Below are 282422 nucleotides of genomic sequence, written 5' to 3'. Positions count from 1 at the left end.
ACCCTTTCTACTCCCATATTCCCTCTCCTCTCTTCACTCTCCCAATTACATCTGTTCTTCCCTAGCCCCCACCCCCTTATTGTGAATTGGCATCCACATATCAGAGAATTGAATCAGGAGGACATACCCAATTTAAACAGATCAATTTCAAGTGATGAAATAGAATATACCATCAAAATCCTATCAACCAAGAAAATCCCAGGACCAGATGGATTCTCAGCAAGTTCTACAAGACCATCAAAGAAATTAATACCAATACTCCTCAAGTTTTTCCATGAAATAGAAAAAGAGTAAACCCCTCCAAACTCAGTTTATGAGGCTAGTATCACCCTATACCAAAACCAGACAAAGACACAAGAAAGAAAGAAAACTTCTGTCCAATATCCCTGATGGACATAGATGCAAAAATTCTCAATAAAATTCAGGCAAATTGCATACAAAAACATTAAAAAAATAGTGCATCACAATCAAGTAGGTTTCACCCCAGAGATTCAAGGTTGGTTCAACATACAGAAATCAATAAGTGTAATTTATCACATCAACAGACTTAAAGACAAGAATTATATGGTCATTTCAATAGATGCAGAAAAAGCATTTGACAAAATACAGCACCCTCTTCATGTTCAAAACACTAGAAAGCCTAGGGATAGTAGGAGCATACTTCAACAATGTAAAAGCTATGTATGTTAAACTCAAGACCTGCATCATTCTAAAGGGAGAAAAATTGAAAATATTTCCTCTAAAAACCAGAACAAGGGAGTGGGATTGTGGCTCAGTAGTAGAACACTGGCCCTTGCACATGTGAGGCACTGGGTTCAATCCTCAACACCACATAAAAATAAGTAAATAAAATAAAGGTATTTTGTCCAACTAAAAGTTTTTAAAAATATTTAAAAATAAAAACTGGAAAAAGACAAGAATGCCTCTTTTCACCACTTTTATTCAACGTAGTCCTGGAAACTAGCCAGAGCAATTAGATGAAAGGAATTAAGGGGATATGAATAGGAAAAGAAAAACTCACTATCCCTATTTGTCAATGATATGATTCTATATTTAGAAGACACAAAAAATTCCACCAGAAAATTTGTAGAATTCATAGATGAATTCAACAAAGTAAGAGGATATAAAATTAACACCCATAAATCAATTGTGTTCCTATACATCAGAGAGATGTATAGGAGAAATTAGGAAAACTACCCAATTCACAAATAGCCTCACAAAAATAAAATAAAATACTTGGGAATCAATCTAATGAAAGAGATGAAAGACCTCTACAATGAAACTATAAAACACTAAAGAAAGAAATTGAAGGAGAACTTAGAAGAAGAAAAGATCTCCCATTCTTGGATAGTCAGAATTAATATAGTCAAAATGACCATACTACCAAAAGTGTTACACAGGTTTAATGCAATTCCTATTAAAATCCCAATGAAATTCTTCATAGAAAAATCAATCATGAAATTCATTTGGAAAAATAAGGGACCCAGAATAGGCAAAGCCATTCTTAGCAAGAAGAGTGAAGCAGCAGGCATCACAATACCAGATCTTAAACTATACTACAAAGTCATAGTAACAAAAACAGCATGGTATTGGCACTATAACAGACATGTAGGCCAATGGTACAGAATAGAAGACACAGAAACAAACCCACATGAGCACAGTTATTTCATACTAGACACAGTCACCAAAAACACCTGTGGAGAAAAAATAGTCTCTTCAACAAATGGTGCTGGGAAAACTTGAAATCCATATGTAGCAAAATGAAATTAAATCCCTATGTCTCACCCTGTATGAAGCTCAACTCATTCTTCCGTGGAAGGGCATCTAGGTTGGTTCCATGTCTTAACTATCATAATTGAGTTGCTATGAACACTGAGCCCCATGCACTCTTGGAAAGAACCATTGTCCAGGGGTTTTCCTGTATTCAACCACACTTTGCTCAAAGCATATTTTCCACAGATAATATTCAAAGTTTGAAACAATTTTCTAAATGGAGAACAACAGAGCAATTGAGAACCTCATTTACAATACCTTGAAAGATTGACAAAGCATTACCTAATCTCAAAAGACTACAATCCTATGGTCAAAATGTTCAAGATTAAAAGAATTTTTTCTTTCCTTCTACTTAATGTGTCTCAGCTTTATGCATCAATAAAGTTCTTTGGGACATTTGAAATCATTCTTTTGCAGTGGTGAGGGCCCATAGTCTTAGCTTCTTGAGAGGCTAAAGCAGAAGAATTGCTTGAGCCCAGGAGTTCAGGGCCAGCCTGAGCAACACAGTGAGACCTCCATCTCCAAATAAATGAATGAAGTATAACATTAAATTACTTAAGCCAAGAGGGCTACAGGTAAATTGTTTTTCAAGGAATGTAACACATGGAGGTCACCACTAGGCCCATTTTATAGAATTGTTCCCATTTTCTCTACTTCCCATAATTCACATCTGCCTGTCTCCAGCAATAGGGTGGTGGTGAATGTGGCAAAAAAGCAATGTTCACAGGTCCTCTACATGGTTCTGGCACATAGGAAGCACTAAATGTAATATTTACCATTATTGTTGATTTATTTTAGTATTACTTTTATTTATTTTATCATTACTTTGGGTCATTAACACATTTTTTAGGCTTTTTGACAGGTGTGCTTTTAAAATCCATAAATTCTACTGAAATATTTATACTAGAAAAATACAAGAATCTCAGGGAAATCATCTCAAGCCCCTGCTCCCACAACCACAGCTCATGATTTCAGAGGTTTCAGTTTATGTCACTTGCCTCCATCACTTTTGTCCGGTGGGGAGGTAGAATATCATGGAAGAGGGGTGTGAGAGAGAACAAAGCTGATTACCTTGTGGCAGCCAGGAAGCAAAGAAAGAGGAAGCGGGAGGAGCAGGGTCACTATATACCCCTCAGGGGAGGGCCCCAATGACTGACTTTCTCCACATAGGCTCAACAGTGGTATCAGCTGGAGACCAAGCCTTCAAAAAATGGGCTTTTGGGGGACATTTAATATCCAATTCATAACTATAATTTTACTCACTGATTATAGAGGACCAAATGCTATGAGATTATTATTATAGGGTAGTGGGTTTCTTAGTCTTCTGCCATAGTCTTTGTCTGAAGCTACTGCTTCTCTCTACGGGCCAGGTAGTGCTAGTCCAACCCTCCAATACAATGTTTTAGATTCATTTCTTCCCTGTTGACTTCACATAAAGGCTCCCCAAGCCATGAGAAAACCAACCCAGAGTTCAGCCTGGCTAATGAAATATTCAGAAAAGACACTGCATCAGGCTGTCTCCACCCAGTGATCACATTTGTTCTCTCTCAAACACTAGTGCATGCTCTCCCCTACAACCCACAGAAAAATAACAACAACCAGAAATAACTGGGGGGAGCACAGACCAGAAGAGGTAGTTCTAGTAACAACAAAAGCCAGCAAACTACGTCCACAGCTCTTTCTTCACTCTGGCCTTGGTCACGTAGTCATGATGGTGTTACAAAGTGCTAACAGTCTCTCCTGACTTCTGAAATCTCCGTTCATCTGTTAGAGACAATGCAAAGTGGGATACACCCACTTTTGTAGAAAACAGAGGTTTGTTTAAAATTTCATGACTTGTGAAGCAGCCATATAATAAAGACCTAAATTTCAAGATTTCTGTCATTTCCTTTCAGTGGAGAGTTATCAGAGATAAACAGAAAATTGGTTTAAAAATTTCTATTTAAATGAGTGAAGCTATTTGGTACCAAAGTAGTGAATTCTAACTTTTTTTCCATTGTAGGTTTAGGGAAGGCATTTTAGTGACTTAGACTGGTGGTCTCTTCTTTCCTGACTTTTTGTCTGGCTAATGAAATATTCAGAGAAGACACTCACAGGTAATTCTGGAACATACTGGTTCCCACTCAGGCCATCTCCTGCTATACCCAGACTTGTGACTCATCTGGGGGAAGGAAAAAGTCAAACATGATCTATGATCTCGATCTTAAGGTGTTTTGTTTTTTTTTTTTTTTTTAGTTGTAGATGGACATAATACCTTTATTTTATTTATTTATTTTTATGTGGTGCTGAGGATCAAACACAGTGCCTCATACGTGCCAGGCAAGTGCTCTACCATTGAGCCACACCCCAGTCCTTCAATCCTAAGTCTTAAATATAGATATTATGGGGCACCTCATATATTCCTTTAAATTTTCTCATCCTCAGAATTACCTAACGTTAGCCAGGTATGGTGGTGCATGCCTGTAATCCCTGCAATTCAGGAGGCTGAGGCAGGAGAATCACAATTTCAAAACCAGCCTCAGAAACTTACTTGAGGCAGTAAGCAACTTAGCAAGACCCTGTCTCAAAACAAAATATGAAAATAGGGGCTGGGGCTGTAGCTCAGTGGCAGAGCACTTGACTAGCATGTGTAAGGCACTGGGTTTGATCCTCAGCACCACATATAAATAAACAAATAAGGTGAAGGTATGCTGTCCATCTACAACTACAGAAAAAAAAAGAGTTGGGGATGTGGCTCTTAAGCACTCCTGGGTTAAATTCCTGCCCCCCTCCACACACATATAAAAAAAGTTGACATGTAAGATCCTTCTGGATCTCACCTCAGACTCTCATCTCATCTTGTATCTCTAGTGCCGTTCCATAGTCAGAGAATTGGGCTGTTTTTGCCATAATACTATTATTGCTACCTCATCCTATGCAACTCGCTACATTTCACCCACTAAAGGGACTAAAAATATGAAAGAGAGACATATGAATAAAAAAGGACAGAGGATGGCTCCATCTAAAATGAATACACACTCCATGAGGACACATTTGTCAGTTATATTCACTTTTTGATCTCAGTGACTACAACAGTGACTGCAACACAGTAGGTGTTCTATAGCTGTTTATTATATAGAAAAGGATCTGGTCAAGAATACCACAGCTTTGGCTTACAGATCCCAACTAAACAAAAATTTGTTAAGAAAACTAAGCCAGGAGTGGTGGCACACACCTGTAATTCCAGTGACTCAGGAGGCTGAGGCAAGAGGATGGCAAGTTCAATGCCAGCCTCAACAAATTAGCAAGGCCCTCAGCAACTTAAAAAAATAGGTCAGGGGATGTGGCTCAGGAGCACAGTGCCCCTGATTTCAATATCCAGTATAAAACAAAACAAAACAAAAAAACCTATTTGGCTCTGGGCACCATTATAGAAATCCCAATTCAACAGTAATCAGAGGAAGAACTCATAGTTTGCTTGTCTATATTGTTGGCTTCCCATGTTCATTTCAGAGTGTAGTTTTTAAAAATTAATTAGTTTATTTGTTCTAATTAGTTATACATGAGAATAGAATGCATTTGGATTCTTAGTACACAAATGGAGCACAATTTTTCATTTCTTTGGTTGTGCACAAAGTATTGTCACACCATGTGTTATCATACATGTACCTGGATAATGATGTCCATCTCAGTCTACCATCTTTCCTACTCCTATGACCCTTCTCTTCCCTTCACTCCCTTTTGCCTTATCCAAAATTCATCCCTTCCTCCCATGATGCCCCCATTATGGATCAGCATTTCGTTATCAGAGAAAACATTTGGCCTTTGGTTTTTTGGGATTGACTTACTTCACTTATCATGATAATTCTACAGCTCCATTCATTTACCTGTAAATGCCATGATTTTATTCTCTTTTATTGCTGAATAATATTTGTTGTGTATATATACCACATTTTTTATCCATTTATCTACTGAGGACATCTAGGTTGGATCCACAGTTTATTGTGAATTGTGCCACTATAAACATTGATGTGGCTGTGTCCCTGTAGTATGCTGTTTTTAAGTCCTTTGGGTATAGACTGAGGAGCAGGATAGCTGAGTCAAATGGTGGTTCCATTCCAAGTTTTCTAAGGAATTTCCATACTGCCTTTCAGATTGGTTGCACCAATTTGTGGTCCCGCCAGCAATGAATGAGTGTATCTTTCCCCCCACATCCTTGCCAACACTTATTATTGCTTGTATTCTTGATAACTGCCATTCTGACTGGAGTGAGATGAAGTCTTAGAGTAGTTTTGATTTGCATTTCTCTAATTACTAGAAAAGTTGAACATTCTTTATATATGTGTTGGTCAATTGTATATCTTCTTCTGAGAAGTGTCTGTTCAGTTCCTTAACCCATTTATTGATTGGGTTATTTGTTTTGTTGGTGTTAGGTTTTTTGGGTTCTTTACCTATCTGGAACATTAGTGCTCTCTCTGATGTGCATGTAGTAAAAGTTTGCTTCTATTCTATAGGCTCTCTGTTCACCTCATTGTTTCTGTTTCTGAGAAGAAGCTTTTCAGTTTGAATCCATCCATTTATTGATTCTTGATTTATTTCTTGTGCTTTAGGAGTCCTGTCAACACAGTGTAGTTTTTAAGAATGGGTTTTATGAATAAGTTTATCCAATGATCGAGGGATGGAATGCAAGACAAATGAGTTCTAAGTGGGAGTGGAAAAATATGGGGAAAGTCTTAATTCATTACATAAGAGAAAGAAAGTTTAATAATACATTTGGAGAGGTAGCACAGTGGAGAGAGTAATGAGTTTGGAGCCAGACAGCCTGAGTTCAAATCCCAGAACTGCCACTCCTGAGCTATGAGACCTTGGAGAAGTTACTTAATTGTTCTACCCTCAGTTTTCTCTTCTGTCCTCATCTCCAAGTGGTGGGTAATAGTGAGGCTTGTTATTTATAAATAACTCAATATAGCACCTATCTCCTAAAAAGTTCTCAATTTATGAAAGCCATTGTATTTCTTCCCCAGATCTATTTAGGTGAAGTTTTGCTTAGATTGGTCTCTCATTCAGGTCTGTGGTACATAACATACTAAACTTATCCAAACTTGCTGTCTTTCTATTTTGACCAATAGTGCAGGAATGGGGAAGTCTCCTGGAGAAAGTCCCCTAGGATATCTGTCTGGTGCTCACCCTAAGGGCAGACTTTGTAGAAGTTAAATTTACCTTTTGATAATACACTCATGTTAATCTATTTTTGGATTGTTTTAAGAATCTGAATGCAGTTTAGGGTTTATAGTTAATTTAGGGTTTGGGTATCTCTTTGTCTACAGTTTTATTAATATGAGTAATTCAATTAAATATTTGATGAACTCATCTCAAATGCAAGGCAGTTCATGTATAAAGTTCTGTAAAAATGACTAAGAAACAATTCTAAGTCTTGGGTTTGACAAGGAAGTCTATTTAACAGATTGCTAAATTCATCCAATGACATTCTTACATAAAATAGGTGAGGAATGAATCATTTATAAAAGATGATCACATTTTTGTGAATTTCTTCCAAAAGTCTCTTATCAACTGCTTCTAGTGTCATAACATAATCCTAAACATCCGTCTCTGAAGTTTACTTCACTACATGTATCCCTGGTAAACTGAGAAATTGATGATATGATCAAAGTTAATTCTGAGTGTCAACAAAAGAAAGGAAGGTTTATTTTATTAAAAAAAATAAAATGATAGTTCCATAAGATGAAATGTGCTCCTTTTCCCAACTTACAAGGATATAGAGCCATAAAAGGAAGAAAATTTCATGCTAGCTTTCTAATAAATATCCAGTGAGAGTTTGTTTTAAATTTGATTTCAAAAGGATTTTGCACATCTGAATTATCAATATTCATTTAGAAGTTTCATGTAAGCATTAATCAATTACCCAAAACTGAAAGTAGGAATACATAAAACTAGGAGAAAATACCTTTAAATGAAACTTTTTATTATAAACTTTTCTTATGTGCATCCTGTAGTGGTCATCAACATTGCATAATGCTGAGTTTCAAATGTGAGCCTTCAGTGCTGGGCAGCTAGCCAGTGGTTCAGAAATCTTGGCATTTTGAATGTAAGTTCTGGTTTGGTATTAACTATCAGTCCTACTACAAATCTTTCAATCTTGTATTTTCTGTGTATTAAGTGTTCACAGAACTGAACTCATGTTCATCTGGTTCACAGAAGTGAGTCCATGCACACTTTACAGATTAAACTAAGGTGCATGAAAGTCCTTTATAAAATGCTGAAGAGATTACAAATAGAATAAGCCACTACACCTTTTATGACACAGCAAGTGTGTAAAGCTAAATCATGCTAAATAGAGCACTTCATGTAAAGTTGAGCAAATTACATTCAGAATAAAATTCTTCTTGGGGGCTGGGGAAATAGCTCAGTTGGTAGAGTGCTTGCCTTGCAAGCACAAGGCCCTGGGTTCAATCCCCAGCACACACACAAAAAAAAGAATATGATTCTTCCTCTCATAATAGCATCGAAAAAGCTCTCCTGACACATAATATGTGATCAACATTATGTTACATGTTCAAATTCCTTTAGGAATCACAGCATTCATTCAAATTACATTACTACTAGTCTCTCCCTATGAAGACAGTGTAAAAGCTTTAATCCCTTTGGAAAATTCCCTTTAGATTTGTAATTTTCAACTTTTTTTTAAAAATTTAGGGACAGCATCTCACCGAGTTGCTTGCTGGGGAACTTGTGATCCTCCTGTCTCAGCCTCCTGAGCTGCTGGAATTATAGGCATGTGCCGCAGTCTGGCTGGGCACAAAATCAAGAGCCACTCAAGCAGGAACAAACTTTATTTTTGAAACTGCCACCAATGCCCCGTACGCTCCCGGGAAGAAGCCAACCGACACACGCAGCGTTCTCCCGGACCCCAACAGGAAGTCCCTCCTCCGGAATTCCCTCCTACCGCACTTCCCCAACCAATGGGAACTCTCCAGGAGTCCCGTAGCAGGCCGAGGTGGACAGCAGGAGTCTAATATCCATAAAAATGCAGATCTTAACATAATCATATCATCTCAATGGCTTGCTGGCATCATCTTTCAACCAAAAATGCCATGCATCATACTGCTTGGCTATGGCTCTTAGCAGGCATGTACCAGGCTGATTTTCAACTTTTAACACACACATGAATCACCAGGAATTTGTTTTAAATATGGGTTCTGACTCAGTACCTCTGCAGTTGGACCTGTGTGTCAGCTGATCCAGAACTCCATTTGGAGTATCAAAGAATTAGTTAACTAATATGTTGACTTTTCAGGCAACATGATACCTTTGTTAAATGTAAAGACCCTGCTTCTTAAGAAAAGAGTCCTCAAGAACTGACAATGTAGGTAGCTGGGGTGTGGCTCAGTGGTAAAGCACTTGCCTCCTGAAAGAAGGAACAAGGCTCATAGTTGGAGAAAATGCCCCTTTATTGAGGAACACCTCTGCATATTTATAGAGCCAGGGGTGGTTTGACAGTTGTGACAGTTTAACAGTTTAATGGTTTGACAGTTGGCATGGGGTGCTTTCTGATTGGTTTGTAAGGTTCATGTGGGTCAGCAGGGCTAGTCTGATTGGTGGGTAAGGATCATGTGAGTCAGCAGGGCTAGTCTGATTGGTGAGTAAGGATCATGTGAGCCAGCAGGGCTAGTCTGATTGGTGGGTAAGGATCATGTGAGCCAGCAGGGCTCACCATTGGACGGCTCTTCTCAGGGATGGGGAAGTTAGTCTTTGGAGCCGGGGCTACTCCCAACACCTCCCATGTGTGAGACACTGGGTTCAATACTCAACACCACATAAAAGTAAATAAACAAAAGAAAGATACTATGTCCATGTACAACTAAAAATATTTTTTAAAAAAAGAACTGACAATACAATGGGGAGTTTCAGACAGCTGGTGTTGGGAAGTGGAAGGAAAGATGAATGTGAGCAAATGAATTTCCCAAAATCTTTTAGTTAAAAAGCTGGTCAGAAGCAGCCCTGGGCACTGGGGTTGCTAAGTGGTAGAGGGATTCCTAGTATGCTTGAGGCCCTGGGTTTGAACAGCAGTACTGAAAAAAAAAAAAAGAAAAAAAAAAAGAAAAGAAGGAAGGAAGGAAGAAAAGCAGCCCTGAAAGGGGTCCCACATGCAGTGCTTTGCAAAACTGTCCAAAGACAAATTTTTGCCCATAGAAAGCCTATTGAAATCAACAGGATGGAGTATACGGCAGGTGTTTTCAATCCTAGTTGTGTATCAGCCTCCCCAGACCAATTTTTGGTGGGTTAGGTCCCAGATATTATCAGTTCTTTTGAATGATTCTAATGAACAGCCAGGATGAGAATCCTGGTCGTGTAAATGTGGATTTTCTAGAACAATTTTTACACCAGGAGTTCGTATTGTCTGTGATGGAAAGTTGCTAAATTATAACTGAGTATAGTTTATTTTCTAAAATTTTGTTTCATCCCCTGCCATATCAACTTGTATACATATATTTGAAGGTCTTCTGACATTATTATTATTATTATTATTATTATTATTATTATTATTATTATTATTATTATTATTTTGAGATGGAATCACAAAACAGGACAGCCCAGGATGGTCCTGAAAGCAGGGAAGGGAAGGAAGGGTGGGCGAGAGGATGAGGATACAGCTGTTTGGGCAGCACAAGGGGCACCAGGGGAGCGTGGTATGGGGCCCAAACAAAGGGCCTCCAGGTCCCACCCAATGCCAAGCATCACCACAGGACGCCACTTGACATCACACAATGGGAGAAACGCAGTCAGGGGCCCAAGTGAGGAGCCAGGATGGGGACTAGAGTGCAAAGGGTCAGGGTTCAGGGCTGGGTTGGGGTAGGAGCAGCATGCAAGGTGAGAGGGAAAAGGAGGGAAGGGATGGGATTGCACAAGGTAAGGTCTATGCAAGGCCACGGACATTGCCAGGTGTCAGGGTTTGGGCAGTGAAGGGGGCCCAGGCAAGGGACAGGCCTCTGTTTCCCATAGGAAGTCTTCAGGGTGCAGAGGACAGCCAATTCTGCTTCTCTGCCTCAGGTGAGTAGATCCTCAGAGGGGGACCAGGACCAAAAGAGGGCCAGAGGAGGACACTGTGTGGGGATACACTGCATCAGGAAGCGAGAGTGGGGGCTGGGGTGGCTGGGTGGGTGGAGAGACAGGATACATTGAAGGAGCCCAGATTAGAGAGAAGCAGGGGGAGCTGAGGGTCTGGGAAGTGACAGGACACCACAGCACAAGGGAAATAGAAGGAAGGCACAGGAGGGGGCATGAGCAAGGGGCCTGAAGTCAAGAAACAAAGACAGGGTTCTCTAGAAGGGCAGTCGGGGGCTCAAGAATGGAGCCAGGCCCAGGAATGGTGAGCCATGTGCCAGGGCCAGAGCAGGGCTGGAGAGAGGAGAGATGGGAGACAGGGGAGCGGGATGTGCATGTGTAGGAGGGCTCAAGGTCCAGGTCAACTGATGGGTGTCAGGATTGGGGAGAAGGGCTGAGGAAGGCCAGGGCCCAGGCAAAAGGCAGGGCTATGTTTTCCACTAGAGTCAAGAGGGCCAAGAGACCAGGTCCACGCCTCTGGCCTGGGTGAGCATCCTAGGAAAGGGATCTTGAAAGAGGGCCTGGCAGGGGAGGGACTAAAGGAGGCCCAAATGAGGGCACAGCTGGAAGGGCTGGAGGATGAGTGCTGGTGGGGTGGGGGCCAGGACCCCAACAAGGAGCCCAGGCTAGGGATGTAGGGGAGGGCCCACGACAAGGGAGAGCAGGAAAGGGCAGGGCCAGGCAGGCAGCCAGCACTAATGGACTGCAGTGCATGGAAACCAAGGGAAGCAGAGAAGTGGTCCAAGCAAGGGGCCCACAGTCAATGCCCTGAGATGTGCTAGGCAACAAGAGCCACCAGAGGCTCAAGCTAGAAGCCAGGCCAGAGAATGGAGAGAGAAGGGTGGGGCTGGGGTAGAGGGCTCAGGACAGTGGACAGGGGTGGGAAAGGAAGGCGGAGGATTCAGGAAGAAGGAGGCAGGCTCCAGACCTAGCACCTCTGCCAGGTGTCAAGGGGAGTGGGGAAGCAGCCCAAGTGAGGGGCCTGCAGTCCAAGCCCAGGGAAGCATGGAAGAAGAAGCGCCCCCAGAGGCTCTATCTCTGAGTCAGGCCAGGGAATGGATAGGCAAGGGCCAGCGCTGGGGCAGGGGGCTCAAGACAGTGGACAGGGATGGGGAGGGAAGGCAGGGGATCCAGCAGCAGGCAGGCAGGCTCAAATACCAGCACCACTGCCAGGTTTCAGGATTCCAGGTGCAGGACCAAGGTCCCATGGAGAGCAAGGGGCCCAGGTGAGGGGCAGGGCTCTGTTTCTCATAAGGCTCTCTGACCCAGATGAGAATCAAGGGACCAGGACAAGGTCAAGGGGGCCTGGCAAGGGGACAGGGCCAGGGGGAGGTCAATGGGAGGGCATGGTGGGAAGGTCGTGGTGGGTGTGAAGAGGGGCAAGAGCCAGGACCCCATCAAGGAGCCCAGGCAAGGGACCCTGACCGAGAGAGGATTAGGTACCTAATGAGAAGGAGGCCCCAGCTCAAAGGGAAAGCACTAGGGGAAGGAGAGGAAGAAGAGATGCTAGAAGGAGTAGATAGAGGGTGGCAGAAAGGGCACTAAGGAAAGCACTCTAGGGAGCCAAAGCAAGGGGCCTCCAGGTCACGACCCGAAGACACACCATGCAAAGCCATGCAACAAGAAGAATGCCATCAGGGGCTCTAGGGGGCAGCCAGGCCTGGGAACTGGAGGGCGAAGGGTCAGGCTTAGGGAGGACTGGGTTGGGGTAGGGGCAGCATGCAAGGCTAGAGGGCAGGGGAGAAAAGGGAGAGGTTCACCCAGGGCAAGATCAGCTTTAGGCCCATGGACACTCTCAGATTGAATTGGCACCCCTTTCTCCACTGAAAAGTCTTAACTGGGCCTCTCCAGAAATCTTCACCCAGACTGATTTTAGGACTGTCAGCAAAAGAGTCTCCTCAAAAGAGTTCAATGTAGATAACTTCCTATTTCCGTGTTGCCCTGTTTTACATGGCCACTGGCCGAGAAGATACCAGCACTCCAGGTACTGAACACCCCCTTACTAGTTTTCTATGAATATAACCAGTATAGTACTTTGAAGAAATGTGCAAACAAGGTCTCTGACCTTGAGCTGGGCTTCACAGAGATGTCTACATTTTTAAGATAAGTTACCAACTGGACTCCATGGTAACAACTGGCAGGGGGAAGAAAGAAAGGGGAGAAGAAGCTCTCCCCTTCTCAGGTGTTGTCCTTGAAGGGTTAACTTTCCCAAAACAGTGAAAGAAAATGCTGTTTTTATGTGAACTTCTGCAGGCTGTGAACTTCTGAGCCCCTTCCCTTACATGTGGGTATAAAACTCTGAAACTCCCTGAACTCAGGGTTCAGGGGATTAATTGATTACAGCAAAATCTGTGCCCTCTGAACCTGGCTGCAGCCAAATAAAACTGTTTCCTGCTGTCTTCAGTGCCTTGCCTTGTTTGTCCCTACAACAAGATGTCAAGGTTGGGAGGTGAAAGGGGTCCAGGGGAAAGGCAGGGCTGTGTTTCCTATAGACAGCCTTCAGGGCACAGGGGCCAGCCAAATGCACTCCTCTGCCTCAAGTAAGTAGATCCTAAGAGAGAGACCAGGACCAAAGGAGAGCCAAAGGTGGGCACTGTGAGAGGAGAATTTTGGTCAGGGATTGTGGATGAGGGTTTGGTATGGAGCCAGGATTCCTTGAGGAGCCCAGGCTAGGGAGAAGAAGGGATGGTGGAGGGTCCAGGCAGTGCCAGGATACCACAGGGCAAGGGGAACAGAGGGGAGGGACAGAAGGGGACTTCCTGAAATTAAGGGACAGGGAAAGGGTCCTCAAGAAGGGGAGCAAGGGGCTCAAGCAAGGAGCCAGGCACATGAATGGAGAGCCAAGTGCCAGGACCTGGTCCTGGGTCCCATGAAAATAAACAGGGCTGGGGAAAGGAGCTAGGGAATAAGGGGAGCAGGTGGTGCAAGAAGAAGAGGGGTCAAGGCTCATGTTCATTGCTGGGTATCAGGGTTGAGGAGCAGGGCCCGGGATGAGGAAGGCCAAAGGGCCCAGGCAAGGGGAAGAGCTACATTTTCCCAAGGGAGCCTGCAGGGCCAAATACCCAGGTCCAGTCCCCTGGCCCTGGTGAGCATTCTGAGACAGGGATCTGCCAGGCCTGATTTCCTGATTCCCTTCTGGGACCACTTGAGGGCCAGAGGAGGGCACAGCGTGAAGGGCCAGAGGAAGGGTATGGTGGGGTGCCAGTGAAGACCCCAGGAAGGAGCCAAGGCTAGGGACCTAGAGAAGGGCCCAGACTAGGGTAGAGCAGTGAAGGGCCAAACCAGGCAGGCAGAGGGCACTAGGGTTCTTAGGGGCAGGGAAGCCATGGAGAGCTGTTAAGCAGCCCAAGCTGGGGACCACAGTCCAAGCCCAGGGAGCATGTAGCAAGAAGGGCCCCCAGAGGCTCAAGCTAGGAGCCAGGCAAGAAAATGGAGAGCCAAGGGCCAGAGCTGGGGCAGGGGGCTCAGGACAGTGGAGAGGGCTAGGAGGGAAGGCAGGGGATCCAGCAGGGGGCAGGCAGGCTCCAGGACCAGGGCCACTGCCAGGTGTCAGGGTTCTGGGTGAAGGACCAAGAACCTATGGAGAGCAAGAGGCCCAGGTGAGGGGCAGGGCTGTTTCCCATAAAGCACCCTGGCTCAGATGAGAATCAAGGGACAGGGACCAGGCCAAAGGGGCCTGGAAAGAGAAGGGGGCCAGGAGGAGGGTGACAGAAAGGCACGGCAAGGGGGTCGCGGTGGATGCAAGGAGGGGCAAGAGCCAGGACCCAAGTCAGGAGCCCAGGCAAGGGACCCACCTGAACAACTGAGGATGAGGGAACCAAAGAGAAGGAGACCCGCGAGCGCCAGAAGAAAGAGCAAGGGGAAGGGGAGGAAGGGCTGCACAAGGACCAGGAGAAAGAAGGAAGCACAAGGGGCACCTAGGGGAGCCTGCTGGCAGACCAAGCAAGGGGCCCCCAGGTCAGACCCAACAAGAAGAGATTCTACGCTATGCCAAGAGACATGAGGAACACGGTCAGGGCTCAGGCGAGTGCCCAGGCCCTGGGACTGGAGTGCAATGGGTCAGGGTTTGGGAGAGCTGGTTTGGAGTAGGAGCAGCATGCAAGGTGAGAGGGCAGGGGAGGAAAGGGAGGGGATCGCTCAGGCCTGGGTTGGAGAAGGTCCCATGTTAACTGCCAGGCCTCAAGGTTCAAGCAGTGAAGTGGGCACAGGAGAGAGGCAGGGCTGTGTTTCCTATAGAAAACTTTCAGGGCACAAAGTCCAGCCAGTTCTGCTCCTCTGCCCCAGGTGAGTAGATCCTCAGAGAGGGACCTGGACCAAAGGAGTGGCAAAAGAGGACATTGAGAGAGGATACCTGACATGCAGACATTGAGGGGGTGGTCGGTGGGCAGCCAAGACCCATTCGAGGAGTCCAGGCTAGAGAGAATCAGGGGGAGGGGAGGGTCCAGGCAGTGCCAGGATACCACAGCACCAGTGGGACAGAGGGAAGGCAAAGGAGGGGGCCTGAAAAAAGGGTCCTGAAACCAAGAGACAGGGACAGGGTCCTCGAGAAGGGTGGCCAGGGGCTCAAGCAAGGAGCCAGGCCCAGTAATGGAGAGCCAAGTGCTAGCACCTGGGCCTGGGTGAATGAAAAGGGACATGGATGAAAGTGGGAAAAGGAGAGAAAGGGGAGCTGGTGGCACAGGTGTAGGAAGGCTCAAGACCCAGGTCCACTGCAGGGTGTCAGGGTTCGGGAGCAGGGCCCAGGCTGAGGGAGGCCAAAGGGCCCAGGCAAGGGGCAGGACTACTTTTTCTTAAAGGGAACCAGCAGGGCCAAGAGGGCAGGTCAAGTCCTCTGACCCGGGTGAGCATCCTGGGAAGGGGATCAGGAAAGCGGGCCTGGCAGAGACAGAAAGGACAGGAGGGCCGAAAGAGGGCACAGCCTAAAGGGCCGCAGGATGGGGGTGGGAGGGGTGGGGGCCAAGACCCCAGCAAGGAGCCCAGGCAGGGGACTTAGAGGAGGGCCCAGGCCAGGGGAGAGCAGGGAAGGGTGGGGCCGGAAAGGTGGGGCTGCAATAGGGTACTGCAGTACAGGGAAGTCAAGGGAAGCAGGAAAGCGGCCTCAGTGAGGGGCCCTCACACAGAGCCCAGAAAAGCACAGAGCAAGAAGGGCCACTAAAGGCTCAAGCAAGGAGCCAAGCCAGGGAACAGAGAGCCAAGGGCCAGGGCTTGGGCAGCGGGCTTAGGATCTTGGACAACACTTGGGAGGGAAGGCAGGGCATCCAGCAGATGGCCTTCAGCCTCCAGGCCCAGGGCCACCTCCAGGTTTCAGGGTTCCTGGTACAAGAAGAAGCACCCAGGGAGAGCAAGGGGCCCAGACGAGGGAAAGGACTCTGTTTCCCATAAGGTTCCCTGGCTCAGATGAGAATCCAGCGCCAGGGACCTGGCAAAGGAAGCCTGGCAAGGGAAGGGGGCCAGGAGGAGAGTGATGGGAGGGCATGGCGGGGGTCAGGGTGGGTGCATGGAGAGGTGAGAGTCAGGACCCAAGCCAGGCACCCAGGCAAGGGACCCACCCAACCGAGGTGATGAGGGACCCAAGGAGCAGGAGACCTGTGAGCGCCAGGGGAAAGTGCGAGGGGAAGGGGAGGAAGGGGCTGCAAGAGGATCAGGAAACAGAGGGAAGCGCAAGGGGCACCTAGGGAAGCCCACTGCAGGCCCAAGCAAGGAGCCCCCTGCTGGGAGCCATTAGCCAAGTAGGTATGACAATTTCCTTGCCAGTGTACCCCCATGTTGCTTAGTGGAAGGTGACCTTGCTCAAGGACCAGGGCGGATCCGTGTTTAGGGTGTTCCCAGTTTAGGATAATCCGAGTTTAGGGCATTCCCGGTTTAGAATAAGGCATATCCTGCTGCCTGAGTTCCCCTTGAGTTCTCACGGGATTCAGAATATATTTGGAAGACAGAAGCCCAGTGGTGTGGATTTGGGCAGAGAATGTGGATTTCCCCAGAACGTGTTTGTAGACGGCCGGTGTGAGATCGGGAATAAAGAATTGCTGTTTGAATCTACAAAGCTGTGAGTGGCTCGTGATTTGTGCCCAGCCAGACTGCGGCAGCCCCCAGGTCAGACCCAACATGAAGAGACTCCATGCTCTGCTAAGGGACATGAGGAACTCAATCAGGGGCTCAGGTGAGTGCCCAGGCCTGGGGACTGGAGCGCAAAAGGTCAGGGTTAGGGAAGGCTGGGTTGGAGTAGGTGCAGCATGCAAGTCTAGAGAGCAGGGTATGGAAGGGAGGGGATCGCTCAGGGCTGGGTTGGAGCAAGTCCCATGTTAAGTGCCAGGCCTCAAAGTTCAGGCTACAAAAGGGACTCAGGTGCGTGGCATGGCTGTGTTTCCCATAGGGAGCATTCAGGTCACAGAGGCCAGCCAATTCCGCTCCTATGCCCCAGGTGAGTAGATCCTCAGAGAGGTACCTGGACCAAAGGAGGGGCAAAAGTGGGTACTGAGAGTGGATACCTGGCATGCGGAGTTGGTGGGCTACCAGGACCCATTCAAGAAGCCTAGGATAGGGAGAAACATGGGGAGAGGAGGGTCTGGGCAGTGCCAGAATACCACAGCATGAGGGGAATAGTGGGGAGGCACAGGAGGAGGCCGGCAAAAAGGGCCTGAAATCAAGGGATTGGGACACGGACATTGAGAAGGGCGGCCAGAGACTCAAGCAAGGAGCCAGGCCCAGTAATGGAGAGCCAAGTGCTAGCACCTGGGCCTGGGTGAATGAAAAGGGACCTGCATGGGAGGGGAGGAAGGGGAGACAGGGGAGCAGGTGGCACAGGGAGAGGAGGTTTCAAGACCAGCTCCACTGAAGGGTGTCAGGGTTCAGGAGTAGGGCCTGGGCTGAGGGAGCCAAAAGGGCCCAGGCAAGGGGTAGGGCTACATTTTCCCAAAGGGAGCCCACAGGGCCAAGAGTCCAGGTCAAATCTCCTGGCCCTGGTGAGCATCCTGGGAAGGAGATCAGGAAAGCGGGCCTGGCAGAGACAGAAAGGACAGGAGGGCCAAAGGAGGGCACAGCCTGAAGGGTCGCAGGATGGGTGTGGGTGGGGTGGGGTTCAGGACCCCAGCAAGAAGCCCAAGCAAGGGACCTAGAGGAGAGCCCAGGCCAGGGGAAAGCAGGGAAGGGTGGGGCTGGGAAGGCGGAGCTGCACTAGGGTACCCCAGTACAGGGAAGCCAAGGGGAGCAGGGAAGCGACCTCAGGGAGGCGCCCTCAGACAAATCCCAGAAAAGCACAGAGCAAGAAGGGCCACCAGATTCTCAAGCAAAGAACGAGGCCAGGGAATGGAGAGACAAGGGCCAAGACTTGCGCGGGGCGGGGGTGGGGGGGTCAGGACAGTGGACAAGACTTGGGAGGGAAGGTAGGGGATCCAGCAGAGGGCAGTCAGGCTCCAGGTCCAGGGCCACCTCCAGGTTTCAGGGTTCCTGGTGCAGAACGAAGCACCCAGGGAGAGCAAGGGGCCCAGGTGAGGGGCAGGGCTCTGTTTCCCATAAGGCGCCCTGGCTCAGATGAGAATCCAGTGCCAGGGACCTGGCAAAGGAGGCCTGACAAGGGAAGGGGGCTAAGAGGAGGGCAACAGGAGGACATGGCTGGGGGTTGGGTTGGGTGCACGGAAGGGTGAGAGCCAGGACCTAAGCAAGAAACCCAGACAAGGGACCCACCCGACCAATGGTGATGAGGGACCCAAGGAGTAGGAGACCCGCGAGCGCCTGGGGAAAGCACAAGGGGAAGTGGGGAAGGGGCTGCGCGAGGACAAGAAGACAGAGGGAAGCCCTCTGGTGGGCCCAAGCAAGGGAGCCCCAGGTCAGACCTAAAGTGAAGAGACTCCATAGTATGCCAAGAAACATGAGGAATGCAGTCAGGGGCTCAGGCGAGCGTCCAGGCCCGGGGAATAGAGCACAAAGGGACCAAAGGGACAGGGTTTGGGAGGGCTGGGTTGGGGTAGGGGCAGCATGCAAGGCGAGAGGGCAAGGTGGGAAGGGAGGGGATAATTCAGGGCTGGATTGGAGCAAGTGCCATGTTAAGTGCCAGACCTCAAGTTTCAGGCTGCAAAGGGGACTCAGATGAGTGCAGTGCAGTGTTTCTCATAGGGAGCATTCAGGGCACAGAGGCCAGCCAATTCCGCTCCTCTGCCCTAGGTGAGTAGATCCTCAGAGAGGGACCTGGACCAAATGAGGGGCAAAGGAGGGTACTGTGAGGGGATACCTGGCTTGTAGAGGTGGGAGTGGGGATCAGTGGGCATCCAAGACCCATTCAAGAAGCCTAGGCTAGGGAGAAGCAGGGAAAGCGGAGGATCCAGGCAGTGCCAGGATACCACAGCATGAGGGGAACAGAGGGGAGATACAGGAGGGGGCTGGAAAAATGGGCCTGAAACCAAGGGAAAGAGACAGGGTCCTCAAGAAGGGAGGCCAGGGGCTCAAGAAAGAGCCGGGTCCAATAATGGAGAGCCAAGTGCTAGCACCTGGGCCTGGGTGAATGAAAAGGGACGCTAATGGGGAGGGGCAGGAGGGGAGAAAGGGGAGCAGGTGGCACAGGGGGAGGAGGGCTCAAGGCCCAGGTCTACTGCAGGGTGTCAAGGTTCAGGAGCAGGGCCCAGGCTGAGGGAGGCCAAAGGACCCAGGCAAGTGGCAGGGCTACATTTTCCCAAAGGGAGCGTGCAGGGCCAAGAGGGCAGGTCAAGTCCTCTGACCCGGGTGAGCATCCTGGGAAGGGGATCAGGAAAGTGGGCCTTGCAGAGACAGAAACAACAGGAGGGTCAAAGGAGGGCACAGCCTGAAGGGCTGCAGGATGGGTGTGGGAGGGGTGGGGGGCCAGGACCCCAGCAAGGAGCCCAGGCAAGTGTCTTAGAGGAGGGCCCAGGCCAAGGGAGAGCAGGGAAGGGCGAGGCTGGGAAGACGGGGCTGCACTAGGGTACTGCAGTACAGGGAAGCCAAGGGGAGCAGGGAAGCGGCCCCAGGGAGGGGCCCTCACACAAAGCCCAGAAAAACACAGAGCAAGAAGGGCCACCAAAGGCTCAAGCAAGGAGTCAGGCCAGGAAATGGAGAGCCAAGGGCCAGGGCTTGGGCAGGGGGCTCAGTATAGTGGACAAGACTTGGGAGGGAAGGCAGGGGATCCAGCAGGGGGCAGTCAGGCTCCAGGCCCAGGGCCACTCCAGGTTTCAGGGTTCCTGGTGGAGGACCAAGCACCCAGGGAGATAAAAGGGCCCAGACGAGGGGGAGGGCTCTGTTTCCCATAATGCGCCCTGGCTCAAATGAGAATCCAGGGCCAGGGACCAGGCAAAAGAGGCCTGGAAAGGGAAGAGGGCTAGGAGGAAGGCGAAGGCAGGGCATGGCAGGAGGGTCGAGGTGGGTGTGCAGAGAGGCGAGAGCCAGGTCTCCAGTCAAGGGACCCACCCGACCAATGTGATGAGGGACCCAAGGAGCAGGAGACCCGCGAGCACCAGGGGAAGTGGAGGAAGGGGCTGTGGGAGACCCAGGAGATAAAGGGAAGCGCAAGGGGCACCTAGGGGAGCCCACTGGCGTGCCCAAGCAAGGGGCCCCTAGGTCAGACCCAACACGAAGAGACTCCATGCTATGCCAAGGGACATGAGGAATGCGGTCAAGGGGTCAGGTGAGTGCCCAGGCCCAGGGACTGGAGCACAAAGAGTCAGGGTTAGGGAGAGCTGCGTTGGGGTAGGTGCAGCATGCAAGGTGAGAGGGCAGGGGAGGGAAGGGAATGGAAAACTCAGGGCTGGGTAGGAGCAAGTCCCATGTTAAGTGCCAGGCCTCAAAGATCAGGCTGCAAAGGGAGTCAGGCGAGTGGCATGGCTGTGTTTCCCATAAGGAGCATTTAGGGCACAGAAGCCAGCCAATTCTGCTCCTCTGCCCCAGGTGAATAGATCCTGAGAGAGGGATCTGGACCGAAGGAGGGCAAAAGAGGGTACTGAGAGGGGATACCTGCTGTGCTGAGATTGGTTGCTATACCAGGACCCATTTGAGGAGCCTAGGCTAGGGAGAAGCAGGGGTAGTGGAGGGGCCGGGCAGTGCCAGGATACCTCAGCATGAGGGTAACAGAGGGGAGGCACAGGAAGGGATCAGCAAAAGGGGCCTAAAACAAAGGAACAGGGACATGGTCCTCGAGAAGGATGGCCAGGGACTCAAGCAAGGAGCTGGGCCCAGAAATGGAGAGCCAAGTGCTAGCACCTGGGCCTGGGTGAATGAAAAGGGACATGGATGGGGAGGGGCGGATGGGGAGAAAGGGGAGCGGGTGGCACAGGGGGAGGAGGGCTCAAGGTCCAGGTCCACTACAGTGTGTCAGGGTTCGGGAGCCAGGCTGAGGGAGGCCAAAGGACCCAGGCAAAGGGGCAGGGCTACGTTTTCCCAAATGGAGCCAGCAGGGCCAAGAGGCGAGGTCAAGTCCCCTGCTAGGGTGAGCATCCTGGGAAGGGGTTCAAGAAAGCGCGCCTTCCAGAGCCAGAAACCACCAGAGGGCTGAAGGAGGGCACAGCCTGAAAGGCCACAGGATGGGTGTGGATCGGGTGGGGGTCAGGACCCCAGAAAGGAGCCCAGGCAAGGGACCTAGAGCAGGGCCCAGGCCATGGGAGAGCAGGGAAGGGTATTGTGGGAAGGCTGGGTTGCACTAGGGTACTGCTGTACAGGAAAGCCAAGAAGAGCAGAGAAGTGGCCCCAGCGAGGGGCCCTCAGACAAAGCCCAGAAAATCATGGAGCAAGTAGGGCCACCAGAGGCTCAAGCAAGGAGCCAGGTGAGGGAATAGATAGCCAAGTGGCAGCACTTGGGCAGGGGGCTCAGGACAGTGGTAAGACTTGGGAGGGAAGGCAGGGCATCCAGCAGAGGGTAGTCAGGCTCCAGGCCCAGGGCCACCTCCAGGTTTCAAGGTTCCTGGTGTAAGATGAAGCACCCAGGGAGAGCAAGGGGCCCAGATGAGGGGCAGGACTCTGTTTCCCATAAGGCTCCCTGGCTCAGATGAGAATCCAGTGCCAGAGTGTGGGAAGCCATTCTCACACGTGATTGGGCACCTCCCGGATTGGGTGTGAGGCACTCTGGTGTGAGCCAGAGAGGTGAGAGACGTCTCAGACCTGGTCATAGAAAAAGGTAATTGAGTCTGTGTGTTTTATTTTGATCTCACTAGTTAACTTTTATGCCACGAACCTCTTTAATGAAACCAGTGTGCTGGTCGCCTGGTGGACCAGAGACCTGGCAAAGGAGGCCTGGGAAGGGAAGGGGGCCAGGAGGAGGGCAAGGGGAGGTCATGGCTGAGGGTCACGGTGGGTGCACGGAGGGGTGAGAGCCAGAACCCAAGCCAGGAGCCCAGGCAAGGGACCAACCAACCCACAAGTATAAGGGACCCAAAAGGCAGGAGATGTGCGAGCACCCCGGAAAAGCTAGAGGGGAAGGGGAGGAAGGGGCTTGGCAAGGATCAGGAGAAGGAGGGAGGCACAAGGGGCACCAAGGGGAGCACGCTAGGGGGCCCAAGCAAGAAGCTCCCAGGTCAGACCCAACACCAAGATACGCCACATTACAAGGGACACATGGACCATGGTCAGGTCCTCAGGAGGGCGGCCAGGCCCAGGGACTGGAGAGCAAAGTGTCAGGGTTAGGGAGGGCTGGGTTGGGTTAGGGTCAGCATGCAAGGCGAGAGGGCAGGGGAGGGAAGGGAGGGGATTGCCCAGGGCTAGGTCTTCACAAGTACCCTGTCTACAGCCAGGCATCAATTTTGGGCAGTGAAGGGGACCCAGCTGAGGGGCAGGGCTGTGTTTCCCATAGGGAACATTCAGCGTGCAGAGGCCAGCCAATTCCACTTCTCTTCTCCATGTGAGTAGATACTCAGAGAGGGACCTGGACCAAAGGAGGGGCAAAAGAGGGCACTGTGAGGGGATACCTGGTGTGCAGAGGTCAGGGGGCTGGTCAGTGGGTTGCTAGAACCCATTCCAGGAGCACAGGCTAGAGAGAAGTAGGGAGATCAGAGAGTGCGGGCAGTGCCAGTATACCACAGCACAAGGGAAACAGAGGGGAGGCCCAGGAGAAAGTGGAGAAAAGGGGCCTGAAACCAAGGGACAGGAACAGGGTCCTCAAGAAGTGTGCCCAGAGGCTCATGAAAGGAGCCAGGCCCAGGAGTGGAGAGCCAAGTGGGAGCACCTGGGCTTGGGTGCATTAAAACAGACAGGAATGGGGAGGGATGGAGGGGAGGGATGGAGGGGAGAAAGGGGAGCAGGTGGCGCAGGGGGAGGAAGACTCAAGGCCCAGGTCTACTGCCTGGTGTCAGGGTTTGGGAGCAGTGCCCTCACTGAAGGAGGCCAAAGGGCCCAGGCCTGGAACAGTGCTAGGTTTTCCCAAAGGGAGCCTTCAGGGCCAAGAGGACAAGTCCAGTCACCTGGCTCCCCGGTGAGCATCCTGGGAAGGGGATTGTGAAAAGGGACTTGGCAGGGACAGGGATGACAGGAAGGCAGAAGGATGGCACAGCCTGAAGGGCTGAGGATGGATATGAGTGTTTTGGGGGCCAGCACCCCAGAAAGTGCCCAAGTTAAGTACCTAGAGGAGGCCCCATGCCAGGGCAGATCAGGGAAGGGCAGGGCTGGTAAGGCAGTGCTGTACTAGGGTACTGCAGTACAGGGAAGCCAAGGGGAGCTGAAAAGTGGCCCCAGCAAGTGGCCCACACACCATGTTTAGGGAGGCCCTGAGCAAGAAGGGTCACCTGAGGCTCAATCGAGGAGCCAGGCCAGTAAATTAAGAGTCAAGGGCAAGAGTTAGGGCAGGGGGTTCAGGAAAGTGGACAAAGCTGGGTGGATCCAATAGGGAAAAGGCTGGCACAAGAACCCAGGGTTCAGGGTGCATGAAAACGGACAGGGCTGGGGAGGGGAGGGAGGGGAGACACAGGAGCATTTGGTGCAGCTGGAGGAAGGTTCAAGGCCCAGGTCCACTGCCTGGTGTCAGGGTTCAGGAGCAGGGCCCAGACTGAGGGAGGCCAAAGGGGCAGGGCTAGGTTTTCCCAAAGGGATCCTGCAGGGCCAAAGGCAAGGTCTACTCCCCTGACCTGGGTGAGCATCCTGGGAAGAGGATTGCGAAAGGGGGCCTGGCAAAGACTGGGATGACAGGAGGGCTTGAAGGGCTGGAAGGCCGGGAGACTAGGACCCTCGCAAAAGCCCAGGTTTGGTACCCAGAGGAGGCCCCAGGCCAGGGGAGTGCAGGAAAGGGCAGTGCAGGAAGGCTGGGTTGCAAGAGGGTACTGCAGTGCAGGAAAGCAGCCCCAACAAGGGCCCCGCAGCCAAAGCCCAGAAACTCATGGAGCAAGAAGGGCCACCAGAGGCTCAACCTAGAAGCCATGCCAGGGAATGGAGACCAAGGTCCAAGCTCAGGAAAGTGGACAAGGCTGGGGAGAGAAGGCAGGCAATCGGACAGGGAAAAGACAGGCTCAAGTCCCAGTGCCACTACCAGGTGTTGGGGTTCTGGGTGCAGGACCAAGAGCCCAGGGAGAGCAAGGGGCCCAGGCAAGGGGCAGGGCTCTGTTTCCCAAAAGGCGCTCTGGCCCAGACGAAAATCCAGAACCAGGGACCCAGTAAATGGGGCCTGGAAATAGAAGGAAAACAAAAGGATGGTGATCAGAGGGCTCGGCTTGGTGTCACGGTGTGTTCTGAGAGGGATGAAAGCCAGGACCCCAGCAAAGAGCCCAGGCAAGGATTCCCCCAACATACCTAGGATGAGGGAACCAAGGAACAGGATACCCGTGAGCACCAAGGGAGATCGTGAGCAGAAGGTGAGTAAGGAGCTGCGTGAGGTTGAGGAGAAATAGAAAGGCACATGGGGCATCAAGGTGAGCATGCTAGGGAGCCCAAGTAAGGGGCCCCCAGGTCACACCGGGCATGAAGCGAAGCCACGCAATGCCGTGCAACATGAGAAGCGCTGTCAGGGGCTTAGTTGAACAGCCAGGCCCAGGGTCTGGAGAGTAAATGGTAAGGATTAGGAGGCCTGGGTTGGGTTAGGGGCAGCATGCGTCGCAAGAGGGCAGGGAGGGAAGGGAGGGGATCACACAAGCCATGGTTGGCGCAAGGCCCACGTTTAATGCCAGGTGTCAGGGTTCAGGCAGCGAAGCGGGCCCAGGTGAGGGGCAGTGCAGTGTTTCCCATAGGAAGACTTCAGGTCACAGAGGCTAGCCAATTCCACTCCTCTACTCCAGATGAATAGATCCTCAGAGAGGGACCTGGACAAAAGGAGGGCCAAAGGGGGCATTGTGAGGGGAAACCTGGGTCTGGAAGCAGGAGAGGGGGCAGCAGAGTGCATGAGGAGCCAGTACCCATTAGAGGAAACCTGGCTAGAAAGAAGCAGAAGGTTGGGAGTGTCCGGGCAGTGCCAGGATACCACAGCACAAGGGGAAGAGAGGGGAGGCACAGGAGGAAGTGCAAGCAAGGGGTCTGATTTCAAGGGACAGGGACAGGGACAAGGTCCTGTAGTAGGGCAGCCTGGGTCTCAAGCAAGGATCCAGGCCCAGGAATGTAGAGCCACATGCCAGGGCCCCAGCAGGGCTGGGGAGGGAAGAGAGAAGAGAAAGGGGAGCAAGTGGCACAGGGGTAGGAAGGCTCAAGGCCCAAGTCCACTGAAGGGTGTCAGGTTTGGAGAGCAGGGCCCAGGCTGAGGGAGGCCAAAGGGCCCAGGCAAGGGGGAGGGCTACATTTTCCCATAGGGATCCAGGAGAGCCAAGGGAGCCAGGTTCAGTCCCCTGACCTGGTGTGCATCCTGGGAAAGGGATCAGGAAAGGGGGCCTGGCAGGGACAGGGACGAAAGGAGGGCCACCCTTCATAGGGTGAAGGGTCAGAGGATGGGTGCTGGTGGGTGGGGGCCAGGACCCCAGCAAGGAGCCCAAGCTAGGGACCTAGAGGAGGGTCCAAGCCAGGGGAAACCAGGGGAGAGTGGGGCCAGACAAGCAGGCAGCACTAGTAGACTGCAGTGCAGAGACACAAACGGGAGCAGGGAAGCAGCCCAAGTAAGGGGCCCATAGTAAATGCCCATGTTCGAGCAGGGCAAAAAGGGCCACCAAGCCAGGTCAGGGAATGGAGAGCCAAGGGCTGGGACTGGGGCAGGGGGCTCAGGACAGTGGACAGGGCTCAGGAGGGAAGGCAGTGGATCCGGCAGGGGCAGGCTCGAGGCCTAGGGCCACTGCCAGGTGTCTGGGTTCCGGGTGCAGAACAAAGCACCCAGGGAAAGCAAGGTGCCCAGGCGAGGGGCAGGGTTCTGTTTCCCATAAGGCACCCTGGCCCAGATGAGAATGTTGGGCCAGGGACCTGGCAAAGGGGGCCTGACAAGGGACGGGGGCGAGGAAGAGGAGACGGGAGGGCTTGGGGCAGGGTTGCAGTGGGTGAGGAGAGGGCCGAGAGCCAGGACCCAAACAAGAAGCCAAGGCTAGGGACCCACCCAACCTAGGATGATGAGGGACCCAAGGAGCAGGGGCACCTCGCCAGGGGAAAGCCGGGAATGGGAGGAATGGGTGACAGAAGGATGAGGAGACAGCAGGCGGCGCAAGGGGCACTGAGGGGAGCGTAGTAGGGGCCCCTAGCAAGGAGCCCCTGGGTCTGACCCAACACGAAGCCAAGCCATGCAACACCACGCAACACTACGCGACAGCACAAGACACAACAAATGTGGTCAGGGACCCAGGAGAGAAGACAGGACCGGGGACCGGAGCACAAAATGTCAGGATTCGGGAGGGCTGGGTTGGGTATGGGCAACATGCAAGGCGAGAGGGTGGGGGAGGGAAGGGAGGGGATCACGCAGGCCAAAGTGGGCACAAGGCCCACAACCAGGGCCAGGTGTCTGGGTTCCAGCAACAAAGGATGCTCAGGCAAGGAACAGGGCTGTGTTTCCCATAGGGAGCCTTCAGGATGTAGAGACAGCCAGTTCCACTCCTCTGCCCCAGGTGAGTAGATCCTCAGAGATGGACCAGGACCAAAGGAGGGCCAAAGGAGGGCACTGTGTGGGGAAACCCTAGGTCCGGAAGTAAGTGTGGGAGTGGCTGGGTGGGTGAGGAGCCAGAACCTATTGGAAGAGTCATGGCAGGGAGAATAAGGGGTAGCAGAGGGTCTAGGCTGGGCCAGGATACCACAGCACAAGGGGAACAGAGGGGATTCACAGGAGAGGGTGCGAGCAAGGGGTCTGAAATCAAAGGACAGGGACAGGAACAGGGTCCTCGAGAAGGGCAGCTGGGGGCTCAAGCAAGAAGCCAGGCCCAGGAAAAGAGAGCCACGTTCCAGAGCCCCAACAGGGCTTGAGAGAATAGGGAGGGGAGAGAGGGAGGAAGGTGGAGTAGGGGGAGGAAGCCTCAAGGCCCAGGTCCAAGGCTAGGTGTCAGGGTTGGGTGTGGGAAGACATTCTCGCATGTGATTGGGCTCCTCCCTGATTCAGTGTGAGGCGTTCTAGCCAAACTGTGTCGGAGCTAATCCCCACCCTCTCCAGGTGCGAGAGCCTGTCCATGTGGGGGTGTGACTGACCATTGACCCTGAGACCAATCACTGACCCTGACCTTGGAATGCTGCCCCCCTTGACCTTCATTGGATGGAATTTTCCCCTGAATTTCTTGTTCCCCACTCCCTGGCGTGCCCTGCCTCTCTCTCTCCTGCTAGTCCTGGGTAAACCTTGCTGCCCCACCGGAGGGGTTTGAAGCGAGAGCCAGAGGGAGGGCTGTCTCGGACCTGGTCAAAGAAAAAGGTAATTGAGTCTTGTGTGTTTATTTTGATCTCACTAGTTAACTTCTATGCTACGAACCTCTTGTATGAAACCAGCGTGTTGGTCGCGCGGTTGAGTTGGGGAGCAGGGACCAGGCTGAGGGAGTCAAAAGGGCCCAGGCAAGGCTACGTTTTTCTCCAGGGAGCCAGGAGGGCCAAGAGACCAGGTCCACCCTCCCCCTCTGGCTCTGTGAGGATCCTGGGAAAGGGATCAGGAAAGGAGGCCTGGCTGGGACAGGGACCTCAAGAGGGCCAAAGGATGGCACAGCGGGAAGACCTAGAGTATGGGTGCTGGTGGGGTGGGAGCCAGGACCCCATCCAGGAGCCCAGACTAGGGACTTAGAGAAGCGCCCAGGCCAGGGGAGAGCAGGGAAGGGCAAGGTTGGGATGGCGGGTGGCAACAGTGGACTGCAGTGCAGGGAAACCAAGGGACGCAGGAAAGCAGCCCAAGCAAGGGACCCGCAGTCAATACCCAGGGACGTGCTGGTCAACAAGGGCCACCAGAGGCCCAACGAGGAGCCATGCTAGGGACTTGAGAGCCAAGGGCCAGGGCTTGGGCAGGGGGCTCAGGACAGTAGACAAGGTTCAGGAGGGAAGGCAGGCGATCCCGCTTGGGGGAGGCAAGCTCGAGTGCCAGCGCCACTGCCAGGTGTCAGGGTTCCTGTGCAAGACCATGGGCCCAGGTGAGGGCCTGGGCTCTGTTTCCCTCAAGGTGCCCTGGCTCAGATGAGAATCAAGGGCAGGGACCATGCCAAGGGGGCTCTACAAGGGACAAGGGCCAGAAGGACGGCCATGGGAGGGCATGTTACAGGGTCACCGTGGGTGCGGAGAAGGGCAATAGCCAGGACCCAAGCAAGGATCCCAGGCAAGGGATGGACCTGACCAACAGAGGATTATGGACCGAATCAGGAGGAGGCCTGTGCTCCAGGGGAAAGCCAGAGGGGAAGGAGAGGAAGGGGTGGTGTTAGGATAGGAGAGAGAGGTGGCGCAAAGCGCAAGGAGGGGAGAGTGCTAGGGGGCCCAAGCAAGGGGCCTCCAGGTCAGACCAACACCAAGAGACACCACGGGAAGCCACACAACAGAAGGAACTTGGTCAGGGTCTCAGGTGAACGGCCAGGCCCAGAGACAGGAGCATGAATGGTAAGGGTTAGGGAGGGCTGGGTTGGGGTAGGGGCAGCATGCAAGGCTAGAGGGTAGGGGATGGAAGGGAGGGTATCACACAGGGCAAGGTTGGCCCTAGGCCCAAGTCCACTGCCAGTGTCAAGGTTCCAGCGGTGAAGAGGGCCCAGGCGTGGGGCAGGGCTGTTTTTCCCATAGGGAGCCTTCAGGGCGCAGAAGCCAGCAATTCCACTCCTCTGCCCCAGGTAGAAGATCCTCAGAGAGAGACAGGACGAAAGGAGGGCTGAAGGAGGGCACTGTGAATGGATCTTTAGCTTCCGGAATTGGGCTGTGATCATGGGGAAGAGGACCCATTTGAGGAGCCAGGCTAGGGAGAAGCAGGGGGAGGAGATGGGCTGTGAAGTGCCAGGATACTACAGTACAAGGGGGACTGAGGGGAGGCACAGCAGGGGCTCGAAAATGGAGCCCGAAATCAAGGGACAAGGACAGGGTCCTCAAGAAGGATGGCCGGGGGCTCCAGCAAGGAACCAGGGCCAGGAATGCAGAGCCAAGTGCCTTGGCCCTGGCCAGGGTTGCATGAAAAGGGACAGAGCTGGTAAGGGGAGGAAGGAGAGAAAGGTGATCGGGTGGCACAGGAATTGGAGGGCTCAAGGCCCAGGTCCACTGCTGTGTGTCAAAGTTGGGGTGGAAGGCCCAGGCTGAGGGAGGTCAAAGGGCCAAGGCAAGCAACAGGGCTACATTTTCCCAAAGGGATCCCGCAGGGACAAAAAACCAGGTCTAGTTCCCTGGCCCTGGTGATACTCCTGGGAAAAGAATCAGGAAAAGGGGCCTGGCAGGGACAGGGATGACAGGAGGGCCAAAGAAAGGCATAGAATGAAGGGCCGCAGGACGGTTGTTGGTGGGATGGGGCCAGGACCCCAGCAACAAGCCCAGGTTAGACACCTATTGCAGGGCCCAGGCCAGGGGAGTGCAGGGAAGGGTGGGGGCAGGTAGGAGGGCAGCACTAGGGTTCTGCAGTGCAGGGAAGCCAAGGGGAGCAGGGAAGCGCCCCAAGCAAGGGGCCTCAGTCCAAGCCCAGGGACGCACAGAGCAAGAAGGGCCACCAGGACCCAAGCAAGGATTCTAGGCAAGGGATCAACCTGAGCAGGAGGCCCCCTCTCCAGGGGAAAGCACTAGGGGAAGGAGAGGATGGGGCAGTGCTAGGATGAGGAGACAGAGGGTGGTGAAAAGGGCAAGGAGGGGAATGCACTAGGGGGCCCAAGCAAGGGGCCCCCAGGTCAGACCCAACAACAAGAGACCCCACGGGAAGCCACGCGACACAAGGAACGTGATCAGGGGCTGAGGTGAGCGACCAGGCTCGGGGATTGGAGTGTGACACATCAGGATTAGAAGGGCTGGTTTGGGGTAGGGGCAGCAGGCAAGTCTAGAGGGCAGGGGATGGAAGGGAGGTGATTGGGCAGGGCAAGGTCAGCACTAGGCCTTCAGGGGGCAAAGGCCAGCCAATTCCACTCCTCTGCCCCAAGTGAGTAGATCCTCAGAAAGGGACCTGGACCAAAGGAGTGCCAAAGAAGGGCACTGTTAGGGGGGTATCTTTTGTCCAGAATTGGCGGGGGTCAGTGGGGAGCCAGGAGCCATTCTTGGAGCCCAGGCTAGGGAGAAGCAGGGGCCAGGGAGGGGAGAGTCCGGGCAGTGACAAGATACCTCAGTACTATTTTCAGGACTAATGAGACAAGGCACAGAACATAGCAGGAAACAATTCTATTTGGCTGCAGCCGGGCTCAGAGGGCACTGCTTTTGCTGTAATCAATCAATCCCCTGAACCCCGATTTCAGGCAGTCAGAATTTTATACCCAGCATGTAATGGGAAGTTACATGCTTAGAAGTTCCAAGTCTGCAGAAGTTCACATATAATCAGCTTTTTCTTTCACTGTTTTGGGCAAGTTAACTCTTCAAGGACAACACCTGAGAAGGGGAGAGCTTCTTCTCCCCTTTTTTCTTCTCCCTGTCAGTTGTTACCATGGAGCCCAGTTGGTAACATATCTTAAAAATGTAGACATCTCTGTGAAGCCCAGCTCAATGCCAGAGGTCTTGTTTGTGCATTTCTAGAAACTACTATACTGGATAAGTTTGTGAAAAACTAGTAAGGGGGTGCCCAACACCTGGAGTGCTGGTATCTTCTTGGCCAGTGGCCAAGTAAAACAGGGCAACAGGAAAATAGGAAGTTTATCTACATTGAACTCTTTTGCAGAGACTCTTTTGCTTACAGTCCTAAAATCAGCCATGGTGAAGATTTCTGGAGAAGCCCAGATAAGACTTTTCTGTGGAGAAAGTGTGTGCCACTTCAATTACCCCTGTAATGATGCTCCTCAGAATTTAATCCTTTAAATGTAAGAGCACCAATACCACTATATTGGCTTAAAGACTTACATAATGTCAAAACCTTAGTTGTTGTCATCCTTTCAACAGCAGCTTCTATAGTGGATCTGTTAGTTTTAATGCACAGTGGAGCCAAATATGGGAGCAATAAACAGGTTAACAGCAAAATACCCACTATACTAGTTAAACTTTTAAATCTACCAAGAGTTGACAACCATCTTTCCAAAGCATGTTTGAGACCTAAAGTTTAATGCCCTTCTGGTATGGGAACTAGCACATGTGCTAGTTCTCTTGTGTTGTTGGCTATATTCTTAACTGTTTGTCTATTGTCATCCATTTGAATGCAACAATCTGAGCTGTTGAACTCTCCACATATTTCTCTTTCCTCAGCCAGTAGGTAATCTAATGCCAAGCGGTTTTGGTAGTTAGCCTCTCACATCTGATCTGTTGTGTGGCTAGGAGGTCAAAGGCTGTGGCAGTCTGATTAATAATAATTTCTAGTATAGCTTGTAAGTGAACGATTATGTTTAAGATGTAAATAGGAGTTCTATAACTCCAAATGCCATTTTGTGCCCAGGTAGCAGGACCATAAGTGGCAATAATCCTCTGGGGTGGCCAGTTATCTTCACCCAAGATTGATGACCTCCTAAATCAAGTTTTTTCCCAATGGACCTTTTTTGTCTTTCCAAATAGTCATTCATCCATTGCATTCCTCTGGCAGGACAAGTCCTAAATATATGTTTTAACACCTGGTTATAGTGGATTGTCTTGACATATGGTTCACATGATTTCCTTGGTTGAAATAGGAGTAGGACAGAACCCCTTAAGGTGATCAATGGAAACCAAACTAAATAATAGACTAACGTTTTGGTTAGCATAGGTTAACAGCATAAATTAACAAAGCCAAACTAATAACACCAAACAAATCCTAGAAAATTTATATAAGCAAGATAAAAAAAGAATAAATAATTTTTTTTACTCAGTGTCCAGTCAGTAGGAGTTACTGTTATCAAACCAGTAGCAAAAACCAGAGAATTATGTATATATCTAGAAGCAAGGGGTGGCAATGCATTATAGTATAACAACTATCTTAGAGGTTGAAAGAGTTCATTAGTCCTGGTGGAAAGTTTATCTTTCACTGTGCATTGTTCAGCCAGTCCCTCCCATGTGGCTGAAGCAGGACCATAGTCTCCTCAAGCTTTGGCCATGCATACACCACTCAGCTTCCGGAGTGACTGGAACAGGGTTGTTGTCCTTCTGACCATCAAGCTTCTCCAGTGCTCCTTTTTTTTTCTAGATAGTCAGCTTCAAGGGAGTAGCAGCATCTGGAGTGCATGCCCAGGCTGCAGCTGCAGGCTTGAGTCTGGTGTAGTCAATCCAGGGACCTATTTCTACAAATTTGACTGCAGTTGGGGTGGATAAAATAACAGGGAAAGGGCCCTTCCAAAGAAGTTTAGGTGTTTGAATATTTTATTCTTTGACCCAGACTCAAATCTCCAGGCTGAAAGGAGTGTGCACCTGTGGTCAAACTTAGTGGCAATCTTTCTCTAACCCATTTGTTGAGAACCTGTAGTTTTCCCTAAGGCCTGAACTGTCATCTCAGGGTGAATTCTCCCATCTCTCTTAAGTCTCCCAATGGTCCCCTAAATAGAGAGGGGTCTCAAGTACATTATCTTATAAGGAGATAATCCAGTCCTCCTAGTGGAAGTGGATCTAATCCTCAACAGTGTAATAGGGAGACGTTCATCACAATGTGAGTCTCCTGACACAGCTTACCCAATTGAGACTTAAAGTTCTGTACATCCTTTTAACTTCACCAGAACTCTGCAGCCTATGGGCAGTATGGAACTTCCATCTGATGTTTAAACTATTGGTCAGTAATTATATCACCTCTTCCCAAAAGCTGGTCCATTGTCTGAGCCAATAGTTATTGGGATACCAAATCTGGGAATCATTGCCCAGAGAAGCATCCTGGTTATCTCCCTAGCCTTTTTAGGGTGGGTGGGAAAGTCTTCCACCCAGTCAGAGTAAGAACACACAAAAACCAAAAGTTACTTATAGCCCCGTGAGTGTGGTAGTTCAGTGAAGTCTACTTCCAAGGCTTCAAAAGGTGCTCCTCCTATAGTTTGGATTCCTGGTGGGAGCTCTGGCCTCTGGTAAGAATTGTTGTGAGCACAAACCTCACATTGTTTTCAGATCATCCAGGTGATGTTTGTGAGCCAGGGGACATAGAAATATTGACTCAGAACTCTCTTAAGTGCTGCATGTCCAACGTGTTCTCCTGTGGAACTGTTAGATAAAGGCTGGGGCTAGAATCTCTGGGATGCCTATGCCAGCCATCAGAAAATCTCCATCATCCTCCTGGGAGAAAATTTTCTTTTTCAGTCATAAACCATTGACTTTCATGTTGGGAGTATGTTGGCTCCCATTCTATTAAACAGTCAGCCAGGCAGAAGGGCAGCTTTTAAACCAGGGACTGGGGATTTTCTTCTCATTTCTTGGATCAACTAACCTGGCTTCTCTGTCAGCTCTCCAGTTGCCCTCAGAAACCACAGTGTTTCCCTTTCGATGAGCTTGGCAATATATAATCACAACCTTTCTGAGAGCCCACAGTGCATCCAAAAGTTTCACAATTTCTTGCCATACATCATGCCTTTTTTTCTCCTGAATTAATTAGCCCCTTTTCCTTAAATAAGGCCCTATTAACATGAAGGGTAGCGAACACATATTTTGAGTCTAGTAAATATCTACACAGTCTCCTGCTGTTAACTGAGGTGCTTGAGTCAAAGCCTAAGTTTTGCTTTGTGTGCTGAAGTTCTCTGAGGCAGAGGTTCTGCCTCTACAGTGGAGTCCAGAGTGACCACTGCATATCCAGCAAAACATACCCCATCTTTTATAAAACTGCTTCCATTTGTGAAGTACTCCACATCAGGGTCCCTGAGGGCTGGTCTGACAGGTGTGGTCTGCTGGAGAACATTTCATCTATGACCTCAATACAGTTGTGATCAGGTTGTCCAGGTCCAATGGGCAGCAAGGTTGCTGGGTTTAGAGTCTAGATGACTTCAACATGATACATGGGTTTTCACATAACATGCCCTGGTGTTGACCATTAGTCAATCAATATTGTCCTTTGTCCTTTAACAATGTCAAAACTGAATAAGAAACCCTGAAAATTATTTTTTGTTCCATAGCCCATTTATCAGCTTCCAATACCAGAAGATCTGTGGCTGCAAGGACCCATAAACAAGGTGGCCAGCCTTGGGCCATAGAGCCCAGCTATTTGGACAGATGTATATGTAAAGTCTCCTATAGCCACTCCAGACTGTTCATGGATGTACAGAAAGTAAAGCTTTGTGAGGTCAGGGTGCCTTAGTCCAGATGCACTGGGAGTGCTTGTTTAATGTCCTCAACAGCCTTTTGTTTAGTTGGCCCCCATATTGAGGATCCCATTCTTCCCCCTTTGTGGCTTCATAGAGGGGTTTGCCATAACTGCAAGTTGGGGATCCATATATGGCTCAAGCTGGAAGCCCTCAAGAATTCTCTAGTCTGCTGGCAGGTTGAAGGGAATGGAATTGAGCAGATTTCCTGTGTCTTTTGCAGCCAAGTGGCTACTGTCTATTCTGTTGCTGAGTCAGATGGTAACCAAAATATTTGATCTTTTTCTTGATAGATATAGGCTTTTAAGTCAGAGTCTACTGCTGTCCCAAGGATGGTGTACTCAAGCCCCTGGGAGAAACTGCCATTTAGGGAAGGGGAGCGTACAAAGATCCTGCGCTTTATGATGCAGTAGTTTTTCTATTATCTCCCAGTGCAGGATCTTGGCTGCTGGGATTCTCCAACTCTCAAATCTAATGTAAATCTTAGCAGAGATTGATGACCTGGGACATCATTTGCATAAAAAGCACCTATGTCAATCTCTCCGTGGGCTGTCTGCCAATGTTGCAGGGCAGGTCCGGTGGAGGTCCTGGTGTGGCAGCAACATTGTGCTCACCTAGGTGTTACTCTTTGTCTGCATGGCTTTCTCCTCTTGTCAAGTGGGAGCCTGCTCTAATTGTATAAGCTGCCCTGCTTGTGTTTTTGTTTGCTATGCCTGAGTGCATGGGGATCTGTGGCTCTTCCTGTTGGTGGCTCACAGCATGTGGCTTGGAGCCAGTGTGGAATGTCCTTTTGGAGTGTGCACCCTATGGCCCACTTCGGGTATTAACATGAATATATTTCTGGCTCATTTTGGGGCTTTCATCAGCTGAACCTTCCTGAGGGGCTGGGTCCCGTGCATCAGATGCAGTTGTGTGTGTCTATGGGACCCCTGCCATATTCATCAACCATCAACTTCCAAGCAAGTGGGAAGAAACTGAAAGGAGGGGCTGGGGCCAAAGGCTGGGGGAAAACATTCATCCCTTCTCTGTTCAAGGCTTAGCATTTGAGCATGGCAGTGGGTGCTTGCCTGCCGGGGCCACTGGAGCCTTCCCCTTTTGTCTGGCCTGCTTTTTTTCCTTATAAACATTTGGACCATTGGCTTTGTTCTAGTGAGACCTCCCTTTGAGTGACCTCTGGTTTTGTGGTGAGGGCAGCTGTAAGGAGATCCATCCTCCTCTTTATCTTATTGGTCTGCCTATCTTTGAGCCTCTGGGTCTTGACTGATGAAAACTGTGGTGGCCATCTTCATCAGCTCTCTGGCACACTTGTCAGTAAAGCCCTCTAGGTTGGTAATTTCTGGCAAATGTCACTCTAAGCATGTTCCACAAAGGCTGCATTGGTCACCTGTTGCTTGAGACTCTGAATCTCTTCACTGACAAACTTGCATTGTGTCAGCTATACTTGTATGATGCCCCTCCTCTCCCGGGCACCTCTGGACAGGAGAGGGGCAGCAGTAGCAGTGGCCTAGACACTCAGCTCTGAGTCAGTTGGATACATCTCTTTTGATCATTACTGCCAGTTTCATGAGGCAGAAGGGCCTTAGGCAGATGTGGGGCCCAGAGAAATGTTCAGGGCTATCAAAGGTGCAAGAGGGGAGATGCTGGAGCAGCGAGAGGTTTTGCTGGGTTTGTCCGCAGATGCGCTCTGGCTTAGGCTAGGGCCAAGGGCTGGCTCTAATTCCTTCTAACTCTTGAGCACTGTTTCTTTCTTTTCTCTTAGACTTCCTATGAGGGCTTCTTGATATCTCTTTATTTGTAGCCCTTCTTCTTTATTGGGGCCCCCATCCTATGTCTGTATAATGGGCTGCATAAGATGAGTCATGGTCCAGGGTTTCTCCATGTAGGAGGAAGTAAGATTTTTCCAGCTTATGAGCGCAATGGTGGTGAAAGGCTGGCACACAAAACTGCCTAGTCTCCCTTAGGTGTTTCCCTCTGTTCATTATGGGAAGGTCCCTGAGTCCCTTGCAGGGGTATCTGGAATGTTCTCATCTGGGTTGTGGCTGTGGTCTTGGGACAAATCTCCCACCTTAATCTTGGGAGGTGAAAGAGTCTTTGTCCTAGGAAGACATTGGCTCTGAGGACATGACAGACAAAGGAATAGCCAGTATTGGGGGCCATCATTTGTTGCCTCTGAGGATGAGGGGCTGAGGGGACAGTTTGCTGTCCCAGAGGCCTTGTAAAAGTTGGGTAGAATGGCACATAAGGTGGTTGGTCCTCTCCTGGCTCATGGTGCAAACTGTTTCCCTTCCTGTTTTTCCCTCCATCAGGTTTTCTGTTTAGCTGCTTTCCACTGGGTCTTAGATACCTCTATGCTCCTAGCTAACATCAGCTTGGACTGTCCATCTAGACAGGCTCTCAACAAAGGGAGCTGTTTCTGTACTATCTCTTGACAGCAATTAATATAAGAGAAATGGTTCAGGGACTCCAACAATAATCAAAAGGACTTCAGCAATGACTCTCTCATCTAAAGATCCCTCTGGTGACCAGCCCACATCTTGGGTGGCCCATTCTAATTCAGAGAGTATGCCACCTTTGTGGAGTGAGTTTCACCCCACAGTTATCAGAAAAAGCTTCCTAAAGGTTTCTAACAAACATTTCAGATGGCTTAGTTTTCTTTGTGTGCCTCGCATGTTCCACCCTGCATTGGTGTCCCACATTTAGGACAAGAGTCGCTTTGTGTGCCTTCCATGTTCCACTCTGCATTGGTGTCTCACATTTAAGATAAGACTGGCTTTGTCAGTCTCCAGCTGTTCCCCTCACAGGGACTTAGGGCCCTCTTAACGGATCAGGTAGGCATCAACCCCTGACCTGGAGCTTTAACCTAGACATTGGTTGGGGAAATTCCACCATAGACTGTATGAGTTGCCATGGAACCGTGGATCAGGACTCCATACTTGCTACGGCCCTACGGTAGGAACTCTTCCCTTTGTCCATCTCAGTCGCATACTTTCACACACTTTTCCACAGACATGGTCAGAAAAAAATTTCTATATGGCACAAATTCCAACAATTCCAAACCAAACAAAAAGGGCATCACAGTTTCCCTCTGCTTGCTGACCCAGAACACACACTACTTGAGCAACTCCCTGGGTCTGCTTCAGCTCCAACCACTTTGGAGATTACTCGGGACCCAAGAGAGGTTGATCAAGTCTCTCTTCCACCTACTTGGGCCTCTAAGGTGGGCTTCAAAAACAAATGGACCCAGGCCCTACCTAATCAGTTGGGCAGTGCTCCAAAATCCTAATTCTGGTTTCTGCTGTCTGTGGGTCCCTTTGTGCTCCGGGTGGCAGCCCCAGGGTGCTGGGTGAGTTGATCCTCCTTCAGGTGAAGAGTGGCCTGGGTGCGCCAAGGGGAATGCTGTCCCCCACCACCCCCGAGAAGCCAGTCCCCAGAGACAAGAGAGGCAGAATAGCCTTCCTACTCCTCTGTCCCATCTGGGTTGCCACAAATGTTGTAAGGACAATCGAGGCAAGGCACCGAACATACCAGGAAACAGTTTTATTTGGCTGCAGCCAGGCTCAGAGGGCACAGATTTTGCTGTAATCAATTAATCTTATGAAACCCGAGTTCAGGTAGTTTTAGAATTTTATACCCAGCATATAAGGGAGGGGCCCAGAAGTTCACAGTCTGCAGAAGTTCACATAAAAACAGCTTTTTCTTTCACTGTTTTGGGCAAGTTAACTCTTCAAGGACAACATCTGAGAAGGGAGAGCTTCTTTTCCCCATTTTTTCTCTCCCTGCCAGTTGTTACCATGGAGCCCAGTTGATAATATATCTTTAAAATGTAGACATCTCTGTGAAGTCCATCTCAAGGCCAGTGGCCTTTTTTTCACATTTCTACAAACTACTGTACTGGATATGTTTGTGAAAATCTAGTAAGATTTGGAGTGCTGGTATCTTCTTGGCCAGTGGCCAAGTAAAACAGGGCAACAGGAAAATAGGAAGTTTATCTACATTGAACTCTTTTTCAGAGACTCTTTTGCTGACAGTCCTAAAAATAGCCAGGGTAAAGAATTCTGGAGAAGCTCAGTTAAGACATTTCTGTGGAGAAAGGGTGTGACACTTCAATACAAGGAAAGAACAGAGGGGAGGTACAGGAGGGGGCTGGAGAAAGGGGCTTGAAATCAAGGGAAAGGAACAGGGTCCTGGAGAAGGGCAGCCTCAAGCAAGGAGCCAGATCCAGGAATGGAGAGCAGGTGAGTTGGATCGGGCAAGGGTCACATGAAAACAGACAAGGCTAGGGAGGGGAGGGAGGGTTTAAAGGGGACTGGGTGGCACAGGGAGAGGAGGGCTCAAGGCCCAGGTTCCCCTGATGGGTGTCAGGGTTGGGGAGCAGGGCCCCAGCTGAGGGAGGCCAAAGTGTCCAGAAAAAGAGGAAGGGCTACATTTTCCCAAAGACAGCCCACAGGGCCAAAAGCCAGGTCCAGTCCCCTGGCCCTGGTGAGCATCCTAGTAAAGGGATCAAGAAAAGGGGCACCTCAGGGACAGTGACAACAGGAGGTCTCAAGGAGGGCACAGCAGGAAGTGCCAGGGATGCCTGTTGGTGGGGTGTAGGCCAGGACCCCAGCAAGGATACCAGGCTAGGGACCTAGAGGATGTGGAGACAGGGCAGTGCAAAGGGCATCCAGTAGAGTTCACTAAGGGGCCCAAGCAAGGGACCCCTGGTCATACCCAATACAAAGTGACACCTCGTGATGCCACACAACCCGAGGAACACAGTCTGGGACTCGAGCAAGCAGCTAGGCTCAGAAACTGGAACACGAAACGTCAAGATTAGGGAGGACTGGATTGGGGTAGGTGCGGCATGCAAGGCTAGATGGTAGGGGAGGGAAGGGAGATGATCCCACAGGGCAAGGTCAGCGGAAGGCCCAAGTCCACTGCCAGGTGTCAAGGTTTGGAAGGCAAAGAGGGCCCAGGTGAGGGGCAGGGCTGGGTTTCCCATAGGAAGCCTTCAGGGCCCAGAGGCCAGCCAATTCCACTTCACTGCCCCAGGTGAGAAGAACCTCACAGAGAGACCAGGACCAAAGGAGGGCCAAAGGAGGGCACTGTGAGGGGATATTGAGGGCGGTGTCAGTGGGGAGCCAGGACCCCTTCGAGGAACCCAGGCTAGAGAGAAACAGGGGGAGAGGAGGGTCCAGGCAATGCCAGGATACCACAGTACAAGGGGAACAGAGGGGAGGCCCAGGAGGGGGCCGGAAAAATAGGCCTGAAATCATGGGACAGGGACAGGATCCTTGAGAAGGGCAGACAGGGGTTCAAGCAAGGAACAAGGCCAAGGAATGAAGAGCCAATTGGCAGGACCTAGGCCAGTGTCTCATGAAAACAGACAGGGCTGGGGAGGGGAGGGAGAATAGAAATGGGAGCGGGTGGCACAGGGAGAGGAGGGCTCAAAGACCAGGTCCACTGCTGGGTGTCAGAGTTGGGGAGCAGGACCCGGGCTGAGGGAGGCCAAAGGTCCCAGGCAAAGGACAGGGCTACACTGTCTCAAAGGGAGCCTGAAGGGACAAAAGGCCAGGTCCAGTCCCTTGGCTGTGGTGAGCCTCCTGGGAAATGGATCAGGAAATTGACAGGTTCAACAGGAGGGCTGAAGGAGGCACAGCTTGAAGGGCTGAGGACTTGTGTTGGTGGAGTAGGGGCCAGGACCCCAGAAAGGAGCCCAGGCTAGGGAAATAGAGGAGGGCCCAGGCCATGGGATAGCAGGGAAGTGGGGGGCCAAGGCAGTAGGGCAGCACTAGGGTTCTGCAATGAAAGGAAGCCAAGGGGAGCAAGGAAGCAGCGCAAGTGAGGGGCCGCATTCAAACTCAGTGAAGCATGGAGAAGGAAGGAACATGAGAATCTCAAGCAAGGAGCCAAGGTACAGGGCTGGGACAGGGGGCTGAAGACAGTGGATAGGGCTGGGAGGAGAGGGGATGGATGCAGCAGGGGAGAGGCAGGCTCCAGTGCCAGCACCACTGCCAGGTGTCAGGGTTCAAGTGCGGGACATAGGGCCCAGGAAGAGCAAGGGGACCAGGCAAGGGCCTGGGCTCTCTTTCCCATAGGTGCCCTGGCCCAGATGAGATTCAAGGGCCAGGGACTGGGCCAAGGTGTCCTGGCAAGGGACAAGGGCCAGGAGGATGGTGATGGGAGGGCATGACTCTGGGTTGCATTGGGTGTGGAGAAGGGCAAGAGCCAGGACCCAAGGCAGGGGCCCAGGCAAAGGATGGACCTGACCAACAGTAGATTAGGGACCCAAGCAGGAGGAGGCCTGTGTTTCAGGGAATAGCGAGAGGGGAAGGAAAGTTTGGTGTGGCGCTAGGATAGGAGACAGAGGCAGCGCAAAGGGCAAGGAGGGGAGTGTGCTAGGGGGCCCAATAAAGGGGCCCCCAGGTCAGACCAACACCAAGAGACACCAAGCGAAGCCACACAACAGAAGAAACGCAGTCAGGGTCTCAGGTGAGTGGCCAGACCCAGGGACAGGAACATGGATGGTCAGGGTATGGAGGGCTGGGTTGGGGTAGGGGCAGCATGCAAGGCTAGAGGGTAGGGGATAGAAGGGAGGGTATCACACAGGGCAAAGTCGGCTCTAGGCCCAAGTCCACTGCCAGGTGTCAGGGTTCCAGCGGCCAAGGGGGCCCAGGAGTGGGGCAGGGATGTGATTCCCATAGGGAGCCTCTGGGGCGCAGAAGCCAGCCAATTCCAGTCCTCTGCCCCAGGTAGTAGATCCTCAGAGAGACAGAACCAAAGGGGGGCTGAAGGAGGGCACTGTGAATGGATGTTTTGCATCTGGAATTAGGGGGCAGTCGGGGGGAGTCAGGACCCATTAGAGAGCCCAGGCTAAGGAGAAGCAGGGGAAGGGGAGGGTCCGTAAAGTGTCAGGATACTACAGTACAAGGGGAAATGAGGGGAGGCACAGTGGGGACACAAAAATGGAGGCTGAAATCAAGGGACAGGGTCAGAGTCCTGGAGGACGGTCGGATGCTCCAGCAAAGAACCAGACCCAGGAATGGAAAGCCAAGGGACTTGGCCCTGGCCAGGGTTGCATGAAAGTGGAAGGGCTGGGAAGGGGAGGGAGGGGAGAAAGAAGGCCCAGGCTTAGGGAGGTCAAAGGGCCAAGACAAGCGGCAGGGCTACATTTCCCAAAGGGAGGCTGCAGGAACAAAAAAGTTCCCTGGCCCTGGTGAGAATCCTGGAAAAATTATCAGAAAAAGTGGCTTGCAGTGACAGGGACAACAGGAGGGCCGAAGAAAGGTACAGTGTGAAGGGCTGGAGGACCAGTGTTGGTGGGGAAGCAGCCAGGACCCCAGAAAGGAACCCAGGCTAGGGACCTAGAGCAGGGCCCAGGCCAGGGGAGAACAGGGAAAGGCGGGGCCAGGTAGGAGGGCAGCACTAGGGTTCTGCAGTGCAGGGAAGCCAAGGGGAGCAGGGAAGTGCCCCAAGCAAGGGGCCCGCAGTCCAAGCCCAGGGACACACAGAGCATGAAGGGCCACCAGACGGTCAAGCGAGCAGCCAGGCCAGGGAATGGAGAGCTAAGGGCCGAGGCTGGGGCAGGGGGCTCAGTTCAGTAGACAGGGCTGGGGAGGGATCCAGTAGAGAGGAGCCAGGCTCGAGTATCAGTGCCACTGCCAGGTGTCATGGTTCTGGGTACAGCCCCAAGGGCCCAGGGAGAGCAAGGGGCCCACATGAGGGGCAGGGCTCAGTTTCCCACAAGATGCCCTGGCCCAGATGAGAATCAAGGAACAGGGACCAGGGCAAGGGCGCCTGGCAAGGGACAAGTTCCAGGAGGATGGCGACAGGAAGGCATAGCACAGGGTCGCAGTGGGTTTGGAGACGGGCAAGAGCCAGGACCCAAGCAAGGATTTCAGGCAAGGGACCAACCCACCCAAAAGAGGATTAGGAACCCAAGGAGCAGGAGGCCCGCTCTCCAGGGGAAAGCACTAAGGGAAGAATAGAAAGAGGCAGTACTAGGATGAGGAGATAGAGGGCAGCACAAAGGGTAAGGAGGGGAGCTCAATAGGGGGCCCAAGCAAGGGGCCCCCAGGTCAGAACTGACAACAAGAAACCCCACGGGAAGCCACGTGACACAAGGAACTTGATCAGGGGCTCAGGTGAGCAGCCAGGCCTGGGAATTGGAGCTTGAAACATCAGGGTTAGAAGGACTGGGTTGGGGTAGGGTCAGCAGGCAAGGCTAGAGGACAGGGGATGGAAGGGAGGTGATTGGGCAGGGCAAGATCAGCACTAGGCCTTCAGTGGGCAGAGGCCAGCCAATTCCACTCCTCTGCCCCAGATGTGTAGATCTTCAGAGAGGAACCTGGACCAAAGGAGGGCACTGTGAGGGGATACCTTGTGCCGGAGTTGGGGGGGTCGGTGGGGATCCAGGACCCCTTCTTGGAGCCCAGGCTAGGGAGAAGCAGTGGGAAGGGTGAGTCTGAGTAATCATGGGAAACCACAGTACTGTTGTAGGGTCAAATGAGTCAAGGCACCAAACATATCAGGAAACAGTTTTATTTGGTGCAGCCAGGCTCAGAGGGCACAGCTTCTGTTGTAATCAATCCCCTGAACCCCGAGTTCAAGCAGTTTCAGAATTTTATACCCAACATGTAAGGGGAGGGGCTCAGAAGTTCACATTCTGCAGAAGTTCACATAAAAACAGCTTTTTCTTTCACTGTTTTGGGCAAGTTAACTCTTCAAGGACAACACCTGAGAAGGGGAGAGCTTCCTTTCCTCATTTTTCCACTCCCTGCCAGTTATTACCATGGAGTCCAGTTGGTAACTTATCTTAAAAATGTAGACATCTCTGTGAAGCCCAGCTCAATGCCAGAGGTCTTGTTTGCACATTTCTACAAACTACTATACTGGATATGTTTATGAAAAATTGGTAAGGGGGTGCCCAGTACCTGGAGTGCTGATATCTTCTCAGCCAGTGGCCAAGTAAAACAGGGCAACAGGAAAATAGAAAGTTTATCTACATTGAACTCTTTTTCAGAGACTCTTTTGCTGACAGTCCTAAAAACAACCAGGGTGAAGAATTCTGGAGAAGCTCAGTTAAGACTTTTCTTTGGAGAAAGGGTGTGACACTTCAATACAAGGAAAGAACAGACGGGAGGTACAGGAGGGGGCTGGATAAAGGAGCTTGAAATCAAGGGAAAGGAACAGGGTCCTGGAGAAAAATGGCCTCAAGCAAGAAGCCAGACCCAGGAATGGAGAGCCAAGTGTGTTGGCCTGGGCAGGGATCCCATGGAAACAGACAGAGCTAGGGAGGGGAGGGAGGAGAGAAAGGGGAGCGAGTGGTACAGCGAAGGAGGGCTTAAGGCCCAGGCCCACTGATGGGTGTCAGGGTTGGGGAGCAGGGCCCAGGCTGAGGGAGGCCAGAGTCCAGAAAAAGGGGAAGGGTTACATTTTCCCAAAGACAGCCCACAGGGCCAGAGACCAGGTCCAGTCCCCTGGCCCTGGTGAGCATTCTGGTAAAAGGATCAAGAAAAGGGGCACCTCAGGGACAGTGACAACAGGAGGTCCCAAGGAGGGCACAGCAGCAAGTGCCAGAGGACGCCTATTGGTGGGGTGTAGGTCAGGACCCCAGCAAGGATACCAGGCTAGGGACCTAGAGGATGTGGAGACAGAGGGCAGCGCAAAGGTCACCCAGTGGAGTTCACTAAGGGGCCCAAGCAAGGGACCCCAGGACATACCAACGCATAGGGACACCTCGCGATGCCACATAACACTAGAAATGCGGGCCAGTGGGCCGGGTCTCAGGCAAGCAGCTAGGCCCAGAAACTGGAGGGCGAAACTTCAGGGTTAGCGAGGGCTGGGTTAGGATAGGGGCAGCATGCAAAGCTAGATAGTAGGAAAAGGATGGGAGATAATCCAGCAGGGCAAGGTCAGCGGAAGGCCCAAGTCCACTGCCACATGTCAAGGTTTGGAAAGCAAAGGGGACCCAGGCGATTGGCAGGGCTGGGTTTCCCATAGGGAGCCTTCAGTGCCCAGAGGCCAGCTAATTCCACTTCTCTGCCCCAGGTGAGTAGAACCTCACAGAGAGACCAGGAGGGCCAAAGGAGGGCACTGTGAGGGGATATCTTCCTCCAGAATTGGGAGTGGGGTCAATGGGGATCCAGGACCCCTTCAAGGAGCCCAGGCTAGAGAGAAACAGGGGGAGGGGAGGGTCCAGGCAGGGCCAAGATACTATAGTATAAGGGGAACAGAGAGGAGACACAGGAGGGGGCCGGAAAAATGGGCTTGAAATCACAGGACAGGGACAGAATCCTTGAGAAGGGCAGCCAGGGGTTCAAGCAAGGAACAAGGCCAAGGAATGAAGAGCCAATTGGCATGACCTAGGCCAGTATCTCATGAAAACAGACAGGGCTGGGAAGGGGAGGGAGAATAGAAATGAGAGCGGGTGGTGCAAGGAGAGGAAGGCTCAAAGACCAGGTCTACTGCTGGGTGTCAGGGTTGGGGAGCTGGGCCCAGGCTGAGGGAGGCCAAAGGGCCCAGGCAAGGGGCAGGGCTACATTTTCCCAAAGGGAGCTCGAAGGGTCAAGCCCCCAGCCCTGATGTGCATCTAGTAAAGGGATCAGGAAAACAGGCACTGCAGCGACAGGGACAACTGAAGGTCCAAAGGAGGGCACAGCGGAATAGGCCAGGAGATGGGTGTTGTTGAGTTGGGGGCCAGGACCCCAGCAAGGAGACCAGGCTAGGGAACTAGAAGTGGTCCCATGCCAGGGCAGAACAGGGAAGGGCAGGACTGGGCAGGCAGGCAGCACTAGGGTTCTGCACCTAAGGAAACCAAGGGAAGAAGAAAATTGGCCCAAGCTAGGATTGCAAAGTCAAATCCCAGGGACGCTGGGAGCAAGAAGGGGCACCAGAGGCTCCAGGGAGGAGCTAGGCCAGGGAATGGAGAGCTGAGGGCCAAGGCTGGGGCAGGGGACTCAGGACAGTATACAGGGCCAGGGAGGGAAGGTAGGGGATCCGAGAGGCAAAAGGCTGGCTTAAGGCCCAGGGCCACTGCCAGGTGTCCAAGTTCCTTGTTTAGGGCCAAGGGCCAAAAGAGAGCAAGGGTCCCAGGGGAGGGGCAGGGCTCTGTTCCCATAAGGTGCCCTTATCCAGATGAGAATCCAGGCCATTGAACGGACAAAGGGGGCCTGGCAAGGGATGGGGCCCAGGAAGAGGGCAACGGGAGGGCACGATGTGGGATCGTGATGGGTGTGGAGAGGGGCGAGAGCCAGGACCGAAGCAAGAAGCCCAGGCAAGGGCCCACCCGACTGACCAAAAATGAGGGACCCAATGTGCATGAGGCTTCCAGGTGCACCCAGGTAAAACACAAGGGATGGGGAGAAAGGGGTGACATGAGAAGGAGGAGTCAGGTGGAAGCACAGGGCAAACCAAGCGGACCACACTAGAGGGCCCAAAATGGAATGACACCAGGTGAAGCCACAGGACGCCAAGTGACTCAGGAATGCAGTCAGGGGCTCAGGCAAAGGTTCAGGGTCAGGGAGGTCTGGGTTGGGGTTGTAGAAGCATGGAAGGCCAGAGGGCAGGGGAGGGAAGGGAGGGAATAGCGCAGGGCATGGCTGGCTCAAAGCACACTTCCACTGCCAAGTGTCAGGGTTCTGGCGTCGAGGGGGATTGGGTAAGGGGCAGGGCTGTATTTCCATAAGAAGATTTCAGGAAGTAGAGGCCATCCAATTCCACTCCTCTTCTCTGGGTGAGTAAATCCTCAAATAGGGACCAGAACCAAAGGTGGGCCAAAGGATGGGACTATGAGAAAATATCTTTTATCCGGACGTGGGGGGAGGGGTGTCAGTGGAGAGCAAGGACCCAATCAAGGAGCTCAGTCTAGGCAAAAGCTGTGGAGGGGAAGGTCCAGGCTGGGTCAGGATACCACAGCACAAGGAAAACAGAGGGGAGGCATATCAGGGCCCCAAGTAAGGGCCCTGAAATCAAGGTACATGAGCAGGGTCCTTGAGAAGGACAGCCAGGGGCTCAAGCAAGGAGACAGGCCCAGGAACGAAGAGCCAAGTGCAAGGGCCGGGGCCAGGGGTGCATGAAAACATACAGGGCTGGTGAAGGGAGGGAGGCACGGGAGGGAGCTGGTGGTGCAAAGGAGGGAGGCTCAAAGACCAGGCCCATTGCAGGGGTCAGTGTCTGGGAGCAGGGCCCAGGCTGAGGGAGGACAAATGGCCTATGCAAGGGGAAGGGATACATTTTACAAAATGGAGCCTGCAGGGCCAAGAAGCCAGGTCCAGTCTCCTGGCCTGGATGAGTATCCTGGGAAAGAGATCAGGAAAAGGGGCCTGGCAGGGACAAGGACGACAGGAGGGCCAAGAAGGGCACAGCCTGAAGGGCCAGAGGACAGGTGTGGGTGTAATGTGGGTCAGAATATAAGCAAGGAGCCCAGGTTAGGGACCTAGAGGAGGGCCCAGGCCAGGGGAGAGCAGGGAAGGACAGGGCCTGTAAGGTGGGACTGCACTAGGGTACTGCAGTACAGGGGAGTCAAGGGGAGCAGGGAAGCAGCCCTAGAGATGGGCCCCACACTAAGCCCAGGGAAAACTGAGCAAGAAGAGCCACCAGAGGCTCAAGCAAGGAGCCAGGCCAGGGAATGGAGAGCCAAGGGCCAGGGCTGGGGTAGGGGTCTCAGGTAAGTGGACAAAGGTAGGGAGGGAAGGCAGGGGATCCAGCAGTGAGGAGGCAGGCTCCAATCCCAGGGCCACTGCCAGGTTTCAGGGTTCTGGGGGCAGGACCAAGGACCCAGGGAGCGCAAAGGGCCCAGGCCAGGGGCAGAGCTCTGTTTCCTAAAATGTGCACTAGCACAGATGAGAATCCAGGGCCAGAGACTGGGCAAAGGTGGCTGGCAAGGGAAGGGGACCAGGAGGAGGGCGACAGGAGGACTCAACCCAAGATCGCAGTGGGTGTGGAGAGGGGCGAGAGCCAGGAATCAGGCAAGGAGTCCAGGCAAGGGACCGGCCCAACCCACAATGATGAGAGACCCAAGAATCAGGGGACTGCATGAGGGGAAAGAGCGCAAGGGGAGGAAGGGCTTTGGGAGGACCAGGAGACAGGGAAACACAAGGGGCACCTAGAGGACCAGGCTGGCGGGCCCAAGCAAGGGGCCCCCAGGTCAGAATCAACAAGAAGAGAATCCATGCCATGCCAAATGACATGAGGAATACAATAAGGGGCTTAGGCGGGAGCCCAGGCCTTGAGACTGGAGTGCAAATGTCAGGGTTAAAGAAGGCTGGGTTGGGGTAGGGGCAGCATACAAGACAAGAGGGCAGTGGAGGGAAGGGAGGGGATCCCTGAGGACTGGGTTGGAGCAAGTCGCATGTTAACTGCCAGGCATCAAGTTTCAGGCGGCAAAGGGGTCAAAGTGGCAGGGCTGTGTTTCCCATAGGGAGCATTCAGGGCGCAGAGGCCAGCCAATTCCACTCCTCTGCCCCAGGTGAGTAGATCCTCAGAGATGGACCTAGACCAAAGCAGGGGCAAAAGTGGGCATTGTGAGGGGATACCTTTGGTGCCTAGGTTTAGGTGGGGTTGGTGGGTAGCCAGGACCCATTTGAAGAGCCCAGGTTAGGGAGAAGAATGGGGAGCAGAGGGTCCTGGCATTGCCAGGATACCACACCATAAGGAGAACAGAGGGGACTCACAGGAGGGGGCCAATAAAAGGGGCCTTAGCCAGGGTAGAGGGGACTCACCCCTCAAGGCAAGAGACCCCTCCCACCTGGGGAGGGCTTCTATATAGCTGCAGCCAGGGTAGCAGAGATCACCTCTCCAGCGGGAGACCCCTTTCACCTCATTTTTGGGGGAGCTCCTATCCAGCCGCAGCCAGTTAGAGGAGACTTGCCCCTCAAGGCAAGAGACCTTTTCCACCTGGGTGTTGGGCAGAGCTCCTATATCTCTGCAGCCAGGGTGCAGGGGACTCACCCCTCCAGTTGGGAGACACCTCCCACCTGGGTGACAGGGGGAGCTCCCATACTGCCACAAGCAGAGTCCAGTCACTCTACCCTCCAGCAGAAGATTCCTCCCACCTGGGTTTCAGGAGAAATCCTATACAGCAGAAGCCAGGGTAGAGGGGACTCACCCCTCCAGGCGGGTGCCCCCTTCCACCTGGGTGTGGCAGGGAGCTTGTATACCAACTTAGCCAAAGTAGAGGGGACTCACTCCTCCAGACAGAGACCCCTCCCAACTGGGTGTCTGGTGGAGATTATATACCACCGCAGCCAGGGTAGAGGGGACTTGGCCCTCCAAGCGTGAGGCCCCTTCCACCTGGGTGTCTGGGGGAGCTCCTATACCAGCACAGGCAGGGGAGAGGGGACTCTACCCTCCAGGCAGGAGACCCCTCTCTCCTGGGTGTGGGGGGTGAAGCTCCTATACTGCTGCAGCCAGGGTAGTGGGAATTCGCCCCTCCAGGCAGGGAACCCCTCCCACCTAGGTTCGGAGGGCGCTTGTATACCACCTTAAACATGGTAGTGGGGACTTGCCCATCCAGACGGGCGACTCCTCCCACCTGGGTGTCTGGGGAAGCTCATATACCATCGCAGCCAGGGTAGAGGGTACTTGCCCCTTCAGGCGGGAGACCCCTCCCACAAGGTTGTCAGGGGAGCTCATGTACAGCAGCAGCCAGGGTAGAGGGGACTCGCCCCTGCAGGCAGGAGACTCCTCCCACCTACGTTTTGGAGGGAGGTTGTACACAGCCCCAACCAGGGAAGAGGGGACTTGCGCATCCAGGTGGGAGACCCCTCACACCTGGGTGTGTGTTGGGGAGCTTGTATACCCGAGCAGCCAGGCTAGAGGGGACTCAAACCTCCAGGCGGGAGACCCTTCTCACCTGGGTGTCAGGGGAGCTAGTATACTGCCCCAACCAGTGTAAAGGGGACTTACACCCCCAGGTGGGAGACCCCTCACAACTGAGTGTTGTGGGGAACAGTATACTGCCACAGCCAGGCTAGAGGATACTCGCCCGTCCAGGCCAGAGACCCCTCCCACCTTGGTGTCCTGGGAGGGCTCGTATACTTCTGCAGTCATGCTAGCAGGGACTCCCCTTCCAGGGGAGAGACTCAGCCCACCTGAGTGTCGGAGGGATTAGTATACCGCCCCAACCAGGGTAGAGGGGACTCTCCCCTCCAAGCGGGAGACCCCTCCCACCTGGGTGTGGCATGGCAGCTCCTAAACCACTGCATCCAGGCTAGATGGGATTCGCCTCTCCAGGCCGAATACCCCTAACACTTGGGTGTTCTGGAGGTTCCTATCCCACCGGAGCCAGGGTAGCAGGGACTCACACCTCCTGTCGGGAGACCTCTCCTACCTGGGTGTCATGGGGGGCTCAATTACTGCTGCAGCCAGGGTAGAGGGGACTTGCACTTCCAGGCGGAAGACCCCAACCACCTGGGTGTCTTGGGTGGGCTCATATACTTCTGCAGCCAGGGTAGTAGGGACTCACCCCTCCAGTCGGGAGACCCCTCCTACCTGGGTGTCAGGGGGGTCAATAACTGCTGCAGCCAGGGTAGAGGGGACTCGCCCCTACAGGTGGGAGACCCCGCCCGCATGGGTGTCCGGAGTGCTTGTATACCACCTTAGCCAAGGTAGAGGGGACTTGCTCGTCTAGGTGGGAGACCCCTCCCACCTGGTTGTAGGGGAGAGCTCATATACCACCGCAGATAGGGTAGAGGGTACTTGCTCCTCCAGGCGAGACATCCCTCCCATCAGGGTATCAGGGGCAGCTTTTATACCACAGCAGAAAGGGTAGAGAGGACTCGACCCTCCTCCATGTGGGAGAACCCTCCTACCTGGGCATAGGAGAGAGCTTGTATACTGCCTCAGCCAGGGTAGAGGGGACTCTCCCCTCCAGGCAAAAGACTCCCCCCCACCTGGTGTCAGGGGAGCTCCTATACTGCAGCAGCCAGGGTAGAGAAGACTAGATGCTGAGGCGGGAAACCCCCTCCCACCTGGGTGTCTAAGGGAGCTAGTACACTGCCCCAGCCAGGGTAGAAGGGACTCCCTCCTCCAGGCGGGAGACCCCACTAACCTGGGTGTCCAGGAAAGCTCCTATACTGCCGCAGCCAGGAGAGAGGAGACTCGCCCCTCCAGGCGATAGACCCGCTCCCACCTGGGTTTCCGCGGGGTGGCAGCGGTGAGTTTGTATACTGCTGCAGCCAGGTGTAGTGGGGACTCTTCCCTCCAGGCAGGAGACGCCTCCCACTAGGGTGTTGGGGGGAGCTCTTATACCACCGCAGCCAGGGGAGAGGGTACTTGCTCCTCTAGGTGGGAGACCCCTCCCAGCAGGGTGTCAGGGGAACTTGTATAACGCCACAGCCAGGTTAGAGGGGACTCGCCTCTCCAGGCAGGAGACCCCACTAACCTGAGTGTCAGGGAAAGCTAGTATACCTTGCAGCCAGGGTAGAGGGTATCACTTCTCCAGTCCAGAGACCCCTCCCTCCTAGGTTTCAGGGGAGCTCCTATACCTCTGCAGCCAGGGTAGAGGGGATTCACACCTCCAGGCGGAAGACCACTACCACCTGGGTTAGCTCCAATACCGCCACAACCAGGGTAGAGGAGACTAGCTCCTCCAGGCAAGAGACCCCCTCCCATCTTGGTGTGGGCAAGTTTGTATTCAGCCTTAGCCAGGTTAGAGGGTGTCGGGGTGGGGAGCTCATATAGCCCTGCAGCCAGTGTTTTGGGGACACGCCCCTCTATGCAGAAGACCCTTCCCACCTAGGTGTCCATTACTGCTGCAGCCAAGGCAGCAGGGACTCGCCTCTGTGTGTCTGGGAGAGCTCCTTTACAGCCACAGCCAGGCTAGAGGGGCCTGGCCCCTCCAGGCTGGAGACCCCTCCCACCTAGGTGTCGGGTGGGGGCCTCATATACTGTCTTAGCCAGAGTCGAGGGGACTAGCCCTTCCAGGCCAGAGACGCCTCCCACCAGGGTGTCTGAGGAAGCCCCTTTACCACCACAGCCAGGGTAGAGGAAACTCGCCCCTCCAGTCAGGCGACCCCTCCCACCTAGGTGTCAGGTGGATGGGCTTGTATACTGCCCTAGCCAGGGTAGAGGGTACTCTCCTGTTCAGGCGGGAGACCAATTTCACCTGGGTGTCGGGGGGAGCTTGTATACTGCCCTAGCCAGGGTATAGGGGACTCACCCCTCCATAGGGAAGACCCCTCCAACCTGGGTGTCAGGAGGAGCTCATATACTGCCCCAGTCAGGGTAGAACGGACTCGCCTGTACAGGTGGGAGACCCCTCCACCTAGGTGACTGCAGGAGATACTATACCTCTGCAGTCAGGTATAGTGGACACGCCCCTCCAGTCGGGAGACCCCTCCCACCTGGGTGTCAGAAAAAGCTTGGTTACCACTGTAGCCAGTGTAGAGGGGACTCACCACTCAAGGTGGGAGACCCCTCCCATCTGGGTGTCTAGGGGAGCTAGTACACCGAGGTAGCCAGGGTACAGGGGACTCACTCCTCCTGTAGGGAGACCTCTCTGGGTGTCAAGGAAAGCTTGATTACCACTGGAGCCAGTATAAAGGAGATTCGCCCATCAAGATGCTAGACCCCCTCCCACCTGGGTGTCAGGGAAAGCTGGTATACCACTGCAGCCAGGGTAGAGGGGACTCGCCCCTCCATGAGGGAGACCCCTTACATCTGGGTGTCTGGGGGAGCTAGTACACCAACGTAGCCAATGTTGAAGGGACTTGCCCCTACAGGCCTGAGACCCCTCCCACCAGGGTATTAGGGGGAGCTCATATACCACCGCAGCCAGGGTAGAGGGTACTTGTTACTCCAGAAGGGAGAACTCTCCCAGCAAGGTGTAGGGGAGCTTATATACCACCACAGCCAGGTTAGAAGGGACTACCCTCTCCAGGCGGGAGACCCCCTCCTACCTGGGTGTCTGGTGGAACTCATATACTGCCACAGCCACTGCAGAGGGGACTCGCCCCTCCAGGCAGGAGACCACTCCTACCTGGGTGTCAGAGGAGGTCAAATACCACTGAAACCAGGGTACAACAGACTCGCCCCTCAAGGCAGGAGACCCCTCTCACCTGGGTGTCAGGGGGAGCTCCTATATCGCAGCAGTCAGGGTAGAGGGGACTCGCCCCTTCAGATAAGGGACCCCTCCCACCTGCATATGGGGTTGAGCTCTTATATGGCTACAGTCAGGGTTGAGGTAACTCGCACCTTCAGGGTGTCCAGGGGAGCTTAGCAGGGGGGGGGGCACGCCCCTTTAGAGGAGAGAACCTTCCCATCTGGCTATGGGGGGTGAGCTAGCATACTGCTGCAGCCAGATAGAGGAGTCTCGCCCCACTAGGCGGGAGACCCCTCACACCTGGGTGTCAGGGGGAGCTCATATACCGCCTCAGGCATGGTAGAGGGAACTCACTCCTTTAGGTGTGGGACCTCTCCCATCATGGTGTCTGGGGAATTTGTATACCTCTGCAGCCAGAGTAGAGGGCACTCACCACTCCAGGTGGGAGACCCCTCCCACCTGCGTGTCCTGGAGGAGCTCTTATACTGCCACAGCCAGGATACAGGAGACTCCTGCAGGCGGGAAACCCCACCCACCTGAGTATCCTGGGACTTCTTATATGGCACCAGCCAAAGTAGAGGGGACTCGCCCCTCCAGGCGGGAGACCCGTTCCACCTGAGGGTGGGAGTGAGCTTGTATATCGCCAAAGCCAGGACAGAGGCGACTCAACACTCCATGGGAGAGAACCCTCCCACCTGTGTGTCGGGGGAGCTTGTATACCACAGCAGCCAGGGTGGAGGGGACTCGACCCTCCAGGCGGGAGACCCCTCCCACCTGCGTTTTGGGGGTAGAGCTCCCATACCTCTGCAGCCAGGGTAGTGGGGACTAGCCCCTCCAGGCGGGAGACCCATCACATCTGGGTATCTGGGGGAGCTCTTATAGTTCCGCAGTCATGGTAGAGGGGCCTCGCCCCTCCAGGCAAGAGACCTCTCCCACCTGAATGTTTTAGGTTATACCTCAGATTCCAGGGTAGCAGGGACTCTCCCCTCTAATCAGGAGACCCCTCCCACCTAGGTGAAAAGGGAGCTTTTATACTACTGCAGCCAGGGAGAGGGGAGTCACCCCTCCAGGCGGGAGACACCTCCCACCTGGGTGTCAGGGGTAGCTCCCATGCCCACTCTGCCAGGGTAGAGGGGACTCAACCCTCCAGGCAGGAGACCTCTCCCGCCAGGGTAGCAGGGGAGCTTGTATACCACAGCAGTCAGGTTAGAGGTGACTCGCCCCTCCAACCTGGGTGTCAGGGCAAGCTAGTATACCACTGCAGCCAGGGTAGAGTGGAGTCGCCCCTTCAGGCGAAGACCCCTCCCACATGCGTGTCTGATGGAGCTCCTACACTGCTATAGCCAAGGTAGAGAGGACTCGCCCCTCCAGGCAGAAAACCCCTCCCACCTTGTTAGAGTCTGTAAACAAGTCAGGATGGCGTAGGGCATTTTGCCAGAGAAATGTTAGAGTCTCTAAACAAGTCTGGATGGTGCCTGGAAAAATGCCAGAGGGAGTGGTTTGTGAAGTAACGCCAGTGAGCCATTAAATGTGGAGATTCCTTATTGGTTGACTGCTGTATCTAGTTTATGTTAATTAAGATAAGCTGTGTGGAATGTATATATACCCCTCCTGTCCTACAATAAATGGCTCCCACTCCTGCTGTATCAATGTACACAAGTTATTCGTCATCCCCCCGGTTATTTTGCCCAGCCAGCCGGGCTGCGGCAGATGGTGGCCCATTATGGGGAGCCCCGGGACACTCGGGGGTAAGTGATGAAAAAAAGCTGCCCATCCATAAATAGGACGGGAGCAAATCTGCTGTCCCTAGATAGGGCAAGAGGAAAAATGGCCATTTCGAGAAAATGGAGAGGATTGATGCAGTATGTTTGTGTCTTGTTTTGTCTTGGTGTATTGTATTGTCTTTGTGACGAAAATATGGAAGGAGTGAGAAGTAAATTGATAAGGGAAAGAGGCACCCCAGTGGAACCAAGAATAGTTAAGGCATGTGTTGATAAAAGCCCAGGAACTCTAGTCAGAAAGAAAAAGAAAGTTCAGAAGAAGGGTTATCAGGAAAAAAGTTGCAGCAAAAGGCTATTACTGAATACTTTTCCTTACTGGAGGGTGCCTGAATTGGCACAACGGCTGCCACCTGCCCAAGTCGGTCATGGCGCAGCAAGGATTTTCCAAGTGGTGGTTGCCGGCTCTTCCCTGCCCCCCTGCCCGGGGAGAGCAGGACGCCACTGCGAGAGCCCAAATCTAGACCTGACCCGGAGGCATAGTCTCGCAGGCTCTTGCTCCCTGTGCCTGGTGGCAGTTTGAGTCTGGGACTCTCCCCAGGGACATCTGGGGCTGCCCGGGCCACTGCAGGTGGAAGATGGCCCACGTCCCTGAAGTTTGATCATTTCCAAGGCCAGTAACTACAATGGTTCTCCCACACCTGGAAGCTAATGAGTAATGAGCACTATTAATGCTTATTTCAAATGTAAAAAACCTTGAGATAATGTACTAAATTGTTCAGAAGGTTGTTTTCTTAGCGCCTGCTGGAATACTACAGGATTTTCTTTAGCCATCCAGAGTTCCTACCTTCGTCCCAGTGCCGGTGAAGACGAAGGTGGAAGAATTTCCAGTGTTGCTGAAAACCGGACAAGACTTTGAATCAAGCTAGCTGCCTGCAGGACTTACCTGGACTGTGATTTTAGCTAGCTGCCTGCAGAACTTACCTGGACTGTGATTTACCTAGACTGTGAGTTAATCTATTGAGACACTGCTTTACCTGGACTGAGACAACAAACTGTAATCTATAACAAATTGTAACTCGGTATCTTTGCTAACGGTGTCATTGCTGGTATAATTTTTCCAAGAGCTTCTTGCATGGAACCATCAATTGGCTTGGTATTGTGGTATTTTGTATCCTCCCCTTCTGCTTGTAGCAGACTATTTATGGTGTTTGTGTAAAAACCACTATGGTCATTATTTAAATTAAACAAAAGGGGGAAATGTTAGAGTCTACCATGCGGCCAGCGCAATGGTTTCATTAATGAGGTTCTTGGCATAAAAGTTAGCTAGCGAGATCGAAATAAACACACAGACTCAGTTACCTTTTTCTATGACCAGGTCAGAGATGGCTCCCCTCTCTGGTTCCCTCCTCTAACCGCCCAGCAGGGCAGCAAGGATTACTCAGGGCTAACAGGAGAGAGAGAGAGCGAGCACGCCAGGGAGTAGCCTTTTATTGGGGAGAAAGAAATTCAGGGGAGAATTCCATCCAATGAAGGTTGAAGGGGGGCCGCACTCCAAGGTCAGGGTCAGTGATTGGGCCTCCAGGGTCAGTGGTCAGTTACACCCCCACACGGACAGGTTCTGTCAACAGGAGAGGGCCGGGAAAGCTCCGACACAGCCAGAGCGCCTCAGACCCTAACCAGGAGTCACCCAGTCACGTGTGAGAATGGCTTCCGACATTAGAGTCTGTAAACAAGTCAGGATGGCGCCTGGAAAAATGCCAGAGGGAGTGGTTTGTGAAATAACGCCAGTGAGCCATTAAGTGTGGAGATTCCTTATTGGTTGACTGCTGTATCTAGTTTATGTTAATTAGATAAGCTGTGTGGAATGTATAAATACCGCTCCTGTCCTACAATAAACTGCTCCTACTCCTGCTGTATCAATCTACACAAGTTGTTCGTCACCCCCCAGTTATTTTGCTGCAGCCGGACTATGGCACCACCTGGGTGTCAGAGGGAGGCTTATACTCCAGCAGCCAAGGCTTATACTCCAGCTCCTCCAAGTTTTAGACCCCTCCCTCCTGGGAATTGAGGCGAACTCCTATATTGCTGCAGCCAGGGTAGAGGAGACTCCCACTCTAGACAGGAGACCCCTCCCTACCTGGATGTCTGGGGCAGCTTGTATCCCCGGCTGCCAGGGTAGAGCGGACTTGTGTCTCAAGGCGGAAGACCCCTTCCATCTGGGTGTCAGGGGGAGCTCATAAACCGCCCAAGCCAGGGTAGAGGGCGCTCGCTCCTCCAGGCCAGAGACCCCTCCCACCTTGGTGTTGGGGTGAGCTTGTATTCCGCCTTAAGCATGGTAGAGGGGACTGGACCCTCCAAGCAGGAGACCTCTTCCATCTGTGTGTTGGGGGGGGGGGCAGGTATACAGCTGCAGCTGGCTAGCAGGGACTCGCCCCTCCAGGCAAGAGACCCCTTCCACCTGGGTGCAGGGAGCCTCATATAAAGCTGCAGCAAGGGTAACAAGGACTCACCCCTCAAGGCAGGAGACCTTTTTCACCTGGGGGTCTGGGGAACTCATATACCTCTGCAACCAGGGTACAGTGGACTCGTCCCTCCAGGCGGGAGAACCCTCCCAACCGGGTATCGGGGGAGCTAGTATACTGCCCCAATCAGAGTAAAGGGGAATCGTGCCTCCAGGCAGAAGGCCTCTCCTACCTGGTGTTGGGAGGCGGGGGCTTTTATACTGCCTCAGCCAGGGTAGCAGGGACTCACCCTTCTATGCGGGAGACCCCACCCACCTGGGTATCCATGGGAGCTCATATACAGCCACAGCCAGATTAGAGGGGTCCGACCCTCCAGTCGGGAGAACCCTCCCACCTGGATGTCTGGGGGAGCTCTTATATCTCCAAAGCCAGGGTAGAGGGCACTCAGGTAGAGGGGCCTCACCCCTCACCCCTCACTCCAAGCGGGAGAACTCTCCCACCTAGGTATTGGGTCGGGAGGCTCTTACACTGCAGGAGCCACAGTAGAAATGACTCCGCCCTCCATGTGGGAGACCCCTCCCACCTGGGTGTCTGGGGCCAGCTTGTACACCACAGAATCTAGGGTAGAGGGGACTCACCCCTCTAAGAGGGAACCCTTCCCAATGGGGTTCGGGGGTAGCTCATATACCACTGCAGCCAGGTTAGAGTGGACTCACCCCTCCAGGCAAGAAACCCCTCCCTCCTGTTTGTCTGGGGGAGATTGTATACCACCTAAGCCAGGGTGGATGGTACTTGCTCCTCCAGGCGGGAGACCCCTAAAATTTGGCTATGGGGGGAGCTCGTATACAGCTGCAGCCAGGATAGAGGGGGCTCACCCCACTAAGTGGAAGACCCCTCACACCTGATTGTCAGAGGAGCTCATATACCGCCACAGCCAGGAGAGAGGAGACTCGCCCCTCCAGGCAGGAGACCCCTCCCCGCTTGGTGTCAGGGGGAGCTCATATACCACTGCAGCCAGTGTACAGGGAACTCTTCCCTCTAGGCGGGCCCCTCCAACCTTGGTGTCAGGGAAAGCTAGTATACCACTGCACCAAGGGTAGAGGGGACTCGCCCCTTCAGGCGGGAGACCCCCCTCTCATCTGGGTATGGGGAGGGGGAGTACATATAACACAGCAGCCAGGGGGTAAAGGGGACTCGCCCCCCTCAATTCGGGATACCTCTCCCACCTGGGTGGGAGGGGAGATCCTATACCGATACAGCCTGGGTAGAAGAGATTCACCCCTCCAGGCGAGGGATCCCTCACACCTGGGTCTCAGGGGGAGCTCCTTTACCGCCGCAGACATTGTAGAGGAACTCGCCCCTCCAGGGGGGAGACCCCTTCCAGCTGGGTGTCAGGGAAAGCTAGTATACCACTGCACCCAGGGTAGAGAGGACTAGCCCCCTTAGGCGGGAGACCCCTCTCTTCTGGGTATGGAGTGGGGAGCTCATATAACTAAGCAGCCAGGGTAAAGGAGGGACTAGTCCCTCAATGCAGGATATCCCTTCGACCTGGTGCCAGGGTGGAGCTCCAATACACTTCGGCCAAGGTAGAGCGGACTCGCCCCTCCAAGCAGAAGACCCCTCCCACCTGGGTGTTGGGGGGAGCTCATATACAGCCACAGAAAGGGTAGAGGAAAAATAGCCCTTAAAGGTGGAGACCCCTTCCACCTGGGTGTCCTGGAGGGTCTCTTATACAGCTGCAGGCAGAGTAGCAGGGACTCAAAATCCCAGGCTGAAGACCACTTTCACCTGGGTGTCAGGGAGAGTGCCCATCCTGCAGCAGCCATGGTAGAGGGGAATTGCCCATCCAGGCAAGTGTCCCCTCCCACCTGATTGTCACAGGGAACACATATACTGCCCCAGCCAGGGAAAAGGGGACTCACCCCTTCAGGTGGGAGACCCCTCCCATCTGGGTATGGGGGGCGATTCTTATACTACCACAGCAGCCAGGGTAGAGGGGACTCGCCCATGCATGCGAAAGACCCCTCCCACCTGGGTGTCTGCCTTAGACAGGGTGGAGGGTACTGGCTCCTCCAGGTGGAAGACCCCTCCCATCTGGCTATGGGGAGGGAAGCTCATATACCTCTGCAGCCAGAATAGAGGGGACTAGCCACACTAGGCAGGAGACCCCTCAATCCTGGTTGTCAGGGGAGCTCATATACCGCTGCAGGCAGGGTAGAGGGAACTCGCCCCTCCAGGCGGGAGACCCCTCCCACCTGGATGTCTGGAGGGAGCTCTTACACCGCTGAAGCCAGGGTAAAGTGGACTCGCCCCTCCAGGCGGGAGACCCCTCCCACCTGGGTGTTGCAGGGAGCTTGTATACCACCTTAGCTTAGGGTGGAGCAGACACGCCCCTCCAGTAGGGAGATCCCTCCCATCAGGGTGTCAGGGAAAGCTCCGGTACTGCAGCAGCCAGGGTATAGGGGATTCACCCCTCCAGGCGGGATACCCCTCACACCTGGGGTCCTGGGGGGGTTCCTATACCTCTCCATGCACGGTAGCAGGGACTCGTCCCCCAAGGCAAAAGACCACTTTCACCAGGGTGTAGGGGGAACTCCCATCCTGCTGCAGCCATGGTAGAGGGGACTGGCCCCTCCAGGCAAGAGACCCGTCCCACCTGATTGTCGGGGGTAGCTCACGTACCTCCGCAGCCAGGGTAGAAGGGACTCGCCCCTCCAGGCGGGAGACCCCTCCCATCTAGGTGTCAGTTGGAGGGGCTCCTATACTTCCGCAGCCAGGTAGAGGGGACTCGTCCCTCCAGGCCAGAGACTCTCCCACCTAGGTGTAGGGGGGAGCTCCTATACCGTGACAGCCAGGGTATAGGGGACTCCTCCTCCAGGCGCAAGATACATTCCACCTGGGTGTCAGGGAAAGCTAGTATACAACTGCAGCCAGGGAAAGGGGGACTCGCTCCTTCATGTGGGAAACCCCTCCCACCTGAGTGTTACAGGGAGCTCTTATACCGCTGCAGCCAGGATAGTGGGGACTCGCCCCACCAGGCAGGAGACCCCTCCCACATGGGTGTCACGGGGAGCTTGTATATCACCTTAGCCAGGAAAGAGGGGACTCGCCCCTCCAGAAGGGAGACCCGTCCCACCTGAGTGTTCAGGGGGAGCTCCTATACCGCTGCAGCAAGGGTAGTGGGGACTCACCCCTCCAGGAGGGAGACTCCTCCCACCTGGGTGTCCTGGGGAGCTCACATATCACCACCACAGCCAGGGTACTAGGTTCTTGCCCCTTCAGGTGGGAGACCCCTCCCACCAGGGTGTCAGGAGGAGCTCCTATACTGCAGCAGTCAGGGTGGAGGAAACTCGCCTCTCCATGTGGGAGACTCCTCCCACCTGGATGTCTAGGGGGGTTCTTATAATGCTGCAGCCAGGGTAGAGCGGACTTGCGCCTCCAGGCGGAAGACCCCTCCCACCAGGGTGTCCTTCGGGGGTCCTATCCCGCTTAAGCCAGGGTAGAGTGGACTCGCTCCTTTAGGCCTGAGAACCCTCCCACCTGGGTGTCAGGGGGGAACTCCTATACCACCGCAGCCAGGGGTGCGAGGACTCGACCCTCCAGGCAGAGGACCCCTCCCACTTGGATGTCAGGGGGACCTCCTATACCGCAGCATCCAAGGTAGAGGGTACTTGCCCTTTCAAGCGGGAGACCCCACCCACCTGGGTATTGTGGGGGGGGGGGGGCTCCTATACCATGCAGCCAGGGTAGCAGGGACTTGCCCCTCCAGTCCAAAGACCCCACCCATCTGGGTGGCAGGGGGAGCTCATTTACCCAGCAGCCAGAGTAGAGGGGCCTCGTCCTTACAGGCCGCAGACCCCTCCCACCTGAGTGTCAAGGGGAGCTAGCATATTGCCACAGCCAGTGTAGAGGGGACTAGCCCCTGCAGGCGAGAGACCCCTCCCACCTGGGTGTCCTGGGAACTCTTATATGGCACCAGCCAAAGTAGAGGAGACTTGCTTCTCCAGATGGGAGACCCCTCCTACCTGGGTGTCTCGGGGAGCTTGTATACTTTTGCAGTCAGGGTAGAGGAAAATCGTCCCTCCAGGTGGGAGACCCCTCCCACCTGGGTGTTCAGGGGGAGCTTGTATACCGCTTCAGCTAGAGCAGAGGGGACTCGTCCCTCCAGTCAGGAGACCTTTTCACCTGGTTTTCTGGGGGAGCTTGTATACCCACAGCCAGGGCAGTGGGGACTCACCCCTCCAGGCAGGAGACCCCTCCCACATAGGTGTAGCAGGGAGCTTCTATACCACCTTAGCCAGGGTACAGGGGACTCGCCCCTCCAGGAAGGGCACTCCTCCCACCTAAGTGTCCTGGGGAGATCATAAGCCACTGAAGCCAGGGTAGAAGGTACTTGCCCTTCAGGCGGGAGACCCCTCCCACCATGGTGTCAGGGAGAGCTCCTATACTGAAGCAGCCAGGGTCGAGCAGACTCGTGCCTCCAAGTGGAAGACCCCTCCATCTGGTTGCCTGGGAGAGCTATTATCCCGCTGCAGTTAGGGTAGGGGTGACTCACCCCTTTTGGTCGGAGAACCCTCCCACCTGGGTGTCAGGGGGCACTCCTATACCACCACAGCCAGTTTAGCAGGGACTTGCCCCTCCAGTCGGGAGACCCCTCCAACCTGGATGTCAGGGGGAGCTTGATTACCATTGCAGCAAGGGTAAAAAGGACTTGCCCCTACAGAAGGGAGACCCCTCCCACCTGGGAGTCCTTATATGGCACCAGCCAAAGTAGAGGAGGGAGACCTCTCCCACCTGGGGGTTGGGGGAAGCTAGTATACCGACCCAGCCAGTGTAGAGGGGACTAGCCCTCCAGGCGGGAGACCCCTCCCACCTGGGTGTCTGGGGAGCTTGTATACCTCCGCAGCCAGGGTAGAGGGGATTTGCTGCTCCATTCGGGAGACCTTTCTCACCTGTGTGTCAGGGGGAGCTCATATACCGCCACAAACAAGGTAGAGGGGACTTGCCCCTCCAGGCGGGAGATACCTCTCACCTGGGTGTCAGGGGGAGCACTTAAACCGCTGCTGGCAGGGTAGAGGGGACTCGCCCCTTTAGGCAGAAGGCCCCTCCCACCTGGGTGTCGCGGGGACCTCTGATAAAGGAGCAGCCAGGGTAGAAGGGACTGGCCCCTCAAGGCAAGAGACCCCTCCCACCTGGGCGTCAGAGGGAGCTTTTATACTGCTGCATCCAGGGTAGAGGGGATTTGTTCCTTCATACATGAGACCCCTTCCACCTGGGTGACCAAGGGAGCTCCTATTCAGCCACAGGCAGGGTAGTGGGGACTCACCACTCCAGGCAGGAGACCCCTCCCACCTGGGTGTCAGGGGGAGCTCTTATAGCACCGCAGCCAGGCTAGAGGAGACTCACCCCTGCAGGTGGAAAACCCCTCCTATCCGGGTGTCCCAGGGAGATTGTATACCACCTTAGCCAGGGTGGAGGGGACTCGCCTCTCTAGGCGGGAGAGTCCTCCCACCTGGGTGTAGGGGGGGTGGGGTGGGAGCTCATATACCTCTGCAGCCAGGGTAATGTGGACTCGCCCCTCCAGGCAGGAGACCCCTCCTACCTGGGTGTCAGGGAAAGCTAGTATACCACCACAGCCAGGGGAGGGGGCACTCGCCCTCCAGTCGGGAGACTCCTCTAACCTGGGTATGGGGGGAGCTTCTATACCGCCACAGCCAGGGTAGAAGGGTCTCGCCCCTCAAAGCTGAAGACCCTCTCATCGGGCTATTGGGGGGCAGTTCACATACCGCTGAGCCAGTATAAAGGGGACTTGCCCCATTAGGTGGGAGACCCCACACACCTGGTTGTCAGGAGAGCTTATATACTGCCGCAAGCCAGGTAGAGGGGACTCGCCCCTCCAGGCAGGAGACCCCTCTCACCTGGGTGTCCATTACTGCTGCAGCCAGGGTAGCAGGGACTCGCCTCTGTGTCTGGGGGAACTCCTTTACTGCCATAGCCAGGGTAGAGTGGACTCGCCACTCCAGGCAGGAGACCCCTCCCACCTGGGTGTCGGTGGGGGGATCTCATATACCGCTGAAGCCAGGGTAGTGAGGACTCTGCAGGCAGGAGACCCCTCCCACCTGCGTGCCACAGGGAGCTTGTATACAACCTTAGCCAGGGTAGAGGGGACTCGCCCCTCTTGGCGGGAGACCCTTTCCACCTTGGTTTCAGGGAAAGCACATATACCACCGCAGCCCGAGTAGAGGAGTAGAGTGTACTTGCCCCTCCAGAGGGGAGACCCCTCCCACCAGGTTGTCAGGGAGAGCTCCTATACCTTAGCAGCCTGGGTTGAGGGGACTCCCCTCACCAGGTAGGAAACCCCTCCTACCTGGATGTCAGGGAAAGCGAGTACACCACCTCAACCAGGGTAGAGGGGACTCGCCCCTTCAGACGGGAGACCCCTCCCATCTGGGTATGGGGGGGAATTCATATTCCGCTGCAGCCAGGATAGAAGGGACTCGCCCATCCAAGCTGGAGACCCTTGTGGCACCAGGGTGTCAGGGGGAGCTCATACACCCCCTCAGCCAAGGTAGAGGGGACTCGCCCCTCTAGGCGAGATACCCCTCACACCTTGGTGTTGGGGGGAGCTCATATACCACTGCAGCCAGGGTAGAGGGGAATCCCTCTTCCAGGCGAAAGACACCTCCCACCTTTGTGTTTGGGCGAGCTTGTATTCCACCTTAGCCAGTGTAGAGAGGACTCGCCCCTCCAGGCGGAAGACCCCTCCCACCTGGAATTCTTGGGGAGCTTGTATCCCTTGCAGGCAGGGAGAGGGGAATCGCCACTCCAGTTGGGAGACCCCTCCCACCTGCGTGTCTCGGGGAGCTCCTATACCTCCGCAGCCAGGGTAGAGGGGACTCGCCCCTCAAGTCGGGAGACCCCTCCCACCTAGGTGTCCAGGGAGCTCGAATACCACCGCATCCAGGGTAGAGGGACTTGTCCCTCCAGGCAGAAGACCCCTCCCACCTGGGTGTCAGGAGGAACTCCTATACCACCTTAGCCAGGGTAGAGGGGACTGGACCCTCAAGGCTGAGACCCCTCCCATCTCCCATCTGGCTGTCAGGGGGAGCTCATATACCACCTCAGCTAGGGTACAGGGTACTTGTCCCTCCAGGCGGGAGACCCCTCCCACAAGGGTGTCAGGGGGAGCTCATAAATCCCCGCAGCCTGGTTAGAGGAATTCGCCCAACCCCTTTCACCTGGGTGTCTGGGGGAGCTAGTATACCGCCCCAACCAGGGTAGAGGAGACACGCGCTTCCAGGCGGGAGACCCCTCCCACTTTGGGGTTGAGGCCAGCGTGTATTCTGCCTTACCCAGTGTAGAGGGGACTTGCTCTTCCAGGCGTGAGACCCCTCCAACCTGGGTGCCTGGTTGGGGAGCATACAGCTGCAGCCAAGGTAGCAGGGACTTGCTCTCCAGGCGTGAAACCCTTTAACCTGGGTGTCAGGGGGAGTTAGTATCCTGGTGCAGCCGGGGTAGAAGGGACTCGCCCCTCCAGGCAGGATACCCTTCTAACCTGGATGTCCAGGAAAGCTCCTATACCGCTGCAGCCAGGAGAGAGGGGACTTGCCCCTCCAGGAGGTAGAATCTCCCACCTGGGTGTGGGGGATGGGGGATTTCCTAAACTGCAGCAGCCAGGGTATAGGGGACTGGCCCCTCCAGCGGAAAATCCATCTCACCTGGGTGTCAGTGGGGAGCTCCTTTACCACTGCAGGAGCTCCCCTGGATACCCTGGTAGAAGGGGTCTGCTGCCTGGAGGGGTGAGTCCCTCTTCCCTGGCTGTGGCATTATATGAGCTCTCCCTGACACCCAGGTGAAAGGGGTCTCCCGCTTGGAGGGGTGAGTCCCCTCTACCTTGGCTTTTGAGGTATGGGAGGTCCCTGGACACCCAGGTGGAAAAGGTCTCCCACCTGGAGAGGTGAGTCAACTCTACCCTGGCTGAGGCAGCATAAGAGCTCCCCCAGAAACCCAGGAAGGGTCTCCCGCCTGGAGGAGCGAGTCACCTCTACCCTGGCTGTGGCTGTTTTGAGCTCCCCTGACACCCAGGTGTGAGGGGTCTCCACCTATAGGGGCGAGTCTCTCTACCCTGGCTGCAAAGGTATATGAGCTGCCCCAGACACCCAGGTGGGAGGGGTCTCCTCTCTGGAAGGGCGAGTCCATTCTCTCCTGTCTGCCTTGGTATATGGGGAGAAAGGGGAGTAAGGGGAGGGGGTGGTGCATGGAAAGGAGCGCTCAAGGCCCAGGTTCACTGCTGGGTGTCAGGATTGAGGAGCAGTGCCCAGGCAAGGGGCATGGCTACCTTCACCCAAAGGAAGCCCACAGGGTCAAACATCCTAGTTCCAGCCCCTGGCCCTGATTAGCATCCTGGGAAAGGGATATGGAAAAGGGGCCCAGCAGGGACAAGGACAACAGGAGGGCCGAAGGAGGGCATAGCGTGAAGGCTGGAGGAAAGGTGCTGGTGGGGTGCGGGCCAGGACCCCAGAAAGGAGCTCTAGCTAGGGACCTAGAGGAGGGTCCAGGCTAGGTGAGAGCAGGGAAGGGCGGGGCAGGCAGGTGGGGGGCGGTACTAGGGTTCTGAGGTGCAGGGAAGCCAAGGGGAGCTGGGAAGTGGCCCCAGTCCAAGCCCAGAGAAGCATGGAGCAAGAAGGGGCCCCAGAGGCTCAAGCAGGGAGCCAGACCAAGGAATGGAGAGCCAAGGGCCAGCGCTGGGGCAGGGGCTCAGGACAGTGGATAGGGCTGGGAAGGGAAGGCAGGGGACCCAGCAGGGGTGAGGCAGGCTCAAGGCCCAGCACCACTGCCAGGGTCCAGGTTCCACGTGCAGCCCCAAGGGCCCAGGGAGAACAAGTAGCCCAGGCAAGGGTCAGGGTTCGGTTTCCTATAAGGCACTCTGGCCCAGATGAGAATCAAGGGCCAGGAACCAGGCCAAGGGGGCCTGGCAAGGGACAGGGGCCAGGAGGAGTGCGATGGGAGGGCACAGTGGGGGGTTTCAGTGGGTGCAAAAAGGGGCAAGAGCCAGGACCCAATCAAGGAGCCCAGGTAAGGAACCGACCCAACCAAAAGGAATTAGGGACCCAATGAGCAGGAGGCCGTGCTCCAGGAAAAAGCTCTAGGGGAAGGAGAGAAAGGGGTGGTGCTAGGATGAGGAGAGAGAAAGCTGCGCAAGGGCACAGAAGGGCCCCCAGGTCAGAAGAGACACCACAGAAAGCAATGCAACCTGAGTAACGCAGTAAGGAGCTCAGGCTGGCAGCCAGGCCAGGGGACTGTAGGGCGAAGGGTCAGGGTGAGGGAGGGTTGGGCTGGCTTAGGGGCAGCTTGCAAGGCTAGACGGCAGGAGAGAGAAAGCAGGGGATTGCCCTGGGCAAGGTCATTGCTAGGCCCATGTCCACTTCCAGTTGTCAAGTTTGGGCGGAAAAGGGTGCCCAGGCGAGGGCAGGGCTGTGTTTCCCATATGGAGCCTTCAGGGCCCAGAGGCCAGCCAATTTCACTCCTCTGCCCCAGGTGAGTAGATCCTCAGAGAGAGACCAGCACCAAAGGAGGGCACTGTGAGGGATATCTTTGGTCCAGGATTGGGGGGTGTCTGTGGGGATCCAGCACCCATTGCAGGAGCCAAGGCTAGAGAGAAGTTGGGGAAGGTGAGGGTCCAGGCAATGCCAAAATACCAATTACAAGGGGAACAGAGGGGAGGCACAGGAGGGGGAGCAAGGGGCCTGAAATTAAGGTGCAGGGAAGCCAAAGGGAGTAGGGAAGCAGCCCCAGCGAGGGGCCTGCAGTCCAAGCCCAGGGAAACATGGAGCAAGCAAGGCCCCCAGAGGATCAAGAGAGGAGCATGGCCAGGGAATGAAGAGCCAAGGGCCAGCGCTGGGGCAGAGGGCTCAGGACAGTAGACAGGGCTGGGGAGGGAAGGCAGGATCGAGGCCCAGCGCCACTGCCAGTGTCAGGGTTCCGGATGAAGGACCAAGGGCCCAGGGAGAGCAAGGGCCCCAGGCGAGGATCAGGGCTCTGTTTCCCATAAGGTGCCCTGTCCCAGATGAGAAACAAATGCCAGGGACCAGGCCAAGGGGGCCTGGCAAGGGACGAGGGCCAGGAGGAGTGCGTTGGGAGGGCACAGCTGGGGGTCTCGGTGGGTGCTGAGAGGGGCATGAGCCAGGACCCAATCAAGGAGCCCAGGCAAGGAACCCACCCGACCAAAAGATATTAGGGACCCAATGAGCAGGAGACCCGAGCTCCAGGAAAAAGCTCTAGGGGAAGGAGGGGAAGGCACTAGGATGCGTAGACAAAGGGCAGTGCAAAGGGCACCGAGAGGAGGGAGCCAGGAGGCCAAAGCAAGGAGCCCACAGTTCAGACCTGACATGAAGAGACACCACGCAATGCCATGCAACACAAGGAACACGGTCAAGGCTCAGGCTGGCAGCCAGGCCCGGGAACTGCAAGGAGAACGGTCAGGGATAGGGAGGGCTGGGATGGGTTAGGGGCAGCATGCAAGGAGAGAGGGCAGGGGAAGGAAGGCAGGGGATCGCCCAGGGCAAGGTCGGCGCTAGACCCATGTCCACTGCCAGGTGTCAAGGTTGGGCAGCAAAGGAAGCCCAGGTGAAGGGCAGGGAGGTTTCAAGGCACAGAAGCCAGCTAATTTGCACTCCGCTCCTCCAGGTGAGTAGAATCAGAGAGAGAGACCGGAACCAAAGGTGGGCAAAAGGAGGGCACTGTGAGGGGATAATTTTGGTCTGGGATTGAGGGGGTGTCGGTGGGGAGCCAGGACCCATTGGAGGAGCCCAGGCTAGAGAGAATCATGGGGAGGGGAGGGTGCAGGCAGTGCCAGGATACCACAGTACAAGGGGAACCAAGGAGAGGCACAGGAGGGGGCCCTAGCAAGGGGCCTGAAATCAAGGGACAGAGACAGGGTCCTTGAGAAGGCCAGCCTGGGGCTCCAATAAGGAGCCAGGCCCAAGAACAGAGAACCAAGTGCCAGGACCCAGTCGTGGGTCCCATGAAAACAGACAGGAGGGGAGGGCTCTAGGCTGAGGTTCACTGATGGGTATCAGGATTGAGGAGAAGGGACCAGGCTTAGGGAGGCCAAAGGACCCAGGAAAGGGATCAGGGCTAACTTTTCAAAAAAGGGGGCCTGCAGAGCCAAACTCCCTGGGCCAGTCCCCTGGCCCTGGTGAGCATCCTGGGAAAGGGATCTGGAAAAGGGGTCCAGCATGGACAGAGAAGACTGGAGGGCCGAAGGAGGGCATGGCATGAAGGCTCGGAGGAAGGGTGTTAGTGGGCCAGGACCCCAGAAAGAAGGCCAGGCTAAGGACCTAGAGGAGGGCCCAGGCCAGTGGAGAGCAGGGAAGGATGGGGCCTGGCAGGCAGGCAGCACTAGGGTTCTGAGGTGCAGTGAAGCCAAGGAGAGCAGGGAAGCCGCCCAAGCAAGGTGTCCGCAGTCCAAGCCCATGGAAGCAAAGAGCAAGAAGGGCCACCAGAGGCGCAGAGCCAGGCCAGGGAATCGAGAGCCAGCGTTGGGGCAGGGGGCTCAGGACAGTGGACAGGGCTGGGGAGGGAAGGCAGAGGATCCAGTAGGGGGAAGACAGGCCCAGCACCACTGCCAGGTGTCAGGGTTCTGGGTGCAGGACCAAGGGCCCAGAGAGAGCAAGAGGACCAGGCAAGAGGCAGGGCTGTTTCTCACAGGGAGCCTTCAGGGTGCAGAGACCAGCCAATTCCACTCTTCTGCCCCAGTTATGTAGATATTCAGTGAGAGACCTGGACCAAAGGAGGGCCAAAAGAGGGCACTGTGAGGGATACCTTTGGTCCAGAATTGGAGATAGGGGTCAGTGGGGAACCAGGACCCATTCGAGGAGCCCATGCTAGGGAGAAGCAGGGGGAGGGGATGGTCCAGGCAGTGCAGGATACCACAGTACAAGAAAAACAGGAAGCAGAGGAGGGGACCCAAGTTAGGGGCCTGAAATCAAGGGACAGGTACAGGGTCATCGAGAAGGGCAGCCGGGGGCTCCAGCAGGAAGCCAGGCCCAAGAATGGAGAGCCAAATGCCAGAACCGGGTCCTTGGTCCCCTGAAAACAGACAGGGCTGGGGAAGGGAGAGAGGGGAGTAAGGGAAGCGGGTTGCGCGGGAGAGGAGGCCTCAGGGCCCAGGTTCACTGATGGGTATCAGGACTGAGGAGCTGGGACCCAACTGACAGAGGCCAAAAGGTCCTGGCAAGGGGCAGGGCTACCTTTTACCAAAGGGAGCCCGCAGGGTCAATCGCCCAGGTCCAATTTTCTGGTCCTAGGTGAGCATCCTGGGAAAGGGATCTGGAAAGGGGCCTGGTAGGGACAACAGGAGGGCCAAAGAAGGGCACAGCCTGAAGGGCCAGAGGAAGGTTGTTGGTCAGGTGGGGGCCAGGACCTCAGCAAGGAGCCCAGGTTAGGGACATAGAGCAGGGCCCATGCCAGGGGAGAGCAGGGAAGGGTGGGGCCGGGAAGGCAGGGCTGCACTAGGGTATTGCAGGACAGGGATGCCAAGGGGAACAGGGAAGCAGCCCCAGCAAAGGGCCCGCTGTCAAAGCCTAAGGACTCACGGACCAAGAAGGGCCACCCAAGGCTCCAGCCAGGAGCCAGGCCAGGGAATGGAGAGCTAAGGGCCAGGGCTAGGGCAGGGAGCTCAGGAAATTGGACAAGGCTGGGGATGGAAAGCAGGGGATACGGCAGGGGCCCAGGGCCACTGTCAAGTGTCAGGGTTCTGGGTACAGGACCAAGGGCCCAGGGGAGAGCAAGGGGCCCAGGCTAGGGGCAGGAATCTGTTTCTCATAATGCAGCCTGGCACTGATGAGAATCCAGAACCAGGGAACAGGCAAAGGGGGCCTGGTGAAAAAAGGGGGCCAAGAGGAGGGCGAGAGTGGGTGCAGAGAGGGGCGAGAGCCAGGACCCAAGCCTAGAGCCCAGGCAAAGGACCCACCCGACCAAGGATGAGGGACTCAAGGAGTAGGAGACTCCCAAGAGCCAAGGGAAAGTGCAAGGGGAAGGGGAGAAAGAGGCTGTACGAGGTCCAGGAGACAGAGGGAGACACAAGGGACATGGAGGGGAGCGCGCAAGGGGTCCCATGCAAGGGGCCCCTAGGTCAAATCCAACACGAATTGATTCCACGCTCTGCCACTTGACAGGAGGAACACGGTCAGGGGCTCAGGCAAGTGATCAGGCCCAGGGACTGGAGCGCGAAGGGTCTGGGTTAGGGAGGGCTGGGTTGGGGTAGGGGCAGCATACAAGGCAAGAGGGCAGGGGAGGGAGAGGAGGAGATTGCTCAGGGCTAGATCAGCGCAAGTCCCACGTCCACTGCCAGGCGTCAAGATTCAGGAGGCAAAGTGGAACCAGATAAGGGGCAGGGCTGTGTTTCCCTTAGGGAGAATTCAGGGCGCAGAGGCCAGCCAATTCCACTCCTCTGACCCAGGTGAGTAGATCCTCAGGGACCTAAACCAAAGGAGGGTCAAAAGAGGGCACTGTGAAGGGATAACTGGCGTGCAGAGGTGGGGGGGTGGGGTCAGTGGGGAACCAGGACCCATTCAAGGAGACCAGGCTTGGGAGAAGCAGGGGCAGTGGAGGATCCAGTCAGTGCCAGGATACCACAGCTCAAGGGGAACAGAGGGGAGGCACAGGAGGGGGCCAGAAAAAGAGGCCTGAGATCAAGAGACAGGGACAGGGTCCTCAAGAAGGGCAGCCGGGGGCTCAAGCAAGGAGCCAGGCCAAGGAATGGAGAGCCCAGCGCGAGGGCTGGGTGCCATGCCTATAAAATAACAGGTCTCAGGAGGAGAGGGAGGGAAAAATGGGGAGCAGGTGGCACAGGGAGTGGAAGGCACAAGGCCTAGGTCCACTGCCAGGTATCAGGGTTCAGGAGCAGGACTCAGGCTGAGGGCAGCCAAAGGGCCCAGGCAAAGGGGCAGGGCTATGTTTTTCCAAAGGGAGTACACAGGGCCAAGAGGCCAGGTTTAGTCTTCTGGTCCCAGGTGAGCATCCTGGGAAGGGGAACCAGAAAGGGACCTGGTAGGGATGACAGGAGGGCCAAAGAAGGGCACAGCCTGAAGGGCCTAAGGATGGGTGTGGGTGGGGTGGGGGCCAGAACCTCAGAAAGGAGCCCAGGTTAGGGATCTAGAGGAGGGCCCATGCCAAGGGAAAGCAGGGAAGAGTGGGACCGGGAAAGTGGGGCTGCACTAGTGTATTGCAGGACAGGGAAACCAAGGGGAACATGGAAGCGGCCCCAGCAAAGGGCCCACTGTCAAAGCCTAGGGTCTCACAGAGCAAGAAGGGCCACTCGAGTCTCAAGCAAGGAGCCAGGCCAGGGAATGGAGATACAAGGGCCAGGGATAGGGCAGGGGGCTCAGGAAAGTGGACAAGGCTGGGAAGAGAAGGCAGGGAATCTGGCAGGGGAAAGCCTCCTCCAGGCCCAGAGCCACTGCCAGGTATCAGGGTTCCGGGAACAGGACCAAGGGACCAGGCAGAACAAGGGGCCCAGGCTAAGGGCAGGGATCTGTTTCCAATAAGGTGGCCTGGCATGGAGGAAAATCCAGAACCAGGGACCATGCAAATGCAGCCTGGAGCGAGGGCAACAGGAGGGCGTGGCTGGTTGTCCGTGGTGTTTGTGAAGAGGGGTGAGAGCCAGGACCCAAGCCAGGAGCCCAGACAAGCAACCGACACGACCGGCCAAGGATGAGGGACCCAAGGAGCAGGAGACCTCAGAGCACCAGGAGAAAGCTCAAGGGAAAGGGGAGAAAGGGGCTGCGCGAGGATCAGGAGACAGATGGAGGTGCAAGGGGCACCGAGGGGAGCATGCTAGGGGAACCAAGCAAGGGTCCCCCATGTCAGACCCAACACGCAGCGATGCCACGCTTTGCCATGCGACACGAGTATAGCAGTCAGGTGCTCAGATGAGCTGCCAGGCTCTGGGACTGCAGTGCAAAGGCTCAGGGTTGGAGAGGGCTAGGTTGGGGTAAGAAAGGGGTCAGGAGGAGGCCAACAGGATGGCATGGCATGGGGTCACGGTGGGCACAGAGAGGGGCAAGATCCAGGATCTAAGCAAGGAGACCAGGCTGGACCTACCTAACCTGGGACAATGAGGGACCCAAGGAACAGGGAGACCACGCGAGGGGAAATCAGGGAAGGGGAAGAAGGGATGGTGCAAGGACCAAGAGACAGCAGAAGTGCAGCGCAAGGGGCATGGAGGGGAGCCCGGTAGGGGACCCAAGCAAGGGGCCTCAGGTTCGACCCAACACTGAGCGATGCCATGGGATGCCACACAACACTATGAATGCCATCACAGGCCCAGGCGAGGAGCCAGGCCCGGGGACTGGAGCAAAAAGGGTCATGGTACGGGAGGGCCGGGTAGGGGTAGGGGCAGGGGCAGCATGCAAGACGAGACGGCAGAAGAGGGAAGGAAGGGGATCAAGCAGGCCAAGGTCGGCCCAAGGCCCAGGTCCAGTGCCAGGTGTCAGGGTTCGGGCAGTGAAGGGGGCTCTGGAGAAGGGCAAGGCTGCGTTTCCCATAAGGTGTCTTCAGGGCGCAGAGGCCAGCCAATTCCACTCCTCTGCCCCAGGTGACTAGATCCTCAGAGAGAGACCTAGACCAAAGGAGGGTCAAAGGGAGGCACTGTGTGGGGATACGCTGTGTCCGGAAGTGGGGGCGGGGGTGGCTGGGTGGGTGGGGAGCCAGGACCCATTGGAGCAGCCCAGGCTAGGGAGAAGCAAAGGGAGCAGAGTGTCGGGCAGTGCCAGGATACCACAGCACAAGGGAAACAGAGGGGAGGCACAGGAGGGGACTCGACCAAGGGGCCTGAAATCAAGAAACAGAGACCGGGACAGGGTCCTCAAGAAGGGCAGCTGGGTGCTCTAGGAAGTAGCCAGACCCAGGAATAGAAAGCTACATGCCAGGGCCCTGGTAGGCCTGGAGAGAAGAGGGAGGGGAGTGAGGGAAGTGGGTGGCACAGGGTGAGGAAGGCTCAAGGCCCAGAAACACTGTAGGGTGTCAGGTTTGGGGAGCTGGGCCCCGGCTGAGGGAGAACAAAGGGCCCAGGCAAGGGGCAGGGCTACGTTTTCCCCTAGGGAGCCCGCAGGGCCAAGAGGCCAGGTTCACTCCCCTGGCTCTCGTGAGCATCCTGGGAAAGGGATCAGGAAAGGGGGCCTGGCAGGGATAGTGACGAAAGGAGGGCCAAAGGAGGGCACAGCATGAGGGGCCAGAAGCCGGCTACTGGTTGGGTGGGGAAAAGGAACCCAGCAAGGAGCCCAGGCTAGGGACCTAGAGGAGGGCCCACACCAGGGGAGAGCAGGGGCGGGCAGGGCCAGGTAGGAAGTCAGCAGTAGTGGGCTGCAGTGCACAGAAACTAAGGGGAGCAGGGATGCGGCCCAAGCAAGGGGCCCGCAGCCAATGCCGAGGGAAGTGCTGGTCAACAAGGGCCACCAGAGGCTCAAGGAAGGATCCAGGCCAAGAAATGGAGAGCCAAGAGGTGGGGCTGGGGCAGGGGGCTCAGGACAGTGGACAGGGCTGAAGAGGGAAGACAGGGGATCCAGCAGGGAGCAGGAAGGCTCGAGGCCCAGGGCCACTGCCAGGTGTCAGGGATCTGAGTGCAGGACCAAAGGCCCAGGGAGAGCAGGGGCCCAGGCAAGTGTCAGGGCTCTCTATTTCCCATGAGGCGCTCTGGCCCAGATGAGAATCCTGGACCAGGGACCTGGCAAAGGTGGCTAAGCAAGTAACGGGGACAAGGGGGAGGGGACGGGAGGGCTCGGCTCAGGGTCGCTGTGGGTGCAGAGAGGGGCGAAAGCCAGGACCCAAGCAAGGAGTCCAGGCAAGGCACAGGAGGGTGCACGAGCAAGGGGCCTGAAATCAAGGACAGGGACAGAAACAGTGTTCCTGAGAAGGACGGCCAGGGACTCAATCAAGGAGCCAGGCCCAGGAATGGAGAGCCAAGTGCCTGGGCCCCAGCAGGGCTAGGAAGGAGAGGGAGGGGAGAGAGGGGATGGGGTGGTGCAGGGGGAGGTAGGCTCAAGGCCCAGGTCTACTACAGGGTGTCAGGTTTGGGAAGCAGGGCCTGGACTGAGGGAGGCCAAAGGGCCCAGGCAAGGGGCAGGGCTACATTTCCCAAAGGGAGCCAGGACGGCCAAGAAGCCAGGTCCACTCCCTTAGCATGAGTGAGCATCCTGGCAAAGGTATCAGGAAAGGGGGTCTGTCAGGGAGAGGGAAGAAAGGAGGGTCAAAGGAAGGCACAGCGGGAAGTGCTGGAGGATGGGTACTGCTGGAGAGGGCCAGGACCCCAGCAAGCAGCCCAGGCTACGGACCTAGAGAAGTGCCCAGGCCAGGGGAGAGCAGAGAAGGGCAGGATCGGGCAGGCGGGCAGCACTAGTGAACTGCATACAGAGAAACCAAGGGAAGTAGGGAAGCGACCCAAGCAAGGGACCCATAATTAACACACAGGGACACTCTGTGCACCAAGAGCCACCAGAGGCTCAAGCAAGGAGCCAGGCCAGGGATTCGAGAGCCAAGGGATGGGGCTGGGGCATGGGGCTCAGGCCAGCGAACAAGGATGGGGAGGGAAGGAAGGGGATCTGGCAGGGGGAAGGCAGGCTTGAGGCCCAGGGCCAATACCAGGTATCAAGGTTCTGGGTGCAGGACCAAAGGGCCAGGGAGAGCAAGGGGCCCAGGCAAGGGGCAGGGCTATTTCCCATTAGGCCCTCTGGCCCAGATAAGTATCCTGAGCCAGGGACCTGGCAAAGGAGGCCTGGCAAGGATTGGGGGCCGAGTGGAGGGGATAAGAGGGCTTGGAGCAGGGTCAGGGTCAGAAAGGAGCGACAACAGGGACTCAAGCAAGGAACCCAGCCAAGGGACTGACCTGACCTAGGAAGATGAGTTACCCAAGGAGCAGGGAGACCGTGCAAAGGGAAAGTGGGGAAGGGGAGGAAGGGGTGGTGCCAGGATTAGGAGACAGCGGGCGGGGGGCACAAGGGGCACTGAGGGGACCGTGGTATGTGGCCCAACAAGGAGTCCCCAGGTCCGGCCCGACATGGAGCAATGCAACGCTATGCCAGGCGACGCCACAGGAGACCTCGCAATGCGACGAATGCAGTCAGGGGCCCAGGCAAGGAGCCAGGCCTGGGGACTAGAGCTCAAAGAGTCAGGGTTAGTGAGGGCTGGGTTGGGGTAGGGGCAGCATGCAAGGCTAGCGGGCAGGGGATGGAAGGTAGGGGATTGTGCAGGTGCAGGGAAAGGTCAGCCCTAGGCCCAAGTCCACTGACAGCCGTCAAATTCCGGCAGTGAAGCGGGCCCAGGCATGGGGCAGAGTTGTGTTTCCCATAGGGAGCCTTCAGTTCGCAGAAGCCAGCTAATTCCACTCCTCTGCCCCAGGTGAGTAGATCCTCAGAGAGAGACCAGACCAAAGGAGGGCCAAACGAGGGGATCCCTTGCTTCCAGAATTGGAGGGTGGTTAGGGGGAGCCAGGACCCATTTGAGGAGCTCAGGCTAGGGAGAAGCAGGGGGAGGGGAGGGTCCAGGCAGTGCCAGGATACCATAGTACAAGGGAACTGAGAGGAGGCACAGGAGGGGGCTCAAAAATGGCGCCTGAAATCAAGGGACAGGGACAGGGTTCTCCAGAAATGTGGGCCTGGCAGGGACAGGGATGACAGGAGAGCCGAAGAAAGGCAGAGCGTGAAGGGCCCGAGGAACGGTGTTGGTGGGGTGGGGGCCAGGACCCCAGCAAGGAGCCCAGGCTAGGGACCTAGAGGAGGGCCCCAGCCAGGGGAGAGCTGGGAAGGGTGGGGCCAGGCAGCAGGGTGGCACTAGCGTTCTGCAGTGCAGAGAAGCCAAGGGGAGCAGGAAGCGGCCCAAGCGAGGTGCCCACAGTCCAAGCCCAGGGACGCACAGAGCAAGAAGGGCACCAGAGGCTCAAGCGAGAAGCCAGGCCAGGGAATGGACAGCCAAGGGCCAGGGCTGTTCCAGGGGGTTTAGGACAGTGGACAGTGCTGAGGAGGGAAGGCAGGGGATCCAGCTGGGGGGAGGCAGGCTCGAGTGCCAGCACCACTGCCAGGTGTCAGGGTTCCGGGTGCAGGACCAAAAACCTAGAGAGAGCAAGGGGCCCAGGTGAGAGACAGGGCTCTGTTTCCCATAAGGCGCTCTGGCTCAGATGAGAAGCAGGGAGAGGGACAGGGCCAAGGTGACCTGGAAAGGGACAAGTGCCAGGAGGTTGGCGAAGGAAGGGCATGGCACGTGTTTGCAGTGTGTGTGGAGAAGGGCAAGAGCCAGGACCCAAGCAAGGAGCCCAGGCCAGGGACCCACCTGACCAAAAGAGTATTAGGAATCCAAGGAGCAGGAATCCCACCCTCCAGGGGAAGGAGAGGAAGGGGCGGTGCTAGGATGAGAAGACAGAGGGCGGTATAAAGGGCAAGCAGGGGATCACGTTAGGGGGCCCAAGCAAGGGGCCCCCAGGTCAGACCCAACACAAAGAGACACCACTTGAAGACATGCAACACCAGGAACGTGGTCAGGGGCTAAGGTGAGCGGCCAGGCCCAGGGTCTGGAGTGCGAAAGGTCAGGGTTAGGAGTGCTAGCTGGTGTGTGGGCAGCATGCAAGGTTAGAGGGCAGGGGATAGAAGGGTGGGGATCAGGCAGAGCAAGGTTAGCGCTAGGCCCATGTCCACTGCCAGGTGTCAAGGTTCAGGTGGTAAAGGGGGCCCAGGCGAGGGGCAAAGCTGTGTTTCCCATAGGGAGCCCTCAGGGTGCAAAGGCCTGCCAATTCTACTCCTCTGCCCCAGGTGAGTAGATCCTCAGAGAGGGACCTGGACTAAAGGAGGGCCAAAGGAGGGAACTGTGAGGCGATACTTTGTGTCTGGAATTGGGGAGTGGGTCTGTGGGGAGCCAGGACCCATTCGAGGAACCCAGGCTAGGGAGAAGCATGGGGAGGGAGTGTCGGGGTAGTAACAGGATACCACAGTACTGTTGTAGGGTCAAATGAGGCAAGGCACCAAACATATCAGGAAACAGTTTTATTTGGTGCAGCCAGGCTCAGAGGGCACAGCTTCTGTTGTAATCAATCCCCTGAACCCCGAGTTCAGGCAGTTTCAGAATTTTATACCCAACATGTAAGGGGAGGGGCTCAGAAGTTCACAGTCTGCAGAAGTTCACATAAAAGCAGCTTTTATTTCACTGTTTTGGGCAAGTTAACTCTTCAAGGACAACACCTGAAAAGGGGAGAGCTTCCTTTTCTCATTTTTCCACTCCCTGCCAGTTACCATGGAGTCCAGTTGGTAACTTATCTTAAAAATGTAGACATCTCTGTGAAGCCCAGCTCAAGGACAGGGGCCTTGTTTGCACATTTCTACAAACTACTATACTGGATATATTTGTGAAAAACTAATAAGTGGGTGTCCAGAACCTGGAGTGCTGATATCTTCTCCGCCAGTGGCCAAGTAAAACAGGGCGGCACGAAAATAGGAAGTTTATCTACATTGAACTCTTTTGCAGAGACGCTTTTGCTGAAAGTCCTAAAATCAGCCATGGTGAAGATTTTTGGAGAAGTCCAGATAAGACTTTTCTGTGGTGAAAGTGGGTTGCCTCTTCAGTACAAAGGGAACAGAGGGGAGGCACAAGAGGGGGCCTGATAAAAGGGCTCAAAATCAAGGGAAAGAAACAGGGTCCTGTAGAAGAGTGGTCTCAAGCAAGGAGCCAGACCCAGGAATGGAGAGCCAAGTGCCAAGGCCTGGGCCGGGGTCCCATGAAAACAGACAGGGCTGGGGAGGGCAGGGAGGGGAGAAAGGGGAGCGGGTGGCACAAGGAGAGGAGGGCTCAAGGCCCTGGTACACTGCTGGGTGTCAGGGTTGGGGAGCAGGTCCTGGGATGAGGGAGGCCAAAGAGCCCAGGCAAGGTGCAAGGCTTATTTTCCCAGAGGGAGCCCACGGGGACAAAAGGCCAGGTCCAGTATCCTGGCCCTCATGAGCATCCTGAGAAAGGGATCATGAAAAGGGGGGCAGCAGGGACAAGTATGACAGGAGGTTTAAGGAAAGGGCCAGAGGACAGTGTTGGTGGGGTGGGGGCCAGGACCCCAGCAATGAGCCCAGGCTAGTGACCTAGAGGAGGGCCCAAGCCAGGGGAGAGCAGGGAAGGCCGAGACTGGGCAGGCGGGCAGCAGTAATGTTCTGTGGTGCAGGGAAGCCAAGGGGAGCAGGGAAGCAGTCCAAGCGAAGGCCCAAAGTCCAAGTCCAGGGATGCACGGAGGAAAAAGGACCACCAGAGGCTCAAGAAAGGAGCCAGGCCAGGGAATGGAGAGCCAAGGGCTAGGGCTAAGGGATGGGGGAGGGGGGGGGAGCTCAGGACAGAGGACAAGACTTGAAAGGGAAGGCAAGGGAGGCAGGCTCAAGGCCCAAGGCCACTGCTAGGTGTCAGGGTTCCGGGTGCAGGACCATAGGCCCAGGGAGAGCAAGGGACTAAGACAATGGGCAGGGCTCTGTTTCACATAAGGAGACCTGACCCCCAGATGAGAATCCATGGCCAGGGAACAGGCAAAAGGTGCCTGGCAAGGCACGGGGGCCAGGAGGATGGCGACGAGAGGGCACAGCGGGGGTTTCAGTGAGTGCAGAGAGGGGCGAGAGCCAGAACCCAAGCCAGAAGCCCAGGAAAGGACCAACCCGACCAACCAAAGATGAGGGACCCAAGGAGCAGGAGACTCACGAGAGCCAGGGGACAGTGCTAGGGCAAGGGGAGGAAGGCCTGCACTAGGACCAAAAGACAGAGGGAGGCACAAGGTGCACCCAGGGGAGGGCGCTAGGGGGCCCAAGCAGGGGCCCCCCGGTCAGATCCCACACAAAGAGATGCCATGCTAAGCCACGCGACACGAGTAATGCTGTCAGGGACTCAGGCAAGCAGCCAGGCCCGGGGATTGGAGCGCAAAGCATCAGGGTTAGGGAGGGCTGGGTTGGGGTAGGGCCAGCATTCAAGGTGAGAGGGCAAGGGAGGGAAGGGAGGGGATTGCTCAGGGCTAGTTCCAAGCAAGTCCAACGTTCACTGCCAGGCATCAATGTTTGAGTGGCGAAGGGTGCCCAGGTGAGGGGCAGGGCTATGTTTCCCATAGGGAGCCTTCAGGGCGAAGAGGCCAGCCAATTCCACTCCTCTGCCCCAGGTGAGTAGATCCTCAAAGAGAGACCGGGACCAAAGGAGGACTAAAAGAGGGCACTGCGTGGGGAAATTCTGCATCAGGAAATGGGGGCGGGGGTGGCTGGTGGTTGGGGAGCCAGGAACAATTGGAGGAGCCCAGGCTAGGGAGAAGCAGAAGTAGCAGAGGGTCCGGGCAGTGCCAGGGTACCAAAGCAAAGGGAAGAGGGGAAAGGCATTGGAGGGGGCAAGAACAAGGGGCCTGAAATCAGGGACAGGGTCCTCGAGAAGAGTGGACAGGGACTCAAGCAAGAAGCCAGGCCCAGAAATGGAGAACCATGTGCCAGGGCCTGGGCAGGCCTGGAAGAAGAGAAAGGGGCAAGAGGGGAGCAGGTGGCACAGAAGGAGAAAGAATCAAGGCCCAGGTCCACTGCACGGTGTCAGGATTGGGGAGCAGGGACCGGGCTGAGGGAGGCCAAAGGGCCAATGTATGGGGCAGGGCCACATGTTCCCATTGGAAGCCCACAGGGCCAAACCCCCAGTTCCAGTCCCCTGGCCCTGGTGAGCATCCTGGGAAAGGGATCTGGAAAAAGGGACCAGCAAGGACAGGGACAACAGGAGGGCTGAAGGAGGACACAGTGTGAAGGGACAGAAGAAGGGAGTTGGTGGGGTGGGGGCCAGGATCCCAGAAAGAAGCATAGGATAGGGACCTAAAGGAGGACCCAAGCCAGGGGAGACAATGGAAAAGTGGGGTCGTGCAAGTGGGCAACACTAGGGTTCTGAGGTGCAGAGAAGCCAAAAGGAGCAGAGAAGTGGCCCAAGAGAGGGGCTGGCAGTCCAAGCCCAGGGATGCACAGAGGAAGATGGCCACCTGAGGCTCAAGCAAGGAGTCAGGCCAGGAAATGGAGAGCCAAGGGCCAGCGCTAGGGCAGGGGGCTTAGGATACTGGACAGGGCTAAGGAGGGAAGGCAGGAGGGGATCCAGCAGGGGGACGGCAGGATCGAGGCCCAGTGCCACTGCTAGGTGTCAGGTTTCTGAGTGCAGGACCAAGGGCTCAGGGAGAGCAAAGGGGCCCAGGTGAAGGACAGGGCTCTGGTTCCCATAAGGCACCCTGGTCCAGATGAGAATCAAGGGCCAGGGACAAGGCTAAAAGGGCCTGGCAAGGAACAGGGGCAAGGAGGATGGCGACGGGAGGCCATGGCACAGGGCCGTAGTGGGTGCAGAGAGAGGCAAGATCCAGGACCCAAGCAAGAAGCCAGCCAAGGGATGGCCTTGACCAAAAGAGGATTAGGGACCCAATGAGCAGGAGGCCTGGGCTCCAGGGTAAAGCTCTAGGGGAAGGTGAGGAAGGGGAGGCACTAGGATGAGGAGACAGAGGATGGCACAAAAGGCACAGAGAAAATTGCGATAGGGGGTCAAAGCAAGAGGCCTCCAGGTCAGACCCAACACGAAGAGACACCACGTGAATCAAAGCGACACAAAGAACGCAGTCAGGGGCTCAGGCGGTAGCCAGGTCCAGGGACTGGAGTGCCAAGGGTCAGAGCCCAAGGAAGGGACCTACAGTCCAAGCTCAGGGGCGCACAGAGAAGGAAGGGCCACCAGAAGCTCAAGTGAGGAGCCAGGCCATGGAATGTAGAGCCAACGCTCAGTGCTGGGGCAGGGAGCTCAGGACAGTGGACAGGGATGAGCAGGGAAGGCAGGGGATCCAGCAGGGGGGGTGGCAGGATCAAGGCCCAGCACCAATGCCAGGTTTCAGGGTTCCTGATGCAAGAACAAGGGCTCAGGGAGAGAAAGGGGCCCAGGCGAAGGGCAGGGCTCTGTTTCCCATAAGGCGCCCTGGCCTAGATGAGAATCAAGAGCCAGGGACCAGGATAAGGGGACCTGGCAAGCATAGGAGGCCAAGAGGACGGCTACTGGAGGGCATGGCGCAGGGTCGCAGTAGGTGCAGAGAGAGGCAAGAGCCAAGTCCCAAGCAAGGAGCCAGGCAAGGAATGGACCAGACCAAAATAGGATTAGGGACCCAATGGCAGAGGTTTGCAGTCCAGGGGAAAGCGCTAGGGGAGGAGAGGAAGGGGCAGTGGTAGGATGAGGAGACAGAGGGCGGTGCAAAAGGCAACGAGCAAAGTGTGCTAGGGGTTCAAAGCAAGGGGCCCCCACATCACACGAGAGACACCACTTGAAGCCTCATGGCACAAAAAACGCAGACAGGGGCTCAGGTGGTAGCCAGGCCCAGGGACTGGAGCTCGAAGGGTCAGGGTTAAGGAGGGTTGGATTGGGGTAGGGGTAGTATGCAAGGCCAGAGAACAGGGGACGGAAGGGAGGGGATGGCCCTAGGGCAAGGTCGGCACTAGACCCATGTCCACTGCCAGATGTAAAGGTTTGGGCCCAAAGGGGACCTAGGCGAGGGCTAAGGCTGTGTTTTTCATAGGGAGTCTTCAGGGCACAGAGGCAAGCCAATTCCAGTCCTCTGCCCCAGGTGAGTATTTCCTCAGAGAGGGACCTCGACCAAATAAGGGCACTGTGAGGGGATATCTTTGGTCTGGGAGTGGGGGGTTGGGTCCCTGTGGAGTCAGGACCCATTTGAGGAGCCCAGGCAAGAAAGAAGCAGGGGGAGCAGAGGGTCCGGGCAGTGCCAGGATACCACAGCACAAGGGGAACAGAGGGGAGGCATAGGAGGGGGCCGGAAAAAGGGGCCTGAAATCAAGAGACAGAGACAGGGTTCTCCAGAAATGTGGCCAGGGGCCCACTCAAGAATCTAGGCCCAGGAATGGAGAGCCAAGTGCTAGTGTTTGGGCCATGATACATGAAAACAGACAGGGCTGATGGGGGGTGGGGTGGGGGGAGGTGAGAATGGGTGGTGCAAAAGGAAGGCTTGAGAACCAGGTCCACTGCCGTGTGTCAGGGTTCAGGAGCAGGGTCAGGGCTGAGGGAGGCCAAGGTCAGGGCTACGTTTTCTTCAAGAGAGCCCGCAGGGCCAAGAGGCCAGGTCCAGTCTCGTGGGCCCGGGTGAGAATCCTGAGAAGGGGATCAGGAAAAGGGCCCTGGCAGGGAAAGGGACAATAGGAGGGCCTAAGAAGGGAACAGCCTAAAGTGCAGGAGAAAACAGGTGTGGGTGGGGTGGGGGTCAGGACCCCAGCAAGGAGCCCAGGTTAGGGACCTAGAGGAGAGCCCATGCCAGGGGAGAGCAGGGAAGGGCGGGACCCGGAAGACGGGGCTGCATTAGGGTACTGCAGTACAGGGAAACCAAGGGGAGCAGGAAAGAGACCTCAGTGAGGGGCCCGCTGTCAAAGCCCAGGGACTCACATGGTGTCCTTGAGTAGAGGCTCAAGCGAGAAGCCAGGCCAGGGAATGGAGAACCAAGGACCAGGGCTGGGGCAGGGAGTCAGGAAAGTGCACAAGGCTGGAGAGGGAAGACAGAGGATGCTGCAGGGTGGAGCTAGGCTCTAGGCCAAGGGCCATTGCCAGGTGTCAGGCTTCCGGGTGCAGGACCAAGGGCCCAGGGAAAACAAAGGGCCCTGGTGAAAGGTAGGGCTGTTTCCCATAAGGCATTCTGGCCCTGATCAGAATCCAGAACCAGGGACCGGGCAAATGGGGCCTGGAAAGGGAAGGGGGCCAGGAGGAGGGCACTGGGGGCATGACTGGGGGTCACAGTGGGCGCAGAGAGGGGCAAGAGCCAGGACCCAAGACAGGAGCCCATGCAAGAGACCGACCCGACCGACCAAGGATGAGGGAACTAAGGAGCAGTGGACCCACGAGTTCAAGGGGAAAGCACAAGGGCAAGGGAAGAAAGGGGCTGTGTGAAGACCAGGAGATAGAGGGATGAGCAAAGGGCACCGAGGAGAGCAAGCTAGGGGGCCCAAGCAAGGGGCCCCCATGTCAGACAGGAAGCAATGCCAAGCTATTCCTTGTGACCTAGGGAACACGGTCAGGGGCTCAGGAAAATGGCCAGGCCCGGGGACTGGAGAGCAAAGGGTCAGGGATAGAGAGGGCTGGGTTGGGGTAGGGGCAGCATGCAAGGCAAGAGAGCAAGGGAGGGAAGGGAGGGGATCGATCAGGGCCAGGTTGGCGCAAGTCCCACCTCCACTGCCAGTTGTCAAGGTTCCTCCGGCTAAGGGGACCCAGGCTAGGGGCAGGGCTGCATTTCCTATAGGGAGCATTCAGGGCGCAGAGGCCAGCCAATTCCGCTCCTCTGCCCCCAGGTGAGTAGATCCTCAGAGAAGGACCTGATCAAAAGAGGGCCAAAAGAGGGCACTATGAGGGGATACTTGGTGTGCAGAGGTGGGGTGGGGGTCAGTGGGGAGCCAGAACCTGTGGAGGAGCCCAGGCTAGGGAGAAGCAGGGGGAGCAGAGGGTCCGGGCAGTGCCAGGATACCACAGCACAAGGGGAACAGAGGGGAGGCACAGGAAAGGGCCCTGAAATCAAGAGACAGAGACAGGGTCCTCCAGAAGTGCAGCCAGGGGCCCAAGCAAGGAGCCAAGCCCAGGAATGGAGAGCCAAGTGTGAGGGCTTTGGCTATGGTGCATGAAAACAGACAAGGTTTGGGAGGGGAGAGAGGGGAGAATGGGGAGCGGGTGGTGCAAAAGGAGGAAGGCTCAAGAACCAGGTCCACTGCTGGGTGTCAGGGTTTGGGAGTAGAGCTTGGGCTGAGGGAGGCCAAAGGGTCCAGGAAGGGAAAGGGCTACATTTTCCCCAAGGGAGCCCGCAGGGCCAAGATGCCAGGTCCAGTCCCCTGGCCCAGGTGAGAATCCTGGGAAGAAGATTGGGGAAAAGGCCCTGGCAGAGACAGGTACGATAGGAGGGCCTAAGAAGGGCACAGCCTGAAGGGCAGGAAAAAACAGGTGTGGGTGGGGTGGGGCCAGAACCTCAGCAGGAAGCCCAGGTTAGGGACCTAGAGGAGGGTCCATTCCAGGGGAAAGCAGGGAGGGGCAAGGCCAGGAAGACGGGGTTGCACTAGGGTACTGCAGTACAGGGAATCCAAGGGGAGCAGGGAAGAGGCCTCAGTGAGGGTCCTGCTGTCTAAACCCAGGGACTCACATGGAGCAAGTAGGGCCACAAGGAGCTCAGGTGAGGAACCAGGCTAGGGAATGGAGAGCCAAGGTCCAGGGCTGGGGCAGAGGGCTCAGAAAAAGTGGACAAAGCTGGGGAAGGAAGGCAGGGGATGCGGCAGGGGGAAGCTAGGCCCCAGGCTCAGGGCCACTACCAGGTGTCAGGGTTCTGGGTGCAGGACCAAGGGCCCAGGGAGAGTAAGGGGCCCAGGCAAGGGGCAGGCTCTGTTTCCCCTAAGGAGCCCTAGCTCAGATGAGAATCCAGAACCAGGGACCAAGCAAATGGGGCCTGGAAAGAGAAGGGGCCAGGAGGAGGGTGACGGGAGGGCACAGCTGGGGGTCACAGAGAGGGTCAAGAGCCAGGACAAGAGCCAGGACTAGAGCCAGGACCAAAGCCAGGAGCCCAGGCAAGGGACAGACCAAACCAACTAAGGATGAGGGACCCAAGGAGCAAGAGACCCGCAAGCGCCAAGGGAAAGCTCAAGGAGAAGGAGGGGAAGGGGCTGGGGTCATAGCTCAGAGGTAGAGCACTCGCCTCATATGTGCGGGCCCTGGGTTCAATCCTAAGCACCACATAAATGTAAATAAGTGAAATAAAGGCAATGGGCACCTCAGGAACTCACTTGGGTACTCACTCATACATACCTGGGCCACTGCAGGCCACCCTTAACCAATGGGGCATTGATGTCGTTGGATAAGCGTTTGCATGTTCTGCCGTACTGTCATATGGCTTAGACGGTCCTTCAGGATAAGATGCTCAGATGCCCGTTGCAGTGTCCAGCTCCATGATGCAATTTTGTATAGCTTTCCATCCTGCCCTGTTTCAGTTTTTCCATCCCTGGGTTGTGCTGCCTAGTATCACACTCTAAAATCAACCTGCATACAGGTCTTTGTCTCATGCTCTGCCTTCAGGAAATCCAGACGAAGACAATCTTTGCAACTATGATACAAGTACTCTTATTATCCCAGTTTCACAGGGAAGGAACTTGAGACTGAGAAAAGTTCAAAAACTTGCCATGGGAAATAGCTAAACAGTGGGAAATAGCTAAACCACTGAAATGTAGGAAATGCTCTAGGAGTGACAGAATGAATTTTCCAGGGACCTGGCATTGAATCGGGCTCTGTGGTTTATTTGCAGAGTGACTTTGAGTTGTTCACCCAGTAACTCTCAGATGGATTGTGTGTAAAATGGGGACAAAGGCTCCTCACACCCTGCATGGTCAGGGAACAGATTAGAGAAAGAAAAGAAAGAAATCAATAAGTCTTCATATGCACAACAGGCACTATGCTAGATGCATTAATTTTTAAACCTTCATAAACATAAACAGAGTTGGTTGTTGTTAGAGCTCAGTGTGGCAGCTAAGAGAAATTAGCTACTGAAAATGAATTGACTTGTTGGAGGTCACACAGCAGTGAGAAACAGATCTACAATGTAGACCCCCTAGCAGTCCCATGGGGGTCTATGATCTTGGCTCCCCCTACCCAATCCCAGACTCCCCAAGGACTTGCTTTATAAAAGGCAGCCAACCAGTGAAGGTAAACTACTTTCCTTAAGTCTGGTAGGAAGACAGCTGTCATTTCCTTGTTCCTTTTCCGGCTGGCTGGCCCTGGCTTTTCTTTCTTCTGTGACCCCAGTTCCAGGTCATGGAGGGCAGATTGAGTCATAGCCTCCCTTTCCCTGGCTGCAAACTGCTCAGGGGAAGAGCCACTGACCTCTCTTTACTGAAGCTTTCCAGAGGAGAGGACTGGGGAGACCTCAGTCCCTGCCTGGCTGGGGAAGGGGTGCCTCTGATTCCTGTCTTTAAGACACAGAGGGAGACTGTTTTGGCAGGATCCAGAGCTCCGCCTCTAATGTCCTTCTTTGCCTGTGAGCTTGGGGCCCCACTCCCTGACCCTCTGCTTCCCAGCTGCTTGAGGAGTTTCCCAGCCATGGGCCCACGTGGACAGCTTTCCTCACTTCCTCCCTTTGGTCTCCTCCCAGGGCTGAGCCCAGGGCCCAGCCCTGCCCCCTACCCAGACTCAATCCACAGGCCAGGCCTGAGCTCAGCAGCAGTGAAGGGAGGCTGGGACCCAGTAAGGGGAGGCCTCAACATTTGGGGCCAACCTGGGAGTGATGGGGGGGGATAGAGGTGATGAGTGCATTCCAGGAAAGAAATTCATGAGTGGAGAGTGGAGTAGTTTGGGTGGCCTTGATTTCTGAGACTGGGTATAGCACTATTATTATTTGTTACTTATTGACTACTTACCATGTGCCAACCATTATTTAAATATTCATATTCTCTCTCTCTCTCTCTCTCTCTCTCTCTCTCTCACACACACACACACACACACACACACACACACTCTGTGGGATGAAACAGCAGGACCTCAAACAGGCTAGACAAGTACTCTACCACAGAGCTACATATCCAGCCCTTTTTACTTCTCATTATTTTTATTTTGAGAAAGGATCTGCCTAAGTTGCTCAGGCTGGTCTCAAAATTGCGATCATCCTGCCTCAGCCTCCCTAGTAGATGGAACTACAGGCTTGCATCACCTCTCCTGGCCCTCCTTAGTTCTCTATCTACATAATCTCCCTTTATCCTCTAAAGCCGATATTGTGACCTGCAGCTTACAAACAGGGAAACTGAGACCCTGAGAGAAATTAGGGATCTATGGAAAGCCACATGGAGTACAGGGACTTTGAACCCAGGTCTCAAGCTGCTTTTCCCATAAACTCCTGAGATGCGGCAAAGCTAAACTGAGAAACCCTGAAGGTTTCCACTGGCAAGGAGACAGGCAGCCCCAGCCCCAGGAGCAGTGACTTTGTGTTTATGTTCAGGGTCTCCTTCTGGATCACATACAGGAGACATTCCCCACCCCCACACCCGCCCCACTGGGGGCTGAGTCTGCTCTCTGGGTCAGGACCCAGTTGGGGCCCCTGGGCGAGGTGCCCATCGGGGAAGCAGGCGCCACAGGGCAGAATGATGGAAGCCAGGGGCCCTCCCTGAACAAAGACTGGGTGGGAGGCGGTCTGTCTCCCCACCCCGCCTCCCCCAGCGCCTGCTGAGCCGCGACTATAGACAGCAAGGCAAGCCGAGCTGGGCGGGAGGAGCGAGCATGGCCAGGGCAGGGGCCGCGCTGCTGCCCCTGGTCCTGCAGCTTGGGAGCCTGGCGCTGACTGCAGGCAGCGTCGCCACGGGAGGTGAGTTGGGAGCCAAGGACCTGGGGACCACAGCGTGCCCCCGCCTCTTGCTCCGTCCAGCCTCCAGGACTTTCTGGGGCCCGGGCTTCTCGTCCCTGCTCAGCCGGGCTGCGCGCCCCTCGGGCCAGCCTGGGTCCTTTCTGTCCTCCCCGTCTGTGGGGCGATCGGGGCTGGGGAGACGGCGACTAAGGCAGAAGTCCAGGAATGGGAAAGGGCCTCCGGCTATCTGGGCAGAGGGGTTCCTGCAGGCAGCGGTGGGGTGGGAGAGAGGCAGCCCTGAATCTGCGAGTCTGAAGTTAATTATTTGTCATGAGGAAGCCGGGTGGGGGGATGGGGGAAGGAGTTCGGCCATGGGAGTTGACTCTGAGTCTGGCCCTCCGCCAGGGGACAGGCAGAAATGGAGGGCTTTCTGCAGGGACTGAACAGGGAGAGGCTTAGAGGGGAGCAACCAGGTTTGTGTCACTCTTGGGAGCCCTTTCAGCAGGTGTCTCCAGGTGAGGGACTGGCCCTGTCTTCACCTGGGGTTGCCAGAGGAGCCCTTGTGTCTTCCTGACCCCCTTATTGTGCCTGCTTAAACAGGACTAGAGGAGTGGCCTGGGATGCAGAGTCAAAGCCGTAGGGTGAAGCCGGGTGGAAGGTTTCAGATGCTAAGACCACATGGTGGGCAGCCTAGTGTGAATGGGAAGGAAGTTGGGTCTAGGGGTCATGCCAAGACAAAGTGCCATTCCCAGTGACAAGATGACCTGCGCAAGAGATGGAAATGAGAACATGAGAGTGCTGGTGAAATAAATCTGGGGGCTTAGAATCTCTGATAGGGGTAGGTAGCAGGGCAGGCTGGAAAGATGGGTGGAGCTGGTGAGAGGTCACATTTGAGCTTTTGGCTGGGAGACTTCAGCTTGTAATTCAGAAGGTCACCTGAGAGAGAGGAGCAGCTAGCTGGAAGCTAGGGAGACTTTTTAGCCTGTCAGTAGAGACAGAGGGAAGAGGAGAGGAGGGGCATGCTTTAGGGGGATTTGGGCGGGGTACAAAAGAGGGATGCTGAGCTCCATATTTCTGGCTTAGGTATCTGGATTGGCGGGATGGCATTAACCAAGCCAAGAGGCAAGTTTAATCTGGAACTAGAATCCCCTTCTGGCTTGGTAGTGGCTGTAGGGGGACATTGTTTCCTTGCCTCATAGGCCCAGTGAGAAATCCTTTCAGCCACCAGAAACTAGCCTCACTAGTGAGCTGCTGCTGTGAAAGTTCACTCCCCTCCCTCAGGCTCTTCCTCTCTCACCTCCTCCTGGGACCCTCCACTGCCCACCCCCTTCCCCTCTAGATGTCTATGGGAAGCAACCCCTGGAGTCAGCATGTTGCCCCCTGCCTCCTCCTTACTTTCCTGACTCAAGAGAGAGATTAAGGTGAGATTGTGCCAGCAGCCTTCCCCACCCCAGGCCTGAATTTAGAGACACACCCCACTGCTCTGGCATAGCATCATCTAAACCCAGGGAGGTTTGTCTTCACTGGGCCTGGAGTATTAGAGGCTAGTTGAGACCCTGCTGGCACTTCCCCAAAATTCTTCAGGAAATGCAGCCAGGCCCTGCTTTCTGGCCTTGCTTCCTGTGGGATTACCAGACCCTCTGCCACAGGCCTGTGAAACAGTAGTCAGGCAGGGGTGGGGGGACAACTGCCCCTCCCTAAGCACCTTTCCTGCAGTGGTGCCTTTTTTTTTGACAGATGTAGACAGACAGGGGAGGGGGGGACTGCTCTCATGAAAAGACTCCTACTAGATCATGGCTACTTACAGAAGCCCCCTTGCAGGAGTCTAGCACCCCCAATCCTGCACTTGAGTCTGCATTGGCCCTGGACCTTTCCAGCATGACATGTCAGGTCCCTGGATCTTCTTTGACCCAAGAAATTATAGATGATCCTGACATTCCCACCCCATGACAAAGTCATCAGAGATACAGGGCAGGCTGCAGGGAGGCCCAGGTCTGGATCGCTCTGTGTCCCTAGTAGATCAGTATCCCTGGGTGTCACACCTAATTAGGAGGCAGAGTTGGTCTGGACCACTTTTGTTCCTCCACCTTCTCCCATGTCCCCACCCCAGTTTTCACTACCACACCCCCATAGTCTCTGTCCCCTTCCTTAGATGATGGACAGAGTGTAGTTCAGGAGGTGACCCTCCTCCCCTGCATGGCTCAGAGGACAGAACTCAGAAAACCTTGCCAGCCCTCGCCTGTAGGCCCACAGTTCATTCTTGTGTCCTTCAGGTGAGGTTGTCCCCAGGGAACCCTTTGGGCTTGCTGACATCCATGACTACAGGCAGCAGGCACACACCCATTCCCTGGCCCTTGCTGGACAGCCCTTGGAGGAGCGGTTGGGACAGCTAGAGGCTGAGGTGCTGGAGCTCAGAGAGCAGGTATGATGGGCAGGGCCCTGTGAATTGGGTAGTATGGCTTTTACATAGTCAGGGGAGGAGAGTGGGCTTGGATGTGGGTGGCCTGGGGTCCCGAAAATAGAGTTTAAGTTTAAATGCCCATGGAGTGGTTCTTATCCGCATAGTTCTTAACATCTGTTTTTTCATGAAGAACCTGCAGGTTCTTTGTTTTGTTCATCCAGATTTTCAGTCTCTCATGTGTTTGGCAAATATGAAAGAATCCCTCCTACATATAATGCATCACCAGGGAAGCTTCTGGATGGGTAAAGAAGTCTTAAACTATTGGGTGGAGGACAGGTCCCAATTTTGTCCAAGGAAGGACTTGGGAGCTCTGTGTTTCCTGAGAACTATTTGAGCTAAATGCTGATTGAGGGGGACCTCTGCTCTGGAATTGTCAATTTTCCTTCTCATCCTGCCTCGGTTTCTGTACCTACAAATCCATGAGAAATGGGGGAAACTGAGCCAATGCCTGCTACACCTTCCCTTCTCTTCTCCCAGAACAGGGACTTGCAGGAAAGGGTGAAGCGGCTAGAATCCTGTGAATGCCACCTGGCCTCTTCTCCGTGCTGGGGGCTGGGACGCATCTGGCCTGAAGGGGCTCGTTGGGAGCCTGATGCCTGTACGGCCTGCATCTGCCAGGAGGGGGCAGCACGCTGTGGTCCCCAGCCCAACCTGCCCCATTGTCATGGTTAGTGCCACCCCATCCACCTACTGGTGCTGCCTCAGGACCTGGAGATGGTGTTGAGTACCTAAGTGGTGGCACTGTCCCCTCCTCAGGCTGCAAGCACAATGGTCAGACCTACAGCAATGGGGAGACCTTCTCCCCAGACACCTGCACCATCTGCCACTGCCAGGTGAGTTCCTGTGACATAGCTAGTTGTCCCAAACCTGACACTCTCACTTTTCTGTCTCACTTCAGCTACCTGTTGACAAAGTGGTAGCTGAATGTTGGGTGATGGGTTCTGCCTGCCCCTCCCCCAGACTTTGCTGAGTGGTTCTGCTTTCTGGAATTCAATCCTCACACACTATTTTTTTTTTTTTTTTTTTTTTTGGTACCAGGGATGAACCCAGTGATGCTTAACCACTGAGCCACATCCTCAGCCCTTTTTTGTATTTTATTTAGAGACAGGGTCTCACTGAGCTGATTAGGGCCTCACTAAATTGCTCATTCTGGCTTTGAACTTGAGATCCTCCTGCCTCAGCCTCCCAAGCTACTAGAATTACAGGCATGTGTCACTGCACCCTGCCAATCCTCATGCACTTGATGGGGCCCCCAAATCCTTTGATTTGGGCTTGTCCAACAGTGGCATGGGGGATAGCGGATAGTGGTGGGCTGAGGCTGTCTTCCTTCCTCACTCTATCTTCTGTGTGACCCTCTTCATCCCCACCCTTCCACTTGCCTGGTCTTCTATCTCAGACCTTCCCTGCCTGCCTGTTCTTTCTCTCCCAGCTCCAGAAGCCATCATCTTTCGGCCTTTTCTTCCTCACTCCTCCACTGTGAAAGCACTTAGCAGGCACATTAGTACACACCTTTTAATCCCAGCCACTCAGGAGGCCAAGATGGGAGGATTGCATTCAGAGGCAGCCTGAGCAACTTAATGAGACCCTGTCTCAAAATAAAAAATAAAGGGCTAGGGATGTAGCTCAAAGGTAAAGTGCCCCTAGGTTCAATTCCCAGGACTGTAAAGAGAGGAGGGGAGGGGGAGAAAGGTCCGGGGTCGGGGGGGTGTGAAGGTTCTTTATTCCCTTCCTAGGATATTCACTCCTGGAAAGTTGCAGGCACTTGTAAGAGAGGGATCTCAGGGGTCAAGGATGATGGTGGTGGGCTGAGGCATGTCTTTTCTGCCTTTGAGCTGAGTAAAACCCGTATTGTCCAAGCCAACTCATCCTCTTGCTCCCTGACAAGGCTAGCATGGGGAGAGGTTGGGGTTCTGGAGGCCCCGCAGCCACTCTAGTCTGCTTCCCACAGGAAGGAACTATAACCTGTACCCAGAGGCCATGCCCAAGAGGACCTTGCCCTGAGCCAGGAGCATGCTGTGCACACTGTGAACCAGGTCAGCCTGCTGCCAGGCTCAGTTGTCCCTCCTGCACATGTTCTAGGGACCCCAGAGCTGTAGTCTGCCATCTGGGCGTGAGTAAGCTGGCTCCCTCTCTCAGTGCTAGAGAAGTAAATGATCAGTGCTCAAGTCATCAGACACTGACCCTGGTCCGGGACAGAGCCAGAAACCATAAGGGAGACAGGCACTGGACCTTTTTCCAGTCCTTAGGGAGCTTCTAATCTAGTTGAGAAGATAAATGTATATTTAATTTTACACAAGATCTAAGATCCAATGAATAGATGAGAGGTAGTGTAGAAGGTAGAATATGGTTTGCCAGAGGAAGGGACACAGACCAGCCAGTCAGGGTGGCTTTATAGACAAGGGGTTGCCTGAGCTGATCTTCAAGAGAAAGTGGGATTTCAAGTGGGATTTTCATAAGGAGGAGTAATTGGGGGCCCTTTGCGCACAAAAACTGAGTGGGGAGAGGTCTAAGGCACACATCAGTCAGTGAAGGTTCATGGGAACAGGCTGCTAAAAGCTTTACAGTCTGGACATTTGTGAGTGTGGGAGGGGGTAATGGGGAGCCATTGAAGCCCAAAAAGTCAGAGTATGGCATGTACAAAGAGGTGTTTGGGGAATATTCATTTGGTATGGGCTGGATGAAGAGAGATGGGGCGAGGGCAGATCTGTTAGGGCTGGTGTGTAGGCATGGAGTCAGGTATGGCAGAAGGCTGTGGAGAGGGTTATGTTTATAAAGGATGGGCAGGAACTGATGACTGGTTGGATTCTAGGGATTAACAGAGGTTGAACTTGGGAAACTAGGAGAGCAGTGGTCTAGTGACATGAGGAGAGATGGAAGGAAGAGGAGGCAGTAGCTCTACAGGGGTTGACACTGGTTCCTAGTAGAGAGTGGGGACAGGTTGTCAGACTCAGTAAATAAAAAATATAGGATGTCTTGTTAAATCTGATCCACTTTGTGTGTGTGTGTTCACTGCTCAATTTGAATATAAACTAACACCTAATTTTTTAGTATAAGTATATCCCATGCAATATTTAAGACATTCTTATACTAAAAATTTGTGTTATTTATCTGAAACTAAATGTTACTGAGTGTCCTCTATTTTATCTAGCAACCCTACCTGGAGACAAGTCTCAGCTGGTATTGAGAAAGGAAGGGCAGGGCTCAGACCAGTAAGGGCTGGAAATGCAGCCTGAGAATTTTGTCCAGAGCCAAGGACTAAAGCCTTGAGAGCTGATGGATCTCAAAGAAAAGGGACATTGATGTAGCTCAGTAGTATAGCACTTGCCTGGCACGCACAAGGCCCTGGGTTCCATCCCCAGCACCTTAAGAATAAAATTGTACAACTCAAAGAAAAGGATACACACACACAGCTTTTAGGGCATGTGATGCCTCAGGGCCACTGTTAACCTACATGATGCTTTTGATGAAAGAAAAAAAAAAAAAGGCACTGCTTTCAAGACACACTTCCCATCTGCTGTGAAATAGAAGAAATATACTGATTATGTTAGAGGCATACCCTTGACTCCTATCTCCTAGGTGCAATGAATATCAAATTGTCTGAAGTCTGGGCCTTGAATGGTGCTCCCTTGGTATGGTGCTCAGTCTTCTGGGTCTCTTACTTGTGGGCCTGGGGTTGGTTTTGCAGGCTGCCCTGAGGGCCGCAGGGCTGGGGAAACATGGCAACCAGAGCCCTGTGTTATCTGCACCTGCCAGGTAAGAGAATCAGCACCTGGCCCTAGCCACCACCCACATCACTGCTGCTTAGCACAAGCCAGGCCTGGCCATGTCATGCCAATCTGGGACCAGATAGGGCTGCTGCCTCTACCCAGGCAATGGGTCCTGAAGCCTGCTAGACCTGCAAGGTCAGCAGAGTAACCCATCTTGGGCAGTGGAGAGGGAGGAGGGAGGGAGGGCTCAGTGTCTGCCCACAGGCAGGGACCGTGCAGTGCCAGGGGCCTTCATGTTCTGAGCTCAACTGCCTGGAGAGCTACACTCCACCTGGGGAGTGCTGCCCTGTCTGCCGGCCAGGTGACTTCCTGCCCTGCCTGCTCCACCCCCTCAGCCCCAGTAGTCCAGAACCTACCTGGGGTCATGCCTTCCCTTGGGGAATGTCTACCCTCCCTGCTCTCTAGTGACCCATCTATCATCCTGGCAACCCTCCTCAGGCTGTGAGTATGAGGGACAGCTGTATGAGGAGGGGGCCAGCTTCCTGCCCAGCTCCAATCCCTGTCTCCAGTGCTCTTGCCAGGTGAGTCCCCTGCCACCTCTGCAAGGTCTGCTCTTTTTTGGACAACCCTGCCCCACCTTGGACCATGTCAAACACTCTGTCAGTCCCTCACATGCCTTTTGAGAGCTTGTGCCAGCAAAGTTCTCCCTCCAGCCCTGCCCAACACCTGCCTACCACACCTGCTCTGGGAGCCAGGTCTGGTGGAGTTACAGCCATTGCTGTGTTTCAGAGGAGCCTGGTTCGTTGTGTGCCCCTGAAGTGCCCACCCAGCCCCTGCCCTGAGCCAGTCTTGAGGCCTGGACACTGCTGCCCAGCCTGCCAAGGTGAGAGCCCCTGACCCTTTCCTCACGGAGTCCCCAGTGGGGCTGTCACACCATTTCTTGTATGGTTTGACCAGTGAGGGAGCATCGCCAGTCTAAGCCTGCTCTGGAGCAACAATGCCTGAGCTCAAATCCTGCTATTGTCACACAGTGGTTGTGGGACTCTAAGTCCCTCTGTGCCTCAGTTTCCCCATTTGTAAGATTACGTAATGATATTCTATACCTCATAGTGTTGCTTAATAAGTGATCATGATTTTCTACTTTGGGAACCCCAACACAGAAGATAAGGGGTCAGTCCCCTGGGATGACCACTAGAAGGTAAACCTGAGTTACATGGCAATATTGTAAAATAATATCATAAAAGCAGGAATAGAAACTGGAGCTAGGTACGCAGGAAACTCAGGGGAAGAACTAATCCAGCTGGGCACAGGAGGGAAAGCATCCCAGAGGCCATCAAGGCTGAGGCAACACTTAAGGATAAAGAGCAGTTAGCTGGGTGATGGGCTGAAGAAGGCAGAGGACATTCCAGGAAGAGGGGACAGTGTGAATGAAAATTTGGCCCTGACACTCAGGGTTGGGGGGATGTTAGCAGGACTGTGCATGTAGGCACAAATGACCAAGGTTAAAGAGGGGTGAGCTGAGTAGGTAGGTGTGGCTGTGTTGCTCAAGGGAGGCAGGGGAAGGGTAGACTAGGGAGGGGGCCTCACCCTGCCTGGGGTCTAGGCTGAGGCATGACCTGGTCTGGCAAAGGCATGTGAGCAGAGGAGGGAGAGAAGGCTGATGCCAGGTACTAGGCCAGCTCCCACCAGGCCTCTCTGTCCCCAGCCCCAGGCTGCACAGAAGGTGGCTCTCGCAGGGACCATGGCCAAGAATGGACTGCACCTGGGGACCCCTGCCAGATCTGCCAGTGTCTGGTGAGTCCCAAGACTACACCTGAGCTGTCCCTCACTCCACCCTCCTCTCACAACTTCAGTCCACAGAACAGATCCTCTGGGCAGTGGGAGGGGACAGTGATGGAGAAGACTGAATCCTGGGTGCTGTGAGCCCAGGGCCTAACATGCACACCTGTGTGCCCAGCTGTAAGCACAGGTGTCTGGCAGGGTTTGTGATCTGTCCTAACTCAAGGAGCTCAGGGGTAGAAGGAGAGGAGAGAGGTGACAGGATATGACAGGCAGAAACTCCCTGAGGGAGAAGCACAGTTTGACTTTGGCACCCAGTTCCATAGCCACTGCTGCATGTGTCCCCTGAGCCCTTGAAATGTGGCTGGTCAGAATTGAGATGAGGTAAGTGTGCCAGGCACATCAATTCCAAAGATGTATTAGGATAAAACAAAATGTAAAATAGCTTGTGAACATGTTTTGTGTTGAAATAATATTTTGAATATATTGGATAAATTGAGTATATTATTAAAATTTATTTTCTCTATTTCTTTTTTTATTTTTTTAAAAGTTGGCTCTGAGAGAATTTAACATGACCTACATGGCTTGCATTACATTGCTCTTGGGCAGCACAGATCTAGAACAACTTCATGGAAGGGATGGTATTTGCCTAGACATTACAGGATGAGTAGGATTTGAGGAGGGGAAAGTGGAATAGGGAATTAAGGGGAGTCTGTGGCAGGAAGCTAGGGACCCGTAGGCACTAATGTCAGGCAGGTACACAGAGGAGGGTTGTCTCATGGGGGCTGGAGCCAGGGCCAGAGTTTCCTATGGCCTGCTAAAGAGTAGGACTCCATTGTGAAGGCCACTGGGGTGCCCAACCCCACTGGAAACATGTCCTCCCCCTCCCTGTTCACATGGGCCCTTGCCATCTGCAAGAAGAGTCACTAACTGCCCATACCCTGGTGGGGTTGAAAGTAATGAGCCCAGGGATGGAGAGTGAATTGAAGGGATAGTGTCTGTTGCAAATAGACCCCAAGAATGTAGCAGCAGCTTCCAGCCATGGATACCACACCAACCCTTCTCTCATTTCATCCCACCATAAGTATGACTATTTTTTCCAGGTAGGTATAACAAGTCACAGAGTGCTTAAGTAATATGCTAGGTTATACTATATTAGTTTCCTGGGGCTGCCGTAACAAAGAACCCCAACTGAGTGGCCCAAGCAATAGAAATTTATTCTCCCACAGTTCTGGAGGCCAGAAATCCAAGATCAAGGTGTAAGCAGGGTTGGTCCTTTCAGTGGGCTATGAAGGAGGATCTGCTGCATGCCCGTCTCCTAGCTTCTGGTGGTAGCTGGCAGTCCTTGGCTTCTACAGCACCTGAATCTCCGCCATCATCTTCTCATGGCATTCTCCCTGTGTGTGTGTCTGGGTCTAAACTACCTGCCTCCTCCCTTTTTTTAAACATTTGGAGATTTCTTTTTTTTTTTTTTTACTTTTTATTTTAGTTATTGATGGACCTTTATTATTTATTTACTTATTTACATGTGGTGCTGAGAATCGAACCCAGTGCCTCACACATGCTAAGCAAGCACTCTAGCACTCTCCCTTTTTATAAGGACACCACTCATAGTAGATGAGGGTCCCACCTACCATTATGCTCTCATCTTTGTTGTTTTTTTCTTTTGGGGGCTGGGGGAACTGGGGATTGAATTCCAGGGCATTCTACCACTGAATTTGCAATCCTCTTGCCTCAGCCTCCTTCCTGGGATTACAGATGTGTGCATCTATACTGGCTAACCTCTTCTTAACTAATTATATCTATAACCCTATTTCCAAATAAGATCCCATTCTGAGGTACTTGCATTTTGGGGACAGTTCAACCCATAACAACCTCCAATGGGCAAATGGCTGGAACTCCAGTGCTGTTTCTGCCTTGTAGCTGAGCCCTGACAGCTCTCCCCTGCTCATCCTGTCCTCTACCAGGAGGGCCACATCCAGTGCCGCCAGCGAGAATGTACCAGCCTGTGCCCATACCCTGCCCGGCCCCTCCCAGGCACCTGCTGCCCAGTGTGTGATGGTGAGTTGGTGGGTGGAACAGGGTGCTGAGCTCAGAGGGGCTCAGAAAGCTGATGGCTGGCCCAGCTCGGGTCTCCCATGAAGGCCAGGAGTGAGGCTGGGAGGGGACCCTGAGCAGTCTGGGCACCTCTTCTCTGCAGGCTGTTTCCTAAATGGGCGGGAGCACCGCAGCGGGGAGCCAGTGGGCTCCAGGGACCCCTGCTTGCAGTGCCGCTGTGCTGTGAGTGTGGCTTCCTAGCAGGGAGGGCCTGGCTTCCTGGTCTGCCTGCTGCCTGCTGACCAGACCCTGTTGGCAGAATGGGAGTGTCCAGTGTGAGCCTCTGCCCTGCCCGCCCGTGCCCTGCAGACACCCAGGCAGGATCCCTGGACAGTGCTGTCCAGTCTGTGACAGTGAGTAGGGCCTGGGGTGACCATGGGAGGGGAAGGCACTGGCTGCTGAGAAGTTCCTAGGTGGGTGGACTTCACTTCCCTTGTACCCGCTCAGGAGAGTCCCCACCTCACCTTCTCATGGCAAAAGTGATGCTGTGGTATGAAGGGGTGCTGGCAGAGTCTCCAGGAAGACATGGCTGTGTGTTCTTTGTCAGAGCGGGGAATGGATGCCTTGGGGTAGCATGAGGTTTCTCCCTCAACTGCCAGCCCCGTCCTCTTACCTCCTGTCCTCCTGTCCAGGCTGTGAGTACCAGGGACACCAGTATCAGAGCCAGGAGACTTTCAGTCTCCAAGAGAGTGGCCGCTGCGTCCGCTGCTCTTGCCAGGTGGGCAATCCTATCTCCTGCCCAGGTCTGTCTCACTCCTTGAGGGCCTCTTACCTGGCCTTCCTTCTAGGCTGGTGAGGTCTCTTGTGAGGAGCAGGAGTGCCCAGTCGCTCCCTGTGGCCCGCCTACCTCTGGTCCCCCGCTCTGCCCAGGTGTGTGTCGGGGCTGCAGGGGAGGGGGTTGGCAACTGCCAAAGGTGCTGCTTCCAGGGGAGTGGAGAGGGACCTGGCTTCTTTGCAGTAAAGGGGGAGGGTCCACTAATCATTCCAGAGTATGCAGAGCCTGGGGGGGCGGTGATGAGCCAGGGTCTCTGTGGGTTGGTGAGGACAGGATAGGTGGGAGGTCTTCCAGTTGCCATGGTGACAGCCCCCCTTGCTGTAGCCTGTGTGCTTGATGGAGAAGAGTTTGCTGAGGGGGTCCAGTGGGAGCCCGATGGTCAGCCCTGCACTTCCTGCTCCTGCCAGGATGGGGTGCCTGTGTGCAGGGCTGTGCTCTGCCCCCCAGCCCCTTGCCTGCACCCCACCCAGCCTCCTGGTGAGTAATCTTGCCCAGATCTTGGCTTTCTTCCCCTGCTTTGCCCAACCCACCCTGACCAACCCGCCCTGCCCAGGTGCCTGCTGCCCCAGCTGTGAGAGCTGCACCTACCATGGCCAAGTGTATGCCAATGGGCTGAACTTCACGGATGCCGACAGCCCTTGCCACACCTGCCGCTGTGAGGTACCTGCTGAGGCTTGTGCTGCCCTGCTGAGCCCCTCCTGGGGCCTGCCCCCATGGCCCTCTCCCCTGCCCCCAGGATGGGACTGTGAGGTGCTCTTTGGTCGACTGTCCTCCCATGACCTGTGCCAGGCCTCAGAGTGGACCCGGCCAGTGCTGCCCCAAGTGTCCAGGTATGTGCTTATTGCTCATGGTCCCATAAGCCTGATGGATGTCTTTGAAAGCAATGGCTTTCTAAACTATTTTTGGTTCCACACAGCCAAGAATTCTCTGGAACTTATAGGGTGTGGGTGGGTGGAGAGTAGGGATTTATTAACCCTTTGTACACTTCCTCTTCCAATGCCCACCTCTCAGATACTCACATATGCAGTTGAATAACAGGGTCCTGCAACAAGTGTTTGCATCTGCCATATAGGAAACTGGGTTCTGGGGTGCAGTGGGACATTATCTCTACATGCATGGAGAATTCTGTGCTAGGGTGCGTGTCACAAACCAGGCACATGTGTGTAAGCTCTTCACCTCTTCACCCTCAGAGACAAAACTGCGTGCAGGTACAAGCTCAAATGCACACACACACACACACACACACACACACTAGCATACACTTGGAGCAATATACATGCATGCACAGGTGCACACGGCCCTCTTCCTTCTCGCCCTCCTTGGGGGCAGCTCCCAAGCTGGCACTTTCCCAGTGGCTCTGGACTCCATGGGCAGAGGGGCTTTCTTCTGTACCTAGTGCTATCAGCCTTTGCCCTGTTCCTGTCCCCACTGTATACTGCCCAGACTGCATCCTGGAGAAACAGGTGTTTGTGGATGGTGAGAGCTTCTCCCACCCTGGAGACCCCTGCCAGGAGTGCCAGTGTCAGGAAGGCCATGCCCTCTGTCATCTTCGGGCCTGCCCCAGGGCCCCCTGTGCCCACCCGCTGCCTGGTACCTGCTGCCAGAACAACTGCAGTGGTGAGGTCAATGGGATCCGGAGGGGGTGCTTCTGGTACAGCTCTGCCCCACCCCACAGGCATTTAGGCCTGGGAGCAGCAGAGCCTCCTCCAGACCTATAGCTGCCCCTTCCCTAGGCTGTGCCTATGGCGGGAAAGAGTACCCCAACGGAGCAGATTTCCCTCACCCATCTGACACCTGCCGTTTGTGTCACTGCCTGGTGAGTGAGCCCAATAGAGTGGAGGTGGGACTTGGGGAAGTCAGGAGGGGTCCACGAGATGGGGTGGAAAGGGGTGGGGGTCTCCCTGGCCTCCTCCCACTCACCGGGCTGGCATCTATCCATCCGCAGGGAGGCAACGTGCAGTGCCTGGCCCGCCGCTGCCCGCCGCTGCCGTGTCCAGACCCGGTCCTGCCACAGGGAGACTGCTGCCCGCAGTGCCCCGGTAGGAACCGCACTCTTGGCCGCTGCTCCCTAGGGGCCCTTGGCGCCCCCTCCCTGGACGCTCTTCTTGCAATTTTTCGCCCCGCAGCCTCTCCGGCTGGATGCATGTGGCCGGGGTTCACTGTCCCCGCCCGCCACCAGGAACACTTCTCCCTGCCCGGCGACCCCTGCCGCCGCTGCCTCTGCCTCGATGGCTCGGTGTCCTGCCAGCGTCTGCCCTGTCTGCCGGCGCTCTGCGCCCATCCACGCCAGGGATCCTGCTGCCCCTCTTGCGATGGTACCGCCTGGGCGTCTCCTCCGGACTGGGCAGCGGCCTCATCTCCTGGCCACTGCCTGCACCGGCCACTCCTGCGCCCTTTGCTCGGTGCCCTCTGCTCAGCCCTGGATGCTCTGCCACCCGGATCTCCCTCCACCACCCGGCCTCCCACACTGGGGTTCTCAGTAGGAATGTAGGAGGAGTGGGGGTGTAGCTCAGCGGCAGAGCGCTTGCCTATAATGCAGGAGGCCCAGTGTTCCATCCCCATCACACACACACACACACACACACACACAAGGACTATTGTCCTTCATCAGGGCCTAGGAGCTAGCTTCCCACCGCCCCCCAGCCCAGCCCTCGCCCTTCTCCCTAGGCTGCCTGTACCAGGGGAAGGAGTTCGCCAGCGGGGAGCGCTTCCCATCGCCCAGCGTTGCTTGCCACATGTGCCTCTGTTGGGAGGGCAGCGTCAGTTGCGAGCCCAGGGTTTGTGCCCCCGCACAGTGCCCCTTCCCCGCCAGGGACGACTGCTGCCCTGTCTGTGATGGTGAGAGGCAGGGGATAGGGACTGAGGGGAGCCAGGGGAGGACTGGAGAGCTGGGCCAGCATTCTTGGGAAGACCTAGAATACTTTTTACAGAAAGGAAAAGGCTCTGAGCCAGGTGCCGTGGTGCAGGGCTGTAGCCCAGCTACTCTAGGCAGGAGGATCGCTTGAACCCTTGAGTTGAGACCATCCTAGGCAATAGAGTGAGACCTTGCATAGGGAGATGGGGGAGAAGAGGGAGCCTCAGAGAGTGAACGTCCTAGACTAAAGTCTGCATTTGCTCTTGTCTTTGATAGCGTGTGTCTCTGTGTGATCTTGGGCAAGTTAAATAATTGCCCTGGGCCTAATTTCTTTTCTTTCCCTTTTTTGGAGGGCGGGGGGGGGGGGTGAGATTGAACTCAGGGGCACTCAACCACTGAGCCACATCCCCAGACCTTTTTTATATTTTATTTAGAGACAGGGTCTCACTGAGTTGCATAGTACCTCACCATTGCTGAGGCTTTGAACTTGAGATCCTCCTGCCTCAGCCTCTCAAGTTGCTGGGATTATAGGCCTGAGCCACCATGCCCAGCCTCTTTTCTTTCTTTTTAAAAAATATTTTTAGTTGTAGATGGACACAATACCTTTACTTTATTTATTTATTTTTATGTACTGCTCAGGATTGAAACCAGTGCCTCACAAGTGCTGTACCACTGAGCCACAATTCCAGCACTACCACCACCCTCCAAGCCTAATTTTTAACTCCTGTAAAAAAGAGTTGAACCAGACCCAGTTCCCAAGTCTTTGTACTAGCTTAGAAGTTTTTGCTATACACCTCCTACCAACTGTAGTTTATTTAATACTTTTCTTCAAATGAACTCACTTATTAATTTAAATTTATTTAGAAAGGAGTTATATCATACAGCACATGAATACAATTAAAATATAATATTGTTAGATTCTAGTTAGATATTTTTTCCTGTCAAGACTAGAGCCTGAGATTCATGGTCACTCTCCTTTTTTTTTTTTTTTTTTTTTTTTTTGGAACCAGGGATTAAACACAGTGGTGCTTAACTACTGAGCCACATCACCAGCCCTTTTATTTTGAGACAGGGTCTTGCTAAGTTACTTAGGGTCTCACTAAGTTGCTGAGGCTAGCTTTGAACTTGTGATACTCCTGCTTCAGGTTCCAGTGCTGCTGGAATTGTAAGCATGAGCCACCATGCCTAGCTCACCCTCTCCTTTTAAAAAGGGCTGTGAGTCAGCATCAGAGAGGAGCCCAGCACAGGCTGACCACACCCTGGGGCCCCATTACCCTCCTTAAGTAACAAGAGGGCTTGAAACAGCATTGGAAAGGGGATACCCTGGGCCTCCACCACCTAACCCACTTGGGCTACTCCCAGCTCTCTGCCAGTGGCCTACTGAGTGTTTATCTCAGGAACACATCCTCCTGGGCTTTCTCCTATAGATGGACAGGGGACTTTCTTACAGGCTGTCTAGTCCAAACCCACCTGTCCCCTTGTGGTTCCTTTGCCTCCTGGCCTGGACTGGTCCCCTGCCTTCCTCCTAGGTACCAGGTCTTTGAGGACTTGGCCCCTGCTAGACTCAAGATCAAAACCAAGAAACTGGCTTTCCTCTCATTCCTTTCTGCCCATACTCACCCCTCTCTCTCTCCTCTCTGGAAGGCTGTGAGTACCTGGGGGAGTCCTACCTGAGTCTCCAGGAATTCCCAGATCCCCGAGAGCCCTGCAACCTGTGCACCTGCCTGGGAGGATTTGTGACCTGCAGCCACCAGCCCTGTGAGCCTCTGGGTTGCAGCCACCCACTCACCCCACCTGGGCGTTGCTGCCCAACATGTCAGGGTAGGTCCGCACCTGCCCTTCCATACCTCCTGCTAGGGCTCCCCAGGGCCCTGGTTGCCAGAAGTCCGGAGCTTTGCCACCCAGCTGAGCCCCATCATCCTTCCCCTGATACACACACACACACACACACACACACACACACACACTCACTGGACTCCTCTCACACCATATCCACACTCACACCAGATTGTCACACCAAATACCTGGTCCTTTAGCTTCCATACTGAAAGACTCTCCAACTGTCTTGCTCTCTTCCTAAAATGCCACGAGGCCCTACTCAAATCATTTGATGGTTCCCATTGCTTGCCCTGGAATCACCAATCAGGAGGGTGGCTTCCTTAGCCTACCCTGCCTGGCCTGGCCCACCGGTCCCACATCTAGTGTGCCTGTGCCACGTCTTCCTCCTGTGTGGACAGGAAGTTCTCAGCAGTCTTTCAGCTCACCTCTCCCCTCTGCTTCTTCAGTCTTTGGGTCTGGAATGTGCAAGAGCTTGCAAATCTTGCCATCAGCAGCCTAGCTGATGGCTGTCCTCCACATGCCTTACTTTCCTCCTCTCCTAGCCACACTGATCTCTCCCTAAGCTTTGAGGGAGGCCCCCAGGTGTGGCTCTGTGTGTGTTTGTGTGTGTGTGTGTGTGTGCGCGCGCGCGCGCGCGCATGTGACAGCAGAGGACTCCATTGATGGCGGCCTTCCCTGCATTCCCCACTCTGCCAGGATGCTTCTACCATGGGGTCACTGCTGCCCTTGGAGAAACCCTTCCTGATCCACTTGATCCCACCTGCTCCCTCTGCACCTGCCAGGTGAGGCAGTGCCTCTGGGGACTTGGTAACCTTTATCTCTTATCCTTTTTGGAAGGGGTTATCTCCACCCAGGCCACAAGTAGTTCCCTCTGCCTGCAGTGTCTTGGGGACACAGTTGGGCTTAGGTTTCCTGGGCCAGGGAGGGGGTTGGGGCCTGGGAGGTTTAGTAGGAGCACCTGCCAAAGGGCAGCACAGCCTAGTCTGAAGGTGCACTGGAGTGACTTGGGGGTCAGATGTGGCAGCATGGCCTCTCTCTCCCAGGAAGGTTCCATGCATTGCAAGAAGAAGCCATGTTCCCCGGTTCTCTGCACGCACCCCTCTCCAGGACCCTGCTTCTGCCCTGTTTGCCATAGTGAGTCCCCTTCCATGTGTTGGGGCCCCCTCTTCCTTCCCTCCATGTCTGCAGGCCTGGGGTTGGGCAGGGCAGGGTGGCACAGGCCCCCACCCAGGAAGTGTGTCCCCCATAGGCTGCCTCTCTCAAGGCCAGGAGTACCAGGATGGGGAGGAGTTTGAGGGGCCTTCAGGCAGCTGTGAGCAGTGTCGCTGTCAGGTACAGCAGGGATTTGGGAAGGTGCTGGACGAGGCTGGGCCACCGCACCTCCAGGTCTTGGTGGCAAACTTCTGATTCTGCATCTCCTGCAGGCTGGCCAGGTCAGCTGTGTGCGGCTGCAGTGCCCACCCCTGCCCTGCCTGTTACAGGTCACAGAGCCAGGGAGCTGCTGCCCTCGCTGCAGAGGTATGTCTGGCCCTCGAGGATGCCCCACGTTTCAGCCCCTCACCCTGTATCCCTCCATCTGCCCCCCCACTCTGCCCTCAGCTCTTCTGCTGCCTTCCCACCTCCCTGTCCACCTTCTGTCCCTCTCTTGCCTCTGCCCTTGACTGTCATCCTAGTCCACCTCAGCTCTTCCTCCCTCTCCCTGCCCAGACCACCCTTCCAGGTGCTCATTAGATTCCCTTGAAGCTGCCCCTCTTCCTAACCACATCCCATTCATAATAATAATCATGATAATTGACATTTATTGAGCATGTACCATGTGCCAGGCTCTGAGCAAGCACTTTACTACTATTATCTCATTTAATCAGAATCTTCCCAGATAAGTGCTGTCATTACATCTATTTTATAGACAAGAAAACAGAGGTACAGGGCTGGGGATATAGCTCAGTTGGTAGAGTGCTTGCCTCACATGCGCAAGGCCCTGGGTTCAATCTCCAGAAAGAAAATAGGAGTATACAGAACTAACACACTTGCCTATGGTCACTGGGGTGAGTAGGTAGCAGAGTCGAGCTACACATCCTAGCTAGGAACATGAGCCTTTCTTAGCTTGCCTGCTGCCCCTCACCCAGACACTGCTCAGCATGGTGTAGTTCACACAAAGCCAGCATAGCAGCCCCACTTGCCCCCAGAGGACAGGACGGCAGGACAGGTGCAATCCCATTTAATATAGGGGAGACCGAGGCCTGGAGTTACCTGAGGCACATGGTCATTGACAGAGGTGTTCATTCATTCCAAATGCATATATTACCCACCTGCTGTATGCCAGTGCTGCCCATGCTAGACAGTGCCTGCTGCTTGCAGCTTGTTCTAGCAAGCAGACACAGAACAGGACTAGAACCCAGATGCTCTGACCCCTCCACACAGATGGGAATTCTGCCCCTGTGCATCTCCCTGCTACATCCCTGTAGACCTCTTCCTAGTGCCCACATGTCCTGGGGACCACAGGGGTGGTGGACGGGGGCAGATGATCAGATCTCAGAATCAAAGCTTATTCCTGTCCACCTGGGACTGCAGGCTGCCTCGCTCACGGGGAGGAGCACCCTGAAGGCAGTAGCTGGGTGCCCCCCGACAGCCCCTGCTCCTCTTGCATGTGTCATGAGGGTATCGTCACTTGTGCCAGTGTCCAGTGTGTCAGCTCCTGCGCCCAGCCCCACCAGGGGCCCACTGACTGCTGCCCTCATTGCTCTGGTACTGGGAGCCTGGGACAGGGAGGGATCATGGTGGTCATACCTCCCTGTGTGCTGGACTGGGCAGCAGAGGGGGTGGCTCCAGGAGAAGTGGTTCCCTACTTACATTCACCCCAGTTCCTGGTGAGGGGGACCTGGAGGGAGGATAACCCCATCCTGGCATGATGCCAGCCTGAAAACTCCCTGCTCTCTCTTACCCCACCCCCAAGACTGTGTGCATGACGGTCGGAAGTATGAGCCTGGGGAGAGCTTCCAGCCAGGGGCTGACCCCTGCGAATTGTGCATCTGTGAGGTAGGACGGGTGGAGCTGAGGGCTGGGGGCATCCTGGGGAGGCCCAGTCAAGCCGGACATTGCATGGAGCAGGCACCATGGAGTCCAAGACAGGAGTGTGACCCTGAGGCCAGGAGCTGAGGCAGGGTTTGGGCCAGTGGGACCAGAAGTTTGGGTCGAGATACAGGGCGCAGGGCCTGAGTGTGGAGTGAGCAGTGCGTAAGCGCTCCTGGTCAGACTGTGGGGTGGCGGGGTAGGCGGCGCGGCAGGGCCAACTGGTATGCAAATGCATCGAGAGGTAATGGTGAGCCATGGAAGGTGAATGATGTCATAGATCAGGAGAGAGGCAGTAGAGATGGGGAGGATGGCATGAAAGGACAGAAGGTCAAAAGTCACATGACGGTTCAGGCCCAAGTGACTGAAAAGGGGAAGGGACATCACCTCTGGGAATTAGGACACAGGGTCGGGGGCTAGTCTAGGGAGACACTCTCTTCAGACTTGGGCCACCCACAGCCTGAAGAATAGCACAGCAAGCAGATGGGGTACTCGGAGACCAGGGAAGGGGGTGGCTCTTGACTTTCATGGCCTGGGACCCACTTCTGGCTCATTCATTCTTGTCGTAGTCACAGCCTGAGGGGCCTCCCAGCCTTCACTGTCGCCGGAGGCAGTGTCCCAGCCTGCTGGGCTGCCCACCTAGCCAGCTTCTGCCTCCTGATGCCCAGCACTGCTGCCCCACCTGTGCCCGTGAGTCCCGGGAGACGGAAGTAGATGAGGGAAGTGCAGCCACCCCAGGTTGATGCTGGAACAGCTAGCCAGCTCTCCTACCCTGCCCCTTCCCACCCTTTCCTGGCTCCAGGGGACTGTTCCGTAAGCCTTGCACTGGCGCGTGTGGTCTGCACAGCCCCAAGGGGAGAGAGGGAAGCTGGCGGTGGCCCCTTGCAGCTCTCAAGTGGAGTGCAATTAGTATGGCTTCTTGCCCAGCAGGTGGCGCTGCAGGGTGGCAATTGGGCTAGTTGCTAACTCCTCTGGGGTTGTGAGGTGAGGACCAGCAGGGACACTGAATGGTCAGTCTCAGGGGTGGAGGGAGCTATTCTGTTTTCTGTTCTGTCTGTCCCTCCCTCTTTGTCTTTCTTTTTGGAATAATGACTTATAAAGATTGGGAGGAAGAATAAAGAAATGTTATTCATTCAAATACAAAAAGATAGTCAAATTGGTCTGGTGCACATACCTATAATCCCAGCAACTCAGGAGGCTGAGACAAGAGGATCACGAGTTTGAGGCCAACCTCAGAAATTTAGTGAGACCCTCAGCAATTTAGTTAGATCCTGTCTCAAAATAAAAAGTAAAAAGGGCTGGGAATGTAGTTTGGCAGAGAGCACTCCTGGATTCAATCCCCAGTACCACCCCCAAAAGAAAGACAGTCAAATTATTTCTTGGATTTATTTCCTGGATTTAATCCTTGAAGTTTACCTGACACAGCCATTACATATTTGTTATGAAAGCAATATTTTTTCAGCATCTGGTAGTATACCAGCTTTGAAATGATAACCTAGCTTTGCAAGGCAGGCTAATGTGATCCCACATATATAAGATGCGCTTTATAGGATGAGGACCACATTCTCCTCCCTTTTTTGTAATTTCTTATTGTGGCAAAATACATATAATGTATAATTTACTATCTTAACTATATTTAAGGGTTAAGTTCAGTGATGTTAAAAATATTCATAATTATGCACCTATCACCACCATTCATCAGGGAGAACTATTCTTAAAATACCTGCTAGAGTGAGAAGTGGATAATACTTCCGGAGATTAGAAGAAGGATCATTTGTTAAGCACCTAATGCATGCCACACCCTGCACATAGGGCTTCTAATGAACACTATTCCATTTAATTTTCACAATTACCTTTTTACTGAGGCCTTGAGAGGTTGATTAATTTGCCTGAAAATGGCACAGGAATTGAGTGCTGCAGACAAGATTAGAACCTGGGAAGTCTGGCTCTTTATGGTTGTTATTCTGTTTGAGCCAAATTATATCAAAGGAAGTAACAGAGAGCAGATCCAGAAGTCTGGCTGTTCCTAGTGACCTCAGGCTGAAGGAGTCATACTATCAGTTTTCAGGGTTCCCATCTTGATACCTGGCAAATTCCTTTAGAAAGACCAAACTTTTCTTTGCTGAGCTAAAGGGAAGCACATTTATCCTCCCTGGAGTCAAAATGCTAGTAAGTACACCTTGGGCCCAAGAACTCTGGAGACAGCTAGGGTGGCAGTCCCTGCCCCCGGCCCTTTCATCCCCCACACCGGGTCTTGTCTTCACAGAGGCACTGAGTAACTGCACAGAGGGCCTGCTGGGCTCTGAGCTGGCCCCACTAGACCCCTGCTACACCTGCCAGTGCCAGGTGAGTCCTCCTGCCCTAGGGGCTCTGAATCCCATCCTCCTCTGTGGTCTGTGGGCTCACCTGAACTTTGCTCATTTGTCCTGAATGTCACATCTCACCCACATCCTACTCGGGAACTATGTCCTGCCAACCCTGCTGTGCTCTACCCACTGTGTTCATATGACAATGAACAGGACCTGACATGGCTCTGCACTCACCGGGCCTGTCCTCAGCTCAGCTGTCCCCTGTTGGAGCATCATATTCCCCCAGGGAGCTGCTGCCCTGTGTGCCAGGGTAAGTGACCAACCTTGGCCTCACCCTCAGAAAGGATCCCAGGAGAGACATGGGAGGTGGTGACATTCAGGAGATGGCTTGAGGTCTGCACTCAGGTTTCATTCTGTTGTAGAAATGGAGAGGCTATATGTTGGGGTGGAGAAGAGACCCATGAGGCAGAGGGAGGTGGGGGATGAAGTCTGGATTCTCAAGTCCTGGCCTGAGGCTTTTCCAAGATCTCAGGAACCTCAGGCCACTAACAGGACACTGCACTGTGGATCTAGCAGCTGGTCCAGAAAAGAGTTCCAGGCTCTGGCCGTTTGGGCCTCTGACCCTAATGACATCCGGCTTTCTGCATATTGATTGAGGAAATCAGCACCACCAAGGTGCTGGTGGAATCGGGTGGGCACTTCGATACCCAGATGCTCAGAGTGAGCTCCAGGGAGGGAGGGCACAGCTGGATGGCTCCCATTCATTTCTCCTTAGAATGTGTGGTAGAGGCCAGTGGCCGGAGAGTGGCCGATGGAGAGAGCTGGCGGGACCCCAGCAACGCCTGCATTGCTTGCACCTGCCAAGTAACCTGGGAGAAGATGTGGTGGGGGAGGGGTGGACCATATAGATAGACCCAGAGAAGAGCGCAGGGCATCCATCAGCAAATATGGGGTCTTTGAGGGGCTGAGGCATCTCTGTGCTGGAGTAAGGAGTTGAGGGCTGGATTTTATTCCCTGCTTGGATCACAGTATGGGTGTTCTTGTGGGGTAGGGGTAGGCAGCCAGAAGAGGCTGCTGCCTAGGAGGCCCCCAGAAATGTGAGGCCAGGGACTCCAGGTCTTGCAGAAAATGCCTATAGCAATGATGTTGTCTGCAGCGGGGTCATGTGGAATGCCACCTTGAGGAGTGCCAGGCCCTTTCCTGTCCCCATGGCTGGCTGAAAGTGCCCAAGCCTGGCAGCTGCTGTGAACAATGCCAAGGTGAGGGGCCAGAACGATGGGGAGGGGGAAGAGAGACCTGGCGCATGTATAGGGGAGGTGCCAACCCATCGTGTCTCTTGTCCCTTCAGCTCCCACCCAGTCATGTGTCCACCAGGGCCGTCAGGTGGCTGTCGGGGAGCACTGGGCCGTGGATACCTGCACCAGCTGCTCTTGCGTGGCTGGCACTGTGCGCTGCCAGAGCCAGCGCTGTCCACCGCTTTCTTGTGGCCAGGTGAGTGCTGCGGTTGAGGCAGTGGAGGCAAGGTTGCACCTTGCACTGCCATCCCAGGGCGACAGGGGTGGAGACTGGGAGGCTGAGTTTCCGCTGGGTCTGGGAGCCGACGGGTAGGAGGAAAGGTGCTGTTCCTAAAGTAGCCACCAGGTGGTGCCCTGAGTCCGCTCGCAGTGAGCCCGGGAGCAGGCGTGAGAGAGGCTGGGCGATGGGGTGGCCTCCCAGAGCGTGGGCTGGAGCTCCCCGGGTCTGACGGTGTCTGGGGCTGAGGCCAGGACGAGGCCCCTGCCCTGAGTCCTGGCAATTGCTGCCCTCGCTGCCTACCCCGGCCCGCTTCCTGCATGGCCTTCGGAGACCCCCACTACCGCACCTTCGACGGCCGCCTGCTGCACTTCCAGGGCAGCTGCAGCTATGTGCTGGCCAAAGACTGCCATGGCGGGGACTTCAGGTGCGCACCTCCTCTCCCTTCCCTTTACCCCTACACACGACCTAGCTGAACCTTGTCACACTGACCTTTTTTCCCCATAGTGTGCATGTGACCAACAATGACCGGGGCCGGAGAGGTGTGGCCTGGACCCAAGAGGTGGCAGTGCTGTTGGGAGATGTGGTTGTGCAGCTGCTGCACGGCAAGACAGTCATGGTGAGCAGAAGACCCGGGGAAAGCTGTTCCTGTGCGGTGCACCTCTCTATTCTACTTTGGCCTTTTCTACAGGTGGATGGCAGCCCAGTGGCCCTGCCCTTCCTGCAGGAGCCTCTGCTGTATGTGGAGCTGTGGGGACGCTCTGTGATCCTGCATACCCAGCCTGGGCTCAAGGTGTGGCAAAAGGGAGAAAGCTGGTTGGGGCTGTGCTTCCAAACCCAGGGCTGGGGAGTCTTGGGCCTGTTAAAGTTTCTGTATCTGTAGAGGGAGTGGGAGTGCCCTTACATCCTGGACCTAATGAGGCAGTGGAGGTGGGAGAGTTCTGCTGGATTCCCAGGAAAGAAAGGACACAGAGACCTCTGGGGGCAGCCAGAGGAGTTCAGCGCCTAGTTTTAATCTTGGCTCAGCCACTACTACACTGGGGCTCTTGAGCTACTACCAGCCTTCTCTGGACCTCAGTTTTCTCAAGTGTGAGAATGGGGTTCCTAGGAGTTGGGAGGATGTCAACCAAGGTCTCCTAGGAGGTATCTGAGGTTCCTCCTGATTCCTATGTGGAAGAGAAACTCGTTCCCTGCCCCTGGCCAGAAGCACAGCTTATAAATTCTTAAAATCAAGCTGTGTGCACTTCTGATCCAGACTCAATTGTGCTCTGTCTTGTGTAAGGCCCGAGTGCCCAGGAGACTGCAACTCTCTGGAATTGGGCTGCATTCCACCTTGGGCCCAGTTTAGGGATACAGATGGAAGCCATGGCAACACTTCCTGTCGTGTTTGCCCTGGGCTGCACCACGTGTGCCAACTTGGGCCAGGCCAAGGTGACATCCTCTCCATGGGGAGTCTGCACTTGTTTGTCTTCCTCTGCTATTGCACAAGGTGTGCCAGCTCAGTGCATGGGACCATGATGAACCTGGGCTTTGGGGGGTCCTTCTCCTTCCCCAATTCTCAGTCCCAGGCCTCCCTGCACAGGTACTGTGGGATGGGCAGTCCCAGGTGGAGGTGAGCGTGCCAGGCTCCTACCGGGGCCAGACTTGTGGACTTTGTGGGAACTTCAATGGCTTTGCCCAGGATGATCTGCAGGGCCCTGACGGGCTGCTCCTGCCTACAGAAGCTGCATTTGGGAACAGCTGGCAGGTGAGTGGCACAGGAGCCAGAACCTGTGAAAGGCTGACCTTGAAAAAGTTGCTCACTTACCGTGGGCCCTGGTTTTTCATCTGTAATATGAGGTCAAGGAGAAGGTAAACAGTGCTTCCTTTGCTTTTATTGGAGATTTTTGAGGTTAAAACAAATGACTGTCTGGGAAGAGCTTCAAAGGCCCCACATGCAAAGATCAAGGCTGTCACCTCAAGGTTGTTCTCCCCACCTAGGTTCCAGAGGGGCCAAGGCCTGGCCGGCCTTGTTCTGCAGGCCAGGAAGTGGATCCATGCCGGGCAGCAGGTTACCGTGCCAGGCGTGAGGCCAATGCCCGGTGTGGGCTGCTGAGGTCCTCCCCATTCCATCACTGCCATGCTGTGGTGCCACCGGAGCCCTTCTTTGCTGCCTGTGTGTATGACCTATGTGCTTGTGGCCCTGGCTCCTCAGCTGACACCTGCCTCTGTGATGTCTTGGAAGCCTATGCCAGCCACTGTCGCCAGGCAGGGGTGACACCTGCCTGGCGGGGCCCTACACTCTGTGGTGAGGGGGTGATGCCCAGCATTGGGGGAGGGGACAATGCAAAGAAGGGTAGTCCAAAGCTCAGCCCAGATGGGGTCGATACTTAGAGGCCAGCAAGGAGGGGGCATACAACTGAAGCAGTGTTGGGGACCCCTGTGACCCCACTTTCCACTCTGCCTGCAGTGATGGGCTGCCCCCTGGACCGTGGATTTGTGTTTGATGAGTGTGGCCCACCCTGTCCCCGCACCTGCTTCAACCAGCATGTTCCCCTTGGAGACCTGGAAGCCCACTGTGTGAGGCCCTGTGTTCCTGGCTGCCAATGCCCTGCAGGCCTGGTGGAGCATGAGGCCCACTGTATCCCTCCTGAGGCCTGCCCTCCAGTCCTGCTCACCGGGGACCAGCCACCCAGCACTCTGCCCAGCCCCAGTTGGGAGCAGCTTCTTGCTTCGCCCTGAGACAGGAAGATAACAGACCAGGACTCATCAGGCCTAAGGTCTCCCCTTGGTGAGCAGCAGCCACCCTGGCCAGAGCTGTGGAGACAACGCCCTGGTCGAACATGGGGAGCCTGGACCCGTGTCCTGCAAAGCCCCTGTTGGTATTGAAAAAACAATAAATTCTGAGCCTTCCCAAGACTTCCTTGTTGTGTTTCCTCCTGGTGCTGGGGAGGTGGTTGGGCTGCTCAGAACATGGGGCTCAGTGGTCAGTGTCCTTCAAGTCAGAGGGTTTTGCACAGTCCTCACACTAGTATCCCTGGGCTGCTTCAACTGGCCATTGCTTGGTGCTGTCTGGGGAACCTAAAAGTGTGCAGGAGGACCCAAGTGCCCTGGTTCTTGCCCTGTGCTTAGTCTATGGCAGTACCAAATGCTCAGGTACCTTCTGGGTCACTTTAAGACTCCATGCCTGGGGAGAAGAGATGATAGGCTGTGATGAAATACAGATACATGTGCATGCATGCACACAAACACTCTTTAGAAACATGTGTAAAGTGTGCATGCACACTTGGGAAGACTCATCATAAGGGGAGAACATCATAGGGGCTTTTGAAATGAACAAGGTCACCAGGCATGTTAGTGCACCTCTGTGGGGGACCAACCTCGCATGTGACTGAGTTAACTCCCCTGCTGGGCAATATGGTGTCAGGCACCCATGCTGCTAGACTGCCCTGCTCTTCTAGGGTTGGAGTGACTGTGTCTTCATGCCTGGACGTGCTTCCTACAGCTCCATGGGTGAAGCTATGCTCACCTGTTCCTTTGTAATACAACCCCTTGCCCTGTTTAGGATAGAATATTCCATGGGAGTGCTTTGTGTGTGTCCCCTTCTCTTATTGTGCCCTTGGGTGTGGCCTACCCAGATGTCAGTCAACCTGCTGACAGTGGACATCATGAAGATAGACTCAGCCCCCTGAAACCTGACCTCTTGCCTCATTTGAATAGCTTCTCCTCAATAAAAGGGGTCAGCGCATGCTCTCTCTCTCTCTCTCTTCCTGCAGACCCGTAAGGTCAGAGGAGCTGTCACAGCAACCCCAAAGAAAAAGGTATTTGTGTCTCTTGTGTGGTTATTTTGCACAGCACAGTTAGCCCAGTTTACCTGGAGTGACCCCTGAGCCTTTTAGTCATGAACAGAATCCCAGCACACCTCCCTAATTCCAGCTATTGGTGAGGCTGAGGCAGGAGAATTGCAAGTTCAAGGCTGACCTGGGCAACTTAGCAAGACCCTGCCCCAAAATAAAAAATGAAAAGGGCTAGGGATGTAGCCCAGCAGCAGAGCATCCCTAGGGTCAATCCCCAGTTATCAGGAAACAAACAACTGACAAAGTCAGAATTTGAGCTCTCTTTGCCATGTACTGCTGGGGACCTTGGAGTTTTAGGGTCCCTGGATGTAAGATCAAGGGAACTCCATTGTCATTTTAGGTCTCTAATGTTCTAGTGGGGAGTGAGGGCTCAGTGATCTAGAAAAGGACACAGCCCAGTCCCTTATTGTTTACTTACTTAAAAGAGCACTGAGTTGAAATTGGGGGTCACCTTCTCTGCCAGCTCAGCCTTCTCCAGGGGAAGCTGTTCTGAGACCCAGAGAGGAGAGTTTGCTCTATTCACTCCTGGAGCAGTGACAAGGATTCAGTCAGGTGAAGTTACTTATGATGGCAAGGATGTAAAGGATTCCAGACTGTATTAGTCACCTTTCTATTACTATAATGAATACATGAGCAATTAAAAAGAGAAAAGGTTGCCAGACACGATGTTTCATACCTGCAATTCCAGCTACTTAGGAGGCTGAGTCAGGAGGATCACAAGTTCAAGGCCAGAATCAGCAACTTAGTGAAGTCCTTTCTCAAAATAAAACATAAAAAGGGCTGGGGATGTAGCTTGATGGTAGAACCCCGGGTTCAATGCCCACTACTGGAAAAAAATTTATTTTGGCACATTGTTCTGGGGGTTCACATCTGAAATCGGTGACCCCATGTTTTGAGCTTCTGGTAAGAGCACTGGATCTAAATGGTGGGGAATGTGTGTCAGAGCCAACTGCACACTGGGCCTGGTCCCTCCCAACGTGAGCTAGGAAACAGGAGGAAGCAGAATTCCCCCAACCCCATCAAAGGTACATCTAAGGCCCTCCCAGGAGGTCCTAAAAGTCCACAGCACCTCCCACTAGTGATCCTGGCGACTGAGCCTGCCACAGTCTGGCTGGGCACAAAATCACGAGCCACTCAAACAGAAACAAACTTTATTTTGAAACTCCCCGCCAATCTCCTGACGCTCCTGGGGGAAAAAAAAAATGCCCACCCACCCACGTGGCGTTCTCCCGGACCCCAACGGGAAGTCCCTCCTCCGGAATTCCCTCCTACCGCACTTCCCCAACCAATGGGAACTCTCCAGTAGTCCCTTAACAAGCCGAGGTAGACAGCAGGAGTCTAATATCCATTAGAATGCAGGTCTTAACATAATCATATCATCTCAATGGCTTGCTGGCTTCACCTATCAACCAAAAATGCTATGCATCATACTACTTGGCTATGGCTCTTAGCGTGAGCCTTGTACACAAAGGCCTTTGGGGAACATTCAACATCCCAGCTTTAGCCCACATGGCCTCCTGCATTCAGTCCCTCTCATTATAACTTATACAAATGTTTCCTCATCTGTAACATGAGGACAGCAATGTGTATGTGTGTGTGTGTGTGTGTGTGTGTGTGTGTGTGTGTGTGTGCATGTTGGGAGGAGTTCATGGGGTGGCTTGTGGACAGCACTTAGCAGGTGATGATGGGCCATTTTTGTACCTCTTACTGTCACACCTCTTGGTGATGGATGCCTTGCCTCCTGGGAGCCATGTGCTCCCAGAGTGAGTGTCACTGTGGTTGTCTGTCTTCACAGGTAGGGGAAACATTACCACGTGTTAAAGCAAGTTACTCTCTAGAGCCAGATTCCCTTTCACCCCAGTACTGGGGATCACTGTACCCAGGGGCACTCTTCTCCTGAACCACATATCCCAGCTTTTTCTTGTTTTTATTTTGAGACAAGATCTCACTCAGTTGTTGATGATGGCCTCCATCTTACTATCCTCCTGTTTCAGCCTCCCAAGTAGCTGGGATTATAAGCATGTGCCACTGTGCAGCCCTGGATTCAGAGCTTCTTATCTGTAAATTGGGACAATAGCACCTATTCATGGAGCTGCTGAGGAGGTATCCACATGTGCTGCCACCGCTGCCCATCCTAAACACATTTGTACACATATCACAGTTTGAAAGTTCACGTGGATGTTAACTTGTATATATGTGAGCCTGATAGTCACTGGGGGTTGCAAATGAGCACATGCACACACCTCTTCCTGTCAGGGTCACTCTCTGCACTGCACTCTGCTACCTCCAGGTGGTCTTGGAGTCAGGCCAGAGTCTTGGTAAGGCTCCTATGCCACAGGCCCTGCTCAGGTGTCAGTCGGCCCTGAATTATTGAGATCAGAGTCTTTGTTTCTCCTTGCTCCTGGTCCTCAGTGCCCAATCCTCCATCTCTCTCCAGGCTCTGATGGCAGAGGCAGAGGAAGGAGGGGGCATCTGCCCTAACCCCTTTCCCATGGCGCAGGCAGCTATACCTGGGAGCCCAGGGCTCCCTTGTAGTCCCAAGCAGGCCTTGGCCTTGTACTACCTCATCTTCAGGCACCCTGCAGGCCTAGGCCAGCTCCGGACTGCACTTCGGCAGGTGAGGAGGCCAGATATTGCCAAGGGGTGCAGGCAGGAGCCTGATTCTACCTCCCCTCCCATCCCCACCAGGTGCAAGAGGGCCAGGGCTGTCCCCCAGGGATGGAGCTAACCACAGTACTGCTGGAGATGGAGCGGAGCCGGTGGGCCCAGGAGCAGGTAGGGGCTGACCATGCGGGTGGGGGAGGGCTGGCTGGGTGCCCCTCACACTCTGGCTCTCCACCTTCCTGCAGTTCCTCTGGGAATTGGATCTGCTGACTGGAGCAGGGCTGGGCCTCTTCAGGGCCCCTTGGACCCAGTTTGGTGGTTGGAGGGACCAGGCCCAGCGTGCATGGAGCAAGCACAGCCAGGTGAGTAGCAGGATTGGCAGGGACTTTGAGCAGCTGGTGAGTGGAGAGAGATACTGTGTGACATTGGGGTGGTTGTGGTGTGACCCCCTCAAGGTCACCAAGATGCTTGAGCTTTAGAGACTAACAGCCCTGGATTCAGAGCTCTGCTCTGATGCTGCCTGTGGACTTTGAGCCTCCATTGGCTATAAAATGTGGACAATGGCAGATCTTTCTCTTAGGACCAGTGAACTCATCCAAACAAGGGGTTTGAACCTCTTGCTACTTATGGGGACTAGTGTTATTCCATAGCTAACTACTGGCTTGTCAAATCAACTGTGCAGTGACACTGAGAAGCCTGTCCATGTGACTGTGTGAGGGAGAAATGAGCCTGGAAGGGTCCCTGAGAGCAGAGGCACTGGTATCTAGGGTGGTACTAAGACAAAGACACTGAGCAGCCCCTGCTGAGTGGGGGGGCTCTCTCCAGGGCTAGAGCTGTGCTGACCCACCAGGAGGGGGATGTTGTGGTGAGGACCCCAGAACAAAGCTAAGAACTGGGGATGTACTTCCCAGTCCCAGCTCAGCCACCAGCTGCCAGAGTAGCTTTGGGCCCGTTGGTAGCCTCTCTGCAGTGGATGGGAAGGGAGAGGGGACACATAAGGCCACTTATGTGTCCACTTCATGAACACCAAGAGACAAGGATTACGGGGGGCAGGGAGCATCTTAGAGGCTGACTACCACACTAAAGGATGATTCCCTGTGTCCTGAGCTCCCCCAAATTTTCCAGAGTTCCAGGCTGTGGCCTTCATCCCAAACTAGGGATTCCCTGAGCCAGAACCATCAGTTCCCAGAGGGGTAAGTCTTTCTCCCAGGGACTCAGGCACTCCCTTGTTGACATACAAAGTGACCAAGTACCTGGCCTTTTCCCCCTGTCTCCTCCCACAGTCCTGCTCCACAGCCCCTGGAATGGTAACCTCAGAATTCCAGTTCCAAAATCCAGTGGGTTTAGGGATTAGAGGAGGCCACCCTGGACTCAGAGTTTGGGTGTTGGGGTGTTGGGGTGTTGGGGACTAGGAAGACTGAAGCAAGCTCCCTCCTTTCTCCAGCACCTATGGGGCTGCTGGAGGTGCCTCTGAGCTAGCCCCTAAATCCTGCAGGATGCAGACAGCAGACCCATCATCTGCCATGGATCTGGGTGAAGCTGGGAGAGATGCAGACCCAAGATGGGAGGGCCCTGGCATACCTACAGAGGCCACACCTGGTATGTTGACAGGACGTGATGGGCAGCCAAGATAGCAGGGAGCCCCTGAAGTTGGAGAAACCAGATTAGATTGGGAGCAGAGAAGTTCTCATCCCAAGTTCAAAGACTTCCATCATTTTTCACTTATTCTGCATCTTGCACCTTTCATTGGGTGCCCAGGGATGGCAAGTCAATTTTATGTGCCAATTCCCTGACTGGCACCAGTTGTCTCAGATGCTGTGCCCGTTAGGATTTTTAAGCTAAACTGGGGCTCTGTTAAGTGGGCAGGAAATGACCATCACTGACTGCCCAGGGAGAAGGAAGAGGAATAGCAATTCTAGGCCACCTGTTTGCCACTCTTATACCAGGCACTGGGGACATATGGAGAACAATAGATACCTTGAGTCTTTGAGATCAAAGCCCAGTGATAGAGCATGATTCTAAACAGGCAATTAGAATTCAATGGGATGGACACTGTGGGCATGAGCCTGTTAATTTAAAGGAAACAGACTTAAATTATTTGTTAAACAATAATAGGAAAGTCATAAATTTTTAGTTGTCCCATCACACACATGAAAGAAGAGGACTGCCAATGATTCTCTCCTGATTGAGAGATAAATTTTTACAAGTATTTTATCTCTTGGGAAGACAGAGATGTCAATTACACTATTACCTGGGAAATAAACTCTAGGAATACAACAGGTGAGCATCTCAGAGACAGGTGTAGGAGGCTGCTTTCACAGTTCTGCAGCAATCATTTCTGAAGTCTCTCCTGAGACTCCTTTGTTCACAAAACCTTTTGAAATTCAGATCTAGTTCCACAGAAACCACACCCCTTTGGTTACTATTATGAATATTCACAGGTCTCTTCATTGCTTACCAGAGAAAAATGCAATATTCTTGTGAAAGGTTTTTAATACTTATGAAAGCAGGTTCCTTCAATTAGTTTTATGGATGCAGAACATCTCTCCTTCCTCCACAGCTGCAGGAGCAGTGACAGCACATCCCTTTTTTAGATTTCTTTGTTCATTATGAAGACTTGCAGTTTTTTAGGCCAGGCTCTGGCTTAAAATTTTACTTAAGTTTCATTTGATTTTGTTGCCAGAAAGAAAAAAAAGGGGGGGGGGGCTAAGGGGGATTTTTTTTTTTTTTTTAAAGAGAGAGTGAGAGAGAGAGAGAGAATTTTTTTAATATTTATTTTTTAGTTTTCGGCGGACACAACATCTTTGTTTGTATGTGGTACTGAGGATCGAACCCGGGGCTGCACGCATGCCAGGCAAGCGCGCTACCGCTTGAGCCACCTCCCCAGCCCCTAAGGGGGATTTTAACAACAGGAAAAAGCATGGCACACACAGTGGGTTTCTTCTGTGAACCTGAACACACACACCAGGACAAAATGGGGGTATCCTTATGCAGAGGGAGCCCCAGCAAACAGGCCTTTCTCACTCCCAGGCATTGCATAGTGGCCAGACTTGGCTGGGAGGATGAGGGAGATGGAGTTGGCTGTTGGCAGGCACACCTGACAAGCAGATGCATGGCAGGTGATGGGAATAAATGTGGAATAATAAACTGTGACAGCCATGAAGTTCAAGCAGCACTCTCAGGGTTCCATGGTCCTTCATGCACTGGGAGCCCCTTAGGCTTCCAGGTTACAGTTCAGGGGGGAATGTGTGTGAGAAACTGGGACATGAGCAGGGAGTGCTCTCTCAACATTGATCCTTTTCTCTTAGGTCACTTAAAAGAGCTGAACCCTACTACCACTAGTCCTGGGGACTCTGGACCAGGACCCTCTCAGGTTGGGACAGCAGGAATGGAGCTTGCCAGGGAGGAGGCTGTGGGATGAAGTGGGGCTGCCTCCTGCAGCCAAATGGAAAAAGGGATCATTGCTGAAGTACCTCTTACACCACATAAAAGAGGTTTAGTAAATTCAGCAATCAGGCAAGGACTAGTCACTGGGGTCTCCAGGCTCTTCTAGGGGAAGGGCCCTGGCTTGGGATTCCCTCTCAAGCCTGGGCCCAAAGTGCTTTTCATTCCCAGGATCTGGCCCAGAGGGAAGACAGGAGCCAAGAGGAGCCAGCACCAGCGATGCAGAGGCCCCACCTACAGAGCTGGCCAGGGAGAAAGCTGACACAGAAAGCTTCAAAGCCCTCTGTCCTGGCCTTGCAGTGCCTGCCAGCACCCCAAAATACCCCACAGGGGCTGGGCTCTGGCCTAGGTCAGGAGAGAGAAACTCAGAAACTGCTGAGTTTGGACCCTCTTCAGAGTCAGAGACAGGAGGACCCTATGGGCCAGATGGAAAAGACCCCTCAGGGTCAGCAAGGGAACACCTCCCAGTGGGGGAACAGAGAAGTATCTCAGAGTCAGAGAGAGAAGACATTCCAGGGTCAGAGTGGGGAGGCACCCCAGGATGAGAACAAAGAGTTTCCTCAAAGAGGAAATAGCCCTAAGTGCCAGAGAAAGGAGATTGGGCAGGGTCAGGAAATGAAAACCCTTCAATCTTGGGAAGCCCCTCTCTCACAAGCATGGGAGGTGACTCAAGGAGAAGCGCCTGTAGGGGCTTGGGAAAGGGAGAGTCCAGGCCGCTGGGGAAAAACCACCCAGCGAATGCAGGCCAAGCCAGAAGGCCGGAGTCAGAAGGCCGCCGAGGCTGTGATAAAGCTGGGGGCCGCCCGGGATGGGGCGTGGGCTCCTCTCCTGGCCCCCAGGTCCCTGGCCCAACCACAACTCACAGGCCCAGGAGGTGGGATGCTGGCGGCACTAAGCACCGAGGGCTGTGGGCAGCAGGCTACCCAGGGAGGAGGCCACTGTCCCGCGGGGCAGGAGGTGGGTGAGGTGAAGCTCCCGGGCCCGCTCCGGGAGCTTAGGGGAGTTCCTGGGGGACCCAAAGCTTCGAAGGCTGCGTGGCCTGCGCCCCTGGACGGGGAGAAGGCGCCAGCGGGCGTGAGCGCGGCGCAGCAGGAGATGGCTCTGCAGCGGCTGCTGGAGCTGCATGGCGCGGCCAGGCGGCGACGGCGGCAGGAACGCGAGCAGCAGCGGCTCCGGGTGTGTACCCGCGTGGGGCCGACCTAGTCTCCTGTGGCGGGCAGGCGGACAGGGCTCCGAGCTGACTGCCGCCTCCCCAGGTCTTGGAACGACTCCGCATCGCCAGCCACCGCCACTGCCGAGTTCACCCTCTGGGGCTCCCTTCCAGCCCGGCTCAGCTCCCGCCACAGGCAAGAAGAGCCCAGGGTGAAGGCGGCGGGTCCCTCCGACCTGGCCCCGGGAGGGGCGGAGCGCCGGAGGGGCGGGTGTGTGATGCAGTTGCTACCCTGGCCAGTAACACCGGCTCAGCCATCTGCCTACCTAGGAGGACGTGGCCGGGCGGTTGAGCGCCCTGCAGAAGCAGCTAGAACAAGTGCACCTGGAAAGGACCCGGTCGCTGCGAGCGCTCAGGACCAGGTGAGGGGCGGGGGGGGCAGGGAGCTTTGGGGGGAGTGATAGAGTCCCTTTTCCCTGGCATCTGGATGACAGACCACTGTCTCCCCAGGAATACCCGGAATTTCCAGGAGCTACTGTGGCCCCCTGGCGCTGAGAAGCCTGTACCTGGAGAATAGCGCCCACACTTCCCGACGGGCTCTGGGCATTGCTGGGTCTCTGAAGGGATAATTAAGGAGATAGGAGTTAAGGAAAAGGTAAAGACGTCTACCGCCAGGTCAGAAAGGCCTAGAACGCAGCTTCAGGGCCAGGGAGAGCAGACCAGAAACACAAAGCAGCTTCGCCCTACCAGGAGGCCTGTTATTTTTTCGTGCCTCCCACGGGCTAAAGGTCAGAGGGCCAGATCCCGGGGATCCAGCATTGAAAAGGCCCCATTCTTCCGGAAGAACGACTCTATATGGCACATCTTGCAGGAGGCCAGTTCTTGCTTTGCTGGGGTACCTTGGGAAAAGATGTCAGAGGCCAGGAATGAGTTCCTGGGGAAGGAACTCAGCACAGAAGCTATCTGTCTGCATAGCACTAGGACTCTGCCTGCCTGTGTTGGATCTACTTTTTGTGAATAAATAAAAAGCTTCTGAGGAGTAGCACTTCAGAAAAATACAGGCTGGATCCTGGACATTGCACCAGTGGCAACATGACCTGACAGCTGTCAGCCATCATCATCCCCTGCTTCAGGATCCCTTGCCAGCCCTGCTTGTCCCAGGATAGACTGCAGAGAAGGGGCCTTCTACCTCTGCTCCCCTTACTTCTCTCTTAGGGCCGAAGGGGAAATGTGGGAACTTTTTGGGCAAACTTTCAATTGTGCTGACCCCCCCCACCACCCACCTTTCCTGCACAGGCTCTCAAGCAGCTGGAAAAAGATCTAGGACTAAGTGATCTCCCTTGAGATTAGTGGCTCTTAACACCACCCAGCAAACCAGCAGCACTTTTGGAAAACCAAAACTGAGCCGGGGTTAGGGAGCAGACAGCCTTTCTGCCACACCATTTCCACTTATGCCTGACTCCACCCTCAAGTCAGATTTCAGCAACTCCAGCTCTCCAGGTGACCTCACCCCATCTCTGGGCTTTAAGTTACACTTATATTCCAGTAAGCCCTGAATTTACTTCTCCAACTCTGACCTCAATCCTCATGTCCAGACTTTCTCCATCCTGAATGGTACCGCAAGTAACCCATACTTGTGGTACCATTCACAGCGCAACATCTTCTCCCTTAGATATTTCTCCTTCCAGATATTCCTCCATCCTGATGTCCAGTCTCATTGGCACTTCGAGCCTACCATGGCCAAGCCCGTTGTGTCTTCAAGACCCTCCAGCCCTACCCTTTTCCAATCTGGGTGTTGCCATTGGTTTCTCTCTTCCTTTCCCTCCCAGTCAACCCATTCATGTCTCCCTCCCAAACATTCCAAATTGGCTTCAGCTCTACTGCTAATAATCCCTCTATCTGAAGCCACCATCATGTCTTGCCTAGATAACTCAAAACAGATGCCTAATACACCTGCCAGATCCTATAAATTCCCCTGAAAAGCTATTACCTACAAAAAAAATTATTTTAAAAAGCACTGATCTTCTTAAAACCCTCCTCCATTTAGAATAAAATCCAAACCCCTTTCTTGCCACTTGCTCAGCATTGAGGGCTTCAGAAAGGCCTTTCTGGATAATTCAATCTAAAGAAACACATGTCCCCCACCACACCCAAGAACTTGTCCTCCCTGGACATTTCCTTGTTGTTTGTAGTCTGACCTTCCATTACAATGTCTGCTCCCTGGCCCATGGCAAGTGCTCTGTTTGTAATTAATTTCCATAAGGTTGGGGCTCACCCAGCTGCCAGCCATATGTGAAGTTGGTGGTGACGGGGAAGAGGTAGCGCTTCTCTGGCACGTCCAGTTTTCGAGTGTTGAGGTAGTGATAGCGCCCCTGGGAGTCATGGGAGATGCCTTCATACAGCAGAGCCCGAGTTGCAGGCAGTACTGGGTACATTTCTGTCTGAAAAGGAGCCTCAGAGACAGGGCTAGGGGGCTTGGCAGGGACTGCTTTGGGGACAGGTGGTGGTGAGACTTGGGCCTTGGGTGTCAGGGTGGGCAGTTTGAGGGGCAGGCGGGCTGCAGCCTTAGCCTTCTGCTTGGCCCTCACCAATAATCCATACTTGCGGTACCATTCACAGCGCAACATCTTCTCCCTTAGATATTCCTCCTTCCAGAAGTTTTGCCACACTGTGTCCAAGTTGAGCTGCCGTGCCATGGCGCAAGGGAACAAGCAGTATCAAGGTGCCTGCAGCTAAGGGGTGAACACAGCAAGCAGAGTTCTTCTGACAGCAGATGGCTCCCTGGGACAGTCACTTGGCAACCAACCTCACCTCACACAGGGTAGGGTTCTACTTGCCCTGCCCTCAGTGGACCTCACATGACTCCCTTCCAGCAACCTGGAAGGTTAAAAACCTTCACCCCAAAACTCCTGTAGGATCAAAACCCAGTCTAGAATTACAGGCTTCCAGGTTTCCTGTGCTTTCTGCTTCTGTCCCTTGGATCAGGCTCCCTCCTCACCCCATGCAGACTGAGGCAGGGGGAACCAGGGACTAGGCTCAGCCATGCCCAGACCCCCTTCCCTGGTCCTCTTTGATCCAGAAAGTTAGTCCTCGTTACAGCCTCCATCCTGGTCCAACTCCTCTGCCTGGCTCTTTGGCAGAACTTTTTCCATCCTTGCCAATCTAATCTCCCCCAGAAGCCTCACCCTACATGTGTTCTTTCCAGCACCCAACCCCATATGAAGAGAAGCGAGAATATTGTTTTAATTTAACATCAATAACGACACCATGTATCAGCACAGGAAAGAAGTAATGGAGAGAGAAGATGGTTGGGCTTCCTGTTCCCTAACCAGCCTGGATTTTAATGGCAGAGCCTACAAACACCTCACCCAGCCTCTCAGTGGAGTGGGAAGGAGTGGGAATTGAAAACCAGAGGCTTGAAACAAAGGATGGCAAGCCTGGGAGAGGCCTGGCAACAAGCAAGGGGCTACAGGGCTGGGGGGAGTCCCCTAGCGCAAGTCTTCTGCAGTGAACATGCCCTTGGCCCTGCGCAGGATCGAGTCCTTGGCAGCATCATAGGGGTGCTCCTTGGATGGGATCTCCAGGACAGCTGGAATGGAGCGCTGGTGGGCATCAAGGGCGTGCCGCACCATCTCTGCGATGTACTGGTTGATGAGGATGATGCCAATGTCGTCCCGGTTTAGAAACTGCCTGTGGAGAGAGATGAGATGGGATTCCAGGGCAGCCCAGGGGGCTGCTGTCTCCCCTACCCAACAGCCCACTCAGGGTTGTGGGGAAATGAAAGTGACCTGGAGGCACAGAGGACAAGAGGGAAAGACTGCTACCCTAAACCCATTCTCAATCCTATCCTTCCTTGAATGAGACAATTTCATTTAAGAGCTCAGGACCATGTTGGTCAGGGTTGGTTTTCTACCTCCCTTGCTCAGAGAGAGAACTGGTAATGAAAATTAGGGTGATGCCAGTATATTCCATATGCCGCCTTTGTATAGGAAAGGGAGAGGATTAGAATATATGTATCTGCATAGAGATTCCAGAAAGATAAAGAAGAAACTAAGTGATTATCTATAGGGGTGGAGGAGGGAGACAACGAGATACAAGGACTGTGGTGTGATACTCCTTAATTTAGACATTTTAAATATTATTTTTTTTAAATAGGGCTGATGAGGGCTGGGGATGTAGCTCAGTTGGTAAAGTGCTTGCCTCACATGCACAAGGTCCTGGGTTCAAACCCCAGCACCACAAATAAAATAGGGCTGATGAGACCACTGAAGGCCTAAAGTTCCCCACTGATGAGGGTGGGGGATGAGTCAGAGGGAACACTGGCATGAGCCAAGGACACAGATAGGAAACTCAGCAATGAAGGAATCACACTTTCCAAAAATAAAACTTGCCACTGCAGCCCTCCTTTATTGTGATCATCCTTCTATTCATTCCCTTTTTATTCATTAAAAAACTACTGAGCACCTACACTAGGCTAGGCACTGGGGTAGGTTAGACTCCATCTCTGAGATCTCTTATGCCAGAAACATGGGAAATTCTTTTAGGGGGTGTGGTACCAGGGATTGAATGTAGGAGTGCTTAACCACTAACCCACATCCCCAGCCCTTTCAATTTTCACTAAATTGCTGAGGGCCTTGCTAAGTTGCTAAGGCTGACCTAAACTTGAGATCCTCCTGCCTCAGCCTCCCCAGTTGCTGGGATTACAGGTGTAAGCCCTCATACCCAGCTGTAAAACTCTTGAAGTGAAATTTGTCCTCCAATGACAACTTGGGTCACTTTACCAAACTGCTTAGAGATCAGCAGACAGCAGCCACCCAGGTCAGGGGCTATTACACACCAGCCAGCAGGAACCAGTCTCAGCCAGCAGTTCTGGGTTGGGCTGTTTAGGGGAAACAGGTGAGTGGTTTCTTCCTGATTCTGGCACAGAAGCCCTGGAGAAGGGTTGACCAAAAGACTAGGAGGCCAGCTTTCTCAATCCTAACCACCAAGACACCTCCTGGATTAAAGGGCATGCCTGCATCCACACTTTGAAGTTGTCATCCTTGATCCAGGGCACAAGTGAGGACTGAAGTATATGGCTAGCAGAATCCAGTTGTTCAGCCCACTGTGCTTAGAACAAAGGGAAATTCTAAGGTAGACTGAGAATTGCACAGAGTGTGTACTGGTTTAAGAGAAGCAGAAAGGGCACTGGGTTCCTATTCCAGCTCTGCGGTTCCCTTGGGCATGTGCTTAACTTCTCTAAGCTGCAATTTTCTCACTTACCAGTGGGAATAACCCCTTCCTTACAGGACGATTATGAGCCTCAAAGGGAGATGACTGTACGAGAAAGCGCAAGCCCACTCCCTAGGCTCACAGCGAGCGTACGGTTGGAGCATTGCAAGGCCCTAGGTGAAAGTCTGAGACCCCGGAAGAGGCGCTGAGGCTAGCGGTCGCCACCGGCTGGGCGTCCAGACGTCCAGCTATGGCAGGCGCAGGTCATAAACTGTTCCTCCTCTTTTCCTGACACATGGTCATGTGAGGGGGAACTCGGTGACCTGAAAGCCCCGCTCATACAGAGTCCCCAAAGAGGACTTGGGGCGCAGAGGCTTCTGCTCCAGGAGGAGTGGCCCACATTCCCAATGGGGTCTGACACCCTCGGTCCCCGGCCGCCTCCGCCCTCTCCCAGACCCCGCACCAGCAGCAGACGGGCCCGCTCGGCCTCGCAGAGTACCGTACCGGAAAGTATCTTCAATCTCATTGATGGTTGTATCCTTCTCCACCACCAGGAAATTAGGATGGCGGTTCTTGTTAAGCTCCCCTATGCCGCCCAGTAGGAAGCCAGTCACCGTGTCCTCGTCACCAATCACCGCGATTAATTTCCCTCTCCCCGCCATCCCCACAGGTAGGTAAAGCTCTCCTGGAGCGCCAGAAGTCACGGCAGCCCCGCCCCCGCAGCGCGACGTCGAGCCGGCATCGGCCCCTCCCTTTAGACATGCGCAGTTCACCCACACCGCCTCCCGGACATGCGCGTTAGCAGCAACAAGCCTCACCCTGAGTACGCCGCCTGCGCTCTACAGAGAGAGCCGTACCAGGGGACTACGATTCCCAGAAGGCTGCACGGCACTCGATTCTCCGGTTCCTTCGTTCCTTCCTTTGCTGGTTCAAACCTAACCCTGTTAGACCCCGAGACCCCAGGGAAGAAAAAGCACTGCTTGGTGTCAAGGGCAAGGTCCGCTCTGGACCGTGTATGCATGTACGTAACAACGACATGGTTAACAATTACTCAATACATACTTGTTCAGTTAGTAAAGAAATAAACAAGTGGATGATGATACTGTCCGGTAAGATAGAGAATCAAGAAACAGACAATTACAAAACGTTGTGTTAATTCCTAAAATGTGAGAAGTACATATAAAGCACAGATCCGTGGTAACTAGCCCCCAGGGAGAGAGAGCCCTCAAAGGACACTTCCCTAAAAAGCTGAGACCTGAAGGACCAGTAGGGTGAAGGGGGATAGAGGACAAGAGGGTGTTCTAGGCACAAGTACAGCATATGCAAAGGTTTGGTGGCTCTAGAGCAAGAAGGGCATTCAAGAAAAGTTAAAAAATCTAGAAATTTTCTGAAGATAGTTTCCTGAAGCCACTGAAGAATTTTATGGAAAAGGAGGATATCACGAGACTTATATGTTAGAGCTGTGACTGGAACTGTGCTGTTGTAGAGGCAAGACTACATCAGGAGAAATCAAACTGGGAGAAGGGTGAGGGAAAGACTAGGAGGCCAGCATTCTCAATTCTAGCCACCAGGATACTTCCTGGATTAAAGGGCATGCCTGTACCCACACTTTGAAGATGTCATCCTTGACCCAGGGAAGGAAGTGAGAACTTGAAGTGGAATCCAGATGTTCTGCCCACTGTGCTCAAGACAAAGGGCAATTCTTTGGCTGGAACTCTGGTACTGCAAATGGAGAATGTGGAGAAGTAGGTGGAGTAGAAAGGCATTTAAAGCCACAATGGACAGAGTTGGGTTTTGGATCGAATGTTTGGGGAGCAAGATAGAGAGACCCAGGTGACTTCCAGGGTTCTTGCCTGTGCAACTAGGTAGAAGCAATATTACTGAGGGAATGAACCTTTGTGAGATTAACAGGGTGGAAACAGAGGGCTACCGGTTTTTGGTTTTTTTTTTTTTTAAGGTGGTCTACCACTGATTTACATCTCCAGACATTTGTTTATTATTTATCTATTTATTTATTGAGACAGGATCTTACTAAGTTGCCCAGGCTGGCCTTGAACTTGAGTTTCTCCTGCCTTAGCTTCCAGAATAGCTAGAATTACAGGTGTGCGCTATCTCTGGGATTACAGGTGTGCAGCACTGCACCTGATTAGGCCACATTTTTTTCTCTTTCAACAAACTCCCCTGGTGTTGGGCATGTGGTTTTGTGAGTTTAGGGTACTTGATGTGAATGCACATGAATTCAACTTTCTGCTCTGTTACTTTGAGGTTTGATTTTGGACTCCACTGAAATTCATGGCCTTGGTTTATCCAAATAATAGTAGATCTGCCGCAGTCTGGCTGGGCACAATTCAGGAGCCACTTGTCAAAAGAAACAAACTTTATTTTTAGAACACACACACTGTACCATACAGCTCTTCAGGAAAAACCCTCAGAGCCCAACTGCCACCACCGGCTTCCCACAAGCCTCTCAACCTCCCCCCACTCCTCCTGCTCTTGAGGCTGATTGGCTGGGTCCCATGGGCAGAGCCAAAAAAAGTCCCTCAATGAGCAGCTCTGTGGTCTGAAAGGGCGGGGAAACAGCCCAATGAGCATCACCGCAGAGGAGCCAATCAGTTGGCAGCTAGAAGTTTGCTGGGGCCGCTGTGAGCCAATATCAGCTGGCAGCTGGAAGTTTGCTGGCAGCTGGAAGTTTGCTGGGGCCCCTTCGGCTGTGGCTCTCAACAGTAGATCCATTTAGCAGAGCTGTTTGAGGATTAAGTGAGAAGAGGACCACAAATGCTCAGCATCCAGTGCCCCACTGTGGTTCTGTAAGAGCAGCTAGGCTGGGGAATCTATAAATGCATCAACCCCCAGGAGGAGGGCAGCAAACTAACTGGGAAGACCCTCAATTTGGGGTTGTGGGGAAATGGGGAGCAGAGAATGAGGAGGATGTGAAAAAGGTTGTTTGTAAAGCAATTGGACCAGTGCCTTGGCTCTGAACTGGCCCTCAACAAGTGGTTGGATATTTATAAGAACAGATCTGACTTCAATGGACTTGTCAGGTAAAGGAACAGCTCTGCATTCATCACTATTCACTCTTAATTCAACCATCAGTTATCACACATGTCACAATTAGGAGCTGAAGACTAAAGATTGATAAAACATGATTTCTGTCCTCAGGAGCTCCCTGCAGGACTAAGGGGAAGGTGGGAAATCTCAGGGGAGAGCAGGAACATGCAGTGAAGAGAAGCTCTGGAAGAACCTTTTGGGGGGGCTTATTCAGAATGAGGATAGGGAAGGAACCTCCCCCTAGGAATAGTAAGGAAAAGAAGAAACAGAGAAGTAGAGGCAGACAGGCCACTAAGGGGTAGGGAGGAGGTGGCAGGAGCTAGGGCCACATGGTTGGGTCTTTTCTGGTATTCCCACCACCAGATTCCTGCAGACAGATCTACTGCAGGGGGATCCATTGAATAAAGTGTGTCTCTACCCTCTTCTTCCACTGAGTTGCTCATTTATGTATTCATTCACACCTGAATTAGGCTTCTAGGGCCAGGGGTCTCGGGCTGGTAGGGAGACCTGGTCATGGACAGGGTAGTAAATGTAGCCAGAGATGTGACCCTGGCAGTGTGGAGGCCTGGGGCACTGATCTAGGAACAAGGAGAGGCCCAGGAAAGCTTCCTGTTGGCTAGGAAAATGAGGGTGTAAAGGCAAGGGTGTTTCTGGACAGAGAGACCAGACTGTAGCTGAGGTTCCCAGGAAATAGAGACCATGAAGGGGGTTGGTGGTGGAGGGTGCAATGGGGGAATGAGCACTGTGCTGTACTCACATGGCAGGGAGGCTGTCAACTGAATGGACATGGGGGAGGACCTTAGGGGCCTTTGTAGAAGAGGAACCTTTAGCAGCACCTCTCTAGCTGCAGCATGGAGGGTGGCTGGAGGGAACTGGCCAGGGCCCAGAGACTGATTCAGAGGCTGATGCAGGAGTCAAGGAGGAGGCCTGAACCAGTTAGGGCTGGAGGTGTAGATGCCACAGACCTAGTATGGACCCAGGACCTGGAGTGAGGGTTCAGGGTTCCCAAGCACCCAGCCTGTTTGACTCAGCGGGCAATGGTCCTAATTTGAATAATACTCACCCAGTTAGGCCTTCTAGTAGCCCTAGGGCAGTCTTTCAGAACCCTGTCCGCTTCCCTCTACCATCCACCAACCTTCCAGCTAGCTGACAATTGAGCCCCACCTCCTTATCCTTCAAGCTTCCTGCCAACGTCCCAGACCTTCCACCTGCCTCCCTGGGGCCTGATTTAGTGTCAGTGAACTAAGAAACCAGCCTTAAAGAGCACACGCACAAGGAACAGCCATGCCTCTGCGACAGCCGCGCTTTATTTGGAGTTTTCCACCTAAGTGGCTCCCAGCTGAGCCACATGATATGTGCAAAAAGTACCCCCAGAAAGCTGGGCCTCGCAATGGGTAAAAAAGGCCCTCATGGGGCAGAGCTGTGCAACTGTAAAAAAACAAAAAAAAAAAAAAGAGAGAAATCAGTTTCCCAGGAAGCCTGGCTTGGGCGAAGTATGTATTGCTTGAAGCCAGTCCAACGTAGCACTTGTTCAGGGACTGTTTTCTTCTCTGATTGTGCTTTCTTTTCCAAGTCCTTAACACTCTGGGGTTGTGGCCACCAGAGTGGCTAGACGCAGTCCTCAGGGACCAGGGCACCTGGCTGGCAGTGTGGTTTGAAGGTGACTTCTCACACATGGACATCCCTAACAGTGTTCCCCCGCTGGTCTTGGCCCCACCAAGAAACTCAGGGCTTCCCAGGTTGCCATCAAGCCACATTCAAGGGAGGGACACTGCCCTAACTCAGACAAGGCCCTCCACCCCGCAAGGACACAGTGGGGTGGGAGGCTGTGCCATTCACATCACACCCAAGATAGGTGTTTGCAGTGTCTGACTCTGTGCGTGTGCATCTGGGTGTGGCACGTGTGTGTGTGTGTGTGTATGTGTGTGTGTAATTGGCCAGAGGTGAGGGCCGAGGCTGGGAGAGGCACTTCTGGGATTCAGGGCACATTGACTTTGAAGGGGCTTCCAGGGACACTTTCATCACCCCACTTGACAATGAGGATGTAGTCCCCTTTCTCCTTGACAGTGTAGGTGACGTTGTACACTCGGTTCCCCATGTGCTTCACATACACCTCCTCGCAGGGGGTCTTGGGTCCATGCACACCCACCATCATCATATTGGTGCCTGGAGAAGGAGGCAGAGAGGGAGGACTTGCATCAGCATCCCCCAAGCCACACCCCACTTTCCCAGGGCTCCTTGATCCCACCCCACAATTCCAGGCAAGCCCATCCTGAGGGATAGCCTCATCTCCCCCTGGAGCCTGCCTGCTTTGCTGCAGTCCACTGTGAAGGAATTCTTCTGGCCCACAAAGGCCTGAGACAGCCCTGGGCCCCGCGTCACCACTTTGCTGGCATCTGAGGAGAACTTGGGGATGGAACTATAGCTGGAGCCACGGCTTGAAGATGACTTGGTCACAGTCTCCACCAGAACTGTGGATGTTTCATGAAGGCTGTGGCCTCCAGACAGCCGGGGACCTGAGGAACAGAGTGGGTGGTCATGAGCCTGGTCAGAGGGTTTCCCTAGATTGTAGGCCCTCAGCCAGCACTGACAGCCTTCTGGTCCTGTATCATGTGCTCCCACCTCCTGTCCTAACTATGGCATTTGAAGAGCACAGCCCCATTCCAAGTTAAGTTTCCATGCTACCAGTGCCAATTCCTGCTTCCCTCTAGGTCTTGGACTCAGATAGCTCCATCTCTCATCCTCCTAGCCTTGGTCTGAAAACTTAAGTTAACCCACAGAGTAACTTTTATTTTAAAAAGGAATGTATGTCCAGTTGGATGTGGTGGTATACATCTGTAATCCCAGCAACTTGGGAGGCTAAGGCAAGAAGATTGCAAGTTCAAAGCCAGCCTCAGCAACTTAGCGAGGCCTTAAGCAACTTAGTAAGACTCTCAAAATAAAAATAAAAAGGGCTGGGGATACTGCTCAGTGGTTAAACGCCCCAGTACGGGGGGGGGGGGGGGGGGAATAAATGTCCAACAAGTCCTTTAAAGAGCTTCAGAAAGGGAAGCTGGTTAAACTTATTGGCAGCAAAAAAAAAAAAAAAAAAAAAAAATGAGGGAAACCAAGAGGAAGAAAGCTAAGTTAAAGCTTGAGGGTGTATTGCAAACAAAAGATTAATCAAGAGGTGGGTCAGAATAGAGAGGAAGAATTGGATTTTTAAAGGTGATTATGCACAACTTCACAGAATGGAATGCTATATAATCTGGGCCTACCTCCATTCCTGGTAAATTGACCATGATGTCTGTGGACAGACTGTGACAGATGTGAATGGGTACTGCAGCTGTCTAGGCTAGGCTGACCTGCATGGACCTCTCTGATCCAGGACACTCACCTGTCACCTTGGCTTTGAAGGGGCTGCCCACGATGTGCTGGGGACCACCATACTTGATGGCAATGAGGTAGTTACCAGGGGCCATGGGAGTGTAAGTGACCACGTGGCCCTCAGGACATTCCCGACAGTCCAACTGCACCTTGGAGGGGCCATCAATGGTGACAGACAAGGCCCCTGAGCCCGCATTCAGGGTATTCACAATGAACTCCGATGACACACCTAGAGACCAGAGGGAGCAAGACCTTAGACAGGAAAGGATACAGTCAAAAGTTGGACTAGGCCCCAAGCCCCCAGGCCTTCAGGCCCCCAGGGCAGCACAGTGAGGATTTGGGGGCTCAATGAGCATTGCCCCTATCTCCAGGGTAAGATAGTAATGATGCAAATCTACCCCTTCCCTGTAAGCTCCAGGCACTCACCAGTAGTGCCTCCCTCAAGCCCAGGACCATAGGCTGACACCAAGCCTGGGTCCCCAGCCTGGCTCTGCTCCCCAACGCGGATCTTGAAGGGGCTTCCAGGGATGTGGGCACCATTGAACTTGACATCGATGGAGTGGACACCATTCTCATGGGGGATGAAGCGGATGGTATGCTTATCTGTGGAGCAGAAATTTAATGGATGAATTTCCCTCCTTCACCACCCCTTCCCAGGAGGGTCTGGCCTAGCAGAGGGTCACAGAGGCAGGGCCAACTCACCACTATCCAGCTCAGAGACATAGCACTCTTCCACAGCACCTGAGGGTGTGTGCACCCTAGCATCAATCACACCCCGAGCACCATTCAGCTGCACTGCAAAGGATGCCGGCTGGTTCACCTTGAGTCCAGTTTCCTGCAAAGGCCACAGGGGACACTCAGAGTCCTGGGAGAATGGGGCTAGATTGGTCCTCTTTTCAGTCTGTCCTCTCCTGCCAGGCCAGCTGGCAGGGAGGGATGGAGGAGGCAGGGGCTGGTCTGTAACTCTCTGCATCCACACCTGCCATGAGATGGGCACCACCCTAGCCATGCTGGGTTCAGCAGTGGATAAGGGATGATATGTCCCTGTCCTGGATGAGGAAGCAGAGATCCAATACTATAAAGTGGGCCTGGTGGCAGAGAATGAGTGTTTGACAGTGCTGTGAGGGCTGCAGGCGCCCCAGAGGTCAAATGTAGAAGGCTGAATGTGGCTGGGCTGGCCTGGGGGCACTTCTGGGAACAGGTGAGCCAAAAAGGAGGACTAAAGGGAGCACTAGAGAACTCTGGGGGAGGGGATTCTGGGCTGGGGATGGAGCTTGGTTCTAGGGTCAAGAGAGATATATAAGGGCTCCTGTGGGCTGACAGGACTTCCCTGAGGGGCAGCTGGAGGGGTATGGTGGCTTGGCCTTCTCCTGGCCCCTTATTTAGCAAGCTGCCTGCGTGTCCCTGTACACTTGATAAGGGTCTGCTTGGCACATATTCCCACATGACAGAAGTGAAGGAAGTCAGGTTCTTTCTACATATCACAGCAGGACAAAGCAAACAGGTTCTCAGAAGCCAGGAGAGGCTGTAGCTCAGGCCCTGAGGCCAGGTGCATTTGCCTAGGAATCCTTAGCCTCTCTGCAACCAGCTTGTTCTTATTTTGTATTGAATATATATATACAGTACTGGGTATTAAACCCAGGGCCCACATGGCAAGCACTCTATCACTGAGCTACATCCCCAACTCTACTTTATATTCTTATTCTCATGAAATCATTAGTTTATAACATTCAAAAAGAAATGGGACAAGAAATTTCAGGTGACAATACAAACAGGGAAACCAAACTTGTAAAAGGAAGAAATAAGGCATGGAGTGACACAGCAGGAGCACATCAACAGGGACCCAGACAAGTCCTTCAAGGGTCCCACCCTGTGCTGTACAGTGGAGAGAGGGGACTTCTGCTGACCAGCTCTCCCAAGATTACTAAGTCCCTGACCATGCATATTTCTGCCCTCTCTCAGGTGGTAGAGAGACCCAACCCCTGGAACATACCTGGAGGCTGGTAACTGTTAGACGGCGGGCATCATCTGAGAGGGAGGCCACAGGCACCACAAAGGGGCTGTCTGGGATGTGCTCATCATTGAACTTGATGGAGACTTCATAGTCACCTGGGGAGGGAGGCTAGTCAGCACAGGTCCCAGAATTGGGGAGAGCAGGGACATAGCCACCCACTCCAGCATCATTCTGGGACAGACTCATTAGGTCCCAGCCCAGCTCTGCAGACACATTCCCTAGGGGTGGGATGGAAGAAGACCAGGCAGGGAAAGAGCAGGGGTAAGTAAGGGGCTTTCTGCAGTCCCCAGCATTTTCTCCTGGTCAGTGAGCAGAAACCCAGTCTGGAAAGTCAGGTTGGCTCAGCCCCACCCCAGCATGGACCACTACCTGGCTCTTGGACAACATAGGAGACACCGCAGGAGCCATCTTTGCGGTCCTCAAATGCAATCTCTGCCTTGCTGGGACCCTCCACGGCGATAGACAAGCCCCCTGCGCCTGCTTCTCGGGTCCAGATGCTGAACTCAGCTGCATTCAGGGAAGAGCAAGGGTGGCACTTAAGCACCACTGCCCTTCACACAGGCTTGGCCGTTCTACCCCAAACACCCACCTGGACCTGCCCCTCACCTGGCACACCAGCCACACCTCGCTCCAGCCCTGTGCCTCCAGCACGCACTTTGTGAGCACCACCTTCACCCAGTGGCCCTACAGTGAACTGAAAGGGGCTGCCAGGCACATGTTGGCCACGGTACTTGACAGCTACTGTATGAGGCCCCATCTCCTGGGGCACAAAGCGCACGCTGTATGCACTGTCCTCCCCTTCAACGATCTCTGCAGCTTCAGTTTTGCCTGACGGGCTGGTCACCTGCGCAGTCATGTCCTGAGAGCTGGCCTCACCTGCAGGGTGGTGGGGGGACATCAGTGCAGCAAGGTGCTGACCCTGACCTCCCTTCTCAGTAGAGTCCCTCCTCTGCTCAGACCAGCCCTGGCCGTCTGGGACAAGTCTGCCAGGGTCAGGGCCTGGCTGATCTCACCCTCCCCTCCTGTCTCAGGTGACAGAAGGCCCAGCCTCCCTAGGTGGACCGGACCCAGCCCAGCACTCTCTGCTCACCCTCCTGCTGCCGGGTGATGCTGCCGAAGGAGCCCAGGCGTTCCCGGCCCAGGAAGTCCCCGAAGACAGCAGGGAACGGGTCCCCACCGACTTGAGTGGACTCCTCCACCCGCACCTCACGCTTGGTCTCCCCGCCCCGTGTCTTGCTGATCTCTGTCCGCTCTGTGCGGGTGTACGTGTGGCTGCTGCGTGTGAAGGTGCGAGTCAGGCGCTCCTGGGCAGACACCATCTGGAACCAGTTCCCTGTGAGACATCAGGGAGCCAGAGTGAGTACACAAGGTGAAGAGTTGGCAAGCAGAAAGGGGACCCTGAGTGCAGCTCTGGCCCAGCCAACTCTTTCCCCACCACCCTGCCCCCTGAGCTCTTCCCAGCTCTACCTGGGATCTTGAGGTTGAGGTCACAGGTGCTGCCAATGGTGGCGATGGAAGGTGCCTGTCTACGTCGGGTGATGCTTTCCTTCATGCGGCCCTCACCAGTCACCTTCACAGTGAAGGGGCTTCCTGTGGGATGAAGGGTGGGTCAGATGCACAGACCACCCAGCTCTCAGCCTCCTCATCTGCCCCTGCCTAGCCCTGACTACAGCCTTACCTGGAACGTGCTTGTCAGCAAACTTGATGTTGATAATGTAGGTACCAGGCTCAGTGGGGCAGTAGGTGACTTTGCATGTGCCATCCTCCATGTCCTCACAGTTGATGTCCACCTTGCTAGGGCCTTCGATGCTTAGCCCCAGACCCCCATAACCTGGGGGAAGAATGAGGGTATTTCCCTCAGCACTACACCACCCACACCACACTGCTCTCCCTGCCCCAAGCTGTAGGCTCTGCCCAGAATGAATGCCCAGCTCCTATAGTAACCTCCAAGGAGAAAGTGGTACCATGGAAGGAGAAGGGGTGAGCCGGGCACTGTCTGCAAGGGTTCAGGGATAGGCAGTCTAGAAAATTCCCTAAGGCAGTCCTCTTGGATTCCAGGGATTGAGGGACAAACTTGGGATGGTTGTTTTCTCTTCAAAGTGAGAAAACTGATAGAGGATATTTACTTTCCTCCAAATGGGTCTCAGACTCTAAATCCCAACAGGGACTATGCAAGGAAGTTCAGGGAGAAGGGTATGACCAAGGGCATGCTGGATAGAAAAGAAGGACAAGTACCCTCTGGAGGGTTCAGCTGGAATGGGGTCACTGTGGCAAGAAGTACCTGCGTTACGAGTGTCTACGATGAACTCTGCCACCTGGAAAGTGTGTCCTTCTGAAAGGCCCTTGCCCCAGACCCGAACCTTGCTGGCATCCCCGATTTCAGATGGCCCCACCAAGATCTTGAAGGGGCTGTTGGTGACATGCTTGCCACTCTTGCGCACGCTCACCACGTGTTCCCCAACCTCCTTGGGGGTGAAGGAGATTCCTATGGAGAGAGGGTGTCAGGTAGAGCGTCCCTGTGAGACCTCCTCCCCCTAAGGTGCCTGTCAAGGCCCCAAACTCACCAATGTGCCGATTGGGCAGGCGCTTCAGCAGGCAGGGCTCCTCATTACCGGACGGGGCGCGGATGCTGGCAGTCAGCAGGCTCAAGTCACTCTCTGTGATCTTCAGCGACACATCCGTGGAGGTGCCAACATTCAACTGTGAAGTCCTCATAGAGTCATCGCCTGTGGGGCAGTTGGGGCATAGTGCTATCATGACTCCAGGCAGGCCTTGCCCCTGCAGAACCCCCCAGGACAGACCCTGCTGGGCTCAACAGAGACCCAGGGCCAGTCACAGAGGCCCAGGCCCGGAGACTAGGGTCTGCATTCACATTTGCTGCCAACACCACAAAGGGCCCTGCACCCCAATTCCCCATGGTTGCCTCAGTCCCACAGGGGCTAATCTCTAAGTGAACCCTTGTGTATTCAATCCTGAGTCAGGCAGTGCATTGGAAACAAGACCACACAGACCCCTTCCTTGCTGTGTGTCTCTCATCTTAGCTTCTTTGGGACAAGTTTCCTCATCTATCAAAAGGAATGACAATACCCAGCTTCTTAAGAGAAACTTGAAAAACAAAATGAAATGTCTTTCAAAGCACTGGGAGGCTGGATGTTTCTTGACTGCTGCACAGAATAGTATTCCTACATTTATCCGAAAATGCCCTCCTCCACCTCAGCGCGGGCATGGGCCCAAATCCCTGAGTGACTTGAACAGGCCAGCTTGCACATACGCTGTGTGCTGTGTGTTGTAAGCTCTGTCCCACCAATATCCACCCCACCTGTGATCTTGGCTGTGAAGGGGCTGCCTGGGATGTGCTTGTCATCAAAGCGCACAATGATGCTGTAGTCCCCAGGAGCCGTGGGCAGATAGGACACTGTACAGGTGCCATCCTTATTGTCCTTGCAGGTGATCTCTGCCTTTGATGGGCCCTCCACAGCCAGCGACAGACCCCCTGTAGGTGGAGGGGGTACTGAGATCAGAGATTCTGTCTTGCCCCTGCACCTGACCTTCCTCCATCCATGTCCCCTGCCTGTGCTCTCCTCACCTTCTCCAGCATCCTTAGTGACAATGGTGAAGGTAGCTGGCTTGTTGACCATGCCATGACTCAGGCCTGGCCCATAGGCACTGACATGGCGGCTGTTGATGGCATCCACATAGAACTGCAGGGGGCTTCCTAGAGGGAGACAGAGACAGAGGCTGGGTCAGCACAGAGACAGAGGCAGCCTGTGTCCCTCTTTGCCCCAACACCTTCCAGCAGCCTACATGCCAAGCCCTGTACCTCTGCCATAGGAACCTGGCTTATGGAATCCTACCCCCCACCAGGGATGTAAGGCTCCTTAGAGCCTCACGTGCATCTGCACATGGTAGGTTCTCAATACATATTTATTCAAAGAAGTAAGGCAAGACTGACGTGGATGCCAGTTTCTCTTGTCAAATACAGCATGGCCCGACCCCAACTCACCAGGGATGTGGTTGCCGTCATACTTGATTCCCATCTGGTGCAGTCCTTTCTCGGTGGGTGCATATCTCACTGTGATGGTACCATCCTTGTTGTCTGTGATGTTGGGTCTCGCAGTCTTCCCAGAGGGCATCCGCACCTCCCCTGCAGGCCAGACACGGTTACATGGGGGACCCTGGTTTTTCCCACTACAAGCCCCTGTTGTCCCAGGTCTTGCTCCTGTATGGCTCTGGTTTTACTCCAGAGGCAAGGCACCCAGTCACAGACTGGAGTGGCAGATGAACCCTGAGCCAGGAGATAGATGCCTTGAGCCTAAGTTCTAGCTTTGCGCAACTTGCTGTATGACCTTGAATAGTTCAATTCCCCTCTCTGGGCCCCAGTTTTCATCTTTAGAACAAGAGGGTAGGCCTGGGGTAAGGTCTCTACCCTCTGGGTCCTCGAGCCTTAGGGCCCCAGAAAGGTACCTGTGAGTTCCCCTTTCTGCACAGTGAAGGGGATGACCAGGTTGAAGGGCCTCAACATGGACTCCAATGGCTCCACAGGTACCACTGGCTCCTCTGTGGCCTGGGCAGGTGAGAGGAAATAGTCAGTGGTTGGGAAAGGCCTGGGAGTGTGACCTGCCACATGACTACCACTAGACAGAGCAAGGAAAGAACAAGATGTTAATGGTAAAACCTGAGAGGGAGGAAAACGTGCCAGCTGTAGGAGGAGAAGTGCCCTGCCCTGGTGGGGCTGCACCTGCCAGCCTCATGCCTGCCTGCCTTCCTAGAGGCCCCAAACCACGCCCCAGCCCTGGCTGCAGAAGAATAGAAGGAAGAAATGAAGAAAGGGAGAAGAGTAGGGTGAGGCCCGCCATGGGAGGCGGCAGTACCCAGTGTGTGGGGCAGGTGCCAGGCCGGGGAGGGACGTAGGGCTGGCGCAGCTGTGGCACTTCAGAGGGCTCCTCCACGTGGGGCAGGGGGTCACAAGCCTGGGGAGGCAAGGCATGGGGCACAGGATGTGGTGAGCCTACAGGACCAGAGCTGACTCAGAATTGCCCATGGACATGCAGCCTAGTGGGGACACCCTGAGTACTCTACCCTTGTTATCTTACAGAACCCCTCTGGGGACAGTGGCCTGAGGGTTAGAGAAGAACACAGAGTTTCTGCAGAGAGGGCTAATGCCACTGGAGCCTGAGGCAGCACTGTCACCTCTCACTTAGGGAGACTGTGGGAACAGCAAAGGCTTGATTCTGGAGCCCACTGGCCCCAGGATTCAATAGATGTGGGGACAGGTTATGGGATTCCTTGAGGACACCTTCTGTGATCCCTTACTGCTGCTAAGAGGGTATGGGCCCCACCCTCTCCCAATCGCCGTCCAGCCCTGCCATGGCTGTGGAGCTTACCAGCACGTGGAAGGGGCTGTTGGGGATGTGCTCGCCTCCAAAGCGGATGGTGATGACATACTTGCCCGGCTCGGGCGCTGTATAGTAGATGTCAAATGTACCATCATGATTCTCAACCACATCCACATCAAGCTCTGCTCCATCTGGCGTGGACACTGTGCAGGTCACCTTCCCCTTGCCTGCTGCCTTAGCATCCACTGTGATTACAGTCTCCTCTCCGATCTGGATTCGGGGACCCAGGCAGGCACCTGCCACATGGAAAAGCCAGGTCAGGTCAGGAGCTGTGGGGGCTGTGCCCAGTCCTCTCCCTTCCCAGATCTCCCAGGCCCCCAGCAGAAGAGGAAGGCACTCACCCAGGCCATGGCCTCCAATGGACACTGGAAAGAGAGCCAAGTGTTAGGCCCTGTGGCACTCAGTAGGGAATTGGGGGTGGGAAGGGCTGGGGGACAGGATCTTTGGCCACAGGGACTGGGCTGCAGATCTGGATGTGCTTTGAGGAGGTTGGATGGAGAAGGGCAGGAATGTGAAGTGGGTGCCCACCTGTGACAAGGCACTTGCTGGCATCCCCAGTGGGCAGGGCATGGATGCGGAAGGGCGAGTAGGGAATCTCATCGCCGCCATACTTGATGGTGATGGTGTATCGACCACTCATGTCTGGCAGGTAGGACACGGTGTACGTGCCGTCCCCGTTGTCTCGGATATTGGCCTTCTTGGGCTTACCCTCAGGGTCCTGGAGAAGAAGCAGAGGTAAATGCCTGCCTGTGCCTACAACCTTCCCAGGACAGAGAGGCTACACCTGGACTCACCAAGATCTGCACAGTGAGCAGCCCCTCCCCAGCATCCCGAGCATCAATGGTGAACTCCACGGGCAGGCTGGCAGGGATGCCAGAGGCATTGAGGCCAGGGCCGCTGGCCCGCACCTTGCTGGCATCATGGGCTGGAAGCACTTTGATCTTGAAAGGGCTTGAGGAGAAGAAAGGATAGACAGTTGACTGGGGTCCCTTCTCATCTTATGCATTGAGTTCTTCCAACAAAAGGACAGGAGTGATTACTCTGGTGCTAATTACAATGCCAAAGTCCCTAGGGCTGTGCTACCTTAAGGGCAGTGAACTCTGGGGAAGAGCAAGGCGGGGCCACCAGAGTGAGTGAGGCTGTGACAAATGAAAGAGGTTCTCCCCAAAGTGTGGCATTGGGCCTGCAGGTGTGGCCCCTGAAGCAGCACTTGTGGCTCAGTATGGAGAGCCCAGGGCCATCCCTTACCTGCGTGGCACCTCCTGGTCAGCATACTTGACTGCTACTGTGTAAGGCCCATCAGTGGCAGGGGTATAGTGGACAGTGTGGGTGCCATCTCCATTGTCACGCACTTCTACAGGTTCAGCCACTCCTAGGCAAGGGATGCAGGGTCAGAAGAGTCTCCTGGGACCCCACCCTCCTTCCCTCCCATCTTGTTCCAGACATATTTTACCTGTGGGGCCCAGCACAGCCACCTGCAGGGGGGCTCGGCCAGCCTGACTGCAGTCCACTGTGAAGGTCTGGGGTACCCGGGCCCTGACACCGGCCCCCAATCCTGGCCCGGAGCACTTCACCTTCCCAGGATCGACCACGTCCTTCACAGGCACCCGGAATGGACTCCCTAGGAGAAAGACATTAGTCTTTACCTACCTGCCTGGGAGAGTCTCCCTGATGCCTGGAACTAAGGAGAGGCAGCTTCCCCTGCCTAAGATGTCCGCAGGGAGGCCAGACAAACAGGTGAAAATGCTTAGAACTTGATAAAACAACAACAACAACCAAAAAATAAAATAAAATAAAATAAACAAACTGGGCTATAGACTAAGGTTGGGCAAGAACGCAAGAGGGTGAAAGGTAAAAGTGGCCAGTGAGCCAGTGACAGGGCCCTAGACTGAGTGACTAAGCCCAGTGAGTGGACCTGCATGATCAAGGTCTGGCGCTCCAGGCAAGGGCCTCTGGGAATTAACTGGAGGGGCTGCCACATTCACAGCACCCACTGCCCTGCCTCTTGGCCAGACTCAGAGTACCCAGGCCACCTTCCAGCCATCTGAGCTCCTGCTCCAACATGCTTCATGTTTTGGGGTGCTCCCTCTGCAAATCTGCACATCCAACTTCCCTTCAGTTTCCCCCTCATGAAACATACATCCTGCCATCCTCCCTTGCCTTCCCTGAGCCTGTGCCCACCCTCTTTGCACACCTGGGATGGGCCGCCCCCCAAAGGTGATGTTGACGTCATAATCTCCAGGGGTGAAGGGAATGTACTCCACGGTGCAGCTACCATCTTTGTTGTCTTTGCAGGACATCTTAGCTTCTGAGGGTCCCTCGATGGCCAGGCCTAGGCCCCCAGTGCCGGCTCCCCTGCAAGATGATACCCTCATCAACTCTGCTAGGACCAGTGAGAAGGGCTAGAGAGGGCTGAGGGACAGGGGCAGATAAGGAAGAAGGAGCTACAGGGGCTGACTAGGGATACTGGGGAGGTTTGCTCCTAGGTCACTCCAGAGAGGATGGGGTATGGTAAGGCACAGATAGAGGACAATTGAGATACACAAGTGGCTCAGATCAAGGGGGCTACAGCCTCAGGTCAAGGTTAGACAAAGTGAAGGATACCTGGTTTCCACTGTGAAGCGATTGGCCTTGTTGACCAAGCCACCCTCCAGGCCTGGCCCAAAGGCTCTGACACGGGTGGGGTCACAGCCCTCAGTCACACCCACTCGGAAGGGGCTCTTGGGTACAGCTACATCATCATAGAGCACCTCCACCAGATGCACACCTAGAAGTCGGCCAGAGTCAGTCAGGGTCACAGCCCCCACCATCCCTGCCCTGGGCACATCATAATCAGTTCCCAGTCCCTTACCCTCTTCAAAGGCCGTGTACTGCACTCGGTAGGTGCCATCCCCGTTGTCAGTCACATAGGTATCGGTCTTAGCGCCCGAAGGGTTGAGTACACGAGCTGTCACGTGGTTGCCACCTGTGGCTGTTAAGGATCTTGCATCCACAGTGAACTCAGTAGTCACTTCTCGCAGGACACCTGGATCCCACAGAGGCACACTTAGTATGGTGCCAGCCTTCATGCAGCCCCTTCTGACCCTCCTCTCCTCCATGCTGTTCCTCTAAGTACAGCCTACTCACCCTCAGCACCCCCTGTGAGCTCCATGCTGCCCCCATGCCACTCCCTTCACCATTTGGTGACAATCTCCACCCACATCAGCTGCTTCACCTGCCCTGAAGGGCAAGTCTGAATCTTACATGCCTCTGCCTGGCCCATGCCCAGCCTGGGGTCTGGCCCCCTGCAGGCAGCCCATGTGTACCACCATCTCCTGACCACCATCATCTACCCCAAACCTTTCCCTCTGTACCCTCTTGGGCAGGGCTCTTAGCTTTCTTGGATTAGGGATCCCTTGAACTGGTGAGTGCAAGGATCTCCCCAGAAAAATGCTCAGAGGCAGATATCATTTTTTGTGACAAGAGCAGAGGCCAGTCTCCATGCCCTTATGGTCCCCTTCACTCCTTCTCTGGAGTATCTGAGCACCTATGGAATTGAGGCTGCCCCAGTCCTCCATTTTACCTCAGTCCTCAGCTCAGCTTCCCTCCCTCCCACTGACGACCTCACTCCTGAATCCTTGACCTGCAACTTGATCACGGCTGTCTTTTCCTCTTACTCACCATGTGGCTCCACACCAGGCCCAGAGACTTTGACACCACTGGTGTCAACAGCTGGCTGCACATGGACACGGGTGGGAAATTTGGGGATGGGGTGGCCTCCGTATTTGATGGTGATAGTGTAGGTGCCAGGGAAGGCAGGGCTGTAGGTTATATGGTAGGTGCCATCGGCGTTGTTGTGGATCAGCACCTCGGCCTTGACGCCCGCATCTGACAGAATCTCAATGGTCAGTTCTGCCTCACCCGCCTCCGAGCAGTCCACAGTGAAGGTGGCTGCCTCTCCAGCCTTGCCACGTTCCAGGCCCGGCCCACTGGCCCGCACCTTGCTTGGGTCGAACACAGGCTGGATGGTGGCCTTGAAGGGCGAGCCAGGGATGTGGGCTTCAGCAAACAGGATGTTGATGGTGTATTCACCTGGCTCTGTGGGCAGGTAGCTGACAGCACACGAACCATCACCGTTATCCTGGCACTCGATCTTGGCTTCGCAGGGGCCTTCCACCGTCAGCCCCAGGCCTCCTGTGCCAGCCCCCTTGGTGTCAATAGAGAATGGTGCAGGGGTGCCTACCAGCCCGCCCTTGAGACCAGGGCCATAAGCACAGACCTGGAAAAGGAGAGGCATGTGAGTTCCCTACCTCTGGCCTATCCCAGGCTGCATCACCTCCATGGCCGCCCACCTAATTGAGCACCTTCTACTGTAATAGCTACCACAGAGTGACTACTTAGAACAATTCCAGGTGCAGACAAGGAGGTAGAGAGATGAAATCATTTGTCCTATTTGTTGGACCTAGAATTTAAGCCCAGGTCCGATTCCAAGGCCAGGCTTTTAATAACTGCCTCTGTGGAAGGTCCTGACGTAGGGGATAGTCCTGGCCCTGGATCCTTGGCTGTGCCCACTCCAGGTACATAAGACCTTCTGTCCTCTATCCTCTATCTGTATGAATCATCTATATTCCACCAACTCCTGCCTCCCACCAGCTCCTATCTCCTCACCTTGGAGGGGTCAGGGGGCAGGACACCTTCCACAGCAAAGGGGCTTCCAGGCACTGGGTGTCCATCATAGGTGATGTCCACTTTGTAGGGCCCCTCCTCAGGGGGCATGTAGCGCACAGCCTGGGCATCAGCTCCACCCCCAGGTTCCAGCTTGCAGGGGATAGGTCGTCGGGAGGGTGAAGTCATCCGCACATCCAGCTGGCCCTGACCACCAGCCCCTCGTGTGTTCACAGAGAATGCCTGTTCCTGCCCCACAGCCACCTCTACATGGAGGGCAAAGGACATAGTGAAGAAGAGACTCCAGCCAATTCCACCCCAAAAACCCCTCACTCCCACGGAAGTTCTTGCCCCACTTACTGCTGTTGAGGCCTTGAACTTTGACTTTGCTGAGGTCCAGTGGGGGTGCCACATTCACCACAAAGGGGCTTTTAGGGACAGGGTCCCCACCATAGGTCACTGTGACTGCCATATTGCCCTATTGGGTACAAGAGAAGGTCAGAACCAGGTGGCTTAGACCTGGCAACATCCAATGGGCCTTTGTGGACCCTGAGGCTCAGAGAGCAAGAGAGAGGACTCGGAGGCAGGAAAAGGAAAAGGATCCAGACCCAGGTCTATGAGATTGGAGGAGGGACACCCAATCCCTAGTCAGCAGGACAGGCGAGGGCATGCAGGAGTGGGACACACCTGCTGGACAGCAGTGTACTTGACAGTGTAGGAGTAGTCGTGGTTGTCTATGATTTCAAAGTCCCGCACAGCCTCGCCCTTGGCTGCCCCAGCAAATTGCACATCCAGTTTGGCCTTGCCAGCTCCCTTGGTCAGCACCGTGAAGTGAGTGGGCTTTCCAACTTCCACACCTGGGAGACCATCCAGAGGTGACAGTGAGGGCCTGGCAACCACTACCCCCAAACCCAACCTCAAACCAGCCCCATTCCCTGCCTGACACTCACCTGTGCGGTTTAGCCCTGGGCCCTCAGCCTTAACCTTGCTAGCATCATGGGATGGGTCTACTTTGATGTGGAAGGGGCTGGCAGGGATCTCCTGGATGTGAAAAAGGCTTTGTCAGGACTTTACCCTGTGGAACACACCCCCGTGCCAGGCTAGATGCTGTCAGTATGCCCCAGGGACCCAGTGGGGACAAGGGTGGCCTCTGAAAAAGTCCCCTGGTGTTCTGTGAGGCATGCTGCCTGCAAACAGGAGGGTTCTGGCAGCATCTGTGTAACTGTGCCTCCTCATCCCTGAGACCAGGTTTCCAGTTGTCCCCATAGACCTCCACCATGCAGGCTTTATGACTATTGATAACTGCAGGCTGGGGTACCTGGTTGGCAAACAGCACCATGATGGTGTAGTGGCCGGCCCCTGGGGGTGTGTACTTGACTGTGAAGGTATCGTTGTCATTCTTGATGATATCAAAGTCAATGTCAGCCTCTGCAGGGCCCACCACGCCAGGGGCACACTTGATACCAATGCTCACGTCACCTGAGGAGAGGCAGGCAGGCAGAGGCTGTGAGTGAAGCTCAACAGCCTCCCACACCAACAGTCACAGGAGCTGTGCCCAGGGGTGCCCCTCCCGCCTGAACCCCACCCCTGGGCTGCTCACACCTTGCCCTGCCTCGCTGCAGTCCACAGTGAAGTAGGTGGGCTCGTTGGCCTTGAGGCCTGTCTTCTCCACACCGGGGCCATATACCTTCACCCGCTCAGGGTGGCTCCCTTCTCCCACATTCACCTGTGGGCAGGGGTCAAGGCTCAGCTCAGTGCACCTCCCTCAAGGCCCAACCCTCTCCCTGCACCACCCATCACAGCCTCTTTGTGGGAGCCATGAGGCAGGAAGGATGGCAGAGGCCCAGGAATAGCCAAGGTCTGCTATGTGGGCCTGGCCTCTTTCCAGGACCCCTGACAACAGGCAGGGGGCAAACTTAAAGGACTCACCCTGAAGGGGCTCTTGGGTATGTTGACGCCTCCCCAGGAGATGATGATGGTGTGTTTGATTGGCTTGGTAGGCACGTAGGAGCAGCGGAAGGTGCCGTCGCCATTGGGGATCACCTTGATGTCGATGGGGCAGCCATCTGCATCCTGTGGGCAGCACCCAAGCAAGGTTTGTAGTGGCATAGCCACCTCAGACAGTGCACTCCTCGCTGGCCTCAGCACCCCTTCTTTCCCACCTACTAACACTCACACACCCTAGCACTGTGGAACCCAGTGCCACGTACTCTGTTGGCCAGGGTCCACCCTAGGAGCCAGGAAACCAGCTTAAGGCTATCTGTAAGGCCTGCTCCCCTAGCCTAGGTTGCCTGATCTCTAAAATGTGTTGTTTGGGGAGAGGCTGTACTAAATTGATGTTCCTAGAATAGAATAAAGAGCCTTGTAAAGAAGAATTGATCTCTTGGAGCCTCAAGACCATGTTCATTAACCTCTAGGGGTCAACAGACACCAGTCTGAGAAACTGACTTGAAACCAACTTCCTAGTTGGTGAAATCATCTTTCAATTGCAGATTATTAGTATGAATATGAGTATTTTTGTAAAATACGTTTTTAATATTAGCATCAGTAAGAAAACAGTTTTAAATTTCCCATAGTACTTACGGGCCCATGACTACTGTGACTTTATAACCTCCTTTTGAGAGGCCCCTGCCTTGGGTAATGACAGCAGTAGAGACTAAGCAGTGCCCTACCTGGGCATAGAGCTTCAGGTCTCCTTTGCCAGCTGCACGAGCATCAATGGTGAACTCGGCAGGCCTGTCCACGATGCAGCCAGTGGGCTCCAGGCCAGGCCCAAAGGCCTTCACCTATGTGGGGCAAGAGGCGGGGGCTGAGTTGAGGACTGGAAGAGGTCCAGTGCACCCCATTCCTCTCCTAATCAGTGTGCAGGAGCTGGGACACACCTTGTCCGGGAAGCAGTCTGGTGGGGCTGGCTGAATGTGGGCAATGAAGGGCGAGTCACGGATGTCCTCGTCATCGCAGATGACATGCACAGCATACTCCCCTGGCTCTGTGGGCCAGTACCGCACGTCGCAGGAGCCATCTCCCTTATCATCACACTCTATCTTGGCCTGTGAGGGCCCTTCAATGGAGAAACCTGGAGCAAGGTGGGGAGGGTCAGAAAGCCCAAGGCATCTTGGACTCTTAGGCAGGTACTACACCCCTCTCCCAACTTCCACCCCAGAAACCGTTATGTCTCATCTCCTTGTGTATCCTGATATTCCTCAGATTCCTACTCTCTGTCCCCAAACAATCCCCGGCATCCCTCCCCATTCACACCTCTCCCCAGCATCCCTACCTTCTGCCACCCAGTCACTTACCCAGTGTCCCCACTTCTGTGCCAATGGCCTCCACCACAAAGTCAGCAGACTTGCCCACCTGGCCAGTCTCCAAACCGGGACCCCAGGCCCGCACCTTCTGTGCTCCTGCCTCTGGGCTCACCTGGACCTCAAAGGGACTAGGACAAACAGGGAGCTGGGGTCAATGCCAGGAAGTACACCTGCCAAAGGCACCCCTCCTCTCTTCCCTCAAATCCCCATGCAGCTCACCTCCCTTACTCTCCCCCACGATGGTCCAGACAGAAAAGTATGGGGCAGGGGCAGCATGGTACTTACCTGCGGGGGATGGCATAGCCACCCCAAGTGATGGTCACCACATACTTCCCAGGCACCACAGGGTAGTACTCGCACTCAAACACTCCATCCCCAGCCTCCCGCACCTTCACTGGCTCCTCTGTGCCCTCTGAAGAAGATGGGGATAGGGGTGCAATCAACGATCTGTGAGGCCCAGCTTCTCAATCCTCTCAAAGAGCCCTTGGGCCCCAAGCCAAATTGAGGGCAGTGCTACTAGTGGGCAGAGGTAAAACTCAGAGCAGGGACCACATGTCGGCCCTCTGCATAAGAGCCCCGTATAACACATAGGGCAGAGAGAATTAATCCCAAATTGTAGACCGGGAGGAGCTGATGTACCTGAGATTCCATGGTGCCTCTTTGGAGTCTCTCCTGGGTGTGTGTGGTGCTGGTTATCATTGCCCTTAGATTGTCAGAACTATAGGCCATATTTCCTCCCTACACCCCTACCCCCAGTTCCTCAGCCCTGGGCCTTGGTACTCACTTGGCCCCTTGACTGTGACCTTGAGTTCACCGCTGCCAGCACCCTTGGTGAACACCTTGAAGTCAGCCACCTCTTTCACACGCACACCTTTGGGCTGTAGGCCTCGTCCAGAGGCCCGGCAGGCATTGGGGTTGCAAGCTAGGGAGAGGAAGAAAAGGAAGGTCAGGGCCCTGGACAGATTCTTTGCTCCTTGTCACCATCCCCTCACTGAGCACAGTCCTCCTGAGCCCCTCAGAGACACAGGCCATGGCTTCAGGCAACCCTGCCCTGGGTTCTCTTATATTTCCATCACAATTGGAGTTGCTGGGAGCCAGGCTGGGCAGGAGGCTGGCTGTGGGCCCCAGGTCAAGAGGTTACAAGAAACCCTTTATGTGTGGTCTTTAGAGCTGGTGTCACTTTGGAGGAAGGCATGGTACAGCCTAGGCTGAAAGTAGGCTAAGAAAGACAGGGAAGGGCCCTTGTGCACACCCAAGGCCATTGACCTAGAGACACCTGGGCCTTCTCAGAACCATCATAGCAACCTCAGGAACTAAATCATGCCACAAAATATCCAGCAATGCCATGGAACAAGAGCTGTTCCACGTAACATAAAGCCTGACATGGAGCATGGACAATGCATGGGAACCAGACTGCCACAAAGCACTGGCAAGAGTGGGGATCTCAGCCTGATGCAGAAGACACAAAATAGCATGGAACACATGATGCCACAAAATAGGCAATGATGTGTAATCCAGACCTACCTAGGGTATGCCATAGGATGTAGGCAATGGCACAGAACCCAGGGCCTGCCACAAAACACATGCCATGGCCCAGAGCCTAAATTTTGTCATAGAAATCATCAGGCAAATGGCAGGGAAGCTAGCTAGACCTTCTATGGAACACAGGCAGTAGGGCAGAGAGAATTAATCCCAGATCGGAACCTAAGCCTGTCATAGAATGCCACAGAGTAGGGAAATGAATCTGCACTGTGTGGACCATGCCACACAGCATGGGTGAGGCCAGTCAGTTATGGCCATGCCAGGCCCAGCCTCTGCTGACAAGTACTAACATGGTGCCACTCTCTTGGTCTGGTGCTCGATGGGGTATGGAAGGGAGAGGAGACAGCCAGAGTTGAGTACAGGAAAAGAATTGGTGTGTGTGGGGGGGGTCATCACTGAGGGCCTGATGAGTGGGTCGGGGCTAACTATGTGTGGTCCTGCTGCTTCCCCCTCAAGGGCTCCATGTGCCACCTACTCTAGTTTCCTTCCATGGTCTCCTGACTCTCCTCTTACCCATTCCAGGATGCTCAGGGTGGGTTCATGATAAAGGTAAGATCCCAGAGCTCTCCCTAGCTGCTCCTTCTGCTCATCTCAAGCCCAGCTACCTGCCCCAACCCTGTGGATTAAGTGCCTCACTTTCCACCAATTTGGCAGAATTTGGTGACAGGTCTCTGCATTTTGGCTTTCATGAGGGTTATTGTGAGGATCAGTGAAGGGTCCTTACCTTCTGCCACATGAACAGGGAAGGGACTGCGGGTGATGGGGGCACCAGCGAAGGCCACATGCACAGTGTGTGGCCCCTCCATCACAGGCCTATAAGTGCAGCGGAACGTGCTGTCACCCTTGTCCTCCAAGGCCACCTCTACTGTGTCCTGTCGACCCTGTGGGTCCACGATCACCACAGCAACATCACCAGTGCCAGCCCCTGTGGTAACAAAGGATACCATCAGTGCCCACTCTGGAAACACACAGCTGATCCTCATCCTGAGACCACCCAGGTCCCCATTCACACACATACCCATATGCCATCAGGACTGCCTGTCTAATGTGCCCTTACCCGCAGTGTAGATGTCAAAGTAGGTGGGTTTGTTGGCCACATTACCCACAGGTTCCAAGCCAGGGCCACGGGCTGACACCTTGTTGGCATCCCCTAAGGCCATGCCCACATTCACTTCAAAGGGGCTACGCTCAATATTCTGGCCAGCAAAGAGCACAGTCACCTGGGGATGAGGGGTCAAAGGTTAGCTACTAGGGCAGACCAGTTCTGAGAGGGGATAGAGGGGCAGAAGAGAGCCAAGGAGGGCAAGAGATAGATGGCTGGTACATTGGGAAGAGGTAGGGTGTGGGCTGAGGGGGTCCATTTAGTCACAGTCATGAATGAGGATGATGGGAGGGGAGGAGGGCTCACTGGGAGATACCTTGTGTAATCCAGCGACCTTAGGCACATAGGAGACAGCATATGTGCGGTCCTTGTCATTGTTGGGAACCACCTTGGCCTATCAGGAAGGAAAAAGATCGAAAACCACAGTGGTTGTAGCCCCACCTGATCCCATGGTGCCCAGGGCTCCCCAGCCCCAGGAAGTCCCCATGGTATTGCCTTCCTAGCCTCCAAAGCACAATGGTGGCTTTGGCAGCCACCTCTAGGCCATTCCTGCTGCTGGTCCCATGGCGTCTGGTTCCAATCCCAACATCTCCAGCAGCCTCTCCATACCTCCTCAGTGTGGCCCTCGGGGTCCTCAATGTAGACCAGCACTTCACCCACACCTGCATCCACTGTCTGCACGGTGAAATGTGCAGGCTGCAACACGGTGTTGCCCTGAGGCTCGATGCCTGAGGGGCAGAAGCAGAGCTCAGATTATCAGGGGATCCTTCGTGTTCCCAGTTCCCCAGGGCGGTTCTCAAGGCTCAACACTAACCAGGCCCGTAGGCAATAGCTTTCTTTGGGTTCAGCTGCTTAGATCGAACAGGGGCACCAGGTTTTAGTTTGGCCTTGGGGAACTGGGACAGGTAGGTCATGACAGAATGCTCATCCACGTTGGGGTCCACGATCTCCTCAGGGGCAATCACCTGCCACAGGAAGGAACAATGTTTACATGGGCTCCCCACTACCCAGAAGCCCCAGTTCTTACCTGCATCCTGGCCAGGTATCCTTATAGACCCAACCTCCACCCCTACCCCTTCTGCCCCTATGTCCCACCTCACCCCATATGTCAGTGTACCTGGGGCACCCCGAGCCAGTCGTCTGCCTGCTGCATGGCTTCTCGAGCGTTCTGCACAGGCTGGTTGGGATCCCAGGCCTCCCAGTCAGGACAGAGGCCTGGAGAGATGGTGGAAGGAGACAACAGTTAGGGGAAACCAACCAGCCAGAGCACGGAGGATGTGTTCACCTAAGTGAACTCCCTCGGTACCTGTGACTTCACAACCCTTCTGGCCAGCTCTAGTCCCCTGACCAGCCAGGTTCTGGCTGCCCCTGACATCCCAACTCATCATGCTCATCACTGGGTAGGCACAGCAGCCCTCACTAGCACCAACAATAAGCCCTTTCTGCCCTGGTTGACGCAGCCTGGCACCAGCCCTAATAGCCAGCCTCCTGCCTGCCCAGGACCCAGTAGAGACCCTGAAAACAAACCCCCATGAGGGACTCTTTCCCAGGTCCCTTTTGCCTCATTCCAGCTGCCTCAGGGGTAGGTAGAGGAGGTGAGCACCCTTTCCCACACAGGCTTCTGATCTGTCCCTTCACAGCTGCCCTGTAATTCCAGCTCTTCCCACACTTCCCACACCAGCCTTAGAGCATCCCTCTCTCTTACTAACTGCCACTTGGGGAAACTGAGGCACTGAAAGGCTTGTTGGAATAAAATGAAGTCTTCTTTATGGCCATTAAGAGCCCAGCCTCCTGTCAGAAGAGTGCTGAGGCTCTCTTCCTTCCTGTGGCAGATCACCCTGTAAAGGGGTGCAGGGTTGGAGGGGCTTAGTCCAGGACAAAGCTGGAGGGGGGCAATGAGCAGCGGTGCAGGGAGGGGGCCAGCTCAAAGGCTGGAATCCATGACTGGCTGGAACAGCTGAGGTCACTGCTGGCAGCCACACCAGTCGTGGGCAATGGCTCAGCAGCTGGGAATGTTTCCCAGGAGGCACCCCCGCCTCCCACCCCTGCTCCCCAGCTGACCCCAGGGTGGGGGAGGATTCCCTGAGGGATTGTGGCTCCTCAGGCAGGGCCAGAGACCTAAGTTGGAAGACCTCTCCTCTGAAAGAAGGGTCAGGAAGGAGCTGTCAACAGATGGGACTCTGGCTCATACAGCCTTAGTTTTTTTAGGGCCCTGGTCTTCTCCCACCTGATCAGTCCAGGGCCTACACCCGGAGGAGTGGAGCTAGGTCACCTGTCACTGGACAGTACCTTGCTGCCTCAGCCCATACCATCCTGAGTTTCAACTGCTTCTCAAAGCTAATCTCACAAAGAAGAGGCCTCTCTGGGTCTAACTGGGACCTTCTTGCTGCAAGTCCCACTCCATCTCCCCTCTCTCAGCTCAGTGGGAATGGTGTCCATGTGGCAGAGTAGGCAGTTCATGGAGCAGGGAGTCCAGGCCTTGGGCTCCAAGTACTTTTGCCACAAACTGTACAATCATGGACAAGTCACTGGCCCTCTCTGGACCTGGCTGTCCTGGCCTATAAAATGAGTTTTAAACATTTTCCTGTCCCTGCAGAATATAGTCCACCCATAGGGTAAGACCTAATTCCAGCAGTGATTCCTGGCTAGAGGAGTAACCTTCCCCCCAGGTGATCCTGACCCCCCAGGCCCTAAGGTGTACATTCTGACAACCATAAGCCTCAGCACCCCAGCTCATTCCCACTGTCCTTCTAGGCTAAGGGCTCCATGGTATGGCCCCTGCCTACTCACCAGGAGCACAGTTGTCCACAAGAGCACCCAGAGCCTTGCCGTCTTGCCAGTCTCGGTTAAAGTTGGTGATGGGCAGCTGGGGCACCTTGTTCTGGATCCAGCCAAGCAGACGCTGCTTAGGTGTCTGTTTTCGGGCATCCTCATCATCCTCATCCTCCCACATGGGCATGGAGATGGAGTAGTGCAGGATCAGTGTCCAGATCAGGCCCAGGATCAACTTCAGGTTCCCATCCACAATAGCCTTGCTGTCTGCAAAGCAGAGGGAACAAGCCGGCTCAGGAGGGACCTTAAGGTCCAACTCCTTCCTCCAGAATTTATCCCTTTCTCAACCTACCAAATTCCCTCTAGCAAGGCCTGGCCCAGAATGACAAGCCCTCTCTGGGTGCCAGCTTCAGAACCAGGCTGCACCTCTCTGCTCCTGTGCAGGTATTTCCACCTCTGCTGCCACACTTGAGTCTGCCTCCGATCTAAGCAAGCCATCCTGCCTTTGGCCTTACTGGACTGCAGTTCTCTTGGGGATATACACTATTTCATTTTGTTTTTTTAACCACCTAAGTGACATACAACAAATGGCATATATTAAAGAATACAATTTGAAAAGCCTTGAAAATAGGCATATGCCCACAAAGCTACTGCTACCAATCAAAAATAATTGGCACAGCCATCACTGCCCAAATTTCCTTGTACATACTCCCTCTTGTGATCCCTTTCTCCTCCCTGTCCTTGTTCCATCCTCCCAGGCAACAACTGATCTGCTCTCTGTCATATAGATTAGTATATATATATATTTTCTAGGATTGTGTATAAATGGAATTATACATTAAAAATACAAATTTATTGGTCTGGCCTAGAACTTAGGAGGGTCTCAACAAAAATGGTTGAATGAAATACTTTAAATCTTAGAGAGGAATGTGATCTGTTCCATTCCATTCACACTCTACCCCAAAGGCCATAAGGCTTTTGGAACAATGGGGTTCTGGGAGGAGGAAAGGGTACATTGCATGCTCAATAAGGCTTGGAAATTGTGTTGCAAAATGTTGGGGGGCAGTCGGATCTCACAAGTGCCAGGGGAAATGTCACTCATGTGGGTTCAAGTGTCAGGCTCAGACATAGGCTATCCACTATCTTCTCTGAGCTGTTTTCCTAAGATTTTAGAGACCCAACTCCCCTTTAATAGTCAAAGGGAAATGTTCAGGAGGGGAGGGGGCTAGAGTGTAGATTTTGGAATCCAGCTTATTTGTAAAGGATAATGCAGGTCTGAAACCCATCAGCTTCCCTGAGCATTGCTCTTAGGAAGCAGGGAATGGGTGGAAGACTCAGTCTTGTTTATTGATGCTGCCTGATGAGAAAAGGTGGAGCTGGAGGCTCCCCTTTCCTAGATCTTGGGGGAGGGTATCAGGAGACAGGGGTCTGGGGAACCCCTGGCATCCCCCCTCCACTCCACCTGGCCCTGAAGGAAGAATCTCTTGGCCTCCCTGGCCCTGGGGCTTAGCCCTTCAGCTCTCCCACCCTGTCACTGATTCATCCTTCCTTCCCCAGCAGCTCCCCAGCCCACCCCTTTCCCCTGGCTTCCCTGCAGCACAATGGTTTGGCAGCTCTCGGGTTCCATGACACACTCACTGCCGGCCTCCTGTGCTTTCACTCTTTCAAACACACAGGCCCACAACACTTTCACACAATCTGGACATCCCAGTGCCCCCAGCCTTTCATGGCCCTGACAGCCTCCGAAGCTAGGGTCTTACACACCCAGAAGTGCTTCTTACAAACTGGAGCCAGACCCTGGGAGGGAGGCCTTGAGGCTTCGGGATGGGGGTGGGTGAGGTAGAGAGAGGGTCATTCATGTTTGCTGGAGAGAAAGTTTTTCCCTAGCAACTGGCCCTGGTCCAGACAGCAAGTGGTCCATGGCTTAGGGCAGGAGAGAGGCATCTGGGCCCAGAGTCCCACCCTGGGAGCAATGACCTTCCTCTCCCGCCTCCCTCTCTGAGGCCAGGCAGAGGGGAAGAACTGTATTCTACCCAGGCTTCTTCCTGTGCAACAACCCACCAAATCACCATTCCCTCTGCCTGGGGATACCCCCAAAGGGATGGGAGGAGCCAGACAACTAGTCCTGGACACCCCTGCCTGGGGGGGCGGATGGAGAGAGGAGAGAGAGGGCTGGGCCAAGGGAGGTGCTGGGACAGCTGCTGCCCCCTCCAGCCCCTCCTTCGGCTATTGGCTCCCGGAGAAGGAATAGCAACTGGGGAACAGCTGCGGGACAGGGCTGCCTCATAGGCCTCTTTGTTCGGAGGGGCTATGGGGCGGTGGGGGCCTTCACAGGGGTGCTAGGAAAGAAAAGGCACACAGCTCCTTCAACCCGGCCAAGGACCCCACCTCCAGCTCCCACTCCAGGCCCTGACTTCCCTTCTAGGAAGAGAAGTGGAACGTCTTTGTGACTCCCTCAGGTGCCCAAATGTTCAGTTTCAGTCCTAAGACAATGCCCAGGAGACTCCCCGGATGGCCCCTTCCCACCAATAAATGGAATGGGAAGCCAGCCAAAGCAGGATGCCCCCCTCCTCCACTGTGGGCAGTTCCTTTATGTCTCCTGGGGTCAACCAGGCTGGTGTCTCAGCCCCTCCCCGCAGCCTCACCCCAGCCCAACAGCTGAATTGCTGACAGCTTATCTCATCAGCGGGAGTGAGCCACTTGGCCCAAAGCGGGTTCAGCTCCCCTTCCTCTCAGCAGGAACCCAGGGAGCTTCCCTCCCGCCCCCAAACCAGTGCTGGCTTCTTCCCCTCTACTCGGATCCGGCCCCTCCATAGCTGAGCCAAGGGGGGTTGGAGCCAGGCACCGACATGGGGGAGGGGAGAGGTGCACAGGGGAAGGATGAGGCCTGGAGAGGGGCCCGCTGCTCCCACAGCTGGGAGGGAGGGGAGGCCGAGTGGTTTCTATAATGTTTTGCAGAGGCCTCAGTCCTTCCCCTGGAGACCCACCTGGGACAGTCAGTCCTACTTTTCAGATCCCAGCATGGAGTGTGATGATGACCCCAGGGCTGGCTCATGTGTGACCCACCCCCCTAATTCTTCTAGCCTTCAGCCCCACTACACACACCAGGGTCCCCTCCCCCACCCCTTGCCCTCAGGCTTGTCCTTCTGGAAAGCTCAGAGACATCTGCTGTGTCACGGAGACAGGGCTATTTCCAGGCCACGGCAGGAGGGGGTGAGGGGTGGCAGTATTGGTCCAGGAGGAGGTAAGGCCTAGGGAGGAGACTGGACAGAGCAAAGGGCCCCAGACTGACCTCAGCTGCTAATTCAGGAGGGCTGGAGATGGCCCTGAGGGAAAATGAGGGTGTACAGGCATCCAGTTATCTAGACAAGACTCTGGGACAGCCTGTGTGGGGGCACCTAATCCCATGTACAACTTCCCTAGCGCTGAGGCCGGTCAGGGGGCCCTTTCTTAACACAATAGAGCTCTCATGAACTCACTACAGGGGTGAGGTGGGAGTCTGTCCCTGGCCTCCAGCCTACAAGGAAAGGGCAGGTTATAAGGGGAGAGGCAGCCTCTTGCCACTGGAAGCCCACCCTGGGAATTCTGGGCCCCCAGAGCTAGAATGCCTCCCCACCCCCACCCAGCACTGACACACCTTCCAAATCTGGTTACACTCAATGACTTCCTCCCTTCTGCAGGACTTCCCCTCCCTCCTCAAAGCCCAGACTGTTAGCCACAGCCAATCCCAAGCACAGGCGGTGGGTTGGGGCAGGGCAAGGACAGGCTAGAGCCCCCCTCCAGGGAAGGCTAAAGCAGGAGGGCAGGCAGGGGTTAAGGTTCCCTGCCTTAGCTCAGTGCCTTTTTAGGTTTCTGAGGCTGGGCTCTGCCTGCCCCATCCCAGGACTGAACCCAGCTGCAGAGCACATGCCTACAGAGGGCCTCAGTGGAGCTGACAGGCCACCAGCTTTCCCGGGCCTCTGAGCTCAGAGAGAGATCCAGGGGGTGGTCAGGATCTGTCTTCAGTCTGGTCTTCCCCTTGGAGGGGCTGGGAAGCCATTTGCTTTTTGGGGATCCGGGGTATACCCCCAGAATCAGCTATGGGTACTGGCCCTTTCTCTCAAGCATGCATAGGAGCTGTTCAATGGAAGGAAAGGGGACAGCGAAGGAAGCAGGTTGGTGGGAGAGCTCATGGGGAGGTTGTAGCTGCAGGGCTCAGAAACGGAAACCTCAGGACTTCCCAGGCCACTCAGGGAGTGCTCATTGTCCTGAGAGGGGTGTCAAGGTAATGCCCAGGTGATCTGCATTGGTTGGGGGGGGGGGAGACCAGGCCAGGGTCCTCCCCCTGGTCCCCATTCCTATCTCATCTCTCAGATCCTGATGGACCCACCCCGCACCTATGTCCCCTACCCACATGGGACCACCTCTTCCCTATTGTGACCATGCCCTCATCGCCCACACTGACCGATGGACACGAGCTTGATGTGCTCGCGCTCCAGGAACTCAAGGGCCACAGATACGTTCTCCAGCTTCATCTGGCGGAAGTTGGGACGCGGGTGGAACTTGCGGTACATGCGCTTCTGACTGAGCACCTCAAGCAGCGCGATGAGGCGCAGCCCGTCGCTGAGGTCGCGCTGCAGGTCGGTCAGGCGCTTGCCCACGCATTTGAGGTGCTCGTTGCACCAGCGCGTAAATGTGTTCTGCTGGATCTTCTTCCACGGAGCGTCCTCTGCTAGGTCCTTCTCTGTGGACGGCATCTCGTCCGCCTCGTCGCCCAGGCCAAGGCCGGCGGCGTCCGAGTAGCCACTGTTGTTCATCATGTTGTCACGAGCGGGGACGGGGGTTGCGTGGGCTGGGGGCTTGGACTGCGGGTGCTAGCGAATGCTGTTGGGCGCTGTTGGGCTGCGACCGCGGGACTCGCTGTTTTGCGCTGCGCTCTCTTCTCCAACTTCTCTTGCGCCCTGGCTGACCGGGTTCTGTGGGCCTCCTAGGCTCCTCTACGGCTCTCTGGCTCTGGCTCTCTCTCTCTCCGGGGGCGGAGCGGTGCTCGGGAAGTGCGGGCCAGGCCGGGCCGGGGGGTTTAAGAAGCCCCCGGGCCGATGGCCCCCCCAGCCGCGCCCGCGGCCCCCGGGTCCACGTCAGAGCGCCGGCCTCCCAGGAATGCCGCCCGGCCCGCGGGTGGGGGCCGCGCCAGCCCACGGCCCCGCCTCCGCCGCCCCTCCCCCACGCGGCCCGCCCGTGGCAGAAGCTACTGGGTTGGGGCTCCTACCCCCTCCGCAGGGTTCCTTGGCTCTGGGAGGGCGGCAGTGCCCCACACGCACCGGCATTACAAAACTAAGTGTTAGGATAGATGAAATAGGCTCCCTCCACATCCAGCAGGGATTATAGAGATAAATGGGGAAACTGAGGCCAGTGGTTAGAGCTAAACACACTGATAAGGTGCTGACAGAAGTTTCTGGACGCAGCGAGGCTGTTGACAAGAGCCTGGGAATCTTGGCTCCTAGCCCAGGGCATTGTCCACCTGTGGACTGGGAAGGGAAATTTGTGTGCTTGCACAGAGATAGCCTGAGAGGAAGGAGATGTAGCCCAGGCCAATTAGGGGGAGGAGGAAGGTGTGGGGTCTTTCCTCATTGCTCCTCTTTACAGGTAGAATAGCAGCCTCATTTGGAGCCCAAACTCAGGGTCCTAGGGAAAAAAACCAAGGATTCTGCCCTTGACTCAGTGTCCCTGTCACCAGTCGATTTGGTCTCACCTTCTGAGAATGAAGCTGAGCTCAGGAAAAAGGTACCCAGTGAGTCAGGCTGTGTGTCCCCACTCCGGCCCCTCCCCCAGTCTGACTCAACTGAGGTGATGAGAGGGAAAGGAGAGACTGCCCCTGTGATACCAGGGAGCCCCCTGGGCAATGTGCCCATCTGGGCCACAGGACAGATCCTCTCAGGGAAAGGGCAGGTTAGCCAGACAGAAGCAGGGAGAGCCCTGGTGGAGCAGCCAAGGGGAAATGTGACTGAGGCAGGTGGGCAGGGCCCAGGGCAGAGTGGGCAGGGAGAACCCAGGGAGCCAGGCAAGATGCCTAGGCAGGACTGGGCTCAGGGTGAGCCACAGGCAGCTGGAGGCTTGGGGAGTGGTGACAGCGGGGAAAGTGAGGCACTAGAAGCACTGGTGGGGGATGAGGAGAAAGCCACAGAACATATAAGGAGAATATGTATTTGGCAACTCGTAGCACACATTGACTCCAAACTTCCTGCCCGCCTTTAAGCTTCCTCTGCTCCCCCATCCTTGTAGACCCAGTAAATTTAATTGCGGAGGAAGCCATGTCCAAGCTTGAGATATTTCTTCAAGCCAGATAGTCCCCAACTCAAGACACATGGTGGTTTAAGAATTGGGAAGGATTATGGACTTTGTAGGTGAATCATTCTAACTTCTTTACTCTTCCCAAGCCTGGTGAAAAGGAGAGGTATGGTATAGGAGACATCTAGGGGAACTTTCACCAAAGGCAGAGTGAGGGTAGTACCTATTATGAACTAACAAAGAAGTTTTGGGTTTTGTGAGGGCCAGTGCTTATGGTGACAGGGTTCCATGAATCATTTATTTCTCTTCTCATGTAATGAGACTGCCTAGTCCTTTGGTAGAGAGGGGGAGGAGTGGAAGGGACCAGAAACAGAAAAGGGACCTGCTCTGCATAGCTGGAGGGGGTGTTGTCTGGGGGCCCTGATAGTGACAGGCGAGGTATAAATAGCTTGGGCCCTGCAGCTCATGTTCTGTTGGCCGCCTGTGACGAGGTACTCAGGAATTCCACTCTCCTATTGGCAACCCCCTCTCCTTGTCTCCAGAGCTCTCATTCTCTCTAAACTATCTTCATCCAATGGCCAAAACCACACATCAGGTACTAGTGCTGTCCACTTGAGAGGCTGAGCTCTCTTTAGAGAGATGCCCAGCTCAAGATACATAGCTGGGTCTCATAAGGAAAGTGTGTGTGGGGCAGAGAAGTCAACTTTTAACAGCCAACCCATAGAGCCAGGAGCTCAGGGTTTCACTGTTGTCTCTGGAGCCTTGATGAAGAAACTGAGGTTCAGATCTGAGAAATGATGGATACCTTTCTGAGCTGCTGGGAAGGGGAGAAAGGGGTCAGGTGGAGTTGCTTGGGGCTCACAGCTCTTCTATGGAATCTAAACATACATAGTCCTGTCTGGTGGGTGTCATTATCAGAGGTACCCAGTCAGTCAAGAGCTGGAAGGGTTCTTTCAGGCATGGTGGCACATACTTATAATCCCAGTGACTGCATAGGCTGAGGCACCAGGATTACAAGTTCAAGGCCAGCAATTTAGCAAAACCCTGTCTCAAAATAAAAAGGGCTGGGGATATAGCTCAGTGGTAAAGCACCCCTGGGTTCAACTGACCAGTTCCAATAACAACAACAACAACAACAATAATAGTGAATTAGGTGGGAGGGTTCAGAGCAAAGCCAGGGAAAACTCCCAAGGATAGCTTGCCTTGCTCTCCTCTCTGACTCATTATCTCACTATCTCACTTGGGAAAGATCAGTGTGTGGGTCCCAGAGGAGCAAGTAAATGGTCAGCAGAGCAGGGTGCAAAGTGCCAAAGGATGATTCCCGCCAACCTCCCCAACCCCTGAAACCTGAGCCTGTTGCTCTCCAGGATAAATCGGGGCCTGACTCAAGCCCCAGCAGCCAGTCACAGTCAGCCTACCCAGGCACAGGCTGGTGACTCAGTCCTCAATATAGCCCATGAGCCCAGGCCCCAGGCCCGGCCACATGGGCTGGAACAGACCGTGCACAATGCTGTCCTGGGACCTGCCAAGTGGGGCCCCTTCCCCAGGGAGAGCTAATGTGTTCCTCCCCAAGCCAGGCAGGGATACCGAGAGGGGCTTACTAGGGGTTTCATCAGTTGAGTACATGGGGCTTTGCTGGCTGGGGTCACAGGCCGTTTATAGCCCCCTGACTCATCACCCGCTGACCTATCTCAGGAGACCAGGTTGCCTGGCCTTTCATCTGGGCCTTTCTCATCAAGGGGCACTGATTGACAGTCACTGACATTGGCCGTATTTAATTTGGGTTGAGCCAAATTTGCCTGAGTGGATCCAGTGGGCCGTGTTTAAAAATCTTGTTTTCCTGGAACCAGGGACATTCCTGCAGTCATTTGATGATTCTAGGCTGGTCAGGCTCACAGCAGACACTGGCTGTGGCTCTGTCCCAGGTGGCAGGAAAAGAAAGATCCAAAGGCTGAATTCCAGCCTCTTCATTTCTGGTTCTATAACCTTGAGCAGGTCACATAACTCTTTCAGGCCTCCCTTTCTCATCTGTAAAATGGAATAACACCCTCAATAGTGTTTTTTAAAAAAATATGTGAAGATGAGAAGAAATAACATATGACCAGCATGACACCTGGCATCTAATAGGGGATTTAAAAAAAAAAGTTAGTTTACTTCCTCTGCTGGTGTGTGTGGGTCTGTTCTAGGGAGTGAGGCCCTTCCTCACAGCTGTGTCCATAGCCCTGCAGATACACTGCCTAGATATCGACACTACTCCCCTCACCCCTTTCCTCCATCCTGATACACCACCTGCCAGAATCAGAACCAGAGTTACTGTACTTCATAACCACCCACCCCAATAGCAGCAGCTGGTCCTTGGCAGGGGTGGCAGTGGTGGGTTGGGCAGGGACAGCAAGGCGGGCCCAGACTGTAGACAACGGGTAGAAAGCAGTTATACAGAGGGAAGAAGCCAAAAGATGGAGGCTCATGAAGGTGTTTGGGGGTTCTTGGTTCTAGCTATACCAATGCCAGGGTGCATGCCTGCCTGTAGTTTCTAAGACATATTGCTGTGGACTTCAGGTCAGTCCTTCTCACTCCACCCATTTTTAAGTTATCTCAAACAAATGTTTCACATTTAACAAGGAGACCTCTTTCACATGTTTTGGTAACACTGATCAACAAGATCAGGTGGCTCCAGATTCAAACCAAAGGAAGGGGAAGAGATTCTAAATTGCACAGAGAGGGGCAAGTGTCCTAAAGGCTGGGGAAAGGCAAGCCCACATTCCTGTCATTATTACCCAGAACCTGATCTCCATCTTGGTTTCTAAATCCAAGCGATCCTTGATTTCTTAGCTTATCTAAGTGCTACAGCGAAATATTGTAAACTGGATAGCTTATAAACAACAGAAATTTCTCATTTTTCTTCTGGCTGGAAAGCTCAAGGTAAGGCACATGCAGATTCCTTATCTGGTGAGGCCACCCTTCCTCATAGCCATCTTCTCATTGTAACCTCACATGGCAGAAGGGGTAAAGGGGTCTGAGTTCTCTTTCATAAGGAAACTAAACCCACTGTGAGAGCTTTGCCCCACTTCCTAATAGCATCATCTTGGAGATTAGGATTTCAACATGAATTCTTGGGGGACACAGACATTCGGGCCATAGCACTTGGCTATAGGTCATCTTCTGGTCCTTTCCAAATTGTTTTCCAAGCAATTGTTTTTGAGTAAACTGAATAAGAAGCAGGGTCTCACTACCCTCAGAATCAAGTGGCCAGTAGTACCATGTAGCTACAAAGGAATTTCTTGAATTAGGTAATGACTGAATACATAAAACCTTAATACAACTGGTGAGGGCAGTGTTTCTCAAATGTTACTAGGCATACTAATGACCTATGTGTGTCTTGTTAAAATACAGATTCTGTGTCAGGAGGTCTGGGGCAGGCCTGAGACTCTGCCTTTCTAATAAGCTCCCAGGTGATGTTGATGCTGCTGGTCCTGGGTCACTTGGAATAGAAATGAATTAGGCTACCCTAAATCAGGATGATCTTCAGAGAAGAGTCACTTGAAAAGAAAAAGAACAAGTGGCACCACCCTCAGTTTGCCTGGTCACAGCCATGTTTATAAGGGGCTGGTCCCAGTGTTGGCACTGACTCTAGTCCTGCCAAAAGGGACTTCTAGTTCAGTTGTCACTTCTCTAGGATGGGTAAATGGGTAAATTTGAACTCATCATTTTAATGTTCTTGCTGTTCCCCCTAGGCAAGGGCTGGGAAGAAATGGACTCATCTGGAGCTCAGCAGCATCCATTCAGCATCCATTCATGCTCTGTGTCCATACATTGCTTCACATGCTTGGTTGAATGGAACAAAGTCCTTTGATGGCAGAAAGAAAAGTCCCCAGGAAACCAGTGGTCATGGGGGTTTAATACACTCAGAATGAGAACAACCAATCATAAAGTGGAACGAAGGTAAACAGGAATACACATAAATTATCTGGCCATTCTGCTGTCCCCTTAGATTGTTCTCAATCTTATGTCCTGCTCTGAGCTCCAGGAGGCTGACCTTGAAAGATCATATCAACTGGGCACCTCTGCTCTCTGGCTCCCTGCTGGGTTCAGTCAACCAGAGGTACCAACAGGAAGCAGGCAGGTAGGAGGAAAGGGCCAGGACTAAAAAGTCTTCCCTCTTCCTCAGGGCCCTGGCACTGCACTCCTGCTTGGGGTTCCTTTTGGAGCTCCAGCTCTTGCTTCCTCCTCTCCCCTTCCAGCAGAGGTGGCAACAGCTTTCCACTAGTGCTAAGACCTGGCTGTGTTGCCTTTCCTTGTTGGCTCTCCTAACCCTCCCTTCTGTGCTTAGTTCCTTCATTGATCTCTTTTAGTTAAAGTTTTGAGTATCCTGTTTATGGCCAGGAACTTGACTGATGAAAAAGTCATCTGAGCAAACCCCTTGAGTCACAAGGACTAATCCATGAAGACGCCCACACAGATCTTCTTGGGGAATCCTCATACAGGGAGGGGTATGGGTACAGAAAACCTAAGGGGAGGTCTTTTGGACCCCTTCCATTTTTCCATCCTCAGAGTTCCTTGAGCTAAGTTAACAGGTACAGACCAACCCCTCTGTGATTTAGCTGGCAGCACAGGGAGCCAGACTGTTTCTGAGGTCATCTGTAAGGTAAGAAATCATATTTAGGAGCCAGATCCTTATGTGAAGTACTTGGTTGAAGGGGAGCTGCTTTGTTCTGGTTGTGTATGAAGCATTTAGTAAATAAAGAGCCACAGAGTCTCAAGTAATTGGGTTGATATTTAATTACAAGGAACCCAGGATCTTATACAAGGCAGGAGATGGGAGACAGCAGCTCCCATAAGCCTTTCCAGCTTCAATGGGCTGAGGCTAAGGAGATAGGTGGGGACACATGGGACATGAGTGAGGTGGGAGCTCTGGCATAGTGTGTCCTGCCCAAAGGTGAAGGTGGTGGCTCCTGGGGATCTGCCCTTTCGGCTGGCCCAGGTCTGCCATCACTCCATGAGGCAGAACTCTGACTCCTGCGGTCGCATGCTGGGTAACACATACAGAGCCACAGCTGCAATAGCCAAGAATGCCATAGGCTTCCACATCCCAAACATGTTCTGTGGGGACCAAAGAAAAACGTGAGTTTCCAGCCTTCTGAACTCTTCCCAAAGCCAGAAATCACCTGCCTGCTTGTGCCAGAGAGGGACACCTCAGGAACATCATGGTTCAGCTTCTCTCACCTCCCAGGTAAGTGGTGGAGATCACATGGTCTCTTCTTCCTGACACTAGATACAGGGTGCAACACTGTACATGTCACCTCAGGTGACACTTGTGTATAAGTCTTCCTTTCTCCCCAAAGAATGAGAATACTGGTCCTTAAATGTGGAGGCAAGCTCATGGGCCAGATTACAGATTCTCCACGAGGATGCTTGAGAAAAGGTAGATGCTGTAGCAAGAAGGGAGAGGGTAAAGCTGGATCTTCAGGGAATGTGGCCATTCCTAGTAAGCTTTGTGAAGGAGAAACAACTCAGAGCCAAGAGGAAGGAAGGGAAGTGAAGGAGTACAAGTGCACAGGAGGTCCTTTATACAGCCAGAACTTATGCACAGAAGGATGTCAGTTCAAGGAAATTCAAGGGAAGTGTTAATTGCCCTGAGAAGCAAATGTCAAGAGTCACCAGATACCCTACCGTAAGTGTATGGACTGGCTTCCTAGCACATGTGTTGCAGTATGCTGAGTCTTCTACACACTGCTGGCCACTGGTGAACTCTGCTGATTCATGGACAACAAATAACACCATCAGAAGAGATCCACAAAATACCCTTTAAGAAATGAAACCTCAGATAAGAAAATACATACTTGGGGAAATAGTTCCCATTTTTGTTACTCTTTTTACTTATTACGTGAAAGATGAAATTTTAATATTGAGTCAAGAGCTATGGCATAAAGTAAAAGGATGTCTTTTGGTAAAGATGGAACATTTGCTCAGAGAATAACTGATCTAAAACAAAGATTTTAAGATAACTATAAATAACAAAGAAAATCCTCTAAATTTGTAGAAATAGTTACACGGTAGAACAAGAAATATCTAATAGGAAGCAAAAATAATGTTGGAAGTGCATATACAGACTAATCTACAAAGAAAATAACTGAGAAGGGTGCTAGGAAAAATGTTTACATGCATAGATGTTAATATCCTGATGTACATTGCTAAAAATGTCAGTCTAAAGTTCTTAAAGGAGGAAAGAGCTGAAATCCATAAATGCTAACTGGTGCACTATACATTGAGCAGAATCAAGATTCTGGACTGGACACATAAAGGAATGGTTTGGTTTTTCCAAAGGAGGAAGTTATAGGCTTCAAGAAATCACAGGCTTCTAGAAATTGCAGGCTTCTGCACTGCATTATTAAATTGATAGATCAAGGAAATCATGTTTTAAGGCTTAACCAAGGTATTTGACAAGATTTTTCTTAAAACCCTTGCAGATAACATGAGGAAATAAGATTAGGATGACCATTTGTTAAATGATCAATAAGCTAAATAAAAGAGAACTGGCACCCTAGAGGTTGGATACCCACTGTTCTGTTCTGTTCTTTTTTTTTTTTTTTTTTCCCAGTACTAGGGATTAAACCCAGAGGCACTCTACCACTGAGTTACATCCCCAGCCTTTATTTTTTATTTTGAAACAGGATTTCACAAAGTTGCCCAGGCTGGATTGAAACCTATGATCCTCCAGTGTCAGCCTTCCAAGGAGTTGGGATTACAGATATGTACCACCACTCCTGGCCTGGGTCCTTGCTTGTGACTTGGATGAAGTCATCAGGAGGATAAAGTCCTCCTGGTGGGCTTGTCACCCCTGAGGATAACATGGAGCTGACAAGGAAAGTCAATATTTTGAAAACAGAAGACCAAGATAAAAACAAACAAACAAACAAACAAAACACTCCATAGGTTAGAACAATGGACTATATCTGATATGGATAAAAGGAAAATTCTGCCTTTGGATCCAAAACAATCAAATGCTAGTACAGAATCAGAAGGTGATGCTTAGCATAAGCAATGTACAAAGGGGTTTTACAAACAAGACATGAAGCAAATCCATGACATTAGTTATCAAAAAAGCTAATGAGATTTGAGGTTGCATAAACAGAAGTATATGGCATCTTCCTTCTACTTGGAGCCAACTAGAGAAAAGTGCTCAAAATGGGAAAAAATGATAACAGGAAATGGAATTAGAGTTTTTATCTGTAGCTAATATTAAGTCCTTAAAATCCAATTCACAATTTCCAAACTTTTAGTCACCTCTCTATGCCTCAGTTTTATCATGTTTAAAATGACAATAGTAGAGCTTCCTCCTAGGGTTGCTGTAAAGATCAAATTAATTAATATATGCAGTGATAGAGGGGTGTCCAACCCACAGTATGTGTTATATAAGTTTATGCTCTTTTTATTATTGATACTTTATGGTACTTTCATATACATTCACTTATCTGATCCTCACAGAAGCCTGGTGAGGAACACAGAGCTTAGTCAAACATAATATATTTGAGGAAATTAAGTTCAGATGACACATTTTGCTGAGATAAAGCTTTGTAAGAAAAGATAGACTCAACCAAGCTCTCCTCACCACTTGTCAGTCACACATTCTACTACACTATGCTACCTCAAGTCAGAGCTTAACCAGAGCTCTGGGAATAAGAGGCTGCTGCGAGAGGAACTTTAGGCAACAATTCTTTCCTCTCATTCTGATAGGGTCTGGTGAAAGGCTATAGCTAGGTGCTTTGGGTCTTACATTATAGGTACTGAAGACATCTGAGGGTGTGCAGTAGAGGAAAAGATGTAAGGAGAGACTGCTGTCACTAAAGAAGCTAAAGACTGTTATGAAGTATAATAGGAAAGAGAGAAGAAGTGATGAAGAGAAGGAAATAATTAGGGAAGGGAAAAAAGGAGGGACAAAAAGGGAAACAGTGAGAGGTACCATCAAAAAATGCTTCGGCTGCCCTCCAAACCTGTGCCTTAAGCCAACTACACCTCACTTACAGGGATGTGAGAAGAGAGGACAGGGGAAGGAAAGTGGCAGGGAGAACATGAGACTGGAGGCAAAACAGAACAAGAAGGAATAGCGTATGGGTTCCAGAAAACAGGTGGAACCCCAGGGCCATGAGACCACAATCTGCCTCATGAATTTGGTATTCCATTGACAGATAAGATTACATGAACTGGGGCCAACTGGGAGGTGCCCAGAATGTATCAGTCTTGATTTCCTAAGAATACTTACATCTGTAGCTAGTACAAACTTTTCATTAGTACTGTATTCTCTTTAGAAAACTTAGCTTAGGAAATCAATTACAATGGAATCTGGCCTCCAAAAGGGATAATCAGAGAACTAAAAAATATTTCCTGGTATTCTGTTCTAATTTTTCTGAAGACTAGAAGTACCAAACCAGAGAACTTTTCAAGACAAGGTGCACTATATTGTTAGGGGTTCAGTTCCACTTTCATCAAGGTTGAAGGATCAATTTAGGTTGCTCTCATTTGAATGCTCCTGGGGAGATCAGAAGAATTAAAGCTCTTCCAACCCCTTCCCCCTCCATGGGAAGAGGGAGTGACTCCTTATTTTGTCATCCTGCATAGAAGCAATGATGAGAAATTGGCTTGGGGGTTAAAAAAGACAAAGAGGGCCCAAGGCAGCCTTTCAGACAAACATCAGCTCATCAGAAATAGTTGGGCAGTTTTGACAGTAGCAACAGTGCTGGGTTAATGCAAGTTTTTCCCAGCAAAGGATAGAAACTCAAACCATGCCTTTAGTAAACATTCCAACTCCCTGTGCATTCTGTACTCCATGAAGACATGCTCGAGAAGTTATAGGCATTGTGACAGCTGGAGGAAAAGCTGAGGTAAAACAGACCTGAGCATCACCTGTTGTATAGTGGCCAAAGCAAGAAGCAAGCAGCTGAGAGGAAAGAGGAGGAAGCAATACCAGTACCTGCGTTAGGATGATGTCTCAGCCCACCAGCACCAGAGCAGAGCCGATATGACCACCAGGCCTACAAGAGGCAAGGAGAAGATGGGGGGATCGGGGGCAGGGGATGGCTGCAACACGTCAAATGAGAGAAAAGCACAAGGAGAGACCAGGAGATGTGAAATGGTATGAAAAGACATAAACACACGAATCCAACAGATAATGAAGATGAAAAAACAAAGGGGAAAGAGAAAAGAATCCAGAGGTTAAAAATCATGTAGGGTAGAGCAGTAGCATTTCTTCTCTGCCCCTGGCCCTGAGGAGAGCAGAGGAGTTCTTCCCAGTGGCAGCCTGCAGAAGTCACAAAATTGAATGGGTTGAGCAGCAGCTAGATCCACATCTGGGGCAAGGCCTGTTTTCTGTCTTGTCGTGTACTTCTCATATCTGGTCAAGCAGGAGTTATCTGCACTTAGACCTTTATTGTGGGCTGGACTCTGGAAAAGTGAAGCTCCAGAGTAAACTGAGCTTCCTTAGAGAAATAGGGTGGACACTTCCTAATCACTCTAGGAAAAGCCTGTCTTTGGACAGATCATCTATCTGGCTTATTTTCTATCAAGTTTCTTAGAATTTTAAGCTCTAGTTCCTATGATACCCTAGGAATCTGGTACATTAGTTGTGAGACAAAGTGCACTAAGACAATGGAGAAGGGTTAGTTCTTTGACAAAACAGTTGTCTAGAGAAACTGAATTTTATAGGCAATAATAAATATACCATCTGAGTGCCCCACAAAAAGAGAAAGTACAGGACCCACGGGGCAAAGTGGGTAACTCCATGCATAGACACAAGGAATAGACTTGATTTTGAAGTACAAAAATCAGATCTGGCTTTATAAATGTGGTCCCTCAAGATTTCTATGAGGCTCTGAACCACCATGTGGTAGAATATGAGGAGTTCAAAGAAATGTAGCAGTTGCTTCTACTGTCTACATCCTAGGTAGTAGTCTTCTGCCACGAGGTTAACAGAGAACTTCACAATGGATCCTTAACCAATGCTACAGAATGAATGACTGGAAAATTCCAGATATCCTTAGAATTGACTGGGTTATCCTAGCACAAGAGACTTATTTCCTGTGTTTAGAGGGACAGAAAGGACCTATACTATAAACTGAGGACTTTCTCAGGAAGTACTCAAACCCCAGAGCCCCCCAAAAAACCCAGGGCAGGAATTCAGCTGGTACATACCTATACAGATGGACCAATTTTTAAGATGGAAATACTTCTGTACAGTTGGTAAATTATGCTTGTTATCCTGGCATACCTCCCCCCATAATACCTCTACCATAATCTCTCAAAGATCCAACAATCAAAGGGGTTAGGACTATAGCTAGTCATGGACCAGATAAAGCCCCTGTTGTAATCACTCTTATCACCTCACACCCCACCCTCATGTCCTGCAGTATTTGGAACCCAATGGGTGGCACAAGCCTACAAAAAGAGATTATCACCTTCCCCATACCCCCTAACAGCAATGACAAAGGTTAAACCTAATATGGTACCAATGGAAAATAGGACTGAGTGACTTGCCCAAGCTGACAGAAATGCTCCGTAGAAGGCCTCACACTATTAAGGTCCTTCATGTAGTGCAAAGACAGGAATGAGGGAACCCTCTTGACAGAGAAACATAACAAGGGCTACTATGCAAATGTAAGGAAACAAGACTCCAGAAATCCCATCTTGGTCCTCAGAAAAGGTGGTCATTGTGAGATGGTTCCATAACAAATTGGTCTAAGCCTGCCATTTCCCTTAGAGGAACTGCACTCTCCAACCCTTCTCCATACCCAGTTCCCTGAGTACCAACCCTTGCACTGGTTTGCCTATGCTCTGATAGAAGCCCATCCTTGGCAGGGCCAGTCCTGAACACCAGGGTGCCTGAGCCCAAGGCCCATTTCCCACTTGATCCAACCTTTGGTTGTGGTTACCTTTTTACTTTCAGAAAGTTTAAGAGGGTTGTTTTCCTCAGAAGTCTCAGGGGAAGAGTCACTGTCGTCGTCTTCTTCATTATCTTCTTCCTTATTCTGTTCACTGTACTCTTCATTTTCTTCCTCGTGATCTTCTGTTGTCTTAGCCTCCTTAGCATCTGTTGGCTCAGTAGCTAGCTCATCTGAGTGAAGCTCCATGGTTTCCTCTTTTGTTTCTTCCTGTTTTGGCTCTCCCACCTCCTCTTTCTTTTCCTCCTCTTTTGCTAGCTCATCTAATTGGCTCTGGCTAGCCGTGTAGTACAGTACCACCTCCAGAGACTGCAGGGTGGAGGTAGGGCAGGATGAGGGCTGCTGTTACCCATGAAGGATCCTATTCTCCTGACAGTGCTGCACTATCTTCAGAAAACTCTATTGCATCATGTTACTGTGCCAGGATGTAGTGCTATGTTCTCGGACTGCAAGCCAATCTCTCTGAGCATAATGTGGAAGGTAGTCACACCTAACCTCTTGGGGCCAATACTCTAACCAGCCATTAAGCCCTTTCAAACAGCTCACAATTCTTGGGCTCTGTGCCTCTGCTTTTCCTTCCCACCCCTCACGGTGACTCTTATAGTGCCCAATCCTTTCACTTATTAGTACACAACTATTCTGAATAAATCCCTTTCCCTGTATCTGGTTGGTCTTCTCTTGCACATGTAACTCAGGAAGAACAGAGGCCCTGGAAATGGGGCTGGGCCAGTGGGAACAGTTGTTCAGCTTAAGGCACTGCATCCTCCCTCCCCACCACTCCTGTGAAAAGGGCGTCCCAACTACTGGTGACACTTAAGGATCCCAGAAGCCTTTGTACAAGAACCTCACCTGGCAGAAATGGCCGTGAAGATGATTATTCCTCCCAGCGCCTCTCCACCCTCCTAACAAAATGGCTGCTAGAGCTGTGACTCACCTTTGTGTTCTCAAAGTTGCCCTCAGAATTGTCATAGGATGGCTTGGTCACCTTTTTCTTTTTAACCCCGTTGGCATTCTTGTTCATGTTCTTATTACCATTCTTTCCCCTGGCCTCTTTGCCAACATAGGACGACTTTCTCTCTTTGAGCTGGTGGAGTTCTTCCTGGCAGCACTGCAGTTGCCCCTCCAGCTGCTCCTGCACTGCCAGGAGCCGCCCCTGTTCATCCATGCTAGCCTGGTACTGCAGCTGCAGCTCCCGTAGCTTGGTCTGCAGTTCTTTGATCTGTTGGTAGTGGGGCCAATTACCCAGAGCTGGACCCTTGCAATAAGCCTGGGCCCTGCTTGGGGGTCACTGCTTCAGATATCTACCTGCTAAAGCCCATGAGGAAGTAGACAATAAAGAAAACATTAAACTGGAAAATAAGCCTCTTAAGCAGTTTTATAAATAGCTTTTCCCTAATTAGAGGCATCTGAAGTTTACATCTGACCAGATTAAATGAAAAAAAAAAAGACTTAAATTATGGGTTTTTTTGTTTTGTGGGCTTTTTTTTCCTTTGCATAACTTGTCTGGGGAATAATTTATATTATTGTTTTGATGGGAACTCCTATATTACCCAACCCATTTCTCTCATAGGTATGTTGACTTAAGGAGCTATGTTGCACACATCTGAGAGTGTACTAGGCTTCCATACCTTCCCCCAAGAAACAGGCAAATTAAAACCCAGCTCCCTAATCTCAGGTTTTGTCTTGATGGATCCACCTGGTGGGCACTACTTGGTGTAGTGATCTTTCCCAGATGCATAGAGACCCTTTCACTGGAATGTGAACAACATCAGAGACAATGCCTCTTCTCCCATCCTAGCAAATGCAGAGCACTTTTCTTGGCATTACTGAGAGATCCAAAAGAAGATGTGGTCCTGTCCTTTAAGTATTTATAGTTTAGCTGGGGAGACTGGACAAATGCATACAAAACAATAAAGAAAACTGGAAAGTGAAAAAGTATAGCTCCACAGAAGTTCTCTAGGACATAGAGCAAAAGAGAGAAGTAATAAAAGGAAGAAGAGGATAGTTCCAGGAGAGGTGTCTAGATGACTAGCTCAGTGGGCACCTGAGAAATGTCCCTCAGATTGAGTGGTGTCCACCACATGCAGCAAACTGCCTGGCCTGCTGGAATTCAGTCTCCCTGTCTGCCATATTGAAGAAGCCATCCCCTCCTCCAGCTTTCGGGGCTCCTAGGAGAAACCCTGCCTCCCTGGCATCAGTTACCTCACTCCTGTCGTTCTGGGGAGCTGCAGATTTCTCCAGGCTTTCTATGCACTCCTTGAATTCCTTTTCGCAGGTCTCCAGCTCTTCCCTCAGCGATTTCTGTTGGTCCAGCAGCATGCTCATCTGCTCTTGTAGTCGGGAGTGTTCCTCTTGGCTCACCTGGTACAGGGCCTGCACTGCCTGTAGCTTGGTCAGCACCTTGGCCACCGTTTCCTCAAATTGCTGCAGGGGGTAGGGGAGCAATGACGGCACCCCAAGAAGCTCTGACTCTGCCCCACACTTTGCTAGGCCCTTCCCTGCACACAAAACAGTGGCCACAGGGATCTGAAACTGCCCAGGGAGACACTGTATTTTTCCCCATAAGGAGTACCTGACTGTGTTGATGACAGTCCTCAGTCCTAGGACTGGATGGGGGCACCTCTGTAGGAGAGGGACTGAAGAGGAGGCAGGGCCACCATGAGTGAAAGCCTTGCTTGCTTCCAAGAGTTTCCCAGGTCAGCTCTGACCCCATTCCCATCTCACTTTTTGTGCCCTTCCCCTGGTGACATTTCTCTTAGAAGACAAGGGCCTATAATCCCCTGCCTAACCTGAGGATGGTTACCTCCACGTCTTCAGGCACAACTGGTTCCTCATCAGCGATGCTGCTGATATAACTCTTATGATAACTGTTAGAACTACTGGTGGTGCCATAACTCTTCTTAGAGATGATGCTGCTGCCACTGGAGAGGTAACTCTTTGCAAAAGTCTCGCTGGCACCCATAGTGCTGGCATAGCTCTTGAGGAAGGACTCACTGCTGGCTTGGCTGGTACCATAATTCTTAAGAAAGCTTTCCTTGCCATCAATGGTGCTTGCATAACTCCTGTGAAAGTTCTCACTGCTGGGAATCACACTGTCAGAGTTCTTCATTTTTATTGAGGGGGACTGCACTTGGAGCAGCTGCATTTCTTCCAGGCAGAGCTGCATCTCTGCCTGCAGCCTCTTCCGCTCCTCTAGGAGCCTCCCATGCTCCTGCTGCAATAGCTCCTGTTCCTTCTGACTGGAGATATACAGCGCCTTCAGAGCCTGTAGATCCTCCAGGAGCAACTTGGACTGCCAGGGGTAGGGGTGGGAGACATCACCATTACTCTAAAAGACATTTCAGTCCCAGTGTCTAAGTGCATACCTAAGAGAAGTGCATACCTACCCTTCAGACTCCCCAGACCTGTATCTTTGACTTAAGCCTCCAGGTGATTGGGCATGTGTCAGCTTTCTGTACATTTGGGAAAATATTCCCAGGGCAGATACTCCATGATTTGGGGGTTCCCACTTCTGCTGGTTTCTGCATTCTGGCACATCCTTCTCTCCTGAGAGCAGCGTAGTAGTATCAAGGACATCCTGGCTCACTACCTCACCCTCTTCTTAGTCAGGTGTATCCATTATCCTGACATTTAGGCTTGGTCTTCTACCCAACCCCTAATGTTAAAACCAGCTCTGGATTAAAATGTGCACCTCTAAGTAAATCCTTCCTGAGAAGGTATAGGCTTGGAATCAAGGTCTTATCACTGGTCCTTTACTTCCTGCCCTGATTCTGAACCTGGCCTCCTGGGCATGTTTCCCAGGCTCTCTGGGCCTTCCTTCTTGGCTGCTTATACCTAGGATGAGATATGATCAGTTAAGGAAATACTTTATACCTGGTTCCCTGTCTCTGTGTTACCCAGGCTTTCAGCCTAGATATTTGATGCCCCCGGAATGTGACCAAGACTTATAGTTTACACTATTGCTATTCCCTAGTTCTCCTGTTCAGTTTAATATTTGAAGGAATAGATTCAGCCTCAATTAAAGCTATCCACCTGCTCTTCCTTCTTCATGCTGAGACCTCAGACCAAATCTATCTCCCAACTCTGAAGAGACTTGCATGGAAATTTCTGACTGTATGACCTCAATATGCCTGACCTCCTGATAAGAGCTTGAGACAAACCAATTTTCTGGTCTAACACTCCTGATCTAGCCCAATGAAGAGAGTATAGTCAGTACTGAGAACTCTGCATAGGAATGTTTCCTTTGGACATGAATGGGCTCAGATTAGCCTCATAGAAAGCAGCAAAAGGTTATATAGATTTTAAAAATGGAGAAGTGTACTTTTGAACTCATAGGAAAAGGATGACATGCTTAGAGTCAGTCCACAGGAATCTAAACAAACACTGAATTGATATGATAAATCTTGAAAATGATATCTCAATGGGACTGAGTCCAATGGTCAGATTACAGACCTCTGGGTCATCCCAGCTTTGTTCTAAGTGCTTGCAGGACTTCAGCTGGCATGCCTCTGGGTGAGGTCCCCAGTGCATCTAAGGCCACATCATAATGGAACCTATGGTGGCTCTGGCTGGTGAAGGTCAAAGCTTCATCTGCCTCCTGCCAAATAGGCCTTCCTGACTCTGACTCTTCTGGGTAGCTTCTTTCCCTGCAATGCTGGTGTGCTCTGGCGACCCATCTCCCTTTCTCGTCCCATGATTACCTTGTTCTGACCAGAATTTGAGAACTTATGCTTTTTGGCATCCTCAGGATTCTCCAACACTTCCTGGAAATGAGACTCTTTGAGACCTCGTAGCTCTTCATGTGCCTCTAACTGTTCTTTTAATACACACTCTTGGTTCTGTATCAGTTTTTTCTGTTCCTCCTGCATGCCTTGGTAGAGCAGCTGCAGCTCACATAGGTCTTGTAACTTTGCAAGCAGCTCCTGACTCTGAGTAGAGCAGAGGAAGGAGGAAGAATGGCAGTTCAATGGCAAGTCTTAAGCTCCCCCAATCTTTGTTGTTAGTTTCTTCATTCGGTCCCTGGGTACAGAATTGGGGGAGGGGGTTTTCTATGAAGACCTACTCATTGAGTAGCAACGACCTCTTGTTTGTGAATATATTTTGTAGTTAACAAAGTACTTTCAGGTGCATTTCCTCAAGAGGTACTAACAAGTAAAATATTGCAGATTCCTGAGCATAAAATATATTTTTAAGATTTAAAGCCCTTATGAGGAAAAACCTGAATTAGCTCTGTGGATCTGTTTAATGTGGGAGATTGGTGAGAAAGGAAGGAATGTCAGCTAAGAAAGGAAAAAGTTCAATCCCCACCCATTTATGTCTCCCAGGGACAGTCACAGTTTTTCAACGCAGCCTCTTCATGGGCAGCAGCCTTTAACTAGCTGTGGATACCTTATTGAAGAGGCCACACTTGGGTGTGGGGTATATGAGCCTGTGCAACTCTTCCTGCAGCTGGCCCTGTTCCTCCTGCAGCCTCCTCTGATCCTCCAGGAGTTCGCACTGCTCCATCTGCAGCTGCCCCATCTCCTTCTGGCTGACCTTGAACTTGTCCTGCAATTCTGTCAGCTTGGACACCAGTGCACCACACTGTGGGTAGGGTGGGGCATGCAGGCATGGTTACTCTGTGAAGTACACTTCTCGGGGGCTAGCAGAGCATTTGTGTGCTCTCCTGCCTCCTGTGAATTCCCAGGGTCTCCCTCCCCTTTCAATCACCTTGGACTGATCATCCCATGAAGACTGGGCCTCCATGCTAAGGGGGGAGCCCCAGCAGTCAGCAGGCTACTCTGGATGGGCAGTGGCTTGTTCTAAATTCCCTGTGCCAGTCCCTTCAGAAAGCAGACTGAGCGTGAGTGCTATCAATGCTCCTCCCTTCTTCCTTCCTGTCTTCCTGTCTCTGGCTCTTTCCTTTGGTGTATTAACTACCTTCTCATGCTGACAGGAGCTCCAATTCTGATTACTTTCATTAGCATCAGTTGTTTTTGAACCTAATCATGCTCCTTATCAATAAGGAGTTAATTTTACCCATTTTTGTTTTCCTAATCATCTCTTAAAAACTTTAGAAAAGTATGAGCCATTACTATATTTGGTTTAAGACTAAATCATTCTATGATTTTGTCTTCTAAGTCCTCTAATATCAAATGACTCTCAGTGCCATTCTATGACAACAGAACAGATTAGCTTTGTATGCCACCATGCTTCTCCTTTCCCAAAGACTTTTATGAAGAGGGGAGGTGACAAGGAAATCATGTATCTCCTAAACCTGTGCACAGAAAGGTAAGTAGACTGTAACGTTCCCTCTCCTTATCTCCTAAAGGCCTCTCCCTAGTAGGAACACTGATGTTGGCCATGGCAGGGATTGCTGTGTATTCTGGCAGAATTCTTGGGCTTTTTCTCCAACATGCTTCAATACCTTTCCACTTCCTATCAGTAATCAGGGGCTGAAAGCACTCAACTGAGAAATGGCATTGGTTTGCCTTTTTTTTTTTTTTTGGTACTGGGGATTGAACCCAGGGACACTTAACCACTGAGCCACATGCCCAGCTCTTTTTTGTATTTTATTTAGAGACAGGGTCTCACTGAGTTACTTAGGTAGGGCCTCACTAAGTTGCTGAGGCTGGCTTTGAACTTGCAATTCTCCTGCCTCAGCCTCCAGAGTTGAATTATAAGCATGCACCATCACACCCAACAGTTTGCATTTTATATACCATGGAAAAAGAAAAAGTAAATAAGGTCTTATTTGTCCTACTAGGATTTAATACTAAAAGCAATTGAGATAATAGTAACACTCTATTCAATTTAAGAAGGGCAATATCAAGTTTTGGGAATATCACCACATTAAGTCACAGAATAAATCCTGAAAGAGTCTAGGTCCTTCTAATACTCAAGCAGCACTCTAGACACAGACCATACCCCCTAAAAAGAGTACTTGCAATCTGCCTCAGAAAACTGGCTCAGCTTTCTAGTTCCAATAGTAACATGAACCTATGTGTATGTTCTTCTCCACAAATAGCCTGATATCACTGCAGTTGCTAAATCAATGTGCAAACATCTACATACATAGAATTATGCGTGAAAACAACCAGGTGTGTAATTGCTGGAATCTAGATGTACTTTGAGCTCTGGCTCAAAGTCAAGATCAAGGAAAACTGTTCCAAAGTTGGCAACATGTGTCTCTGCCTCTTTTTCCTGCCTAGGAAGCCCACTAAGGCTCTTGACTGAGAACTTAATCTCTTGCCGCTATACCTCCTCTCTGCAAAGCAGATGCCCAGGAGTGCTTTTCACTCTGCATTGTAATTACCTTATTGAAACACTTTCCCTTGTCCTCAGGAATGTTCTGGGTGTTCTTGAGCTCTTTTAGTTCCAGTTGGCAGAGCAGGAGGTCCTGCTCTAGCTGGTTGGACATGTGCTTCTGCTGCTCCAGCTCATTCGTGCTAGACTCGTACAGCTGCTTCACCTCACGAAACTGGACTTGAATCTTTTTGTTCTGGTTGGGAGAGGCAGGACCGACCATCATCCCAGGTAACCTGCTATGCACTTTGAATGGGGACTGGGATTCCATCCTCCCATCCTTTCTAGCTCTGATTTCATTCCAGCCAAGGAGACCTCAGATGGACCCATCCCTAATAGGCTCAAAACCCAGTACTTGTAGGGCTTCCTTTTGGGGGGAGTTGAGGCAAGAAAGGGGCTTCCTAGACTGATTTTCTGATTTAAAATCAAAGGAAGCTGTGGGCATTGTGACTCCTACAGAAGGGCTTTCCTGGCACACCTCTTTGCTCCCTTACCAGGAGCTACTCCACAGAGCTTCTAACACACCCATATTTCTGTGCTCTCACCTCCCCAAGGGTCCTGCCTGCCTACACTTTCCATCACCTGGCCCTCCTATTACCTTTTCATCACTTTCTTGCAAGGAGGCCACCATATTCCGAAGGTGCTGCAACTCTGCCTCATGGCTCCGCAGCTTCTCCTGCAGCTGATGCTGCACTTCCAGTAGCTTTTCCTTCTCACTTGAGATGTTCTGGTGCTGAACTTGCATCTTCTGGAGCCGGCATAGTAACTCCTGCAGTGCAGGGGGCTCTGGGCAGCACTGCAGGGTCCATAACCTCCTGCCCTTCTGCCTGACTCTCTCAGCCACTGACAGGCTATGCAATTACTCCTCCCTCCCTTCACTTTCTGCTTGTCCTCTGACCTAAGGCAGCACTTGAAAGGGGTTGGGGATATTCACATGTGGTACTGCCTAGGCAATGGCTGGACTTATTTGAAACTTTACTCTTTATTTTCCTTTCCAAGACTTCAGACAAATACTCTGGGACATTCCCTAACCTCTGGGTGCTGTTACCTTCTCACTTTGGCTCTCTATAATTGTGGATTTCATGACTTTAAGCTGCCTGAGCTCAGCCTGAAGCTGCACCTGCACCTTCAAGAGCTTCCTCTGCTTGTCCTGGCTGGCATCATACTTTTTCTGCAGATCACAGAGCCTGGTCTTTAGCTTCTCATTCTTGGTGGGGAGGGTGAAGGAGGAACAGTCACTCTCAGGAAATAGCAGACCCCTCTTCAGGTCACTATGGTCCTTTTCAGGTGCAGATGGCTTGAAAAGCTCCCTGGGTCTATGATTTGGTTTCTTTGGCAAGGCAGACACTCAACAATGACCACCATTTCTAGAATGCCATGCTGTGTGGCTTCTATAACTGGCTTCTCCAGTAGTCTGGGACCCTGATTGTAGGGCAAGGGTCAGCAGACCGTTGCCTTTTGCTCCTTTTGTCTAGCTCTGCTGAAGCAGTGACTCCATGCAGGCCCTCCTACCCTCCTAAGTGCCTCCCCTGGCAGTGTTTACCTGCATGACCGTGTGAGATGACTGAAACCTAAGCACCTCATTCTGGGCACATTTGAGCTCCTTCTGCAGCCGCTTCTGCTCCTCCTCGCTGACACGGCGATGATGCTGTAGCTCTTGCAACTCACAACACAATTCCTTACACTGTGCAAGAAATGAAACAGGGAGGCTGATTTATGACAAGTGCTATATGTGCTCCACGAATACGTTTGGGAAGAGTATGCATTCCTTTGAAATACAGTCATGTGTAACTTAACAACATGGACTCATGCTCAGAAATGTGTTGTTAGGCCATTGAATCATTGTGCAAACATCACAGACTATATTTACATAGACTGTAATGGTATAGCCTATTACACACCTAGGCTATGTGGTACATATACATATGGCATAGGCTATTGCTTCTAGGGCTCTGATGAATTAAACATCACAAGATCAAATGAAGCACAAGGGAAAAAAATTCAATCAATAGGCTGAATAACATGGAATACATGGAAAACTTTATAAAAAAAACTTTTTTGTTATTTTTCTAAGTAGGAGGAGTAACTCTAAAATAATAATAAAAATACAGTATGGTATAGTAAATACATAAACCAGTAGCATAATCACTTATGATCATTATTAAGTACTGTATGTACCTGTATATGTTGTATTTTTATAGGATGGCAGTGCAGGTTTGTTTACGCCAGCATCACTATGAGTATGATACTGTGCTGCACTACCACAGTAGTAGGTGATAGGAATTTTTCAGCTCTATTACAATGTTATGGAACCACCATGGTTTATGCAATCCGTTAGTGATCAAAATGTCATTATGTGGCATATGGCTATATTTACATCAGGCAAGTTATCAAGACCCTAGAACACTCTCTACTATCACAGTGCACACCTGCTTTATTAGCCCTGTGCCTACCCTAGACCAGGAGAAGGTGAAACGAAAGGGTGGAAAGGGCCTGCCTCCCCACCCTCAAGAGACCTACCTTACTCTGCATGTTATGCATCTGCTGCTCAGCATCTAGCAGCTGCTGGCGCAACAAATGCATTTCAGGATCAGGCTCTAGGAAATCCACTTCTGAGGTCTGAGACTCTGACGATATCATACTCTTTGCTGTTTGACACTCCAGCCACTTCTCTGTTGCCTTTCGTGTCCTGAAACCAGAACCCACAGACATGTTTGGAGGAACCCTGCCTCGTATCATCATACAAGTGTGCTCAGTTCTGAGGCCTTCTGTTTAGGCCAAAGATAGAGACCTATTGTGATTCGCTCCTCAAATAAACATGTTTTGAAGATTACAGAAAGTCTCTAGAGCCTCATCTGCAGAGGCATGTTTGGCTCTGAGACACCATAAGAGTGCCAGTCCAGTTGGTTTTAAGGATGGGCCTGGTGTCAAGTCAGCTAACAGCCTGGAAGCTTTGTGCCATTAGACTGAATCATGTCTGTGGGGACAACAAAGGAATCTCTTCTGATCTACTCTAGGGCAGAGCAATGCTGAAAATGGAAGAAAATCAAATTCATTGAACTCTTGTCCTAAGACAATTGGGTAGGATCCCATGTTTGCTTCCAAATGGTCTCTGTACCCTTGGGATACCACAGAAAGATCTGGCTCTCTGGGAAGACAGGAACACTCATGACCCTGGCCTCTGTCTTTCAGGGAATTCCCAAGACAGAATCTCAGTGCCCCTGCCTCCTGGTTGTACCTCTCACTCTCCAGCTGGGCTAGCTGCCCTGTGAGGCTGCTGTTGCTCTCCTTCAGGGTCTGATACTCCTCATTAAGGAATTGGTAGCGGTCCCGCAGTTGCTGTAATTCTTCTGCAGAGGACAAATGGGGAAGATGTGAGATCATTAAGGGGTAAGGGGAGCACTGATATTCAGCCCCAAGCTTTTAGGAGCTCTTGAGGGTTTAAATAAGTTTTGGTTTATCATATATAAAGTTTTTGCTTAACTTTATGATTTCCTCCCTACTATGCTTTTAGCACAAAAAGTTGGGAGGTGTGAAGTTTTAGATATCAGTCTGCCAGTCCCTGCCTTTCAAATACATCCAGGCATTTTGAATTTCCTTTACTTCTTTTATCACCACACTGAAGACACTGGCCTAAATGTGATCAAATAATCTTTCTAGTGGCCTTTTATCTGCTGACAGAAAATCCCATTCCAACCATGCCCTATCTCATTCTCAAGCATTATAAGAGATTCTGCTGAAGTGCTCCAGCACATGTCCTTAAGCACCAGTTAGCAATTTTTAATGCTGTGATGATACAAACACCACGTTTTATCTTTTCAAAATTAAGAATCATCTTAGAACACTAATTCTACTGACATTTGAGGAACAAAAACTTGCTCTAATTGTACCTACAGTACCTGCTGGAAGATTTAACACTTCAGTCATTTCCAATGTTTCCTCTTTGTTCCAATCAGAAGTCCTTACAATAGTGCACATTGAAAACTAACAGAGCTAAGTATTAGACTTGGTTTTGGCCTTGAATGGGTATTTCATTTAATCCCTGAAATAACCCTGTAAGGTTTTTTTTTTTGTTTGTTTGTCTAAATAAACTTTCAATTTTGGAATAGTTTTAGATTTATAGGAAAGCTGAAGATAGTACCAAGTTCCTTGGGAGAGTTCTTACCCAGTCTTCTCAAATGCTAACATATGACATTAGCATGGTACACTTGCCGTGACTAAGGAATCAATATTGGCATATTATTATTCCCTAAATTCTATACTTTATTTTCTGCATTTTCCCTAGGCTCATTTTTCTATTTCAGAATCCCATCTACCTTTAAGTTTTATTAACCAATCTGGAGATATGGAGATCTCAGATATAGAGGTTCCAGAGAGAGAATAACCTAAGTTCATCCAACTATTAGGTAGAGCTTTATTTCTGAACTTTGGTTTGTTTCACTCCAGCAAAGGCCTTTCCTCTGTGCTAGCCTCCTTCTCCCAGCACTACCAGGCCAAAGGCTCTTCTGAGAGCCTTCATACATCTGGGAAAACTTGCAGTTCTTTGATTCCTTGTTCATTGCTTCTGTTTGACCTGGCCAAATATAGGGCTTTCATACTCAGATCACAAATCTAGCCTAGTATAAAGGTAGACTCTGATGTCATGAATCCTAGCAACTAGCTGGAGACTATCTGAAAGCAGCATTGGAAGCTTTCAGGTACCTCATGAATTACTAGAAATAACCTCCCTTCCTCTCCAGCTATCTTGTGCTCTGATTTTTTGCCCCCTAAAGTTTCTACTTTGGGGAGAACTAAAGAAGCCTAAGAATTGCATCCTGGGACCTGGAAAGGAGAACTGGAGGCCTCCCTAAAGTGGTTCAGGCAAAGTGCCATGATGCCACATAAGCAGGAAGAGTTTCCCAAGGTGACAAGTCCTTGTACACTCATCCCAGAACTGGGCACTTTCCCAGGAAGGGCTTTCCCATAGTCAAATCAACAAGTACCCAATGGCTCTCTGGGGAAGAATCCCCAGGGCACATCTCCATGGTACCATTTCTTACACCACCATGGACTGTTTATAAAATATTTGGGTAAATTTTTCTCCACTACAGTCTTGAATTCAGTCTAGAAGTTTTTTTCCCTAGAGGTTTTCCATGCATGATATAACACAACTCTTCCTCCATCTTCCTATCTATGATCTCTCCTCAGCTTGACCTGCTGACAGAATAGGAGAAGGGCTTGTACTCATACCTTGCAACTCACAAAATTCCGTAGGACTACTGGTTGATTCAGAGGTCTTTGTTTCCATTTCTGCACGGAGTGAGGCAATCTCCATCTCGTAGTCCCCCCGAATGCGATCCATGTCCTCAAGTTCATTCTGCATTCGGCAGAGATCCTCCTGCAGGGATGCCATGTCACTCTCATGTTCACTCGCAGAATCTGCTGCAGCTTGCCGCAGATTCTGGATCTCGGTCTGGGCCAACTGCAACTCCTGTTCTATTTCTTTAAGTTCACTTTCTTTCTCACGCTCTAACAAGGAAATCTCCTCCCGTAGATGCCGTAGCTCACCTGCAAAGCCCAAAGGTTGAGTTAAGTGAACTAATCTACCATGTTCTATAGGTAAAAAGTTCTAGGCAGACTTATTTCTTGTCTGGAAATGGCTAACAACCTAGCCTCTATCTTATCAGAGAAGTAAAGCATCAAATGGCATGGAATGAAAGGAATACCTGAGAAGGGAACACAGTGACTCTACAAGGCACAGCAGGAAGACAGATTTTGAGGCCTCACACTGAAAGCAACAACTTGGGCTACTATAAACAAGTACTCCCAGATTCTTCTAGGGAATTGCCCGACAGTCAAACTCAAACCTAATTGACAATATTTTATTGATACCCTGAGTCCTAAAAATTCCCTAATTAAAAAGTTTTCACAGATTTTTCACCTATTCACCCTCAAAGCTTAGACTTTACAGAATATACTAGAAGTACTAGACCCAAAACAATATGTAAATGTTGATTGATTAGGGATTGATGATGTTTAAATAGAATATCATGCAGACCTCTAAAAGAAAGTGGCAGATCCATAATGAAGATACAAAAAGACTTCCATATATATGAACTGGAAAGAAAAATGAGCCAGAAAATGTAAGGCATTACCTAATTTTTATAAAAATATATTTATATATAGCATAAAACACACAAATGTACAAAAACACAAGAAAAGGCACAGAAAAGATCTCTGCCCCAAAACCCTAAAGAGCAGTTGTTTTAGAAGAGTGGGAGATGTGACAAGGTATTTCAAATCATATATAGTATGCTGTTTGGTTTTTGCAACAAGTCTCTATGTAATAATATATATTCTTTAAAATTTACAAAAGCAGTGTGTCAGAGCTCTCTGTGGAGCATCTCATGATTTCTAGACACAGGTACTCATCATCTAGGATCAGGAGAACCCAAAGGTGGATGAAGAATAAAAGGAATGGACACCAATAAGAATTCAGGATTTAGGAGGCTGGGGATATATAGCTCAGTCAGTAGAGTGTCTGCCTTGCATGCACAGGGCCCTGGGTTCAATCCCCAGTACCACAAAAAAAGAAAAAAAAAATTCAGGATTTAGAGACCAGCATTAGGCAATTCATGAGGACTGGGCCAGAAGTGTCAGGATCTTCCAACAAACCCTTTGCAGGACATATTCTCCCCAAGTCCCATCTTTAACTCCTGTTCATTCTACTTACCATTAAGAGTCCAACTTTCCCTAGCCTCTCCCCCAACCTCCTCAAAAAGCTAAAAAAATTCCTCTATTAAATGCTCTCATAGCACCTTAAACTTTGCAGTGAGTGTTGTGTAGTCTCCACTTCATTTAGTTGTAAGTTTTATAGACAAAGAACATGTTAGTTTTGCTCACCATTATAGTTCCAGGACCTGGTATTGTGCAGAGCAGAATGCAACTCAATATGTATTTGCCATATTCATGCATAAATGAGGTAGAGGTTCATATATTCAATAAACTTGTTTCCCCTATGTGTATAGAATTATATGTTTGGGTATTTTTAAAAAATCAGAAGAGAACCTAGACATTCTGTGGGGAGGGCAGTGCTGGGGATTAAACCCAGGGATCCTCTATCACTGAGCCACACCCCAAACCCTTTTTATTTTTAAGATAAGGTCTAGGTTGCAGAAGCTGGCCTCAAACTTACAATGCCCCTAGTCTTAGTTTTTCTAGTGGCTGGGATTACACACATGCATGCCCCATTAAGTTTGAGAACCTAAACATTTTAAAGGCAAATTTAGGGTGTGGTGGCCTAGCTGCAGTCATCTGGGAGGCTGAAGTAGGAAGATCACTTGAACCCAGGAGTTCAAGACCAGCCTGGGAAACATGGTGAGAACTTGTCTTAAAAAAAAAGATAAATAAGAAGATAACTAAGAGATAACTAAGAAGACAATGACAAATTTGGGCATACTGCAGATATAGAGGCTGAAGGGACCAGGCATCTCAGGGCAATGTCTACGGCCCTACGCTTGTGAACTCATATGTGCTGTTCTGGTCACTTTTTTTTTTTTTCTTCTCCTAGCTGTCTCCTCTTCCTGGTCTATTGAACAGGTATTAGCTAATGAACTGTACCAAGACCAAGTATGTCCACTTAAGTTCTCTGACTCCTACTTGACTTTTTTTTGTGTGTGTGTGTTGGGGGGGGGGGGGTGGAGGTACTGCGGCTTGGACCCAGGGACACTCAACCACTGAGCTACATTCCCAGACCTTTCAATTTTAAGACAGAGTCTCCCTAAATTGCTTAGGGCCTTGCCAAGTTGACGAGGCTGGCCTCGAATTTGTGATCCTCTTGCCTCGGCCTTCCAAGTCGTTGAATTTACAGGCTTGTGCCACTGTCCCAGGTGTGACTTCCTATTTTAAAGGAAGAAAGTCCTTCCTCCATCCCTACTACTGAATAGCATAGAGAGTTCCATCTCGGAGCTCAGCCTAGACGGGAAGATGCATGAGTAAATGGTCATCAGGATAAAGGCTCTACAGCCTGAAGTGGGCTTCCTGTAGGGGCAGACCAACCTCCACTCCCTAATATGCCCTTGACATCAGGGTTCAAATCTCCTTTCAGTACTCTTCTGCAGTCCCACCTCCTAGGTGGAATGAATGTGTGGAACAGGGCAGGGCGGGGCGGGGCTTGCAGGCCCTTGGGACCGGGCCCATCCGAAAATTGGGAGTTGGAAAGGCCCAAGCTGGGTTCCAAAGTGCTGGTGCCAGTTGAATGTGGAGCTGTTACCGTCCGTCGGGGTGAGGCCAAGGGCCCAGGAGTTGGGCTGCAGGGCAAACAAGTTGATTCTCACTCACTGGTTATGGCCTCCATCTCAATGGCCCCCCCGTCAAGAGGTCTCCCTGGGGGGCCTCCCGCCGCCGGCCGGGGTCCGGGCCCCCCGAGGGGCTGTGGCGGCCCGAACCGCCTCTTAACACCAGCTGCCTCTGAGGCCGCGCGCGCGCCCCCTCTCGACGGAAACGGGCAACGCGCGTGCGCGCAGACCGTCTCAAGTTCCCTCCAGCGGCGCGCGGGGGGCGCGGGGGGCGCGGGGGGCGCGGGGGGCGCGGGGGGCGCGGGGGGCGCGGGGGGCGCGGGGGGCGCGGGGGGCGCGGGGGGCGCGGGGGGCGCGGGGGGCGCGATCCAGGCTGGGACCCCTTCCTGGTCGAGATCTTGGTGATCCTGTAAATCCTGGGAACAGTCCTGGTAAGGACCGAAACTCTCTAGAGTACTGTTTTCCCTGGTAGTTCAGCTTCTCTTAACTTCTCATCTGTTGGAAAGGAAGAACGCTCCATTTCTCCAAGCAATGGCTACTACTTTTTTTGGATCTAGTGGATCTTTTCCTTCAAAAAAATATGATCTAGCATTTCCTACCTTATAAAAACAAAACAACTCTCCTTTGACCCCATTTCTCTTTGCCTTGATTCTCTTCAAAATGACCAACAAACTGATCTGTACTCACTTTTTCTACCTGACCTCCTATTTCCTCTTCAACTCCAATCCAGTCAGCACTGATCTGCACGGAAATGTTTCAGATTCTCCATCTCCCTAACTCCAAGGGTCATCTCACTTGCCTTAGCAACTTTTGACCCAGTGGATCATTCTCTCTTTGAAGCATTTTCTGCTCTTGGCTTCCAGGGCATGACAGTGTTTCAGGAATCTCCTGCCACAGTCTCTTGTTCATTTCTCCTTCATTAGAAGTCCTAAATACTGGAGTGTCTGCAAATTGGACACTTTTCTCTCCTCCTCTGGTATTTCTCCATGTGACTGTATGGTCATCTCCATTTGACTGTATGGATTATATTGTATATGTTATACTGATAACTACCAAATCTCTATCTTCAGCCCCAATTTCTCTTCTGGTCTTGGATTCGTATATCTAGTGGCCTCCTTAACATACTTATTTGAATATCTATAGCCATTTCAAACTCATCAGGTAGAAAACCTAAATGGTTCCCCTATTCCCCAAATTTGTTCCTTGCCAAGTTTTTCTTGTCCCAATAAATGATGCCACTACTCACCCAGTTTCTCGAGGTAAACTCATCTTTCATGTTTATTATCCTCCATCCAATTCATCAGCAAGTCCTAAGGACTTCACCTTCAAAATATATTTCTGAAACCTAATCCAAGCAACCATCACCTCTAGTTGGGCAACTGCAATAACTTCCTGATCAGACTCACTGTTTCAACACCCTTTCTTTCTATCCAGTTTCCATCAGTGGCCAAAGTGCTCTTTAAAAAATGTACAGCAGATTATATCACCCCAGCCCTGTCTAACACTCCCATGGCTTTCTAGTACACTTAAATGAAAGCCAGACCTCTCTGCTAGTCTACAAGACTCCCTGTAATCTGGCCTCCACCTGCTAACCAGAATTTAACCTTACCAAGATCCCCCAAGTATACTTCACTCAAGCCACCAGGACCTTTGTTCTGTCTCTCAAACACATGAAACTTATTCTCACCTCTGATCCTTTGCAGTTGCTGTTCCTTCTACCTGGTGTGCCTTTCCCTCAGATCTTGAAAGGCTGGATCCTACTCATGATTCAGCTCAAATGTCACCTTTTCAAAAAGGACTTTTCAAACACCCTAGCTAAAATAAACTCCTATCTTATCCCTTCTCTGTGTATCATATTGTTATATTCATAGCATTTATTGCCTCCCATACTTGTGTTTTCTTCCTTTCTCCATTAGAACTTACTCTTCAATAGAGATTTTGTCTGTCCTGTTCATAGCTGGCCTTTCAAATATAAAAGCTCTCAATAAATAGTTGATAAGCAAATTTATCAGTGCCATTTTACAGATAAGAAACTGAATCTCATTCTGCAATCTTTATAATGTTTTGAATAACCAATTTAAAAAAAAAAAAAAAGAAAGAAACTGAATCTCAGTGACCTTCCCCAGATCACAAAATTTGTAAGTAAGAGAGCTGGACCCAAAGGGGAACCAAGACCACCTGTGGGACACATCTGCCATTTTTCTTCTCTTTGTTGCCACATTTCCTGCATCTCCCTTTGCTTACATCTTCTGTCTCCTTCTCTTTCCCTCTTCTATACCTTTTTAATTTTTTTAAAAAAAATTGAGATAGGGTCTCACTAACTTACCAAGGGTCCACGTTGCTAAGGCTGACCTTGAACTTGTGATCCTCCTGCCTTAGTCTCCCAAATCACTGGGATTATAGGTATGCACCACCACACCCAGCTTCTCTTATAGCTTTGCTTGCTTCTCTCTAGGCCAGTTTTCTGGACTTCCTTTTTTCTCCATTTATACTTTCATTTGGCTTGATCTCAGTTTTCCCCAGAGAGTCCCTACTGTTTTCTAGGGCAGCTCCCCAAAACCTTCTGGAAGACCAAAAAAGTAACCAAAGCTGCCTCTTTATTGGGTACTGCAGTGGAATATGGGACTCCTGCCTTGCTGCTTTTCCAGAGACAAAGGGACGTGGGTGTTGGAAGAGAGGTTTGTGGGAGCTACAAGCTCAGGTCCTAAGGAGCCAGAAAAACACTCTCATTTGTTTCCCTTAAAGATGCATGGTACATTGTCCAGCCACTTCTTATTGGTTCCCTGCTCCTTCCCATGGTGTCCCTGGAGGGACCAGAAAAAGGCATTTGGTTTGGAATTCAGCCTTGATCACTCACCCCTGGCACTGACCAGGTGAACAAAGGACAAGGGATATGGTGTGAGGGAGAAGGCTGAGAAGAGAAAGGAGTGAACCTGAAAAAATATTTGAGGTAGGAGGGCAAGAAAGGGAAGAGCCAGGTGCTGAGCCAGGTGCTGAGCCTCGTGCTATAATCCCAGCAGCTCAGGAAGCTGAGACAAGAAGATAATGAGTTCAAAGCCAGCTTCAGCAATTCAGCAAGGCCCTAAGTAACTCAGTGAGACCCTGTCTCTAAATATAAGAAAGAGGCTAGGGGGGACTGTGGTTGTGGCTCAGTAGTAGAGTGCTTATCTAGTATATGTGAGGCTCTGGGTTTGATCCTCAACAACACATAAAAATAAATAAATAAATAAATGTATTATGTCCATCTACAACTAAAAAATATTTTTAAAAAGAAAGAAAAAAAGAAAGGGGCTGGGATGTGGCTCAGAGGTTAAGTGCCACTGAATTCAATCCCCAGTACAAAGAAGGAAAAGGAGAAGGAGAAGGAAGAAGGGAGAAGGAAGAAGGAAGAAGGAAGAAGGAGAACAGAAGAGCCAGGAAGAGGTACAAAGAAAAAAATTCAGGAAAGAGAAGAATGGAGAGACAAGGAGAAGAGGAAAAGGTAAGAATAGGAGAAAAATGAATTGAAAGTATTGCTTTAGGTTATTTTTGTCTTCTATGCTTCAGCAAGCCCCTAGGATAAAGGTAATTCGGTAGCAACTTAGATGGTCACCTCTCCACTGTCACAATCAGGGTGTTACCTTGGAGCTGCTGGATCTGCTTGGTGAACACTTCTGCCTGCTGGGCACTGGCCAGCCGTTCATCCTCCAGGAGCCCTGCAGTGAAAGGGGGTGTCAGCTGAGAAGCACAGAGCCTTTGGGTCCAACCACCCCTGCTCTGCCCTGCATCACAAGTGCTCACCTTGCAGCTCCAGGGAGTCATCCTCATGCTGCCCTGCCAGCTCACGGGTCTCCTCCAGCTCTGCGACCAGCTGGAGCACCTGTGCCCTCAGCTCCTCCAGCTCTGTCTCTGTGAGGCTAAGGCCCCGGTGCTTGCCCAGTGACAGGGAGCCCACACTGCCACTTTTCTGTACTTGTTCTTCTTCTTCTACCTCTTCCTCCTCTTCTTCTTCCTCTTCCTCCTCATAGAGAGCTGGGAGTAACACCTCCCCTAGGAGAGACATCCCACCAGGGAGTCAGTGGAACTTCCTATCCACAGTCTTTCCAGGACCCTGCAAAACCCTCCACCCAGGACCAAGATGGTAGAATAGTTTCATCTGGTATCCCCTAAGGAGCCCCTGAACAGGACCTCACCATATTCATGATGAGTCCTCAGGTGTGAGGGCCAAGTTTGGAAGCATCCTCTCTAAAGTCTTTTCTGGTCCAAGATCATACTTGGTGGCCCCCTTCCACTGCCCTTGAGCTAATGGAGCAGCCTACTGTTGGGTGAACTTTGACCAGGTGAACAAAGGACACAGAAATGTTTGGTTATTATAACAAAGTTTGCATAGGAATGCCTGATTCTTCTAGCTTGGTGGTCTGGAAGTGGGCCAAGTAGTCAAGAAGAATTCTGACATTGCCAAACCATCAGGCTGATGAGTTAGTTTGAGGGTTTGTAGAAGGTTAAAGAATTACCTAGATGGCTTGCAAGACATTAGCCTTTCCATAATAAGAAAGCATTGACTGTTGGTGGGTAGAGAAAGAAAACATTGGAATGAAACAATTCCAAGTCTCTTTTTGCAAAAATATTGGGGCCCTTTAAATGTATGTTAACAAATATATTTTTTGGAATTTTCTAAAAGGTCAATGTGGCTTTTTCCTGCTGGGTGTCATGAGGTTCGCGCTCCCCTACTGACCCAGGAGGTTTTCAAGGAAACTCTAAGGTACTTCCATTTAAAAGAAAGTCTGGCATCTTAATGCATTAAAAAACTGGGGTTTGGTGCTGGTCCCCAGCCTCTGGTTGGTGAGCACCCCCTCCTTTACTGCAATGCAGTTCCTGTATATAGCAAAATCTTGTCTGTGTGGGAAATGTCTGCTTTGCTTTGAAATTCTGAATCTTTTGTCTTACTTTCTCTAATATCAGCTGCCTAAGCTTCATCTGGGACACTTGTGTCATCTGACCCCCTCAGAGGGAGCAGAGCTGTCCACATTGAATAAGCAGAGAGGCTTATTGGGGACACTTCATAGGAAGTCCTGGGAAATGTGTTAGCAGCAACTGCCAAGTCAGAAGGGTGTGGTGGGGATGCATGCATGTTGAGAGGTTGGCCTCACCCTTTAGGCTCTGTCTTTCAGGAAGGAAGATATTCTATAGAGAACCAAACACAAGACTTCCATTAGAAGTTAATGGTGGTGGCCCCAGAAAGACAATTCACATGCTCATGTCCTTGCTTTTTAAAATAAGAGACAGCTTGGGATCTGGGTCGTCAGGCAGTGAGAACAAACCCCCTGCCGAAAGCCTGCTTCAAAGCTCTGTCCAACGAGGCCTCTTTCTCTATCTGGCAGCTCCCCCAGGACATACAACCTGGTTAGCTGGGCGATTAGGGCCCCAAAGGGATGTGTCCTGAACTTCCATCAAAGCCTGAACCCTAGGGAGGACTGGAGCTCAGCAGCGAATGAGGAGGGGCCCGAGGTGAGCTGAGGGAAGGGCTATGTCCTGACTCAGAGCTCTAGGGTCAGAGGGAGGAAGAGGGAGGGATAGGAACTAGGGGAGGAGGGTAAAGGGACAGAAAGCCTTTTGGGAAGACTCACCTTCCATGGCTTGCATCCCACGACGTTCCAGGGACCCCCAGCGTTGGCCTTTCTTCCTCTCACAACCCTCAGATACCTCATAGGAGCCTAAAGTGGTTACTGTGGGTCCTGTGAGCAGGAAGAGAGGAGGTATTGTGGGATGCAGTGGGGCTGGGGACTGCGATGCAGAGGACAGAGAAGGCATGACATCTAGCCCAGGGAGCCCTGGGACTTGTCCCAGTGGGGGTGCCAGAGTCTGCTCTGCTCTGTGATTACCCTCCTTCAGCCACCTCTCAATGCTCTAAATGAGGTGGGGAACCCAGACCCGCGCTGCCCAACCTCATCGGCACCCCTGTTCCAGGCCGTTCCAGGCTCCTCTTCCTTGCACAGAGAGAAAGAGGGTGTGTGTCTGTTTACTCTGGGGGACAGGGACGCGAGAGGCTAGAATGAGAGAGAAGGCAGGAGCCAGGGAGGAAGGGGCTGAAAGGGGGCGGTGGCACGCGGAAGGGAGGGAGGTGGGACGGCGTGCGCGAAGGGGCAAGGGCCAGGGCCGCTCCCCTCCTTCCATCCCCACCACCCAACCCTCGCCGGGCACTCGGGAACCTTCGGGGCCAGAGGAGTGCAGACTCTCGAGTCCCTGCGGGTTGGAAGAACCATCTGGCTGAAGAGATATTACGGCGAGCGTCCAGGGAGGAGCTGTCAAGGGGAGGGAGCCTCAGGCCGAAAGATGGAGACCGGGCCCGGGTGAAGGCCGGGATGGAGTAGACTTAGGACGGAGATCTGGGGAGCAGTGGCGACAGGAGCACTTGGGGGTCGGGTTGGAGGAGAGTGGGGAGAGGAAGCCGGGCGGTGGGAGATAAGGAGGGGCGGCTCTGACCTGGGCCCGGGCAGCTCCAGCCCGCGGCTCCCGCGCCGGCCCCGGCGCCCGCCTCCATGGCCGCTCCCGCCGCCGCCGCCTCCCGGAGCTGAAACCGCAGCCGCCGGGCCCGGGACCACGAGCCGGGTGCGCAGGGAGGGAGGGCGGGCCTAGGGGGCGGGGCCAGGCCCGGCCACCTGACGCAGGCCCCCGCCCCCGCCGCCCGGAAGCCCTTACTGTCCCCGGCTTGCGACCCCGCAGCAGAGGGCACCGGAGGGTGAGCGCCGGTCCCTGTTGCGTCCCACTCCTGCCTGAGAGAGCTCAGGGAGCGGCCGGGTCCAGACTATCGACGTGAGCTAATCTAGACTTAAGGCTGCTCCGAGAGGGAGCGACAGGATCCACTGGTTCTGGCGGCGGGTCTCACATCGGGTCAGCAGCGCATAGGGACCCTTCTTACCACACGTCAGAACGCGGTCTGTCGGGTGACTGGGTCAGAAAAGGAAAGGATGGAGTGTTTCCTCCAAACGCGCAGACGCGCCCCCTCCTGCTCCTTGCAGGGCCGAAGTCCCCACCTCCGTAGCCAGCCTGGACCCCAGCCCTGCGCGGTGCCTCTTGCGTCCCAGATCGGTAACAAGGCTAGAGGAGGAAAGCCGAGGCCGAGATAGCTGGGCCCCGAACTCTCTGCTTTCTCAGCGCCTCCCACCAAGCCAGAGCCAGCCACAGGTTTAGGAGGGGAGGCCCCAAGCAGCCTTTGTGCCCGGTGTCCGAAGGCCTCTTCTCTACACGGGCCTGCCAACCCTTTGAGCTTCAAGCCACGCCCCCGCTGTGTCCTGCTGGGGAGTGGGCTCTACTAAAGTTCGCTCATATAGAAGGGAGTTGTAGAAGCCCAGAGGGCTTATTTCATTTACTTAAACGTTCATTCATTCAAGAAATGACTACCTGTACAGCATTTTGCTCTCCAGGTTCCGCAGGAAAGAAGCTCTTCTTTGCCTGCACATCCGCTGCTTATTCTTCAACCCTCATTTGGGAGTCACCTCTAGGTAGCCTTCCCTGTCGTTCAGGATAGAAGTGATTGGTTATACTTGGGACTCGGGGCTTCCCAGCACACTGAGGAAATTGGTGGGAGACTCCTAAGATAGTGACACTCACTAATTTTTTTTTTTTTTTTTTTTTTTTGCATAACCACTCCCAAGATCTGGGCACATGTTGTGTGACTTTAGTTCCACAGGCTCCCAGGCTCACAAGCTTGCCATGTTCCACAAGAAAGAAGCATTTCTTTGCCTGCACATCTCCTGCTTATCCTTCATCCCTTGGTTGAGAGACAACCCTGGTGCTCCATCTCCTCTCCATTAGATGCTCCTACCTGTCCTCTGTCTCTGAGTGGCACTAATCACTCTGAGTTTCTGCCCACCAGATCTGTTAAAAGTTGTAAACTATCTTAGTCTCCCTTGTATCTCCAACGTATAACAAAGTACCTGGCCCAAAGAAGATATGGATAAACACAAATCTCCCAACTACCCAGTTAATGCTCTGTTTTATTTAACACTGGATCTCATACTTGCAAAGTTAAATATTTCCTATCAGTAACAATGTCTAAAAATTCATCTCTCTCTCCCCGTTTCTCCTGTCTCTCTGCCCATTTCTCTTCTCTCACTCCCCAACCCTGGTGCTCTGAAAGATGAACAAAGAATGTGTCATTTACTCCCCAGAGGACAGATACATCTTCAGATTCCCATGGCCAAGTGATTCATCTGTGGGTAAAGAGTGTTGAACAAGCCCACCCAGACTCCTGCAGAGGGTCTGCCTAGACTCCAGGAACAGGGCAATTATCAGGATGGAAAGGGGCTGGCATTGGGGACTCAACTTACAGCTCAAGGAACTGACAGAGACTAAATCTGGAAGCACAATGGCTCTTCATTCCAACCCAGCTTCTTCTGGTTCTGCCTCAGCCAGCAAGGCCAGTTTAGCATTGGCCTTGACTGTTGTGACCTCTGGGCAGATGAGAGGAGGGATAGAGAAGAAATTGTCAATTGTGACATCCAGGGTTCCAAGCTCTCTTAGGGAGCTCTGATCTTGAGTATTAGGACTAATCTCTCCTTGGCTGCCAGAGTATGGGTCACCAACCTGAAACAGTCCATTTTCAGGAGCCAGCTGGTCAAACCATGTTCAGACTAGTGCTGGGTTGAGAGTGAGGGTGAAATTAGGAGACAGGAGAATAAAGCTTGAAGATTGGGAGGAAGGTGGGCGATGGTCCAGGGATGCATCTCAGAAGGGCAGGAGTGGTGGGCATGTCAGCCAGGTGATCAGTTTAGGGGATAATCTGAGTTAATCCTTATAATCCCTAGATGCAGGACTCAGCCTCCCTCCTAATCCCATCCCAGGAGATCATCCTCTCTGAGGACTGATGTAGTCATTTATCTCCTTTACCCTTATTTCTAAATGCTTAGATCCTTTCATTAAAAAGAAAAAAATAAATATTTGAAACATGCAGGAACGCCCAGAGAATAAGATAGCAATTAACCATGTACACAGACTGAAAAACATTTATTTCAGAGGAGCCCCCTATTTATGATTTTATAGTTTTACTTGAGATGTATATATCTTCAAACAATCTAAACTTTTGATTTGTGTTTTTGAAATCTATCTGAATGGTATTATATTGTACACTTTCTTCTGCAGATACATTTCTCAATTATTTACATTTACCCATGTTGTTTCACATAGCTCTAGTTCATGAATACTATTTTATTGCTGAATAGACCACAATTCATTTATCATTCTTTTGCTAATTGAATTTAGTTATTTCCAGTTGTCCATATTAAAAACAATGCTGCAATGGACAGTTCTGTGCATGCCTTCTTGTGTGAGTGTTTCCCCAGGGCAGATACATAGAAGTAGAATTTCTGGGTCACAGAGTAGGTGCATCTTAAACTTTACTAGTTGTTGCCAAATTGTTCTATAAAGTAGCAATTTAAACATTAAAGAAGCAATTTAAATACCAGTATCAGTGGCTATATTTATTTTACTTATTTATCTCCTGGCCCCTGCTGATTTAGAAATTACACATTCTATTTTTGGTTTTTTGTTTGTTTTGTTTTGTTTTGTTTTGTTTTGTTTTGTTTACTGATTACCTCTTTTTATATTTTCTAATGATTCTTACTGAAGTCTACAGTGAGTCACTGTCATCATACTTTTCCTAAATAATAGAAGGAACTTAGGACATATAAACTCTGATCTTCTTTTCCCATAATTCCTCATATTTCAATCTGTTGTTTTTGTTTTACCTAATTTCTATGCCCACTAAGTCTCACCACCACCTCAATGCTTGTGTAGATTTACTAACATATTTATAAAGTCTTCTGTTCATTTCTTCTTACATTCCATTCTCATTCTCATTTCTGCCCTCCATTTCTTCTTGCATTTCACTTTTTCCTTGTAATTTCAGTTCCCTTCTTATGAAGTATATTCAGTTGTGACATTTCAGGGAAACTCTTTGAGTCGTAAGCATTCTCAGTCTTTGTCTTAAAATGTCATTATTTCACACACTTCATATGGAAATTTTGTGCCCATAGAATTCAGAATGACAGTTTCTCTTGAGCTTTTGAAGATATATTTCCTATAATTTTTTGCTACTAATAAGTAACAGTGATATTTTTTCCATTTATCTATAATCTTTTGTTGCTAATAAGAAGTCAGCTGCTAATATGATGTTATTTTTGTAGACAAACAGGCATTTTTTTCCTTTCTTATTGCTTTTAAGATCTTTCATTGTCTGTCTAGTATTCTACAGATTTACCACTGTGTGTTTGAGTCAGGACTCTTCAACCTGAGAACCTATGTTTTTCATTCCATTATGAAAAATTCTCAGCATTATTTATTAGAATATTAAAATTTTCCCATTCTCTCAGTCTCTTATAGGAACTCTGATTATATATGTATATTAATGTGTCTCATACTTTCCCTGTGTTTTTAACTTATTCTTTCATATTTTCTCTCATTACTTTTCTACTTTTTTCATATTTTTAAATGAGTGCATCAGTTCTGTCTTTCAATTCACTAATTCTGTCTTTAACTGAGTCTAATCTACTATTTAATACATCACAGAGTCTTTAATTTTAATGGTTATATCTTTCACTCCTTAATGTTTTATTCATTTGTCTTCAGTACTATGGGTTTTGTTTCATTATATCCTATTTTCATTACAGTTTGTTTTACTACTATTAATCTTTAAATTTTTTTTTTTTAAATTTTGAGGCAGGGTCTCATCTAAGTTGTCCAAGCTAACTACAAACTCATGGTCCTCCTGCTTAGCCTCCTAAGTAGCTGGGATTACAGATGTGCATCACCACCCCTGCTTGCCTTAATATTTAATACTTTTAAGTATACTTCTTACATAGTGTTTTTCATGTTGTATTATATGCACTTCTTGGAGTGATCTTTTGTTTGTCAGCTTTCCCTTATGATAGATTGCTTCCTTGTCTAGTTTTATTTCATCTAGGCCAAACGTGGGACTGAAATTACCTCAAAATTGGCATCGGGGGAGTTCCTGCAAGAATATGCCCCAAACCATCCCAAGATGGGACTGGTTAGGACTCCAAAGAAAGAAGCTCTAAATACCAGGGTGGTCAATTCAAAGCATTTATTAGAGGAACTCACATATAAAGTAGGCTGCTGAGTATCCTCAAGGAAGTAAGACAAAGGTTCTTCTGCCTAGGTATTTCCACAATGAGGGGGTCAGGATGTAGGATTTATATGAAGATTTAAGGGATTTGATTGGGAATGGAGCTAGATTCTGTGTGTTTAGCAGCTTATGTTGATCTTTCAGTGTTTTGAGCAACAACCTAACACATTTATCAATGCCTGGAAATGTTCAGGGGCTCAGCTTGGTTCAAGCCTACAGGGGCAGCATGCAACTGGCTAGGTCACAGTTATCAGTGCCTTTTGTATTTTTTGGTAAGGACAGAGGAAAAAGTGAGAGGGGGGACCCTATAAGTTGATGATATTTTATTGTAAGTGCTCCTTCAGTTGGTTCTCCAGCACCAGGGGTATTTTGTTTTGTTTTGGCGAGAGTTCCATATGCCCTGTCTTATGAAAACATTCTTATAGAACTTTCCTTGCTTAGATGTAGTATTTCTAAGGATTTCAAGGGGCCTAAACCAGGTTTACATTTAATTTATCTGCATGGATCCTGCACAATATAAATAATATACAATACTTTCCCTTTATCTATGTTCTAAGACTCCCAATGGATGCCTGAAACCATAGATAATATATATATAATCCTATATATACTATGGTTTGTTTTTGGTTTTTTTTCCAGTACATAAATATCTGTGATAAAGTTTAATTTTCAGTAGTTTCTCCTTATCCACAGTTTTGCTTTCCACAGTTTCTCTTACCCACAGGTAACTGTGGTTTGATAAGTGAAAAATTCCAGAAATAAGCAATTTATAAATTTTAAATTGTATGCCATTCTGAGCAACATGATGAAATTTTGCACCATCTAGCTCTGATCAGCCCAAGATGGGCTATCTGTCCACTAGTCACTTAGTAGCTATCTTAGTTTCATCAGATTGGCTTTTGCGTTATCACAGTGCTGTATTCAAATAAACCTTACATAGTAGGCAAATGCTATATCACCATGCCTATATCAACCAGTTCACTTCATCTCATCAACTAGGCATTGTATCATATCACATGATCAATAACAGTGAGCACAATATTATAAGATATTTTGAGAAATGTCACATTTTCACATAACTTTTATTATAGTGTATTGTTATAATTGTTCTATTTTACTGTTATTAATGATCTCTTACTGTATCTAATTTAGACAGTAAATTCAGATATAATACAAGCACTTGGTGAGGCTTGGAACTTTAATGTCTCAGAGTCAAATTGTATTTCTACCCTTTTCTCTTGTTCCTTTAACTGGTGGGTGTAATTTTTAGTTCTCTTTATACAGGCGAGGTATATCTTTGATGTTTTGAGCTTTATGCAGGAAATTCAGTTCCAGCTTCTTGTGTCTGGAGGGATGAGGTCATATGTTCTGTAACTGGAAGTATTAAAACAGAGCTCCAGGACCCTGAGCATTTAATTGTGTGTGACTCCTGCTGATGACATCCTCCTCCTATTTTTTCTTTGGCTTTTCATTTCTTCTTTAATTCTGATATGTGGAAATTTTCTTTTTCTAAAATGTAAAATTTGTCATTTCAATATTTCAGTTCTGTTTTATCCAACATCTCCGTGTATGTTTTCAGGGGTGCTTGATGAAGGGATAGAGATATTAGTCCAGTCTGTCATGGTACCAGAATTTCCACTGTAGATGCTCTTTATCCTGTGTCATTCCTAACAATCCCTATTTCTCTAAGGCGCGTTGCAGTTTCTGAATTAATTCTCCCAACAGCTCTGGAAAATAAATATTGTTGTTCCCATTTTACTGAGGGGAAAACTGAGTGTAAATTTTAATCCTAGCCTTTGGACCATGAGTCCAGCATGTTTCATAGCTTGGATTTTTCACATGGAGAGATTGTCTGTTCTTGACCTTGATGCAGCTCAGTTCCAGTCCTCTCCTTGTCCCTATCACTAGCTGTTTATCCCAGGCCCTCTGAGAGGCTGTCCTTCTGTCTAATCAAATGCAACCCTTTGAGTCTAATGTTCCCACTCTTGTTTCCTCATCTGTCTACCTTATAAGGTAATGGGAAGGATCAGGTGAGAGGATTATGTGAAAACACTCTGCAAACTGAAAAGTGCTGTACAAAGGAAATGGGTACAATAGCAACAGTGGGTACTGGGACAGTACACAATAGAAAAGTGACCATTTAATGTCTTCCAAAGGCCAGGCAGTGTATACTGTGATTTAAACATCTAACTTAATCCTGTAACAACCTCTAATGTTCCCACACTGTGCCAGCTCTCTCTTACCCAGTTTAGCCTCTGTGGAAATAAGAGGGGTACATAATGGGAATAGGCCAGGGGAAAATAGAAAAGAATAAATAGGGCTCGTCCGGGATTTGAACCCGGGACCTCTCGCACCCTAAGCGAGAATCATACCCCTAGACCAACGAGCCACCAGCAGTTGCATTTGGCCAGATGTGTCTTCCCTGCCACATCATCATCATTATAGTAGCAATGATCATTTGTGGTCCTAGGAGTGGCCTCTTTCCTCCTTCCAGGCTGGCTCCCAGCCCAGGCCGGCAGCACTCCAGCAAGCCTTGCTCCTGGTTACTCTTCTGCTCTTCCCCAGCCCACAGAAGTCACACACACACACACACACACACACACTCCTGCCTCTGCCCTGGGGCTCCAGGCATATTTATTCATCCACATAGGATTGGTGAAAGAAAGGCATGAAAGCATCTGGGCCAGGATAATTACCACTGTCCTGGGCAACCCCAGGGCTGAGTGAACCTGTCTAGGAGCTTTCAAACAAATTAATTTCAAACAAATTAAGAACCATCCTTCTTTCTTATCTCATGATTAGACTACCAGAAAAAAATTCTCCACACTCTTTAGACTCTTAGATGAGGACACAGAAGACTGTAGCAGCTCACCCCTGAGTAGGTGACATTTACTAAATTACTCTTATTTCCTCATCTGTCTACCTTACAAGGTAATGGGAAGGATCAGGCGAGAGGATTATGTGAAAACACTCTGCAAACTGTAAAGTGCTATACAAAGGAAATGGGTACAATAGCAACAGGGGGTACTGGGACAGTACACAATAGGAAAGCGACCATTTAATGCCTTCCAAAGGCCAGGCAGTGTATACTGTGATTTATACATCTAATTTAATCCTGTAACAACCTGGTAAGACTGATGATTACCCTCAGAGTAAGATAAAGAAGCTTGTCTAGATTTTTAATCTGTATCTGTATTCATCTGAGTGCTTAAACTCACCTAAATTCAGCTTATTCACATTTATCTAAATCCAAAGCCTGTTTTAAATGTAGTATACACAGCTATCCAAACTTTCTAGAAATACAGAGATAGGGACTACATCCTGCATATAGCCATACTCCCCCTCCCATCCCCCAGCCCAGCCATCCTGCTTATTACCCTGCTGACAGAAGCTGTCTGGTAGAACTTGCTCACTGCATAAGGGAGGCCTGGATGGGGCTTCTTCAGGTGGGTAGGACCCACTCTAAAAGAGAATGAGAGGTGAGGCAAGGTCCTTGTAGGAGACCCTGTCAGCTCAGCCAGGCTCTTTCTTGTCCTTCCACTGTGCCCATACCACATCCATCACACCTGGGGCCCTTGTTTTCTTCCAAGGAAGCTGTCCTCTGTGAGCTGGGAGCTCCATCGGGAAGAGCGCTGCCTTAGTGGTCTTTGGGTCTAAGCCAGTGTCCAGCCCTTGGCAATTCTAACAGTGCAGATTCTGTGTGTGGGCCTGTGAAAATGTTAACTAGGTCAGTCTCATTTAACCCTCAGCACAATGGTTGTAATCATCGCTTCCCAAAATGTCTATGGAGTGAATGAATGTGTGGGAAAGAGTCTCACAAGTGGGCACAAAAAATCACTAGTGGCCACAGACACTCAGGCCACTCCTCACCATTTGACTTGGAGAGGAGACCATAAATTTGGAGGGACCTGCTGGCCCTCTCTCCTGTTGAGCAGGCCTCTTTGGGAACATGTCCCTCTCTTGGATAGGTGGGGAGGAAAAGCCTACTTGAGAGAATGGATTGACCAGGATTCCTTTGTCCTCAGGCCATAAAGTTTTGTTATTTTCACACAGGAGTGTCTGAACCAGACAACTGGCTCTCCTCAATAACATGGTCAGAGCAAGACACAACAGCTCATCTATTCTCAAATCGAAGAGACTTTTTTGGATAACTCTTTTTGAGCTTTAAACTGCCTTATAAATAAAAGCACACTTGACATGTCATCCTATGACCTCAGCACACATTCCCTAAATTGTTCCTCTTAGCGGGTATGCCAGGGAGTGATGCTGCTCAAAGCTAGAGTTCCTGGGGGGACTTTGCTGAAAATGTTTCAGAGCTGAGTCGAGGGTTGGGTCACAGCCAGTGCTTCTCTCCTGGGCAAGGGATGGTGATGCTGCTGAATTGGGGGCAGGGTTGTTCTTCTTCATGTAGCCTCTTTGGAGCAGCATTCTGTTCACTAAATACCAATAGTCCTTTCTCTGCTGTTAGAACAGCCATAAAACACCTTGTGCCCTCTCAATGCCTCTTTCATGGTGGGGTCAGGATGGGGGAAGAGTGATGCTCTGGTAAGAATCCATTGGTATCTGCCTTCAATTTATTTCTAATATTACTGTGCCTTGCTCCTTGAAGTAGAACTTAGGACTTCCATTGCTTGTTTGTCTCTGCATTGAAAAAGACACAGATGAAATTTTCTAGGGAGATCTGTAGCTCTACCTCCAAAGCTTCCTATTCTCCCATGCATGAGGATGGCTTTTTGCAAGGCAGATTCTTAGGTGAATTCTCATTTTCTTAAGAGCCTGTCAACCCTTCCTTCATCTCATCACTTATGGGGAAATACTTAGGGGTCAGGATCCAACAGACAGTGCTGCCACAACACGTCTTCTCAAGTTCACTGTTACCTCCTCTGCATCAAAATTAGCAGAAAGCTAAAAGCTGGTGGCCTATCAAACGGATTACTGAGTAGCTGGAGGCTACTCCAGATGGGAGAAAGTACCTATTTTTATGGGTTGTTTTTTTTTTGTTTGTTTTTTGATTTGTGTGTGTGTGTGTGTGTGTGTGTGCTTTTTGAATTTTGAGCTCTCAATCAATTTTTCATCTATATATATATATAGTCCACTCAAAATAAAAATTAATTTTTTTAAAAGATGTGGTGGTACATGCCTTTATTTTTTATTTTTTAAGATAGAGAGAGGAGAGAGAGAGAGAAAATTTTCCAATATTTATTTTTTTTTTAGTTTTCGGCGGACACAACATCTCTGTTTGCATGTGGTGCTGAGGATCGAACCCGGGCCGCACGCATGCCAGGCGAGCGCACTACCACTTGAGCCACATCCCCAGCCCCCCCCCCAAAAAAAATTAATTTTTTAATGTAACTTAAGATGTACAGTGTTAGCCCTACCAAAAGCAAGTAAAGCTGGAGGCTATAAAGGAAGTATTCTTGTGTGAGAGTGCCTAATATTGATCACAAGAGTCACAAATTTATCCTGAGTTAATTTGAGCCTGATCTCATAGTCCTACAAATCTTCTTAACCCCCTGCGTTGATAAACTTGATCTGTTTTTCACTGATAAGATTATGAGTTGCTGTCCTCATGGTTTTCAGAGACTGGCTGAAATACTAATTATTTTTGTGCTAATTATTTACGAGAAAGTAATGCTTTTATTATGGGGCAGACCGCTCAGAAAACATACCAAGTCCATTTGGAGAGTCTTTATTTAGCCAGCCAGCCAGCTGGCGACTACTCCCTGCAGGACCCATGACTGTCTCTGCAAGGAACAGCCTGGAGCCTCAGCATTTCAGGGGCTTTAAAGGCAAAATCTGCAAAAAAAAAAAAAAAAAAAAAAAAAAACCCACAACAACACATCCAGGTTGACGCAGCTGCAAGCAAGCAGGGGGACAGAAGCTGAATTGAGCAGTTAGCAAAACAATGGCATTTCCCTCAGGACTTTCCAGGTTGGCATAGCAGCAAGCAAGCAGAAGGGAAGTGGGTCAAAATGATCCTAGTTGAGTACAAGTTAGAGAATGGTTACTAACGTCTAGATAATCAGTCTCTGACAAGAAAAATGGGAACCTAAGAGAGAACAATGTTACATTGTATAAGAATTGCTATTTTGTGTTGCCAAACATGCTTTGCTAAGCAACTATTGATGGTACAGAGACAGAGTGTTCCCATGGGACAAGCATTTCTTATATGACATGGAGTCTCAGGGTAAAATGAAATTTGGACATAGCCTGGCCATAACGTGTTGTCTTAGTATGATCCCTGCCTTATGTATGCTTTGTCCAGTCACCTGCCACCTGCCACTGTGGACCTCTGGACTGCTCTGATCCTGAATGACCTTAACTGTCCATACTCCATCTGATAGAGAACAAGGATTTTAGGTTACTTCCCTCAACTTTGCCCCTCTCAGAAGGCAGCAGTTTGGAGATGTCCTTACCCATTTTTCCATAGCAATGGAATGTAGAAATTGACAGTGGGGAAATGTAACAGTGGACCACTTTATGCTTTGAATATAACCCTTGCTTCTCTGCCACTACAACTTAGTTTTTAAATGGATATATTTCCTTCCCTTCCTCTCTCCCCCTCCATACTCTCAGGGGAAACAGGATTAACTTTCTTCCCCTTCCTAGGCAGATTTATCTGTCCCTGAGTACACACCCACCATAGGAACCAAGTAATCTAGACTATAGAAGATCTCAGAAATGACTCTCCTAAATTAACAAGTGAATTACAACTCCAGACAGAGAACACATGGAATGTAGTCTTTGAGTCACCTCTTTAAAAGCCCCCTGTTCCTGCTGATGGGTAGAACGCAGCCTTTGGGACAGAAGTCTCCTGTGTTTCTCCTTTGCTAGCAAAGCAATAAACTTTCTTCTTTTTTTTTTTCTAAATAAATAAATAAATATAAATAAAATCATAAAATACTAACAGAAGCAATAATTAAGAAAGAAGTGGACTCTAAGCCTCCAGATGGCCAAAATTTCCTCTGGATCAGAGGAGCAGAGCTGTGGCCTCACTCACTAGCAAGTTCACAGCATGATCATATTTCAATTTCATTCCTGACTCTTTAACTCTTCCATGTTGTTTCTCTCTCATTCTTGCATTTGATTCATGGTTTCTTTATGTCATACTTCCTGCAAGCCTCCCTTAATCTATGTCTGGATAAAGAGGGGATACAAACAAATAAACTAATGATAATGAGGGGGAAAAAAACCCTCCTGAAGCTATTCAGAAAATATCTACTTTTTTCTGGACAATTAGAATGCCTGGAAAAACAAATTGCCTCTTGACTGCTTTCCATTCAATTCTGGGCATTTATAAGTCTAAACCTAAATCAGAGCAGGGCAGGGGTGCAGTGGAGAACAGGGATTTTATCTCTGCCTTGGTTAATATGACTAGGCAGGTAGTGATAGTTTGGGTAGAGATCAGGGATGTGTGAAACATTCTCTGAAGCACAGCACTGCTTCCACAACAAGTAATTATCTGGTACAATATGTCAATAGTGCTGAGGATGAGAAACCTGGGTCGGAATATATATCACATGACCTTCCATAAAGGCTTAAAGCCTCCGTGTGTTGTTTTGTTCCTAAACTAATAAAGCAACTTTGACCTAGAAAGAGCACTGTGTCTATTATATGCATATGAATGCATCCATTTTTTTATGTCACTACCCTCCATCTCTCCTCATGCCCTGCCTCCTCCTATTCAATGGCTTCAATACCTTCGGGAAGTTTTGGTTCCAGGTGGATGCCAGTGAGACCCTGTGCTTGGGTGATGCTCTTTTTGGCCTGAGCTCCTCAGGGGAGCATCTTACCTGGGGCTGGGTTGTCCCCAGCTTGGGTCAGTTTTCCTCCCTCTGATGCTGGATGGGATATAGTAGGAGGGGGATGGTCTGGAGAGGTGTCAGGATAGGGCTAGGAGAGGCCAAAGATGTGGCTACTTAGCCTGTACAGTGGGAGTAGAAGGGCCTCAGTTTCTTGAACCCATAACAGTTAGACTCTCAGTTGCAGAGGTAGGTGCCTTGGCAGCATCCTGCACAGAGCAGAGGTTGATTTGCTCCAGTCAGGTTAGGCTAACTCACAGGCAATGTGCCCTGCCCAGGTATAGGTGCCTTAAAGTGACCTCTGGCCCTTGTATTCTGATGGGCTTGAAGCAGCCTTGCAATTTCTGAACCCTTGATTTGATCTCTTCAGTAACCTCCACGGGATCCTATCTGGGTAAGCATTTGTATGGGGTTATGTTGTACACACGTGAGAATGTCCATCTTTCAAAAATAACTGACTAGACTCCAATCTGTTCTTCTAACTTAGTGGTCAGGGGAACTGAGTAGATATCCCAGTCAATCTAGAATATGGCTTTGGCTTTATTTTTATTTATTTAATTTTGGTACTGGGAATTTAACCCGGGATGCTTTACCACTAAGCCATATCCCCAGCTCTTTTTATTTTTCAACTTTAAGGTTTCACTAAATTGCTGAGGCTGGCCTTGAACTTGCAATCCTTCTATCTTAGCCTCCTGAGCTGCTAGGATTCCAGGTGTGCTCCCCTGTGCTCAGCTGGCTTTGCTTTTATTAACCCACATAGGTAGCAGAGAACTATGAGGCTGGAGGAAGGCTGGAGGCATGTCAAATCTGTAGGCCTCATCCAAACTGGGTGACCAGTATATCCAAGGCCTTTGAGAGCCAGCCTCCACAGGTGACTGGTTGGCCTAGTGGCCACTAACACTTCTATAAATGTGTAAAAAGGAAAATGGTAGAAAGATAAGGAAGCTGGCTGTATTCACTATGAAAAAGTCATATCAAACCCCACTCATTTCCTTTTTTTTTAAAGAGAGAGAGAGAGAGATTTTTTAATATTTATTTTTCAGTTTTCGGTGGACACAACATCTTTATTTTTATGTGGTGCTGAGGATCGAACCCAGTGCCCCATGCATGCCAGGCGAGCACATTACTGCTTAAGCCACATCCCCAGACCTCACTTCCTTTTAAAGAATTTTGATAGGGCCAATAAGATGCATTATCAAATGGGACCCTAAGGCAGATAGTATCTGGATTTCTGGGAAACATGTGACACATTTACATTGACCAAAGAAAGAATATCAACTTGAAAATAGTAGGAAGATGAAGGAATGGCTGAAGAATGGCACCCAAAGTTGTGAACCAGGTATGAGGTTTTCAGTGGAGGGCCACGGTGCTGTGTCTCTGGCTTGTCTAATGCCCTTTCTCCTAGCAAAGAGGCTTGGCAGGGGAAGGGAAGAGGAGTGTCCCTATGCAAATGGGTTTCTTCTGCATTAATACGTTCTTTAGGGGAAGATCATATCTATCTTCAACTTAGGTTGAGTCAATAAACTCTGATGGTCAGCCAGGCTTAGAGCTTTACTCTATTTCTTGGCTCAGAAGGAATGAGGCCAAAAGGAGTTGGAAGAAGAGGGGTGGGAAGAAGGTCAGTCTGAATCAGTGGCACAGCTTCCCTTGCTTTCTAGTAAAACATCTCTTAATAAATACCTGTGGCTGGGGCTGAGCCAAGCAAAGCAAGGATTTCATTTTTTTGTCCCCACCTAGGCTAGGATGAAAAGTGGAGCAGCAGAGCCTGTCCTCTGATTGCATGCTGTGTGACCATGACAGAGACCAGGTTGGGAGAACCACCAGTGGCCAGGGTGGACAGGCCTTGGGGATGTGCAGGACCTTGGAGACACGGAGCCCCGGCACCTCCTCCTATAACTACAGACCTCACAAGCCCATACTCAGAGCTTTCCTTCTAGGGAGCTCTTCCGCCTACTTGGGAGGATTTGTGTGCTATGTATTTAGAAGGTGACTTGAAGCCAACACACTGGTGAAACTTCACAGGGGTCTGGCCAAGCTGGAATAATGACACGTCCAACAAGATGAGATTTGGAGTGAGCATAAGGTCCAATCTACAGGCACACTTATGTCACCTCATGTGTGGAAGGGATTGCTTTTATTGACTGTGAGTTCACTGGGATGTGCACAGCTGCTAAAGAGTCCAGAGCAGGCTCAGACCCCATGATAACAGTCATGACAAAGGGGAAGACATGCTCACCCCTGGCGCAGCCCCAGCCCTTTGCAGGATAATCCTAGACAGAGGCAAAAGGCCTCTGAGCCTGGGGCCTGCTCATACTTAGCCTGAAGATAAGGACATTCGTGTACAGAATAGAGTCAGAGTGGTTGGTGATGGGGAAAAGGGATGAGGTGAACTGAGGGAGGGTCCAGGGGAGGAGTTAGTTGGGGAGGGTGCTGGGAAGGAAGGTTTGGTATCAGTACCAAGGAGACTTTTCTATTTGTTGGAGCTGTCCAGAGATGGACCCAGTGGCCTCAGGAGGGAGGGAGGGTCCTGCTTCTAGCAGTAAATGTATATTTTGCATGTAATAGGCCCTGGTATAATAGCTTCATAGGGAATTTCTCATACAATCCTTCCAACAAACTGGTGATATAGCACTAAGTTCCAATTTGCAGATGAAACATAGGCAGAGGAAGACCAGTTCCCAAGGTCACTCGGTTAATAAGTGATAGAGTACAGCTTCCAATCTGGGTAGTATGACTTTGGAGCCCCCATAACTCCTCACTGTGGTATTCTGTCTCCTGGTCCTGAAGAATTAGAGCATGGGCTGGAGAATGATGTTTAATGATTCACTCACATATTCAACACAAAAATTAAGTACCTGCTATATGCCCCAGACATTGTACCTGAGCTTGGGTAGAATGAATAAGACACAGACGCTAGCCTCAAGGAGTTTATTGACCAAATTAGCATCTTCTTTTAACTTCTCTTCCTATAGCTGGTCTGGTCTCCTTTGGGCCTATCCCAACCCCAAACACTGGGTGGCATTTCCATCTTAAACCATGTTGTCCTGTTAGAAGCTTGAAAGAGGAGAGAACATACCAATCTATGCAACAGAAACTTGACATGGACCTTGACCTTTTGAGGAATACCAGGGGCTTCATATAAAATTACTAGGTAACAATAAGCACCTCCATGGATTTCAGTTTCCCCATTGGCAAATATCTGCTCCTTACAAATCCCAAAATTCTAATTAGTTTTGAAACATACTTACCTCATTTTTAGTATCTAAGAATTTTCAAAATGGTGATGATGAGTGATTCAGCAATTGTATTAATGAGTGAGTGAATGTGTGTGTGTGTGTGTGTGTCTCCAAAAGAAATAAAATCACTATATCAGAGAGATAACTGTACTACCATGTTTATTGCAGCACTATTCATAATAGCCAAAATAGGGAATCAACCCAGGGTTCCACTGATGGATGAATGGATAAAGACAATGTAATATACATACATACATACATACGTACATACATACACACACACACCAAAAAAAAAAAACAAAACACAAGAACAACAACAAAAAAAAAAACGGGATGTTATTCACCCATAAAAAAGAATGGAATCCTGTAGTTTGTGACAACATGGATGAGCCTGGAAGACATTATGTTGTGTGAAATAAACCAGGCACAGAAGGACAAATACCCATGTTCTGATTCATTTGTGGAACAGTTGACCTCATACGAGAGTAGAATGTTCATTATCAGAGGCCAGAAAAGGTAGGAAGAAGGCAGGGATAGAAAAGGGTTGATTAACAGGTACAAAAATACAGTAAAATAGGGGAGAGTACAGTACAGAAGGGAGACTATAGTGAACAAGTATTTATTGTATATTTCAAAATAGCCAGAAGAGAGGATTTTGAATATTTCCAGTACAAAGATATGATAAATGTTCAGGATGACATTTTTTGCTAATTATCCCTGATTTCATCATTGCACATTGTATACATGTGTAGGAATATCACACTGGACCCATGAATATGTATTATTACAACATGCCAGCTAAACGTTTTAAAAAGGGATCTGGGGGTGTAGCTCAGTAGCTCAGTGATACAGCTATTTGCTCTATGCCTGAGGCCCTGGGTTTGATTGTCAGCAATGCTCACACACAAAAGTTTAAAAAATTTTAAATGGTGATGGTAGCTAAATTCCTGCCATAAAGGAGCTGAAAAACTCCCTTTTGCCCAGTTCCTGTTGAGGAGTTGCTTGAGAGAGGAGAGAGCTCTGTGTTCAGTTTTGCTTCTGATTTCACTGATTTTTCTCTATTCATTTTCAGTTTTATTACATTATGCTCTTACCTTTAGTATTTCCTTTCTGTTTATTTTGGGTTTGTTTGTTTTCTTGTTTGTTTGTTTGTTCACTCATTCATTCATCCATCCATCTATCCATCCATTCAGTCCTGGAGATCAAACCCAGGCCTCTCCACATGCAAAGTACATGTTCTCCCACTGAGTTATACAGCTATCCCTTATTTTATTTATTTATTTATTTATTTTTTTAGAAAGAGTGAGAGAGAGTGAGAAAGAGGGAGAGAGAGAATTTTAATATTTATTTTTTAGTATTTGGCGGACACAACATCTTTGTCTGTATGTGGTGCTGAGGATCGAACCCGGGCCGCACGCACGCCAGGCGGGCGCGCTACCGCTTGAGCCACATCCCCAGCCCAGCTATCCCTTATTTTGGATTTAATTCTCTTTTCTTTTTCAGTTTTTTGAGTGAAAGTTTAAACTTCTTCTTTTCTAATATAAATATTTAAAGGTATAGATTTCTCTTTAAGCACTACTTAGCAGCAACCCTCAATTTTTTTTTCTCCCCATTATTGGGGATGAAACCCAGGGGGACTCTGCCACTGAGCTCTACCACAGTCCTATTTTTATTTTGAGACAGGGTCTTGCTAAGTTGTAGAGGCTGGGCTTGAATTTACAATCCTGTTGCCTTCCTTGGCTTCCTGAGTTGCTGTAATTATAGGCCTGCCCCACCACCCCTGACTCTCAATTTTTTTTTTTTTTTTTTTTTTTTTTTGGTACAGGGAATTGAGCCCAGGGGCACTTAACCACAGAGCCACATTCCTGGCCCTTTTTTTGTATTTTTTTGAGACAGGGTCTTGATAAGTTGCCAAGACTGATTTGATTGGTGATTTTTTTTTTTTTTTTTTTTTTTTTTTTATGTAGTGCTTGAGGATCGAACTCAGTGCCTCAAATGTGCAAGGCATGCACTCTACCACTGAGCTACAGCCCCAACCCTCCAAGGCTGGTTTGAACTCACAATCCTCCTGCCTCAGCCTCCCAAGCTACTATTTAGATATATATTCTTTTTTTTATAAGTGTTTGGAGAATGTCTAGATAGCCTTTTGTTATTATTCTGTCTTCAAGTTCACTGATCCTTTCTTCTGCTGTTCAATCTGCTATAAGGCATCCAGTGAATTCTGCATTGCACATATCGAACTTTTCAGTTCCACAATTCCACTGGTTCTTTTCATTCTTCCCATTCTTCTGTTGAGATATGTTAACTCACAATGACCATCCCCCCCCCTTCAGTCCTTCAACTGCTTAAGGTCCTTTCTGCTGGTGCCAACTTCTAGGTTATTCATGGGTCTGGTTCTATAGACTATTTTTCCTTTGGCTATGAGTCACACATTCCTATGGGTGCTTCCCCCCCACCCCACCCGACCCCTGTCATTTGCCTTTTAGTTTTTTATTGTATCTTAGACATTGTGGATAGTACACTTTGGAGACTAGATTTTGTTATCTTCCCGTGAGGAATGTTGAGTTTCCATTTAATAGACAGTTAAATTACTAATTGATGACCTTGAACTAGAGGCTTCAAGTTTTATCCTTTGCTATTATGAGTCAGCTTTGATTTTGCCTTAGACTCAGGGCAAATCTTTAGTTCTGGAACTAAATATAGATTTTAGCCTTGTGACTTTGGGGAGTTTTATTTATTTTTTAATTAATTTTTTTTATACTGGGGTTTACCACTGAGCTATACCTATGGCCCTTTTTATTTTTTTATTTTGAGACAGGATCTCACTAGGATGCCCAAGCTGGCCTTGAACATTTAATCCTCCTACCATAGGCTCTCAGTGGCTGGGACTGCATGTGTTGCCATTATGCACAGCTTTTATTGGAGTTTCAAATGGAAAGCCTGAAGTGTTTTCCCAGTTCTTGGCGGGATTCTTTTGTTTGTTTTGGCAGTGCTAGGGATTGAACCTGGGACCTAGTGCATTCTGGGCAAGTGTTCTAACACCTCAAGTTGGAGGGATTCTAACTCAGACTTACTCTGTTGCAGTGGGTAGTAGTCAAAACCTCTGGTCAGTTCTTTCAGGTCTCCAACTGTTGCCATTTGCTGAGCTCCTTGAAGTTTCCTCCATCCATAATTTGGCATTCGGCCTTTGATTTCAGGAAGATTTAATTAAATGCAAAGGCTTCCCCTTTTGTGGCTTGACCATTCCAGGAAATCTATCTTCAGTTTTCAACTTCTCTAGAGTCCCCAAATCTGTCCTCTGACTCTTCAAGCCCTAAAAGGCTGGACTTTCTGCTAGAGTTCTAGCTGTCCTATACCATAGGAACTGAGAAGTGCCCCCAAGAAAAACCTCATTTAAGTGTAGATGGTTCCTTTAAGGGTAGAGTCCCCTCATTTCTTTGTGCTTTGTGATAGTTTAAGTGCTTTAATAGTTGTCTTTCATGTTTTGCTGAGAGTTTATAATCTGCTACCTATGGGGGGTTCATCTAATAAACTACTGTCATTACTAGATCATCCTTTCACTTTGAAGTGTCCCTTTTAACTTATCTGTCCATATTCTACTGGGGTGAGGAAGAAAACACATTCATAAAAGATAAAGTGTGACGTTGAGTCCAAATGCAGTTGGGTCACTGGGGCAAGCTTCCCAGAAGAGGTCTTTGAGATACACTGGGGGCTGAGCAGGATTTTAAGGAACAAATAGAGGATGAGTGTGGCAACTTGGGCTCTGCTGAGGGTAGGAGTTGACATAAATGTGTTGTGAGGACAGTGAGAAGACCAACCTCAACCTGTCTAGAGAGTGGGAAAGACACTGGGTAGGTTCGATATGAAGAATTGGAAGAAGCTGGCTCAAGGATGTCCTAGTCAAGCTGCCTCTGTTCTTCCATGGTTGTTTACAGTGTGCTCTCCACTCCCCACCCCTTCCTCTAGCTTGGGTCTGGTTCCCATTCTCTCTGGAGAGGGTGAGTTAGATGGGCACCTTCCATAAAAGGGCAGATGAGGTTCAGAAATTTTTAGGGATATAGCTGTGCCAGAAGCCAAAAGAAAGAGATGGAAGTATCTTCATTGAATATGGGTCAGCACATTCTAGGACTTAGCGAACCAGCATTGACTCATGCCAGCACCCAATATAGCATATTAGGTTCTGTGACCCCAATCTTTTGTCCTCTGAAGAACACACAATTGGCTTTAGGACCACAAAAGGTTTAGGCGGGGGCTTAGAGATCTCTTAATCCCAGACTTTGTCCTTGGGAGGCTTAGGATCATTCACAGAGCCCAAAAGTGTCTTTAGAAGAGGGGTTTGATGGGGCCGGGGGAGGGCGGGGCGGGGCGGGGCATGGTGGAAGGATAATCTATAAGAGGGATCAGAGGGGGTGGGGTTCATCCCATGAACACAATGTCAGAGGAAGAAGAGTTTTTTCTGTTCAAGAACATCTCATCGGTGGGGCCCTGGGATGGGCCTCAGTACCATATTGCCCCTGTTTGGGCCTTCCACCTCCAGGCAGCTTTCTTGGGCTTTGTCTTCTTTGCAGGGACACCATTGAATGCCATAGTGCTGGTGGCCACGCTGCGCTACAAAAAGTTGCGACAGCCACTCAACTACATTCTGGTCAATGTGTCCCTTGGGGGCTTCATCTACTGCATGTTCTCTGTCTTCGTTGTCTTCGTCAACAGCTGTCATGGATACTTCGTCTTTGGCCGCCATGTTTGTGCTCTGGAGGCTTTCCTGGGTTCCGCAGCAGGTACTACAGGGGTAGTGGGGTCTGGGGAGGCAAAGGACACTACTCCAGGAACTAGACTATGGGTTTGGAGCAGGCCCCCAAGTTGACTATAGACATATGACCAAAATAAAACGTTTGAGTCTTAAACTCCACTCCAAACATATCAGGCCAATTCTCTCTCTTTGGGCTTGCTCTACCCATCTGTCTTCCACTGTACTTGCCAGGCTGGATGGGGCTCTGTCTATCCTATTCTCCTCACATTTTGTCACAGGTCTGGTGACAGCCTGGTCACTGGCCTTCCTGGCCTTTGAACGCTACATTGTCATCTGTAAGCCCTTCGGCAACTTCCGCTTCAGTTCCAAGCACGCACTGGTGGTGGTTCTGGCTACCTGGATCATTGGTGTTGGTGTTTCCATCCCACCCTTCTTTGGCTGGAGCCGGTGAGAGCAAGGGCAGTGGTGCCGATTTAGTTAGGGGTTCAGGTTAAAATGGGTAGAAAGAGAGATTGGGTATAACCACTTAGTCTTTGACATATATATATATATATATATATATATATATATTTTTTTTTTTTTTGGTGTAGTAGGTGAGGCAAGAGCAGTGGGAGATGAGCATCAACACTTTGCAGTTGGAATTACTGTGGCCTCTACCAGAAAATTCCTCTGTCACCAAGTACAGTGTTGAGTGCCTATAATCCCAGACTCAGGAAGCTGAGGTGGGAGGATCTAGAGTTGAGTTCAGCTTGTATAACTTAGTTAGACCCTATCTAAAAAGTTAAAAAAAAAAAAAATTTAAAAGGAAGAAAATCCCTCTGCCCCAAACCTGGCACTCTCCAGGTTCTAAGTGGAGAACACAATCCAGGATTCTCAGCCCCACTCCACTGATTCTCGTGGAGAACCCAGAATAAATGACTTCTTGGTCCTTTGCAGGTTCATTCCTGAGGGCCTTCAGTGTTCCTGTGGTCCAGACTGGTACACTGTGGGCACCAAATACCGCAGTGAATACTACACCTGGTTCCTCTTCATCTTCTGCTTCATCTTACCTCTTGGCCTCATCTGCTTCTCCTATGCTCAGTTGCTGAGGACCCTCAGAACTGTGAGTGGTTTTTGAGAATCAGGAAGGAGCAGACCAGGGGTCTCCAGGAGAGATGGAAGAGTAGGGACATGCTGTAGAACATAAGGTATCTGGAAATGTTCATGGCCAGATAAACGGGTATCTAAAAAGCAGTAAAGGAAGCGGTGGCGGTGGGGGGGGGGGGGGATATGAAATAGAACAAATAAGGGAGTATTGCTGCTTAAATTGGTGTAAAAAGATGTATGCATGTGATCCCTTCCATCACTATAGACCAGAAAGCTACCTCCACCCTGCTGTCCTCAAGGGAGGAAAGCCAACAGAACCTGGCCAGAAGCAAGGCAATCAGAGTGAATGTTCCCAGTAGAAAAGGGTCCAGAGATCTGGGATTGGAAGACTGGGGGAAAGAGTGATGCGATGCTCTCTATGCTCTGCCCCAGGTGGCAGCTCAGCAGCAGGAGTCAGCTACAACTCAGAAGGCTGAGAGGGAGGTGAGCCGCATGGTGGTAGTGATGGTGGGATCCTTCTGTGTCTGCTACGTGCCCTATGCTGCCCTGGCCATGTACATGGTCAATAACCGCAACCATGGGCTGGACTTACGGCTCGTCACCATTCCTGCCTTCTTCTCTAAGAGCTCTTGCGTCTACAACCCCATTATCTACAGCTTCATGAATAAGCAGGTAAAGTTGTCTATCACATTCCCATAAGGTCCTGGTCCATAAAGTCACTGTTTTTTTTTTTCCAACACCTTTTAACTCAGAACACTCTAGACCTACTCAGAGGGTTTCTAGGAGTGAACAAGGGAAGCCATGGGAACCTCAAAGAGGCTAGAAAGCCCCTGGTAAGCACAGGGAGGAAGGCATGGAATTTAAGATAATAGAATCCAGGAAGGATAAAAATCAATCTACTCCCAAGAAAGGGCTCTGAAAAGGTTTTGAAACCTTTCCCTTTCAAACTCTAGCGTGTAGAAACAAGTGATTCTAGACTGGAATTTAGCTAGGTATCAGGATAAGGAAGACAATCAAAACCAACTGAGATATTGGGTATAAGGCACTGTGAGAGGCTGTTGGGATACAAAAAATAAAACTTTCCCCCTATACTTCCTGATGTTATCTTCCCTTTATTCATCTGCCATGGGAACTATCTCCAATTCTACCTTTCCCTCCAGTTCCGAGCTTGTATCATGGAGATGGTGTGTAGGAAGCCCATGACAGATGAATCTGAGGTGTCCAGCTCCCAGAAAACAGAAGTTTCCACTGTCTCTTCTAGCAAAGTTGGTCCCAACTAGGAACCCCATGTTGACCTGTTTGCAGCCAACTAGAACGTCATTTAAGTAAGTTTTCATGTTCTCCATCAAAAACCTATCTACTAACAACACAGTAAGGAGATGGGAAGGGGAATGAGGGCAGTTTTGTGAAGTCAATTTTTTATTTTTCTACTATTCCCTTCCTGTCTATAAAGCTGTTTCAGCAAGGTCTACTTCAGACCACCCAAAAGCCATTTCAACAATGACCAGTTTCTACTCCTAAGAGGCACCCTTTACAGCATTTGGAGAATCATAAAAGGGTATAGCTGGTTTTTCAGAGTGTAGATAACACTTGTGTTCCTTTTTAGTGACCTTTCTCCCCCTACTGAGGATCAGTTCTGAAGTGATGTATTCTGAATAAAAATGCTTTAGAAATATATACAATATATATATAAAATCAAAAAACAAAAACAAAAAACCCCTTGGTAGACCCCAAATGAGTGTGAGAGAACTTCCTTATGCTATCTCTGCAAGTAACTGCTACAGTTTTGGTAGGGATAACTAAGTCTAGAAGCCCCTGAGCCAGGTTTATTCTTAGGTGCTTCCCGCTGCCTGCATCTGGCTAAATCAATATATGTCTTAAGCTGTGTTTTTATTAAAATAGTTTAATTACCTTGATAGTCTCAAATTAATTTGCATATCTTATTATCCCTTATAAACTATACCAAAGTGTTTCACTTTATAGCCTCCTTCTACTCCCTGAAGAAGAGCCTTTTTGAATAAAACCCAAGATAAACACATATATCTATCATACAAAGAATGGTGTCTGTTGGTATCAGTTATGCAATGAGCAGCTGGGTTCCTCTCCAGTGACATGGCCTATAAACAGCTCAGAAGGGTTATAGCTATGAGAGAGGATACTAGGCAATTTCAGAAATAGGAGAAAAGGAGTAATCAGTTTGAGAGAAGGTAGTACTTTCTCTGAGATTGAGTGGTGTGCTGAATCTTCTAGGAGGTCCTTTTCTGTAACATAGCATCCATAATTCTAAGCTAGAGCTCCATTCCCACAAGAATGAAGGACGCATATCCACAATGAATGTAAACAGTTTTATTTAGAAACAGATAGGTACCTGTTTGCATTATAGAATATAAAACTTGGTTTACACTCTATAAAAAATAACCAATATCCAAATTTAAGAGAACTAGCACTCACAGAATATATACTGTGGGTGTGTAGCTACTCACCACCAGCCTCAGGTTTGATTTAAACAAACAGCCCCCCCAACAAAAAAAACCCCACCCTCCCCCAATAAACCACAAACACTCCAAGGGGCTCATAGAGATGAGAGTACAATGCTTGCTGGCGAGTCCCCACATCCAAAAGCTGCCATCCTAGCAGATTATGGTTTGCTGTCTAAGTGCATGATTCTATGTCATGCCTGTGCTCTCTGCACCTAATAAACCTTGAGGCTCATACAGTTCATAATGTGTCCTACCTAAGATAGGGTGGTAGCATTATTTATTATCTCTGGTGTTAATAAAAAGGGGGAATCTGGAGGTGGAGAATGTCCATTATCTATACTGGGGTTAAATGTAAAGAGTATATCCTCTATTGAGAGCTTGATGCAAAAGGCTGGGGTGAAGTGACACCTGGCTCTTTACCACACCAAGCAGCCTACCTCAACAGAATTGTGGAAGACCAAGGGATATACCTAGGTTCAGATACAATCATCACTCAGCACCACCTGAATGTATTATCCAGCGATACAGAAAATAATAAAGGTTTTATATATATTTATTTATCTTGGTAACCTGAGGGCTAAAAAGATTTGGAATAGTTCTTCTCAGAAGAGGTCCATCAGTAAGGGACTGAAGTGGACAGTTTATTACATAAAATATGGTTAAAACGGAGTTGGAAAGAGGGTGGTTTCTTCAGCTCCTTTTATAGGGTTCCTCTCTTTGATAACAATAGAATACCTGATGATCCAGGACAAACCATTTTAGTTTTTTGGCATCAGAGAGGGAGGAAATGAGGGAATGGGGTGTGATGGTCAAAGGCAGGAAGAGTGAGCAATGGTCCTCAAACCAAAGAGTTCCCTATCTGCAGGTCCTCCTACCCTTGAGTCTGAGCTCAAGCTCTAGGGTGGACACAGAGAGGCCTTGTAGTGAGTGGTTTGCATTCCGAGGTATGAGGATCCCTGGTAAAGTCAGCAGCACCTGGTTTTTGGAAACCAGCCCACAAGATAAGAACACTGCAACCAAGCTTGTAACTAATACTGCTATTTAACTATCATCCAAAAGAGAAAAGGGGAAGAAATCCCCACTACATTGGGAGGGTTTAAGCTTTCATATAAGATGGTCTAAATAATCTCTTCATTTGATCTTAGGGTTTCTTAAGCAAATTCCCATTCAATGATCGTTATCTCGTTAAAGGCACTTTTTATGACATGATCGGAAAGTATTTTTTTTTTTTTGGGGGTACTGGGAGTTGAACCCAGGATGCTCTATGACTGAGTTACATTCAGCCCTTTTTATTTTTTATTTTGAGACAGGGTCTTGCTAAGTTGCTGAGGCTGGCCTCAAACTTGAGATCTTCTTGCCTCAGTCTCCCAAGTTGCTGGGATTACAGGCATGTGCCACCATGCCGGCAAGGAGTGAATTTTAACTGCAATGACATCAAGATTAATTCCTGGGGAAGAAGAGCCGCCTGGAGAACTTAAAGTGATTTCAACAGGCAAATAATGTTGTTGTGAGCATTTCAACAGATGCACACCCAGAAAAAAATGTATGCCCTGAACACACTTATATTGTTCCTTTAGTTTTCCAGCTGTTTCTAGCTGGAAACTGCTCTATAAAAAGCTAGAATTAACTCTGTAAAGAGATTGCACTCACTACTTGATTGATTTTCAAGACACTGGCCCTAACTTCCTATCACAGCTGTGCTTGACAAAATTAGCAAGTAACTAGTTCTACAGGGGAAAAAAGAATGAAGTCAAGTTGAGCAAAGCTTTCTTACAGCACAGGGATTCTGTCCCTGACCAGAAATGGCAGGACCAATTGCTGAACCCATAGCAACTGAATGCAATATGAAATGTCAGACTACTACATGTGAAATGTAAGACTTTTCATAGGCAAGATTAAGTGTTCTCTCTAAATATAAATCATGGAGCATATAATTTTCCTTTCTTTTCTCAACACTTCTTATTGATCTCAGGCTTAAAATATTAGTTAAATGAGAATTATAAAAATTATATAAGGGGTTGAGAAAGAGTAAAGGGCTAATTTTTGCCTACAAGTGTGGGTTGAGGATCTTGATCCTTCATATCATACTCCCAACTAGAGAACAAATACAAAAATAAACACACCATGTTATACATTATACAAAGTGTAAATCTACAAACACAAGTATACTAATTAGAGTTGTTCCTCAGAAGCAGTTCCCTCCAGTCCCTTAGAGAGGAGGAGGAATGGGGACGGGATGATTTTCATTATTTCATACGCCTTTTCATGTCTTAAAAAGTTTGTAATAACAGTCTCAGTAGCGCAAACAATTTCATGTGAAAACAAAAGCTGTAAAAATAAATTACTTTTGAAGAAACACGGGTTCCTCTGTCTGCAGCTCAGAATTCATCATGTCGTACTAAGGCCTCCCCAAAATCTGTGGCCTGGCTGCCCACAAACAAATCATACTTGTCAACAATCTCCTCCTTAGTAAGCTTGCCATCCTGAAATCAGAGAAAGCAGTGAGTTGAGACAGAATGTTTCCTTTTCCAAATACAGAAATACTACTAGAGAACATGGGTTAATCAGGATTTAATTAAATGTGAATTCAACCTAAATCTTTCTTCCATATAAACACAGAGGGAGAAAATAACAATGAGTATGTTTCTCTTATTAAGAAAGTTAAAACTGAAAGGGTGGTGATTAATATAGCTCAAAAGTTCCAAGACTGAGGAGCAAACTGTTAACATGTAAAACATCTGTTAGATATGGGCAAGAGATGGCCAATAACAACTGGACAATACTTCAGAGTGAATCAATCAAGTTGCTATCTAATAGGAACAATGAAGTCTGCCAGTATCAAGTCTAGCCTGCACCTCCCTCCGTCCTTGCCACCAACCAGATTAGATACACCCAAACAAAGACTCTGACACACACACCTCAAACAGTATTAAGATTCCCAAGGGACAACTGCTCATATTTCCTTCTCTCATGTAGCTAAGACAAGGCAGTTGGCAACTGAAGTGACTGAGTAAGAAACAGACCAACCTTAAAAGGTTTTTAAGATTCTGCATCTGAAACTGAAGATTAGCCTAGATAATATAATGTTCAAAATAATAGAAATCCCCATCTTTAGACTTTCAGTTTATTTTAACCACAATACTCAAATCTCTGACAAAAGTGACAGAGTATAGTGATAACACTATTCTTTTTTCTTTAGTTGTAGTTGGACACAATAACTTTATTTTATTTATTTATTTTTATATGCTGCTGAGGATAAAACCCAGTGTCTCGCCCATGCTAGGCAAGCACTCTACCACTGAGCCACAACCCCAACCTATTAACACTATTCTTTTTTTTTTTAAAGAGAGAGGGGGGAGGGGGGAGAGACAGAGAGAGAGAGAGAGAGGGAGAGAAAGAGAATTTTTTTTTTAATATTTATTTTTTTTAGTTTTCGGCGGACATAACATCTTTGTTTGTATGTGGTGCTAAGGATCGAACCCAGGCCGCACGCATACCAGGCGAGCGTGCTACCGCTTGAGCCACATCCCCAGCCCCTAACACTATTCTTAATGAACTGTATATCTCAGATAATCGATCAAGGACAATTTTAATAGATTCCAAGGAAAAGCTGATTTATAACTATCTATTAAAAAAAAAAATTTAAAGTACATTTAAGAAGGAAATAACCAGCAGGCAGAATGAGTAATAGGTTAAAGAAAAAAAAAAAAAAAGAACAAAGGAAGTAACAACAAAGCAAAAAAATAAAAAGAAAATTTCCTGAGTATCCAAAGATAATAAGTGATGCACGCTGTGTGCAGGCTACACAGAGGCTCTTTTATGCAGCCCAGGTTCCTCCAACACCTTGAACACTGGGCAGAGATGACTAAAATGAGACCAGAGAGCAAGTGTTGCCTTCAAAGTTTTCAACTGCCAAATTTAAATCCTAAGCAGACACATTAATTAAGATCTTAAATGCTCTATGTATCTTGACAAAAAAATTTTTAGGCAATTTTTTTAGTCCTTAGAAACAGACTCATATTACTAGGCTACTTTGGCCTGTTCAGACTTACCTTATTTTGGTCTGACTCATAGACTAGGTGCCTAGCTTCTGCCTCTGCATGGTCATAGTCTGAGGGGAGTATCCAGTCTTTGGTTTCTTCCTTGTCCATCTTCCCATCACGGTTCTTATCTCGAAATTCAACAAACTGCTCTCGCTCTGTCTTCACCCATTCTGGCTCATCTGCATTTCCATCATGGCTGTACATGTCACCTGTGTGCACAGAAATACATATAAAAAAAAGTTTGTCTTTTTCCAAAGACTACCTCATGCTAATTTGGTCTAACCCTTCTTCATCTGTTTTCAACCTAATAGCAGTTTATATTGGTACTTCAGGCCAGAACCCTTAGAAAGAAGCTTATTTTCCTGAGAGTAATTAATAATCTCGCAAAAAGAGCATTTCCAGCTATTGACTTTGAGTTACACGAAAGCAAAGAGACGCCTTATTATCTTAAGATATACAGAAATAAGATGAGTTGATCAGCACCATGACAGGTGGACTAATTATTCCCAACATTTTATTTTGACATATGGTAGCTACTTAAATTGGTCCACTGGTTTAAAAAGCACAGTTTTAAATTCTCTGGGAAACTTAGAAATGTTATGTCATAAGCCAAAACAAACTACTAAACCAACTAATTAACTCCTACATAAAATGCATTATACCAGTGGTCTTTAGTCAGGGCAACATGCCCCTGGGTAAATAGGAACACTGTCAAGGAGTACACAGGGAAGGACCAGACAGGAAAGAATCAAATTTCATGTCCTGAACTTTCAGTTTCCCTAAAAAGCTTATCTGCAGAATATAGCTCTGGCCCTCAAGGCTTCTTTCCTGTCTCCCCTTTACCATTACCCTTTCCCACTGTATACAAGAGAGGCATATTCTCTCAGCCATTGCGAAACTTTACAGTGTAAAAAGCTCCATTCCACGATGATGAAAAAAGTGCCAATTAGAAACATTAGTGTTGGTATTAAGAAAGATGTTTGAAAAAATGCATAACAAATATTAAAGGCTTTGCTTAAAAAAAAAAAAAAAACCTGAAAAGAGGGTCTAATTGAGTTTTAGCCATGGGATCATTAAAAATAATTTTTGATGACAGATCAATTGATTTTTTCATATAAGTCAAAAGGCATTCCAAAAACTAAATGATACTGCTATAAAAATATTCCATTCCCATCAACTTATATAAATAAGGTCTCTTAGTATCTACTCTTCAAAAAAATAAAATTAGGAGTTAGTGTTGAATTATTTTACTCTAATGGCAAGTAACTGCCATCTATAAATACAAAACTACTAGGAAAAAAGGTAGCAAAGAGATACATTGTTGTTTAATATGAACATGTTTGTAGTAAATGTTATTTTGTCTGTTTATTAATAATTGTAACAGTAACTGAACCTAGAAAAGACTTAAAAACATTTAAAAACAACACTTAAACATACTTAAGAGCTTAGGAAACAAGTATTTGTACTTGCATAACTACTTCAAGGTGAGTTAAGGCTTTTAGATACTTCTGTGGGGAAAGTAAATTAAAAATAGAATTAAGAAACAAGACAGTACAAAAATGGTAGAGAATTGCTAATTCAAGACAATACTATTTCTTGTCAGTTTTGTCATCAGTAAATGAGAAAAAGATCCCCAAATGCCTACAAAATTAAACAAATAATTGTAACCAAGCAATGGTCACACTATTACCAACTGAATGCTATTATTTAAAATAATACAGTACCAAAGAACTATTTTATTTTTAATTGTTCTTAAATGAAGACATAGCCGCTAACATTTATTGAGTAGCTTATTTATTTCTAGGCATCATAATAAACATTCTACTTATACTATCACTTTATCTCCCTGAATTATTTTAGGACAAATCCCAGGTAATCCCCCACACTATGTATTTTAGAATATATCTGTTATGTTTTATAAAATCAATTCCTTGGTATAATCTAATACCCAGTCCAAATTTGAACTTTCTGATTCTTTTTTTTTAAAGTTGGTTTGTCCAAGCTGGCCATAGTGGCACATGCCTGTAATCCCAGCCACTCAGGCTAAGGCAGGAGGATTGCCAAGTTTGAGGCTAGCTCCAGCAATTTGGCAAAGCCCTAAGCAACTCAATGAGACCATGTATCAATGTGAAAAATACAGAGGGCTAGGGATGTAGCTTAGAGTTAAAGAGCCCTTGAGTTTAATCTCCAGTGACAACAAAATCACAAAAAAGCAAAAACAAAAATAAAGTTTGTTCAAATTATTCACATGAATGATGAGTAGGAAGTAGCTATGGTGTTTATTTTTAATTTATCAAATTTTAGAGATATATTTCAGAACTAAGATACTTTATACTATATCTAATTAAATGCACCTGCATCTCATGTAAGACATGGGAGCAAACCTAAAAAGGATAAACAGTTTCTGGAAACTCTAAGCAAAGGAGTCAGTCAGTATTGTCATTTTCCAAAACCTGGGGATTAAGAGCAGATTCACTCACTTCCTCTGACTTATCTCAAGAAGTTCTTCAAAATTTCAACCTTGCCAAATTCTCCAGGTTATTATAGTATATTCAGAAAATGTATTTATATGAGGTTCAGAAGCCAGGGTCCTGTACCAATTACCCAAGGGTCAAGAAGACTTATTTACAGTATACAGATTGGAAAGTTCAGAATTAGAGAGGGAATGGAAATATGTTTAAAATACATAGTTTTCCCAAAGCCCAAATGTTTTATTTGGTAAGTGGATGCTGATCCATAGTGTGTGTGTGTTGGGGGAGGGGGATGAAGGAACTTTGGATTCTGCAGAGGGGAGTGAGGGGAGGGATGAAGCTGTGGGGAGGGGAAGGATGGTAAAACGAGACAGGCATTACAGCCCTATGATTACACTATTGGTGTGACTCTATACCACATACAACCAGAGGAATGAGAAGTTGTGCTCCATTTGTGTACAAGGTGTCAAAATGCATTCTACTGTCATGTATATAACTATTTAGAACAAATTTTAAAATATATATATTATTTTCATAGAAGCTAGAAAATACAATATAAGGTTGGGGATATAGCTCAGTTGGTAGAGTGCTTCCCTCACATGCACAAGGCCCTGGGTTTAATCCCTACCACCACCACCAAAAAAAAAAAAAAAAGAAAAAGGAAAAAAACCCCAATATAATGAGCATTTTAGGGGTAATGAGTAAAGACATAAAAAATATTATTTGAATTCTACTTAAAAAGGATTTAATCCTTGGATAATATTAAGGATACAAAATTTTTTGGTTGAGATTAAGAAGTTTTTAGAAATACATTTATTTTAGAGATGCATAACCAAATGTTTATAGATGAAATGAGACGACGATTAGGATTTACTTCAAAATAAGAAAGGAAGCCAGGGGCTGGGGTTGTGGCTCAATGTTTTATGTCCAGCACCTCATTAAAACAAAACAAAACAAAACAAAACAAAACAAAAAAACCCCGAAATCAACAAAGGTATTGTGTTCATCTAAAACTAAAAATATTTTTAAAAAAATGATGGCTTCTTTACCAGTTCTGTCTTCCTTCCTTCCATTTATTTTTTTAAAAAAGAAGGAAGCCGGGTGTGGTAGCGCATGCCTGTAATCCAGCAATTTGGAGGCTGAGGCAGGAGGATTGCACATTCAAAACCAGTCTTAGCAATTTAACAAGGCCCTAAGCAACTTAGAGAGACTCTAGCTCAAAAAATACAAAGGGCTGGAGATGTGACTCAGTGTTAAACATCCCTGTGTTCAATGCCAGGTACAAAAACAAAACAAACAAAAAAAGGGGAAGAAGTGGATGAGGCAGAGGGTTGATGGTTGTTGAGGCATAGCTTCTAATTTTGTGCATGTTTACAATACTCTGTAATAAATTGAAAAAAACAAAAGAACTAAACAGCATAACTCTGGGGTCTCTTATTAATGCTACATGTAAGAGGCAAACAACTTTGCTTCTTTATGATCTTTTTCTTCAACAGGACAGAAACTGGTACAGCCCTAGAAACTATAAAATGTATTGGAGAGACTAAGATTTATAGAGACCAACACCCCAGGTGTAAAAATGTCTCCATTAGTTACTGACTTATAAAAGGAAGTAACACACAGATGTGCACACACACTTGATAGTTCTGGTAGTTTCAAGATATAATCCCTGTGCTTTTTAATATATTATGATGCAGAAAACAGAAGTATCTCCTTATGTGGCAGAAAACAGAAACATCTCCTCATGTGGCCTCAATGCTTGGCAAGTGGTGATACTTAATAGTGATAAATCTAAACCTAAACAATGATGATAAAATGGCAAAAGAGAAGAATGAAAGAAAAAAAAAAAAACATTTAAAAGTAGAAAATCCTATAAATGTCAACCTGGACTCAGAAAACACTCAGACATTTATCTACTATCCTGATGAATGCCAATTTAAAAAAAAAAAAAAAAACTTTGGTGGGGGGAACTATTTTCATTGCTCATCCCTCTTTCTCTAGTAGGTATGATTAGACAATATCTAAGTAGAGACTGTTCAATGCAGTTTAATGACAGGTGATAGAAGCAGGTCTTTAGTCTCCCTTACAGATTTAAAATAAGTATTTCAGGTAAAGATAAGACATCTAAAAATAAAGCAATGGTTCACTAGAATAAGTTACTATAAGCAAAAATAAGATGTGAAATATCAACAGAACAGAAAACCCAAAAATCTACACATCTATAGTCAAATGATTTTTTTTCAATGTTGAGGATTGAACACAGGGCCTCATGCATGCTATGCAAGTGCTCTTCCACTGAGTTACATCCCCAGTCTCTAGAGCCAACTGATTTTTTAAAAATATTTTTTTAATTGTAGATGGACACAATTTTATTTAGTTTTTCTTAATGTGGTGCTGAGAATCAAGCCTAGTGCCTTGCACATGCTAGGCAAGTGCTCTACCACTGAGCCAAAATGATTTTTGATAAAGGTGCCAAAACCATACATCAGAGAAAGGACAGCCTCTATAATAAATGGTGCAGAGGAAATTGAATATCCATATTCAGAAGACCAAAACTTGACCCCCATCTCCTACCACATACAGCAATCAACTCAAAATGGAATGAAGACCTAAATGTAAAACCTGAAACTTTAAAAAGTACTAGAAAAAGTCAGAGAGGAAACATTTTTTTTAAATATTTATTTTTTAGTTGGACACAATATCTTTATTTATTTATTTTTATGTGGTGCTGAGGCTCAAACCCAGGGCCTCGCATGTGCTAGGTGAGTGCTCTACTGTTGAGCCACAACCCCAGCAGAGAGGAAACATTTTTAAGACATCAATATAGGCAGTGATATTCTGGATAAGACCCCCAAAACCAAAAACCCAGGAAACAAAAGTAAAAACAGACAAATGAGATTATATTAAACTAATAAGCTTCAGTATATTAAAGTAAACAATGAAGTGAAGAGAAAACAAACAGAATGGGAAACAATGTCAACTATTCATCTGATAAGGGGTTAATATCTAGAATATATAAGAAACTCAACAGCAAAATAAACAAACAACAAATAACCCAATTAAAATGTGGGCAAATGATATTTCTCAGAAGACATACAAATGGTCAACCGTATGTATGTGTGTGTGTGTGTGTGTGTGTTTGTGGTATAAATAAAATGCTCAACATCACTCACTAATCATCAGGGAAATGAAAACCAAAAATTATAATGAGGTACCACCCCAGTTAAAATGGCTATCAGAAAAAAAGACAAAAAAATCAACAAATGCTAGAGAGGATGTGGAGAAAGGGGAACTCTTATACACTGTTGATGAGAATGTTTATTAGCACAGCCATTACAGAAAACAGTATGGAGATGGGGCTCAGGGTTAAGCACCCCTGAGTTCAGTCCCCAGTACCATGGTACTAAAAAAGAAAACAATATGGAGGCCTCAAAACAACAACAAAACCTAACTAAAGACACATGTGACTGGTTGAATGTCCAAAGAAAATGAAATCAGTATATTAAAGAGATACCTGTGGGCTGGGGTTGTAGCTCAATGGTAGAGTACTTGCCTAGCATATGTGAGAAGCACTAGGTTCTCTCCTCAGCATCACATAAAAAAATTAAATAAAGGTTAAAAAAAAAAAATAGACACTTGCATCCCCATATTTTTGCAGCAATATTCACAACAGCCAGGATAGGCAATAATCAACTAAGATATGCACTGATGGCTGAATAAAGAAAATGTGGTGTATATACACACAATGGAATGTTATTTAGCCAAAATAATAATAATAAAATCTTTCATATCCATCAACACAGGTGAAACTAGAGAACATGTATATGTTACGTGAAATAAATCAGGCACAGGAAGAGAAAAACGGGGGAGGTCGGGTTGTGGCTCAGCAGTAGAGCACTTGCCTAGCGTGTGCAATGCCCTGGGTTTGATCTTCAGCACCACATAAAAATAAACAAATAAAACAAAGGTATTGTGTCCAACTACAAAAAAGGAGAGAGAAACGGCATATTCTTTTCCTAGAAGTTAAAGAAGTTGATTTGATAGAAGACAGTGATTGTTAAAGGTTAGAAAGAGTAGGGGGAAGGTAGATAAAGGGAGGCTGGATAATGGACACCAAAAGATAAGTCAGACAGGAGAAATAAGTTATAGTGTTCTATAGCACTATAGAAAATTACAGTTTATAACAATTTATTATATATACTTATAGTACCAAAAGAGAGGAATTCAATGGTTCCCAATACAAAGAAATATAAATGTTTAGGAAAGGCTAACTACACTGATTTGCTCGTTATACTTTGTATACCTGTACCTCATCATACTGTATATTGTCATACTTACCTCATCAATGTGTACAATCATTATATATAAATTAAAAATTAAAAGGATGCTCAGTGATAAAGTGCTTGCCTAGCCTTGGGTTCAATTCAAAGTACCACCAAAAATAAACAAAAAGAATAAAGATGTGAAGTATAAAAATATCTAATATGTTTCAAAATAGAATAACATTTGTAACAAGGACATTTAGTAATTGTGAAATAGTTTATTCAACTACTTGGTAAGACAAGTAGCTCTTTTTTTAAAAGCCACAGGAAATTTTTCAAATCATTCTGATAAAAAAGAACCAGAGCTTTACTTGGAAGAAATTAGCCCCAATGATGGAGTATCCTGCCCCCAAGAAAATTAACAGATAACCAAAAAGGAAAATGGAAACAGAAAACCAAAACAGAAAAAAACCCTAAACAAAAAGAAAACTAATGCCAGACAGAAAACATGAATATAACATAATGAAAAGACAAGGTTATTAGAGAGCTGATCCCTCAAATAACCAGCTCTTTTAATCTACTCCCCAGTTCTTCTTCCTGAGTTTCTGAATGCCTCTCTGAGCTCCCTGTAACTATTTACTATCAATTCATCAGGGCATCTGGGATACACTATTATCTGTGCTGCAGAAGATTGTAAGCGCTAGCTACATATAGGTATCAAATCCTTGAAATGTGGCTGGTCCACACTGGCATGTGCAATATGTGTTAAAAAAATTATTTTTTAATTTTTTTATGGTATCAGGGATTGAATCCAGGGACACTCAAACACTGAGCCACATCCCCACCCCTCCCCCTCTTTTGGGAGGGGTACCAGGGATGGAACTCAGGGGCACTCAACCACTGAGCCACATCCCCAGCCCTATTCTGTACTTTTAATAAAGAGACAGGGTCTTGCTGAATTGCTTATCACCTCACTTTTGCTGAGGCTACCTTTGAACTTATCCTGAGTCGCTGGAATTATAGGCTCAACAATTTATATTAATAAGGGGGAATTATAGTATTTTGAAATACCAAATGCAATCTTGAAATTAATCTCATCTGCTTCTTTTTACTTTTTTTTGGGGGGGGGGCACCAAGGACTGAACCCAGGGGCACTTAGCCACTGAATCATATCCCCAGCCCTTCTTTTTACTTATTAATGTGGCTATTAAAAAATAGAAATTACATATGTGGGTCACATTTCCATTTTGATTGGTTAGTGCTACTACAGATAGTTTACCACAACCCACTATTCATCATACTGGTATGGTTTAATGATCTCTGAAGAGCTGAATCATGGGAAAAATTGTTTCTATGGGTGATTACATCTCCCCAAGTGTCTCAGCTTTTTCTAAGGAAAAAACACTTGAAAAAGAAACTTACCAATATACTCTTCTAGATCAATGAAACCATCAGCATTCTTATCTATATCCTCCATTGTTTCCTAAAACAGAAAGAAGAATGAATTTCACAGAAGAGTATGAGGAATCTGTACGTTTAAAACCATAGGAAAGTGATGTTTTTCTAGCTAGAAAATGGTAAAGTATTAGTGTCTCTGAGTTCTAACATCCCCATTCCTTTTTTTATTTTGAGATAGGATCTTGCTAAGTTACTGAGACTGGCCTCCAACTTGCAATCATCCTGCCTCAGTTTCCCCAGTCACTGAGATCACAAGGCCAAATATTGGCAATTTCTTATGCATTAACCTAAAATAACTATGAGTCTTCCTAAAATAACTATGAATCTTCTTGAAAGAACACTGACACCGCTTAATAATGGTAGCTCTTGTCATGCTAATAGGAGATGTGACCATTAATTATGTCTACATCTATAGGAAGTCTATGTTATCAGTAATTGCATTCTGTGAAAATTCTTCAACATCACTGTTATTAGTTTCTGGTAATTGATTGGGGGATATTTTTTTAAAAAGGATTTTCCTACCAATGAAATGGCAAAATACATCATTTGATGTCAAGTAATGTCATGACAAAAAGAAAGCCTAAGGCACTTAGGAAAAAACCATGACAGAGCCAGGCACTGTAGCAATTGCCTGATTTCCCAGTTACTCAGAAGGCTGAGGCAGGAGGACCACAACTAAGCAAAACCCTGTCTCAAAATAAAAAATTAAAAGGGCTGGGAATGTAGCTCAGTTTAGAATACCCCTGGGTTCAATCTCCACTATGGATAGTTGGACGAATGGATAGATGGATGGATGGATGCATAGTAGGCAGGAGGCAGGCAGTGACAGAACCTGGACTCTGAATCCAGCCAGTACTTGAAAAACTAGTCATTCTTCCAAAATTACAGGAAAGATTCAAGAGGGGAGACAGCAAAAATAACCAAAAGAGAAACTGAATTCCTGTTCAGAACCCCGATCTCACCCACCTGCACTACTATGTCTTTCATATAGTCATATTCCTCAGGGTGCAGGAAAGCTGTGAACTCTTCCTTTGTGGCAATGAGGTCTCCATCCTTGTCTGCCATCTTAAACCTCCGCTCATCTCTAACCATCATCTGTTTATAGTTAAATCCATCATCAGGGTCTGGATCATCTAGAAAACAAACATTTAGGTCAAATATGAAAAGAAAATACAAAAATATATAGAATGGACAATCAATTTCCAAGAAATAAAAAACAAGCGATGAAGAAATAATTCTTGATTACACAGGCAGCAGCCTAAAGACATACAATTTTGGGATGAAGCTCCAGTAATCAATCATATCTCAGGTCCAAATTAAAGTAAATGTCTGTCAATCAACATGGAACTCTGTCTCCTGGGTTACTTAACTCAACATGTAATGTTTCATTGTTACTGATGTTAAGACTTGAATTTCCTAGTTATATCTGGGAGGCAGTGGTGGCTCTAATGTCATACTGAGTTTGAAGTCTACCATCCCTAGCTGTGTGGCCCTGGGTGAATAACTTAATTGTGCCTCAGTCTCATCTGTAAAATGAGGATAATAATGATGCCTGCCTCACTGGGTTGTTATGAGGTTCAAGTGAGAACCAGCAACAACAGAACTAAGTCAAGCACTTAAAACAATGCCTGGCATATAGTTGGCATTCAATAAATGTCAATTATTGTTATTTTTATTAAACATTAATAAGATAGATATCAAAGACCTTCAGCCTCATTTTAAAGACATTTGGAGTTAAGCAACAGAACATCACCTCTTTAAGAGGTTACATTTTACGTATCATGAGTTACATGTATTATTTATCTTCCACTTACATGAAATTCTAGAAAATACAAACTAACCTAGAGTTACAGAGAGTAGGTCAGTGGTTGCTTAGGGACAGGAATATATGGAAGGTAAAATATGAGAAAATTTTTTTTGGGGGGGGAGGTGATAGATATGCTCATTATATTGACTGTAGTGATGGTTTCACTGGTGTATACATATGTCAAGACTCATTAATTGTGCATTTTAATATGCAATTGTACATTGCTTAGGCTGTTATTTAAAAATAGACATTAGATTACAACTGAATTTAGTCCTATTTGTTATAATGTTTAACCACACAAGTAGCAGATACTATATAAGAATCTAGAAGAATAAAATTTAATTTCCATAAGCTGAAAAAATGGCAAAGGAGTTAACCACAGAAAATAAAAAAGTTATTGAGTTACTGTATAAACCAAATGAGATAGCAGACGTGAAGATACTTTGAAAAGTAAGACACCACGTTAAAGGTAAGAAATTATTGTTCCTGCAATACATAGATTAAATAAAAAGGGCACTATTTTTTTTTTTAAGACCTACAGGGCCCCTTTAACAGAAAGATCATACCACGGACCTCTGATATTGCAGTTCAATCTTTCCATATTTTAAGCACAGTTTAAAAAACAAAACCAAAAACGGATCTATTTTGAGAGCCAAGCAGCTTGAAGCTTCTTTCTTTGTTGAGTGTCAAAAATATAATGAGACAGCTTATTGCCTCATAAGGCTTTGGGACTCTATATTTGAAAACTGAAAGCCAGAACAGGAGGGAGATGCAGAATTTATGGAAAATACCATCTTTCTCAGATACTAAGTCATCTCTTCTAAACAAATACCAAATTGCAGTACCAACTATGTATCAGAAAGAAGATAAGAGAAAAAGTCACTTCATATTTTCAGATTAGATTCTCAGCTAAAAGCCTTCCTCCCCTCCTCTGGGATAAAACGTGGTGACTAGCATCAAGCAACCTAATAGCAACATGTACATATAAAAGAATGGAAAAGTATGCAATGCATTATTTTTTAAAATATTTTTTAAGTTGTAGCTGGACACAATGTTTATTTATTCATTTATATGTGGTGCTGACACTTAAACCCAGGGCCTCACTTGTGCTAGGCGAGCGTTCTGCCACTGAGCCACAACTCCAGTCCCGCAATGCATTATTTTTAAGATGAAATTTATACACCTACAGTCCTACTTGGGCTTCTATACTTATCCTAAGCACCATTTTATAGACTTTCCTGGCCTGTACACAGCCTCTGGTTGGCCATTTAATCTAATTTTAGTATAGGCAGAGAGGATTTTAGTATTTGGTATCTTACTTGGGGTACAGACAATATTAACATTCCTTTTGTGAAGAGTAGATTAATTGAAACAGATTTTAACAGCCAAGATTATTTATACCTGAATTCAAAATTGAATCGAGAACACATTTTCACAAAAACTCTCCAGCACTTTTCTAATCCAATTCATTACCCACTGAGGGCTATTTCCCCACAGGCTTCCTGGGAAAGATGCCTTATAAAGACATTGCTTCTCCAGTCAGTGCTTCAGCTTGTGAACAGTTTCAGGCAGTAGGAATACCCATTACATTGAATCATCTGCCCTGTGAGGCAACAGAGCTCTCAACAGATTTTTATGCATATAATCATACACAGTTGAAGCAGCATTCTGGGCAGCAAGTTTGTGTCTAGGTCTGAGCTAAGATTTATTAATGTACCATTTTGTTTACATCACCAATAGTCTACCCTTTGCTTTATATTTATAATTAATTCTAAAAAGTCAGGAGGGTGTTGGGCCTCAGCCAGAAAATAAGAAACACAGGATGTCTCTCCATTTGTGCTGGCTTTTTAATACACATGTTCTTTATTGAGTGAATGATATGTTTGGTTTTTGGCTAAATGTCAAGTATTGAGAGAGAGAGATTACCACTTTGGTCTTAGGAATGAGAACAAGCCCTACACAGAAATAAAAGTCTCTTCACCAGAAATGTATGCACTCTTGTAATTAACATGGACAGCTGGCTATCTTGTGGGGAAACAGATCTTTATATATACACTGCTAGTCAGTGGTGGAGAATGCTTCCTTTAACTTAATTTTGCCTAATTTCCAGGATAAAAATGCAAAAACACCATTTATATATTTTTGTCGCAAATGGTAACCATGTACAATAGAGGAATCTCACAAATAAAAACACCCTAGATCATCAAATCCATAAGACTGCCACCTACTATTCCATAGCAGGCAAGTATAGAAATGCCAAAATCAAAGAAAATTACTAACAGGTGGCCCAAAGAAGCAAAAAAAAAAAACTATCAAATCAACAGAAAGCAATCAAATGACATTTATCTGCCTTGGAGCATTTGCAAAGCAGGCTGATAAACTCATGTGCCAGAGAAAACAAATGGGAAATCTTTATTTCTAAACTTCAGTAAGCAGATATACTGAAGCAGTTAAATTTTATCAAGGGAAGCTGTTTTATTTGTATTTTATTTTAAGAAAAGCAGTGATTTTCTTTCTCTTCTCCCCAATTATAAAGGAATCTAATTTGGTTTGAATTTCAGGTCCACCATCTTTGTGTGACTGGATTAAGAGACATCCAAAGGTCTCTTGCTTTTCATCATTGGAACAATGCAGCCTTTTAAATGAGATCTACTCCAAAAATTGTCCTTATGAGGGATGATAGAAAAAAATGGTAAAATATTTGCAATGCTAATGATGTAGAAGATACTAGACTTCAGAAAACCACAATTAAGCAAATTTAAAAATACATAATATACAAATTTAAAATTAATAAGATGCAAGGGAATCAGTTCAGTATTGAATTATTTAGGATAGGCACAATTTCTTCCTTTTCTTTACTGTGTGACCCATTTGTTTCTTTGACTCAAGACCATAGTCTCGGCCAAGCTGACATCTTGCCCCTTACCCAGGTACGTGCCATAAGTCACGTTTCTGTACTCATCCCAGGAGATTAAGCCGTCTTGATTCATATCAAACTCCTGCCATTGGTTTTCAACATTGTCATATATGTATTTCTTCTGGGCGTGTTTAATCCAGGTTTTCAGCTCCCCCTCCGTCACAAACCCATCTTTATCCGCGTCTATTTTATCTACAATCATTCTACAAGACAAAATAGTTACGTTTCAAGGTGCCGGCTCCACAAGACTTTTTCCCCCAGATAGTAGGGACCTACCTAAAACGTAGCCGTAGGTGGCATTTTTATACTCTTCCCAGGAAACGAGGCCGTCCTCATTGAGGTCATGCCCCTTCCACTGTCGCTCTACATCCTCGTAAATCCAGCGCTTTTGTGCAAATTTAATCCAGTCTTTGAGTTCATCCACAGTGACAAACCCGTCCTTGTCGCCATCTATTTTACTTACAATCTTTCTGTAGAAAATGCAGAGAAATCCAGCAAGAGGTTAAAAGGACACAAGGCTCTGGAAATAGCCAGGTGTGTGCTGTGACCATAGGTGTTATCCAGGGCAAACCAAAGAAATAAAAAAATTGTCTCTGAAACAAAACTGCCAGACAGGCAACTGAAAATTTTTCTCTTAAGTGGCCCATTCCTGCCTATAGTGAGCCATCTGGCTAAGATAAACACAAGCTGTAGCTGGTGTGCTGAGACCAAAAGCAAACCCAGACTAACTCTTTGGTTAGGTCTGAGCCTATGGTCAGAATTTCATGGAATATCCATGCCCATCTAAGTTCTCACACTACATCAAACAGGTAAACCTCTATATTTTTTCTTTATTACACTTAAAGGAGAATCTCCATTTCTTAGTAAATAATCATAATTGTTGACAATGGTTTTCTAAAAATTCAAAATATTTAAATCAGACTTTTAAAAATGTAGATGCTTTTGGAAACAATATTCTTCTTAAAAATATCACTTATATTTCAAAGCAAGTTATTATTTTTTTGTACCAAGGACTGAACTCATGGGTGTTTTATCACTGAACTACATTCCCAGCCCTTTTTTATTTTTTATTTTGAGACAGGATCTCCCTAAGTTGCTTAGGCTAGCTTTGAACTTGTGATCCTCCTGCCTCAGCCTCTTGAGTCACTGGGATTAAAGGCATGTTCTACCATACCTGGCCAAAGCAAGTTTATTTTTAAAAACAGGTACATAGACAGGACACTTATCTAAAATTCTGAGGAAATATAGTAAGAATGTGTATCTTTGATGAGACTGTTAATAAGCTGAGAGGGTTAGTGTGAAGATTATAAAGCTAATCAATCTACTTCTCTGCTTTGTGAGCTTCTTTCTTCCAGATCTGAACATCTTAACTTAGGGATTTAAAAATATGTTCATGATATGAAAATTCCTGTTTAAAGATGCAATCATTTACTTATAGAGGCTCAGAAAAATCAAGCCATAAAATAAGTTTATGTGAACAGAAACAATCAAAACTTCCAAAAAGATGTGAAATCTCAGCTTACTACTATGCTTGACTGAAAAAGACTGTCCCCTGGTAATAAATGATGAATTTCCCAGTTTGTCTTAATTCCATTAATATAAGAAAGTGATTAGATCAAAGAGTATTGGTGACACTGAGAATACAATTTTGATACTAATATGGCATTAGCCATAATTGCATATTGCATAAACCCTACAAATAACAAGCATTTTCCTTCACAGAATATGTAATCTTGTAGCCTTAACTCTAAAATGTTAATATATATCCTCCTTTAATTACATGAACACAATAACAGAACTTTTTAAAAACTTCACTCATTTTTTGCAGTAGTAGAAATGTTAGGTAAGTGCTCCACCACTGAGTTGCATCCCCAGCCCTTTTTAAATATTATTTTGAGACAGGATCTAAATTGCCCAGGCTAGCCTCAAATTTGTGATCCTCCAGCTTTATCCCTCCCAGTATCTGGAATTACAGGAATGTGCCACCATGCCTGGCTTTTTGGCAACTTTAAATCTATAGAATTTAATCAATATTAACAGAATTAAGTTATACCAGTATTGAAAACTTCTGCATTATCTATAATGGAATCCAATTTATATTAAAATGGCATTGGCTACCAATAATGCCATTGCACTATTAAGAAAAAAATGGCAAGGTCTCAAAACTCCTACCCTTAAATGAAATTTTTAAACTATTATAAGTAGCCTGAAGCGTATCACCCAGATTAATAAAAGACATATGACTATTCAAGATGGGCTTTTTAAAATGAAAGTGGTTGAATAGCATTTTAGTCAATGGAAATATCCCAAATGTTTAATGTCTGGTTTTTTTTTTTTGGTACCAGGGATTGAACTCAGGGCCACTTGACCACTGAGCCACATCCTGAGCCCTATTTTGTATTTTATTTAGAGACAAGGTCTCAGTGAGTTGCTTAGTGCCTCAGTATTGCTGGGGGAGGCAGGGGGCTTTGAACTTGTGATCCTCCTGTCTCAGCCTCCCAAGCTGCTGGGATTACAGGTGTGCACCACCATGCCCAGCAATATTTCTTACTTTGTGAGACACACATTCTGGCATGAGAACATATATGCACATACATATATATGACAACACTCTAATAAAAAAGCGATTAATGTCTTGCTGTTCATGCAGCTTGCAGGCAGTTAGTTATGAAAGTATATCAGGCACATCCTATTTAAGGCATGAAGCTCTTAATTCTGATCTTTAAAAGCTTGTGTTAATTTATGAAGCTAATGGCATAGTATACTATGACAGTGGAGAACCCTATAGACATAGTTATGATGCCACTAACCAGCACTTATTCTAGGACAGATATAATGCACTTAGTGGACCTCCTGTTATTACAGTTATGAGGTAACACATGTCTCTACACATTTCAAGTGGCATAAAGCTGCCCCTGAGTTATTTTTAAAAATTTGGTCAATAAATGGCTCTAGAAGGAGGTATAATAGTCCTGAAATTTGGGGTATGCAAAATTTTATATGTATAGATCCATACATGTGTACTTTTCTAAGGAAGAATACTTAGTTTTCATTAGACTTCCAAAGTGTTTGTGCCTGTGATCCCACAAAAGATCATGAATTGCTAAAGTTCATTTCTGTAGTAAATATATCAAGGACAAGAACTTTTTAATATTAAGGCATACCACCTCAAAACAAAAACCTTCATTTGAAGGATACATACGTAAAAATCAGTGCTTTGCAGGGAGAGGGAGAATGATAATATACATGCAGAAAAAATTTCTTATTTGTCAAATCTTAATTAACAAAAAAAAAGGTGTGAATAGTTGTATGTTAAAATTGTTTAAAATTGGGGGCTGGAGTTCTAGCACAGTGGTAGAGTGCTTGCCTAGCATGTGTGAGGCACTGGGTTTCATTCTCAGCACCATGTAAAAATAAATAAAATAAATGTGCCCATCTACAACTCTCTTAATTATTTGCCTTATAGACAGATGAGAAAAAAAGGGGGAAATCTAGTTTTCAACTTCTGGTATATAGTTACCTGCCAAAACAATGTTTAGAAATGCCATAGTAAATAAGTTGTTTTTTTTTTTTTTTAAGTAACCTGGGATTTTTGCTTCCAATAGTATGTTACTGCATATACTAGGGATATTTGTCACTATCTCCAAAATTTGGGAGAAGCAAACAGTACTTAGTTCATTCATATTCTAATTAAATACAGTTCACTTATGTGTTGAACCTTTGATATTTGCTGAGAACAGAAAGGAACATCTTTTCCTCTACTGAAAACTGCTAGCAAAACTGTTCTACTGCCTGCAAAGAGACAGAACATCTACCTTAAATGACCAAACCTAAAGGACCTTCATTATTTAAGGGTAATTCTGTGAAGCAATTTTTGCAGATTGAATGTAGGATGGACAGGTACAATATTAATAGGCAATGACATACAGGCTGAGAACACCCTCATGAATCTCTATTTTCAGCATGGAATGTTAACATGGTTACATGATTAAAACTGAAAGCGAGCACAGTCTCTCAAAGTTAGAAAAGCAACCTAACAAGAAGACTTTTTTTTAAGTTGTCGATGAGCCTTTTTATTTTATTTATTTACATGTGGTGCTGAGAATTGAACCCAGCAACCCCAGTCCAAGAAACCAAGATGGTTTCTTTCTTTTTTTTTGAACCTACAGCGCTTAACCGCTGAGCCACATGTCCAGCCCTTTTTTTTTTTTTTTTTAAATATTTTATTTAGAGACAGGGTCTCACTGAGTTGCTAAGTGCCTTGCTAATCTGCTGAGACTGGCTTTGAACTCACGATTCTCCTGCCTCAGCCTCTCGAGTTGCTGGAAATACAGGCATGTGCCACTGCACCTAGTTGATATATGGTTTCTATATCTAGCTTCTTTCCTTTATTTGATGGTAGTGGGGATTGAACTCAGGGGCACTCTACAGTACTCAACCCTTTTTATTACTAGACAGGGTCTTACTACATTGCCCAGCCTGGCCTTGAACTTGCAATCCTCCTGCTTCAGTTTCCTAAATTTTGGGGATTATAGGAGTTTACCACTGCATCCAACTATATCTACTTTCAAATGTCTTGGGATAACTGGTTGTATAGCAAAATCTTTTAATTACTGTCTGTTACTGTTGAAGAATAAAATATTGTACCCTTTAGTCAGCAGATAACACAAATAAAGAATGTTAAATTGAAGTATAAAGTAAACTCTATAATAATGCCTTATATCATAGCACTATCCCTGATGGCAAAATATTTTTGGAAATTACTGAGTGGTACAACTGCCACATAAATCTCTGGAGTAGAGTTCAGAAAGCTGCACCAACAGTGTTCATTGAAGAGAAAATTTTTTTCACAAAATTGACTTTTTCTTTTAAAACAAGGCCTTAGAAGACCCAAAGCACATTCTAGGACCTCCAATTAGAAATAATCAGCTGGGATTCTACTAAATAAACTCTCTAGGGGAAAGGCTATCTGCTCAGAGAGTCACAGAACCTGACTATGGCCCAGCCATTACTGAAGCTATGACAATAAGACCATTACTTGCCATAATAAGGTTGCTTTGGATTGTGTTGAAGGACACTCTGAAAATTATAAACTGTACAGAAAGTGATAGTCCAGGGGTAAAATCTGCAATTTTTTCCCAAAGAATAGGCTTGGGTAATAATGAATAAATAGGTCACAAACTATTTTTCAAAATTAAAAGCAGCAGAGATAAAGATGGCCCATCTAATGTTCTGAGATCAAGACAATACAGTTCAAGATGGGTCCTGCAGTACCTGGTACTTTTATTAAAAAATGATTTTGCTTTGTAGAATGAGATACAAATTGTTATTCAATGGAGAAATGTAGAAAAGCAGGCACTTAATTAAATTTTAGTGGTAGCAATTCTGTGGTTAGCTTTCAGAAGACAGGGTTCAGCAGAACTTTAGTGGTGACTAAACCAGAAAAGAAAAAAAGAATCAGCTGATTTACAAAGAATGGTATTACCCTAAGTAGCCCCTTGAGATCTGGCACCTTACCCAAGCCTTTCCTTGCTCTCTTCTGGTGTCAGCTGATCAAAGGTCTTTGCTTCTTCAGCACCCAAGAAGGCATCATGATCATAATCAAAACTCTGAGCATCATTGTGAACTTTGTCGCTAAGTTGAGGCTCATGATGTACACGGTCCTTCTTTTCTGTGGGCTTGCTCAAGGCAAAGGCTGTGCACAGGGACAAGCACATAAGGAACTGTCGCAGGTCCATGATAATCGGATCTTAAGAAAACAAAAGGCAGTTGATAAAGGAGACAATAAGCTTAACAATTAACCAAGAAAACATTCATGTACCAATTAAATTTTTAATATACATACAAGTCTATGCAAGTCAGTTATATTACCCAAGTATTTTATTTAATCCACACAATAAATATGGAAGATTATTGAAATCTCAAGATTATGATGGTGGGAAATTTTTACCAGTTTTCTTCATCGATTTTAAGTTGATAAGGAATTTATAGCTAAAATCTTTTTGTAAGTAGTGTCTCTTTAAAAGACATCAAAATAGAACTTTAATCCTTTTGTCTGAGTTGATAACAGTTTAAAGTCATAGGACCAAGATTTAAATCCTGACTCCAAATCCTTTATTTTTTATATTATATTAGTTGTCTGGTCTTCAAACTTGGCTGGTTATTAGTCACTTAGGAAGCGTTTTTAAGTAAGTTTCCCCACTGATTTAGAATCTCCGAAGTTGAATCCAGGCATCTGTATATTTAAATGCTTCTCCCATGATTCGGATGACCATCCCATTAGGAACTAATGAAATATTGAATAGTTTCCTTGTTCTATAACACCAATTTTCCCAAGTCCCAGTTCAACCCTGAATCACCATCAAAGACCAAACCAGTTAGATGGTCCTGTCATAAGAACTTCTTTATCCCTTTGTACAGTTGTGTTTCTCAAACTTGCTCAAGCATAAGAACCACAAGGAGTACTATTCAAAGTACAGACTCCCAGGCTCTTCTCCAGACCTCCACAAGTGCTGCTCTGCAATCACAGGGAACTTCATGAACAAGCACAAGGCTGGAACATTTTATTGAAAAAATGTGACTAAAAATCTGCAGAAAAGCTTTGAGTTAAATACCTGTTTAGCACACTCTATAGATATCCCACAGTAATGTCCAGAGGTTAAGGCCATAGAGGTAAAAACAAACAAAAAACTTAAAATTTAAAAACCAAGGGGAAAGGTTTTCCTAGGCTTTCATTTAAAGAAAAAAATTTTAGTTATCGATGGGCATTTATTTATTTATTTATATGCAGTACCTAGAATTAAACCCAGTGCCTCACACATACCAGGCAAGGCTCTACCACTGAGTCACAACCCAGCCCCTAGGTTTTCATTTTTAAATTAATCTTCCATCAGTGGAACATGGACTTTGAATGTTCCTGCCCCTAGTGAGAATAAGTTTTTGCAATTTCACATTATTGCTCACTCATCTCCCATTATGCCTAATCCCTGGTACCTTTGACTGACTTTGGAAGTAGAGGATTTTTGCAGATGTAATCAAGTTAAAATGAAGTCATGTTACTTTAGAGTGGGCTCTAATCCAAAGACTGGAGTCCTTATAAGACAATAATTCGAACACAGACACACTGAATGAGAGTGCCATATACTGAAAGAGGAAGAGATTGAAGTGATGAATCTACATGTCAGGAAATGCCAAAGACTGCTAACAGCAGAAGCCAGGAATAGCTATGGAAGGATCCTCCCCTAAAGTCTTCAGAGATTATGGTCCTGCCCACACCTATGACTTTGAACTTTTAGCCTCCAGAACTGAACAATAATAAAATTCTATTCTTTTAATTCACTCAAGTTTGTAACAGTTTGTTACAGCAACCCTAGGAAACTAATAGAAGGCTAAAGTACACAGGGATCCTATACCACAGGAGAGTTAAATGAATTACACCCTGTCCTAATCAGCATTTTAAACCAGTCACTGATTTCACCTTCCTCAGGATGTCACTAATGGACCTAGCTAGTCTAAGCATTCACATTTTCTATGTAAATACTGATAAAAATTTAAAAATTCTTTCAGCATAACTTCTACAAGTTCTCAATTCAGAATCCCTATAAAATTCCTTATCTTGATCCTGTCTCAAAGTTTTGGGAACCAGAATGAAGGAAGTGAATTGAGTCAGGGGATAAGGAAATCAAACATCCCAATATATTACACACCTTTCAATGTATCCATTTTTCTTGTAAGTCCCAATTAATAGCTAAAAACGTAAGTTATATTATCTTGGATTTATACAGCCCTTTGGATTAAAAAAAAAAAAAAAAGCCCAGTACAGCTAAAGGTGAATATGTTATATAAAGATCCTGTAAAAAGGAAAGCAAATAGAGAAATAAGTTTAATTGCAACACAACCTATAGAGCTGACTATATAGAAAGGCACAACCTGAGGCCTCCATGAACAACTTCCAGGCTATGAAAGAGCACAAAGGGCACAGGATACAATCACTGGGAAAGCAGGGGAAGGGAGAAGTCCTGGACTGACAGAGGATACAGCATCAGAGTAGAAAGCATTACAGAGTAAATAGATCAGCACCAATAAAATGAAAAGAAATATAGCTAAACGGCTGGGATTGTACAGTTCTTGCCTAGCATCGTGTGAGGCACTGGGTTTGAATCTCAGCACCACATATAAATAAATAAAATAAAAGTCCACTGACAATTAAAACATATTTTTAAAAAAGAAAAAAGAGGGCTGGGGATGTGGCTCAAGTGGTAGCGCGCTCGCCTGGCATGCGTGAAGCCCGGGTTCGATTCTCAGCACCACGTACAAACAAAGATGTTGTGTCCGCCGATAACTAAAAAATAAATATCAAAAAATTCTCTCTCTCTCTCTCTCTCTTTAAAAAAAAAAAAAAAAGAAAAGAAAAAAGAGAGCTGGGGTTGTGGCTCAGCGGTGGAGCACTGCATGGCATGTGGGCCCCTGGGTTCGATCCTTAGCACCACATAAAAATTAATAAAATAAAGACATTGTGTCCAACTACAACTAAAAAATAAATACAAAGGAAAAAGAAAAAAAGAAAGGTAGCTAAGGAGGTAATCAGGGGTGGTTACTCCCTAAGCACCCATTCTCAAAAGAGATGGTTAGGCTGGGGTTGTGGCTCAGTGGTAGAGCGCTTGTCTGGCATGTGTGAGACACTGGGTTCTATCCCCAGCACCACATAAAAAAATAAAGTTATTGTGTCTATCTACAACTAAAAATATTAAAAAAAAAAAAAACTGTTACCCAATGATGTGATAATTAAGACTGATGAAAATCCATCAGGGGAAGCAAGGAGAAAGCAAGATCACGAGATCCATAGAGAAAGGGGGTATACTGCTCCCACTAATGTTAGATTTGGTTATATACTTCTGAAACTTCCTCAACATTTTCATTCCATTCCATCAAAACACACAAATTGTACAAAGATACCATAAGAAGATGTTCAATGATGACAGCTTTTTTTTTTGGTTTTAATTTTTGGGTACTGGGGATTGAATTTAGGGTGTTTTACCACTTAACCGCAGCTACTGACCTCTTAATTTATTTTGGGATGGGGTCTTGTGAAGTTTTCCAGGCTAGCATTGAACGTGTGATTCTCCTCCCTCAGTCTCTCTGAGTAGCTGGGATTACAGGTGCATACCACTGCAACCAGCATGAGAATTTTTAGTTATTAAAATAATTGGAGAGGTGCACAGAAGATGGAAGTAGAACCTCATTGTTATACAGAATACAAATATGATGTTGTAATGAGAAAAAGGAAAAAAAAAGTGTGTCACATTAGATTGGACAGAGAGAAAGGATGGGAGAGGAGGGGAGGTGTAGGGAGGATAGGAAGGGCAGCAGAATAGAATAGACAATATGACTGATGTATGTACATTCCATGTATGTATTATATATCAAAATGCATTCTACTGTCATGTATGACTAAAAAAAATAAATAAAAATTTAAGAAAATAAAATAAAATAATTGGAAACACGCTATACCAGAGAACTGGTAAGACATTAAATCTACATAAAGGAAAAGTACACAGAGTTTAAAAAGAATGAAGTGGATCTATCTTCAGTGAAAGAGCACTCACCAAGGATACATTAAGTATAAAAAGCAATTTAAAAAATAATGTCAAGATCTCTCTTTTTGGGGGGTGGAGGTGGAGGTGGAGGTGGAGGTGGAGGAAGGTACTGGGGACTGAACCCAGGGGCACTCAACTACTGAGTCACACACCCAGCCCTTTTTATATTTTATTTTGAGAAAGCATCTGGCTGAGTTGCTTAAGGCCTTGCTAAGTTGCTGAGGGTGGCTTTAAACTCTCGATCTTCCTGCCTCAGCCTCCCGAGCCACTGGGATTACAGGTGTGTGCCACAGTGCTCAGCTCAAGATATCATTTATAAAAGCAAAAAAAAAAGTAAAGAGTCTCCCCAGGTTGTTTAAATATATATAAAATATAACACACACAAGAAAATGGGATGGTCAAATAAACACCCACGTGTAAACAGTAGTAATCTCTAGGCTCAAGGGAAAAGACACAGGAGTGCAGTGGGTCAGTGAGACCACTATGGAAGTGAACTTTAGTGCACATTTAACTTTTGTAAATAAGCACTCTCTCATATGTATTACCTTTTAATTTAAACATTAAAAAAATCTTTTCAATAGTAGGTGGCAAAACAGATATTTTCAAGCTGTATTTCAAAAGATTGAAGGAAAAATGCATATCTATCTTTAAAACATAAGATAAAAATTTTTTTAAGTAAAAAATTGGTCAAGGCAAATAACATTTCAGCTGACCCTTCAATAATTTAGTCTATCAGTTACATCAGTTGAACAGTACAGAGAAAATCAGTGAGTTAGTGGCTCTTTTAAATTCAACATCAAAGTTGGCTATTAGAATCTTTATTTTAAGGTAAAATGAAATTTCTACCTAAAACTAAATAATTCTTTAGATAAATACAATTTTATGAATTGAGGAACAGGATATGTTGTTGATGTTGGTAATATGATCAAGCAATAGCTATGCCAGAAGCTTACAGAGGCAAGTAAAATCAGGAGTCACTGTAACAAGGGATTTCCCTTATGACTACTAATAAGGGAACTTCACGTTTAGAAAAATGTAAGTGGTTAAATATGTCTTTAGAATAAAATACAGCATAATACCCTAACAACTCTTGCAAACCCCAAATATTACAAAATGAATAAATGGCTAAACACTTGGGTCCTGGAATGAGTAGAAACTGTACAGTTTGGAGACATGTAGCATACAGAAATACAACAAATTGATTCACTTTGTGATTTAGAGGGAATACTACATTTATGTCTGACTTAATATTTTGATACAAGAACATAAGAATCCCAAAGACAATAAAGATCTGGCTTTATCATGTATTCATTTTTCTTTCCTTCTACTCTCTTAATTTTGCCATCCCCACTTCCCTACAGGCTCCCACATTTCATTAATCAACACTTCTCAAGTCTCTACCATCCCAAATCAGTCTTTCCTAGACTGTTATTTCTTCCAGCTTGCTTTCACATACACACAGGCGTGTACACTGCTGCCTCTGCTTCAACATCCACCATCATCTAAAATCTAGCTTTCTATCTTACCACTGATGAAACTGCCTACAAAATTTATCAAGGACCACCTGACGGACAAGGCCAATGGTCCTACCTAATCTTCACCTCTCTGCAATAAGCAATGCAAAAATCTGCACTTTAAATAACTTCTATTTGAGGGGGAAAAAGCTCTTTGTGCCCACATATACCAGCTCCTGGCTATCAGACTCTCTAACAAAAGGCCTCTTGTTTTAAGAATATAGACACACATAAGAATAGAAAATCCATATACATATAAAATTTCAAGTAGAAACAAAGGATATCCTTATAAGACAAAGGATATTTTATGTGGGAAAAAATGAAAAGCAGCAGCATAAAATAAGTTTTTCATACAAGACATATGAAGAACTACATTAATAGAGTTCATTTCTGAGCCCCAATCTGAACTCTATCATTCTTTTTTCAACCACACTGAACTCAAAAGTTAGAAAGCTCCAACTAAAGGACCCTTCTCACTTCTCTACCGACTTCAGCACAGCTACACATCAACAATTAACATATTAGGAAAATTTATGACATACAAATGAAAACTTAGCTGTATGAGCTCTAACATATGATCTAGAAGGTAAACCAAGGGTTGTGAAAAATGAACCTCTCCTTCTCCCAATATCAAATATCCTATAAGTTTCTCTAAAATTCTGTCCCTCCTTTATCAACAGTAGTATCATGTATACACACAAACACACACACACACATTTTTCACAGTATCATACACACACACACACACTTTTCAGTATCAGGGATTGAACTCAGGGGCACTTGACCACTGAGCCACATCCCCAGGCCTATTTTTGTATTTCATTTAGAGACAGGGTCTCAATGAATTGTTTAGAACTTCGCCATTGCTGAGGCAGGCTTTGAACTCGAGATCCTCCTGTATCAGCCTCCCAAGCTGTTGGGATTATAGGTGTGAGCCACCACGCTCAGCAGCATCTAATATTTTTTTTTTCTAAAAAAGAAAAAAATGTCTAGCCATTACCCACATGAATCCTAATACCTTACTTTATGTGGTTAATGCCACATTTTTATAGTGTTAAATTTTCTACCAAAAGTATGCTATTTTATGTATTATATTACATAAAATGTATCAAAATTAATTCACCTGTTTAAAAATTTTCCTCTGAAAATTTAAAATGACACATGTGTCTGGTATTATACTTCTACTGGACAGCACCATGTTAGAGAGTCACAAACTAAAGGCCTAGAACAGAAAAGGTTATCAAGTAGCTAGCATCCTTTTGTAGTATGTCACCAATAATGGTCTTCTGCAAAGTTATTCTCATGAATTATTTCAGTAATCTAAAGGAGAAAAGATTAATGGCATAAGTTTGATTTTAATATCAATGAGTCATATGAAATCTATTTTATATATGCAAAAATTTCCTTGAAAGCTCTAAATTCTTACCTCTATCCCCATTCCTTCCTTCCTACTTTTAATTAAAAAAAAAAAAATCCACTGATCACAGAAAGTAGACTGTTTCAGGAAATTCAGATGTCTAAAATTAAATTCAACTTCTCAGGAATATTAACAATAAGTGATCCCCCAATTATGGTTGACCATAGACCCATTGCTCAACTTTAATCAGTGGGAGAAATGGGTGTGGTGGTAAAATTCCAGTTCTCTGAGGTGGATATTAAGCAGAAAAGGCATTTCTCCATAATGTAGCCAAAATGGAATCTCACTGCTTAAGTGTCTACTTCAATTGGGGATTATGGTTAACAGCCTGACAGCAATTTACCTATACTCAACTGTACCAAGACCCAGGTTATAAAATCTGAAAAAATAATGTCATCCTTCATAATTTGACAGGAGACATAACACTGACAAGCCACTTATTTAACATTTCTCTAGTGACAGGGAATTTATATTAGTTCATTAATACATTCTTATTAATTGTGGCAGTGGGAATTCATTTACAAGACTGCTAAGTATATAAAAGTACAAAATTTAGCTGTTGAAGGAAAATACCTGATAAAGAAACTAATGGTCCAAGCTTCATTAGTTCTATAATCAAAGCAACCCACCAGGAACCTGAAATTTTTCTGGCTACAAAATCAAAAATTTTCTTGTAAGAAAAAAGTTCTAGAAATTCTGGAAGAAAAACGTCTCCTTTTGGTTGATGAAACTTTAATACATAATTAAGTATTATAAGAGTGCTATGCAAAATATAGAAACAAGAGATTTGATGTTTGGTAATACACATGAAATCTTCAGAACTTGGTAGTTATTTTAGCTCAACCTTTCCTCAGGGTCAAATGCCTATAAATTGTTTTAAAATTCTAGATAAAAAGACCTATTTACTATGATCACTCAAGCTGGAAGTGATCAGTACTAATTCTTCTACATTTATTTGTAGCACTCCATAATCATGACACAGGCTACTTTATCTCCTTAGTTCCCCTACAGATTCTACATATTTGGGAGAATTTCTTCATCTAGCTATTATAAATTTTTCTTCCTCTATAGTTTCTAATGCACTGTCTTGCACTTTTTAGATAACATTTTATCAGATTAAGTGGGTAGTACTATGGTGCTGCCTGTTTGTGTTCTCCAACCCAATTCCCCTTACTGGATCTGGCTAAAAGCCAGCTACTTTCAAAAGTGTTATTTCAGCTGTCTTAACTCTAATACATAAATTGCAACATCAGCAACATTCATATTGAAAAGCTCAGAGAGAGAGGATCTAGGGCCTTTTTCTTTTTAGGGGGTACTAGAGATTGAACTCAGGGGCATTCAACCCCTGAGCCACAGTCCAACCCTATTTTGTATTTTATTTAGAGACAGGGTCCCACTGAGTTGCTTAGTGCTTCACTGTTGCTGAGGCTGGCTTTGAATTCACAATCCTCCTGAGCCCTCCTGAGCTGTTGGGATTACAGGAGTGAGCTATCACTCCTGGCAGGATCTAGGGCCTTATATCCTAACAGGCATTTCTAATTGCCATTCCTGACTATACTGCTATCCCTCCAACATCCCTGGCATTTCCATGTTACAGAAAATCTGTAGTACCAATGTACAGATTGTGTGATGAATGTATAGATACTGCTACAGTAAGTATCTCTTGATACATTACTGGATGAATGGAAGCAAATAATGATGAGACATTGGTTTCAAAGCTCTACTGAGCACCATACACTCTAGAATACTCAATAGATTTTTGTAGTTGATGGCTCTCCTAGTTGTAATTCTAAGAAAAAGAAAATAGAAACCCTTGAATTGCTGAATACTCAGATCAGGCCTAGGGAAATCATTTTATCTACAAATACAATTCATAGATTATCTCTGATCCCTCATTTCAACTGTTCCACAAATTCTTCAGTGATGACTATTATTTGATACTTGGTTAGCTCATCTAATGAGGTAAAAAAATGCATTTGTCTTAGGTCAAGTTTCTTTCCATGGCAAACAGTAATTTATCAGAGATTCTGGGGTTCTCTACTCCCAAAGTTCAATAAAATACTAGGGAAAAAAAAAAAAAACTAGATGCAACCTATTCACAATTCATTAACGTTGACTTTATGGTCCAACTTAGGAAGTGAATGCATTTCAGTTCTCAAATAAAAAAAATAAAAAATCCACTTCTCGGGAACTATGTACACTTAGAAATTCAAACAAAAAGCCCAAAAGTTTTAGCAGGAGATCCAGGAAGTTTTTTCCTTGATACAAAAGCAGCTTTCCAAACTTCAAACCACTCAACAATTCTTAATCATGGCAGCTGTAGGGAATTAAGTTTACTTCATAACACAGTATGATAAAGTCAGAACTGGGATCTAGGGTTGGAAGCAATAAAACAAGGTTAAAAAAAAAAAAAAAGAGCAATTCCTTAATAATGCTTTTAAGACCGTTCTCGTTGCTGACTCAACTATGCACCAAACACCGGAGCTCAAAAATTTCTGTTTTTCTTTGCAATTATATAAGATATTCTAAAAAAAAAAAAAAATCACGTAGGGTCTTCATTCGTAATTTCCACCCTCTTCCTACACCCTTTAAGTCAGCGAACACGACTTTCTTGGCAGAGGCACCCAACTCCCGGGATGTGGCCTTGGGGCGGGGCTGGCAGATCTAGGCTGGCGGGGGAGTGGGAGGTGGCAGGCAGCAGATTCAATAACCCTTCCCTACAGTTCTCCGACCTTCAGGAGGCAAACAAAAGTGACCCTCTAGTCCGAGGTACACTGTGAAGGGTGTAGATCAGGGACCCGAGGGCAAGGACACGGCAAGCCAGGCACAAAACAGTACCCAACAAGACATGAGTTAGGGAGCCAAAGTTTGACCGGACGCAGCACTCATAGCGTGCGGGAACGCTAGCTGGGAGTTCCACCCAGGCTGAGCGCCTCGGGCCCTGGAAAGGCTCAGGCCCGGACTCCGGCACCAGCAGAAACACGAGCTAAGAATGAAAAAAAGCCCACGCCTCTCCAGGAGCAAGGCTCCAGGACAGAAAGAAAGCGAATAAGGACACGGCGGCGGCAGAAGGCTTGAGCACCACGATACCTACCTTTCTCGCAGCCTCACAGGCCAAGTCACGGTGGCCGCGGTTCACCCACCGGCTCAGCTCACACGCGCAAGCACCGCCCAACCGGAAGCGAGTCCGCGCCCCGCCCTCATCCGCCTCGCCTCGGCTTCCCAACCAATCATCAACAAGCCCCCCGTCGACGCAGAGCTTTCCCGAGTAGCCATTGGCCCCACAATTGCGTAGCCCGGATAGGCTGGAAAGCGCCACGTCCCCGCGAGCGCGCCGAGTTGCGTGGAACTGATTCCCGCCCAAGTCTAGTCCCTGGGCCTGCAGCAGGCCCCGGCCTGGTGCTTGGGCGGCGTGTGGGCGCGGCTGTCCGGATGCCACGTCCCCATTCATAGCGCGTGACTCTGCCTCCACAGGATGTCTAGAATTACCCTGCTAGTAATCTTCATGCCCATAAGACCGTAAATCCGTTTTTTACGGTCACCGCCATTACAATGGTGAACAGTCTCAATCTCTTACCCTTAAACCTTGCCAGATGTGGCATCTAGTGGAAGCTCTTCTCTCTGGCTATCGTGTATCTTTTAGCTTTGTCTCCCACCACGCCCCTTCACTTATAGTGCTCTGGCCACCATCGTCTAGTCTTTCCTTAACTACTTGTCCTTTCACATTTCTGTGATCTTTGTTCACCAAGCATCTTCCTTTGCCTGGAATAAATTCATTTTCTTAATTTTCTGTTTGTGAAGGCCAGTAGAAGTCCCAGTTCAGATGTTAGCTCTAGAAACCTTTCCTGACCCCACTAAGCATAATAACACTTATTTTATTTACCTTCATAGCACTTTGTATCTTCAGCACACTACCAAATTTTATTGTATAACATTGCTTATCTATAATAACTTACTCTGGGAAACAGACTAAGTTCCCCAACTAACTTCCAGAGTAGAGATCTGCCTATTCTTTGTATTTACAGCCCTGAGCTTACTGCCCAGGTTCGAGAAATTGCTCAGTAATATAAATAAACTGAAGAAGTGGACTTCATTGCGTATCCCTGGTTTAGGAGAAACACAGGATATAACTCACTTGTTCATTTTAGTGTCATGAATTGAAACAAATACCAATGAAGGGTACTCTATTTTCAACACTACTGGACTGCAAACCTAAATTCTTAACATAAAGCCTCTATAGTTTAAAATTCAGTTAAGACAAGTAGTAAGTTCATGAAAGACTTAAATGCAAAGCAAGTTAGTTTAAAGTGCCAAGATGAAAGACTGACAACTAATGCTCTGGGTATTCAAATAAAGGAGTGCCAGTGACCCTTGGTGGTAGCCGGAGAGGGATTCATAGGAAGGTGTGACTCAGGCTAGACTAAGAAAATCCCAAATGGACTAGTCAGCAAAAGGAATAGCAAAAATAAAAGCAAGTGGGGAAGCAGAGCAGAGGGTAAATCCTCAGGCCAGGTAGGGGCTGAGAAAGGTTAAGAAAGGAAGCCATGCAGAAAAACATAGGTGCATGGAAGGTCTTGATAGTCTGAGGACACTAAGCTGAAGGCAATGGGAATTGTGAGTCTCCTTTGGAAGTTTTCTAAACTTGTGCCTATGTGGGGGCCCTGTGGAATGAGATTGAGAGTGGTTCTCTCAGACAGGCACATCTTCAAATAGGGATTGACTATAAAACAGGAGGTATTACTTCAAAAACTTAAAAATGCCATCTGAAGTCAGGTACTGTGCTAGGTGCTGGTGGACGCACAATGAAGGGGACATCATCCCAGCCCTCAAGAAACTACAGCCAAGTGGGAGAACCACCATTCTGGAAGTGTCATAGTGAAGGCTGAACAGGTAGTGAGATTCTGCTAGAGATACAGCCCTCAAACCCTGACATTCCCTGTGGATAGGGACCTGTCCTGGCAAGGAAAAGGAAACAGAAATGAACCCTTTATGCCAGATATATATATATATATATATATATATATATATATATATATATATATATATATATATTTGAACCCAGGGGCTCTTAACTGCTATGCAACATCCCCATCCCTTTTATGTATTTTATTTAAAGACAGGGTATCACTGAGTCTCTAAGTGCCATGCTAAGTTGCTGAGGCTGACTTTGTAATCATGATCCTCCTGCCTCAGCCTCCCCATTCTAGCTGGGATCAGAGGCATGCGCTACTGTACCCGGCAATGCCAGAGAGATTTTAAATACAATTTGTATTTATCAATTAAAAACAAAAAAAATTAAAGATAGAAATAACAAGTCCTGGATTTAGTGATCACTTGGATGAAAGAAATGAAGAAGGGACTCAAAAATTAAAAGTTTTAATCATGGGAGATGGGGAGAATGAGCTAGACACATGGAGGTAGAGGGAAATGAGTGAATTCCAAGACATGGTGAGTCTAGGTTATGAAAGAACATCTAAAAAGAAAGAGCCCATAGGCTGGAAGAGATACTTAAGGTGGAGAACTGGGCTGATGGAGTCAAAAGAACAGATGAGCATTCTGAGGAGAATGAAGCAGATTAGGTATCATGGGAGCCTCAGAGTTAGAAAGTAGGTAGCAGAGTTAGAAAGTAGGTAGCAGGGTTTGAGGACCGGTGAGATGATATACAAAAGAAACATCGCCATCAATTGCGCTGTCACATTTTGCTATATAGTGCTGCTTATTCTCTTGTACTCCTGTAGCCCTGGATTCCTTCTCTGAGCGCAGCATCAAAGGACTGCTGCGAAAGGCATAATGTTGATTGCAGAAAGGCGATGTTCCCCACCAAGCAACCTAGCTCTGTTCATGTGCTGTTACTGAACCCGCACTCCTCAAATGGATGTATTGAGTGTTTCCTGTGTGTCAGACACTGTTCCACACACTGACAATATAGCAGTGAACAAAATGGATTAAACTCTGTCATGGTGCTTATATTCTGGTCTGTAGGGGCAGGTGAAACAGATACTGAACAAGATATAAAAAGAATTCAAGAGTGGTGGCACATGCCTGTAATCCCAGCGACTGGAAGTGTAAGGCAAGAGAATTGCAAGTTTGAAGCCAGCCTGGGCAACTTAGCAGACCCTGCCTCAAAATTAAAAAACAAAATATAAAGGGCTGGTGATGTGCTCTGTGGTAGAGTACCACTTGTTTAATCCCCAGCACCTTGAAAATATTTTAAAAGAAAAATATATAAGAGGTGGTGATGAGTGCTAAGGCAGAAATGAAGCAGAGAAGGGGAGTGAGGAGTATTGGGACTATTGGGAGTGGTGCTGCCATCTTAGAAAGGACAGCCAAGGAGGGCTCACGAGTAACACCTGAGTGAACATCTGATGGTGGTTAAGAACATTCTGAGAAAAGTGAACAGCAAAGGCAAAGGCGTGGAGCTGGGAGCATATTTGCAACATTTGAGGAGCAGCCGGAAGCCAGGCAGCTGGAGGGCAGTAAGAGGGGGGTATGAGGTCAGCCAGGTAGCAGGGATTGGGGGGATGGGGAGACAGCCACACTTAGGGCCTTAATCTGAGATGGTGTGGCAGATCCTGGCTATGTACCAAATTCTTTTCTTGTCATCCTGTGAATCTTACTTGATCACATTTCCAGGCTCCTTTACCTGGTGGTCAAATGACTGATCTCTGACCAAGGAAGGTTGACAGAACTGATGTCCACTACCTTCCACTACTGGCCATCAGTGAGCCATGTACAGTTTTCTAAGTCCTCTTTCTATAAACCCTTTAAACCACAGGATGGAAGGAATCCAAGTTCCTATTAAAGAGCCACTCATTGACCGGAAGCAATCATTTTGGACTTTTTGTGGGTAAGAAGTAAAAATTAGTTGGTTTATGCCATTTATGTATGGGGGTTTCTCTCTTACGGAGCCAGCATTCTGCTAATATAAGTGGGAAGACGTCGAAAAGGTTTTGAGCAGAGAAGGGACATGATCTAAGATTTTAAAAGAATTACAGTAGACTGGAAAGGGTAAGGTTAGAAGCAGGGAGGGCATTGAGGAAGATTATTTTTTTGATAGTGCAGGTGAGTGATGGTGGAAGTTTTGTCCAGGTGGTTCAGTGAAAGTAGTGAGAGGGGTCAGATTCCAAATAGATTTTGAAAGGATTTCCTGATGGGTTAGAAATAGGGTGGAGAGAGAGAGAAAAGTCAAAAATAAACTGAAAGGTTTGGGGCAACTAGAAAAATGAAGCTGCCATTTACTAGATGGGGGAAAATTTGGGGAGAGTAAGTTTTGCGTGATAACATTGAAAGATTAGTTTGGACTTGTTGAGATGCCTGGTAGGAGCAACAGGTTGTAAGATTGGTGGGGTTGAAGGAGACTCGAACTCAGAGGAAAAGATAGGAGGTGGCATAGCGGGACAGTGGGAGTAATGGGATAGGATGCAGGTTTTAATGGAAAAATCTAGTTGAAATCAGAAGAGTCAGTGGCTGAGAAGGGTGGAGGATAAAAGCTCACAGAATGGCGACCGGAGTATGGAAGGGTCATCTATATGGACATTGAAATCACCAAGAGTTAGGATGTAATTCATCCTAGGGAGGACAGTGATTCAAGAGCTTATTTTTTTTTTTTTTAAGTTCTCCAACCATTTTAGTCTAAAGCCCCGTTTGGTGAAGACAAAGACCCTTTTGGAATATCTTAAACCAGAGCAAAAACATCCAAGAAACCTTCCAATTGGAAGTTAGTTGGCTGTTCTGCAATCCTCATAGTCTGGACTTTATTGAATGCAAAATATTGCACAAATAAAAAGAGACCAGTCCATGAGCCATCGGACAGGACACTTTTTAGAAGCCCTCTTGATCTATAACTTGTGAACATGTACTTTGAGTCTGTCATCATCTCTCTTTGGAATCATTAATTTAATAATCACTAGTACAGTATGTCAGCATTTCAAGGGAATGTCATACACAAAAGAAATTAGCCAGTGTTTGCAGGACTGACACAACAGCAAACCTAGGAAGTTTGAAAACCAAAGAGCAATTCACTCTACTTTACACACATCTTACAACCTTCTGTAGGAAGCATTCCTCAACCTCAAACCCAAGTCTGACACACCAGGGCTGTGCTAGCAAGGCCAGGTTAAGAACAGGCTAAGGAAGCAGGTATATAGCTTGAATCAGAAGAGAAGGACCATAAAGCAAAACTGGTGAAAGGGGAATTTGAAGGAGAGTTCCTTGCACTGTTTAGAGTGATGTGAGCAGAGAAGAAAACACACTTTTTTTTTTTTTTGGTTTATGGCTTTACTTTCAAGTTTTAAATTAGATAAATAGAAGCTTAGTGAGGCATCTCTCAGTGATGTACTTCTTCTCTTGTCCTCTTCATCTCTTCTCCCAAGTCTCTTCTGCTTCCTTCTGTTACCTCTTCTCTTTGTATCTCTTATCTTCTTTGACTCCCTCCTGCCACCTCTCTCTCTTCATCTCCACTTGGCTCTCTTCAGCCTCCCCTCTGCTTCTGCTCCTCATATTGCTTCTCCATCTCTTGCCTCCAGCCATTCGGAGTGCAGGTCTTTCTGTGCCCACTCACGGCCCTTGGGATGGGATTGGGCTGTGCTTGTGTGTGGTACTGAGGATGCAGAGGTAAGCACAGCTGGAATGAGGAAAGGCTCTGCTGTCACCACATGATAATGACGACCCTAGTTTTCTCTTAGTTGCTGTTTTCTCTTCCCCTCTGTCCAGATAGAGTCCCTGGAGCTGAATGCTGCCCAGCAGTGTTGGTTAGGGTTGCACAGACTTGCCCCCGTGTAAGTCAAATAGAGTTTCCTGCGAGTATAAGAGAGAAAAGTGTTTGATAGCATATAAATCACTCAAAATTCTTTTATAGGCACATAGAGACAAGAGTCTCCCCTTATATTTGTGGGGCAAGGATGCCTGAAATGGCAGATAGTACCAAAACCTTCAAATATTCTGTTTTACCTGTAGGTATATATCTGTGATAAAGCTTAATTTACAGGTTAGGCATGGTAAGAAATTAACAATAATAACTATCATTAAAAAGAACAATTATAATAACATAACAAAAATTATGCAAATGTAGATGTAGTTCTCTCTCTCTCTCACAAAATGTGGAATTTTCAATTTAATATTTTTAGATTGAAGTTGTCTAGGTAACTGAAACCTCAGAAAGCAAAGTTGCGGATAAAGAAGAGGGGGACTACTGTACCCAGGTTAATTTTTTAAACTGTCAATTATTAATGGTCTCTTGTAAGCATTAGTGGTTCATGCCGAGTATTGTAGCATGCACCTGTAATCCCAGCTACTTGGGAGATTGAGACAGAAGGATGGCAAGTTTGAGGCCAGCCTCAGCAATTTAGCGAGACATTGTCTCAAAATAAAAAATGAGCCAGGTTTGTGATTCCAGTGGTTTGGGAGTCTGAGGCAGGAGAATAGTGAGTTCAAAGCCAGCCTCAGCAACCTAGCAAAATCCTGTTTCTAAATAACATATAAAAAGTGGCTGGGGAGGATATGTGATTAGTACCCCTGGGTTCAATCACAGTACCAAAAATAAAAATTAAAGAAAAAAAAAAAAAAGAAAAGAAAAGAGCTGGGAATGTAGCTCAGTGGTAGAGTGCCCCTGGGTTCAAAGCCCTAGTTGGGGAGGGGGTGAATTATTGATTTTCTTACTTTAGAAAACAAATCACCCCACCTTCTCTATGCTCTGTCTCTGTCAGACCACATAGGAGATCCTTCACAGATGCTTATTAAATGAATGAAGGATGGATGGGGGAGTCTTGGAGCAAGAAGAGAAGAAGGTGGGACCTCAGGGAAGTTTGCCTGACCCAGGCCTCCCTCTCTGCACCCAAACCTGGCAGTACAGAGACTACCCAAGTGATGTGTGGTGGAGCAGGGCTCTAATCCTAGCTCCTCAGGAGGTTGAAGCAGGAGGGTTTTGCAAGTTCAAGGCCAGCCTTGGCAACTTAACAAGACCCCGTCTCAAAATTTTAAAAGGGCTGGGGGTGTAGCTCAGCGGTAGAGCACTTGCCTAGCATGTTCAAGGCCCTGGGTAGAATCCCCATTACTGGGAAAAAGAAAAAGAAAACAAAGTGCCAAGAGCTGTAGGAAAAGAGACTGGCTGGAGGGAAGGGTGGTTAATAACTCCCCGAGGAAGCCCTTACACCTCTCCACAGAGCAAGGAGACGGAGCTCCAGCATCATTCTACACATGTCTTTGTCTCCAGTCACTTGTGAGAACTCTGGGAGCTCTGGAGGAGCCACACTGCAGAGGTTTGCTCGGCCCCATTGGAGGCAAGGAAGTATGCAGCAGGAGAGAAGAGAGCAGGAGTCACCTCAACCATGCCCCTCACCCCCACCTCACTACATGTTCTGAAATCACCCTCAGCACTGGACCCAGTCCTGAGGCTGAGCACCAGCTGCTGTCCCATGAAGACCCCCAGACCAACCCCATCACCATACCTATGGATGGGGCCAGCTGTGGCCAGGTGGAAGCCGCCAGAGTGCTGAGGAGTGAAAGTGGCTGCGGCCCAGAGGGGTTCTCTCTTTCCCACTCTCCACAAGTGAATGATTCCCTCCAACTGAGGTCACGGGTACAAGGGATGCTGTCTTCCCGGGCAGTATCTTTCTCTAGGTTAAGAAAAGAAAAGCATTTGTACTCTGGCTTACAGAGCACTCTTGCAGCTTACAGCCAGTAATTGGGGTGGGGTGGACTACTTATGCGCCAGGCACTGTTCCAGACAATTACACACATTCTTCCTCATTTAAGCCTCATGACAACTTGGTGAGGGCTGTGCTGCCATAATCCCCATTTCATGGAGAAGAAATGTAAGGTCCAGAGAGGTTGAGTAATTTAACAATGGTCACATTATGAGGTGGCAGAGTCAGAATTCAAAGCCAGGCAGCCTGGCTCCAGAGCTCACATTTTTCCCATCACACCATGTGTGCAAGACAGCCCCATTGAAAGGAGGGACCCACTGTGGCTGGGACAAGTTAACTGAATACATTTCTCCCAGAAGATTGGCGAGCTGAACTGGCAATGGCCTTGAACTCAGATCAAAGCCAGAAACTTTTCTTGGTCTCCTTAGCCCTGGTTAGTCAATGTGTGACTGAAACCTTGGCATCATCCGGGAGCATGTTTCAAATGTACTATTCTCCAGCCCCCAGACCTAATGAATTAGAATCTGCACTTTAACAAGACTTACATGGTCTGTTTGTGCTTTAAATTTTGGAAAACACCGCAGTCTCAGGCCATGCCACCCACTGATGGAGAGCCAAAAGGTTAGCTATGCAGGTAAGCTCTGGGCCTCTGGTTTTTTCCAACTCTCTCTTTTTATCCAAAAGTTCCACAGGCTGGAGTATAACTGCCCTTTCAAAGTGTCCACTACCTGGTCCAGTGAGAAAAGAGGTCCAGAGGTCATCCCAGGATGGTTCATTGAAATCAGCCTAGGAGCATCATCAAACATCTGGCCCCCATGACATCAGATATTCTGTGACCTTGAAATTCTATCTGTTCTCTTCAGTCCCAGAAATAAATTAGAAACATTCTCTGTTTCTGTTTTTTCCACCCTAACTTTGTGGGTTATGTTTAAGTATATATGTACCTGTGTGTGTTTATGTTTGAATGCATGTGTAAAAATAGAATGTCACAGAACATGAGAAAGCAGTCATAGACTGGGAGGAAATGGGGGTCAGCAGCAGCTCTGCTAGCCATTCAGGACAGGGGCTGTGAGCTGGCTGAATGTGGTCTGTGGCTATGTTATGTTTGCCCACTAGATGTTACCCTACACTGTGCTTTAATTTTTTTAATGGAGGAGGGACATGCCATGTTTTTTTTTTAAAAAAATCTATATTTAAGTCTTTCAAAAACTTAAAGTATGTGGCATTAGCAGACCTGTGTTCTAGCACACTCACAATTAATTGAAACCTTCCCCTTTTTTTGTTTTGTTGCCACTGTCCCCACCACTCCCTATTGTCTCTTCAAGGTTGAAACTAAGGTTCTGCTGCCAACAGTTTGTTTATGTATATATATATATATATATATATATATATATATATATATATATATATATATATATATATATTTGGTTGTTGATGGACCTTTGTTTTTATTTCATTTATATGAGGTGCTGGGAATTGAACCCAGAGCCTCACACATGCTAGGCAATCACTCCACCATTGAGCCACAACCCCAGCCTCTCAATAGTATTTTGATTATAACTGAGTTAGAGAAAAGACAACTACTTATTCTATTAATGTCCCCAGACTTTTACCCATTTATACCACCAGTGTGTAGGCCTGGTTTGAACAAAAGTTAGTAGAGCTCCCTTAAGAGCAACCTTCTCTAAATTCCTAAATAGAACATGATGTTCTGTCTGTCTCCTGAGCCAATATGGAGAATAATTTGTTAGTAGTATGGTATATGGGTATTTATTGAACTCCTATTGTGTCCCCAGCCTGTGCTTGTTGGTGTGCATAATTCAGAGACATGAATACAGTTTAGTATTTGTTGAAGAAATAAGCCTACAAAACAACTAGAGAATAATGTTGAGAGGTTATGACAAGGACAGGTAAGTTCAGGCAGGAAGGTGGTGCGAACATAGGGTTTAGGACAGGTAGGATTTAAAGTGAGCCTTGAGGGAGGGGAACAGAGAGGGGATGAATGAGCTATGGGAAAGAATAGCTGAGGTTTGGCTACAGAAGCTGTGGGCTGGAGGTGATGAGGAGGCAGAGGAGGTGAGAGACAGGTAGGATGGGGAAAGTTTATGCAGGGCTGCAAGTGGATTGGGGCTAAACTAGAACCGGGAAATAGACAATCAACTGCTGCTTCCAGAATGTGTCAAGACGGCCCACACAGATGGCCTCTTCTTCCGGGAATGCCTTCCCTCATCCGCTCAGCCAGCTCACAGGAATTCATCATCCCCCATGACTCGGCTCAGACCCCGAGCCTCCTGGGCCAGAGTCCTGGGGGGCATGAGAAACCTCCTTCTTTGTGCTCCTTTGGTAGGAGAAGTTTTGTAATTTTGGTATTTACCCATCTGACTCCATTCCAGGATAAAGTCCTTGAAAGGGCCACTGTGTTTTTCTACACAGTGACCCCAAAGCCTATCAACAATGAGTGGCACTTATAAAACACTCAGTACATGCTTTTGAATAAAAAAAAAAATGACTGAATGAACTAGTGGGAAATTACTGCAGTCTCTGGGGGAAGGACTAAGTGAAGATAAGGTCTATGGGTCCTGGAAATGAAGTAAAGAATATAAGAAATATTTTAAACCGTTGTTAGAACTTGGTGCCAAATTGACTATAGTGGCCAAATTGCCCAGAGGAATTCTACTGCAGCAGGGAAAGATGATGGCAGTCCCCATGGCACCGAGAAGATCAGGAGAGGGAGCAGCAGAGGATCTGACTCCTATGCCTGCGGTGGGGACAGTTCTCCCAGACACAGTGCCTTGGCCCTCTCTTACCTGTGCAGATCTTGTGGATCTTCATCTTTTTGCAGCTCCTGGAACTCCAGTCATTTCAAGGTCAAGGAAATGAAGGTTGAAAGTAAAAAGAATAGAACATCAAACTCGTATTTCAAACTTATTTCTAGTTAGATTTTTCCTGATGCAGAAGCTTTAGAGAGATGTAAATACGAAAAAGACCAGCTGTGGCTACGTTAGGTGGGTGCAATGCATATTAAATTTCCAGAAGAAAAATAAAAAAGGAAGAGGGAGATGAGATGGGGGAGGCAAGAAGCAGAGCCCATGCTACTGATTCTGCTGAGGAGAAGGGACTGGGACTCCATTTGTTGGGTCCTGTGTCTCAGCCATTTATTTTATTTACTGTGACACTGCATGTTGTTGCCAATGTGCACAAACTGATACTAATTGCAACCAGACTGGAACCTGCCTGAATGAGGAGAAAAATCACCACTCAGGGGTTTCTGCTGGTAAACTGAAGCAACCAAATGTCCATACAAAGTACTGACATAAAGTGAAGCAAAACCCACCAGCCTCCCATTTTCTTGCACCCCTCTGACCCATTTTGTGTGTGCTGGGACAGACTAGGTTGCCATGGCTTCATAGCTGATCTCTCCAAGTCTCTTCTCCCTCCCTTCAAATCAACTGTCAGAGCAGCAGCTAGCATGACCTTTTCAAAATGTAAATTGGATCACGTCATTTGACTATTTAAAATGCTGCTAAGGCTCCCACTACATTTAAAGTCTAAATTCCTTCTTGTGGCTTCCTAGGCCCTGCCTGGCTGAGTCCCTGCCCACTTTTGCTTATTCTCTTCATTGCCACCTGCTCTTCTTCCCCTCTGGCCTTCCTACCCTTTCCCTAAACTCACCCAGCTTCTTCCCCTTTCATTCCCTTGCACCCATTTGTTCCTTTTTCACTCTTTCTCTCTTTTTTTTGTACCTGGATTGAATCCAGGGGTGCTTGTCCACTGGGCCACATCCCCAACAATCTGAGTTGCTTAGGGCCTTGCTAAATTGCCAAAACTGGCTTTGAACTCACGATCCTCATGCCTCAGCCTCCTGAGCCACTGGGATTACAGGCCTGTGCCACTGCAGCTTCCACCCTTTATATTGTTACTGACTATACCTCCCTTCAGGATTTAGTCTCCTGTGACCTTCCAGAAACATCAAAAACTGTCTGGGTCAGAGATTTCCAGTAGGCCCCTTGTAACTCAGTCGAGTTCAGTAAAGCAATCTCTTATAGTGATGAAGAGCTCATATAGATCTGAGCCCAAGTCCCTGCTCCAAGTTTACTTGTGAGCATAATGGGCCTCAGTTTTCAGTTCTCTAAAGTGAAAATAATACCAATAATGCAGCAGAGCACCTAATTTTTTTCAGGCTTGCTACTAGAAAAAAATGCATTTCCCAGACTCCCTTGGGTGTGGCCATGGGACTGAGTTGTGGCCAATGAGATATGAGCAGAAAATGTCTTTTAGGTAGTAATTAAAAATCAGTGATTTAATAATTGGAGACAGTCAAAACTGTCCTTTAGAAATATCTTGTTCTATTAGAATCTAGCACTCTTTAGCTCAGCAATGTGACATCTTATTCAGAAATTTCTTATAGATCTCTGTATGATACAAACAGTAATGATGCCTGGTATGTTCTTTAGTACTGGAAAACTGTTAAGACTTTTTGTGTTAATACTTTTCTACCTCCAATCCAAGTTAGAGCTCATAATATACATTAATAATTACTGAGAGCTTACTTATATCCACCTCCAAACCTTCACAGAAGTATGCTAAGCACTTAATGTAGTATAACTCATTTAATCCTGACAATATTTGGCTGCAGTTGGCATTATTTTCATTTTACAGATCTGAAAACTGAGGCCCAGAGAAAGTTACACAGTATGCTCACAGGTACTCTTGGAGCAGGGACTTGGGCCCAGATGTATATGAGCTCTTCATCACTATAAGAGATTACTTCCACTGAGCTGAACTGTTTCTTAGTTTGCTACCATTACTCAGAAAAAAAAGTGGTGATTTGCTTTGCCTCTGAGCTTCTGGTCTACCTGGTTCCTATTGTGCCAAAAATCTCTTTGTGGCAATTCATTTTTCTCCTGGTGATATTTTCTCATCTACTTCTGTTCTTTTTTTTTTTTCTTTTTTGTAGGGTGGTACCAGGGATTGACCTCAGGGGCACTTGACCACTGATCTACATCTCCAGTCCTATTTTTTTTTTTTTTTTGGAGGGGAGCAGTATTTTATTTAGTGACAGTCTCACTGAGTTGCTTAGCACCTTGCTTTTGCTGGGTTGGCTTTGAACTCGTGATCCTCTTGCCTCAGCCTCCCAAGCCTCTGGGATTACAGGTGTGCACCACCACACCCAGCTTCTGTTCTTTTAAGCCACAATGACATTCACTGGGACCTTGAGCCCCACTTGCTTACTGGTCATTGTACCTTCTGGTCTCAGTGTTTTCAACTCCTATCTTTCTTAATACATAATAAGATTCAATGTGAAGTCATCTGTACATAGAGGGATATTTCTTCAAGCCAAGAAGATAGGCCTGTACCATAGAACTTTTCAGAACAGACTATACATTTAGAAAACAGTCCAGAAACTCCATGAAGTCCAAGCAGAAGCCAAGTGAGCAGGTAAATGAACCCAATAGATTGACAAGTGTTTTTAATGGTGTTTTGGGTATTTCTGTATAGGACCAGGAATTGGATCAGAAATTAGGTTTAATTTTTCCACCTGTGTTACCCTCCCCATTTTCTTTGTCAAAGAGTTACTTTTTATTTTGTGCAAGACTCCTCCTTGAAGTCAAGCCTACCTTGCTTGCTCTGTGGAGAAGGGGACTAAGGTAAAGGACACCTGGAAAAGGCTAAGCCAAGGATAAAGACCGGGTGCTGCGTGGCAGTACTTTATTGAGCTTCCAAGGGCTCATTAACCCAGGGACTTGGTTTCTGGATCTCACAGCCCAGATCATCTGGGCTGCAGGAAGGGACATCATGGTCTGCTTGATTTAAGTTATGTACCTGAACTGGTTCCGCTGGTGCAAGTCGGCAAAGATCTGAGAGAGGGCCTCACTCTCCCCCTTGGCCATCAGCTGCAGGAGGCTCTCACTGGGGTGGGAGGCTTGGGGTTTCTTCTGTACTAACTATATGAAGAATGAACAAAAACCAAAATGGTGGTTAAGGCCTTAGGACCTCTGTATTTTCTCAGTATCATAGTCAAAACTCTCAAGAGTTGGAATCCAATCTCTCCCATTGGGCAGCTGGTATGCATAGAAGCAGTTCTGACCATGTCCGTTTATAGCCATGTACTTTGTGCCTCTAAAGTTAATATCTTCATTGAATACTTGATAACAATTTAGTAGAGAGCCTATTCCCATTAATATACCTTAACATAATTTATTGAATAGCCTACCAATGTAAACTTTAATAAAGTTAATACTACTTGGTTTTATAATGAAATGTAGGAGATCATATATTTATTTTAAGAATTTAATGAATTAAAAAAAAATTTCTCTGGCTGGGGTTGTGGCTCAGCAGTAGAGTACTTGCTTAGCATGGACGAGGCCCTGGGTTTGATCCTCAGCACCACATAAAAATAAAATAAACAAAATAAAGGTGTTGTGTCCAACTAAAAAATAAATGTTTTAAAAAAATAACTTCTCTAAGAAAATCCTACATGAAGTTGCTTTTTTACAACTTTCTAAAATTAATTTCTTTCCTGTTGCTTATGATATTCCAAAGGTACTTCAGCTGCACACGCTGCCCATATTAATTGATTCATTCACTACTGAAAATCAACAATGCAAGGCGATAAGGATATAACAGGTAACAATCTGTCTTTATGGGATGTATGGTATAGCTCATAAGCAAAAAAGACCTGGGGCAAAAGGGCCCAGGGGGCTTTATTGGTGAAATCTATCAAATATTTTAAGACGTTAAAAAAAAAAAAATCACTTTAAGATTTTTCACAGGGGCTGGGGATGTGGCGCGCTCGCCTGGCATGCGTGCGGCCCGGGTTCGATCCTCAGCACCACATACAAACAAAGATGTTGTGTCTGCCGAGAACTAAAAAATAAATATTAAAAAAAAAAAAGATTTTTCACAAAATCTCCCAGAAAATAGAGGAGGAGAGAACACTTCCCAGCTCACTCACTGAGGCTAGAATTAATTTGATCCCAAAGCCAGAGTATCATAAAGATATCACAAGAAAACTATAACTCAGGAACATAGTCTTCTAAATACTTAGCAGAATGCTAGAAAACCAATTATTTTATTTATTTCAGGAATATATGGTTGACTTAACATCAAAAATCAATTAATGTAATAGCATATGTTGACAGAATAAAAGACAAATGTCATGATCGTCTTCATAGATGCAGAGAAGCATTTTAACAAAGGAATAACCTCAAATTGATAAAGAACATTTACAAAAATCCCAGAAGTAGCATTATACTTAATGGCAAATGACTAACTGCATTTCCCCTAAGACTGGGAACACAGCAAAGACACTTGCTTTGCTTCTTCTATTGAACATCATACTGAATGTTCTAGCAGCTGCAATAAGGCAATAAATAAATGAATAAATCCAGATTGCAAACATATCTATCTTGTTTGGAGATAACATCAGTGTATGTATTTTACAGGTTAAAGTAGCAATATCTGGGTAACATAAATGATTTTTATAGATTTGTATGAATCAATGAGAATCTAGAAATAAATCCTTAAATTTTATGGTTAATTGAGTTTTCTTTTTTTTCCTTTCCCATTTTTTATTGGGATCAATTGATTTTTTACAATGATGTCAAGGCAATTCTGGGGAAATTATGATCTTTTCTACAAATGATGGGGACCCAATTGTATATCCACATGCAAAAACAAACAAAAAAATGAAAAAAGAAAGAATTTAGTCTCTTACCTCATGCCACACACAAATATTAATTCAAAATGGATCACAAACCTAAGTGTACCAGCTGAATCTACAAAACTTCTAGAAGAAAACAGGATAAAAGATTTGTGGGTTTAGGTTGAACAAACAGCTAGATATAGAACCAAAGCCTGATCCACAAAAAATTGACCAACTGCACTTGATCAGAATCAAACATTTTCGCTCTTCAAAAGATGTCATTAAGAGCATGAAACCAGGGCTGGAGCTGGGGCTTAGTGGTAGAGCACTTGCCTGGCAGGTGTGAAGCACTGGGTTCAATCCCTAGCACCACATAAATAAATACAATAAAGGTATTGTGTCCATCTACAACTAAAAATATTTTTTTTAAAAAAGAGCATGAAACCAGGGCTGGGACTCAGTGGTAGATGCATGCAAGTGCAAGACCCTGGGTTCAATCCCTAGCACTGAAGATAAGAAAATGGAAAAGAAAGGAGGAAGGAAGGAATGAGACAGTGAAAAAGAAGAGAAAATAAAGACAAGTCACAGAGTGGGAGAAAATATTGAAGATTATATATCTGATGAAGGATTTGTATCCAGAGTAGAATTTGAAGAATTCTCACACTCAGTAAGAAGATGAAACTCACTTTATAAATTGGTGAAATATTTGAATAGACATTTCTCCAAAGATGATGTATGAAAAACTAAAAAACCTAGGAAAAGGTGCTCAACATCCTGAGTCACTAGGGAAATCCAAATCATAACCAACACATATCTGCAAGACTGACTATAATCAAAAAGATGAACAATGCTGGTGTTAGAATGTGGAGAAACTTAAAACCTCACAAATTGTTGGAATGTAAAATGGTCACTTTGGTGAAACAGGTTTTTCAGTTTCTTTAAAAGTCAAACATAGGGGCTGGGGATATAGCTCAGTTGGTAGAGTGCTTGCCTCACATGCACAAGGTCCTGGGTTCAATCCCCAGTGCCATCAAAAAAAAAAAAAGTTAAACATAAACTTTCCATAAAACTCATCAACGTTATTATTTGGAATCTACTGAAGACAAATGAAAACACGACTATACAACAGTGTGTACACAAATGTACAAAGCAGCATAATTCATTAAAGCCCCAAACTGGAACAATCTAAATGTCCATCAATTCATGAATGGATGAATAAAATGGAATACTACTCAGCAATGAAAATGAATTAACTACTGATAGTCAGTGACTTTGCCCCAGAACTGGTTCCATGCTGTCATATGGATGAACTGTGCTAAATGAAAGTCAGACACAAAAACCATATATTATAGGATTCCATGTATATAAAATCCTAAGAAATATGACTTTACAGAGATTGAAAACAAATCAGTGGTTCCCTAGAGCTAGGTGTTGAAACAGGGAATGACTGCAAATGGGCAACAGGGACTTTTTTAAGGTGTTAAAATGTTCTAAAACTGGATTGTGTTGACAATTAACAATTGCAAAATTATAAATTTACCAAAACTGTTGAAGAAAACAGGATAAAAAGTATACAGTATACTTACAATGGGTGAATTTTATGGTTATAAATGGTAACTGAGTAAAACTCTCTGTAAAAGCCTAAAGCTGGAATTGCCTACCCAGAATGCTCACCAACGACTAGTCTAAGCTCTGCCTCTGAAGGCTGGCGATGGTGATCCACCCCTTCCCTTACCTTAGAGTTTCCAGATGGGCTATAGCAATTCTTGGGTACCAGGCAGTGAGTGACAAGAATCCTAGGGTCTTTGGTGGTGATGGACAGGCCCGTCTGCAGAATTTGAATCAGTCGGATCCAGAAGTGGAAGACAGTATTTGGATGGTCAGGGTGGAGTTTTAGGTAGTAGATCTTCTCAGTGACTGTTCTCAACCGCAGGATGCGTTGAAGGCGGTCACAGACCTGGAGCTCCACAAATTTCAATGGGAGAATCCTGAAGGCACAGGGGAAGACACTGACAACCCCATTGCTTCTGATGTGACCCTATCTTCACTAAAACAAGGGGTGTCTCTTTGTGGATGGAAGCTTTTAGGGGTAGGAGAGAGAAAACTTAACATAGTGCTGCTCAAACTTTGTGGAGACCAGACACACAGAGGAGCTTACTTAAAACCCAGATGCCTGCAGATATCCCCAAAGATTCAGATTCTCTAGGTCTGGACTGTGGCCCTGGAATATGCATTTTTAATCTCCACCCTCCCTGCCATAATTTTCATGCTGATATTCTTTAGATCCAGCTTGAGAGACACAGCCTAGGAGTGGGATGGCTGGGGTTATGGGTTTTTGCAAATTTTGTCTTGACAGGAAGAAGTCCATGTGTCCAATTTGTCCATTCATTGACCTTAGTGCCTCCATAACTCTTCCCAAAGGTGCTGAAGTTCAAGGTTTTGGCCTTGGGTCTGATGTTAGTTAGCTGGGCCTGGGTTGTACTTGCTATAGGTATACACCAATAACATAGCAGAGAGGCCTGTCATGTAGTAGTATGGAGAGATGAAGGGTTTCTTGGAACTCCGGGACTATCTAGAGATGCATGAGGCAGACTACAAATTGTCTCAAGAGGTTTAAAGATCTGCTTTATTCCAGACAAATACGATGTGACCATGTGTTAAATTCTGAATGGGACCCAGTCCCAGGCATCTTATAGATGGGAAAACTGAGATGCAGTAGGTGACCTGTGCTTCAGTCTAGGTACTTGTATATCAAGGACTGGAAAGAACTGGCCTCTCCCAACCAGCGCTCCATCTGTCAGACCTCATTGCCTCCTCGCTCGCTCCTTAGCCACAGACTGGGAGGGCTCCTCTGAAGTCGGGAGTGGAGGTGAGTGCAGCAAGAAGGGAGGGGGCTTGTAGACTGGCCCCTCCTCCTGTCCACACCACCCCTCCCTTATCCCACATGGCCTTCCATGTTACTACCTATCTGGGGTTATTGCTGTCTAAAAATGGTCACATCACCACTGTGTCTGCTTTCTCCCCACTTTTAGTCACCACCTTGGGTCCCCTTGTCACTGTCTTGTCCCTCATTCCCACCTGCATTGCTTACCTCCTCAGGATAATCTTTGGAGCTTTAGATGGTCTGTTCCATGTCTGGCTCTGCCCCGGATGCCATTTGACTCTGGCCATGAGGAGGACGTTGGGAAGGGGCAGGCAAGGCACAGAGGAGGTCACCCCAAGGGCCACGGTGTTGGGGGCTTTGTTGATGTCTATCCAGTTTCGGCCCCTTTTGACCTGCAATGCAGCCCCCAGGCACAGCCTGAGTATTTGGCAGAAGTAGCAGTATGTTTTAGCCCAGGGTTTCTCAACTCGGCACTATTAAGATGATTCTTTGTTTGAGAGAGAGGCTGTACTGTGCATTGTAGATTGTTTATCAGCATTTTTGACTTCTACCCCCAGATGCTACTAGCAACCACTCACTCAAATTGTGAGAACCAAAAATGTCTCCAGACATTGTCAAATGTCCCCGGATAAAGGGGCACAATATCGTAGCTTGTTGAGAATAAGTGTTCTAACTTATATTGGTTAAAACAAAAAAAAAAAACACCACCAATAAAACCCCACAAACCTATACTAGTGCTATTAACAACTGTCCACAAGAACTATAACCTAGGCATCTATCACATTTCCGTGAATCCCACCTGGTCTATTTCCTGCCTTTCCTCTGAGAAACTCATCCTTCTGGCCCTCCTTGGAGGGGCTCTATAATCTCCTGCACCTTTATTGGCTGGGAATTTCCCTTCCAGCTCCACAGGCTAGTTTTTCAAGATTCTGTCTGGCCCTAGGGGACACCTTAAGTGCCTGTGCCACCAGGTGCCTTGCTTGCTGCGTCTACATTTAATCTTCAGATCAGTCCAACCCTCTTACGTTAGAGTAAGTGGAATAAGGATATGCAGGTTTTGTGCCCAGTGACACCTCCCCCATGATAAAGCAGAGGATTGGAATCTGAGTCCAGGCTTTCTGGGTCCCCAGCTCCTATTCTTTCTCCCATCATCATTTCTGTCCTGAACCCTCAAAGACCATCTCCTTTCCTGCCTCCGTGTCCACCTGACTTTGGGCAAAAGCCTGGAGGATGACATAAGTTGGGGCTTCACATCTCAAGTCCTCCACTCTTCCCAGGTGTCCATGGCTACAGGAAAAGCCCTGGTCAGGGGGACTGGTCTTGTATTCCAGGCCCCCAGCTTCTCCTTGCCTCAGTTCTCACTCCACTCTAGTTCCAGGAATGATTGTCCTGCTCACATCTTGGGAACAGGTTTTCTTTTCTTTTAATCAAGGAGTACTACTCTGAGTCACCCAAGAATACCTGGACAAAGTTGCTTTCAAACACCACTGAGTCAGGAAACAGGTTGAACTCTGGAGAATGAACCATCTGGCAGAGCAGTCCCTCCTCTACACCCAGGCCTACTCCAGGGTTCGGTTCCCCATCCACAGGCAAGAGGCCCCTGAATTCTTCCCAGGCATTCAGGGAAGGGAAGGTTGGAAAAGATCTTGTGACTTGTACTGTCTTCTTTGATTTCCACCAAGTCTTTCTATGTGGAACTGATGTCAACATTTCTACACATGCTCAGGGGCCGGCTGCACATTTGTCCTGGGATCTCGCTCTTCCCTTCTGGCCTTGGGCAGCTGGCCAAGCCCTGGGCTGGCCAATCAGCTCACAATGATGAATGGATGACATCATGAAAAACCAGCAGGCCTGCAGGAAAGGGAAATGCAGAGGAACCTCCCTTTTCCTCTAGACTGTTGCTGGGACTTGCTGGGACTTACTGATGCCCTACCAACCCCCAGCCCTTTCCAGGACCCCAGGACATGGCTCTCCCAGAACTTGCTGAGAAGGGAGTGAAAGAGGCAGGAAGCAAGAGCTCCTTCTGCTGCCAAGAGGAAATAACCTTGCTTTTCGACCTCCCTATTTTTTTTTTAACTTTGCTTTTTTTTTTTTTTTTTTTTTTTTTAGCAAGGGGGATCCAACCCAGGATCTCATACATTGCAGGCAAGCACTCCACCATGAAGCCACACACCTAACCCAACCATCCCTCACTCTACATTTTACTTTATTTTTTATTTATTTATTTTTGGTACCAGGGAATTTTATTTTTTGGTCCTGGGGATTGAACCCAGGGGTGTTTAACCACTGAACCACATCCCCGGCTCTTTTAAAAAATATTTCCTTTAGAGACAGGGTGTCACTAAGTTGCTTAGGGCCTTGCTAAGTTGCTGAGTCACATGCCACTGCTCCTGGCGCCAGCTCTCCCTTGTTTTAGTGCAACACATCGCAGATAATGTTAAGGGCTGCTCATCTATTCAAACTCCAGTCTTCCCGAGCTCTGCATGATGGGGTCCTCCACTCCCTGGGTTTGAGGGCCTTTTCTGCTTCTAGGGGTTACAGGGCAGCTGACACTTGTGCTGTGCTCTGTTATGGCTGGCTGGTTACTGCTGCAGGGTTCATTCCCTTGGGAGGCCAAACTGCAGGAACAGGAGAAGTAATTAGTTTCTTACCCGGAGGCAGGCTTTGGACGAGCATCTGGCAGGAGGAATAGCACCCATGAGCCGCTCTTCTGGATCAACAAGCAGATCCTCCTCTCTGAGAATGACAGTGCCTCCCCACCTCCACTGAGCAAGAGGAAGAGCCCAAATCCTGGAGCAGCCACATCAAGGGCAAAGAACCAAGCAGGTGGATCACTGATCAAAGCCATTTCAAGGAGAAATCATATTCTACTTTTTTATTTTTTATTTTTTGGTGGTGGTGGGGGGAGTGTACTGGGGATTGAACTCAGGCACTCAACCACTAAACCACATCCCCAGATCTATTTTGTATTTTATTTATTTATTTGATCCTCCTGCCTCAGCCTCCCGCCAAGGCACTGGGATTACAGGCGTGTCACCACGCCTGGCAGAAATCATCTTTTAATTGGGATAAAATTCCAGCACTTATAATGTATCACCATCAAAGTCAAATGTGATCAGTGTAGAAAACCAGTTTGACAACAAATATAAGTGAAGGACAAAGCCTGATGATTTATTATTTCATTGCAGAATCAGGGAGAGGGCTGAGGTTTCCCCACGCAATGTGGCCACTGTCTCCCCTGGTCATCTAGTCATCTAGGTTACACCCTGCCCGAGCCTGTTACAGCTCCCTGGTCAGTGACACAACTTCCGAGATCACTATCCTCATTTTCTTTTGTTTACTATGTGGGAAAAATATCCTTCATGGTAATATTCTCTAAGGATGGGTTCAGAGACCACATCCTGTGGTTTGCATTTCCCTAGAAACGGAATTATGATACCACAGCAATGGTCATTAATAAGCTGATATGTTGGAAGAAGTGAAGATGTGGGAATGAGGTGTGCTTGACCCTCTGACTGTCTGTCTGTCTGTCTGTCCTCTGGGCCTGGAGTGGGCCTGTGAGAGAATGATTGTGTCTGTTGGACCATGGGAGGATCCTTATCGCACAGGAAGAACATTTTCTTGACATTTAGGTGCTTTTACATTTATCTCAAAACAAAATTCAGGACATGGCACATATTTCTATGTAGTCTTCTATAGCAGGTAGCCCTGCTTCTTTTATTCATCCACTTTCCCTGTTAAAATACAGCTCAGTGGTAGAGGGCTTGCTTTGCATGTGTGAGGCACTGGGTTCGATCCTCAGCACCACATAAAAATAAATAAAGATAATGTGTCCATCTACAACTAAAAAAATATTTTTTAAAAAAACAGATATCTTTCTTCACATGATCTCCACGGTTTAGAATGGAAAAGACTGCTTTTCTTTTGTTCCACCTTTCAGATTCAACACAAAGAAATCCTCAGTATACAGTTATCCTGCTGACTTTTCCAGGAAGTAAAAAATCAACTGAGATGGGTCTTCTGCTGCAATTTGCTTAATTATCAAGAAATTATTTTGCCAGCTAAAGGCTGATGTTTAATTTGAAACATGTGCTTAAGATGTAGCATTTGTGAATTCTTTGCCTTTTGCTCCAAACAAGAAGACTAAACAAATGGCAAGTTAAGATGACTTCAGGGTTTTTTAAAAATACCTTCCAGTTTTGGCACATTTGATAAGCTCATTTGAGACTTCAGCAATAACTTCCAAATATTTGTTGTAATTTGAAAAGAAAGAGATGTTAAAAAGTTATCTCTCTCTCTCTCTCTCTCTCTCTCTCTCTCTCTCTCTCTTTAAAGCAGGGATTGAACCCAGGGATGCTTAAGCATGGAGCTTGAACCAGGGGCACTTAACCACTGAGCTACATCCCCAGCCCTTATTTAAAAAAGAAAAAAAATTTAGAGACAGGGTCTCACTAAGTTGCTTAGGGTCTTGCTAAGTTGCTGAGACTGGCTTTGAATCATGATCCTCCTGCCTCAGTCTCCCAAACCATTGGGATTACAGGCGTGCGCTACCATGCCCAGCTCTAAATTCTTATTCATCTTGTGACATAGATTTCCTGGACAGAAACAAAGTTCCTGTTTTGCAGTTAGCTCTTTGATGTGATAAAGAAGCATAAAGATAAGATATAAAGATTGATTCATATCTGAATAAATTTATGTAAAAATACTTCTTTTTACCCATGTAAATCCACATTTTTGAATAAGAGGAGGGGTTTTCATCCTAGAGAAAGACACTGTTGTTGACTTTTTAAAAAGTCTTGGAACATTTGCTATTTTTAAACTTTTTCATTCTTCTATGGAGGAAAAGATTATGAAGCAGCTAACCCTGTAAATGCAAGCTTACATTTAGTGGAAAGTGTAGTAAAAGCAAACATAATTAAGTCCAGTGATAGAACTCTATTCACCTCCCTGGGACGAGAGGCCACTTAGTACAGTTTTATTCATCCTGTTTTGTGGGGTCATATAGCACATAAGATTTAGTTTTCCATGTGGCCAAGGTTGGAAGAAAAGTAGCATGAGTGGTTTTTTTAGTTAAGATGTGATGGATCCTAAAGTATAATCTGCCTTCAACTTTGGACATAGAAGAGTGGAAGGCAAAAAATGAGAAGTTTCCATATAACTCCTTTCTTCTAAGAAAAAGAATAAAATGTCTTATTAGCACCATCTGACTTCTTTTGAATTTTACATTCCATAGTTCCATTTTTTTATAAAATTATAATTAACTCTCTTTCTTCAACCCAGATGAATACTTGGATTTGATTTTCTAGGGAACAGGTATAATGTTAAGCTGAAAAGGCTGGAACTCGGATAAATTTCCCCAGTTGGAATTGAACTTTCCCATTAGCAAATGAGTCTTTCTCAGAAGCAATGTTCCCAGTCCTGTGATTGAGTCATTATAGGTTTAGAAAAAAAATTCAGGATCTGATAAAAACCTCAAATAAGAAAAAAGTTCTAATAAGAAAAAAAAATTGATATGTTGCTTTTGCAGTTAAAGCTTAAAGCTTATGATTTAAACATATGGTTTGGATATATTTGGTCACTGAGACATCCCAAAGTTGACTGGACAGTGTCCACTTCCGTGGATTTCCTCAAGCTACAGTAGATGAAAGCTTTAGCACACCATCTAGAAAGCTAAGTGTGAGGAAGTGAGCTTGTGGATCTAAACAAGATGCTGAGCAATTGTATAAATAGTGATTTAAGATGTCTGCCCCTAGCCAGGCATGGTGGCACATGCCTGCAATCCTAGGAATTTGGGAGACTGAGGGAGGAGGATTACAACATTGAGTCCAGCCTCAAGAATATAGCAAGTGAGACCTTTTTTAATGACAATTTTTTAAAAAAGGACTGAAAATATAGCTCCAGTGGTAAAGCATGCCCAGGATCACCCCCCCAGTACCAAGAAAAAAACAAAAATGAACAAACAACAACAAAATAGCATCAACCCCTTCCTCCTGTCTCTACTAAACCTCCAATACTAGCACACTGAGTCTTTTAAAAACCATATGACAGATGCTTATTTGTGTATCCCAGCAGCCATTCTTTCCATCTCTTTAGTATAAAATAAGTGGCATTTAGTTGGGCGCAAGGTCTTCTGGAATAGAAAGTACATTGCCTGGCTTCCCTTGCTGCTAGATAAGGCCATTTGACTATTCTGGCAAAAGAAATGTAAGCTCAGGGCTAAGGTTGTGGCTCAGTGGTACAGCACTTACCTAGCATGTGTGAAGCAATGGGTTCGATCCTCAGCACCACATAAAAAATAGATAAAATAAAGGTATTGTATCCATCTACAACTAAAAAAAAAATTTTTTTTTAAATGTAAGCTCAAGTATTTGGTGCAATTTCTGTAAGGAGTCATTGTAGGAAGCAGGAATGCTCTCTTTTCACTCCTTGTTTTTTTTCTCTGACCAAAATAAGACATGATGGCTGGGCATGGTGGCACATGCCTATAATCTCTGAGGCTTGGGAGGCTAAGGCAGGAGGATGGTGAGTTCAAAGCCAGCCTCAGCAACTGAGTGAGGCCCTAAATAACTCAGTGAGACCCTGCCTCTAAATAAAATACAAAAAAGAGCTGGGGATGTGGCTCAGTGGTTAAGTACCCCAGAATCTGATGGCTGGAGCTTGAGCATCCCTATTGGGTATGAAGTGACATGCTAAGGACAGTAGAATGGCAGGATAAAAGGGCTTTTTATCTTCTTTGATGATCATCAAACTACCATAACAGTCCTTAATTGTGTATTTTTAGATTCTGTGTATGTGAATAAGAGAGAGATGGGGTCTCATTATGTTGCCTAGCTGTTCTCAAATTCCTGCTGCTTACCAATTATTTACAAATAATTACAAGCAACAAAGAAAATAGGGTTGATTTACAGAAAATTAGAACCATAAAATAGCAAACTAAGAGCTTTTGGGGGAAAATTGTATAAATATTCCAATAATTTGAGCAAACATTGCTCTTGTCCTCCTTGTATATTCAGTAATATTGATGTCATCATAATCACCATTCTTTGCATATTTGGTGATGAGAATTTTGGTGACCACCTCCTCACTGTATTAACTGTCCTTTGGTTTGAGGCTAAAGCCACTCTGACAGTGTAAGTTTTTGTTCTATAGCTTGTGTAGGGCTAACCAGGATGTCTGGTTGTTAGCTGGGGATGGAGCTGGGTTTCATAGAATTTAAAGCTTATGCAATTATGTCCAGGCATGGTGGCACACACCTGTAATCCCCATGGCTCACAAGGTTGAGGCAAGAGGAACACAACTGTGAAACCAGCCTGGAAAACTTAGCAAGACCCTGTCTCAAAAAATAAAAAAGGCTGGGAGTATAGCTAAGTGGTAGAGTACCCCTGGGTTTAATCCCCAGTATCATTTTAAAAAATCTCTATATACAGTTTTGGACACCCTCAAAGATAAGAAGACTGTGTGGAGGGGAAACAGTGAATCATCAAAAATTATTCGGCACAGCATTTCAGTTTGGAAAGATAAAAGTCTATCAGTGGACGGTGGTGATCTGCACCACCGTTGGGAGGTACCCTGCACCTCTGCACTGTCCACTGAAAAGTGGTTAAAATAGCACATTTTATGTTACGTGTTTTAAAATTACAAATAGATGCTTGAACTTAAAAAATAAATTTAAAACCTCACAAGAGTAAGATAAAATAAAAGTAAGATTACATCAGACGAGGGCCATAGTAAGTATAATGGTAGAACACTTGCCTAGCATCCTGGGTTCAATCCCCAGCATAGCAAATATATCTCCGTGTGTGTGTGTGTGTGTGTGTGTGTGTGTGTGTGTGTGTTTGTTTTAAAAACTAAAAAGAAATTTAGAATTGTTCCTAGGGCCTTGGAAGGCTCATGTGTATAAGGGATTCTGAAGCTTAAGCTTTATTCTCCTTGTGGTAAATCCCATTTAAATCTATGTCACTATTTAAAACACTTTTTTTTTACACAGGCAGTACATATACTCTGTAGAACATTATAAAATGCAGACAAGTTGCTTAAAAAAACAAGGATATTCCTACTTCTTAGAGAACACCCTTGTTACCACTGTGTGTATGGGTGGGTGGGTATGTAAAACCAAAATAAGACCATCCTTAAAATATTGCTTAAAACCTTTTAATCATCTGTTGCATCTAGTCAACACCCCCTGTCTTTGTGTTTCAGTGTATTTTCATCTTATCTAATTTTCCATGTCATATTACAAATTTTTCCAGTTAACTGCAATTATTGCTACAGCTGACTTATCAGATCCAGAACCATACAGTTTCCCTTACTTTCTTTTAATCTAGTGTAGTCTCTTTCTTAGGACACTTACTTGTGAAAGAAGTTGAGTTATCCTACACAATGTCTCACCTTCTGGATTTGTCTGGTTGTTTCTTTGTGGTGATATTTAGCTTGGTTCTCACTAATTTCTCATGAACTAGAACTTATATCTAAAGGGTTTTTGGATTCAAGATAAACATTTTTTAAAATTTTGAAAAGTCCTTATTTCTTATTAAAGATCTGCCATGAGATATATGTGAGATACTACTCTCTTCTCTCAAACGATGTCAGAAGGAAAATACATAGAATGACTCCCTATCAGAAGAGAAATGATTCAGGAAACAGAAGACTATTTGATAAGAATCTTCTCTGTACTTTTAAGGACCTGATGAAATAAGAAATTAGAGGTTCTAAAATACAAGAAAGGGAGACTGGGAGAGATAAGGAGGAAAAAAAGAAGAAAACTTCCCCAAATTCTGCAAGTCACATCAGAAGCCACAAGAAGCAGAGCTGAATGACAGAAATGTGAATTAGTGATATGGGTGACGGGTTGAAGGATATCCTAGAGAACAAAACAAAGAAGAGACAGCAATTAGAAAGAAATGATAGCTAGGAGAGACATTTATGTTGATCCAACATATGGACAGAATCCCCCATGAAGAGGAAACTAATGGCATTGAAATAATTAGTCAAAAAAAAAAACATAATAGAAAAAGAGTTATTTCCGAAACAACAACAACAACAAAAAAAAAGATTTAAATTGGCAAACAGACAGGATTTACTATGTTCCAAGTAAACTGAGCAAAGACGCCATTAAGACCAAAATGGCTTTTATGAAGTTCATAAATCTTTGGAGTTAAAAAAAATCCTACTATAAATGTCCAGGTAGAAGAAGCAGACCATCTGTCCAGCAGAATAAACTGAGACTGGCCTCAGACTTTTCAGCAATTTTAACAGCAAAGGACAATGGAACAATGTAGAAAGAATGTTGAGGGGGGGAAAGGATGTGACTCCATAATTCTATAAATGGCTTAAAATTTATTTGAGTGTAGAGATAGCAAAAGTAATCTTAAAACACGAATAATACTAAAATAAGTAAACCCACAGCTTTCTCTTTGGAAAAAAATACCTGAATCACTAGCTAATAGTTTAATTTTAAAGCATGGACATATAATATAAATTTTGAATTAAAAAGATGTATAAATAAAAAGGAAGTACAGGCTTCAGGGTAAAAGTAGTGGTATAAAATTATATTACTTAGGATATAATCCAAGGCCCTAAAATATAGTGATTAAAGAAAGTAGAACTCTGATTTTTCTCTTACACAGAAGTTTAGAAGCAGGCAGTCCAGAGCTGGTACAATATCTCTGCCATTCTCAACATGTGGCCTTCATCTCTGAAGTCCAAGGTGGCTGCTCCAGCTTCTGCCAGAGTGTTTGCATCCTGGTCAGTGAGAAAAGGGAAAGGAAAGGGGAGCTCACACACATTCCTTTTAAAGCCATGACCTAGAAATGACATAATCACTTCTGCTCACACCCCATTGGTTGGAATTCAGACACATGACCACACCCAGGTACAAGGGAAGCTGGGAAATGTACCTCTTAGCTGGGTGGCCATAAGCCTAATTAGAAGTAGAGATTTTATTATTTATTCTTTAAAGATGAAGGATACCTGTGGACAATTAGTCCCCTCTGCTAAGAAGCTATGTCATAGAACTACGCCCTCTGCACAGTAAGTCCATAATAAGTATTTTTTTTTTTTGTAATAGAGATTGAACCCAACTGCTTGGCTACTGAGTCACATTCTCAGCCCTTTTTATTTTTAATTTTTTTTTTGTAGTTGTAGATGGACAGAATGCCTTTGTTTGTTTATTTTTAAGTGGTGCTGAGGATCGAACCTAGTGACTCATACACGCTAGGCAGACACTCTGCCACTGAGCTACAGCCTGAGCCCCTACAAGCCCTTTTAAAAATATTTTATTTAGAGATAGGGTCTTGCTGAGTTCCTTAGGGTCTCACTAACTTGCTGAGGCTGGCTTTGAACTCGAGATCATCCTACCTCAGCCTCCCAAGCTGCTGGGATTACAAGTATGCACTATTGTGCCTGGCCATAATAAGTTTTTTAATAGCAAAAGATGAACTAGTGACAACCTAACAAGGAAGGAGGTTAAGTTGGGTGGCTAAAACATACAACATAAAATCTAGGTATGATTTGATAACAGAGAAAGAAGTCTAGTTCATATAATTGTGTTAATTATATGATCATATAATTGCCTCTTCCACTCCCACGCAAAATGGAGAGTTTGATGAAATGAGTGATGAGCTCAGTGAGAACAATTTAAGACAAATCTTCAAGAGTAGAAGCCCCTACTGATCACAGCCAGTCTCCAGAAGCAAAAAAATGCTCCGTTGGGCTCATCATTTTTCAGACTTTCAGATTGAATTGATGGAATAGGATACATCCATGAGAATAGATAGGGTACTTCCCTGACTAGAGAAGAAAGTGTTTAAAAAGTTTTCAGCAGGTGGTCCTGAGCTGGTACAGTACCTCTGCCATTCTGAGCATGCGGCCTTCATCACTGAGCTCCAGCTCCTGCCATCATCATTGGACAAGGTGTTGTAAATATGGACAGTTTGGGAAGGCTAGAAAGAACTGGAGATAGACATTGGACTAAAATTGGAGAAATCAATATGAATCAGTTTTTTAAATATGTACATTTATATGGATAGAATCAACAGTTATAGGGGCTGGTTCAGTGGTAGACGGTGTGCTTAGCATCCACAAGGCCCTGGGTTCAATCCCCAGTGTCAGAAAAAAAAAAAAAGGAAATAGTTATAGATGCTTGAGTATGTAAATGTGTATCTATGAATTGTGTGTGTGTGTGTGTGTGTGTGTGTGTGTGTATTTCTAACTCTGTCCGTCAGAGGACCTAGAAGCAGTCACATCATAGTATCCAAGATCATACCAAATGCCCAGATTGGTTTTTTTTTCTCTTGGAGAAATGGCTGATTCCATGTTGGGGCAGGAAAAGTACAAGATAAGACGAACATCTTGTTTGTTAGAAAGGAAGGAAATACTCAGAGAAGGATAGGGACAAGTCAAAAGAACTCAGAAGCCAACATGGAGGTGCTGCTACTGGCCAGATCTGAGACAGTTTGAGTAGCAAAGCAAATAATTATAGTAGTGAATTATAAACCTTTGAATAAAATTGGAACCCATAAACCATGCTGATAATAGATAAATGATAGATAGATAGTAGATGGACAGATGTATAAAAAGACAAAGCTTTTCCTTACAGTAGAATGCTGACTATTAATTGTGGAAGGGATAATGGAAATAGAATTTGGCACCATCACTTGGTAGTAATTCCAGATGGGAGTTTTCAGTAGAGGCTGAAGCTGGTGAATAGAGGAGGTTTGATAAGGAACCAAGTATGGATGTAATGCTGGACTCTCATCCCAAAAAATCTAACTGAACATCCTATTGGAGGGCAGAAATAGTGATGTTACAGTGTAAAAATCTGGCAGACAATAAAATCATGCCCCCTCGTGTGCAGTTTAGAATAGCACAGCACCATTCCCCAAGGATTCCTGCCAAGAGAACATGACCCAAGACTGATTGTGAGGAAAGTCCCAAAGACCCAGTGGAAATGCAAAATCTGTATTATCTAAAACTGTTGAGAACTGGAAAGACAAGGAAAGGCCAAGAAACTTCCAGATTGGGGGTAGGGAGAGGTTACGAAAAAAGACAGGAAAACAAAATTCCATGCATGTTTACAATGAAATGTTTGTAGCAGCTTTATCACCCGAACTGGAAACAATCCAGATGTCTTTCGGCAGGTTGATTGGATAAACAAACCCTTGCAGCCACACAATGGAATCCCTTTCGGCAACAAAAAGAATAAACTATTGATGCAACAACAAGGCTAAGCACAAGGAGACAGAAAGCCTGTGTACTGTCTGATATGTTTTTAACTTCTTTCTCTAGGGAAAGGTTGGTTTCATTATAAATATTTTCTCATTTGTGCAATGGAATTTCAGAATTGCTAATCCACACCCATGAGAAACAAATTTGCTTGAGTGCAGTGTTTCTAGACAAATTTTCTGGTCCTTAATTAGTAACTGTTTTTTCAGGTTACTTGGTTGGACACCTTCTCCTGCACTCCCTTCAGAGTAGCTATGCCCTTCATTTGTGATAGTGTGCACTCTACCCTGGGTCCCCCTGACATTCTGATTGTTTTTTTCCCCCTTTGCCTATGGTGAAACTCACTTAGTAATATACATTCTATAGGTTTTCACAAATGCATAGGTATGTATCCACCAATATAGGGCCACCCCAAGAATTGCCTTGTGGCCTGTAGTCAAACCTTCCCCCAGCCTCTACTTAGTGCCACTGGGTGTTTTTATTTGGGAGGGACAGGGAGTGTCAGGGATTAAACCCAGGTGCTTAACCACTGAACCACATCCCGAGTCCTTTTTTTTTTTTTTTTTTTTTTTTTTAGAGTCAGGGTCTCACTGAGTCTCTGAGTTTACAGGCTTGCACCACTATGCCAGGCCCCGCTGAACTCTTCACCATCCTGCTAAGCACTGCTGTGACAGCATCCCACAAATTGTTGATAGACTGTTCTTTTATTTTCATTCAGTGCAGTTCAAGATATTTAAAATTTTCCCTTGAGTACTCTCTGACCCATGGGTTATTTAAGAAATCTGTTGTTTGATTTCCAAATACTTGGGAATTTCCTAGAAATCTTTCTGTTATTGATTTCTAGTTTATTCTGTTGTGGTCTGATTCCATGCTTATATGGTTACTTTTAAAGTCATTGAGGTTTGTTTTAGGTCCAAAGTGTAGTCTATCTTAATTAACAGACATTGCATGTGCACTTGAAAAGAAAGTGCCTTATACTGTTATTGGATGGAGTGTCCTATAAATGTCAGTTTGACCTAGTTGATGAAGAGCATTGTTCAGGGTTTTTTTTTTTTTTTTTTTTTTTTTGGTGTGTGTGTGTGCCAGGGATTGAACCCAGGGGTGCTTAACCACTGAGCCATATCCTCAGCCCTTTTAAAAATTTTTATTTAGAGGCTGGGTCTTGCTGAGTTGCTTAGGGCCTCACTATGTTACTGAGGCTGCCTTTGAACTCGTGACCTTCCTGCCTCCGTCTCCCAAGCCACTGGGATTACAAGCATGTGCCACCATATCAGCAAGATTTTTTTATATCATCAGTGACTTTCTTTTTTTTTTCTTTTCTTTTTTTTATTGTTGGTTGTTCAAAACATTACATAGTTCTTGATATATCATATTTCACACTTTGATTCAAGTGGGTTATGAACTCCCATTTTTACCCTGTATACAGATTGCAGAATCACATCAGTTACACTTCCATTGATTTACATATTGCCATACTAGTGTCTATTGTATTCTGCTGCCTTTCCTATCCTTTACTATCCCCCCTCCCCTCCCCTCCCCTCCCCTCTTCTCTCTCTACCCCCTCTACTGTAATTCATTTCTCCCCCTTGTATTATTTTTCCCTTTCCCCTCGCTTCCTCTTTTATGTAATTTTGTGTAACCCTGAGGGTCTCCTTCCATTTCCATGCAATTTCCCTTCTCTCTCCCCTTCCTTCCCACCTCTCATCCCTGTTTAATGTAAATCTTCTTCTCATGCTCTTCGTCCCTACTCTGTTCTTAGTTACTCTCCTTATATCAAAGAAGACATTTGGCATTTGTTTTTTAGGGATTGGCTGGCTTCACTTAGCATAATCTACTCTAATGCCATCCATTTCCCTCCAAATTCTATGATTTTGTCATTTTTTAATGTAGAGTAATACTCCATTGTGTATAAATGCCACATTTTTTTTTTATCCATTCGTCTATTGAAGGGCATCTAGGTTGGTTCCACAGTCTTGCTATTGTGAATTGTGCTGCTATGAACATGGATGTAGCAGTGTCCCTGTAGCATGCTGTTTTTAGGTCTTTAGGGAATAGACGGAGAAGGGGAATAGCTGGGTCAAATGGTGGTTCCATTCCCAGCTTTCCAAGAAATCTCCATACTGCTTTCCAGATTGGCTGCACCAATTTGCAGTCCCACCAACAATGAACAAGTGTACCCTTTTCCCCACATCCTCGCCAGCACTTGTTGTTGTTTGACTTCATAATGGCTGCCAATCTTACTGGAGTGAGATGGTATCTTAGGGTGGTTTTGATTTGCATTTCTCTGACTGCTAGAGATGGTGAGCATTTTTTCATGTACTTGTTGATTGATTGTATGTCCTCCTCTGAGAAGTGTCTGTTCAGGTCCTTGGCCCATTTGTTGATTGGGTTATTTGTTATCTTATTGTCTAATTTTTTGAGTTCTTTGTATACTCTGGATATTAGGGCTCTATCTGAAGTGTGAGGAGTAAAGATTTGTTCCCAGGATGTAGGCTCCCTATTTACCTCTCTTATTGTTTCTTTTGCTGAGAAAAAACTTTTTAGTTAGAGTAAGTCCCATTTGTTGATTCTAGTTATTAACTCTTGTGCTATGGGTGTCCTATTGAGGAATTTGGAGCCCGACCCCACAGTATGTAGATCGTAGCCAACTTTTTCTTCTATCAGACACCGTGTCTCTGATTTGATATCAAGCTCCTTGATCCATTTTGAGTTAACTTTTGTGCATGGCGAGAGAAAGGGATTCAGTTTCATTTTGTTGCATATGGATTTCCAGTTTTCCCAGCACCATTTGTTGAAGATGCTATCCTTCCTCCATTGCATGCTTTTAGCCCCTTTATCAAATATAAGATAGTTGTAGTTTTGTGGATTGGTTTCTGTGTCCTCTATTCTGTACCATTGGTCCACCCACCTGTTTTGGTACCAGTACCATGCTGTTTTTGTTACTATTGCTCTGTAGTATAGTTTGAAGTCTGGTATCGCTATACCGCCTGATTCATACTTCCTGTTTAGCATTGTTTTTGCTATTCTGGGTCTTTTATTTTTCCATATGAATTTCATGATTGCTTTCTCTATTTCTACAAGAAACGCCATTGGGATTTTGATTGGCATTGCATTAAACCTATAGAGAACTTTTGGTAATATTGCCATTTTGATGATGTTAGTTCTGCCTATCCATGAACAGGGTATATTTTTCCATCTTCTAAGATCTTCTTCTATTTCTCTCTTTAGGGTTCTGTAGTTTTCATTGTATAAGTCTTTCACCTCTTTTGTTAGGTTGATTCCCAAGTATTTTATTTTTTTGGAGGATATTGTGAATGGAGTGGTTGTCCTCATTTCCATTTCAGAGGATTTGTCGCTGATATACAGGAATGTGTTTGATTTATGCGTGTTGATTTTATATCCTGCCACTTTGCTGAATTCCTTTATTAGCTCTAATAGTTTCTTTGT

General features: G+C 48.8%; 8 protein-coding genes and 3 non-coding genes across 19 annotated transcripts; 4 read left to right on the top strand and 7 right to left on the bottom strand.

The window, feature by feature from the left end:
- Window positions 1-86959: 86959 nt before the first annotated feature.
- Kcp (kielin cysteine rich BMP regulator) lies at window positions 86960-112306 on the top strand. Its single transcript, XM_076853579.2, has 40 exons — window positions 86960-87044; window positions 89297-89445; window positions 89962-90151; window positions 90241-90317; window positions 93456-93552; window positions 93690-93772; window positions 93981-94074; window positions 94897-94985; window positions 96938-97031; window positions 97171-97250; window positions 97327-97420; window positions 97700-97785; window positions 97856-97937; window positions 98167-98319; window positions 98396-98502; window positions 98579-98672; window positions 99286-99459; window positions 99576-99658; window positions 99788-99881; window positions 99969-100157; window positions 100510-100680; window positions 102341-102517; window positions 103232-103317; window positions 103579-103669; window positions 103785-103867; window positions 103960-104053; window positions 105107-105280; window positions 105489-105571; window positions 106174-106294; window positions 107871-107950; window positions 108124-108223; window positions 108689-108777; window positions 109070-109172; window positions 109262-109404; window positions 109680-109852; window positions 109933-110044; window positions 110117-110218; window positions 111008-111172; window positions 111406-111712; window positions 111875-112306. The coding sequence occupies exons 1-40, from the start codon at window positions 86960-86962 to the stop codon at window positions 112144-112146; spliced, it is 4920 nt and encodes a 1639-aa protein (XP_076709694.2). The 3' UTR covers window positions 112147-112306.
- Window positions 112307-121248: 8942 nt separating this feature from the next.
- Spmip1 (sperm microtubule inner protein 1) lies at window positions 121249-123268 on the bottom strand. The gene is made up of 2 exons (XM_076862292.1): window positions 122735-123268; window positions 121249-121358 (listed from the first exon to the last, which is right to left on the bottom strand). The coding sequence occupies exons 1-2, from the start codon at window positions 123153-123155 to the stop codon at window positions 121249-121251; spliced, it is 531 nt and encodes a 176-aa protein (XP_076718407.1). The 5' UTR covers window positions 123156-123268.
- A 410-nt stretch (window positions 123269-123678) lies between these two features.
- Atp6v1f (ATPase H+ transporting V1 subunit F) lies at window positions 123679-126415 on the bottom strand. The gene is made up of 2 exons (XM_076862302.2): window positions 126175-126415; window positions 123679-124149 (listed from the first exon to the last, which is right to left on the bottom strand). The coding sequence occupies exons 1-2, from the start codon at window positions 126330-126332 to the stop codon at window positions 123948-123950; spliced, it is 360 nt and encodes a 119-aa protein (XP_076718417.1). The 5' UTR covers window positions 126333-126415; the 3' UTR covers window positions 123679-123947.
- On the top strand, window positions 124628-124701 carry Trnav-cac (transfer RNA valine (anticodon CAC)). Its single transcript has one exon. It is a non-coding gene; the product is annotated as a tRNA-Val (tRNA).
- A 3592-nt stretch (window positions 126416-130007) lies between the features above and the next one.
- Window positions 130008-157995, bottom strand: Flnc (filamin C). Of its 2 annotated transcripts, XM_076834439.2 has the most exons (48): window positions 157307-157995; window positions 152881-153129; window positions 151208-151305; window positions 150905-151055; window positions 150700-150818; window positions 150407-150484; window positions 150046-150208; window positions 149713-149913; window positions 148231-148368; window positions 147732-147858; window positions 147438-147574; window positions 147021-147214; window positions 146811-146924; window positions 146068-146211; window positions 145741-145864; window positions 145457-145617; window positions 145089-145179; window positions 144826-144995; window positions 144499-144616; window positions 144142-144404; window positions 143155-143752; window positions 142346-142519; window positions 142099-142261; window positions 141689-141849; window positions 140948-141115; window positions 140743-140866; window positions 140289-140445; window positions 140023-140212; window positions 139836-139859; window positions 139483-139730; window positions 138970-139068; window positions 138563-138662; window positions 138102-138242; window positions 137685-137813; window positions 137418-137591; window positions 136663-136824; window positions 136380-136583; window positions 135777-135929; window positions 135566-135688; window positions 135189-135431; window positions 134705-134974; window positions 134468-134605; window positions 134078-134193; window positions 132787-132919; window positions 132511-132687; window positions 132095-132313; window positions 131025-131234; window positions 130008-130884 (listed from the first exon to the last, which is right to left on the bottom strand). In XM_076834439.2, the coding sequence occupies exons 1-48, from the start codon at window positions 157659-157661 to the stop codon at window positions 130697-130699; spliced, it is 8181 nt and encodes a 2726-aa protein (XP_076690554.1). In that variant the 5' UTR covers window positions 157662-157995; the 3' UTR covers window positions 130008-130696. The 2 variants fall into 2 exon arrangements, with proteins under 2 accessions (XP_076690554.1, XP_076690544.1); XM_076834429.2 differs by lacking the exon at window positions 138970-139068 and having other exon boundaries at window positions 157307-157994.
- A 5913-nt stretch (window positions 157996-163908) lies between these two features.
- Window positions 163909-192156, bottom strand: Ccdc136 (coiled-coil domain containing 136). Of its 7 annotated transcripts, none has more exons than XM_076834364.2 (18): window positions 192083-192156; window positions 191227-191334; window positions 189401-189649; window positions 189241-189315; window positions 182574-182891; window positions 180583-180694; window positions 179865-180033; window positions 178888-179028; window positions 177943-178113; window positions 177355-177540; window positions 175449-175643; window positions 174761-174988; window positions 172864-173352; window positions 172263-172484; window positions 170995-171279; window positions 170052-170369; window positions 164353-164558; window positions 163909-164229 (listed from the first exon to the last, which is right to left on the bottom strand). In XM_076834364.2, the coding sequence occupies exons 1-18, from the start codon at window positions 192138-192140 to the stop codon at window positions 163980-163982; spliced, it is 3780 nt and encodes a 1259-aa protein (XP_076690479.2). In that variant the 5' UTR covers window positions 192141-192156; the 3' UTR covers window positions 163909-163979. The 7 variants fall into 7 exon arrangements, with proteins under 7 accessions (XP_076690479.2, XP_076690515.2, XP_076690533.2 ...); XM_076834418.2 differs by lacking the exon at window positions 164353-164558 and adding an exon at window positions 178393-178551 and having other exon boundaries at window positions 164029-164229; XM_076834383.2 differs by lacking the exon at window positions 164353-164558 and having other exon boundaries at window positions 164029-164229.
- Window positions 192157-199059: 6903 nt separating this feature from the next.
- Trnap-agg (transfer RNA proline (anticodon AGG)) lies at window positions 199060-199131 on the bottom strand. The gene has a single exon. It is a non-coding gene; the product is annotated as a tRNA-Pro (tRNA).
- Window positions 199132-212212: 13081 nt separating this feature from the next.
- On the top strand, window positions 212213-214896 carry Opn1sw (opsin 1, short wave sensitive). The gene is made up of 5 exons (XM_076862281.2): window positions 212213-212558; window positions 212809-212977; window positions 213467-213632; window positions 214049-214288; window positions 214777-214896. The coding sequence occupies exons 1-5, from the start codon at window positions 212213-212215 to the stop codon at window positions 214894-214896; spliced, it is 1041 nt and encodes a 346-aa protein (XP_076718396.1).
- Window positions 214897-218391: 3495 nt separating this feature from the next.
- Window positions 218392-248758, bottom strand: Calu (calumenin). Of its 2 annotated transcripts, none has more exons than XM_076834350.1 (7): window positions 248676-248758; window positions 238572-238803; window positions 233331-233524; window positions 229297-229463; window positions 228295-228355; window positions 220149-220348; window positions 218392-218579 (listed from the first exon to the last, which is right to left on the bottom strand). In XM_076834350.1, exons 2-7 carry the CDS (start codon window positions 238790-238792, stop codon window positions 218475-218477), a joined length of 948 nt encoding a protein of 315 aa, XP_076690465.1. In that variant the 5' UTR covers window positions 238793-238803; window positions 248676-248758; the 3' UTR covers window positions 218392-218474. The 2 variants fall into 2 exon arrangements, with proteins under 2 accessions (XP_076690465.1, XP_076690472.1); XM_076834357.1 differs by lacking the exon at window positions 233331-233524 and adding an exon at window positions 233064-233257.
- A 5556-nt stretch (window positions 248759-254314) lies between these two features.
- Garin1b (golgi associated RAB2 interactor 1B) lies at window positions 254315-268463 on the bottom strand. The gene is made up of 7 exons (XM_076862267.1): window positions 268215-268463; window positions 266961-267145; window positions 265605-265857; window positions 262048-262169; window positions 259032-259069; window positions 256027-256194; window positions 254315-254377 (listed from the first exon to the last, which is right to left on the bottom strand). Exons 1-7 carry the CDS (start codon window positions 268461-268463, stop codon window positions 254364-254366), a joined length of 1029 nt encoding a protein of 342 aa, XP_076718382.1. The 3' UTR covers window positions 254315-254363.
- On the top strand, window positions 264830-264902 carry Trnav-cac (transfer RNA valine (anticodon CAC)). The gene has a single exon. It is a non-coding gene; the product is annotated as a tRNA-Val (tRNA).
- Window positions 268464-282422: the final 13959 nt, after the last annotated feature.

Source organism: Callospermophilus lateralis, chromosome 1 (genome assembly GCF_048772815.1).
Source record: "Callospermophilus lateralis isolate mCalLat2 chromosome 1, mCalLat2.hap1, whole genome shotgun sequence".
In the NCBI taxonomy this organism is placed as follows: domain Eukaryota; kingdom Metazoa; phylum Chordata; class Mammalia; order Rodentia; family Sciuridae; genus Callospermophilus; species Callospermophilus lateralis.
Note: the sequence above shows the minus strand (reverse complement) of the source record. Positions and strands in the feature narration are given on the sequence as shown.

What these genes read in the sequence shown, in the direction of transcription:
- Spmip1 (XM_076862292.1), bottom strand. Translation starts at nt 123,155, where the DNA reads ATGGCACGGCAGCTCAACTTGGACACAGTGTGGCAAAACTTCTGGAAG. An exon ending in CACATATGGCTGGCAGCTGG is followed by an intron (nt 121,359 to 122,734) that starts GTGAGCCCCAAC and finishes TCTTTTCCCAAG; the next exon opens with GTACCCCAGCAAAGCAAGAA.
- Atp6v1f (XM_076862302.2), bottom strand. Translation starts at nt 126,332, where the DNA reads ATGGCGGGGAGAGGGAAATTAATCGCGGTGATTGGTGACGAGGACACG. An exon ending in GAGATTGAAGATACTTTCCG is followed by an intron (nt 124,150 to 126,174) that starts GTACGGTACTCT and finishes CTCTCTCCACAG; the next exon opens with GCAGTTTCTAAACCGGGACG.
- Calu (XM_076834350.1), bottom strand. Translation starts at nt 238,792, where the DNA reads ATGGACCTGCGACAGTTCCTTATGTGCTTGTCCCTGTGCACAGCCTTT. An exon ending in CACCTACGGCTACGTTTTAG is followed by an intron (nt 229,464 to 233,330) that starts GTAGGTCCCTAC and finishes TTTGTTTTCTAG; the next exon opens with ATGATCCAGACCCTGATGAT. An exon ending in ATGAGTCAGACCAAAATAAG is followed by an intron (nt 218,580 to 220,148) that starts GTAAGTCTGAAC and finishes CTCTGATTTCAG; the next exon opens with GATGGCAAGCTTACTAAGGA.
- Kcp (XM_076853579.2), top strand. Translation starts at nt 86,960, where the DNA reads ATGGCCAGGGCAGGGGCCGCGCTGCTGCCCCTGGTCCTGCAGCTTGGG. An exon ending in GCACCCCACCCAGCCTCCTG is followed by an intron (nt 98,320 to 98,395) that starts GTGAGTAATCTT and finishes CGCCCTGCCCAG; the next exon opens with GTGCCTGCTGCCCCAGCTGT. An exon ending in TGCCATGGCGGGGACTTCAG is followed by an intron (nt 109,853 to 109,932) that starts GTGCGCACCTCC and finishes TTTTCCCCATAG; the next exon opens with TGTGCATGTGACCAACAATG.
- Garin1b (XM_076862267.1), bottom strand. Translation starts at nt 268,463, where the DNA reads ATGTTGACATCAGTTCCACATAGAAAGACTTGGTGGAAATCAAAGAAG. An exon ending in GCCCATCTGGAAACTCTAAG is followed by an intron (nt 262,170 to 265,604) that starts GTAAGGGAAGGG and finishes TTCTTCATATAG; the next exon opens with TTAGTACAGAAGAAACCCCA. An exon ending in GATCCACAAGATCTGCACAG is followed by an intron (nt 256,195 to 259,031) that starts GTAAGAGAGGGC and finishes TTCTTAACCTAG; the next exon opens with AGAAAGATACTGCCCGGGAA.
- Opn1sw (XM_076862281.2), top strand. Translation starts at nt 212,213, where the DNA reads ATGTCAGAGGAAGAAGAGTTTTTTCTGTTCAAGAACATCTCATCGGTG. An exon ending in CCCTTCTTTGGCTGGAGCCG is followed by an intron (nt 212,978 to 213,466) that starts GTGAGAGCAAGG and finishes GGTCCTTTGCAG; the next exon opens with GTTCATTCCTGAGGGCCTTC. An exon ending in ACAGCTTCATGAATAAGCAG is followed by an intron (nt 214,289 to 214,776) that starts GTAAAGTTGTCT and finishes CTTTCCCTCCAG; the next exon opens with TTCCGAGCTTGTATCATGGA.
- Flnc (XM_076834439.2), bottom strand. Translation starts at nt 157,661, where the DNA reads ATGATGAACAACAGTGGCTACTCGGACGCCGCCGGCCTTGGCCTGGGC. An exon ending in CAGCAAGTGCCTTGTCACAG is followed by an intron (nt 139,860 to 140,022) that starts GTGGGCACCCAC and finishes CTCTCTTTCCAG; the next exon opens with TGTCCATTGGAGGCCATGGC. An exon ending in TGACGGCAACCACATCCCTG is followed by an intron (nt 137,814 to 138,101) that starts GTGAGTTGGGGT and finishes GTCTCCCTCTAG; the next exon opens with GAAGCCCCCTGCAGTTCTAT.
- Ccdc136 (XM_076834364.2), bottom strand. Translation starts at nt 192,140, where the DNA reads ATGGAGGCGGGCGCCGGGGCCGGCGCGGGAGCCGCGGGCTGGAGCTGC. An exon ending in GCAGATCCAGCAGCTCCAAG is followed by an intron (nt 182,892 to 189,240) that starts GTAACACCCTGA and finishes TGGGCTTTGCAG; the next exon opens with GTGAGCTACGGCATCTACGG. An exon ending in CCCAGAACGACAGGAGTGAG is followed by an intron (nt 171,280 to 172,262) that starts GTAACTGATGCC and finishes CACTACCAACAG; the next exon opens with ATCAAAGAACTGCAGACCAA.